Here is a 288,358-nt window from a genome sequence, read left to right as displayed (position 1 = left end):
TGATCGCTTAGTTCCAGGCACAAAGATACCAAACACCTTCGTCGGAAATGAGCTGCTAGAAAGTACTCGTATGAATACTAGTGCAAAATAACAAAAACGCCGACCAAGGTGACATACACAAAATTAAAATAAATTACTACTCGTTTGAATACTGTTGGGGTAATCGTCGCGGATAGGGTCACACAGAGCAGGAAACTACTCCACTAGTGAGAAAAAATAATGGAACGTCTCCTCGAAGAGCGTAGGATCTCAATTCAAAACTTGCCGGGGACAGCCACTCGTTGAAGTTTGAAAAGAGTGTTTATCCGAAAGGGTGTTATTTATTCACAAATACTACTGTTCCAGTTTTGGAGACATAGCAGCTTTATATACGATGGTTCAGCACCATCAAAAATACACACAAACAAAACACATGTTCAAGTAATTTTTTTAAAGTGCTCAGCACCGACTACGCGCCGATATTCTTCAAGCTCAATCTAAAAGTGTCCGTTTCACAGAAGAGCAAGCGACCAATAAATGAGAACGATTCCTAATTGATCTAACCGACACAATATTTATAAGGCGAAATCACCGGGTATGGTGTGAGGTAGATGTAACGAAGGATATGGGTGCTAGAACACTGAAACCCGTCTGAACTATCTTATTATACAGAAGTATGACACAATTGCAAGTACGCCAACGTTCGAGAGGGCTGCAGGGATAAAGTATGCGTATTCGAACAGACAGACAAAGAACTTCATTGTATTACAGAAAAAGAAAATTATTGATGCGTATTCGAAGTGTATACAAGAAACACCGTTCATAGCAACAAAACAAAAATCGTATGGCTTTTTTAACAGAATCTCGCATATCTATGTCATGTCTGTGGTGAGATAACCCAAAAACCAACCCTTATTCTAGTTTGTCAAAATCTAATGCGCTGTCAGTCCGCATTCTTTTGTCTGGTCCTAACATGTGTCGTAGATACCTAAGTTTTCGAAGATCTTGCGCGTTTGCGAAATACAGCGCCATTTTAAATATGTACGGAGAGTAGACAAATGTATTAAAACTCTGTGACACCTACTAGACTTACACGCACATTAGTACAAGTAAAATGAAGAGGCCGTTTTTTATTTGAAAAAGTCGTTACTGCAGTAATGTTGCAGTTAAGAGACAATTGTCGTGTTTCACTTCTGCTACAAAACTACGAGAAACGAAAGTGCAATCAGCCTACCTTTTTCTAGGGTAATAAAGAAGGTTTTACAGATAACGCCGTCATCTGCATACATTTCAACTTTATTTCGGTGTTACTGATAGTCTGGTTTACGTCATTTATATAAATAATAAACAATAACGGGTGATACAGAGAGTCTTGTGGCCTCTTTCTGATGTTTATGTGCTTCAGTTGACTTTGCGTGTTTAGACATAATAAATTTTGAGAGCGATCGTAAATAATTTGCTGTTCAATCAACCAGCCCGTTGTTCTAAAATAGTGAGGAAGCTATAGGTTCGGCACGGCAAACGAACTGAAAGTCTCAAAAAGGTCCATAAATATGCCATAAACTTGTATTCGGTCGTTAGGGGAGCAAGAAAGCTTTGTGTAAATTCTAGCAACTGTGTAGCTGTCAGGAAAATTGGTTGTATGACTTTACGTATTCTATGTAGTATTTGTTGATTATGTGCTCTAAATGTGTGGAGGTGGTATAGAAAAGAGAAAAATATTGGCTTAACATTTGCTATTTGTTTGTTTCTGGACCTAAGGACTAGTTTCCACAGTTGGGGAACTGTTGCAGATATTTACAATATAAATATAACTGTAAAATAATTAGTTCACCATAATGTGCACCAATTCAGAAACATATTTGGCATACCGTACGGGTCAGAGTGCATCGTAACTTGGAATTCCATATTAGGTTATACACTTCAGAAGAGCTCAATTCAAAATTAGGACGAGCAGGTAGTTTGCGGCTTGCAGAAAATCAAGAAGGTATGCCGTTACTGGTAGAAAAACAAGCAGATTTGATCTAAACAATAAATTCATTTGCTATAGGTTGCGGATTTGCGGAGGATTGGCCATCAAAAACATACAATGAGGGCATAGACGATGCAGGACTAATCAACCTCTAGAACATGAATGAATGTCTACGTCAGTTTAGCGAAGACATTGCTAAAGTAGTAATTATTAGCCTTTTGATTATAGCTTCTAATTACTTTTAATGCATTAACTCAAGCGTTATCATTATATTTGGAGTGACAACTTTTAGGCGAGTGCTTTATGCGACGAGTGAGATGAATTATATCTTTATGGTAGCATAGGTGAATGGCCCTCAATTCACCTATGCCCCATCAACTTTCAGAAAGTTCAAAACAGTTTTGATCTTAAGTGATTAAGAAGAACACGCTAAATTTATTGCAACTTTAACAGTCTTGAGGTCAAAAAACTCTTAAGCGACTTCCAATTTTACAGCGTGCGAAAGGACTTAGGCTTCAGCTTATTCCTTTTTATTTGATCTCGCGAAACGGTAAAACGCTAGAGTAGGGGAGTATGGCTGCTCCAGGTAAAAAAAAACGCAGAGCTCGTACAGTGATATCATAGCATGTAGAAAAATAAACGAGCTGTTGGCTGATGTCTGCTGAAATAGCGAACGGGCTAACGTGTGCTAGCACTCGCGCCCAAGGAACCTATATTTGAAGATCACAGTTGTATATCGAGCCACGCATCCTGAGTTCCCTTCGCATTCCTTAGTCCAGCAAAAGACACACAGGACTTCCTTTCCGGTCCAGGAGCAATCGATGGTTGGCATGGAATGCAGAGTGATGTTATCGCATACGCCCTCCGTGTAATGCAGGTTGTTTCATCTATGCATGCTTCCGCAGTTACGTTCGCTACATAGTGCTCGCTAGTTTTTATCCGCGGGATAAGCATACAGCGCGCGTACAAAAGTTATTTGGACTTCGTACGGAACATGACAGGAATAATGAATGCTCGTGAAACGTGCCCATTATTCTGGCAATAAAAGTACAACATTTGTCAGATTAGCCTGGCCTTATTTATTGTGCTGCGTTGTCTTCGCTGTAAATAATCCGTGCGTTGGGAGGAGAAAATCAGTGGGAGCCTTTTTCTTTCGCTTCGTTCTCGATTACACTGCACTACACTCTCTTTACCACAATTTTTACTGGCTCTTGGACGTTTAGGTCCTCATAAAGCAGGTGTGAAGTATAAGAGTTAATCCTATCAAGATTCACAACTTCTCGGCTCTACTCTTTTTACTATTTTAATTCTTCTTACTAGCGCAATCCAGAACTCACAAAAACAGCGAATTGAAAAGTTCATCTCACATGAAAATCCTGCGAAACGCGAGGAAAAACGGGGGTGGTGGTGGCAAAAGCATAACAAAGAAGAGTAGAAAACAGTTTCCAACTGATATTTATTGTATACGAACCATTATAGAGGATGTACTTTATTCATGTCACGTGAATCACTGTTCTGGCATCACGAAAGCAGCCAAAAAAACGAAGAACGTAAAGAATAACACGCTTGACTGTGTATCTTCAGAAGCTCTTTTGAGGCCCTTGTATAGGCAGGGCATGGAAACATGGGAACAAGAGAGCATTCAGGACACCGTATATGCCATTATTAGAAATCTGAAAGCTGCAGAAAAGAGGTGAATTAAAATCACAGCATATCCACGAAGTGAATGGTGATGAGTGGGGCAAAGCATCCGTCAGCCAATCCGTGCTCAGGTCCGTCCGTTCGTTCGTGCTTCTGTCCATCCACGTGACCATCCATGCTTCATTCCATGCGTCCGTCTGTCTGTCCATGTGTCTATTCGTAAGTCTGTCCATCCGTCTATCCATCCATTAGTGCGTCCATTTGTCCGCCCGTCCATCTGCTAGTCTGTCTGTCCGTCCGTCAGTGCGTCCATCTAGTGAACACTCCAAGTACCGCCATCTTCCATCTCGCAACTCCTGTAGCACATACGCACTGTAGTACAGGTATGTGCCACTGGTGGATACATACATACATACATACATACATACATACACACATACATACATACATACATACATACATACATACATACATACATACATACATACATACACATACATACATACATACATACATTTATACTGTAGGCATTCATTAAGCACCTCTACATTCTTCACACATGTTCATCATCATGAGTGGTCGTCATCTTCATCTGCTGTGGGTACTTGACTTGCCTGGGTTCTGTGCCTCAGGTGTGGTCGCTTTATCAAATCTTCTGGGCCAAGTAAAGGTTGCCTTCACCGTTGCATCACAAGCGGTGGAATGCGCTCTGAGATCTTCCATCCTCTCTCAGCCCACTCTACCTCCTGGAGATCCACTCTGGTCGTCGTCTGTGTCAAGTGTTAGGTAACATGACTCAGGACTAGCCAACCAACGCTTCTGCGTCTACCTCCACCGCCCCGGCTACTGCGGCCTATCCACCGTGGATTATTACCGCGCACCAGCGTGAGCCGCCCACGTTCGCCGGACTTCGAGGTGAACACGTGGAGTATTGGTTGGACCAGTTCAATCGAGCAAGTTGCACTAACAACAGGAATGATCCTACCAAGCTTCGCCGTGTTCCTTTTTATCTGACAGGCGTAACGAAACATGGTTTTTCAATCATGAAACAAAAATAACAGACTGGACACATTTCAAGCAACAGCTTCGCCAAATTCTCGGCACCCCAGCAGTTCGTTCAGGCTCTCGCGAAGAAGACACTGGATGCTCACAAGCAACAATGCGGTTAGTCTTACACCCTGTACATAGAGGATGTGCTTGCTGTCTGTCACCATTTCAGCAGGTCCATGTCTGAATCAGAGAAAGTCCGCCATCAATTGAAAGAGATTGGCACGGTCGTGTTCAATGCCTTGGTCATACAAAACCCGACCAGAGTCGCTGACGTTGTTGCCACGTGCCAACGCCTAGAGAAACTTGAGTCCCAACGGTTACCGCCGGACGGCGCTGAAAACACCACCACAACTGATGTCTCATTGCGTGCTGTGATCCGGGCGATTATACGAAAAGAGCTGCAATTTTCGGCCTCTAAATGACACCGAGTCCACTTACCCTCTCCAACACTCTTTTGCGCGACGTTATCAAAGAGGAGTTGGCGTCCATGACCAGGCAAGCGTATATAGACTATACGGTACCTCGACTCCAGTCAACGTACGCACAAGTACTTGCTGGTTCACCACCCGTGGTACAACCGATTCCCGCACACTCGACGCCTGTCCCACTGGCTTCAATAATTCCGAATGCGCCTAGCCAGCCCTTTCACCCACAATGGCGGCCGGCTCGTCCGATCTGTTTACTACGGCGGCTATTGGGGCCACATTGCCCGCTTCTGTCGGAAGCGTTAGCAGGACGAGCGTCGTGGATTCTTACACTACACTCTAAGACGTAATTGCCCGAAAAAGGATTAACGGAGCCCAATAGGCGCGCGCGATGAATAGATAGACCATTGAGGAGCAACCACAGAGGCAAGTGGGCTGCGCGAAACCAAAGGGATGAACCAGGCGGGGATTGCAGGCAGCGTGAAAAGCGTTAATTGACAAGGTGACCAGCCCTCCTTCCAACCCTCTACTAGATCAGTCTTTCCCCGTTTTTTGCCGGTGACGGTTCGCGTTGCGTCGCGCTCGGAGTGCTTGACCACGGCCGCCTTGATTCGACAATCTAAGAATTACGACGTCGTGCTTGTGTGTAGGCTCGGATGAGCGTGGGCTGCTGCTTTTGCGTTTCGCTGCACCCATGAAAGTTGGAGCAAGTCTCGACACGTCGCCACGCCGCACTGTACATCTCATGCTTCAAGATAGTCACGACCAACACATGACAGCAACAGTTAGAAAGGCCCATTTGACGGCCGAGAAGACATCAGGCCTATAAGATATATACTTCAGTGCGACTCAGGGCAGAAAACAGCGCTGGATTTTAAGGTAAGTAGGTTATCATTCTTAATTTTACTCTACTTGTCGCGTGTGCGATACGGATCGTGCTTGACGGCAACGGGCTCGGTCCTGTTGTACATTGCACGCATTAAATGCGTCGCAAAGGTCAGCTTCGGCGTCGGCAGTTTACATGTGCTTTGCGACCACCTGGAAATAGGCCGCCATTGCCGTCGGCCTCAGGTACGCTCGCTCATCCAGTGCTCGCCTGGCCTCGCCGCCGCAATAAGCTCCATGCTGATGATATTGGTCTGAGACCTCGTCGCTGTGTTGAGAGTCATCAAAAACACCTCGCGGCTTCTGGTAAAGAGCTTGGTTGTAGTATGTCACGTACTGTAAGTGCACCAGCACGGGCTGGCGCAGCTTTCGCTAGCGTGGGAACTCAATGAAAATTGGTCGCCATTACAGTTGGCTTTCCCGTCAGGCGGTCGCAAGCAGCTCTGCACCATCTGTTGGCCACGGCGGCGGACTCGCGTTCACGCCCTGCACTCGCTCGAGTTTGTGGAAAAGGGCCGCATTACCGTTGATTTTTTTCGGCGCTAGCTCCAAACCAGCTGGGCGCTGTTCGTGGCGGCGGCCAAGCGTACGTTTGCTCTCCTGTTCGAAGTTCGCTGGCGGCAGACACTCCGCATGCAGCACGGTGTTTGGTCTCGCGTTCGCTTGCTCGAGCTGAACGGCGTCGCTCGCTTAGGACTCGCCGACTTGTTAGCGGCATGGTGGTTCGCGGAGTTGTGGCTGCGGCCACCGCTCCGAAGCTGTTGCGCTACGGGCATCGAAATGAGTCTTTGACAATGTGTGACACCACGGTGAAAATATTAGCATGCCATATCTCACGTATGTTTTTACTTCACCTTGCACGTATTTCTAAAATGCATATGTATTCATACTCTGTCACGTGTGACTCACTATTTTACATACTTATTGTGCAGCCGTGGGCCCACATTGTGATGAAGACTGTGTGCACTGGCGTCTGCGATGCCTGTCATCCATCTCTTTCGTCAGAGCAGCTTCAGAAGGACTCTGCGAGATGTGAAGGTAAAGTTATTTGTGTTTCATATTTTAACGCTTGTTTTATATTAACGTGCACGTACTTGTCATATGCGTGCATCTTCATCTTCTGTCACGTGTGTAACTATTTTTCTATATTATTGCACGTGCAGCCGTGGGAACACAACAGGCAGAAGGCTGCGTGCGTTGGCGCCTGCAATGTCGCAAGCAGCGACATTGCAGGTCACCACTTCCACGTCAGGGTCATCACTTTGTAGCGTACTCGCCCCACGGAGGCGCAAAGAGAAGGCCCCCACACTTTTTGAAGTTTGGGACAAGACTACTTTATTTTCTGAGAAAAACAGGCTTCGAAAGCAACAACCAAAAAGGGGCGTGGCTGCGTATACTTCGCGGCCCTCCAGAGGTAACGTAAGGTCGCGTCCGCGCCATGCGCCTCGGCATACGAAGTGGTATGCGAACACAAATAAAGTTATCGCTACCACCAGCTTCATCGCCCGCTACAAGGGGTCTCACCGTAGACCGCGGAGCTTGGGAAAAAAAACGAGCAAATGTGCGCGTTAGTCCATGAGGTGAGCCGGTTTCTCGCGATCGAGAGAAACGACGTCTTCTCTGTCGCGAACACGAATGGTCACAGTTTTGTGCGACCGCGAAAGCACCCGGAAGGGCCTGTCCTACACCGGAGTCAATGGCGCTTTCACTGTGTCATGTCGCACGAACACATGGGTTGCCTCAATCTTGTCTGGGAAAGAAAACACTCTTTGGTTGGGGCTCACGCGTGGCGCGCTGGGTTGCAGGTGCTCCAACCAGGAGTGTAGCCTCTCAATATGTTCTGAAGGCGTCGGTGTAGCGTTTGGTTTCTCACCGAAGAATTCTCCCGGTAGTCGGATTGTAGAGCCGTACAACACTTCTGCTGCAGAGAATCCGAGCTCTTCTTTTATCGCCGTACGCAGGTCCAGAAGAACGAGAGGGAGCTTCTCCACCCAGTGTCTCTATCTAATTTGGCCGTTAAAGATGCCTTCAGTTGACGGCGTAGCCGCTCCACCATTCCAATGCTCGCTGGATAATAAGGCGTGGTGTACTAGAGCGGTGTTCCCAGAAGCCTTTCCAGTGCAAAGAATAGGTTGCTCTGGAATTGTCGTCCACGACCGGTCGTTATGCGCAGTGGGCAGCCATAGCGTGAAACCCATGTGGCCACAAACGCCTATGCGACTGTCCCGGCTGCAATGTCCAGAATCGGCGTCGCCTCAGGCGGTCGGCACAAGTGAGCAGGAATCTGTAACCCTGGGGTGGAGGAAGAGGTCCCACGAAGTCGCACGTGGTCGAAACGACACTCTGGTGGCTGAAATGCTTGGAGTGCTATGTGCGTGTGACGAGTCACCTTGATTGCTTGTGATGTTCGGCACGTGTTCGCCCAGCGTCGAACGTCGGCAATAATGCCGGGCCCCACAAAGCGGTCAGTGACGAGCCTCTGCGTCGCGCGGATTCCTGGGTGGCTGAGGTCGTGAAAGCTGTCAAACACTGTACGCGAAAACTGGACGGAAACGAAGGGTATTGGAGATTTCTGCGATGTGTCGCATGTGACTATAGTCGTTGTGTATGGTAGCGGGATCTCTTCGAGCACCAGTGACAGGGGATTCTGCCTCATTTTGGTTAGCTCTGGGTCTTCCCGCTGGGTGGCGGCTAATGTCTAAAAGTCGACGGACGCTGAAACGGTGTTGATACGGGAGAGTGCGTTGGCTGCTTGGTTTTTGCTCCCCGCTATGTGGCGGATGTCCATGGAAAATTCGAAAATGAAAGAAAGTTCGCGCAGTTCTCTTTCCGAATATCAGGAACTGCTGTTCTTGAACGCATACGTCAGCGTCTTGTGGTCCATTAAAATGTGGAAAATGCTGCCTTTTAGGAAGAAACGGAAAAGCTTTACGGAGGAATGAATGGCCAGCATCTCTCTGCTAAAGGTGCTGTAGCGCACTTCCGGCTGTTTCAGACGTTTAGAAAAGAAACCTATTGGTTTCTTGTCCATGCCATTGTATTGTTTCAACGCTGCTCCCACTGCCATCGTTGAAGTGTCAACCATAAGCCGCATTGGCACGTCGGAAAGCGGGTGCATCAGAAGTGTTGCGGAGGCAAGCTGGGTTTTCGCGTCCCTGAAGGCTTTTTCGTGCTCCTCTGACCAGTGAAACTCGGGCGTTCATGCCGTCCCGGCGCAGCAAGTCAGTTAGCGGCTGTAGAATGTGTGCACAAAATGAGATGAAGTGCCTATGGAAGTTGATTAGCCCGAGAAACTCGCGCAACTTGCGGAAAGAGGTAGGCGTGGGGAATTCTCTGACTTCTTGCACCCGTCATTCGAGCGGCAAGATGCCTTGCGGGCTGATTCGATGACCTAAGAAATTTAGTGTCCCAACACCAAAGATGCACTTTTGGGGCTTCAAAACCAGACGGTGCTCCTCAAGACGCTTTAAGAGGATGCGCAGGTGATTTTCATGCTCTTCCGACGTTTGGCTGGCGACCAAAATGTCGTCTAAGTAGACAAAACAAAGAGCAGTCCGCGAGGGACCTCATTCATGAAACGCTGGAAAGTTTGTGCAGCGTTCTTCACTCCGTACGGCATACGAACAAATTCAAAGAGGCCGAAAGGCGTTGTCAAGGCCGTCTTTTGGATGTCGCTTGGTTCTGCTGGAATCTGGTTATAGGCGGCCATCAGATTCTGCTTAGAGAAGACGGTTGTTCCCGCTAGGCGAACGCTGAAATCATGGATGTGGGGGAGAGGATATTGGTCTGCCGTTGACACAGCATTGAGTGCCCGGTAATCACCACAAGGCCGCCAGTCACCAGACTCTTGTTTTGGCACCATGTGCAGCGCAGAAGACCAGTCGCTGGAAGAAGGTCGAATAATGCCGAGTTGGAGCATGTGGTCGATCTCTGCGGGCGACTTCATGTCTTTGTCCAGCGAGTCTCCTAGGTCTAGCGGTGACGGGTGGTCCGGTGGTGACAATGTGATGCGTCACCTTGTGTTTGATTGGCAGTTCGGTGTTCCGAGGTCTGGTTATTTCAGGAAATTCAGCCAGATTCTTTTGAAAGTTTGACTCTTGGTTGAAAGTGCAAATGCCGCATGAGGACAGGTCAGACTTCAGTCCAATAATAGCGAGCGAAGTGACGTTATCCTTGAAACGACAATCACGAACGCAGACGTCAAGAGTGAAGTGGCTCAGAAAGTCCGCTCCCAGGATGGCAATTCTGACGTCGGCCACAACAAAGAGCCATCGATATGTACGCTTAAGTCCGATGTCTATCGTCACTGACTGGATTCCATATGATGCAATAGCAGTATAATTGACTGCAATTAGGCTCGAAATGGACTTGCCGCCCCGGCGATGTTGAGCTGCTGCTGGTAGGATAGATAGCTCCGCTTCGGTATTGACAAGGAGGCGTGTGCAGGCGATGCAGTCGACAACGAAGAAGAGGTGGCTTGAACGATGGCCCGTGTCGCTTTCCGCCGTCAGCGACTGGCTGGTGCGTTTCCCGTCCACGAGCATGGACGGGTGCAGCGAGTGGCTTGCTATCTGAAACGACGGTGGTACCAGCAGATGTTCTGCTCTGCCTCGCTTGAGTGTCCGCAGTGCTGCGGGCTTCTCCGCAGAGTGGAGGCGAGAACATCGTCTGCGGCGTCAGCGATGTCTGGCGGCAGTGCTGAAACGACGTGCAGGTATTTCGACTACTGCGATGTGATGCGTCGAAGCTTGAAGTGGGCCTCGATTTGGCTGAACCACATCCTCGGGTTTTATGGCCAGAAATGAGGAAGGTTTAACTCCGAGGTGTTGGTTGTGGGTGAGCTTGAAGTGCCTTCCTCTTCTGACATGGCTGCTGTTTTTCCAAACGTTCTGGTCACCACAGTTAGCGTCTAAAGAAGAATTCAGCCGCTAACTGACTGGCTGCACCGGGATGGCAAGAAAACGCCCGAGTTTCACTGGTCAGCGGAGCACGAAAAAGCCTTCCAAGACGCGAAAACTTACCTTGACTCTGCGACACTTCTGATGCACCCGCTTTCCGACGCGCCAACGCCGCTCATAGTTGACGCTTCAACGACGCCAGTGGGAGCAGTGTTGCAACAATACGACGGCAAGGACTGGAAACTGATAGGTTTCTTTTCTAAACGTCTGAAACAGGCGGAAGTGCGCTACAGCACCTTTGAAATAGAGATGCTGGCCATTTATTCCTCCATGAAGCTTTTCCATTTTTTTCCTAGAAGGCCGCATTTTCCACATTTTAACGGACCACAAGCCGCTGACGTATGAATTCAAGAGCAACAGTTCGTCATATTCGGAAAGAGAACTGCGCTAACTTGCTTTCATTTCCGAATTTTCCACGGACATCCGCCACACAGCGGGGAGCAAAAACCAAGCAGCCGACGCACTCTCCCGTATCGACACCGTTTCAGTGTCCGTCGACTTTGAGACATTAGTCGCCAACCAGAGGGAAGACCCAGAGCTAACCGAGATGAGGCAGAATCCACTGTCACTGGTGCTCGAAGAGATCCCGCTACCATACACAACGACTATGGTCACAAGCGACATATCGCAGAAATCTCCAAGACCCTTCGTCCCCGTTCAGTTTTGGCGTACAGTGTTTGACAGCTTTTACGACCTCAGCCACCCAGGATTGCGCGCGATGCAGAGGCTCGTCACTGACCGCTTTGTGTGGCCCGGAATTAATGCTGACGTTCGACTCTGGGCGAAGACGTGCCGAACATAACAAGCAGTCAAGGTGACTCGTCACACGCACACTGCACTCCAAGCATTTCAGCCACCAGAGTGTCGTTTCGACGACGTGCACTTGGACTTGGTGGGACTGTACGCCAGGGTTACAGATACCTGCTCACGTGTGTCGACCAATACTCACGGTGGCCCTAGGTGACGCCGATTCTAAAGATCGCAGCAGGGACCGTCGCACAGGCGTTTGTCGCCGCATGGGTTTCACGCTATGGCTGCCCACTGCGCACAACGACCAATCGTGGACGACAATTCCAGAGCAACCTATTCTCTGCGCTGGCAAGGCTTCTGGGAACACGGCTCCAGTACACCACGGCTTATCCTCCAGCGAGCAATGGAAAAGTGGAGCGGCTACACCGTCAACTGAAGGCATCTTTAACGGCCAAATTGGATAGAGAGCACTGGGTGGAGAAGCTCCCTCTCTTTCTTCCGGGCCTGCGTACGGCGATAAAAGAAGACCTCGGAAACGCTGTACGGCTCTACAATCCGACTACCGAAAGAATTCTTCGGTGAGAAACCAAGCGCTACGCCGACGCCTTCTGAACATATGAAAAGGCTGCATTCCTGGTTGGAGCACCTGCAACCAAGCGCGCCACGCGTCAGCTTTAACCAAAGAGTGTTTTCTTTCCCTGACATGAATGAGGCAACCGATGTGTTCGCGCGACGTGACAAAGTGAAAGCGCCGTTGGCTCCGGCATACGACGGGCCCTTTCGTGTGCTTTCGCGGTCGCACAAAACTGTGACCATTCGTGTTCGCGACAGAGAGGACGTCGTTTCTCTCGATCGCGTGAAACCGGCTCACCTCATGAACTAACTCACACATTTGCTGGGTTTTTTTTCTTTCTTTTTTTCCTAGGCTCCGCGGCCTAGGGGGGACCCCTTGTAGCGGGCGATCACGCCGGTGATCGCGATAATTTTATTTGCGTGCGCATACCAATTCGTGTGCCGAGGCGCACGGCGCAGACGCAGCCAACATGCCTCACCTTATCTCCAGATGGCCTCGGATGATACGCAGCCACGCCCGTTTTCGTGGTCGCTTTCGAAGCCTGTTTTTCTTCGAAAATAAACTAGTCTTGTCCCAAAGTTTAGGAGTGTAGTTGCCTTCTTTTCGCGCTTCCGTGGGGCGAGTACGCTACAGCCTGTCAGCTATCTCTTCCGTCGGAGGAGCTCCCCAAGGTGTGAACAAGATTTGACAACGAGACTGGACTTGCACACTTCACCATAAAATCACTTAAAAGAATGGAGAATCTTCATGTGTATGTAGAAAAATGAAAGATTTCGATGTCTCAATTTTGTCTTTCGTTGTTGCCGTGACTGCGAAAGCAGCTACACTTGGGTGGCTAACTACTTTTTCGCGTGTTTTTTTGCCGAATTTGCTGCTTACTGCACAGAAAAACAGCCGAAAAAGTATTACGTCTGGCGGAAAATCAGCAAAAAGCAATGTTTGAACTAGGGACAAAAAGTGCATTCGATTGGGGTATTTGAGTGGATCAACCGTTCGTCCGGCAAGGTGCTACTGTAAGGACTAACGGTTACCCGGTAAGATGTAAATGTGGGGATTAACAGTTGCTCAATAAGGTGCGAATGTGAAGACTAAATGTTAGTCCCTTGAACTCGTCTGTGAGGACTAAATTTTTGATTGATTGATTGATTTGTGGGGTTTAACGTCCCAAAACCACCATATGATTATGAGAGACGCCGTAGTGGAGGACTCCGGAAATTTTGACCACCTGGGGTTCTTTAACGTGCACCCAAATCTGAGCACACGGGCCTACGACATTTCCGCCTCCATCAGAAATGCAGCCGCCGCAGCCGGGATTCGAACCCGCGACCTGCGGGTCAGCAGCCGAGTACCTTAGACACTAGACCACCGCGGCGGGGCGGACTAAATGTTAGATCCAGTGCCTTTACTCCTTAAAGGTATAATGGCTGTGGCAGCCTTATTAGTCCCAAAAAGGACGAGCCACAAACCCTTTTAACACCCTTTCGCCTTAGAGTGTACGGACGGGATGATGGGACAAGCGGGTCCGCTTTCTAACGTCGTTCTTATTATCCGCTGCTACGTCACTCACCGTCTTCAACTTCGACATCAGAGGCAAGCCCTCCTTACCGCTCTACTAGACGCCGCTCACCATCACCCCTCCGCCACACCTCGTCTCCATTGCGACCTGTCTCGCAATTCACCAACCATTGCTCGGAAAAGTAACCTCTGCAGCTTTCGGAAGAAAAGCTGCATCGAAAAAAACGACAAAAATTTCCCCAGTGCGTCCATATAATAAGATATCTCTTTAATAGAAGTTGCCTACGTGGACGCTTTATTAGACACTGGTGCTTTTTTGTCTGTGATTGATCGTTCCTTGTGCTCACGTCTGCGAAAAGTCACCGCTTCTTAGGATGCTCAAGGGGACGCCATTAGACCTGTCGCTATGTGCATCGCTTGTGTTTTCATAGCTGGCCTTCTCCATTTCGTGCAATTCGCCGTGCTGAGTTCGTGTGCCAACCAGCTTTTAATAGGCTTGGATTTTCTGTCTACGGCGAACGTTTCCATTTGCTGTCAAGAAAATATTGTTCATATAATGGAAACTGACTGTGCCCTTTACGCGGATGACGAGCCCGCTTCTTGCTCGCTGGGGAAGATACCGAGCAACCACCTTGTCATCAGCAAATAGTTACCATCGCTTGTAATGTGATTTACTTTAGTGACGTGTTTGTCCCACCATCTGCACGCTGTCTTGCAAGAGGTATAGCTTTTGCCACATTGCTTCACATTGGCCCCATTGCTTCAGGTCTAGCGCGGTTCCACAATGACTCTGGACTTCTTCACGCTACAAACCAGACGTCTGAGAAAATTCTCATCCCTAAAGGCACCACAAGGGCTTGCGTTACCGAATCTCAACCTGTCTCTGTTGTCCCGCTTATGCCAACGTGGTCTGACCTTCCTTGTATTGAACGTTCATCATGCGTTTCTGTTCTTGCAGCGACTATTAGTCCAGAGCTGACCTCTTCACAGAGAGATGAGTTGCTTGCCTTGCTACAAAAGCATAGGAGATTGCTTGATGCCCATTCCTCATCTCTGGGGCAGACATTCAGTATCGCGCATCGTATCCGGACCGTTGGCACTTCCATCAAACGCCGTGGACCATATCGTGTCTCTTCGTCCGTGCGTGAGCTCATTGAAGAAAATGTAGCCGATATGCTACAACGGCACATTATTTGTCCCTCGGCGAGCCTTTGATCATCTCCTGCTGTTTTAGTAAAAAAAAAGATAGCTCCGTGCAATTTTACGTGGAGAATAGGGCACCTAATAAAATTACGCACAAGGATGTTTACCTTCAGGCCACGCATAGACTATGCTTTGGATTCATTGCAGGGTACCGAGTACTCCTCAAGCCTAGAGCTGCGCTGGGGTTACTGGCAAATACCCATGCACGAGGACGACAAAGAAAGGTAACCGTTTTCAACACCAGATTGCGCTGTACGAACTCAACGTCATGCCATTCGGCCTTTGCAATGCTCCAGCCACACTCGAGCAGATGATCGACACAGTTTTACGAGGCTTGAAATGAATGACGGGTTTGCGCTCTTTAGACGATAACGTTATTTTCTCTTCAACCTTTCCTCAGTACTTGCAACAACTGGAAGAAATTCTCACGTGCCTTGCAAACGCATGCCTCCAGCTGAACACCAATAAGTGCCGTTTTGCGCGCAAGACATTTGAATGGTTAGTCCACATCGTAAGCAAGGACGGTATTTGTCCCGATCCAGACAAGATTTCTGCTGCCCAACACTTTCAGCGTACTGAAAAAGCCGAACATTTGCGCAGTGTCTTCAGCCTCGCTTCTTATTTTCGCCAATTCATTCGAGACTTCGGCTCAATAGCTTCACCATTGCACAAGTGTCTCGAATCAGGCGTCGCCATTGTGTGGTCTCCTTAATGTGAAGCGGCATTTGCCCAACTGAAATGTGCACTTGAATTCGAACCAGTCCTCTGTCATTTCGATGAAACCACGCCTACGCTCCTGCAGACAGACGCTAGTGGTCGGTCAGGGCATTGTTGGAATTCTCCTACAGCGAGAAAAATGTTCACGTGAGAAAGTCATCGCATATGTGATCCGTGAACTGACCCCTGCCGAAATGAATTATACTATCACCGAACACGAGTGCCTACTGATCGTATGGTCAATACAAAAGTTTCAACCTTATCTCCACGGCCGCCACTTTACTGTGGTTACGGATCATCACGCCTTTTGCTGGCTCTCGACAATCAAGCCTCGACCAGAAAACGACTGCATGGATACAAGAATTTCTAAAGAACAGGTCTCAGTCAGTTAAACTTAACAACTACATATCTCATCCTACCCGAGTAACATCTGGTGTGCCACAAGGCAGTGTGCTGGGTCCTCTTCTCTTTTTAGTATACATTAATGACATTGCATCAAACATAAGTTCATCAATTCGTCTTTTCGTGGACGATTGCGTTGTTTATAGGAAAATAACTTGCACAGATGACGTTGCAGAACTACAACAGGATCTTACCAGGTTAGGGGAATGGTGCAGCAAATGGCAAATGGAAATTAATGTCGAAAAAACCAAGCACCTAATGTTTACTAATATCACTTCTGCATGCTATAGCTCTTACAAAATAAACGATTCGATAATAGAAAAAGTCACGTCATTTAAGTATCTGGGCGTAATACTCACTTCAGATCTAAGCTGGACTGCTCACATAGAGTATACTACTAATAAGGCTCTCAAGAAACTCGGCCTCCTTAAACGTCGCTTGCATTTCACTAATAAGGAAACAAGACTGCGCGCTTTCAATTCATTGATTCGGCCATCCCTAGAATACGCTTCAATCACATGGCATCCTCACCAAATTGGTCTTACTAACATGCTCGAAAGGGTACAGAATAAAGCTGCTCGGTTCATCTCATCATCCTACTCGCGTTACATAAGTGTTTCTTTACTAAAATCGGACCTTAGCCTTACCACACTTGCCATGCGCAGGCGACATACTCGACTATCGTTCTTTCACTCACTTTATCACAGCAACTCATCCTTCGCCCAGTCTCATATCTTTCCAGCCCCTCATACTTCATCCCTCCTCGATCATGCGCACAAGGTGGCCCCCATTTTCGCTAGGACCAAGAAGTTTCAAAATTCGCCATTATCATTATGCATAATCGAGTGGAATTCTCTTCCACCTAACATCGCCGAAATAACAGATCCTTCCATATTTAACTCCATGCTTCAGGGCTATTTGCATAGTGAAAAACATGGCTGACCTGTGTCTGATTGCCCTCGTTTTTTCTGCTGTTTTTGCTCCCGATACTTATTCAGTGTTCTTCGATGTAATTTTCTTAAGTGTTTTCATTATTATTGTACTAATGAATATGTACTCGATTAATGTTGGTGAACGTACTTGACTTGATGCTGTGATTTGATTTACTCGCTGTTTCCGTTTTATTGTTACTTTTTGGTATTCTGTTTTCTGTTCATGTTGCTTGAAATGTATGTATTCACTTAAATCCCCCCCTATGTAATGCCCAATTGGGCCTTTAGGGTATTGAAATGAATAAATAAAAAACTTGTCCGGCCACCTTGGTTGCTGGACTCTTCACTTACAAGAATATAACTTCACTATTACATACAAGTCGGGAAACAAACATCAAGACGCCAACGCACTTTCGCGTTGCCCGCTTTATTCGGAACCACTTAACGAACCCACCACTGCCACCCTCGAAGAGCTTTCGGCTGTCTCTTCCCTACAAGTTTCGTCCTTAGCTCCTCTGGACCCTACTTTTCCAAGCAAGTGTGATTTGTTGTGATCCCACCAACGTGCTGACACTGTCGCTGCTTCATGGACCGTCTTGACGAGACTTGCCGACACCTAACGCCCGTCTTCGCCGACAGCTGACGCAATGCAAACTGGACAACCACGTCCTGTACCGTCATGTCTACCACGCTGATGGTAAATGCTCAGTGCCTGTTCTAGCTCGCTCTCTTCGAGCTCAAGTTCTCGAGACATATCACAACTACATGTCTGCTGGATAGATGGCCTTGCGGATAACGTACGACCACATAAGATGTCACTACTACTGGCCGCCCGGGCATGTTCACCAGTGTCGCGAAGTACGTTGCCTCATGCACCCTTTGTCAGCGTCGCAAGCTACCTACATCACCTCGATAGCGACAATTACAACCACTTTCGTGTCCCCTGCAACCATTTAAGGCAGTTGGCGTTGACTTGTATGGTCCGCTTCTAATGACTGTCACGGGCAATCGATGGATAGTTAAAGCTGTTGACCACCTGACCCGCTACGTCGGAACAGCTCCCGTGCCTTCTGCATCCGCTTCGGAAGTGCCTGACTTCATCCTTCGAGCAATAATCTTTCGTCACGAAGCTTCTCGTGTAATCCTGAGCGACCGTGGAAGAGTATTTTTTTCAGAACTTGTCGAAAAAGGGCTCAAAGTATTCGGCACTACACAAAAAACAAGCTCCAGTTACATCCTCAGAAGAACGGGCTGATTGAGCGCTTTAATCGCACACTGTCAGATCTGATAGCCAAGTATATCCAACCGGATTACTGAAACTGGGACACGAATTTGCCATTTGTCACTTTTGCCTATAATACTTCTGTACAGTGCCCAACCGGTTGCTCGCTGTTCTACCTCGTCAACGGTCGCTTCCCCTCTTCTTTCCTTGATGTTTCGTTCTTCTCTGCACCTGGTACACCATGTTCATCCTCAAGTGAAGAATACGTGTCTCGTCTTTTTCATTGCCGCCAGATGGCTTGCGTCAACACTGAAGCCAAGCAACAGAATTGCAAGCTTGAATATGGTGCCTCTCATTGTGCCGTGTCCTTCAGCACTGGCAACGAAGTCCTTCTTTTTACACCCATTCGCACTCCTGCTCTGTGCGACAAGTTTCAATTACGTTTAATTGGCCCCTTCACTGTCTTGGAGCCAACGTCTTTTGTCTATTATCGCGTGGCACCCGCTCTTCTTCCAACGAACCGCCGCAGCAGAAATAGTCCACGTATTCCGCATGAAGCCTTTTACGCGGCGTTCCTCTTCACTTTAAAGTGCGGCCAAGAATTGCGGTCATGATGACCGCTTTCACATGGGGGGAAGTTAGTGTAGGCATTCGTTAAGCACATCTACATTCTTTGCACATGTTCCTTAGCATGAGTGGTCGTCATCTTCATCTGCTGTGGGTACTTGGCTTGCCTGGGTTCAGTGCCTCGGGTGTGGTCGCTTCATCGTGTCTTCTGGGCCTAGTAAAGGTTGCCTTCACCGTTGCATCACAATACATACATACATACATACATACATACATTCATACATACATACACACATACATACATACATACATACATACATACATACATACATACATACATACATACATACATACATACATACATACATACATACATACGGAGAAGCGACTGACCGAAGAAGCGACTGATATACGGAGACATACGGAGAAGCGACTGATAAGGAGCTTTGCCCCTAAAACAACAGAAACAGCGGCGCGCTAGAAATTATAGCGTGGCAGCGGTGGTGGCGCCATCTCTCTCGGAACTTTGGCAGTGCCGCGAACGGCGTGAGCAAAAATGGGCGGCGGCACACAGCTCTAATCGCACCTCGTTGGTGTCGCTGGTCTTCCATTGGGGATCTTCGATTTTCAGGCCCATGGCTGCTCTCTGGCAGCAAGAGCTAGCCAGAGGGTGAGCCAGATAATTCCAGTTGGGACAGGAAACAGCATCTTTGTCACGTGTGTGGGGAAGCCGAGAGAATTACAAGCTGCCCGAGATTGCAAAATCGAATGCTGTGACAGCCAGCGTCAACGTAAACAAACTCTAACGTCGTGGCAGCAAATGAGCCAATGTGCTGCATGCGCTTTTGTTTTTTCTGCAATGTGCGCTTGAAAATACGTGGCTAAGCTCACCGAAAAGCTGAAATAATGCGTCCGTTCAATTCACCTGCACCAATAAAAGCCAGTTCATGGCTGTGCACGCGAAGTTCAGAAATCGTGCAGCGCGGGTTTAGTGGTGCAAGCACAGGCGACACTCGAAACGAATGACGATGTGCCGACAATATAAAAGCCTTATTTTTGTTCGCTTAGTTTGCAGCGTTCAGATAACACTGATGGATGGCGAACTGCACATGGCGTACACTTTATGAGGCGCAAACATCTTGGTGAAACATGTCGCGTTAGTGGAGGCGGATACGGCGCCTACGCCAAAGTGCTGCGTTGTCTGCTCAGCTGCATGTGCGGCTGCGCCAAGCCGGCACCGCCAGGCTAGGAGGTTCAGAAAAATCACGAACCATTGCTGCACCCCTTCCGCACCTTTCGAAACGAATGGTCAGGTTCAGATGCTGTCATTGCTGCAATACTGATACCAAGGGCAAGGTGCAGCACCTTGTGAACTGGTTCATGTGATGCAGGTGAATCGGATGGACCTTATACCTTTGAGGGCACGCATTTGGTGTACGACTTTGTACGCTCGGACAGTCACTCGCCGTGTCCGTAAACAAAACAGGCAGCTGGGGCACGCCGCCTCGAGAACGATGCAAGCTGAGCTGTTGCGCCACTGACGGCTTAACAAGCTCACGTCTTTTTAGTACGTGAAACAGTCAGTACACAACACGACACAAAATCACGAAAAGTGACCGTGTCCCCCGGAAGAGCTCGAAGATATATATACCTGCTCAGCTATCACGTAGTATACGTGATAACTGAGCTTACGTTTTTGTCTAAAAGTTTTGACATGCGTACGGATCGGTACCACGTGAGCACGTCTATCTAAAACTACATTACTACATTGGTCAGCTGGGTCGCCGCGTCCCACTTGTAGTATTTGCTCACCCGTTTCTAGATTGTGAGCCAGGCATCCACGTCCTCGCCAGATTCGGCACCGAATGTGTGAGGCACTATCAGATCCTGACGCAACCAGGGACCAGCCGCACGTGAACCTGGTACTAGCGGTGCTGCTGGGACTGGTAGAAGGCCTGCAGCTGCGGGGATCCGGTTTCCTTCTTCGCCGTGAGACATCTCAGCTGCCAGTGGTAACTGGGGCAGTCCAGCAAGGCGGCGACTTCGTCGTAGATCAGGCGCTTGAAGCGTCGTGTTGCTTGGTTGATTACCCAGCACCTCCACCACAAAACTGTTACGGTTGAATTAAAGGATAGGTTGATTTATTCACAGGGTGAGGATGAAGTTCAGCAGTCGTGGTAAAGATGGAGTCCTCAGGCCACACCAGACAACGTCGTCTTCCTCTTCTATCTCCCCGGCACATACTACAGCCCAGCTCATACCGTAGCAATATCTTTAATGACACGTTTCTGACTTGTTTTGGGACTTGGCTGGGCCTATTTTCCAGTCCTACCTGGCACTTACAAAATCTCGTGTACCTCAACTTTGATTTGACCTATCGGGTCATAACCGTACATACAGCGCGTCATATTGAGAAGAGGTGAAAAACGGTAAAACCGACATTGAAATAGGCAACGAAAGGATGTGTACATTTTGAAATCCATCTTCGTTTTTTTTTCTCTCTCACGTTGACGCGTCGCAGCGTAACATTATATCATACTACTTTTGCTGGCCAGTAGATCGAAATACATTCTCGACCAGCGAGCATCACACTTTTAAAAACAACAGTAGCGATCAAGGGCCTTCTATCACCATCAAAAGTCGATCGAGTAGTCAAGTTGTAAGAGCCTCACGCACGTGAGCACACCACGGAGCGAGGTAGTTCGACCACAATCGTCTTCGTGCCTGAACAGAAAGCAGGAATGGCGCTACAAACAACTACGAAAAAAAATTACTCGAAAGTTGTCTCCATGGGGGCGTACGAACGTGTAGTAAATAACGTTTGAGGCGTGTGCACGACGCCATTTGACGGCAACAGTTTACCGCGTTGTTCACATGAGGAAGTTTCACGGGAAACATAACAAAAGCGATGAACAGTAGATTCAAACACTCGCCCGCTCTCGTAATTGCCCCAGTTCGCACGGAGGAACAGGCGTTTGAAGATAACGCCATGTGTAATATTAATTGAAGGCGCAATCTCCAATCACACACACGGGAGTCCGCCGATTGCTCACCAAGATGGCGGCGAGCGCGTATTGTATCTTTTCGGTGTCTGCTAGCCCGAGACCAGCCTAAAACCTTCCAGAGAGCTGCCACGACTAAACTGTCCTCAAAGCGTCTGGCGACTCTTGGGCTAGAGCGTACCAGAGGTGTTGATTGGCGTGAATGCGCCTTGCTGCCTGATGCCTTCCGCGTTGCCCGTAGCAGCAACGCTGCAGTCGAATACTATAAATAAATCTAGTTTTTGGTTCATTAAGTATTACGGCTTGGTGGCGCTAGCCGCAACCCGATCTAAAAGGTACAGCCATATCCATCCACCCATCCATCCATCCATCCATCCATCCATCCATCCATCCATCCATCCATCCATCCATCCATCCATCCATCCATTCATCCATCCATCCGTTCATCCGTCCATCCATCCGTCCGTCCGTCCATCCGTCCGTCCATCCATTCGTCCGTCCGTTCATCCGTCCGTCCGTCCGTCCATCCGTCCATCCATCCATCCATCCATCCATCCATCCATCCATCCATCCATCCATCCATCCATCCATCCATCCATCCATCCATCCATCCACCCATCCAACCGTCCGTCCGTCCATCCATCCATCCATCCATCCATCCATCCATCCATCCATCCATCCATCCATCCATCCATCCATCCATCCATCCATCCATCCATCCATAAATCCATCCATCCATCCATCCACTGAAAAATCCGCGCACCGCGCGCAGGAACTGATATGGCCTTGGCTTCTCCGGTGCGCTTTTTTGATGCAGATTTCTTCGTACTGGCCCATAATTCATGTCTAACACATGATATCATAACCCTTGAAGTATGAAATGCCAATCTACTAAACTTTAGCTTCATAACAGCCCCATTGAGAGATGGAAAACTATTTAGAAAGGGCGTGTAGGCAGGCAGTGGTGCAATTAGTTAGAAAGGGCTCGCGTACTGTTGATCAGCTGAAGCACGAGATATAGAATGCCTGTTGTTGTTTATAAAAACACTCATTCTTAAAAAAGTAATTATGCACCAGTGGACAGCGCTGACAATACACCGCACATGACATATACGCACACAATAGGCGCATTTAGAACACTAGTAACACCAGACAGCTAAGAAGTGCCGGAAGTCTCGGTATCAATGTTGGAAAAATAGGCAGTGAGTAGTCACTGCAGTCAAATCTGTATATTATTATTCTTTCGAATGGTTACTCATGAAGTGAGGGCTATTTGCTAATCTTTCAATATTTGCGCGTCACACTAAAGAGTTATCTGCACAGCACAATCTACTACTTCTCAGTCAAAGCATTGAAGTGGTTGTTCTGGCTCAGTAGTCGTCTGTTTGCCAAAGAACGCAAACAACAATGTTGACGGATATTGTTGCTCTCGCGTCTTGTGGGGTGCAAAATGTATTTACACTTTTGCATTCCATAGAATCACTAGCTTTTCCAATTTACCGAGAGTTGTGCCCAGTTCTTGGACCAACTGTGCGCTGTAAAACAAGTGTCCAAACATGGTGTTTAGACCTCTGAAATGGCTCTACATTTTCGTACGACATAGAGTGTAGCACCACGCCAAGATTCCAGACCAATCAAAGTGCTAACGTGGACAGGATGTTGCAATAGATTAAAGACTAACATTTAGTGGTCTGTAAAGCAAAGTTCCCTTTGTTGGTCTCACTACACGTTGCACAATTGTAGCTGATATGCCCAGATATCACAAAACTAGATTCCAAATACGCTTACCGACGAACTCAAACACTAAAAGACATGAAGTGGATGAGCATTCTTGAACTGCCGCCGACAAAACAGGGATGATTTGTTTTCGCACACTGTTGCACAAGAGACGACACTTCATAGTGTACGCAATTGCAGAAACTACATAGTGGGGGCATCACTTCATTTCGCAACAACCAAGAAAAGTCAAGCAATTAGCTTGATACAGTTAAAGAATGATGGGCACCATTTTCAAGTTAAAAAGGGAATTTTTAGTGTTTATTTAATAAAATTTGGGCCACGCTTACAGCTGACATATATTGTGAAACACTCACCTCAGTAATAGGTACGATAAACATTGATGAAGTGACGAATTCTTATTCGGAATCAGCCTTCTACACGACAACATGCATTCTTGCACCACAATCAGAACCAACGGGAAGATCAAATAGTTTGGTAGGGAACACTAATTGCTGGTCCTACAATCCTGAGCCAGTACCATGCAATTATTTCCTCGTCTTTCACATCAAACAATGTCTTGGAGTACAATTCGAAAAGCGAGCCATTCGAGACCTCCATTCGAAACACGTTCAATTACGAAGGGGCGATCTTTTATTTAGATTGGCCAAAGAAACTACTGTGATAGTAAGAGAAGTACTAAGAAGTTAGCAGTGATTCTGTACGAAAAGTGAAGTAGGTTTTAGTTTAACTAAGCCCACCAATAAAACCTCTTGCTAATGATTACATGCTTGCTTGAAACCAAATGAGCCTTACATTTTAAATGACCTTCAAAGTTTTTATCATTTGCTTTGACAGACGAATAAATGAGTTCTTTTTGTGCCAATGGCGGATCGTCACGAAAGACAAGGCTCAAAACATGGACAACGGCAGAAGCTGAATTCACATTTTTATTCTTGAATACTTCCTAACTGTCTGCCTCACACTTAACGCGCGTATCAAGCAAAACTATTCCTTTTGGATACATATGTCACAGCAATATCAAGGATATAGCTTCTAGTACATGTTCGAATCATTATGTGCAAATATTGGCCAACTTTGATTATACCTACTGAGTGGACTCATTGTTCTGTTAAAAAATAAACATACTTTTAAAAAGGCCTTGTGATGTGTCAGGTCTTTTACATAGAACAAATATTATTACAGTAAAAGGTCGTTATTTGAACCCGGTTAAGTGAAAGCACACAACCCTATGTATTTGTATGAGCGGAAATATCTCAACATATTGAACACAATTGTATCCACAACAGCGAATAAAAACTCGGAGCCCCTTGTTTTCGTTCCTGCTGCATAAGCCTGGCCAGAGTGACCACAACATTCTGCAAAATCAAACCAAACTCAATAACTAGAAGTGGACAACAACCAGACCGCAGCATTTCTCAGCAGATGAGATTTCTGTTTCTAACCTGGAGCCTTTTGACAAGCTAAGCATTATGGTCATAGAGTCACAGTAGAAAAAATGCGAGTGCAAATTACTCATTACTTCTAATTTTGATTGCTTAAACTACGTCATGTAAACAGACATGTTTCGAAGCACAAATATTGACATACGTTTCAACACTAAGGCCCACTGCTTGCATGCATGTCAGTGCTTTTTTTGGCATATCATCAGCCTGATTACACACACTGCAGGGCAAAGGCATCGCCGATGATCGGCCATTCAACTTGGTCATGTGCTTTCTGCTGCCACATTATACCTACAAACTTTCTAATCTCATCGGCCCACACAACCATCTGTCATCACTTCGTGCGCGCTTTCCTTTTCTCTGAATCCAGTCAGTTATTCTTAATGACCAGCAGTTATTCTGCCCGTGTACTATGTGCCCGGCCCATGTTCATGTCTTCTTGATTTCAACTATGACATTCTTAACGCTGATTTCTTGGGTGACTCACCCTGCTCTCTTCTTTTTTCTTACAGTGATCAATTTTCTTTCCATTGCTTGCTGCATTGTGTTTAATTTAAGCGGAACCCTCTTTGTAAGCCTCCAGGTTTCTGCTCCGTGGATAAGTACGGGAAAGATACAGCTGTTATATGCCTTCCTCATGAGGGTTAGTAAAAGATCATCATTCATAATTTGAGATTGCTTGCCGCATGTGATCTACCTATCCTTATTCTTCTAGTTACTTTACTATCAGGGTTGTGCTTCGCGATTGCTACCTCTGCAAGCATATCTCACTTAATAAAGGCACAAGTTCTTGCAGCATTTTTTGAACTTTAACAGTGTCACTCTCAAGATGCACGCGGTATCGGTAACTTTGTTTTAACACTACTATAGCTGTACCTAACACTGCCTTGCGACAATCTTTACATTCACAGCAATCTATACACACTGCGAAAAAGAAGTTCTGCTTAATACGCACTACTCCAAGCCTATTTGTTACCTTGTTATATGTGATACTTTATGTAAGTTTGACACGTAGAGTGAAGTACAGTATGCGCACCTCATTACATGCACTGTGTAAAAAACTTGAAGCCTGCACGTTTCCTGTAAATTGAGTAATTCATGAAGCAAGCAACAGATATCTTCACACACCATTTTATATAGCTTGAACATATCGTACGCTATCACTTCCTTTCAGTATGAGGCTTCCATTTGTCCATCTGGTATCTTGGTGGCACATGGCGTTGTCACTATGGCAAGTGTTGAGTTTCTTAAGACTAGATGTGCGTATCTTGGAAATCAATGGTCTCTCTTTAGTCCAATTTTTACAGAAAAAAACAGAGTCATGAGCAGGGTAAGACAGAAATAGCTGAACAGAATATGTTCAATAAATAAAGTGTCTTCAAACATACCTTGCGAGGATTTTGGCCTATGAGCTTGCTTTCAGTGATGACACATTCACCACTGACTTGAGGTAGGTTCAGAGCAATGAGGCATCCAGGCGCACACGGATATGAGCAGTTCCTTGGAGGCTGCGGTTGGGTTGTAATAAAAAGGGCCTGGTTACTCTGGTGGAAGTGTGAATGAATTTGTGATGCGGATTTGTGATAAAACGTAGTGGGGACATAACATTGCTGTTTGTGTGAATTTGTCTTCTGAATCGCATTATAATGAAATAGTTTTAGTGACGTCCTTCAGAGGACAAAGCCAGGTAATTTTTCAACTGGATACACTATATGGTTTGTGCAATTGTAATAGGTTTCATTGTAAACTTAAGTAAAATGTTCAAACACGTATATGTACTAAAGGTTCACTTGGCTCTACTATGCAATCAATTTATGATTATAGAGTACAGAAACCTCATTTTCAGCAGAAACAGGTATTACTCATGCTGTGATCTGCGTTACAAATTTGAGCAGTAAAGATATTATCAGCGACTGTGACAACGAAGTTAACAATTTCTATCATGAAAAAGGTGTTCATTTCATTAGCTGCAGAAGTCGAAAAGCCTATGAAATGAAAAAAAAACAGTACCGTTTGCAAAAAAAAAGCTCTATTTTCATGCAAAGCAGCGCATTTTAACTCACCTGCTGTCATAAGTTCCGTTAATTAGGGAGGCGATCTCCGGGTTAATTACAAGGGACGAAGTATCGCCCCCCATCTGCACCACGAAAGCGCGAAAAATTTAGAAGTGGCCCTAATTGGCGCGCCAGCGGACGCTGCCTGTGGCCCAAAGAAGAAGTCAGAGCCGACCGTTGATGAACAAAACAAAATTATATTCTCAATTATGGGAGATCAGGCGATACACATATATGCACTCTCAACAATAGTTGAATACGATATGTCACCAATCAAACAACGTGCTACACAGTACAATCAGCTACACTCGAAACAACAGACACAAACAACAATACGTGCTACAATGCAATCACATGCGTCGAACAACCAAGACGTTTAAAGACTAAAGAGTTCGAAAACTTATTCACTTCAAAGTCCCTGGAACAAAGTCTGAATGATACTCTTCCAAGAATCACTCACTCAAAGTCTAGTGCAGTTGTCGATCCGCTGCCCCCGAAGTTTCTCTTCCGGGAAACCTCGCGGCTTCAATTGGCCGCTCTCCAAGCACCAAGCTTCTTCGCCGGTAACACGCCGGCTTCCCGTGCGCCGTTGTTGCGACGCGTCTTCACTCGCTGGCGGTAGACACACTTTTTTTCTGCTGGTAGCACCAGTCTTCACCCTTCAGGCGGAAACCGTCTTCATTACCTGCATTGTCACTGACGACAAAAGCCTTTGCCGACACGGCGAAATGACTCTACGCACACTTGCGCAAAACTTCCTTCATCTCCTGCCTACGCCCTGTGGCGTAAACTGTCTTCTTCTCCTGCATTGTCACTGAGGACAAAACCTTCGCCGACACAGTAGAAAAACCCTACGCACATTGGCGCAAGCTTTCTTCTTCTCCTGACCTCCCTTTTCCACTGCTCGCTTGAACAACTTTCATGCTAGATTCCAGAAAATTCTAATAGTTTTGTCGGCACGATGCACAGCCAAGTCTGGGTAAAGGGCGAGACGTTTCGAGAGCCGTCTGCGACACGTGACGCAACTCTACATCACTACGCCCCTTTCCTTCGAGATTCTTCCAGTGCTCGGCGGCCGATGTGAGGGGGTTGGTCGGCAAAACTGCGCTTCCGAGGGGAAGAAATGGCGCGCCCGGGGAATCTTTGCATGCTAGTTTTCTTCTTTAGCGTTAACCTTGAGACGCCGCTCCAGCGCTTGGCACCGTCACCCTCTCTCTGCGCGCTCATTTGTGACACCGGCGAACAAGCCCACATTGTGCATAATTATTCTGTCTTCGTAGGCAGTCTTCAAGTGATTCTGCGGCGTTGAATTTTCACACTGGAGGCTCCGAAGCCAGACGTTGGTGAAGCACAGTCTCTTACAAAAATCCTATATATGGACTTATATAAAAATCTCCATATATGGCTACATCAGGAATTGGGCATATCTGGCTTTATATGGAATCCCCATATATGGGCCCTATATAACTTGATATGCCCAACTCCCGATATAGCCATATATGGGTCTTATATACCTATATAGGTGTGTTGCTGTATATGGCCATATATGGCTATATATATATAGAAGCATCCACATAAGGTCTTATATGAATGCTTTCATATGTGGCTTTATATGGATACCTTTATAGAAAGCTATTCAGATGATTCATCTATAATAGTTCAGCTTGTGTCGCTGGCAAAAATATAGCTGCTCAAATCATTCTTCAGCTAGAAATATAGCTATTTGTTGAAAGGTCTGCATGCAGTCACCATCCTCTCCAAAACAAAAGCAGTACATACCCCCTGAATATTCTTGTTCAATTAAGTTATCCTCACTATATCTCGTGTTATTCTCAAACACTAATTGCTAAAAAAGTAACTTGGCATCATATTTAAAGTTTGTGGTGGGCAAATCTCACTGTTAGGCCACTTTTCCTGAAGAGATACATTCTTTGTGCTTAAATTTATTGCTTACTTATTGACACTTTTTTATTTATCTATTTATTTCATTACCCACAGCATCAATCGGCAATACAGTGGGGGAGCGTTTACGAAAAGTAGAATTCAAAAAATACATAGTCAGCCAAACAAATAACCAAAGTCACCTGAATCACAATCTGCGAGAGAAATTCGTATATAAATCGGAAAATGTGACACACCCCAAAAATGCAACGCACTAATTCTAACATGGAATAAAACAAATATTTGAGAGCGGAAAAGCAATGCTAGAAGGCAGTGGGTTCCATCTTGTAATTTTTTGGTAAAAATCATTTTGAAACACATCAGTCTTGCATGCGATTTTTCTTATCTTGATCCTGTGGTCAACACGGTCTGAGACATGATAGGGTGCAAGTAAATATTCCGCTTTATCGATTCCGACTTGACAAAAACAAATAGCATAAAAGAACCCAATTTGAGTTTCGTAAAGATAGTTTTCACAGTGTGTTTGTTTAAAACTTTTCTTGCATGTCAATGGAGCGTCCATAGTCAGTCAAAACGAAATATTGACTTGCTATTGACCGTATGAACTGCGTGTGCATTGAATAACTTTAATGAGTTGATAATCAACTTTTAAGGAGTTCGGTCAAAAGTGATTGGTATGCAAGCTTGTCATGTACAGGTATTCTGACTAATGGCATATAGAACGACTGCTAAATCTGGTGTCTATAGGTCTCTGTGCGTGGGGTAACGGAGGCTTTTAGCAATATTTCTTGCCAACGGGACACTAAAAAATGTACTTTGTAAACGTAACCCACTTTCCGTTCTGTCAATACTGCATCATTAACGTAACAGCGGTAAAGAACTCGTTCCGCAGAAATTTCAGCGTAGGCATCGGTGGCTCTAAGTGAAAAATCGTCTTGTCCACGATCAAAAATTGAGAGAATGCAAATAAAACAAATATTATAAATTTTGGGTATCGCTTAAACAAAACGGCTTAATGACGTAACCACGATTAGCATGAAGTTATTTACTCAGCAAGCATGCAACGCGCTATGTTTTCAAGTTATCATAATATTTATGAACAACGTGCGAAGGTAATGAAATTGATGAATTTACCTTAGCATTTAACCAAGACTTGTCTTTCAAGGAGCCTGTTAATCCTGATAACCTATTTATACCTTAAAGCCACCACGTCCATTCGTACTGCTTTAGGAAGAAGTTTTGAAGGAACGCTGGCCCGCAAGCATGGGTGTCCATTTTTTTCCCCACGAAAAGTGGACGATCGCCTACCAGTGGCGTACACACGCACACGCATACAAAAACACTTCCACGTCCGTCCATATTTTCGCCACGTACAACGCAGTAGATTCCTGAAAGCTGCGCGATTATCTTGTGTGAATTGGAGCAGTGGTTGAACACGAAATAAGATCAAGAGGAATGAAAATGGACCAACTCGATCAGCACTGCACCCATGACTCCGGCGAGCAAAAAAGCAACAAAGACGCGGACGGATACAGTGCATGCAGGCTTGACAATGAACATTGCAATGAACATTACATTACTTATTGAGATCAATGATTTACGAACTTTTCACTGGAACGAAATTTTCCTGAGCCCATTGGCGAACGACGTTTTATTTTTTTAACAATTATTGACGCAATATTATTACCATACGACTGAATGTTTGTGCAAACTATTTTCTTCGTCGTTACTCAAAATGGGCCGCAGCACTCTCTTTCCTGCTGTGGCGACAGACTGGTGTAGGTCACGGCAGGGCTGCACGATGCCCACGCGCGCTTCTTCGAACAACTTTCTCCGAATTTTCCACTCATCCGATGGGCGTCCTTTTTTGTATTTTTTTTACTGTGCGTACCCCTCGCAACCTTGCACTCAGGCAAGTTTTTTCGGACAATGGACTTCAACTTCCTCCTGCGGGCCCAAAAAGCTGCGCGTACAAGACCTCTGAGACAGGCATTCCGTGGAGCTGAAATCGCTGCTTCGTGTACGCTGGCTGCGAAGACGCGTTTCAGCCAAATTTTCACCTTATTTCGCAAGCATTTATAATGAGAATAATAATATTCAATCAACGAATAATCAATCAATCATTTTTTAACGTATCCAAGAACAACCATGGGGTCTTTCGTGCTGGTGCGTGCGAAAAAAAAAACAAAAATGAACAATACATTACAGACTGTCCACAGAAAAGCAAATCAATAAAAAGAGCAAAAACGAGCAGTCGAAAAGAAATCAACGCACAATGGGAACAATAAATAAAAGAATAGATATTCATGGAATGGGACTGAAAAATAATGTGGAATATACATAACCGTGCCGAAGGCTTCCTGAAAGCCGGAAAAGGGAAGAATCTGTGCATGTGCAAATCTACGTTAGGACGGGACAGCCCCACTGACAAAAAAATGACTGTAGACTATGAAAAACATAACGAATCAAGAAAGTTGACGTTAGAGAGACTGGGTATTCTGTAAAGGATAGAGTGTGGAAAGAAGCTGGCAGGTACATGCAACGATCGATTCCCTCTCGATAACTTACGCGGAGTTTGAAAATTATTACAACCGATAAGGGCAGAATATCTCACCATGAACTAGCTTGTAAAGAAATAACAACTCAGCGCAATTTTGCCGGCCGTTAACTGATGGCAAATATAAAATTCTAGCAGTGTTGAAAGGATTCTAGTGAAACGATGGGGGTAAGTGCTTATGAAATTTTTCTGGACTCACTCAGTGGCGCTACTGCTGGATTCAGCAAGGCCATTCCAAATCAGATATGCACATATACTCAAATTGACCACGACATATCGCGGTGTACAATTTGTAGAAGGCTGTAGGAGAACCGGATTCTCGAGAGATGTTAAGACAACAGGGAGAGAACGAGGGCCTCGCATGACAGCACATTTAATGCAAGTAGAAAAAACTCAGCATGCTATCAAAAAGAACACCAATATAGCTGATCTCATAAAACTCAAATAACGACACGGTATTGACAGTATATGGAATTGAAACGTTAGATGCTTTACGAGATAGAACAACAACAATAATAATAACAACAACAACAGCAATAATAATAATAATAATAATAATAATAATAATAATAATAATAATAATAATAATACACTCATATTATTCTGACATGGCCAAAAATATCTGGCCACAATGAATGAAATGCTAGTGTACGGGTGCCGGTAAATCTCTATACGCGAGTGTGCAATTGCGCAGTTTGGTGGGTATGTACCGGCATACATATCTTATAGGTAAGTGCACTACCGTGTTGGTGTTGAAAGGATATGTTCGCAAACAGTTTTAATCGTTACGCGCCTGCACAGCAAGGGGCTGTTTACATAATGTAGAGTTTTGGCTTAAGCATCACGCTAGCCCGCAAAAATTTGTCATACTAATGGTCATACAAGGCAATGCTTAGGCTAATCCTCATGATGGCATGTGCGCATTAGTGACCTCGACCAAGTAATGACACACCCACACAAAATAGAAGTTTTGTGAATTCGGCAGCCTACATTAAATGTTGCTATAAAGCTTCAGCATTTCATTACATGGTCCATTAAATGTGTATCACTTGTGAGTCAGTTGCACATTTCTTAACGTACATGTCTAAGACGTGAGATTTATTTGACGCTTGCAAACATTACACAAAATAATTGTTCACTAGTGCAATCATAAAATTTTCAAAAAATTTACTATGTGCACAGGCAGGAACATTATACGTAGCCAAAGGAAATGCAAGATGTATTTTTCCAATAAATTATTACAACTTTCATTGTGAATGTAATCATAATTGTGCCTGCAAGTTGCATTCACGTAAGTTCTTTTTTGCTATTGAAAATACTCCCTTAAACATTGAATTGCGCATTCAATTATAGTAAATGGCTGCTGAAAGAAATCGCAGATGAGGGGTCAACAGGATTAATTGAAATCTTGTTATATGAAGGGAGCATACAGCCATCAAAACCTTCAAATAATCAAAAATTTTGTCCACCGATGTGGAAGCTAAAAGTGAATAGAAATTAATATTTCTTGCTGCCACTTTAAACAATGCATTAATGTGAACAATATAAGTTGCATGCATTTTGTCTTTACATAGAACTATATAGTATTGCTCTATAATAATAGCGAGGTTCGGAAGCTTCAATGGGTTTTGTGACTTGACACGATTCCTTCCTCGTAAAACATGTCTGCTCTCGTATACATTATTTACGTCATAATAATTACAACTTATTGTTTTACACCTAAATGCGATAAAAAATGTACGAGTGAAAATACACGAATGCATGCATATATGCATTCACTGAGTTGCAACTATCACGTACACAAAGCTGACATGAAATTTGGTTTTTTTTGCGTGGCAAAAACAACATATATAATTAATACTCCTATTGTTGTAAAAAAATAAGCAGGTCAGTTTTGTGTAGAAATTGTTGTATATTACAATCTGCATAAAAGTGTAATCACGGTAATAAATATTACGTGGTCCATCCCAAATAATGGAGCACTTCCACATATAATGATCCACTTGATATGTTATATATGGTGTGGCCGTGCCTTTGTTGGCCGGATTTGACTCCTTATATAGGCAAACCGCGTCATATATGGCAGTATATAGCCCCATACATGAACCGACTCTGCCAGATATACATCCATATATGGTAAATAGAAGCCACATATGCTGCCATATATGCCTATATGTGGCCACATATGCTGCCATATATGCTTATATGTGGCCACATATAACTTATATATGGGCCATGTATGGCGTTTCCGTAAGAGGTATCTTACATAGTTCACAGCCTTTAGACATGTTCGCTTTGTCGTAGCGGCCCGCAAAGCGTGACACACAAGCTTGCATTGATATATCAAAGCTGAATTAAAACGGAATTTCGTAACGCCGATCGACAAAAAATACCGCGACTAACCACGGTATAATTTGAACAAATTAACCGAGACACACGCAATAGATGCTGAATACTTGAACTGAAACAGTCACCACTCCTGTATTAACATTCAAAATAATACAAAAGTTTTTATTCAATTTTTTATGAAAGACGTCGTGCTAAGTACTTATTTAAATATCTTTGGTACATGTTGAAATAAATTTTTAGCCGCGTTAAGTGCCTCTAACAGGGAAAACGCGCAATAACTTTTCTGACCACTAAAAGATGAGTTAGTAGTTCCTCTGTTCCCACCGAGATCGAGCTATAGGGGGCAGTACTGTCACCGTGCTAGTGTGGGGAGGCGGCCGGCGGCACGCATGCCAATGCACTCAACGGCACGTTTTCTGATTGCTGTGAGCCTATTGTCACAGAATAAAATGCGTTGACTGCTGCCCAGTCGTAATAACTGTGACATTCATTGCCTAACGAATGCACGAAGCTCACCGAACGTTACGTTTGCTTGGGACAAAAACGAAGTCCGCCAATAAAAGGGGTGTTCATGGTTGGAAACTGCCTGCACTTTCGCACTGCAATGTGTCAAGTTTCTTGTATTTTTGTTTTAGGTGTTAAGCTTGTGTCCCATCTAGTATGCACTGCTGAGCATGACTGATTTCATTCTTCATTCACGCTAGTCATTAATACCAACCCCCTCATCCCCTCACAAAAAAGGAAGAAATTCCCTGTTTTTGGTCAATGAACCCAAAAACGCAGTGATTGCTCATTCCGCCTTTTCGTCTGAATCATTTCTTCGTGAAATAAACGTAGGACAGTCGATAAGTTTACTCAGGAAAGCTACGTGAATTAGAGTGCTAAAGCGCACTTGTTCTTACTTCTAAAACACTATAAAAAATGATAGTTCAGCCTGCAGCTTTCTTATAATCATTATTCGCATCAAAGTGATGGAAACGTTTGAATAATTGATGAAACGAAGTTTTTTTTTCCAGTGAATGTGTGTTCCCTCCCTCCTGGCGTCTAGCAAAACGCCACGAAAGGTCTCAAAATATTGTGAAAAAAAAGACAGAGGTGACGTTCTTCTTCAAATCATACGACATATGTCAAACACGCCGTCTGCAATAGTTTTGAAAATCTGGCCTTTTTAAGGGAACCAAAATCCAAGAACAGAGATCAGGCAATTAGGAAACACCAACAGAAAATTGTATTACAGCACTTGAGTCAGCGCTTGTTCTGGCTTCGAAACGTTGGTTTTCTGAATACAATTGTCGGTTGGAATTTTCCAATTGCCTCATTTCTATTTCCACTAGACAGACTCCTGCCTAGTGATCACCTTTGATAAAAACATGGGTGTGTACTGTGTGAATATATCGCCCCATGCTAAAATAGCGCACGGCAACTCAAGTTTAATCACCTCCGTGTCATTCAATTGAAGTACCAAGGTGTCAGAATTTGCCATACAGTAGTATCATCGAACTAGGACCACACAATACAAGGTTATCTCAAGCACAATAAGGCTCGTCGCATAAATGATAAGCAAGAACGCCACAATTTTTTAAGTAGAAACCTAACAACAATGCAATACTTTAGTTTATTCCCGAGTTGCTAAAACGCTGCGTTCAGACAATATTTATTATTCTTCTTGCTAAAACGCTGCGTTCAGACAATATTTATTATTCTTCATGCTAAAACGCTGCGTTCAGACAATATTTATTATTCTTCATGCTTATGGCAACGCCAAGTGCACTTTACGATGGGCTTCAGCTAAAAAGTGGCCCCTACACTGACATGATCTTGGCGAATAGAGGCTACGAGGGTGATACACATCACTCTCACCAAAATACCGACCTCTTTATATTGCGGTACACATACAGGCGAGGAAGGCCAAAAGCTTCTGCGGACAGTGCAAGGCAAACAGACAGGCAGTTACTCTTGCGCTAGCAGAGTGGGACAAACCACCCTTTGAGCATGAGCGTGACACATGCACATGTGCTAGCCTACGTAAGTAGCAGACGACGCCGGGAGCAATCCCCACTAGGTGCGCTTCAGCCAGTGGCCACCAGGCAGCGCCTCCGCTCGATTTTAGGGCGAATACGCGCACATGACGAAACTCGCCGCGGTCGATTTTTTCCCCCTCTACAGCCATCGTGGAAAATTTCCCCTCTACAGCCATTGCGGAGTTTCCGGGGCCTCGTGACACGCTGCGAGCGCACTGCAGGGGAGGTTAAGACTGACGTCACCAGGCACTGTGAAGGAAGGCGTTAACTACTGGCACCACCCCAACACCTGTGGTTGGGGGGGGGGGGCGTGGTACGGTGCGTTGGCACGGAGACATGCACCGACAACTTTACACAGGCTAGACAAAAAGCTGCTTCGCATCTAAATAAAAAGAACGTGGCCTCGTCGTTGACTCTGGGGTCTTAAGATGTTAACTCTGCGACGCTCTCCATCGAGTTCGTTCATTTACAGCGATAGTCGCGTACTGCGCGCACAGTTCAAGTTAAAGTAGCGTTGCCTCCGTATTGTCCGCTTTTGGCAGGAAAAGTGACTTGGACAATATTGAAAAAAAAACCGTGGTTGCCAGCCAAAAGCGTTTCGACGCCAGGAGTTCTGTTTCTTCCGCTAAAAATCCCACCGCATTCCAACTGTGATTTGTATCTCCGCTGTTTCACGAATCGCTCCCCGCTGACAACACGAAGAGGTCAGGAACGGGTGACCTCTGCTGAGGTAGCATGCAATCTCTGAGATTATATCATGATTCGGTTTGTCGTTTTAATCTCGCCGAAATGTAGAACATTGAAATGCGATTCCAAAAGCACAGCGCTGTTTATGAATGCATGTCTGCCAATGCTTCTTTTTTTCCCTTCAAAATCAATGGCACGTACTCAGTCTGGGGGATTGGCCAAGAATCAAAAGTTGAAAATTTGAAAGGGCCCCGCTGCGGTGGTCTAATGGCTAAGGTACTCGTCTGATGACCCGCAGCTCGCGGGATCAAATACCGGCTGTGGCGGCTGCGTTTCTGATGGAGGCGGAAATGTCGTAGGCCCATGTGATCAGATTTGGGTGCACGTTAAAAAACCCCAGGTGGTCAAAATTTCCGGAGCCCTCCACTACGGCGTCTCTCAGATTCACATGGTCGTATTGGGACGTTAAACTTCACGTATCAATCAATCAAAATATGAAAGGCCATTCAAAATGTTAGAAGGTATAAAAGGAAAACAAAAAATAACTAGGTAGTGATGCGCATTACAATGAATTAGGACAAGTATTATGCTTTCGAGCTCATATATCAGTCTGCTGTAAATACCTCATCAGAACAATTTGAAAGAGAATAGTTCGGTTTTACCACGTCTTAATAACAAAACTTTATAGAAGCAACACTAAAGTGGTACTCATTTGATAGTTTGAATGAAATACACATAGCATCAGAGAAATCCTTGTGGCAGTATCCCAAACTGGAGGTGCCAAGCATAGAGTTTCTCAATATACACTAGAGGGATCGCTGGCGCTAGTGTCTATGGGAGCTGCAACACACGGCGCTTCAGCGAGCATGGGAATGATGGGTAGTAGACACATTTGTCTGATTTTCGTACTTCGGGCCTGCTTCTGGCTCCGTGTGTGTCCGTGTGGCTTGAAGCTGTTTTTTCATGAAAACATAAATTAGCAAATGTTCACCGTTTGCGCTTCACAACCTTAATTTTTAGGCTTAACATTTCGAATCAAGTAACTAAGATGAAAAGGGTTTGTTTTTTCTTTCAAAGCAAAACTGAAACACAGCAATAAACGAAGCCGCAAGTACGATTCGCCGCCCGCAAGTACGAAGACTAGGCAAATCTAGACTAGGTGCGAAGACTAGGTACGAAGACTAGGTACGAAGACTAGCTGTTTCGGCACGGCGAAACGGCTGCGACCATGCCGCTAACCAAGAAGTTTGTTCTCGCTGGGCAGGTTTTCCTGTTAGCGATCGCCGGCGTACCAACTTCGTGCAACGTGTGCTTTGGACCCAGTGCGACCAACGCAAGCTCAGACACACGGCAGCAATCAAGATCAACACTCACGCCAGGCATGTTGGACACCCCTCTTCAGGATCTGCGCATGTCAGTGACGTCATGCACCATGGACAGTATAAAAGCACTACCACAGAACTGCTTCACCAGAGGGCACGGCGAAACGGCTGCGACAAGAAGTTTGTTCTCGCTGTGCAGGTTAGTTGTTCATTCTCTACATTTAGGAATGGAGATGAGTTGTTTTTTTTTTGTTTTGCCGTGCCCAGGCGCTTGTTTGAGTATTGGCTATGACTCTTACGTAGTTCTTGGAATTTTGATTTGTGGCGATGTTGAAAGCAACCCGGGTCCCTCCACAGCTGATATTTTACAGAATGTACTGAAGGGAGAGGCCGATATTCACGCCGAGGTTACTGAAATGAAAAATAGGTTTAGCGAGTGTGTACAGCTCATTCGTGATCTTGACTCACGTTTAAAATCACTAGAGCAACTTATGAAAGAATCAAAGGAAAGCTTGCCGCAAATTACAGTGCTTCAATCATCGTCATTATCCCTTCAAAATTCAGTCGCCTTGCAAAGCAGAAAACTTGTTGATCTTGAAGATCGCAGTGGAAGGTCAAACATAATCGTTTATGGCATTTTGGAAAATAGCGGGGAAAACGAGGCATAATTAAGAAAAAGTGTTGTTGGAGACATTTTTGAGAAAAAACTTGGAGTTAAATGCGACTCTATAGCCCGTATTCACCGCCTTGGCCGCCGCGCCGGCCGACGCCCAGTAATAGCCTATTTTCAAGATTTTAATGAAAAGCAGGCTGTCATTCAAAATACAAACAAACTTAAAGGGATAAACATTTTCATTCAAAATGACTACAGTCATGAAACATTGCGCGTGCGCAAGCTTCTTTGGGATGGCGCCAAAGTTGACCGGGTGAATAAGAAGCGCGTATCTCTTTTGCATGATAAGTTGAAAATTGATGACACCATCTTTGTATGGGACGATACCAGAAATGAACGTGTAGCACTTCCAAAGCAGCGGGACGCAACTCGTTGACGTACAACGCGTGCAGAGGCAAAATATATAGGGGTACTAAATTTTAATGCTCGGAGCCTTGTAAATAAAATTGGCGAACTTGAACTGTTGCTTCTTGAACATGATCCACACATAACAGTAATCACGGAAACCTGGTTAAATGACAACGTTTGTGATTCCGTTTTAATACCGCCAAACTATAGCATTTTTCGTTGTGATTGGCCAAGTAGGGGCGGTGGCGTAACCATTGTTTTACGGCATCCGTTGACAGGTGTTGTTATAAAAGAAAGCGATGGTCGTGAAAGTTTGTTCCTCAGAGTAAACTGCTGGGGCCATGTCTTTATTGTGTGTGCTGTGTATAGTCCTCCATCGGCTTTCCCTGAATAGATGTCTAAACTGTGCGATCATATGGCTCAGTTATCGAACAACAGGGTGATACTCACCGGTGATTTTAATATTCCGTGCATTTATTGGCGTGACCCCGTTTCCTTTTTCGATGTGGACATAAACCCTCTTGTGGATATTATGATTATGTGTGATCTAAAACAACCTGTTACAGAGTACGCCAGAGAAGCAGGAAGCGCCCGTTCGGTAATAGGTTTAGTTTTTATTAGTAATGATATTTCTACATACTCTGTGGATGTGGTTGATGGTGTGTCGGACCACAAGGCGGTGTACCTTTCCTTTCTGCTTGGTGATGCGTAGTTGCACAAAAAACAAGGAAAAAAGTTAATAAAAAATTTCGCTAAAGCAGATGACCATGCAATACTTGACTGTTTGTGGGAATTTTGTGATAACATGCCGGGCTGCGTCAATTCATTACCTGAATTTTTGACAAAAAGCCCTGAAAAAGTCTGGCGATATTAAGAACAAACAGATGCCACGCCCAGTCCAATAGCTGTTGATGGTTCCATTGTAAATGATGCGTCGGTTGTCGCTGATCAGTTTAACAGATACTTCTGCTCCGTATTTTCTGCTCCCCAACATGAATCACCACATAACAATGTTCTTCCAATAATGTCTTCCGAGTTCATAACTTATGAGGGCATATTTTCTTTGCTGCTTAACCTGAAAAATAAATCTTCAGCTGGACCAGATAATATTCCAAACACATTCTTGCGTAAATATGCCGAACCCGTTGCGCACTTTTTAACAAGCGTTTTTCGCCTCTCCTTTGACACTTCTTTCATTCCTGATGACTGGCGCATGGCACGTGTAGTACCTGTGTTTAAGAAAGGGGATCGTTTAAACATTGCAAACTACATGCCTATTTCCTTAACGTGTACGTCATGTAAGCTATTAGAACACATAGTCACACATTACATCACAACATTTCGTGAAGAACGCCGCCTGCTGTCGCCATTACAGCACGGATTTAGAAAAAAATTATCGACCACAACGCAGCTAGTTACAACAATTCATCAGTTTACGTCGTCGCTGGATACGGGGAATCAAATTGATGCTATTTTTTTTTTTTTAGATTTGAGTAAAACCTTTGATCTTGTCACGCATAGCAAACTCATTTCTAAATTATATATTCTAGGTCTACCTGTTAACCTCATTGACTGGATCCATTCTTACCTTCACAATCGCAAGCAGTATGTTAAAGTAAATGACTGCATGTCTGGTATTCTACCAGTATCATCAGGAGTTCCTCAAGGTAGTGTTTTGGGACCTATTCTCTTTCTAGTGTATATAAATGACATTGTTGAATCAATAGACACATCACAAGTCCACATGAGGCTTTTTGCAGGTGACTGCACACTTTATAAAACGATTACTGCTCCGAATGACCAGAAGTGCCTAAAATCCAACCTTTGTGCCATTTCTAAGTGGTGTGAAGATTGGTCAATGAAATAAATAGCGATAAATCAGTTGTCATGAATATAACAAATAAGAAACACCGTTTTAATTATACGTATTCTCTCAACAACTGTCCATTGACTGAGGTTAACGAATATAAATATTCGGGCATCACAATTACAAGCCACCTAACATGGTCAAGCCACATTAATAAAACATGATCATCTGCTCATAGAAAGCTCGGTTTTTTGAGACACAAATTAAAAACAGCGCCATGAGAAATCAAAATGTTGGCCTACAATGCTTTTATAAGACCAAAGTTAGATTATGCTAGTGTCGTTTGGGACCCACATATAAAGAAAGATGTTAAGAAGCTTGAGATGGTGTAGCGAAAGGCGGTTCGCTTTATCTTTAATGCCTACCACAGAAATGACTCGCCAACAACCATCATGGCTATTAATGATATCCCTACTTTACAATACCGAAGAGCTGTTGCCCGGCTGAAATTTCTACACTCACTTTATTTCCGTAAAATTAACATTTGTCCAGAAACTTATATAAGAAATCGAATCTCAAGACAAACTCGACACACTCACAGCTACACTCTTGAACCTTACTTCGCACGTACTAATCTTTTCATTAACTCATTCTTTCCTCGGACGATCAATGAGTGGAACGCATTACCTTTTGAAGCATTCTGTGATAATGAAAATCCTGACTTCGATAACTTTGTATCTTTCCGTATTTAACCATACAACTCAAGATCTCGGACTGTCTCACGTTGTATTTGATTTGCTATCTCCGGTTGCAATTTGCAATTTCTTGCTGCCATTTAACTTTGTTCAAATGTTATCCTGTGTTCTACTGCCCTAACATGTTCTTATTGCTTGAACTTTCTTTTATTTTGTTACATTGGGAATCACTTTTTATTATGCCCCCCTGCTTGGTCTTTCGACCGCAGTATTCTGTAAATAAAATAAAGAAATAAATAAAATAAATACGTGTACTACCCATCATTCCCATGGTCGCTGAACGATCGCAGCGCCAGAGTGCCCTCTAGTTAATTTTGGGAATCTCTATGGTGCCAAAGCATAATACAATTTCTTAAGTTAAGGATAAGCCTACTTTCGAATGGGGACCAATGAGAAGTCGTGTTCTGACATTTCAATGTCGGCGACATCAGAGAAAATAGTGTGCCTTATTCATTCATTCTCCGCAGAATAGGCAGAGCGGTAATATCGTAAGACCAGGCCTGCGTAGGTATAATCTTAATGGGAAGATGCCGCACCGAAAGTAATATTCTATAATAAATATTCTTTATAGATATTATAAAAATTATGAATCAATTATTTCACCACTTCTACCTAGTTCATCCTCTCCATCTCTCAGACCTTTCGCCTAACGCCAAATAATGCCATATCGCTTTTACTGCCGGTCATATTACTGGTGAGCCTAGTTGTTGTTTTTTCACACTGCGTGTCAACGTTTTTACTATACAAATAACGTGGCAGTTTTTCTATCCAACACCTTCTATTTCATATTTGTTGGCCGATTTTTGAGCCTTACATTGTTTTTAGTGTCCTTCACCTTAAACCTTGCTTATCTAATGTCGCCATACACAGACTCATTTGTAATTGTAGTGATAGGAATGCTTTCCTGAAAGGCATAAGAAGCTTGCCCGCAAGGCAATAGCTAGACGCAATCGTCCCAGCAAACGCAATTTGGAAGACCATCCGCAGGCAGTCGGAATTCAAACGACAGACTTGAACAAAAGTGCTCCGGCACTGGGCGTCTGGCATTTCATAGAAGAAACCAGGAGGGGCCACACCCTTGGCTGGTGAAGAATGACCGCAGGGTAGACAGTGTCAGTTGGAGTAGAGCCACGCTTAAGTTTCAATCGGGCGGGCGCTAACAGGCACGCACGCACAAAGCGGCCCGCAACTATGCGCGAGGCCAAGGGTTGATATCGCCAACTCCGTCGTTCACAGCCATCGTCAACATTACCGGGAGCTGCAAACCACAACTGGAAAGCCACCGGGCAACAAACAGTGGTCGTAATTGCATCGCATTGTATGATAGACAATAATTTGTGAGCTATTGTTTTATATGCACTGCCATATACTTTTAACTGAGAAGACTGCCGTGTTTGCTGAATGGAGTTGTCTATTGCGTTTGGCGTAACATTTGCATTTTGATGTTTGTATGAAGCTGTTATATTGATAACGTATTGCTAACTATAAGTTGAGATCAAACTATTTTCATATAGTTAATCCTGTTTATTCTCTCCACGTAGCATGCCTGTTGGCGTGACACAAAAGTACCTCACAAAAACTGACGTCCGCAACCAGACTTGCTCTATTCAATATCTTTTAGAGCATCACCTCGTGGGAGTGTGTCGGCTGAGAATGAACCTTGAGAGATAATTGGAACTTGGCAAGGAATTGGCCATAATAGGCCGAGATTAAAGGACTTGGTTAGATGAGCGGTGGCCAAAAACAACTGACCAGCGTACAGCTGATCACGCTGCCGCTAAAGAGACAGAGGAGCTTGCCAGAGCTCGCCTACAAGATGAAAATACAGTGCTTCAGCTTAAGTATAAATTAAATTGTGAACAGGCAAGGCTAGCTCCCGTGGCTGATAATGATTCATCATTTAGCGCTGTTCCTAGCTCTAGTTAGGCGCAGGTTTATCAAAGCCCACACAGGCTCATTGCCCCGTTCAACGAGGTAAAGGATGAGTTGGATGCACATGTCTAGCTATTTGAAAGAGATGCCAACAGTCAATGATGGCCAGCCGATAAATGGGCTCTCTCTCTCAGTTGGTGCTTAACGGGAGAGGCTTTGAGCGCAGTGAGTCTAATGATGGCTTACGGCGCATTGGAGTACGCTAGCTAAAGCAAAGCCTCCTACAGTGTTTTTGATACACCGAGAAAAGGTACAGGGCGAATTTCCTGAATCGCAGTGTGAAAAAATCTGAAACAGCAGACAGTTTGCTGCTCATTTCACCGGACACTTCTACCAGTGGCAGCAAATGGAGGAAGAGAGAGAATACTTATGAGGACATCCGGGATGTTACGATATCAGAATAGTTTCTTCAGCGATGTCGCGAGAAGATGGCAATATTCTGCAGAGGTCTGGACAAGCTTGCGAAGACTGTGCACCATTAGCTCGAAGCACAGTGTCTGATTAACCTTCGAAGAAGCAAAGAGAATAGGGAACCGGGAAAGTCTGCAGCGCAATCGAGAGTACCAGATGGACACAATGCAGAGGGAAAAATTCAGCGTTTTCTTCGCAATAAGCTGAGGCACCGAGCGGCCGATATCCGGTCGAAGACGAGGCCACCTAATTTAAAGCAGCCTACCTGCTCGAAGTGTCGCACGGGTGGTCGCAAAGAGGACCTCTGTGCTTATCGCGCTAATACAGGGGGCCAAGGCTAGTGCAGTATGACCGTTCCGAGCGGTCAAATGGCTTTTGATACAGGCGGCACCTTCACAGTGGCACTTCTGTTGAGACTGATACCCCTGTCACACGTGGCAACTTGAGTGAACTTTGAGCGAGTACACTTCGTCGCATGTGGCATTTGCGCGCTGTCACACGAGCTAGTTTAGTGCCACTCGCTGCAAAGTACACTTGCCGGCAAGTGCGCTCCCCAACCTCATTTCACTGCGATGGCTGCGATGAAGTGTGTAGCCTCGGTATCGGTGGCTTGTAAAGAATATTGTTATGTATAAAACAAGTCACAAATTACAACAATCATCTTGGTACTTTCACCATCGTGCTGTTTGCGGCCAATTCTGCTAGGGAGATGCAGCACCACGTGTACAGTAATGGCGTCGTCTGTTGCGTTGTTTACTTTTAGGTACACTTGCACATGTGTAGGTGAGTTGTTCTCTATTCATTTAAGATGACATGTGCCATAGGTGCTACTTCTACGAAGACTACGTGGCCGGAAAATGAGACACAGGCGCAAAAGTAACAAATATACATTGTGCTAAAAACCTGTCAATCGCCACTGCCATAATTTCTAAGGTACACTTTACTTCCTAGTGTAGCAGCGAACCGCCAAAATGGCACTTCGTCAGTGTAAGTGCACTCGCTCAAAGCGCATTTAGGATGCCACGTGTGACAGGGACATAACGGTGAAAAGAACACTAAATCGCAAGAGAACAGAATATTAATGGGCGAAGGATTGCTCGAGGCGCAAGACGTGACTGTTTTACGGGATACGGGATGCAATTTAGATATAGTCAGGCCGTCATCAGTGCCTGAAAAACAACTGCCCAAAAATAGTTATGTTATTGCTTTGCTAGAAGGGTCGATCAAGCGTCTTCCTGAGGCTGAAGCAAACCTCAGCTTCCTATTATTGTCTGGCAAGGTGACGGTAATATGCATAAAGACCCCACTTTATAATGTGGTTGTAGGAAATGTCAAGGGCGCGCGAGATGCGTCTGCTCCTGATATTGATTGAAAAAAGCCACATCATTTTTGGACGAAAAAGGACGCTCCAGAGAAACTAGGTGGTGGGGCATCACAACCAGCCGAATTTGACGTTGGACGGCCCCTGGGAGGCTACTGCTCAGATAATCAGCAATGGGACACCCGTTGCCGTCGTCACAAGAACAGCTTCGCCGACATTGAATCCGTTCCCTGTGGCACCTATCAGCCACTTGAACTTAAACTGGTCGGACCTCAAAGCGAAGCAGTAAGACAATCCCAGTCTTCAGCACTGCTTCGGGGCTGTCGGCATTTGGTCAATACAAGATCGGCCGAAATAGATTTCGTTCATGTGAATGGTGTTCTCTTCAAGAGATACATACTGTCTTCAAAAAAGAGATGGTATAGCTCGTTGTACCCACCCCACTGCACAAGTTTGTTTTGAACATGGCAAATGAAAGAATTCTGGCTGGTCATCAGGGAACTAAAAGATCTGTTGACCGAGTTTTCCAAGAATTTTACTGACATTGTGTAAAAGTCGATGTCACTCATTTTGTAAATCCCTGATAAGCTTGCCAGAGAACTGTACTGAAAAAACTTAGTTGCTCAGGTGCCACATAGAAGCATGCCAATAGTAGAGATTCCTTTCCATCGAGGTGCTATTGACATTGTTTGTTTGTTGTGACCAACTTCCGAAAATGGTAACCAATACGTGCTCACAATGGTTGATTACGCAACTCGTTACCCGGATGCTGTCACCCTACCAAGCAGTGAGACAGAGAGGATCACTGAGGCCCTTATAAAGATGTTCCATTGGGTGGGGTTCCAAGAAAAATACTAAGTGACCAGTGAACCTGTTTCATGTCACAAGTTATGAAGCACTTTAGCTAGCTGCTTTTTTTTCAGCAGCTCCCGATGACCCCTTACCGCCCTATGGCCAATGAACTTGTGGATCAATTTAACGGGACTCCAAAGCAGATAGTTTGCTGAATGCTCCGAGAATTTCTGAAGAATTGGGACCAATATATGGCTCCACGTCTGTTTGCACACCGAAAGGTACCTCAGAGCAGCTTGGGGTTCGTGCCGTTCTACTTGCTGTACAGTCGTTATGCCCGGGAACCAATGACCATTTTAAAGGAACTGTGGACAGAAGATCACACTGACAGATAAGTGAAGACCTCATACGGCTACGTGATGCAATTACGTTAGCGTCTGGCGGACATCTGTTAAGCTGTGGAGGAAGAACTAAAGAAATGATGATGACACAAACGTAGTACTACGACAGAAAGGCCAAACCACGTCAGCTGTCTGTAGGAGACGAAGTTCTCCTTCTGCTGCCTTCTGACGCAAACAAACTCATTCTGACTTGGAGAGGTGCGTTAATGGTTCTAGAAGTAAGCAACGATGTGGATTATGTCATTGATCTTGGAACGCGTGCCAACCTGTTTCATCTCAATATGCGCAAGAGATATGAAGAAAGGTGCACGGGAGCTACCGAGCATAGCCAGCCTTCAGTTGCACTGGAGGCGGAACCTTACGAACACGGTAATATTTCTTTCTTGCAGATTCAGCAGCAAGAAAGCTTTTGAGATGTGAAACTATTGGAAGAGATGAATGAGCAGCAAAAGTCACAAGTCAAAAACCTGCTAGAGGATATGAGGGTGTACTGACAGACGTTTTCGGAAAGACGCACCTCGTGCAGTGCAGGCTCCGGACTACGACAGGGGCTTCAGTCCAAGCGAAACAATATCCAATTCCCTTCGCCATTCACGAAACAGTACGGAAGGAAGTCGAAGAGATGCTTCAACAAGAAATAATTGAGCACTCAGATACACCTTATCAGCCACCAGTGGTGGTCGTAACGAGAAAGAATGGAGCCATGTGGCTTTGCAATTATTTTCAGCAACTAAACCAAGTCCTCTTTTCCGACAATCAACCCAACCCCAGATGTCACCAAGAGTAGGAGGTATGGCCTCCTGCAACCACAAGCCGAGACACTGGAAAAGACACAAGCCGCAAAGCTTCCGCAGACGAAGAAAGCGGCACGGTTCATTTGTGGCACTTACCGGCTATTATAGGGATTTTGTCTCCAATTCAAAGGTGGCTCACCCGTTGACCGAGCTGACAAAGGAGAGAGCTCCCGATAAAGTGGTCTAGGGGAAGAAAGAACAGGAGGCATTCTAAAAGTTAAAGCGGATGCTTTTTAGCGAGCCAATATTGAAGGCCCTCGAATTCACGAAGCCGTTAGTTCTGCGCATGTGTGTCTCAGCAAAAACCATGGGAGCTCTCCTCATGCAGCGCCATGATGAAGTTCTTCATCCCGTGGCATACACAAGTCGCCAGCTACTGGAACGCGAGAAAAATAATTCAACCATTGAACGAGCGGGTCTGGCGCTTGTGTAGGCAGTAAAAGTTTCACTTGTTCTTGTTGGGCAAACCGTTCATTTTGCAATGCGACCAGCAGCCTCTTACCTATATAAACACCACGAGGCATGTCAACATTCGTGTGCTGCACTGGAGTTTGACTCAAGAAATTTGAGTACGCCCTGCAATACATAAAATGCTGCGACAATGTAGGGACCGACTACAATATCCGTGGGTAATCATAATATTATATTCATGTTTGAGTGAGTGCAGCCTTCTGTCATTTTATGAATCAACTGAAATGTGCATCTCATTGCACTAAGTTGCACTTATTTTGTGTTTGTGTACAATATTTTGTTACAGTATACATGCATTCAGTTCCATGTAATCTGTGATATTGTTTTATACTCATGTTGTACACGCGTTGCGCTGCAAGTGAAATGGAAAATGAACCACTGTGTGTTCTTGTGGGAACGTGTATGCACCTCGACAATGCTACAGTGAAAAGTTGTGCCCCCGACAACTTTATTAAGCAGGGGGTGGTTGTAGTGATTAGAACGTCTCCCGGAAAGACACAAGATGCTTGCCCGCAAGACATCAGCTAGACGCAATCGTCCCACCAGACGCAATTTCTAAGACCATCCCCAGACAGTCGGAATTCAAACAACAGACTCAAACAAAAGTGCTCCGGCACTGGGTGTCTGGCATTTTATGGGAGAATCCAGGAGGGGCCACGTCCTGGGCCAGAGTTAGATGACCACAGGGCAGAGAGCGTCAGTTGGAGGAGAGCCACGCTAGATTTTAGATCAGACGGGTGCTAACAAGCCCGCACGGACAAAGTGGCCCATAACTATGCACGAGGTCAAGGGTTCATATCGCCAACTCCGTCGGTCACACCCGTCGTCAACATGAATTCGGAGCTGCAAACCACCACTGGAAAGCCACCGGGCAACGAAGAGTGGTCGTCATTGCATCGCGTTGGATGACACAATAATTTGTGAGCTATTGTTTTATATGCACTGCCGTATACTTTTAATTAAGAAGATTGCCGTGTTAGGTGAATGAAGTTGTCTATTTCGCTTGACGTGTTATTTGCATTTTCATGTTTGTTTGAAGCTGTTACCTAGGTTCATGATGTACTGCCGACTATATTTTTATTTTGAGTATTTGCATACGTTGTCTCGTGTACACTCTCTTCACGTAGCACACCTGTGTGCGTGGAACAAAAGTACCTCACAGTCTTGTTTTGGTGAGCGCCCAATGCGAGTTGTCCCACCGTTCTTTGATTCACATACATGCAAGATCGCACCTGTGATTTTGTGCTCAACATTAATTTCTCAAAAATTAGCTGAAGAACCGTTACACCTTTCCACGGGCCCCGATTCGTGTCGTACCTTTCGCATCACCACAACAAAAGTAAACTGAAAGAAGCCAGGAAAAAGTATTTTAGGAGTTTGGCCGCTGCTTTTCCTATTAAGAAGAGGTTTTGGAACTATATAAGACGACGTGGTAGTGAGAAGGTTAGCCCACAAATTCTGCGTTACTGTGACGAGATTGCAACTGAGGATAGAAAAAATCTATACTTTTCGACGACATTTTAACCGATTTTTCGGTCTTTTAAAGAAGTAACTATCGTGAATAAAAAAGAAGAAGTTTTGCCTCTGGGCGAGATAGAGCTTTCATTCAATGCCATAATTAGGTTGTTACAGCGCATTGACTGAAAGTAAAGTAATTGACTCGGATGACATATCACCAAGAGTTTTAAGACACTGCGCTGAGGTAGTTGCCCACTACCATTATGTTATATGCAAAAAATCACTCGATAAAGGCAAGCTTCTTGATGACTGAATAGTAGGTGACGTTGTGCCCGTTTTGAAAAGTGGTTCTAAATCAGATGTATCAAACTACAAACCAAGTTCTCTGAAATTGATTTATTGTATACTCTTTGAAGAAGTTCTTTTTCCTGCTTCAACTAATCACCTGACTTCAAACTTTTTTTTTATTTAAAACAACACGAGTTTATACCGCGTTTTTTAAGTACAACCCAACCATTTCAATGATATTTCGATGTAGTATTATCTGTAGATAGTATTGGACAGATTGATTGTTGTGGACTTCAGAAGGACCCTTGATATAGTATGGCACTCGATTCTTATACAAAAACTGCAAAACTCGAACATTATTAAAACCATTCGCTGATGAAATACAGATTATTTAGGTTCAAGAAAAGAGAAGGTTGTTCGAGGTAGATCATGTTTAGGGTTAGTTTCGGTGACGTCAGGGGTACTTCAGGGTGTCGTATGGAGCCCAATTCTTTTTTTTTCGCGTACATTAATGATAATTCGCATAAATCTAAGTGTCGTATTAGAATGTTTGCTGACTACTGTGTGTTGTATACTAGACTGACCAACCAAACGGAATTCCCTCAGCTTCAGGATGGCCTTAGTCACATGGAGCTATGGTATTTAAAGAACTGGGCAGGGCGTAGATGGCCTAAAGCATCATCAATCCGTGGCAGAGGATGAACTTCTTGTTTTGTGACTTTGTTAAGCCGTCGGTAGTCGACGCAGATGCGTAGTGTGTTGTCTTTTTTCTATACTAGAACAAAAGATGACACCCACGGACTTGTCGAGGATTGAATAAATATCATCACTCAGCACTTCTTCAATTTGACGCTTAATCAACTATATTTTCTTAGGGAACACACTGTATTGAAGGTCGCTGAGTTTGAAGGTCGCTGAACTCAGTTTTCCCGATCTGCAGGACTAGGTGAGTGGCGTCTCGAGACGCTACGTGCATAGACTGAACTCGGTGACCTGTAGCGAGCAGGTGACGACGAGTAGTGCTCATGTGACCAATGTTGAATATTGCGTCGATTCAAGATTAAGCTCTCTAATTTCAGTGCCGCTCGCCAGGTCGTAGACGAGGGGCATTTGGCGAGAATTCACAGAGATCCACATGGTGGTATGAACATGTTCGGTAGGTGTCCAGCTTCCCTGCAGTGAAAACTAAGAGGCCGGTGGTCGGGTGTGTGGCAGAAGTGAATCTTCCTCGGTCATGCTTCGGCGACCAACGGCACACTCGGAGGATTGAAGCCTACCTCCATTTGATGAAGCGCGACGCTCGTTGGGGTGAAACACGCTCGGTGAACTGCATTATGGAGGACGTTACACTTCCACGTAGCTAATTTCAGTGCAGTGCCGCTCTTGTGGCACCTCGTTCTGTTGGATAGAGTGGACGGCTTGTCGTAGCTAGAATGCGTACGATCTCCACAACAGAAAGCTGACCTGCAGGTGAAGCAGTGACCAGCGTATTTTGTAGCTCTTCCTTTATGACAGCTCTGATAAGCTCGCGCAACGCGCTGATGTCATTGCCGAGAGTTGCAGAAGTGACCTCGCTTGGATGTATGACATCGCAGGTGTACTTCCTGGCACGCTGTTTAAAGGCCCACTTCATGGTAGTGGCTTCTTCATGGAACTCCGCAAGTGTCGCAGGTTGGCTTCTAATCAGGACGGCAAAAATATTTTCTTTGACACTATGTATTAAGTGACGAACTTTCTTAGATTCGGTCTTAGAGGGCTCCACAAGCCTGAAAAGCCGATGCATGTCCTCATGTAGGTCACTGCCCTTTTTCGGAGGCCTTGAAACCTTGCCTCTATAGCACGCTCCACTGTCTCCTTCCTGTCCGCTCAGGCAAAGGCCTCGAGAAACGGCCGGTGAAACTGATCCCATGATGTAAGCGCAGCTTCGTGGTTCTCAAACCATGTTTCCGCGGAGCCCTTGAGAAAGAATTACACAGTGCAGCTTACACTCTTGGGTCTAATCTTAGATAACAGCGACCCGGCCGAAATGCTCGAGCCAGTCGTCGTCATCCTCGAAAGCAGCTCCGTAAAATGTCTACGGCGTCTTCAGTTGCTTGACAACTGTGCGCTGGTGCAGGCGTGGTGAAGTTATGAGGTGTTCGGTCCCTAGTATTCTGTCATTCAGGCAGTGAACCGTGCTGTGGCTTGAGTCCTGTATTCGTATGCCTCATATTTGAATGGTGGATTTCTCTGGTATTTGTGGGAGAAGACGACGTGGAGGCGGGAGCCTTGGTCGTTCGGCGCCAATGGTGCGAACTTGTGTCGATAAAGTCGCAGAAGCTCAGATTTTTCTGTTACACAGGTCCGGTCTCGTGCCTGAGTGTATTGTCCGACGCATGTGGCTGCCTGCTGCAGGTGTTTTTTTCCTCCAAGGGACCACCACGTGTACCAGACGGTGATATTGTTCGCGTACATTGCGTGATAGATACAATTGACGCGGTGGAGTTCATGTGCCAGGCCAACCATAGCTACATCATAGAGTAGCAGATCAATCACTGAGCCCTGTGGGGTGCCCTTGTATAGAACCTTGATAATATGTGAACAAATTGAGTCGATACCGGCCGTGGTGGTCTGACAGAAATGCTTGAACAGAACTGTAGACGCACTACCTTCAACGAAGAGCCTCAAGGCTCTCGAATACGGCCTGCTAGCTAACGTTTTCGAATGTGCCCTTAATGTCTAAAGCCGAGATCATCTTTGCACCTTGCTGGGTGGCATTATCATTTGACTTCTTTTAATTGAAGCTGCACATCCTGCGTTGAGAAGGTCATTATCCTCGAGATAATCTTGCAGGCAGGTGGTGATGAAGTGCTCGAAGAGTCCACTAAGCACGTCAACACTAACCTCCTGGTTGTTTTAACATGGCTGCAGTCACGTGCTCCACGGAAGTAAGTTTGCCGAAGCAAATGAATGACTTAGTTCATGAACTTTACTTTCATTTCAAGACAAAGCTATATATTTTGTGAAATGCCGCTGGGTTCTTTTGTATCAAATGAGAAGCCACGCGGTATTTCTGGCAAAGTACTATTCATAATGGAGAAACCGACAATACGGATGACTTCGTTGTATTGGCATGCAAGAAAACGAAAACAAAAAAATTCACTTCGGGTGCTTTGCGGGTTTCCATGGCCATTCTACAAGTTTGAGCTCGAGCCGTTATTTAGGCACCGGAACACACAAGCGGAAATGGAATGTGTGCAATACACATAAGAAAACCGCTCTTGTATACAGTGACTAGAGAAAGATGCGTCTGGTGAAAGCTCTCGACCACGCGATTGATGATACTGATGTGTAGTATATTCTTGTGTTCGCCCTGCGTGCCTTAATTACGGTCTGGTTCTGAAAAATGCCGAATCGGGCGAGTCAGATTGACGTTCATCGCTTGGTTTCCTTTATGTACACCTAATTGAAAGTACACTAAAGTTTTTTTTCCAGTTTGCCTTCATCAGCTACTGCTCTTGTAGGTGAAAGAAAGAAGGATAAACTTAGGTGCTCGTTTTCTCCGTTAGAAACATTAATAATGAGAACTGACAGAAAACTATTTTAAAGAAAGTATACAGAAAATATTAGAAGTATTTGTATTGTAGATGTGAAGCTAGAAAAGTGGATGAAAAGATAGGTTGCCATTTGCAGGAACCGAGCCTGCGATTTTCAAATAACGCGTTCAATGTTTCACCAATATACCTACGACGGCGACCATTCCCTTATTCATTTTAGGGGTACTAGGTAGCCCACGCCCAGAGACTTCGGAGCATGACATCTTATTATTTTCAGCTGCCACGGCGAGTAGCACTCAAAGCTTGAAAAGGGAGCGTTGACCACAAAGAAGAGACTTCCTGTTGTGCACAATTATGTGAAAGTTGCGAGTTGCGATGTTGCTGTTCTTTCGCCACCACTGTCCATTGTTTCGCGTTGTATTTGATGCAGGCTACAAGACGTAATCTAATGTAAAGTTACATTGTTTAGTCGGAATACTGTGATGCTTGGTGACCACATTACTGTCAGTACTGTACTGCAGCACTATAGGTGCTATGCTCTGTAATGCAGAGATTGCAGTGTGATAAATGAATCCTTCAATCAGTTTAGAGAAGATGAAGTATTTTGATTGTTGTAGCAATCCACGCTTACTCGTTTGTATTGGTATGAAAGAAGATACCTGAAAAACTGTTCACATTCTTATGTGATAATATTTTGCAGGATGTTGAGTACAGAAGGAAGGGAAAGAGGAACGTAACAGTAAAAAAATAAACGTGAGCACGGTCCTACTACGAGGGTAAGTAATAATGAAACGTATTAAAGCATACGTGGTGTTGCTTTCGAGAGCCACGCCATGTTTTTATATAGAGACTCCCACTCCAGTCCACTTTAAATTTGAACAGCGTGCCCAGTCCCTTGACTTTTTTGAATCCAGATTTCACCCTTGAGGTGGGAGGTGATGGGCCGCTTGTTTAGCGTCCATCGTTACAGGGTAATAGCATTATTCGTACGTGCCATCATGTTTTGTAAGTCTCTGCAATCTGTTTTCTCTTCGGAGCACATTGGGCTGGACGTTCGTATGATTTTACATGCTGTCGGTACCACTTGAAAGAAAAAAAAACTGAATATACAATAGTCAGCGGTAGCCTGATAAACACGCGCTCGCCCTTAGAAGAAGTCTTATTTTTCTTGTTCTACAATCGCCTTGATTTTAACGTTTCGTGCGTACATTACTACTATGTTTAGGGAAATACAACACAAACCACGTAAACGAATTTTTTTCATTTACGGATACTGCAGGCCCATCATGGGCCCTAGCAGGTGGAGAAAAAGTGCACTTGTAAACGCTAGAGATATACACACAGTGCTTTGAAAGTAAAAATAAATAGAAAGAGGACAGTGTTTAATTAGTACAGAATAATTCAAAAGTAATAACCCCCTGAACATCTAAAAAAGTGTAGGAAAACAACATGCGATATTCACACAACAAAGCAACATTACTAAAGTGATATATAGACAACAATAATAAAGCAATATGAACACGACACAAGGAACGTTACTAACATAACCTAACATCCATCCTGAAGACTCTCGATTGCTTTTGTACTTAGCACTGATAATATTGGCAGTGAGTTCCAGTCGTTAATTGTTCGCGCAAATAAATGAGAGCTTGAATTGGTTAGTTTTGGTGCTGTATGAAGTAAGTGATTCATTATGTTGATGCCTGGTAGTTCGTGACGTCCATGGTGTCCTAGGGCTCAGGGGGAAGTAGCATATTACGATTTTTCAGATGAAACAGACATTTTATTCTGTCAATTTTTTCGTATTTGCAAAGATTTATTGTCGTAAAGATTCATTAGTTGAGTAGAAAAATAAGTTTGCGGTATTTGGAATAAATAAATTTAACTGAATTTCGTTGAATTATCTCCGATGCTTCAAAGTTCTTTGTCTTATGTGTGTCTCAGACAGTGGATGCGTATTCAAGCTTGGATCTTATAATAAACGAATATGCGAGAAGTTAGACTTCAGGTGGTGTGTGTTAACTTATGTCGCAAAAAGCATACCTTATGGAAGGCGAATGAACACATGCTTGGAATATGGGTGTTACAACTGAGTGTACTAGGTATTATGATGTCGAGGTATTAGTAGAGGGGAACCTTTGTTAGCCGTACTAAAGGGAGACTATAAGAAACGGTTAAAGTCTTTTTATTTCTACTCATCTTCATCAAAACCGTTTTGTCTGCGTTAAGTTGCGTTTCCTACTCTTGAAACTAAATTTGTATGTTTTTTTCAAGTTTGTAGCCAGCAAAGCTTAATCGTCCGAGCATTCATATTAAAAAAAGCAAGCAATCATTTGCGAAAAGCCTTATCTGAACAGGTTCACTATTCACCTGGATGATGTCGCTAATGTGTATGAGTAGCAAGGGTGAACCTAGTTCGCTTCCTTGTGAGACTGCTAATTTAACAAGCAAGTGGCATGAAAAATGATTGTCAATACTTAGAAACTGTGTGCGGTTTTCAAGGTATGCTGAAACCCAAGCAGCAATGGACTCCAGTAGTGCTAAGGTTTTCAACTATAAAATTAGTTTCGTATGGCCAACAAGATCAAACTTTTTCCTAAATTGTTAAACAATTTCACCTACCAGGCCTGATTTACCCACATTAGAGGCAAAATTATAGATGACTGTGAATTATTGAGCTACTATAGGAAGAAAATTCCTAAAACCATGCTGGAATTGAGAGAGTGCACTGTTATCATTACAAAAAATTTGTAATATAGGTAGTGATAAGTTCAAGGAGCTTACAGCTAGATGCTGTTAAAGATATTGGTCTATAGTTTGGTGGTTAGCTGACATTAACTTTTTTAGCACTGGTAAGTTTCTTGCCGTCCTCCAGCCTTCAAGAATTATAGCTCTCGTCAAAAAGTTTCAAAAATAATTACTAGATATGTAGCGAACATATCGATAAAGCAAACGATCAGCTACATTGTCAGGGCCAGGTGATGCTTTTGCTTTAAGGTTTATTAACATTCATATAAAACCAGATAACGATACAAGATTTGTTTCGGTACAAGTGACAAGGGTTCAGTAGGATTTGAAAGGACACCATAAAAATAGGCATTAAATTTTTTAGCGATGTCTTGCTTAACAACGATGACAACGTCGTCCTATAAATTGTGCTCAATGGACTTCCTACTTCTCGAACGAAATTGCCAGACCTTTTGCGGTGAATGAGAAATAAAACTAGGCAGCGTGCGATTAAAACAGCTCTACATTTGTGCTACTTATTGCTTTGTTTAAAATTTTCTGTTTATAGTGTAACGTGCTCGTGTTGGCGCAGTGCCATTTTAATCTTTTGTTTTCTTTTTAGCTGCAACACACATTTTCTATTCCGAGTGTTTTCATGGTTTGTTTATTTAGTTTTATTTGGAACGAAGTTTTCAAGACAATATCTACACAAATCCTTAACCATCCCCAAAGGTCAGTAGTGCCCCAATAAGTACTGATGTCCAAATCAAGAAGGTCGATGACAATTTCATCGTTCGCCCGCGAAAAGTTTTTGTCAATATTGAATGGAGACGCTGAGGTTTTCATGTTCTAAGAGAACACATAGGAAGCACCGTTTTATGGTCGGAAAGAGCAGGTTGCATAGCCTCAGAGAAATCAATATTACAACGGCTGATAAAACTGATGCAAAGCGTCGAAGTACAGTTGCTTGGTTGTGGGTAGGTTGATCAACTACTTGTTGTACGTCAGCAGTGTGCATTATATAGGTCAGGTATGTGAAATGTGGGCTTGTTTTATGGTTAAAAAATGGCTGATTTTAGTCACTGCCTGTTAGATTGATACCTACTGCCAAAATCTATAGTAATCTGTAAATGAAGCTGTATGTCGACATAGCTGCCGCCGAAAATCAGGAGATGAGTCAGGTGCACGATATATGGCACAAAGCATAAAAGATGACACTTTTATGACACTTTTAAGGTGACGCTTTCATGGTTATCAATTTGGCTGGCTTGAAAGAGAGATACACTATTTTTCACCGGAACAGCCACTCCACGTCCACGTGACGGCCTATCACGATGGAATAGATTATACGATGGTGGAAAAACATCGGCACTAATAATAGCATTGTGTAACCAAGTTTCTGATGTGGCTATGTAGTGGAGTGACATAAAAGTACCGCTTAAAGTTATGCGCTTTTTTTAGGATGCTACGCCTATTTATGTTGATGATTCGTAGATTCTTATTACCAACTGGGTGGCATCATCTGTTATTAGCTCTTTTTTGATGACTCTGAGTGCTTATTCTCGAGTTGCTAATTTCATCACAGCTAAAGCGTTCGCCACCGATACTCAGCTTGTCGTGCAGTTGAAAAATTTTCTTGCCCTACTGCTTTTCACTTTTTGCGCTATTCCGGAGATTTTTTTTTCCTCGTGTGTCTTGTGAGTAGTCATTCTGAATTGAAAGTAGAAGCAAGAAAAAATATAAAGAGTAAAAGAAAAACCAGTAGAAAATACAAATATTATAAATAAAGTAAAAAAACGAACCAAGATGGCTGGCAAAGAGAACAAAGAGAAAGAGGGCAGAAGGAAGGAGGAAACAGAAGTATACAAGCAAAGTTGCCCTAGAGGTGCCGCCTGGTTTGGTCCCACTGGCGCAATGTTGCCTAATTTTTTTTGCTTTTTAAAGTTGGCCTATACATCAGCCGAGTATGCCCCTAAAACTGCAGTTGCACGAAGAAAAAACAAGATTGCGCCTTCCATCTGTGAACTCTGCGATCGAAGGCGGATACACTCCAAAAAATATAATGCAGATTTAGGTCGGCATGCAGGAAGCAACGCTGATGCTATCGCCAGCAGCCATGAGAAGTAATCTCTTACCTTTGCGTGACAAATACGTGAGCTGATGATTCCAGAGAAATTACAAAGATAAAGAATAGCTGGCCCAGCATAGGGGTGTCGTCTCTTTGTCTCAATTATTGCAGTATACAGTAAGGCACAAGTGATCTTCATTTGCCGAGGAATCGCCTGCACTCTGCATAGATAAGACGCCCGAGCATGATCATGGGTCTGATTAGCAGGCAGAAGTGGTATGATCTGCATGAATTAATCTGTCGATAGGTATTTTAGGACCAAGTGATACATCGAAGGGCGCCAATATATGCGTAAGGTATTGGAGCGTAAACCTCACTGAAATCATCAGGAACTGTGCGTCCTGTGTGCACCTATACTGCTACAACCATCTTCAAAGCGGTGAGTGTAATGAGGCGTAATCGTACCGCAGATGCTATTGAGCACAGTTTCAAGCATTTACCAATACATTTCAAGGTTACGCAGCAATAAATATGACCTTATTCAACAGCATTTTGAGTCACGCTCGTTGCAAATGACTAGTAGTTTCACAGGAATTTCAAATGATTGTATGTAGCGGTTATATTTCGTGGGCGACGCATATATATATATATATATATATATATATATAGAAAGTGGAGGATGAGCGCTTCACTTGTGCAAAAGATTGCGTTGCCGTGAAAACAAGGATAGGCCTCGCTGTCGGGCTCTTCTTTTAAGTCCTCGCTGGCTCTCGCCATCCTTTCAGCCCTCCTGACTAGCCCCTGTTTATCCCCAAGTGCAGGGATGGACAGCAGGAGAATCTTTTACTTTTCCTACTTTTTAGCAGAGTACTGGCCTTCACCAGAGAAAACATAATGAAGGCCGATGCTGAAACATACGAAAAATACAAAGTGTTTGCTCCGTCCGTCCCTCATTTCATAGGAATGACTGATGATGTTTGATATGTAGGGCTTAACGTCATAAAACCATAATATGATAATGAGAGACGCCTAGTGGAGGGCTCCAAAAATTTAGACCACATGGGAATCTGTTATATGCACCCGAATCTAAGCACAAGGGATTTCAGATTGTCGCCTCCACCGAAAATGCAGGTCGATCCCGCGACCCATTTTATAGTAATGTCCCACTGGATACACGAACACCTTCTATATATATATATATATATATATATATATATATATATATATATATATATATATATATATATATATATATATATATATATATATATATATATATATATATATATATATATATATATATATATATATATATTAGTGGACAGCTAGCGCGATAATTATTGGGCGTGACTCTTGGTCTCAGTTTGATTTCTTACAATATATACATATATATATAGATATATTGTCATAACCAAGAAAGACGCTGGCGCTTCGGCTCGTGGGCAGCTAAGGGAAAGTAGAGGAAGATGAAGACAGAATAAGAACAGAGCAAGAAAGCTCCGCTACACTTGATGACAAGGTGCACTCCCACAGTCACACTCCCACGATCCCGATCACATCGGCAGACAGGTGCTCGAAGACGGGAACAGCTGCGAGAAATTCGTTCCCAACGTCAGTTTGTAGCTGCATGTCTAATGCGCCGACAGGTAATACACTGCCGCTGAGGCCACAGAGGGGGGCCTTGGTCTAAGGCTGGAGGTCGACTGGTGCGTAACGTCGAAGCAGTGCCATGAGTTGCGTTCCAGTATCTACCAGAGTCGTCAGCTCCCCATTGCCGTCGACGCAGATGCGAACTGATGGAAGCAGCCACGTTTAGTATACTCCATTTCTTTATGCGTTGCTTGTGTGGCGCTGTCATAATTATGTGCACAATGCCTGCAAGGTTGCATTCAGACCGCAGGGACGTGCCGTTTTGCAGTATCCAGCACGACTGCCGCCTTTCGCGTGAAAGTCTCAAAGCTATTTTGTGCTGTATATATAGGCAGCATGGCCGCGTGCGTCGAGTTGCAGATCCCATCGACGATGTACTGTCTGATTGCTGGAGATGCCCAGGCAATATCACTTGCACTTAGGAGGCGTAGTTGGTCGTATAGATAGGTGGTTGCGTCTTCCTTTGGACATTGCTGGCACGCTCGCATCTCCATGAAGCGAGTGTCAAAGACGCCCGAAAGCGGTGAAAACATGGCCGTCAGGGCAGTGCTCCAAGTAGACCACGAGGCAAACGTGCTTCCCTGAAAGCAATGTCAGGCTTGGGCAGCTCCTCGAAGACGACATTCAGCGATCGCTTTCTTGGTGGGCTCCGGCAAGAATACTTGAGCGCAACAAAGTCGACTGTGCGGATCCACGTGGTGCTTTTTATGCGCAGCAGAGTCGACTGCGTCGATCTAGGTGGCGGGGTCGTTCTCACAACCATGGAACTCCAGGATATTCATCTGATGGTTTTCAGTAAGATCGGTGCACCAAATACCGGAAGTAGAACAGCTTTCTGTCTTGTTGAGCTGCAAGACAGAAAGCAACAATATCGGCATTGGAGTACTGCCATGGAGCCGCCGTGGAGGCCTTGACGCCATCCTCGAGCTGCGGGAATACTCGTCCGGTTTGAAAGGCCGTGAATGTAGGTTGGGTGATGTGTAGCGAGGCGTCATTGTAACGACTGAGACGATACCCGTATTCTGGGCAGGCTGTTCAGCTCTGTGCCGGTCAGCAGCCCACAACTCAGTTCTCTCCTTCAGCTTCGGTGATCACATAATATATACATATATATATATATATATATATATATATATATATATATATATATATATATATATATATATATATATATATATATATATATATATATATATATATATATATATATATATGTATGTATATATTGAGCGTCATTACTCGTTCCATCTTTTCATCTGTACATACTCATCATCACCACTCCAGTTTAGGTTGTGGGGCACATACTCGAGACAATAAAGAAGAGTCTTGAGGGTACTGGACGCCATCTTACAAGTGGTGGAGGTGCTGGGTATGTACAGATGAAAAGATGGAACGAGTAATGATATATATATATATATATATATATATATATATATATATATATATATATATATATATATATATATATATATATATATTATTATAAATATATATATATATATAAATATAAATATATATTTATATATATATATATATATATATATATATACACGCCTCGTCGTTTCTTCAGAGTGGGCACGGGCGCACGAGTGCCTGTGTTCACTTTGAAGAAACGACAAAACCTACAACAGCTGTTGCTTCAAACAAATGTTCCAGCTCTCACTACAGCACCTCAGTTAGCGCCGTTCACCCCATGACGCCACCCGTGCGTAAGGCTGCTGCTTCGAAGCCCAAGGTTCACTTTGAGATGGTGTGAAATTTTTACCTAGCCCGTCAGGGATACCGAAGCTAGTAGCGAATGATTTTGGTTCGGCAGCAAGAAGTTGCTATATGGTGTGCTCTTTTCGCTGCTCAGTCTTAAGGTATTGGTATCGGGAAACGGTTGGTCCAGTGATGCAATGTAGGTGTCGAAGTTGCGTCAGGTACTGCTGCTAGAAGCGGCAGACAGAAAAGACAATGTGCATCAGCCTGACTTACACGAACTTTATAGAAAAGCCATAAAGTTACATTTCTGCAGACGAAGTGCCCCACGCGCAAGTCGACCCGATGAGTCACGCAGATTGACCAACTGGCCGAGAGGATGATGACGTGTCACGATGGCGAAGGATCTCCCGTATAGGTGGGACCGGAAGTGCTGCATTGCAAATACTACTGCAAGGTATTCTTGCTTTATGGCGGTGTAGTTATGCTGAGGCTTGCTTAGAGAGCGGCTTGCAGATACTAAGACGTGTTTTTTTTATATCTGAGCGTTAACCGTCTCTAATATCTACGTCAATACCGCTAGCGTCTGTGTGAAGATCTGTGGGAACCAGAGAATTGTGTGAGAGAATAGGATGGGACGTGAAAACAAACCTCCACTTAAGCAAAGCGAACGCATATTCTTGGGTACAGTCATACCGAAAGCTTTTTCGAAGCAGGCACATGCAGGGGCGCACAATATTATCAAACCAACAAATGTATCGACGGAAGCATGAGCATAAGCCCGAAAAGCTGCTCAGTTTTTCTACTGAGTGAGGCTGTTTAACGCCTCGACTGTGGCCGTGCTCGCAGGATCTGGTCGTATGCATTCTTTGCCCACTAAGCCTCCAGGGACGAACGTTCGACAGTGCATAAAACGACATTTCTTTGAGTTGAGCACCAAGCGTGCTTTTCTTAGGCAACTGAGCCTGATGTTAAGGCATGTGTTGTGCTCACAGGTGTGTCTAAAATCACTATATCGTCCAAATAACAAATGCAATCTTTTCACTTAAAACCACGCACAATGTATGCCATGAGGCACTCAAAAGTTGTAGGTGCCTAGCACAGCTCAAAGGGCATCATATGAATTCATGAGGTCCATCTTGTGTAACAAACACCATTTTCTTTTCGTCGTCGTAATGCATTGGAATCGGTCAGTAACCTGATTTTAAATCAACAGACAAAAAGTAGGAGGCAGGAGAGAGGCAGACTAAGGATCACAATCCACTGTAGTAGGTATGCGTCCTTTAAGATAATGGCGTGCAGACGACGGTAGTCAACGTGTATTCGCCATGTCTCATCACTCTTGATTACAATTACTGGATTGACCCGTGGACGACTTCATTCTTAAATTACATTTTTCTCGAGCATCTCGCAATCCTGTTCATTGATCACTGCGAGTTCCTAAGCAGATACACGCCATGTTTTTTGTCGGAGAGGTCTGTGGGAGATCTATCTATGTGGTGTTTTTTACGAGAAGCAAGGATTGAGGGTAGAGCCTGCAGTTGTGCGAACTTGAAACTACTGGCGTGTTTGCGCAGAATATTTGCCAAGTCACTACGCTTATCGGTGCGGAGTGACTTGCCCATTATAGCCATCATAGAGGTATCGCTGGCGTGCAAACTTTCAAAACAGGTCATCTATTCTTGGGAATTGCTGCTCTCTGTTAGAATGGCTACTGAGAATACTGCATGATCATGAATCAAAATACGGCAACATTTAGACCTGTCTGCGGTACCGTCGGCTCATCGTTGCAGTTCCTTGCAGTTCCTCGCACATAATGCAGTAATTCTTTGCACAACTGACAGCAATTAGCAGGGTATGAAACAGTCTTCATGAAGGAACTGAGCTCAACTGACTCCATATTAGCTTGAAATGTTTTCTCGGTGGCAGTGGAACAGGCGACAGATACAAACTTGGCAGACAATGGTGGCAGAGTTATGTCCACGAAAACAGGAAGGGCGCTTTTCTGACAGGGTTGGTTTTCGATAAGCAAAATTGGAACATCCGCATATACTGGATGTTCCAATGATAACACGCACGGCGAAGTTATCATGTTCCAATGATAACTTCGCCATCAAATTCTCGCACACCAAACTTAAAGCCACAGAGCAGGCACCGCGAAACCTTTCACTCCGTGAAACTCCACGATATGGATGTGCATGCTCCCAACTAAACATTACGTTTTGTCAAAAAAGATACTTGCACAAGGACTCATCGCAGACATGGTTGCACCTGTGTAGACTAAGGCTATTGTAGACACACCACCAATAAAAACATACACCTTACTTTAAATTCGCAAGTTGAAGGAGATATTTCTGTGGAAATTGACGGCTATTCAACATCCTCACCTGAAACGACCGCGATGACTAGTTTTCTAGAAGAGTCGAGGGTTGGCGGCACCAAGGAGACTGTGATCGCTTGACGCAAGGGGCAGGCGATGTTGTAATGAACATAACGGTCAGAGGCTGGAGATTGGTTTCGTAGCGGTCGGGGATATGCTTCCAAGCAATTCTGGTGCTCTTGGAAAGCCCGATTAGTTGTACCTTGGTGATCCGTCGTACCTCGTCGGCTAGCTTTGGCTGCCGTACTTAGCAATCTGGCTACAATCGACGCCCCAGTTTCAACAGACTGGTAGGGCAAGGTCAACGAACCAATGCTGAGGGCACTCAGCAGCAAGGTGCTGTCGACGACCTTGAAAACCGAAAATTCCCGCCTCTGAGTGGTGGGCCAGGGACGTAGACGTTGGCCATATCCCTCGTCGGATGAGAATTATTTCAACGTGGCCACTGAAGTCTAGTTTCGCTTTTTTCGGTCACACATAACGATGGTGCCACAAGACGTAAAGATGCCGTTAAGAAGGGTGGACAGTCAGGCGGCTGATCGATGGTATTGTCGACCCATTCATTTTGTCGCTATTCTTCGCGCACCATTGCCTCAACATTAGGGGCGAATTGACGGGCTTGCGTCGACGCTAGCGTCCGTTGTCACCTTTGCTCGCCTGCCGAATTGCGCTGATATATGACGGGTCTTCAAGTTCTTAACGTGCGGCAGTGATGCTAGATGTCGAAGACAGATGTGAGGTAATCCATATCAATCAGGAAATTGTTGATGTATTCTGCTATACCCTTAAGGAGGTGACCGATTTTGTCTTTTTCAGACATCTGCGGGTTTATAATCTTACAAAGTTCAGAACTTCCTCTGTATAAGTGGTGCACGTATCTCCCGAAGGCTGGGTGCTTCTAGCCAGTGTGCGCTCAGTGCTTGCTTTCAATTGGTGCCAATGAATCAGTTTTTCAGTTCTTGATTAAGACTTTCACAGCATAACCAAGGTGAGCATGATGATGAGGGCGGAGAAGCGTTCATCTGGCCATCCGCATTTGTGTTCATCCGTTCGTTCTTGCTTCCGTCCATCCTTGCGTCTTTTCATCCCTGTGTCCGTTCGTCTGTCTGTGCATCCGCCCGTCAGTGCATCCACCTGTCCGTGTGGCCGTCCCTGTGTCCATGCGTCCCTCTATCCATGTGTCCCTCTATTCATACGCCCGTCCGTCCGTCTGTGCATCCGTCCATCCGCCTGTGCGTCCGTCCATCCGCCTGTGCGTCCGTTCATCCGTGCATTAGTCTTTCCGTTCGTCCATCAGTGCGTCTGTCTATTTGTGCGTCTTTCTAATCAACTCTCGAAGTACCGCCATCTCGCATCTTTTCATCACTTTTTATCATATAAAAGTACCGCCATCCAGCCGACGTTTAAAGAACTAAATGAGGTGGCATGGCCAGACAAGAGGAGCAGCACGCGCGCACTCTCTTATGGCTTGCTCTTCTATATCAGAAAAACTACCATGGTGAATATTGAAAAACACGATGGGAGTAGTGGAAATATTTGTGGGTACAGTGGAAATTATAATGATTATGGTGGATATGCCGGGACATACTGGGTGGCATGGTGTACAGAAGATGGGTAAAGTGGAAACGATGGTGAGAAGTAGCTGCTGGATAGTGGAAAATCATGGGAGGTTCTGCCCATCATTGCGATAATGCTGCGAAGCAGTAATCAGGTGGTGGGTGGTGCTTATTATGGCGGGCCACATGATGTGCCAAGCTGAAAAGCTCGGCCCAACATTTCAATAATGGGGAGAAGCAGTAAGCAGAAGATGGGTGAGCTTATAATGGCGGCCAATATATGTATATATATAAAGCAAGCTGGGATCTGTACACTACTTGTTCTACCACCATGATTTCCACCAAAGGATAGGCCTACCGACCGAGCCCGTAGAATTGTGTTTTCTGCGCTTCTGCGCTTCAGAAAACACGGTTTCCACGAGTAGAAATGACAACACAACACAGCCATGGCATCTATCGACCTAAATAGACATTTTTTTATAGTGTACGGTGTCCGCGCGAGAAGCAACAAGCATCAATGCGACGTGATTTCCGACTTTAAGAGAACGTACATACTTCACCCCTCAGCGACAGCCACTGGTTACACTCGCCGGCCCTTCTCTGGCTCTTATGCGAGAAAACAGAATTGGCGATTCATATGTTTGCTGAACCAATATGATCGCATAATGTTTCCGGCACACTGCATTCATTTTGGCCAAGACGTTATGTAGTTTTTGCTAACAATCAATAGAACTACAACAGTACGCAGGCACGACGTCTGCACTCTACGTTGCGCGAAAAGCATCCCAATAATAAATCAATAGGTGGGCGTATCTATAGAGATGCGTCATAAATCCTGAGCAGATGTCGCCTTTTGGAACGAATGAGAAACGGATATTAAACTTGGCAGGCCCCGCTTCAGGTCAGTGGCACTGCAATGGGCACGAAAATGGCCCCAAACATCGCAAGCACCTTTATGACTTCACTTGAAATCCCATTCATTGAGGGACGCACCTTGAAACCCTTCTACTACAGAAGATACTTAGACGATATTTTTATGATATGGAACCATGATGAGGGAAGTCTTTTCCGCTTCATAGAGGATTTTAACAAATGCCACCCGTCAGGAAAATTCACGCACAAAATTTCCAAAACTAGCATTAACTTTTTGGACGTCACTGTCACGGTCGAAAATGACCGCTTGTCAACAAACCTTTACAAAAAGCCTACAGACCGTCAAATGTACCTACATTTCAAAAGCAGCCACCCAAAGCATTGCAAAACGGGTATTCCATATTCTCAGGCCTACCGGTACCAAAGAATATGCACCGATATGCGAGAATTTGACAGACACGCGGAACACCTAAAGCGTTCCTTATTGAAACGAAATTATCCGGAAGACATTATTGACGATGCCATACTACGTGCTCGCAACGTGAACAGGAATGATATAATTAAGGAACCAAACAGAGTATCTAAAACAACTTCCCAAACGAACCTTGTACTAACTTACTCCTCATCAGCACCACGAATCAACAACATACTTTCCCACCATTTCAACATATTCAGGCAAAGCAAACGACTAACCTCTATTTTTGCGAAGCCACCTCACGTGGTGTACCGCCGGGATAGAAATCTGAAGGACATTCTTGTCAGAGCAAAAACAAACACCCCCCAAATTCAATCAGGGTGCCATCCCTGCGGAAAAGCTCGATGCAAGGTATGCCCACAGATGGTCACAACACGTGAATCCAAAGCGAACTTCTCGGATTTCAAATTCTGCATAACTGAAAGCCTTAATTGTGACTCCAGTAACGTAATATACATGCTACATTGCAACACCTGCGGACAAGAATATATCGGCCAAACAGACACGCCATTTCAGCTGTGGTTCAATAATAAACGGTACCACGCCACTTCACTGCCGAAGCTACCTTTATCTAGACATCTGCGCCTGCCAAAACACAGTTTTGAAAATATCAGCGTAACTCTTTTGCAGTCCGGTTTCTCAGACAGACGCGAGCGCGAACAGCGTGAGGCATATTTTATTTTCAAATTTTGTACAATAGTAGCCGGCATCAACATGGACCCCGGAAAACTCAACTGCCTCCGAGAAGTAAGCCAGGAAAAAATTGGTGACAAAGATTGATTGCTGGAGACCATGCTTTTTTCTGACTGACTCGTACGTGTACCCTGTCCTTTCTTGTTTTTTTTTCCACATGCATATACAAAGTGTTTACGTTCGCCTACCATTGAAGGGAACCTTTGTTCGCCTACCATTGAAGGGAAACGGACGAACATTAAAGGTAAATAGCTGACCGACCCATTAACGAGAAACCCTTCCTTTACGCAAGCCGCCCGCCGCCCGCCGACCGACCCATTACGGGGAAACCACTTTCTTTACGCACGCCGTCATGGACCCTCCCGGCACCGCGGCGACAATCTTGGGTGGCCCGACCCACGTCAAGAACTGAACAGCACGTGATACGAACCGTATGTGGATGTAGACGGACAGTTGGTTTCGTTCTCAGTGTTGACAGTGGTTCTTCCTCTGTTTTGCTTTCTTTCTTTTCTTTCTTTTTTTCGTCTTTTTTCTCCCCCCTTTTTTTTTCCTTTTTCAAGTTTCCTCTCACTCTCGCAAACATCTTTCAAGGCGAGAGGGACGCGGCAGCAACGAAGTTTGAAAGCTCATGTCAGTATAACTCATCCCCTGATGAAGGGAGGACCCCTCCCGAAACTGTTGGTAAATAAATATTGAAACGAAGATGCGCGAGCCTACGGGACGCGGAAGAAGAAGAAGAGTAGTGGAGCTGCGCCTGGACTGTGTGGTTGCGCCTGGACTGTGTGGTTGGGTGGAAGCGTTCTTGGCCTGTCCCAGAAGTACGCTGCTATTTCACAACGTCTTTTCACCTCATCTGTAAATAAACACAGTCACTCGCAACAGTTTGGTGGAAGGTGCCGGGTACATCGATCTGGACGACCCAGTTCTACCGATTTTGCGACGGAGCAGACGCTTGGCAGGCTTGCCACCACAGCTACCAGACATGGAGGACGCGGGAGCAGGCCATAACAACCTCGTTGCTGATGAGCAACACGCTCACCCGCCAGGACAAGATCGCTGCGGCATGCCGGAACGTCAGCCGAGGACCTTTTCGGGGCAGCCGGATGACGATGTTGACGACTGGCTCAAGCACTACCAAAGAGTGAGTCGCAGCAACCGCTGGAGCACTGCTAAGCAGCTCGAGAACGTGGTGTTTTTTCTCGTTGGCACCGCGTCTCTTTGGTTCGACAACCATGAGAGTGCATTGACCACATGGGACATTTTCGTGGACGAGCTGAAGAGATGTTTCGGTGACTCAACAGCTCAGGTTAAGCAGGCGGAGCAAACGCTTTCACGCAGAGCTCAGTTACCTGGCGAAACATGCACCACCTACATCGAGGCCGTCTTGAAGCTTTGCGGAATCGTGTGTGCGACCATGTGTGACGAAGATAAGGTAGGTCATCTCCTCAAGGGAATCGCGGAAGACGTGTACAATTTCCTTATCACTAAGGAAGACTTACACACACCTTCTGACCTAAGGAGACACTGCCGAGCGTTTGAAACCCTAAAGAGGAGGAGAGTCCTACCAAAATTTGGACGTCTTGACAACGTGCCCACAATTGCAAGTGTCAACCTTCCATCGCAGGACGAGATCTCTTCTCTTATAAGACGAGTGTTCAAGGAAGAACTTGCTCAACTGCAAGCTGTGGACACCGCTAGTGTCTGCCATCAGTGTGCATTCGACCAACGGCCCCGTGAACCACTGGTACCTCGGATGCGACAGAGCTACTTTGAGCCTCGCCCGAATTACACCGATCGGTTCGAACGGAGGAGTGAACGACCACTTGGAAACCAGGAACGCAGGCAAGCTGCGTCACAGCGATTCACTCCTCGACCACCATCGCCCGGCTTTTATCAACCGACGAGGTTTACTTCACCGGGGACGACCAGACGCGACACCCGTACTTGCTACAACTGCGGGCTACCTGGACACATCGCTAGGTACTGCTACCGTCGCCAGCAGCGAGCTCCACGTTTCAACGTGTACACGCCCTATGTACCTGCTGGCGAATCTCGACCATTTCAGGGCTCTTTCCAACAGCAACACGCAGCACGTGCTGACTCGCCTTGCTCCGACCGCAGCGTTACCCCACCACCAGCACGCCAAAAGCGATCCCCGTCTCCGCGTCGCCGCTCGGGGACGCCACCACCACTGGGAAACTAACTGGTGCGACCAATGGGGGCGAGGCCGCAAAATCATCTTCCGCAAGACCCCCTTGTGTTGTAATGGTTGAAAACAAAGTGAGTGTTTTTGTAGACAATGTGAGTACTGTTGCACTAGTTGATACCGGTGCTGCCGTTTCCATAATGAGCATGTCTTTTAAAAATCGCCTAGGGACGAAAGTAATGTTTGCTTGGAATCGGAGTGCTACGTTCCGCGGCGTAGGGGGAGAAACGTTGAGCCCGGTTGGAGTTTGTTCTGTTTTACTTTCTATAGGAAATCAAACGTTTCGAGCGGAACTAACGGTGCTTGCACGAGCGACCCATGACGTCATTCTTGGTATAGATTTTTTGCGGGAATGTGGTGCAACTCTACATTGTGGTAGTGGTGGGATTATTTTTCGTCCCGTGTTGCCGCCTCCATTGACAAAAGATACCATTGATGACTGCTTGGAAGTGTTTTCCGTGTCTGAAGACGTCTGCTTGGCCCCACATACCGCAATGTTTGTGCGTGTAAACTCTTCGCGTTCTTGTGCGGGTTCTTACTATGGTTTAGCCGAGCCGAACTTCAGTAACGCCCTTAAGAAAAACGTTATCGTGCCTCGTTGCCTCGTGCTCATCGTCGATGGTTGTGCCGATTTGTGGACTGTGAACGTTTCCGCGCAGCCCATATATCTGCCTGCAGGACTTAAATTGGCAAGCTTTCAAGAGCAAAGTACTCTTACCATACGGTCACTCCAACTGTCGGTGGATGTAAAGAAACCCCCCGCCAACTCGTACCGCGACTATTCTGCCAGCATTGACCGTATGATTAACAAGTCACTTCCATCAACTGAACGGTCGCTGCTGCAGGAGGTGATCACACGCTACGCCTCAGTCTTTGACTTTGCCCAAGACGAGACGTCTACCGTTACGCCACCGTCTTCACGTACGCAACACCGCATCTATACAGGCCAAGCACCACCAATACGCCAGAAGCCCTATCGTGTCTCGCCTTCCGAAAGGAAAGTCATCGCTGAGCAAGTTGAAGACATGCTAAAGAAGGGCGTCATACAAGAATCGTGTAGTCCATGGGCAGCTCCTGTCATTCTAGTGAGGAAAAAGGATAATTCATGGAGATTCTGCGTAGACTATCGTCGCCTAAATGCCATCACAAAAAAAGACGTCTACCCTTTGCCACGTATAGATGACGCCGTGGACTGCCTGCATTCTGCCTCCTATTTTTCTTCTGTGGACTTGCGTTCTGGGTATTGGCAAATTCCTATGCATCCCTCAGATAAAGAGAAGACGGCCTTCGTAACACCAGATGGTCTCTTTGAGTTCAACGTTATGCCTTTTGGTTTGTGCAATGCTCCAGCGACATTCGAGAGATTTATGGATACAGTACTCCATGGACTAAAATGGGAAATTTGCATGTGCTATTTAGATGACGTGATTATCTACGGCAAGACTTTTCAAGAGCATAACCAGCGCTTGTCGCTTGTGTTTGAATGCTTACGCGAAGCTGGCCTTGTTTTAAACTCAAAGAAGTGTCGTTTTGGAGAACGTCAAGCCCTCGTATTAGGCTTTCTCGTGGATAAAGAAGGCGTGCGACCAGACCCACAGAAGACCGCAGTGGTTCGCAACTTTGAACTACCACGAACAGTGAAGGACCTGCGAAGTTTTCTGGGTCTGTGCTCATATTTCCGCCGATTTATTAAGAACTTCGCACAACTTGCCTCCCCACTGACGTCCCTTCTTCATAAAGACACACCGTACTTGTGGGATGATAAATGTGAGGCTGCATTTCAACAGCTGAAGTTTAATTTGACTTCAGGACCCATCCTAAAGCATTTTGATCCTGATGCTTTGACTGAACTTCATACTGATGCTAGTGGGCTAGGTGTTGGTGCTGTGCTGGTCCAACTCTGCAACAGTCGCCAGCACGTCGTAGCATATGCCAGTCGGACACTGACCAGAGCAGAGACGAACTACACCGTCACCGAGCTCGAGTGCTTAGCAGTCGTCTTCGCCATTCAGAAGTTCCGACCGTATCTACATGGCCGCGAGTTCACAATAGTGACCGATCACCACTCACTATGCTGGCTTGTGGGACTTCGTGACCCGTCTGGCCGGCTGGCTCGTTGGGCGTTGCGCCTCCAAGAGTACAGCTTTTCTGTTACCTATAAGAGCGGACGATATCACACAGATGCCGACTGCTTATCCCGCCTTCCTTCAGTGCACACCAATGCTGACGACAATGACATTGATGACTATTTAGTTTCTGTCTCGTCCGACTTCCCAGATACCAGCAGCTTCAAACGTGAGCAGCAGCGCGACCCTACTCTGAAACCTTTGCTCGAAGCTACACATAACTCCGTCGACAAGCGCTTTAAAATTTCAAATGGCTTGCTGTATAAAAGAAACTATTCAGCCGATGGCCTCCCGTTGCTTCTAGTGGTGCCGGAAAGCCTGGGCCAGGTCGTCCTTCGTTCTGCGCACGATGACATAACATCTGGTCATCTCGGTTTCACACGTACGCTGCATCGACTACGTGAGAGGTTCTACTGGCCAAAAATGTGGAAGACCACAAAACAGTACGTCACCAGCTGCGCTATATGTCAGCGCCACAAGCCATCCACCACTGCCCCGGCGGGTTATTTGCAGCCCATCCCTCCACCGACATCCCCTTTTGAAAAAGTCGGCATTGACTTGCTCGGACCCCTTCCTAAGACTCCATCGGGCCACCGATACGTTATAGTGTGCGTGGATTATTTAACGCGTTATACGGAAACGGTCGCACTGACATCGGCCACAGCAGCCGCTGTTTCTTCTTTTCTGTTGCAACGGGTCATACTGCGTCATGGTGCTCCACGGGTTGTCATCAGTGACCGTGGACGACAATTTATGGCCGATGTGGTTGAAGAAATTTTGCGCCTCTGTGACTCCTCTTATCGCCACTCCACCCCTTACCATCCGCAAACTAACGGTCTCACTGAGAGAACAAATCGAACTCTCACGAATATGTTATCGATGTACGTTGATGCTGACCACAGGAACTGGGACGCCGTCTTACCGTTTGTTACTTACGCGTATAACACCGCCAAGCATGAAGTTACTGGACATTCACCCTTCTTTCTGCTTTACGCACGAAATCCACAAAGTTTTCTGGACACTCTATTACCTTTCTCGCATCAGGAAGATCTGTCCATTGTTCAGACGTTGTGTCGCGCTGAAGAAGCACGTCAACTAGCGCGCCTTCGAACATTGTCTTCGCAAGAACACAGCAAGAGTCGCTACGATGCCAAGCATATCCCCGTAGAGTTTTCTCCTGGTGACTACGTGTGGCTGTGGACTCCTGTTCGTAGAAAAGGATTGTACCGGAAGTTTCTAGCGAACTATTCCGGCCCATTCGTGATAGTCACTCGTCTCAGTGACGTGAATTACGTTGTCGCCCGAGTCACAGCCAATAACCGGCGTTCGCGCACTACGCAAGTTGTTCACGTAGCCCGCCTCAAACAGTACCATCATAGGCCTATTTAACTCGCTCGGCGAGCTTCGTCTGCCGCCGGGGGAAATGAAACGAAGATGCGCGAGCCTACGGGACGCGGAAGAAGAAAAAGAGTAGTGGAGCTGCGCCTGGACTGTGTGGTTGCGCCTGGACTGTGTGGTTGGGTGGAAGCGTTCTTGGCCTGTCCCAGAAGTACGCTGCTATTTCACAACGTCTTTTCACCTCATCTGTAAATAAACAGTCACTCGCAACAATATATTTATCCTTGTTGACAACGCTGCCGTCGTGCCATATCCTATATATATATATTAAAAGAAAAACGGCGCACAAAAAGACGGAGACAAAGAAGAGAACCACACACAGCGCTGCACTCACAACTGAAAGTTTAATCCGAGCAACAAGAATTTAAAAAGTAATAGCCGCGCATGACAAGTGAGGTACAACGAGATTAAGTGATACGCTCATCAATAAACGTGAACTCTTTCTTGTGCAATGTAACCGAGGTCTGGCTTACGCAAGCATCACGTGACTTGTTAATGGTTGTTGTTGGTGACTCGTTGTGGTTCTCTTCTTTGTCTCCGTCTTTTTGTGCGCCGCTTTTCTTTAATGTGAATATACACCAACTCGCCCAACTTTCTATTCTGTTATCCTATATATATATATATATATATGTATATATATATATATGTAGTGTCATGACCAAGTAAGACGCTGGTACTTCGCCGCGCGGGTAGCTAGAGCAAAGAAGAGAAGGACGAAGACAAAATAAGAACAGCTGGCCTAGGATCGGGTGTTGTCCCTTTTCTCTCCGTTACAATGGCGCAGTCGACGGAGAAGAAGGCTTACGTCCCGCCTTCGTCATCAAGGACAGCTGCGATAAGCGCTGCTTGAGGACGGCGTCAAGGCCTCCTTGGCAGCTGTTCACCTGCCGCCACTGCCACCACCGTTCGGCGACAGCGTCAAGGCCTCCTCAGCGGCTGCAGTACCCGTTACTGGTATCATTTCACAAGGAACGCCGTCCACGCGTCCTTGGCTATGGATTCTGCCGTCAGCGAGAGCCGACAAGTGAACCCTCTGCGAGAAGCCACCGGTACGTGTCTTCGTGATTCGTCGGCAGTGCGGGCTTCTCCATCGAGGCACGCCATTCACGCTTCCTTGGCAATGGGGTCCCACCCGCCGCTTCAGCTACCCATCAAACCACGAGTGGACGGCGTCCAGGTCTCCCCTGTGGTTCAAGGCCATGGCCTGATTGAAACCCTGCCACCGTTTCACGGCAGGGATTCGCACCGGCTCCTGTCCCTTAGGAATGCCGCTCACGTTTACCATGGCCTACATTCGCGTTGCGGTACTCTTTCAACAAACGAGACGCCACGGAACGCCGTCCAGGCTTCCCTGCTCGTCGACCTCACCTGGGTGAGTGCCGCAATTGCATCTTACTCAACGACCACGACCACTGACTCTTCAGGCTTAGCGCCCGATAGCACCGCGGACCTGCAGCGTACCATCGCGCTACTCCGCGTCGAGACTAACGAACTGACAGCGTTGATCGTCGAGCGAGCTCCTACAATGTTGCCAGCATTGTGTGACATTAACGCAGGGTTGGATGCAGCTGCCTCGTACGACCTTAAGGCAAGTACAGCGGACCAACACAGGCAGCTTCGGTCTTCTCTCATCGAGCTCTTACACCAGCTCGACTGCTTCACGTCGGTGATCTCTGCGTTGCCACCTGCCACCCCACAATGACCAGCCGTCTGTGAACTACCGGCATTCCACGTGGTCCGGAGCGACGCCGACAGCTGGGTGGCAACCGTCAACGCGCTAGCAATGCGTGCGGCCTGAACAGAGAATCAGAAATGGTATGTGGCCTAAGACCGTCTTCGGGAAGGTGCAGCGGCGTGGCACTGGTATGAAGGCTTCAAGCAGCAGTCCTGGGTGGAGTGAAGCTCCAAGCTCATAGCTGCCTTCGGCTGGGCACTCTCCAATCTCCCTTGCACCACCCAGTTCAACCTGACGACCACCGCGGATAGCAAGGAGACCATCTTGGACCAGTGTGTACCACATCAGCAGCCATTGGCCGAGCGTGTGAGCTACATCGATGCGTTCAAGGCAGAGAGAGCCAGCATCTGCCTTTCTGGCAACGTGATGTACGATCTTGCCGACGACGACAAGCACGCCATTCTGACTCCCAACGTACAACATGAACGTCGCGCAGACCCCCATGAGTTCGTCACCATGAAAATCGCCTCTCATTGTTCAGGCCATGACCAGCTCGGTCAAAACAAGAGCGATAACAGCAAGGAAGCTGCGGGCAGCGTTGCATCATGATTGTGTCCAGTGGCCGGTGAGCACTCACACTCACCCTCTGTTGCGCAAGCATTTTTCGGCTCGGCATTCAAATGCGCATAAAAACCATACCACCCCACTCAGACGACATAAATGTCTACTCGGCAAGCAACGACTGCTCCAACACACCCACTGTCGCCCACCAAATCTCTACACAATGTTACAGCGTCGTGAAGACAGACCACCGAGGTACAACTAGTTTCGTACCCCCGAGTCTTCATCGACCAATGTGCGAGCGAATGCCAATGCCCAACGTCAACAACGACACTGTGGCCAACCAAGGCAACAAATACAGTCTCAGCGTGCCAAGTCACAGCCTAGACGGGTCCGGCCCAGGCGAGGAAGTTAATGCCACCCGCCAGAACTGTTTTCACTAAGTCTTCCGAACACGTCGAACCTTGGACAAGATCAACCACAACAATGCAGCCAGTCTCGACCTCCCGATAGACTTGTGGCACACTCCGGCACCCAGTTCCGGCGTGGTCGAGGCCGACCTCCGAGATGCAGGCAGTATCTATCACCAGATCTACTTCTGGCAGATACCCGGACCAAATCGCAGCATGGCCTAGAGCGTCAGCCGCAATGGGCAGCCAGTGCCGGCCGCCTGAGTCCACAGCACTTTTTCTAGAGACGTCGTGGCGTGCAAAAGAGTGACCGGCTCGACGCAGCCAGTGCAGTCCACCAGAGACGCTTTCCCCAGACCGTCGCTCCATCTTGCATTGTGTTCCGGGCTGACCACCACGATGCAGCTAAGCCTGCCCACCAGAAACTTTGTCGCCAGCTCCGCGCGCACGCAGTCATGGCCGAGTGTCATGACCAAGAAAGACGCTGGAACTTCGGCGCGCAGGTAGCTAGAGCAAAGAAGAGAAGGACGAAGACAGAATAAGAACAGCTGGCCCAGGATCGGGTGTTGTCTCTTTTCTCTCCGTTACAATATATATATATATATATATATATATATATATATATATATATATATATATATATATATATATATGGAAGTAATAATTCAATGGGCCAGTTAGTCTTCGTGAAGGTATGGGATATGGCACAACGGGAGCGTTGTCAACAAGGATAAATATATTTATTTCCCAACAGTTTCAGGAGAGGTCCTCCCTTCATCAAAGGATGAGTTATACTATATATATATATATATATATATATATATATATATATATATATATATATATATATATATATATATATATATATATATTTAGGCAGGCATGGTGGTTGAGTGGCCGTAGCGTAGCTGCCAGTTGTGTAGTAGATCCTCCGTGAGCAGTCACAACGTGGTTTATTTTGACATTTCAGCAAGAGTCTAGCCTTCATCAGGAATGAGGGGGAAGTTGTTGGGGCTCAGCTTTATACAATCTTAAAGAAGAGAGGGTACGTCAGAAAAACGAAAGAAACAAAGAAAAGAAAAAAATTGTAAATCATCACGCTTCAGCTACCTAGCTTTCTGAATGGCGTCATCAATTACAAGTAAGGAGTATTCTTGTCTATCGAGCATAAGATCTAGCCTCTGTGAGCTCGAGTTAAAATCAGCGTCTCTTAAGCAGATTCTCCTAAACCGGTGAACCTGGCTGTACGCAACACTGTTTTTACAGTGGTGCGGGTGATCAGTGTGGTAATGGGGGTATTTTGTCGATCCATTGGTTTGCGATATATTGTTGTAAAAGTTTGTCTGCTTCTATCGTTATGGGACATCAAAAAAATTTACGGGTCCTTGTGAGTAGATGTGTGAGCGTATTTTGGACGTAGAGCGTTGTAAGTGTCGACAAAGCTGAGAAGTTCATCCTCGCTGTGGGTCTAAATAAGGATATTTGTCGTCTATGTATCTTCTGTATAGGAGTAGGTTTAAGAAACTTTGTGCACGAAATTCGGCTTCTAGCTTTCTTGTAAATATGTTGGCATAATTATGTGGCATTTTGGTGACCTTTGCAGTTCCTCTAATTTGTCAAAAAAATACTCTAAGATAAGTTCAAATGAATTTATTTTAGGACCATCCTCGTCAAAGTTGCGATGGCAGAGAAATATGGGGTGTCAGGTTGTCTATGGTCTTTGTACATATTTTGTAAGGAAGCTATGACTTCATAGTGAGAAATGGTATACAATTAGGACACATTAAGAGTAAAGTACGAGTTTTTTTTGGCACACACAGACTTGCAATGTCTCGACGAAAATATATGGTGCCTTTTATGCACGACGCGAGAATGCATGGAATGTGGCCTATTAATTTGCCCACGTAACCTGTTATGTGTTCAATCATAGTACTTATGCTGATATGATTGGTATAACTTTGTTACAAGGCTTATGATTTTTTGGAATGATGTAGAAATGCTGGTCGCATTAGTTTGCCGTCAGGGTTGGTTATCTTTTCTGCGCCCAACAGTTTCTTTAGTTCTGTTGACACGATACGTTTTTATTCATCTGTCGGATCACCTGGGAGGCATTTGTAAAATGATGAGTGGTCTACTTGGCGGTATGCTTCTTGGAAGTAGTTCGTTGTATTAAGGACTACAATTGCTCCTCCTTTGTGAGTGGGTCTTATTGTTATGTGTGTTCTAGGTGCCAGAGCTCTCATACTAAGTTTTCAGATAATAAATAAATCCATTCTATCGTTACAGTGTTGTAGGATGTGCGGCGTACAGAACAACGCGAGTGAGTTGTGCAAAAGAGTTTTGTTAATTCAGACGGCTCTGATAGTGCATCAGCCAGTCATCAACGTCCTCATTCCCTTTTCTGTGAATGTACGCGGCTCCCAAAAAGCTGTGAAGCTGTCCTGTCTTTGACGAGTAGTCTCTGACGCGACTCCTTCGCAACCACCGTCAGATCTCTCTGCGTCGTTTATGGCAACGTCTCCCAGTGGCATTACAGCCCACCTTTTACTCCGTCGAGAGGATGGTAGGTGGTAGAGTTTGGTCATCCAGTGTTACGTACCCCACACGTCCACCAAAACTGTAACGATGGAATGAATTTATATACAACGTGAAAAGTCACATGCGTAGCGCAGCGCTGAAACAGGGTGGCCAGCCCCAGAACAAATAGCTCCTCCCACGCGCTCTTACCTCCTTTTCTTTGGAATGCTTTCGCATGACGTTATGATAGTTAAAGTAGCAGAAGAGTTTGACAGAGATCTTTACAGTAGCCGGGACAACCACGACCATAAATTAAAAACTTGCAGCAACCCAGAAAACATTCATCCCACTAGAAATTACAGAAGTCAGGAAAGCCTTGGAGAGAATTCTAAGAGGCGAACCAGCCGGTGAGAATAATTTAACATCAGATTCGCTGAAAGACGGAGGATAGATTTTGTTAGAAAAACTTTCCACCATGTTTCAGAAGTGCCTTCTGACAAGGAGAGTACCAGAAGTTTGAAGAATGCTAGCATCATATCAGTCTGAAAGAAAGTGGACGACAGGGGCCTATTTATTTATTTATTTATTTATTTATTAAATTGCAATACTTCCAGTCTCATGTTGAGAGTATAGCAGGTGGGCGTATCGTTACACAAATAAAAGCTTTATTACAAAGGATATAAACAAATACCGTACAATTTTTCTTGTGAACATAAAATAAACAATTGCAATAAACTGAAATACAGTTAAACTGAAATCTAGCACACTAATATTTGAATAAAATATGCAACAGCATTCTGCAACAAATTGAAGTATGCGACTAAAAAGACATAGAAAATAAGAGTTAGGTTTGGTTCAGAAAAGTGGAAGTTGAACAAACATCAGCACAAAGTTGCTTCAGATAATGAACTTTAATGAGCTTTATTGAATTTTATACATTGAAAAGCGTTATTACACAGACTATTTACTAAATGCGTATAGCTTCTCCTAACAACGTAGCGAAAACTGACTGTGATACGGTGTTAGTTATGTATCAATCTTGGCTATTCCGCTCATCAACAACTCACGGAAAAAAAGGAAAACCCAAAGGTTTTCTTTTATGGCAAATAAACTCCGTCAGTTTGTATGAGTGATTATGGCGGGAAATGCTTGACTGATGAAAGGTAATGCGTTTTGAAGCATCCAGTTTTAGGTGTTTGTGCATTATCTGAAAGAGAAATTTCAGACGAGCTACTTTCGCTCAAATAGCTAAAGTTGAAATCCCTGACTGTGTCAGTAGAAAAACAGGCGAGTCACTGCTCCGGCATTTCTTATGAATAAATCCACTTGGCTTCCTCTGAATGCCTTGCAATTTACATGTATGAGTTTATTGTGTGGAAACCATACGATGTTAGAATATTCAAGAACAGGTGTAATAAATGTCATATAATCCAAAAGTTTCACGTTAGTTGGTGCCAGTAGGAAACACCTTTTAAGAAAAAAGACTGTCTTCCCTGCTTCAAAAGTGACATTGTTAATGTGCCATGTGCACTCAAGGTCTGACGTTATTGTTATGCCGAGGTACTAGTGCTGTTCCACTCTAGTTACGAGGTAACCGTTAAGTTCGTATGGGAAGAGTGACGAGCACTTCTTGCGTGTTACTGTCATGCAGACTGTTTTGTTTGTATCGAGGGTCATTTGCCATGCATCACACCATTCAGTGTTTTCCGATAATATGGTATCAGCAGCACTTGATCTTCTCTATTTTTTATAATATTATGTTGTCATCTGCAAAGAGTTTAATTTTGCAGTCAATGTTACTTGCCACTTGATTTATAAAAATGAAGAATAACAGTGGGCCCAATGCTCAGCCGTGTGGGACCTCCGAAGTCACAGGCACAGGAGCAGATGAGAAGTTTTCGACAATGACAAATTGTGATCAATTTGACAAGAAGCTCTTTATCAATGCGGTGATAGGTTCATCACCAATGATAGAGGTAATTTTGCCAATTACTATGGTATGACATACACTGTCAAGTGCTTTACTGAAATCTATTAAGAGTAGACCAGCATGATTCTAGTTGTCAATACCTAACGCGAGATCTTGAGCTACATGTGTTATCTGAGTGGCTATCGATAGGCCTTTTCTCAAGCCCCGCATAAAATCTACCAGAACGGTTTCTTCGAAATGTGTAGTTAAATGCTAAAGTGTCATATGTTCCAAAATTTTACATGATGTGCTGGTAAGTGAGATTGGTCTGTAATTGGCAGGTACATTAGCGTCTTCTGACTTCTGATTCAGCACTTTTTTGCGATCTTCCAGTCTTCAGGTAGGTCTCATGTCGAAAGTCATTTGCGGAGATTAAGACCAATATATTTGCTGTTGCACTCGGCGTACATCTCTAAAAACTATTTTGAGATACCATCCGGACCCTTCGCTTTCTTCACATCAAGAGCAAGTAGATAACTGAATATTCCGGAGTCGCTTATCATCAATGACTCAGTAAAAGGAAATGATGTAGGTGGAAAATATGGAAGTGTGTCATTATATTTAGTCAGCACTGTATGAAAGTGCTGGGTAAATTTACCAGCAAATGCCAAATTTTCCTCTGGTGTGCGGTGTAGTTTTGCCGCGAGGCGTTCGCTAAAAAGTTCCAAAGCCGATTAGGGTTGTTATTTTTTAAGTCAGACAATGTTCCATTGAAGTATTATTGCTTAACTAACCTAGTATTTCACTTGAGATCGTCGATAGCACGCCGTAGTTCAGATGTGCTTTCCAAGACATAGAGCGACGGTTTGTGGAATTCGCTTTCTAATGCTCAACGCTCCTGCATATTTTTTAACCTACGGGTGGCGGCTCAGATTGCGGTGTGAGTTATAATCTTTCGTTGTGAACAGTTGCGCTGTGTTAAAGAAAAAGCTAATGAAGTGCCCTTTTTTTCCGAAGCAGTGCACCGTCAGGCGTTTTTCTGTTCATATACATCTGCCCCTGGTAAATGTGGCAAGAATACTTTTCTGTGTAAATTGCCGCTCATGTCTTTCAATGCTCTGTCACCGTTCCGGCTACAATGTATCTTCATCTTGACTTTTTTTGCTGCAAGTAAAATGTGATGACAAACTTTTCGCAAATGTAGTCCGTAAGTTTCGTTAAATGGTCGTTGTCATGGCGTACTTGCCCCCGCCACGGTGGTCTAGCGGCTAAGTTACTCGGCTGCTCACCCGCAGGTCGCGGGATCCAACCCCCTGCTGCGATGGCTGCATTTCCTATGGAGGCGGAAGTGTTGTAGGCCCGTGTACTCAGATTTGGGTGCGCGTTAAAGAACCCCAGGTGGTCGAAATTTCCGGAGCCATCCACTTTGGCGTCTCTCATAATTATATAGTGGTTTTGGGACGTTAAACCCAATATATCAATCAATCGTGGCGTACATCTTTTGAAGGGACACCATTATAAGGGTTGCTAAATGTTCGAACACTTGCGCGTGGTTTCTTTCCCTTCACAAACTTTGATATCCATTCTGTCTCCTTTCGAAACCAACTGTTTGCTGGCACACTCCCTTGGTTTCTGCTAGTGATGGCATGACAATCGATATGTTATCAATACATACGAGTACTCAGAAGAGCATTAGTGGCCTTGCCTACATGCTGTATGTACCGAAAGAAGAATTATCAGATGCCACGTGCCAGATAACTCTCTGGCTGCCTCAATCTTATCTCAGCACTCGAATTATCGGCCTACCTCAGCGTGAGTATAGATGCGACCGATATGAAACACACGACAGTTTTCGTAATTGCTGCAGGGCGCGTACTTTTCACAGCAGTGATATCATTGTCAGACTTCCTTAACCAGGAAACTGCGCATAGCTAATCTTACTTCATATATCGCGTAGCTTTGAATTCCTGTCCTTGCATCTTTCTCACTTTTTAATCTGATTTACATTTTGTTTTGTGTTGACTATTGCCATGTGTGAAAACATTGAATCACTGTAATTTAACATGATTGCTGCAAAATATTGCTAAATAAACTGAAACTGAAACCGAAACTGAAATATGAAGGAACTTCGTGCAAACCGTATACCTATCAAAATCTAGCCTCCATGCCCCGGAAACCAAACCCATTTTCTGAAATTTGGCTTGTGTTACATCATCTCTATTTTAGCGGTCTTATACACGCAGTCCCCAGGCTGCACCCTACGGGAAACGTTTCGCTAACGGCCCGCACATGATTGCCTCCATTCGTTACTTTTCTTCAGTGTATCTATAGCCACGAGCTAAGGCCGGTTTGCTCCGTCAGAGGCGAATATAAGTTTCGAAGTGCGGCTCTGAATTTCTGCAGTTTTACAGTGGTAGCTTATTTATTGGTTTCTTTCGTATCAGCTTCTGCCGTTTGCGCCTCAAGTTTAGGCAAATTTGAGACCTTTTCCTATTTCATGGTCATTAAATCAGATCTCGCCAACAACGGCCGCATCTTGTACAATTCCGACAACTGATCTACGTAGCCGGATTTCGTCTAGGCTACTCAACAATAGATCACATTCACCAACCTTAAGGTTAAAGAGGAATGCTGGGCATACATCCAGCTCTATAGCCTTCACAGAGATAGCAGCAGTTATGCAGGCACTGCGGAATAAAAGTGTCAATAAAGCCTATGCAAACGTACTGGAAGAAAGTTGCAGCGAAACCACAGCTTTCGTTGGTACCCATAAAAAAGCGGAAGAATCTCAAGCATTGTTTTCGTGTATCACTGTTGTTATAGAGTTATTTTAGAATTCTAGAATTATTACAGTATTTTTCAAACTTTCATTTCTTTGCTTAATTGCTCATCTTAGTACTATATTGACCTGCAAAAAATTGACATGCTGTTATTGTTGCATTTTTCCTCCACCCTTAGGCATTATCATTAAAATAACCTTCAAGAGGGACAAAATGGCCATTAATATGATAACTGTGGAACAAAACGCATATATAATTGTATCAACGAACAAATTTTAATGATTCTGCAGAGCACCGTAGCTATAACCTGGCGTGAGATGCTCTTCATAAATCACTCCGTCTCGTATACTACAAATTTAAACGCGATGTTTCAAGTTGACGTTACCGGACATGTTGAGTTGAGGTAAAAAAACAGTAAGCTACCACGGTCAGAATTAACAAACAGGTTTATTGTGGAAACATTTAAAATAAAAATAAAACGTAGGCGTAGTGATGAAAACCAGGACAAAAATCACAGCATATTCACAGAGTGAATGATGATGCGAAGGACTAAGCACCCGTCAGTTCATCTACGCTTCCGTCCGTTCGTGCGTTCGTTTGTGCGTCCATTCGTTTGTGCGTTCATGCGTCCGTCCTAGTTTCCGCCCGGGCGTCCATCCGTCCGTATATCCGTCCGTCAATCTGTGCGTCTATCCGTCCATCTATCCGTCCGTCAGTCTGTGCGTCAGTCTGTGCGTTCATTTATTCGTCTTCGCTTCCGTCCATTCCTCCGTGCATCCGTGCGTGCTTCCATGCTTCCGTCGGTCCATTTGTCGGTGCATCTGCCTGTGCGTGCAACCGTGCGCCTGTCTGTGCGTCCATTCGTTCGACCGTGCGTCCATCCTTCCTTTCATTCGTGTGCCCTTCCATCCGTCCATTGGTGCGGCCGTCCATCTGCCCATCCGTGCTCAAAAAGAGACGATGGACGGACGCGGCCAGAGGATAATTCACAGTTTTCTGATAAAACCCTCCGGAGCTTCGCCCCACTCATCATCATTCACTCCGTGGATATGCAGTGAGTTGGTTACTACATACATGCATACATACAGGAGATAACAGACCCACACCTTAAGGTGCTTCGCCCCTAATTAGACACATTAACACATGGTAGCAAAAAGCAATCTCATGAATATATCGCACAGCTCTTTAGCACCAGAGTACAAACATTGATACAGTTTTAATTCGATAGAGTTAAAAAACTTGCTTCGCTGAAATTCCTGCGTCTGTTTCTTCGTCAGGCTCGCTGGTTGTGATTGAAAAATCATAATCTAATGCATGGCGAAAAAATCAGCATGAAGGAAATAAAATATATAATAAAAATGCTGGGTCAGATTTTGGATTGGACACGGGTCGTTTGCGTGGCAAGCGGATGCTCTACCACAAGGGCACGTATTTTGTTTATTTCTGGTAGAACTGCACACACAGGGAAATAAAATGAATCTATTACAATACGCAACAAAAATTACTACGGCCGTCAAGCATTCATAAAGGACACCACGCCTCAAACTTATTTCGTGTTCAGTAGAACTTCTACCCTGTCTAACATAAAGGAACACATTCACCTGTTCTTATTTCGTCGGAACACTTAGTTACAGTGCAAGGCAGTTATCATGTATAAATCAAAAGTTGATTCATCATCGTTCTGTATGGTCAAATACCTAATTTTATGAGGCCCTACCAGCAATTCTTTCCAATTGTTCTGTGTAAGATATCCCAAAAGTATATTCCTTCCCTACAGTGTAAGGAAACGTGCTCGATTGCTTTCGGTTTGTTACAAATGGTACAGTCACACCCCTATGGCATATAAAAACTACGCTTCTGTAGGATGATTCTAACAGGAAGTGTTGCGGTGTGTGATTTGAAAAAGAACGTTTTCGCAATTGGAGCTACCAGCAACATTTTACTCATTTAAGTACATTTTGACCCTTACATGCTATATATTGCACTCTGTACAGTGGAAGGCACAGTGTACTATGTACACTGCGCCTTTCATTTTTGTAAAGCCTTTTTTTTTCAAACAGACAACAGATAGTCAGTCGAAAAATGCACACAAATACGGAACGCTAGCCGCACCTTTCTCCTCGTAGCCTTGCACAGTCCTTGTCATAAATTGAGTGCTCAGAACAAGCTCAGGCAACAGTCTACCTAGTCCTAATTGACACACTGTAAGCAGCAAATGATCTCTTGTCTCACGGAAAAAAATCCTTTTACTATTTGCTTGTTAAAGAAATGGTCTAGCCGACGCCTCCAATCTTCACCCGTCTAAACAAATTGGTACGAGTTCACCTTTCCCAGTTAGGTTTCAAAATAAAATTGCAAACAACCCACATGTATTTTGGCACATTGACCCGGGAACAGTGAAGCACTTGCATCCCGTTCATAGCTTAGACACAAAAAACCAGTTGCATACGGTAGCTCTTGCAAACATGGTCAAATATGGCACTTTCCCCCAGTTTTCTTTATATTTTGTTTCTTGCGTTTGTTGTTTTCAATATAAATCAGTACTTTTGTATGACTCGAGTGGAACGCTCAGACATTTTACTGGCATTTTTGTCGATTTACTGGCTGCGAAATATTCCGGGTGTCAAGGCCAAGATCCATGCCAAACGCCGAAGCATTTACCACAGTATATGTGGCTTCCTGTAACTTTGGCGAAAGATTTATAAACTTTTAGTGATTCTTCATTACCTTCATAAGAAGTAATACATAACGCAATATCATCAGGGTATACGAATGGTTTGACCTCTGAGGATTGTACTCTGAACCCAAATCGATATCATTGTGCAGTATTGTAGATGATGATGAAATAACTACTTAAAATCCGGCGAATTGAATGCCCGGGCTTGGAGCTGCCTAGACGGCCGCTTGTAGGTGTTGCTCGCGCTGCCTCTAGGGTACGCGGGACGGGCCAAAATTAATCTGTGAGTTGTGAGCTTTGCAGCGTGGCCGAACACAGCGTGCAGACCTTTCGTAGAGACCGCCACATGATCTTGGTATTCTGAAAATCCCCACAACATGTGTGGAAGCGTGGCTTTACCAGACTTGCATAGCTTGCATGTGTCGCTCTAGTATATGGCATGGTGCACCACCGCAGTGGTCTAGTGGCTAAGGTACTCGGCTGCGGACCCGCAGGTCGTGGGATAGAATCCCGGCTGCGGCGGCTGTATTTTCGATGGAGGCGGAAATGCTGAAGGCTCGTGTGGTAAGATTTGGGCGCATGTTCAAGAACCGCAGCTTGTAGAAATTTCCGGAGCCCTCCACTACGGCGTCTCTCATAATCATAAGGTGGTTTTGGGACGGTAAGCTCCACGTATCTATCCATCAATCGTACATGGCATGTACGAATGTCTTTATTTGCCATATCTTTCTGTCTGGAATCGCCTCCAAGCAATGAACTCTGCTTTGTTGAGTTTAGCGTCTGATGGAGGATAAATTCGCCACTGCATATGATAGTATTGTGTGATATCAGTTAAGGAAGTTAATGAATTTTGCTCTCCATATCTCTTCCTCAACGTTTCCCTGACCGATAGAAGTCACTCCTTGGTATGCTCGGCTAGCAAGACCTCGAGCCTCGCACTATTTGCGCAAGGCTGTAGTGGGTTGACTGCGGCAATGTCTGGAGCTGTGTGTGCTTGGAACCAGGGCAGTTGTCTCTTATTCCTTTCTACAATAGAGGAAATTGCTTTGTTTACACTCGTGATGTGCCACGCTTCTGGGGCGATCCAGTCCTTAGCGCAACATCAAATGACCACCTCTGAATCACTAATAATGTATTGACCATTCGAGGATAGCAGAGCTAGTGCAACGGCTACTGCCTCTGCTGCCTCAGAAAACTTGGTATTAACTGAAACGCCGGTAACGAACTCTTAGTTGCAATCTACGGCTACCGCCACGTGGCTGTTTCTGTTTAGGTATTCAGCCGCGTCTTCGAAGGTGGCTCTGTCATCCGACCCGTAGCTCTGGATCATTTTTTCTGCTCTACTCGTGCGTCTACCCTTGTTGTATCATAAATGATTGTTCATGGGTATGCTAGGTAATAAGAGTTTCTCACGAATGTTCCTTGTGATCATCCTCATTTCTTCTTTTTGATTGTGGTAATTCATTCCTAGCTAGCGTAGTATATTTTGTCCAGTAGAAGTTTTTCTTAGTCGTTCCGCCTGAGACCTTTGCTGTAGTTTTATGACTTCCGCAATGTGTTGTGCAGTCCTAGCGTTAATAAAAGGACAGTGCTCGTACTGTTGCGAATCCCTAGGACTGGTTTGTACATTTTTATCAAGTTGTTAATTTAGGTCTTTTCAGCTGCAAACCAGTTATGCAACTCTGTTATGTATGTGGTCTGACTGATTACAAAAGATTGTATAGCAGCCGTGCGATACTCTCTGCCATCATACCCTGGTGCTTGCTAGTAATTCGTTTGATTATTCTTATGGTGTTTGTTACGTTCGCTTCTGAATTTTGAAAGGTTTCCCCATTTGTAACTTTGTTCTCGATTACAAGGCTTATAATCTTCAGCTGGTTGACTATAGGAATATTTCGGCTTTTTTCTGTGTGCGCCTAAATTTATTCATTAGTCTCCTTTCTGTCATATCACATGGGAGGCCTACCCCTAAGCGTAGGACGGTACAAATGAAGCTCGTATTTGTCTGCGGTAGTCCAAGTACACAAAAGTAGTCCCAATTTCCGGAGCCCTCCACTATGGCGTCTCTCATAATCTTATGGTGATTTCGGGGCGTTAAACCCCACATATCGATATTTTTATTGTACTTTCATCTTCCTTCAAAGCATAGGGACGATACTTGTTTCAACGGTATGTTCCTTCCACAACATTTTTTTTATCGCCCATTATACTATACATATTTTCAGCGCAAACCATGCCTGGAGTACACGAGAAGCTTCAGGACTTCAGTAGATTATTTTGTTAAGATTATCCCCTCCGCTTTCGCAAACAATATACATTATTATGGAAGCTACGCGGCTGCTAACGATAACGCTGGAATATTCGACGGCTCGGGTGTAAGTGCCAACGTGCTTCACCACTTGTCAGTTGATCGATTGCCGACGCTCTGTTCGCTGCCATCGGTGCCAGCGTGTATTGCTCTAATCTTACTTTTCGTTTGTTGGCCTCACGCTTGGCCAATATAAACAGTTCCGTCGTCGATCTACAGTATGCTGTCTTCGTCCACGCCATGGCCCCATGACAATACCATCACATGCTTGACCAGGGGTAAAAAACAAAGTAATTAACACGTTATGAGAATGAAGCCTTGTTATTTCGTTGCCTTGTTCTAGGATTACGATTGCTTTTAAGCCCAGCTGCAGTTCCAGTTATGAAAACATGCGACAAGCATATTTCATTAGGGCGTTCTGCAGTTGATTTGCAGCGAATACAGCAATGGTGGTTCTTAGGAACCTTTATTTGTTTATTGACGTAGTCCCTGTAATACTTCAATGTTTTTAATGCTTCTGGTGATTTAGTTTGCATAAACAAACCGTACTATACCTGTCTCTCCCAGATATAAGCTTAAGCAGGTGCTTATTATATATACGCGGCCAGCGAGTATTTCTTTGTTTCTATTTTGAAGCTGCTACCAGATACGTGCACATGAAGCCCTCTTAATAGGAAAACTGAAGAAGAAGAAAAATAGAATTCAAGACAAGACAAAAAGGTTAGAAATACTAATTAATAACGGACGCTACCCGTCTTGAGCCGTGCGTCACCAAGCAATGGTGTCGGTGCGCCAACATTAGTATTTCATTTTTAACCAAATGGGAAATCAATACAACAAATATTCACTCCACCGGGAAAACTCTACTCGCTGTGTCCATGCGAGTATGGACGCACTGGGGTCCATGCAAGTGACTGGCGGCACCTAAGCCTACGGCGCACCCTCTCTCTGCCTGGTTTTTCCTTTTCAACGTGATTTTGACGCCACGACCCTATCGCAAAAACCAGTGGCACTGGCCCAGCGCCATACCTGATTACTGGACCAGTGTCCAGTGTGGCTCTGACACTGGGTCAGTGCTACGCTGTACGAGGCACGTTGGCGCTGCACACTGGGACACCCATTATCGGCCAAAATCTGGCTTTTAAATTGTGTTTGGAATTTGCAGTCATGCGCACATCGTAATTAAGGCTGAAACACGCACGCAGTCAAAAAATAAAAAAAACTCGAGTGAGCCTGAGTCCAATTTATTACCTTAACACCTCACATTTTCTGAGCCAGACACGCTGCCCACTACTCCACACCTGAAACACGGAAAGTGCTTCATTTTTGTTCATCCTAAAAGTAATTCAGGTATCCAATATTTTGAATTTTTTGTTTACATACGCAGTGTTTAGTGTCTTCGTGCTCGCGCCATACTTGTGATTGTTAGTTTATTCTTTGCGGGTTGCCTTGGATCACATCCCTCTAGCATGTTTTGCCGCAAAGCTTGTTAACGTAGCTGCAGGTCTGTTACGGCAATCGTAGTGACTCGCTATGCGGTTAGTCATACCTATGTATAAAACAGCGTTCATCTGAACTGCTCACTGAACACTGTACATTTCGTCCCTCGATAGTTTGGAAGTATTATCTGCCCTCCTCGTTTAGGTTCCCCGAACGACAGCCGCAGCAGTTTACTCTAGCCGAAACGACCACTAAGCATAGGGTCGTACCTCTTGTGCCACAATTGCTGTGAATATCGCAGATATTCCGTTAGGAAGAGTCTAATAATTGTTACAATGTAGTTTTGATCTTGAATGACCCATGAATGGTCATATTTTCACCTTCGATTACACAAATCGGAAGCTAAAAACAACAAGATTGGGCATTGCAGCGGATAACTGCTGCCGGGGACGTGCGACTTTTTACGGTACAATCCGCAACGATTCACTGCTAGAGTAGGTTGGCCTGGATCATCAGACTGATACTAGTGGCATTTTTTGTTGCGAATTCTCAGTTCTACCGATGCCATTTATGTAATACATTGACAAAACTCAATCAAACTTCAAAAAAAGCGCACCCGCGCCAAGGGAGGCATCCATGGGTGGGCTGGAACCCTTTTCTCCCAAATTCTTGCATCCCCCCCACCACCAGGAGCAAGTAGAGGTAACACACGACGCATAAATTCTGTGCTCCCTGCCCCCCTTCAGGAACAAAATTGTCGTTTGTCTCCCCCACCCCCAGTAAAATCCTGGCAGTGCCCCTGACCCTCGCGATCAACATATGAATGTTTTAGCGTACTTGCATTCATTGCCTAATGAAAATGAAGCTATGTGTAGCACGTAGACGGGAATACTATCATATTTGGTAAATTTTACGCTCAAGATGTCGTGATTTAATAACAAGTCTTGCAAAAAGTGCGCCGATCGCGCCTAGTTCCTGCCAATGTGCCGCTAATATTATCAGTGTGCGGTAGAGACTGTACAGCGTGACCAGTGCCTCTCAGCGCGCTTTAAGACACTGGGCTACGCTGTACACTGTGGTGCAGTGCCTTTCAGCACACTGGGCGACACTGGCCACGATGTACAGTGTGTCCCAGTGCCTCCCAGTGCGTTTTAAGACACTGGGCTACGCTGTACAGTGTGGCCCAGTGTGTTTTAGCGCACTGTCTGACACTGGCTGTATAGTGTGTCGCAGTGTCTCCCAGCGCACTCTACTACACTAGGACACACTTTACAGCGTTTCCAGCGTCACCCAGCGCGCTGAAACGCATTGGGGGATACTGAAAACGCTGTTTTTTTTTTCAATAGGGGAAGTTCTCCGAGCTCTTGACTCAATTAGAGAACGGAATGCGCTTCAACAACAGAGCGGTAAAAGCTAAGAGAAAACTCACATAGCATGCCTCCGTTTAGGGTGCTACCTCCTCTGGCTTCTCTCAAAATCTTGGCAATGCTCCTCTTTCTTTTACTTTTTCTTAGTGCGTTCATTAAAAACAAAACAAAAATTCACGAGTGTATGCGCCTACCGGCCATAAAAATCACTTACTCCAACACCAATCCCCCTGATGCTCCATACCTTGGTCGCAGTTCTTCGCATGCTTATATTTCAATTTTTATGGCTGTGGAGTTGTTCTCAATGTGTCCGCCTAGTGCATTGGCTATTCGAGCCCACAGGTGTTCAGGTGAAGTTGGGCGACCAGCGCACCCCCATTTTCCGGTTCTCCTTGCGCAACGTTACGCTCATGTGCTGAAGCTTTCACTACTTTCGATACTAATGTGAAGGACTGAATGCGCTTCAACGCAACGAATGCAGCATCCGGACATCTGCTCCTGGGTCTGCATATGGGAGGCCGAGCATAAACTCTCAACGAGTATGCCATCGAAACGGGCTCTTGATGCGGCCACCCGTATAATCCACCTGTGGAAGCCGGTACTCGTTCCCTGCATCGTTCTCAAACATCTAGGAAACTTTTCAAATGCAAGTTAAGACTGCACTCGTGTCTGTTTTCGTAACTTTCGTCCACTTTCTTCTGATGCTGATAGTGTACTGGCGGGTTCCGCGCATCGCTGTGGTCAAAAGCAAGCATCACAGCTCACCGATTTTTTACGTAATTGAGTATAGTGTGTTGAAATAGACTGTACACATCCTATTAAGGAAGACATAACGACGATGGGTCTTCAGGGGTTGGGTCTTTCTCTTTCAAATAAATAAACAAATATAAGGTAGAGCCAATGACAAACAACTCATAGCTGATCTAGGTTGCAGGTATTGTAAATACATGATGTGAAAACAGACAGAAATGAGTGAATTCAAATGAGTTAGCAATTATCTATCACGTTAGTCATCACAAAAAACCTAATGATATAAATCGCTTCTCGTATGGAAACGCGCACCTACAATAAATGTCGAAGCACTTAAGAGGGTGGGGCTGTCGCATGCTCTCATTGTAGAAAGTCGTAAATTCGCAATACGCAGGCGAAACCGCGCATAGCATAGCCATCTATAGCATATTGAGCAAGCACTCACGCCAAAGTGAAGTCTTCTTCCTTATGTTCTTCAAGCTCCTTGGTTATATCAATTGCTGAGCTCAATGAGGGCCAAGAAGACCAAACGTTGTCGTATGCTGCTGTCGCTTAGAGTAGCAGAAGGAGAACTACGTATAAAAAGGGAAGGTAAACATAAAAAGCAATAAAGAGAAAGAAGGAGATACAAGTAGAAAGTGAAAGAAAGAAATCAGTAGAACCGAATACTAGAAAAAACCGAAAAAAAACGAAAAAGAATTGAAGTTGAAATTAAAGTTGAAGTTTATTTTTAGCAAAAAAAAGCGGTACAATAAAAGAAGGAGATGTACAAATTGTCTTTTTGCCTAAGAGACCGGCGAAAAGGCATTAAAGCCTGACAAAGCGCCTGCCTTTTGTAAATTCAAAATCCAGCAAATAACGCAACGCTCAGCGTAAAATTAACCATAAATGTGTTGCTACATGCAAGTCACATCTGTGCGAAGATAAAAAAAATATATATGAGAGAAATTCGCTAAAGTAATGACATTCTTCTTTTTTATTAGTTATTTAAAACAATTACAAAATTGTCCAAGGAGGCACGGCAAAAGGCAAACATTGCCTGACTGGGCCGAGCCACCCATACAGCAGTGGCAGCAGAAAGACATTCACAAATATAAAAGGGTACATAAAAATCAAATTCTACACTTCTGAGCAATAATACACAGTCATATAGCAAATAAGAGAAGAAAACATCAGTACCATTTTACCGAAAAAATGCGTGCAGAACTCTCGAACAGAAAAAGAAAATGGCATTGTACTCCTCTACATACACACAAAAAAAAAACTAGGAACAACTTGTAGGGCTCGCAATCCACATGTGGAAGAAAAAAAGAAAATCAACAATACATAACATTCGTACAGAATTATACTAACTTTTTAGTTGCATTAGTCCTCTGAAAATAATAATTCTTTATTGTTTTTTCATACGCTTGCTTTTTAATTCAAGATTTGAGGAGATCTATAGTAAAGGTATAGTCATTGAGGAGGTTAGGAATTTGAACAGCAAGTTCTTGTTCTCCGTAATTTGTTCTGCTATGTGGTATAAATACAGATATATATCTGAATTTGTAGCCTGTCGTTTTCACACTGTACTTGTTCTGAAAGGAATGTTTGTCAGATTTATATTGCCGCATAATATTGAGCTCTTCTAATATTTCATTTTTGGAATATTATTTTTGGGGGCTTATCATACGTCCTAACTTTTCTAATGCACGTAGCGCACGGTTTTGAAGCACTTGAAGTGACCCTAAATTCTACTGGGTTTTAGTCGATCAAACTAGAACACAGTACGTTAAACGGGAATGTATAAGTGCGTTGTAGATATAGTGCTTCACACTTGTTGGTAGTAAACATAGCAGCCTGTTTAATGCGCCTACAGCACAGGCGATGCTACTTTTGAGAACAACTAATGAGAACAATTACGGGAACAACTAATGAAAAACAGCTTATGAAATATACTCAAGCGCTAATGTGATTCACTTTAGGATACATAAAACACTAAGCATAAAATTTTATTAAAAAGTACAAAAAGACTATGAAAAAAATGATTACGACGATGATTATGTTTGCATAGACAGCAAGTAAGCCCGTATCTTCCTTTTTAAGTTGCCGTATGAGCCAGTATTGTCAATATGAGTAGCTAGAGTCGAGTGTTCGTTCACAAAAAATGGCAGATCCCACGTGCAGTGCGAATCACTGATATGCGAAGCACGAATGAGACAGGTTGATATTATCTGTAATATCAGCACAACGTTACGAGGTGGAGGTAAATGATGCCATACTTGACTTCTGTGTCGTGATTATCTTGTTTTGTGTGTCGCTTACTTTCGTCATCTATTCATGTCACATGGTACCAAATTTAGTACATGTGGAGCTAGTGAAACGGCCGTGAGCACGCTATGAGCCTGGTATGTTGTCATATTCTTACATGACGCGCGCGTCGGTATTATCATGTTTGCACCTTTCATATATTTCGTCACCCATTGACGCCACATGATTGATTGATTTGTGGGGTTTAACGTCTCAAAACCGCTATATAATTATGTAAGACGCCGTATTGGAGGGCTCCAGAAATTTGGACCACCTGGGGTTCTTTAACGTGCACCCAAGTCTGAGTACACGGGCCTACAACATTTTCGCCTCTATCGGAAATGAAGCCGCCACAGCCGGGATTTGATCCCGCGACCTGCGGGTCAGCCGCCGAGTACTTTAGCCACTAGAGCACCGTGGCGGGGCCCCCGTTCACGCTACGTAACGCCAAATTTGGTATATGTGGAGCTAGCAAATCGGATGTGAGCGCATCATGTAGGGCCCAATATACTGCTATGTAGCGTTGATGCGCGCGCATGGTTGGTAGAGCGACGCTACGTTATCAAAACGCGAGCACTCTATAGTCTGACGCCATGCATGCGCGACCGGTGCGACTAGCGCCCGTCGTCGTGGTCAGACGGCAACCGGTGCGGAATGCGACATGCTGTATTTCGTACCGATGCGTTACCCAGACAACGCTGCGTTCCCCTCTTTTCGTGACGGAGGAACGCTGGACGTGCTGAAACGCGCATACATCAAACCAACACAGCACGGCGCGCGCCTGCGAGTATAACGCAGCGTGGCCTAGCGTGGCAACGCAGACGTGACGCAACAAAATGAACGCCGGCGAGCCGCGCATCACGTCACGTCGAAATGTATTGGCACCTTCACTTGGGCATGTAGTTATGATGTCACATGACACGCATATCATGAGTATAATGTTTGCCCTAGTCACATACTTTCGTCATTCATTGTCGTCACGTAATACCATATACAGCATATCAGAAACTAGCGAAACGACCACGAGCACATCATGAGTGTGGCATGTAGTCATGTCATTACACACGCATGTCGTGATTATCATGTTTGAATGTGTCATTTACCTATGTCGTCCGTCCGCATATTACCGAGTTTGGTACATGTGAAGCTAGCGAAACGGCCGCGAGCGCACGGTGAGCGTAGCATGTAGTCATGTGGTTACGTGACACGTATCACATGTTTATCATGTTTGCAACAGTATCTTACCTTCATCATCCATTCACGACCCGTAATACCAAATTTGGTATAACTGAAGCTAGCAAAGCGGCCGCGAGTGCATCATGAGCGTGGCATGTAGTCATGTTGTTACATGACGCGCATGTCATGATTTTCATGTTATTATCTGTTGCTTGTGTTCACCATGCAATCATGTCATACCATTCCATTTTACATGTCATGTGAACGAAACCATCGCAAGAGCTGCAAGACCATGAAATATAAATCATGGCATTCATGACATACATATCATAATTTTAATGTTATGACTAGTCATATATATTCTTCGTACAGCCATGTTATGCCATATCAATTTAGTATCGATGTCGTTATCGAAATGGCCAGGAGAGCTGAAAGTCGAAGGAGGCTATGTAGATAGATAGATAGATAGATAGATAGATAGATAGATAGATAGATAGATAGATAGATAGATAGATAGATAGATACGCTGAAAGTCACCGAAGTCCGCTAAGAAATGCTTTGCATTTAAAATGCGAAATTGGGCACGAGAGTTTTAGTGTGCTGTTGTTGGTACGTGGTTTTTCATATGTATAGCCCTATGCCGTAAATTGTGCCCATGATCTCTCGGTAAATGCTTTTGATAAAACCTTGAACGATCATATCGTACCTGTTTATAAATAGGCATAGCCAATTTTTGTTTCATGATGTTGGTTATCATTAGTATGTGGTGTTCCTTGAAGAAAGACGTCGTGTGATGGCTGAATGATACCCCCCTGATATTAGTCATACAGCTTTTTTTTGTAAGATGTGAATTTAATCAGTGTTTGCCTTAGATGTATATTCCCCCATACAAGAAGACAGTATTGGAGATGTCAGTGAACAATTGAGCAATATAGTTGTTTTTTTAACCACAGAAGGAGAAATTGTCGCAATTTGCAGATGGTAGCCGTGAATATGAAAGTCTTGGTACGAAGAAAGTTGGAGTGTAATGACCAATCTAAGCGTTCTTGAAAAAAAAAAAACAAGAAATTTATGCGCTGTGACACGTTCAATTTTTCGTCCTACAAATGATATTGTAGGCTCGCTTGCGATAGTTTTGTTGAGTGGTCGGAATAAAAAAAATATTGAGCTTTCTAGGTGTTTAGTTGTAATATATTACTGCCAAGCGATTCTGATAGATGTATGTATCAGCCACATTTTCTTGTTGTTCAAGGCGATGTAGGGAGTTGCCAGCGAAGAATATATTGGTATCATCAGAGTGTAGAACTACATCGGGTGTTTGTGGTATATTAGGTACAACATTGATGTGAATTCAGGAAAGCAAAGGCCCTAAGATTAATTCTTGTGGGGCGCCACAAGTGATGTAACCTATGTTAGATTTATTGTCACCGAGACTGGTGTACTGCTGTCGGTTACTTAGATAGCTTTTAATAAGATCTGGAGCCTTTCCTCTAATTCCGTATGGAGGGAGTTTCAATTATAAAATATAGTGTTTAACCGAATCAAATGATTTCCTGAAGACGAGAAAAATTTCTAAGGTAAATAATTAATGTTCGAAATCATAAAGTATTTTTATTCAATAACTAGCAGCGCTGTTTCAGCAGATTTTTTTTCTTTTGGAAGCCTTACTGTTGTTGTACGATCACATTCTCTTGTAATATGTAATTCAAAATTCACAGGTTTTTAACCTGCTCGAAACGTTTAGAGAGTATGGATATATAATGAAATAGGTCTATAGTTATTAAGGCCATTTTCATTACCGCCTTTAAACATGACAAATACTTTCGCGATCTTGAGTTCATCAGGAAAAATACCTGAACTAAGAATTGCATCAGTGATATGCGACTGCGGCTTACTTATGATATGAGCAACTGCTTTATTAGGCTGAGGTTTTAAGTCATCCACGCCAAATGCACAGTTATTTTTTAATTTTTCAATAGTTTGTACATTTGAGATTCGGATATGGGAACCAGAAAAACAGACGATAAAATGTTGGTAGTTACGCGAAAAGTCTGATTCCTATTGTGCTTGACAGCAGTCCCAGAATCACCAACTCTAAGGAAGTGTTCATTGAACCTAATAGCAAGTGGTGCATTTGAGCATGGTTTACCGTCTATCATGAGCTACGATATAACCGATTTATCGTCCTTGCCCTTAAGGTCCTTCATTTTTTTCTAGAAGTTTTTGGAATCATGCGTTATGCCAGTAAACATATATTTGTAGAACGTGGCACGTGCTTGTTATTAAACAAGCGAGTTTATTTGTACTTTCTCATACGTAGCTAATGTGTCTAAATCTTTAGTTTTGATAAAAACACAAAACAGCTTTTCAAGTTCTTTTATTCTCTTTAAGATATCTAATTCTATACATTTTTTCCTTGACCAAAACAGACAGGAGGAAATAAATAGAAAACTGAAGAAAAACGAACTTTTTTTTTATCTTTGGAACAACTAGGGCGAAGCTGGGTGAACTTTGTTCTCCAGTGTTTATCCGCTGCTATACGCGTTTTCAGTTAGCGGCGTTCGCGTTTGTGTCTGCGTTGTGTCCGAGTTTGCACTAAGTGTCCTTTTAAGGGCCCCGAAACAGCCTCGGAAATTTAAAAATCGAGTGCGCTATTATTCCTTGGCAATTGTCGTCCTTTTTTTTTTTGACGAGTTTCTGATGAAAGAAAATTGATTCAGGTGCCAATATTAAGGCACATACCACTAATTGGTTCATGTATGAGTTGTGAGTTATGGTCTACCCTGTGTCACGATACTTTCGTTCACCAGTTCATTTTAAACTGGTATGATTATCTCGCGCAGTGAACTGATTCGCTCCATTTGGAGATCTTAAAACTGCGCAATCGGGAGTAATAAAACAAAGCCGACGAACACAAAATCCTGATAGACTCAACGCTTAGCGCGAATGTTGTACGCGCGTTTTTCGTGGTGGCGTTTTTTGATCGAGGCAATAATCTCTCCGACCTAAAACTAATAATTGATGAGGCACATCATGCTGGCCTAATATTGAGGACGAAAGCACTGTATTCGGGACGGGAAAAAGGGCTGCCACTTATGCTCTGTGCTCATTAGGCAAAGTCCCATTTTTGTGTGGCTAAAATATACAAATTCATTGTGTTTGCGTCTAATTATTCGTTTCGAACTGGCCGTTCTACAACTTCTCTTACTGAGTCGCGCCGTTATTGGCATAACTTAGTCGTATCAATGAATGGTGTAATTGCTCGTGTTAACGATGAAGAATTACCATCGCAATGCTAACTGCGGGCTGACTTCAAGAGTCAAAGTAATACTTTAGTTGGTCGCATCAGGTTTCCGTTTAGGTTTGTGTTTAGGCAGCCACCAGGTGTTCCTAATCTTTAATCTTTCCTGGGACATCACCTAATATCGCAGACTCCAACACTTAGTAATGAGCAGGTTGTTTCTTGAAATGAAGACAGCAGCTTCGCACTTACCTTTTGTGTTGTTAAATGAAGATGCAAATGCACTAATAACGTTTCAGTAGATGTATTGTACTTATCCTCTATGGTGGCGTAGTGATTAGGGTTGACGAATGCTGACTCGAAGGTTGCGGAATCGAATGCCGGGCGCCACGGCGGCTGCATTTTAGATGGAGGCTAACTACTGCGGCATCCCCCGAATCATAACGTTGTTGTGAGACGTTAGTCAAATAAACAATTATATTCAAATTTATTGTTCTTGCAGAACTCTCACCAGAGACAAACATGAACCAGCCAGTTGTGCTAAAGACCATATCGGTGCTCCTGCTACTCTCTGTCGTCGGAAGGATTACGGCGTTACCTCAAGGAGCTCCTGCAGGCACATGTGATTCCATGGCGCCTGTCCACAGAGGGTCCAAGCATCTTAATGGAAGTGAAAGCCCGTATGAGCTGGTGCAAGAGAAGAGGACCTTCGAACCTAACGAAAGCCTCTCAGGTGAGTATGCGAATATAGAAGGTCGTGACGCTTCTGTCATGCATAAAAAAAGGCAGATCCCACGTACAGTTGGAATCCATGATATGCGAAACACGAATGAGGAAGGTTCATATGTCACTTTTAAATTAGCACGGCGTTACGAGGTGGAGGTAAATTATGCCATACATGACTTTCACGTCATGATTATCATATTTGACGTGTCATTTACCTTCGTCATCTATTCACGTCCCCTGACCCCAAATTTGGTATATGCGGAGCTAGCGAAACGGCCGCGAGTGCGCTGTGAGTGAGCACGTAGTCATGTTTTACATGACATGCGTATAATGATTATCATGTTGGCGCCCGTCACATGTTTCGTCAATAATTCACGTCCCGTAATGCCAATTTGGTATAACTGAATCTAGCGAAACGGCCACGCGCGCATCATGAGCGTCACGTGTAGTCAAGTTGTTACATGACACGGATCTGATGATTATCATGTTTGCACCAGTCACATACCTTTCTTATCTATTCACGTCCCGTGGTACCGAATTTGGTAGATGCGAAGCTAGCAAAGCAGCCGCAAGCACACGATGAGTGTGGCTTGTAGTCATGCTGTTACATGACATGCATGTCATGATTTTCATGTTAGGGATTGTCGCTTGTGTTCGCCATGCAGTCATGTCATACCATACCAGTTTTGCAGCACGTCATGTGAACAAATTTTTCGCAAAAACAGCAAAAACATGAAATGGAAGTCATGACATTCATGGCATATATGTCAGGAATTTCATGTTATGACTAGCCACCAATGTTTGCCATACAGTCATGTTATGATATACCAAGTTTCATATCAAATACCATTGTCAAAACGGCCAGCAGAGGTAACTCTTGTAGGCGGCAAGATAGATAGATAGATAGATAGATAGATAGACGGATAAATAAATAAATAGATAGATAGATAGATAGATATATAGACGGATAAATAATTAGATAGATAGATAGATAGATAGATAGATAGATAGATAGATAGATAGACAGATAGATGATAGATAGATAGATAGATAGATAGATAGATAGATAGATAGATAGATAGATAGATAGATAGATAGATAGATAGATAGATAGATAGATAGATAGATAGATACGCTCAAAGCCGAAGAAAGTGGGTAAGAAATGCTTCCCATTTAGAAAAAAAAAATGCCAGCCCTAGAAAATCTGAGCCTAGCACAGTTTCAAACTGATTGCCTCGCGAAGGTCGGCGGACGAAGTTATAAGCTATAAAGCACCAGAGGTGTTCTCCATCGAAACGGTAAAAAGAGGTGAATGAAATACGCCAAAATATATACAGCATCCAATTGTTTAGGAATCCAATAAGGTGCGTGAGTTCAGCTGAAGATAACATTTGCACAAAGAAAGACTGGCGGTGTTTGATCTTCAAAAAGATTCGGAGCAACCCAATACAGCGTTCTGTCTAGATTCAATGCGTGGAGTCCACGTACAAAGCTCCTTAAAACTGCGCAAAGGCCGACAAAAAGAATTTGAAGTCTTTTTTAGTGTAGATACTAGAGGAATTATTCTTTTTAATAGTGGCTTGTGTCGCCGCACGCGCCGTTGCGTTTTTCTCCGCAGCAGATTGGGGCGAATTCAGGGATCTGGAGCGTTGTGTTCTTCTTTATTTTTAAAGTGCTCTCTTTAACGGTGCCATTTACCTGTTTATTCTCTGATGATACGTTTCTTGTTTTTTTATGTTATTGGATAGTACTATATCTGTAAGAGAGCAAGCCGCGGAATGTCTGAGATTTGAGTTCATATATATTCAAATGTGTATTAATAATAAACGTGATTTAAACTTAGCGCTCATGTCGTCTACGTCTCTTTTTTTGTCTCCGTTTTTCGGCACTTTAATATCGAAGTCCAACAAGCCAATGTTTATGCAGCACACCTTGTGTCAAAAAGAAAGTTTCTGCAATGATGTTTAATTAAAAGAAGTGAAAGAAAAAAGAAATATTCACAATGTTAAAACTTCTGTTGCATTTTGTTTTACTCTATACACTAGGCCCTAACAGAGATAGATAGATTAGGTAACAAATGGGGGTTAAGGATATGATAGTTGAAATCAAGAAGAGGAACTGGACATGGGTTGGGCATGTAGCGCGTAGACAGTAAAAACGCTGGTCATTAAGGGTAACTAACTGGATTCCCAGAGAAGGCTAGCGGGTTAGGGGGAGACAGAAGGTTAGGTGGGCAGATGAGATTAAGAAGTTTGTGGGTATAAATTGGCAGCAGCAAGCACAGTACCGAGTTAACTGGTGGAACATAGGAGAGGACTTTGTCCTGCAGTGGAACTAGTCAGGCTATTAATATGATGATGATGAAGATGAGGATGATGATGATGATGATGATACCCTATATCAGCAAGCGCCTCTCGAGAATGTCGTGAATGAGCGGCCGATGTTTCCAGCCGTATCGATGAGCTTTCGTAGCCTCCAGAATCAGCTAGGCAAATCGTGTCCTGTGCGAGATGATAACCAAAAAATTTGAAAAAAAAAGTAATGCCATCTTTGCAATAGCAGTGTCAAGCCTGAATGAATTGCTAAGCTGAGTGGCCATGTTTGTTTCGCTTCTTTCTTTTTGTTTATTAATACCCATGTCACGTGGGCTTGTGCAAGGCTATTGCTCTATTCACTCAACTTTCAAGCATAAACTCTAACCCGGGCCATTTTCAAGGCTATCAAATTAATAGTATATCGGGTCAACAAAGCAACCACCTTGAAACTTCAATGGCGATTGAGTGATGGAAGCGGAAACAGCGCGAACGTACCAACGTTAACAAGTGGTGACAACGTGGGCAGCGTTTCGCTGGTAAACAAATTAAAAACCAAACATACATTCATATTTATGAATATAGACTATGTTGACACGTTTGCACAAGAATTACCGACGCAAGTGTACTTTTAAGTGTATTTAAAATATTTTAGTTGCGATAACATAAAAACATAAATAAAGATTTGCAGCGCTACAAAATTTTTGTCAGAAACACTTAAATCACTGAACAACTGTTGAGAACTGACATGTTGCAGCGCGATAACTCTGCCGAGTCGATGTAGCTGCGGCCTTTTAACGGCCGTTCACTCGATGACCTTTAAAAAGAGCCAGTGTGGCATAGGTAGGGTAGGGTGGGGTAAAAAGAGTCCCGCGGAAAAACGCGAAATTTTGAAATTGCCAGCCTCGGTATCTAATACAAGATATACATTTTTTGTCTCCCCTTTTCAGCCATAAGGAGTGGTGCTTGTGTACCTTTTCACGTGCCAAAGTTGATGACTGCTCACACTGTTCACGTGGAAAGAATTACGTGGCTGGTGTCGGTATTTTCGTGACCCATCAAAAAAAGGGCAAAATTTCGCTAGGCCTAATTTCCGGATTTGTGCATAAGGCTTCGCCCGCGTCAGTACAGAACGTAAATATTTATTTTTTTATTACTTTTTCATTAGGAGGTACATAACAACTAAATTTTTGGTCGTTGTGCCCACGCACAAATCACAGGTTTTTTTTTTAAATTCTGGCATTCGAGAGGGGCAAAGCCGGCAAAAAGGCAACAAATTGTCTTGGAGAGTGTCCTAATGATTGGACCATAAACTTACACCTAATATATGCTATATTTTTGTTTAGGACGGTTTGAAAATAAAATAGATTATCATATATAGAGCTTCCTGGGAAGAGAACGACATGGAAAATAAATTGTTGCCAATCAGTACATAACTCGCTCCATTCCCCCTGCATCAATCGTTTTGTGCTCGCACGGATTCTCTCTAGCGACGTTCAAAAAATGGCGGAACCTTCAAATGAAATTATTTGCAAACACGTCTTGAAATTCCAACGTCATTTTCTCAGTAGCCTCACTGCAAAAAAAAAAAACAAGCTCTAGGAAATTTGAATCTGGCGCAGTGCCTCACAAACCCTTCAATGCCTCACAAAGCCTGGAAGAGGAAAGGTAAAAACCATGAAACGCCTGAGTAGTCCTGCATCAAATTGGCAAAAAGAGGTAAGGAAAATACATCAAAGCATATTTAGCCCCTGATTGTTTACCAATCCAATGAAGTTCAAGAGTTCACCAAAAGACAACATTTTCAAAAAGACTGGTGGTGTTCGATCATCAAGGTACTTTGGCGCAACACAACATCGGTTTCTATCTAGATTCAATGCGTGGAGTCCAAATCCTGGTCTCCTTAGGACTGCGTAAAAACCATCAAAATAAATTTCAAATCTTCCAAACGCATAAGCATAAGGAAATAATTGCTTAACACTGTGTTGTTTCACTCCCCGCAGCCTCTCGTTTCACCCCGCAGGTTGGGACAAAATGAGACATCTGGAGCATTTTTCATTTACTTTCAAATGAGTTTTTTGAACGTTGGCAAGCAGGCAACATTTATGTAACACATAACGTGTACTAAAGGAATGTTTTTGCATTGATGTTTATTTGTATCGAGCAAAACAAAAATAAATATTCATATATTTTTAAGTTTTCGTCGCAGTCTTCCCCACCCTAGGCTAAAACTAAGCTAGTTGGTACATAACTAAGAATAGAACAAAAACAGCGATCTTCACAGTATGGTGAAAAAGTGAGAAAAGAGGGCACTGAGCTGTGACGCTTGGTTTTATTGTTGGGATATGCTTCATATATACAGAACCTTGGCGTAGAAGACAAACAATGAAACACTATTGTTATAAGAGGTGCCAGGGTTTCTCGGGTAGTTCTACGCGAGCGACGAAGGACTGAGCTCGGAACATTTGAGCTGTGCAAAGACAAAAGCCACTCACTGAAAAAGCATTTAATTTAAAAGGGAATACTATGTAGCAGTAGCAAACAACCTTATTAAAGAACTGATGGCTTTCCAAGTGGCGAGGGCTGTCATGTAATTCCTGGTCGCCACCTCGTCAGCGCGTTTGATGGCCCGGAGCTGGGCGTCATGGCTTGTAGTCGTGAGAATTTTCTCTCAGGCCTCACTTGAAGGTAACTGTCCTAAGGGATTTGGTGGGGAAGGGTCCTTGCTGCACCCCCAGATGATGTGGTTAAAGGTAGTGGTCTGTCTTGCAGAGGGTGGACATAGATGTAAATAGGGCTAGGTATATGTGTCTGTATATGTGCGGGGAAGGGAGTGAGTCGGTCTGAAGCTGCCGCCAAGTGATTTGTTGGGCTTTGTTTAGTTGCGGGTGCGGGGGTTGTTTGGTTTGCCTTGGTATGTTGTAATACTGCGAGATGTCCTGAAAGCTGATGAGTGGTTCGGTTGCTTCAATATTGTGGTCCGAAGTCTGACCTACCGCTCAGAGTTCGAGTACTCGAGCTTGTCTGTGTGCGGCTTCGTTACGTGGGTTTCCTGCGTGCGCTGGGACCTAGATGAGTTGGATTAAACGGTAATCATAATCGTCGGTGCTGCTTGCAGCAGTGTCGCCTGAGACGTTGCGTGCCGCACGGGGCAGATGACGGAGGATGCACGCCGAAGTTAGGGAGACAGTGCCATGGGCAAATCGGACGATGGCAGATTTAGAGTCAATAATGATTGCTTCGAATCTGGCCATTGCGGCGAGCGCTATGGCCAGGCTCGGCTATGGCCAGGCTCGCTATGGCCAGGCTCGGTTGGGTCCTGTGTGAGTATGGAGCTGGCGCACATTGTGGTAGGCTCTTTATCGATGGGTGCGTTTCGATGACACATTGATTGTATAGGCCTGTCTGGGGGAGAGTATCTCGCCGCGTCGACGTGAGCCGCCTTAGTGTTCGTATTGCAGGTACTGTGAAAGTTTATGGCGCAGGCAGATTGTCTATCGTCGTGAAAGCAGGACATCATGTTCTTCGGCAACGGCTGTACAATGAGGCGCTGTCTGATGAAGGGTGGTAGCGAGATCAAGTCTGGTTCACTTGGTGCCTAGGGAATGCCGATTCGTTGAAATGCGCATCTTCCGCTCTTATTACCACGCAATCGTTCAATTTGCGCAGTTCGGTAAGCCTTGATAAATAAGTTAGTCTTTTGTATTGTGAATTTCAAGACTTAGAAGGTTCGAAGTCGATATGGTGCGGGAGAGGCTCCAGGCAATTTCGTGGACTGTGAGCGCAAGTCTGTCTACTTTTTTTTGAGCAATGAGTAGTCGTAGGTATGATAAGGCGTAAGTGACTCTTGTGGTTACGAAGGTGTTCAACAACTGTACAAGTTTCTTTCATGCCGTGTTTCTGCGCAGAGATTGTTCTTAACAGACGGGCAGTCTGAGTGACGGTTACCACAAGCCTCCCTAGTGTGATGGTATCGCTCGTGCAAGCTGGTACGTGAAGACCGAAAACGCGCAAGTGCTGCACTATTGGTATTCGGATCCGGCGATCCTGCGAGTAATGGTTGATAGTGGCGGGTGTTTAACCATACAGCATTCAGGAGGACCAAGAAGGAGGAATTCAGATTTCTCCACTGAGTACTCGAGACCCGCACACATGACGTATTCGGTCACTGTGTCCGCGGCGCGTTTCAGTGTCTCCTCGATCCGTCAATTGGAGCCAGTAGTGGTCCATACCGTCACGTTGTCCGTGTATAGGGTATGTCGGATGTTGGGTATATGGTCTAGTAACTGTGGGAGTTGGCTCATTACATGGTTAGAAAGAAAAGGTAAGAAAACGGCTTTCTGTGGCATGCCTTTGTTGGTCAGGACAAGTCGCTTCGTCACTTTGCTGTCATTCATGAAAAGTTACACAGTGCGGCCTCGTGGGAAGGAGCACACAAAGTTGTAATTACGTTCCCCGTCATTTGTTGAAGTGAACTGGTGGGCTATCGCTTCATGTGGCACGTTATCGAAAGTCCTGCACAGTTCTACGCCCTGTACGCGCGCCCGCACGTACAGAGTCTTTCAATAAATTGTGGTAGGTTGGTACCAGGGTGTCTTCTGTAGATAAGTGGGCGTGAAAACTGAGCATAGTTGAAGGAAGAGGTCTTGGTCTTCTGCAAGTGTTTTTAGCTGAGCCAAGACCATGTGCTGAAATGGTTTGCCAAGACATGAAGTCAACGAGATGGGGTGAAGAGTGATAAAGCTGTTTTTTCCGGGCTTTAATATGAACCCTATTTTCGCGTGCTCATTCTTCGGGTATACTGCCAGCATGCCAGCACTCATTAAAATATTCAGTGAGGGCAGTTACTAACCTTGCGTCTAGGTTGCGGATTGTTTTGTTGGATAGGCCGTCTGGACTTGCTACTGAAGTATTGCGAAGCTTCAGAATGGCTGCATGCACTTTGACATCTGTGACTTCGGCATCAAGAGTTCGGATTGGTTTACCTTCATAAAGTGGTGATAGTGTCAGTGGTTGGTGGGCTTGGCTGATGTATTTGACCACTTGGTCGGTTAGTAGATGTTATTCTGATCTGGGGTGTTGGTGGAAGTCGCCTAAGTCTGTACATGCGGCTGTTTTTGAGTCGTCAGGATCCGGTAAGTGGCGTAACAGGTACCACGTCTTCTTGTTGCCTAGCTGTCCATTGAGTTCGCTGCACAGCTGGCCCCATTGATGGCAGGTGAGGTAGGTACTGTGTCGCTCGATTTTTTCAAAGAGGTTGAGTATGTGGCATCGCGATTTCCTATTGTAACGTTGCTTCTGCCATCTGCGCAGCAGGCTTGCGTGTGAGTCCCACATGAGGAGAAGACGACAGTCTCTGGCAGGCGTTTCCTCTGCTGCTTTACTTTCACGCGTTGTGGGCCGCACGTGGTCGTTTAGTGAAGCTTTACATTCCGTGAGGTTTCTTATGAGTTCCGGAAATTCACTTTCGCGGATGACTCTAAATTTGGGCCACTCCGTCATTCGAGCAAGTGGTTTGTGTACTCCTTTGCCAGTGGACGTCTGTACCTGGATGGCAATGATGTAGTGGTCACTACCAGCGAATTGGAAACCGGTTTTTTTACCTGGCCTGTGCAATATTCTTGCAGTATGCGAGATTGGCTGACGTGTCCCTGTACTGCACCTTTCCTATGCGGATCGGTTACGGCTGCAGGTCATTCAGTACAGGGAGACAGAACCCTTGACTGAGTTGCCACAGCTTCTTTTTTCGTTTGTTTGCCTGTAGGTAGCCCCAGTCAGGGTGCCTGGCATGTAAATCTCCCAGTATAAGCAGTTGCGTGCCTCGGGATAGTAATGTCGTTTTTTTGGAATAGCAGGTTCCAATTGTCGGCATGTTCCCGGGGTGCGCAACATACGTTGAGGACAAAGACTGACTGATGCGAGCGTTACGTGGCAGAATTTCCACGACCCTGTGTGGAATGTCCAGGAATTTCAAGTCATCTTCTTTTGCCTTGAGGCTCTTGTCGACGAGCGGGCCTTTACTTCAGGGTTTTTGGTTGTATAGGTCGGTGAATTGTTGGATAGCTATATAACTAGGGAGTGACACAGTAGCAGTTGTTCCCTGTAGTGGGATGATAAATGAAGGCGTTTAGTGATTTGGCAGTTGTGTTTTTTGTACGAGTAGCAGCAGGTGGGCTTTGTTTTACGGAACCCCCTGCAGTTACACTGCCATATACTTAAGTGGGTGCTGGCCTTGTTGTATCAGCCGGAGCCTTACTTGAAGGAGCCATGAGTTCGCTGTGCTGGGTGGAAGAGAGACAGGACACTCGGTTGCGTATCATAGCTGGTGCTCTGGCTATGCTTCGTTCGGTTACTGCAAAACTGATATCTGTGGAAGTTCTGGGTGCTTCTAATTCGGCTACGGTGCTGTTCATGGTGGCTTCCATATTTGAGAAGCTTGTCCCTATGTTCGTTAGGCATGATTCTACGGTTACGAAGGCTTCTGCTACGGTGGCGCGAACGGCGTCAGCAACTGTGGTATGGACTATCGTGCATTGAGCGCGGTCAACGGATGCGTTGGCAGCTTGAATGATTCTCGCTGTCGTGTCCTCTTCTAATTGCAGCGTTTTCGTGGATGTTATTGCTTTACGTTTGACAGCTGCGGCTGGTTGAGGGTGTGGGGTTGAATTATGCGTGGGCTGGCTGGCCTTTGCCAGTGTACTTTTTAGGGAGCGGTTTTGCGCAAGCAGTGTTTTGATTTGATATTGTTGCTTCGACATTTGAGATGTAAACGCATTGATTGTTTGGGTAAGTTTTTTGACGAGGGGGTCATGCGTCGAGGCGTACAATTTTGATGGTTGTGGAGAATTTTTGGAGATGAAGCCGCTTCGCTTTGTGGCCTTGCCACACTAAGATTTCTTGGTGATGGTTTTGATAAATCAGCTTTCCTGATGTTACTTGATGAACGGGTTCTTGATTTATATTTTCAGTGGGAGGTAGCTTGACCCTGACGAGATCGTGACTTTGATTGGCTGGCCCTTTTCGTAGCGTTTGTGATGTCCCAAGACTGGGGTAGTTACACTCGTCCTAGTGAGGCGCGCTATCGTCATTCGAGGTTGGCTGGTCCCTGGTGACTTGGCTTCTTGCGTCTTTTTTGCTTCTGCTGCGTTAAGTGGTTCAGGTTTTTCGCGAAGTGGGGCTGGCATCTTGAGCTGTTCGTTATGTGCCCTCCCTGACAGACGATTCAGCGTTCTTGGCATATTGGTGGCGTTCCTTGCGGTGGTGGCTCGTGGTCTTCTCCACAACGCGGGCAACGTCAGCGCCTAGGTTGAGGGCACACATAAGAGGGGTGCGCGGTCCTGCAGCAGTCGAAGCATTCGTATATTTTGGAATAGAAAGGATATACTTGCACTAGACCTCCACGGTGTAGAAGCCATCTTGGTAGGTCGTTTCCGAGCAGCGTTTTGTGTATATTCTTTATTTTACCCATGCGTCTGCCACCAACTATTTTGTAGCCAGGGTTGCTGTGTTAAAGGTCTTTCAGCGTCTCATCATCGGTGGGATCGTGTAGGCGTAAAAACAGATGCCTAGTATCGCGTCCTCCAGTGGCATGGCGTACATATGAAGCTAGATCTGCCGGTCTTCCTCGCGTAAGATTGACGTGATGCGTTGGTATACGCGATTTCTCGGTTGGTGGTAGCCACACTAATGATGAAAGCGTTTTTTCTTGACTGTATGCGTTTTTGGTCCCGCTTAGTGGAATCTAGGTCACACAGAGATGCTACTTTAAGCAGTGCTCTCTTTAATTATCCGGGTGATGTGCGCGTGAGGTCAATGGGCGTCTTGGGGCGTCCCACGATGTGGTACACGTGTGACGGCAGTCTTAACAAGGGATGGCATTCCATTGCTGCAGCAGCTGGTTGGTTAGTTGCGCCTACTTGCGCAGGTCAATGGGCGTCTGCGCCCTTGCGCCTACTTGCGCAGGTCAATGAGGTCAATGGGCGTCTTGGGGCGTCCCACGATGTGGTACACGTGTGACGGCAGTCTTAACAAGGGATGGCATTCCATTGCTGCAGCAGCTGGTTGGTTAGTTGCGCCTACTTGCGCAGGTCAATGGGCGTCTGCGCCCTTGCGCCTACTTGCGCAGGTCAATGAGGTCAATGGGCGTCTTGGGGCGTCCCACGATGTGGTACACGTGTGACGGCAGTCTTAACAAGGGATGGCATTCCATTGCTGCAGCAGCTGGTTGGTTAGTTGCGCCTACTTGCGCAGGCGCCCCGCAGGGGCGCCTGCGCAAGTAGGCGTTTGGTGTGTAGCGACACCACGGACCCAAGCTAACGGGGGAGTTTCTACTCCCTCCCACGCCTAGCCGTGCGTGGCTTTGCCGTGTCCGGGGAAAAGGGGATCCTGGGGGTTGAGCCGACGCTGGGTGATTGGACCTTTAAGGCCCCCCGGCAGAGGCAACACACCCCTTTGGCCCCGGCTTCACGTAGATGGCACCCCTGTGCTGACCCACCCAGGGGAAATCGGTAGTCGCCTTTTCCTATTTCTCTCTCTCTTTACATCTTAGTCTTTTCTCGTCTTTAAATTTATCCTGTCTTCTTCTCTCTTCCATTTACTTCCGATTTTTCCTGGCGGCAAGGGTTAACCCTGTGTGGCTATCCTACCTTGGATACACCATATTCGGTTATAGTGGTGGCGTACAGCTGGCGTCTGCGGGGCCTGTACTTACAGACCCTCCAGCGTCCCCTTGTAGGACTCCATGGTGGGTGGCTGGCGCCGCTGCCGAAAGTAAGCATTTACATATGGCTTGTTCCTTCCCCCCACTCCCTGATCGCCCTCAGAAAAGAGGGCGCGCCGATGAAGTTTTCCAGTTTTTTGGTAACCAGAAAGTATCTTTTCCCTGATTTCATGTTATTCACGCTGACACACCCGGCAAATCAGTGCGAACACTCTCACCTTTTCTAGTATCAAAGTCTTTGACGGAAATCTTTGGCCCAGGATATAAAGCTTCCAGAATGGCAAGTGGTGACCTCCTGTTGGAGCTCCGCGGCCAGAAACAATATGAAAAATTGCCTAACCTTGTGAAATTTGGAGATACCAAATTAATAGTAACCCCACACAGAACCATGAACACCACCCGTGGCGTTGTCTCAGATGATGACCTTTTAGGGCTGACGGAGGCTGAACTCCTGGAGGGTTTCAGCGAACAGAATATTATAAACGTAAAACGAACCAGCATGAGGCGTGAAGGCAAAGAAGTCCACACTAAACACCTGATACTTACCTTCAATTCAAGTGTACTGCCCGACTCCGTTGAGGCTGGGTATATCAAGCTTCGAGTTAGGCCATATATACCAAACCCCCTCCGATGTTTTAAATGCCAACGATTCGGCCACAGTTCACAGAAATGCCGAGGCCGCCTAACTTGCGCGAAATGCAGTGCTGAAGAGCACACATCAGATGCCTGTGAAAACTCTCTTTACTGTACGAACTGTAATTGGGAACATGCCGCATACTCGCGGTCATGCCCGTGCTGGAAAAGGGAAAAGGAAATTGTCACAATTAAGGTAAAACAAAATATTTCATTTAGGGAGGCACGAAGGCAGGGGTCCTGCCTACCAGAAACTAGCTTTGCCGAAGTGGCGCGTCAGGGGGCAGCGCCACGACGGCCCCTGGCGCCTGTCTGGCACACGCGTAGTGAGCCAGCGGTGACGCCATTCGCCCCCTCGGCGGTTGCAGCCAGTGCTGCTCCGCCATCCAAGAAAGACCCACCAACCTCTGGGCTGGGGGCCCCGAAGGTCTCGTCTTTTGAGGCGAGGCCCTCAAAACAAATGCAGCGCTCGCAAGAGCGCCTGTCCAGCGCCTCGCAAGAGGCAATGGACACAACACCGAGCGTGAGGGCGCAGCCAGCGCCAAAGGATCGGCGCGACTCCGTCGACCGATCTAAAAAAGAAAAATCTCGTGTCATTGCCCCTGGAAAGGGTCCATGAGCTAACTTGCCATCCTTGAACACACAGCACAAAACACATCTAAAATGGATACACAGGTCTTACAGTGGAATGTGAGAGGACTTCTCCATAACCTGGATGATATTAGAGAACTTCCTAATAAACATACTCCAAAGGTGCTGTGTGTTCAGGAGACATATCTCAAGTCCACACAAACAAACTTTCTAAAGCAATATGCCATCTTCCGCAAAGACCGTGACGACGCTGCCGTTTCGTCAGCCGGTGTCGCTATAGTAGTTGATAAAGGTGTTGCCTGTAAGCAATTAAACCTCCGAACTTCTCTTGAGGCAGTTGCTGTCCGAGCAGTGCTGTTCGGGAAGCTACTAACAATTACCTCTATTTACATTCCCCCGTGCTATCAACTTTCAAAGACACAATTTCAAAGCTTCATTGATGAACTTCCTCCGCCATATATAGTCGTTGGTGGTCTAAATTCACATAATCCACTTTGGGGCGACTCCCGTTTAGATGCACGAGGACGCCTAATAGAACACTTTCTGTTTTCGTCAGGTGCATGTCTACTAAACAAAAAAGAACCAACGTATTATAGCACTGCACATAACACATACTCTTCTATTGACCTGAGTATTGTCTCGAGTGCTATAATTCCATACCTGGAGTGGTTCGTTCTCAAGAACCCTTTTGGGAGTGACCACTTCCCGATTATGTTAAAGTTAACAAAATAAGATACACGCTCGCCTGACTTTCCTCGCTGGAACACCAATTCAGCCAACTGGGAATTATTTCGAGAAATTACATTTTTAGACGGAGATGAGGTTGCTGATTTTAATATAGACGATGCTGTAGCATACCTAACAAGTTTTATTATTGACGCTGCAGTGAACTGTATCAAGCGGACCAACGGAATGACCAATAAACGTCGCATCCCATGGTGGAACGACGATTGTCGGAAAGCACGCAATAGACAAAATAAAGCTTGGAGACTACTCCGAAATTACCCGACGGCTGAAAACCTCAACAATTTCAAACAGGTTAAGTCCCAAGCCAGAAGAACGCATCGTCTTGCAAAGAAAGAAAGTTGGAATAGGTACATCTCCGGTGTAAACTCTTACAACGATGAAACGAAGGTTTGGAATAGGGTAAAGAAGTTAATGGGTCGGGAGTCACGCCCCCTACACTTGGTAAGTAGCCAAGGGGAGAGCCTGGAGGAGCAGGCAGACTGCCTAGGCGAACACTTTGAATGCGTCTCGAGTGCAACGCACTACACAGAAACGTTCTTAAGATTCAAAGAACGCGAAGAGCGGCAACCGCTTAAATCTAAACGTCCCTCCAGGGAGGCTTACAACTGCCCATTTTCATTAGCCGAACTTAAGGCATCTCTTGCGTACTGCAACAACTCGGCGCCAGGTGGCGATCGTATAACGTACGAAATGATCAAGTATCTTCACCCAGAAGCCATAAAAACGCTCCTAACCCTCTTCAATACCATGTGGGAAGCTGGATATATTCCATTGTCATGAAAAGAAGCGATAGTCATCCCGGTACTTAAACAAGGCAAATACCCATCCTTGGCCGCCAGCTACAGGCCAATAGCGTTAACAAGCTGTTTGTGCAAACTATATGAGAAAATGTTAAACCGGCGCTTAACCCACTTCCTAGAAAGTAACAGTATACTAGACCCCCTTCAGTGTGGTTTCAGAGAGGGGAGGTCGACAACAGACCACCTTGTTCGCATAGAGACATACATCAGAGATGAATTTATTCATAGGCAGTTTGTACTTTCGGTATTCTTAGACCTGGAGAAAGCGTACGATACCACATGGCGATTCGGGATTCTACGCGATCTTGCCGCCATGGGCATCCATGGGAACATGCTAAACACAATTAAAAGTTATCTGTCTAACAGAACCTTTCGCGTAAAAGTGGGAAATGCTCTCTCTAGATCATTTACCCAAGAGACTGGTGTTCCGCAAGGGGGCGTGCTTAGTTGCACACTCTTTCTTGTAAAAATGAACTCCCTGCAGTCAGTCATTTCAAGTACGATGTTTTATTCGGTGTATGTTGATGATGTGCAGATGAGTTTCAAATCATGCAATATGTCTATCTGCGAACGACAAGTGCAGCTTGGAATGAATAAATTCTCTAAATGGGCGGATGAGAATGCTTTTAAAATAAACACCGAGAAAAGTACTTGCGTACTCTTCTCCAACAAACGAGGGGTAATGCCAATTCCAAATATTACGATCAAGGGAGACCAACTCTCTGAGAGAAGCGAGCATGAATTCCTAGGAACTACTTTAGATTCTAAGCTCACGTTTATTCCCCATATTAAACATGTAAAAATGAAATGTCTGAAAGCGATGAACCTCCTAAAGCTCCTATCACGTACAACATGGGGTAGTGATCGAAAGTGCCTCTTAAAGTTATACAAAAGCCTTGTCGGGTCGCGCCTTGATTATACCTCTATAATTTATCATTCCGCAACGCCAAGTGCATTAAAAATCCTAGAACCCGTTCACCATTTGGGTATCCGACTTGCAACCGGTGCTTTTAGGACAAGACCGATCCAGAGCCTCTATGTAGAGTCGAATCAGTGGTCACTTCACCTGCAGCGATCTTATAGCAGTTTTGGAGACGCGGGCGCTTCGCGAAGTGATCGGACGCGACGCTCATCGGCTCCGTCGATTTTCGGCTGGAACCGTGCTCTCTTCAATGTGGCTGCTCTAAAACTTGTGTGACTGCATCTGCCAAGTCAGCAAGATTCTGGGGACACCGATCTCACCCAGGTACGCCCAATTTTCGGCCACTTCGAGCAACTTTGCATCACAACGTAGCGAACGAGCTAAGCCTCACGGCGGCGGCTCCGCCGCTGCTGGATGCGGAGACGCCGCTCGGTCAACTCCTCAACATGGCGCTGCCTGAACTACGTGGCTACGACCCTACGACTCTGTCGTGGTCGTATATCCCGACAAATCCATCAGACGACGGCCCATCCACCATTTCGGCGGAGCAAGCCGACATTTTTCAACTCGTCGAGGGTCGGCGTCGCCGCCGAAGAAACGCGGAAGGAGCGTCTGCACTGAAAACTCCTCTCAACAATTCAGCCACTGGAGACGCTCGTGCTCCATCTCCTAAAGCTCCACAAAAGACTTCACCAGTCTCCAAGTGGACGCCGAAACCAACGGTCAGGATGAATCCTGGCGACTACGTGATCGTGCTCAAGCCACGCATCACAGTAGCCCTCAAGGCAGCGTTTCAACAAGGTGAGCTCGGCGCTGCCATTTCCCAACTCATCGGAAGGCAGCACATGAATGACATCAGCATTTCTCCCAATTGGGAGCAAAACATCATAATCTGTGGCACGCAGAATAACGAGGTGGCTCAGAAACTGCTGTCGGACTTTCAAATCAACACCAGCAAAGGACCGCTGCCGCTTCGCGGTCACCTCAAGCTCACCGGTGATGTGTGTCGCGGCGTGATTTCTGTGCACAACCTCGAAACCAGTGCGTCTCTGAAACATAGTGTGCAGTGGCGTGGCGGTGAACTAGTCTATGCGCGCAAGCTGGGGAACTCCAACGTAGCTGTGTTGACTTTCGCGGGAAGGAAGGTTCCGCGTTTCGTCCACTATAACGCAGAACTGACTCCCGTCAGGGAGTACAAGAAGACAGTGCCAGCGTGCTACCGCTGTGGTGCACTGGGGCACCGGGCGGATATCTGTCCCAACCCGGTCACCGAAAGATGCAGCCTTTGTGGCCAAAACGTGGGCGCTGGTCCTGAGGGGATGGCCCCCCACGAATGCAACCCAACGTGCATAGTTTGCGGGGGTCCGCACCTCACCAGCTCCCGCGAATGCACTGAAAAATTCATCAGGCTTCAGCAACCAGGGTCCAGGACATCGGGGACCCCAACAAAACCAAAGCACCGGTCAACTGGCAAAGTGCCAATTCCTGGCAAAGCAGCAACGGCAACGCTACCACCTGGCGCGGCGGAATATCCAGCTCTCGGCGCTCCATCTGGCAACGCTGCACGCAACCAACCCAAGGTGGGCAGTTGGGTGGAGGTCGCCTCCTCTCCCTCCTCTCTCTCCTCTCCACCTCCTTCTGCCACAAGCACTACCGAAACACAAAAACTCAGGCATGAGCTCGCCCTTTTGCGATCTCAGAATGAAAAACTAGCCAGCGAACTTGACTCGCTCAAAACCAATCTCACTACTAAACCCTCGTTGAGCGACGAAGAGGAAAATATAACAGACAGGGAGATTCCTACTACTGTAGAGAGTCGCGTCGCGGCCCTGGAGACCCAGGTGAATGCAATAGAAACACAATTGGCCGACCTCCCCAAAATTATCCACGACACCATCGCGCGTCATATGGAGACTGTCATCGCACAGGTGACACAAACAGTAACTCACATTATCCAAAAGTGGATACAAGACAATCCACGCGTCCTCAAGCGCGTAGGGCCAATTAGGGACGTTAATCGCCCCTCAAAATTTAACAGAGTGACTCCAGATGAGTCGGACTTTTCTGAAGACTCCAGTACGTCAGCACAGGGTGCTGGTGAACTGAGTAATCTTAACAACGCAACCCCGCCCTCTATCTCCGAACATGGCCTCCAACCCTAGGTCGCGAGCCAGAGCAACTCAGCCGTTGTTACTAACACAGTGGAACTGCAGGGGTCTCAAGAACCACAAGAAGCGGGCTCATTTCCGCCTCTATCTTGAGACCTTTGAGTTCCTTGTTGCCGTGGTTGCCCTTCAGGAACCCGGCTCGGACGTCAAACTCACAAATTACACTACATTTCAACACAACCCGGAGACATGTATACTTGTTCACAAGCAATATACCGCCCAGGAAGTCACACTCCCCACAACACCGCCTTTCCCATACACAATGGTGTCGGTGCTACCTATAAGGCGATCTGACCCACCTGTTCATATTTTAAACATTTACTGTCCCCCAAAGCTTAAGAACGTCACGTTCAGCGAAACTTTCACACAAGCTATGCAGGTGGCAGGACGGGACCCCCTCCTGATCGTCGGCGACTTCAATGCCCCAAGCAGGTTATGGGGTTACCCACGAGAGGACACGCGTGGAAGGAAGCTTGCGGAACTTCTTTCTACACTTGGACTCACCCTCCACACTGATCCCGCCAGCCCAACACGTGTAGGCAACTCTGTTCAACGAGATACTTGCCCGGACCTCACAATTACACGCAACATACGCCATGCCGACTGGCTGAACACACAGGACACTCTCGGTAGTGATCATTGTGTATTAAACACAACTGTGTACATGCGTCCCTTAAAACGCCCACTTACACAAGCTCGTATCCCAGACTGGACAACTTTCCGCACCACTCTACCTATTGTAGACCCTCTCCAGTCGGGATACGACACCTGGTCTAAATCACTGACGTATACACTGAAACAACACGAACAGCTGATACAGCTCACGGAAACTCAAACGGACGTGGACAACCACCTCCTCCATCTTTGGCAGGCCCGCCGCAGCCTCACCAAACGATGGAAAAAACAGAAACATAACAGACGCCTCAACAAACGCATCCTAGAACTCACGGAGCAAGCTGCGGAATATGCTGCTCAGCTAGCCGACACTAACTGGGTGGACAGGTGCAACACGGCTGCACGCCAGATGTCTGGTCGCAACACGTGGCGCCTGTTTCGCGCTCTCATCGATCCAACACAAACACGCACGGAAACTCAACGTCACTTACATAAGGTCATGCACAACTTTACAGGAACGACAACACAGCTGGCAAACACGCTCAGGGACCGATACCTGTGCACCACCAAGGACCCCCGGACGGCCGCATACTCCTACGCAGGCAAAAAGAACACGCAGTTGGACACCCCGTTCCAGCTCCACGACCTCCAGGCGGCCTTACGCAAGATGAAGCGTGGCACTGCACCAGGGCGTGACCAGGTTACGGTCAAACTGTTGGCCAATCTTCCCGACGCAGCCTACGCCACGCTCCTCAAATACATCAATAGCATTTGGGACGGAGAAACTCCTCTCCCTCTTGAATGGAAATCAGCTCTCGTGACCTTCATCCCGAAGGCAGGTAAACCTATTGACGTGGAGAACCTTCGCCCCATCTCCCTCACGTCTTGTGTCGGCAAGCTGATGGAAACGATGGTGCGTGACAGACTCTCCGAGTTTCTAGAAACACAGCACACTTTTGTGGACACCATGTTTGGATTCCACCCTCAGAAGTCAGCCCAGGATATACTTCTACAGCTCCACCATGACATATTAGATCCTGTTGAATGCCCCCACAATGACAAGGTAGTCCTGGCCTTGGATCTTAAAGGAGCATTCGACAACGTGAAGCATGAGGTAATCCTTGACCACCTCAGTCAGACCAACTGTGGTTATAAAACATTCAATTATGTTAGACAGTTTCTTACAGACCGTCGAGCCTACATACGCATACAAGATGAGGAACATGGGCCTTACGTCATCGGCTCGAGGGGAACTCCTCAAGGCGCGGTCCTCTCTTCCCTCCTATTTATTATAGCCATGCTTCATCTTCCCCCCAAATTGGCTTCTCTACCAGGGATACATCACGCTCTTTACGCGGATGATATCACGATCTGGGCCACGCAAGGTAACCTGGGTCACATGGAGTCATGCCTGCAAGCAGCAGCGACTGTAGTCGACGACTACGCAACCTACTGCGGACTCCAGTGTGCCCCGGCTAAGTCAGAATTTGTGCACGTACGTCCCTCCCCTCAGGACACAACTCAGCTCTCATATCAGTCTTCCCTCGGGACCAATCCGTGAGGCCAAGGAAATCCGCGTCCTTGGCCTCTTCATACACCACCAACGCAAGGCCGACACCACAATAGCCAAACTTCGCACGGTGGGAGACCAGGTGGGCCGTATGGTCCGCCGGGTCTCCAACAAGCGGGGCGGATTACGTAGCAGGGATGCAATGCGGCTTGCCCATGCTTTCGTAACGAGTAGAATACTCTACTCGACTCCCTACTTGCACCTACGCAAACACGAGGATGATCAACTCGAGGTCATCCACCGTAAAGTTATCAAGCGGGCTCTCGACCTCCCTATCACCACGTCCAACCAGAGACTTCTGGCCCTAGGCGTGGTGAATACCTACCGGGAACTTCGAGAAGCCCACCTCGTTAACCAATACACGCGCCTTGCACAGACCCATTCCGGTCGCCGCCTCTTGGACCGAATACACATCAAACACGATTACTATATTGAGGAAAGGGTGAGAGTGCCAGAACCTTGGAGACGCGCCCTCCGGGTCCGACCCCTTCCCCGCAACATGTCCAAAGAAAACCACAGTGGTCGCCGCCAGGCGCGCGCGGAAGCGTTGCAGCGACACTTTGGTCAAGAGGAACACGTGTGCTACGTGGACGTTGCCGGCCCGCACCATGGGGGGTGGTATACTGCCGCAGTCATACACAACGCAAACACCGTAAACGGGCTCACTTTCAAAGCCTACAGCGCAACACACGCGGAGGAGGTTGCCATCGCTCTGGCTCTCACCTATCCCTCTTCTAAACATATCATCACCGACTCACGAGGGGCCTGTCGGAACTATCAGCTAGGGTGGGCTTCACCGCTTGCTCAGCGCATACTGGAACCTAGCTGCCGATACGTTAATCCAACTCCGCGAAATCTGGTTTGGGCACCCGGTCACCAAGGACTCAGGGGTAACGAACAGGCCGATCAGGCCGCCCGCGCACTCTCTTCCCGGGCTATCTCCCTGTCTTTGGAAGCCTACTCGCAATCAGACAATTCGGCCCTTTCATTCAAAGATATTACCAATTACTACAAGGAGGAGCACCGGCGCTATCCAGACCCTTGTAAGGGACTGCATCGCGCTGACGAGCGCCTCCTTTTAAAACTGTTTACCAATACTGTACTGTGCCCGGCGGTGCTAAAACATTTCAATTCATCCTTTGATGGCACGTGCCAGTTCTGTGGTGAGGTGGCTGACACCTTTCACATCGTCTGGGCGTGCCAGTCTAATCCATCTATCCCCCCCAACCCCAATCCCACGAGAGAGGACTGGGAGGCGGCCCTGCTCGGCTGTCAAGACCTGAAAGCCCAAGAGGCTCTGGTTCAACCTGCGCGGGCGGCGTTGCTTGCCAATGGAGCCCCGGAATAGGGGTTCCACCTAGTGCTGTGAGGGTAGGAGGCCAATAAGGCCCCAACCCAATCACCTCTCTGTAACCATTTAATGGTTATTAAATGTTTTCACCACCACCTATAGCAGTTTCACATATTTTATAAAGGTACGTGCAAACATCAAGCATCCATTTTATTCAACTATAAACGATATGACCGCTGCCACCCTCTTCCATAATCGACCCACAGTGAGAAAGCCGTTCTCCTTGCGTGTGAGAAACTTATGTGAGGAAATGGGTGTTCCGCTGCTGGAACTCTGTCCTACGCCCACAGCGATACTTTTACCGCCGTGGCAGTGGCAGCTTATACACTGTGACACCTCATTTGTTGAGGAGATCACTAAACACGCACCAGAAGCACATATTAAAATGCATTTCCGAGAACTCCAGTCCAACTACTAATGTGTAGAGTTTTATACTGACGCTTCTAAGTCGCATGCAGGGGTGGCTTATGCAGCCGTCGGACCATCCTTCTCGGAATCCGGCGTGCTGCACCCGGAAACAAGTATATTTACGGCTGAGGGTTATGCACTATTGTCCGCTGTGAAGCATATACGGAAATCAAAGATACAAAAATCAATTATATTCACAGACTCGTTAAGCGTCGTAAATGCATTAGGATCCCTTTTCAGATTCAGAAATCCGATAATAATTGAGCTATGTTCCGTTCTGTGTACAGCGTATATGTCCAACCAGCATGTCCCTATTTGCTGGGTACCTGGCCATAGAAGTATCGAGGGCAATGTGTTAGCTGACCAAATGGCCACGTCAATTATAATGCGCGCTATTAACCCCACCGCTACTGCCCCTGCAACAGATCTAAAACCCTTTCTACGAAAGAAACTGCAAAACCACTGGCAACGCTTGTGGGACACAGGAATAAATAATAAGCTTCATTTGATTAAGCCGCGGTTGGGTTACTGGTCCTCCGCTACAAGAACACGGTGAACTGATGTCCTATTCTGTCGCCTCAGAATAGGACACACTTATGGTACTCATAACTTTCTTCTGACTGGCGATGAGCCTCCTACTTGTGGTAGATGTGGTGAGAGGCTAACCGTCCTCCACGTCCTCCTGTTGTGTCCGGAAGCTGAAAGTGAGAGAAAAAAATATTTTGCTTTAGCATACCGCTATAATCTTCCTTTACATCCGATTATGTTCCTCGGCGAAGAGCCGCTTTTCGATGCATAATCTGTTTTAAGCTTTTTAAAGGATGTAGTATTGAATGTTTTAGCCCAACATTGAATGTTTTTAGCCAAACAGGTTCATAGCGCATCCTCTGTTCAGAGGATACCGCTGTGATAGCAGCCTTTAATGAGCCCAGGCCTCCATGCTCTTGTTTTAAAGGTTCTGTCGAGGCACTGGTGCTCCATCCCAAGTTTTTATTTCACATACATATCACTTTTATACCATTTTATGTCTCCATAGCACACATCATTTGTCATTGCCATAATCTTACTATATATATATTTTTATGCACCTACAGCGACTGTTTTTTAGGCCCATTTACAGCCACATCATATCTGTTTTATCTACACTGCACATCGTACAATTCATTATAATCGTTCTGGCGCTCTTTGGCCACATCTAGCCCTTGCGCCAATAAACTCCACTAATCATCATCACCTGATCATCTGGCCTACGTATTGTTTTCCACACGTGAGTGGAGTCACGCACACTAATTTTAAAATGCAATCCACAAATTTGTTTCTGTAGTTAGTTGTGCACGCACTTGTTTCATTCACAATTTTTTCCTATTCATCAAAGAGATGGCAAATTCAAGGGCACTGTAAAAACCACTTTCACGCCAACAATGCCCGCAATCTTCTTTAGACGATGGCGGACTTCATGAAAGTGCGGTATCACTGCAGTCCTTCGACACGTCCTCTGTTTTTTCGGGATTTTGTTGCTGTTGCTTCTTTTGCGACTTCTTGACTGATCTTAATAGAGAATTAGCGGCTGACCTAGTGATGCAATTTGGATACTCAGCCTGCTGCAGACGAATAAGTTGGGCTTGGAAGCTTTCTTGAACCAAATGATGGCAAGAATTCTGCAAAGCATTCTTTAAGCACGTGCTTGCTCCCCTCTTTCTCAAGTTTTGAGTGGCTGGAAGAGAAAGACGCAAATATTTACTAGCACGAGGCTTGTATTTCTAACACACATGATAACATTGAAAGCTTAGTCGCAAGTCCAGAAACCTGATGGTTCCCTCTTCTGCCAACTCAAGTGTAAGCGCCAAGGGACACAGTCCTGTCTGGCAAGATACCAGTACATAAGCTGCCTCGTTCAGAAGTCATCACTAACAAATCATCGAAATAATGGAACACTCTTTTTATTCAAGTCGTATGCGACGAGCTAGAGAGCACTCTGTGAACGACAATTGCGATGCAAGCGTTGGAGAGTTAAGCAGACAAGTGTGTCCCGGACAAAGGGGACATGTTGTTACGAAGCAAGCGCCTTTACAGGTAATTTTCAAGTGAGGTGAGTGGTTTTCTTCCTCAAAGACAGTGATTTATGTGTTCTACTCGCCGATGAACAAGGCGATTTCAACGTTATGCCTACTAGTAAGTTTTATGAAAAGGCCTTGACACTCTTGACTCGAACTCTAAAGAATGTATTGGTAATTCGATGTCTAAAGTGAAAGCGAGAGCGAAAAGTATGTGTGACAAGTATGGCTTGACCAGGGTATCGAACTCTGTCAACGGTGCGGGACCACAGGCTTACATTCGCTGTTCGCGGCAAAAACGCGCAAGGCTGAGTGTCTTCTCCGTGTCATAGTACAGGAGAAAGGAACTTAGCGCAAGTCAGTGGCTTTGTATTTGCAAGAACATCTCAACCTACTGATGGCGGATGACTCATTATTGGTCAGAAACACGGAAAGTTTACTTTCACATTTCAAAGAAAACATAGGAACCGGTTTTGATGCTTTGTCGATCGACATAAAGGACCTTTTCTATTCAGTGCCTCATGAGGCGATAACGGCTTGCGTCGAGGGACATATAGAAATGCATGTTGCTTCATCATTAACAGGGCACACACTGGTGAATGCAGGAAATTTCCTTGAGCTTCTTTCATTTTACTTACAATCTACATTCCTAATAAACACAAGGTGTACACACAAAAGGAGGGTGCGTGCATTGGTTTTTGTGTGGCATCGGTTCTGAGCTATCTGCTGGCAGCACACTATGAGAGAGCGCTCTCTAGCTCGTTTATTATGAGTGTTCCGCTATGTCGATTATTTCTTAGTGGTGACTTCGGGGAGTGGTCCGAACGGGGCGGTTTATGTACTGGAACCCTGTCAGGCAGGAATGTGTCCCTTGACGCTTACCCATGTGTTGGCGTAAGAAAGAACCATCTGGCTTCTGAGCTTTCATAGTCCTTATGGGAGCTGGAAATACGAGCCGGGTGCCAGTAAACCTTCACTCACCTTCCCAGCCACTCACTGAAAACTTGCGAAAAAGCAGTAGCAAGCACGGGCTCAAAGAACGCTTTCCAGAAGTCTTTCCATCATTTGGTACAAGAAAGCTTCCAAGCCCATTCGGTCGTCTACAGCAGGCTGAGTATCCGGATTGAATCACTAGGTCAGCCGCTAATTCTCGATTGAGATCAGTCAAGAAGTCGCAGAAGGAGCAAGACCAGCAAAATTCTCAGAATGAAAATGGGACGTTTCGCAGCACTTCAGTGATACCATACTTTCATGACGTCTCCCATCATCTAAAAGGTTTGGGGGCCATGTCTAACTGAAAGTGGTTTTTACAGCATTCGGAAGTTGTCGTCTCTTTGCAAAACAGGAAAGAAAATTGTGAATGAATTACGTGCGCGCACAACTAACCACAGAAACAAGTTCGTGGATTGCATTTTAAAAGTTGTGTACGTGATTCCACGGACATGTGAAAATAAATACGTAGAACAGACGGTCAGGTGCTGAAACGAAAGACTTTGGGAGAACTACAACAATGTGTGAAAATCGGCGCAAGACCACCTAGGCTTGCATTGTAGGGATTGTAGATGCTAGCCAGACATTCAGAAGACTAAGTTGGTAGCTAGGCACAGTAATCAGATGACGCGCGAAATAATTGCGGCATGCTAGATTGTCCGCCTGGAAGATGACTGCGCCTGTATGGCTTCTTTGGAACTGACGCAGAAAAAAAATGATGTATCTTTACCCGCAATGCAAGATACGTCATAGGTGCGTGTCAGCTCAGCACGACCGGTCATTTCAATTGTACTGTATAAAAAGTTTTTGTGATTCATTTTTTAAACATTTTTAACCCTAAAACACGATTGCATAATAGCATCATGTGTCTGTCTAATATGCTGGAAACATGACTTTGACGCTTCATTAAGAAGCTTCAACGCATGAAAGCCTCAAGTACAACAGATAAATTGAGTTTGTAGAAGTTTCGAAGTTGATTATTAAGCGTAAGGTATCCAATGCAAAAAGGTATAACCTGGAGAGAATTGAACACACTCTGAAGAACGGAAGAAGCGTTAAAGGAGTGAAGAGAAAACTCGGGATAGGCAAAAACCAGATGCACGCACTAAGAGACAATAAGGAAAAGTAACTATGACTATGGATAGGATAGTAAACTTAGCGGAGGCGTTTTGCAGAGATCTGTACAGTAGCCAGCACAACCATGACCAAGCTTAATATAAAAACTGGCACTAACGCAGACGACACCCCTCCAGTGATAATCGAAGAAGTCAGAAAAGCTTTGGAGAGCATGCAAACAGGCAAAGCTGCTGGTGAGGATTGAATCAGGTAACATCAGATCTGCTGAATGATGGAAAACAGATTGCGTTCAAAAAACTAGCGACCCTGTTTACGAGGAGTCGCCTGATGGGAAGAGTACTAGAATCTTGTAAAAATGCTAACATCGTCCTAATACATAAGAAAGGAGATGACAAGGACTTGAAGAATTACAGGCTGATCAGCTGGCTCTCCACAGTATACAAGCTATTTACAAAGGTAATTGCTAAAAGTACTAAGACAACATTAGAATTCAATTAACCAAAGGAACAAGCAGGACTTCGAACAGGCTACTGAACAATCGACCACATTCATATTATCAATCAGGTAATAAAGAAACGCTCAGAATATTGCCAACCACTATACATAGCATTCATAGATTAGGAGAAGGCATTCAATTCAGTAGAAATATCAGGAGTCATGCACCCACTGCAGAATCAGGACGTCAACGTAGCATATATAAACATCTTGGAAGAAATCCACAGGGGATCAACTGCTACCATAGTGCTTCATAAAGAAAGCAACAGAATACCAATCAAGAAGAGTGTAAGGCAGGGAGATACAAACTCCTCAATGCTATTTACCACGTGCTTAAAGGAGGTTTCAGAGGCCTAGAATGGGAACAGTTAGGCATAAGTGTTAATGGAGAGTACCTCCGTAACCTGCGCTTCGCCGATGACATTGCATGGCTGAGTAACTCTGGGGACGAATTGAAACTTATGATTATTGTGTTAGACAACGAGAGCAGGAAAGTAGGTCTCAAAATTAATCTCCAGCAAACAAAAGCGATGTACAACAACCTAGGAAGAAAACAGCGTTTCGAGACAGGTAATAATGCAGTTGAAGTTGTAAAAGACTATGTTTACTTAGAACAGGTAATAACCGCTGAGCCGAACCACAAGACTGATGCAACTAGAAAACTAAGAATGGGGTAGAGCATCTTCGGCAAGCACTTTCAAATCATGATAGGTAGATTGTCCTTATCCCTCAAGAGGAGGATATATAACATCTGCATCTTGCCGGTAGTTAGCTACGGAGCGGAAACCTGAACACTTACAAAGAGGGTTCAGCTTAAATTGAGGACGACGCAGCGAGCAATGGAAAGTAAATTGGCAGGTGTTACCTTAAGAGACAAGAAGAGGGCAGAGTGGATTAGGGAACAAACCGGGGTTAAGTATATCATAATTTAAATCAAGAAGAGGAAATGAACATGCGCCGGGCATGTAGCATGTAGACAGGATAACCGCTGGTCATTAGGGGAACTAACAGAATTCCATGAGAAGGCAAGCGGGTTAGGTTGAGAGAGAAGGTTAGGTGGGCAGATCAGATTAGGATGTTTACGTGTAGAAATTGGCAGCAGCAGGCACAGGACCAAGTTGAGTGGCGGAACATGAGATAGGCCTTTGTCCTGCAGTGGACGTAGTCAGGCTGATGATTATACTGATGATGATGTGTCTGTCTAATACCATCAGTCGAAAGTTTGCATTTGTGTCCGTCTCCGTCTAGTCCTTCCTACCAAGTGTTCGTCTTTTAAGCAGTGCCCAATAAGCTGACACTGACAGAGTGATTTCAAAACAATGAGTAATGTTGGCAGGCACGTGAAAAATAAATCACAGTCGAGTGGATCGTCAAGGACGTAGATATATAGTGTTTTCTTTTTTATTAGTTTATTAAGAACAATTACAAAACTGTCAAAAGAGACAGTTGACGAAAGGCAAACATTGCATGACTGGGTCATGCTACCCATACAGCAGCAGCAGCAGCAGCAGCGGGAAAAGACATTCACTATTATAAATTGGTACATGAAAATTCAGCATGAATAGTACCTTCGATCAAAATCGCACAGTGATATAGCAATAAAGAGGGAAGAAAACACAACTACAATTTTACCAAAAAAATGCACACACAACACTCAAGCAGAAAAAGAAAATCGCACCATACTCATCTACATGAAAAAGAAAAAAGAAAAAAGGAATTTACGGCATATATTTAAATAATAACATTTCTTGTAAACTTTGATGGTGAGCTCAAAATACAGTCAGGCACCCTGTAGAAAATGAGGGCAAATTTAAGGACTCGTTTTTTTTGTTGAACACAATATTTATGAGAAATTACAGGTAAATATGCTAAGGAAACTACAGAGAACTTTACTTGCAAGTAATTTTGTTGTGACTTTGAAGAAAAAAAAGTGCAGGGAAAGATAACTTCGCTTGAGCAGGGATTGAACCTGCGAGTTTCAAACAGGTTGATACAAGACGGGACCTAACGCATCTTCAGTACTGCTAATTCTGCTGTCATCGCATATTCATATATAATGGCTACAGTGTGAGGCTGAAGCAAAGGACGTTATTCCTTAAAAAAAATTTTTTTTTCAGTTGGTTCTAAGATGACGCCTCATATTCTCCATACTCGTGGATTCAAATGCAATTTTTTTCAATATTGCTTCTAAAAAATTACTTTTCGCATGAAGTTCGGCCGATTAAGCAATTGTTCTGGCTGACTTTAAATCTACACAAACCCATCTTAGCTGACTAAGAGCAAGCTATTGAACTTCTTTTATGTCGGCTCAGTGAAAACTTGAGGTAGGAATATAGCTACGGTGAAGCTGCAACGGCACACCGCTGCGACCGTTCGGCATGATTAAAATATCTCAGGTAGACAAGAAGACATCAAGAAGTAGAACCTCCTTCACCTCTTCGCATCCTTCCTTTTGAGTCTTATCAATTACTTCGCCTCAATTTCGCTTGGACTAATGCCGAAACGCCAAACTGGAAGTCTTGATTAAACTGTCGAAAAGGTTTTGGGGCTTCGTTTTCGAATGAGTACCAAAAAAGTCGAGGTGTCGAGTGTACGTAAGAATCTTGACGAATTTTTCGAAGCGCCAATCAGTGCTCAGATTTCCAGACTTTCGTGCACTAGAACGGGCCTGGTGGTTCCAGCCGGAGTTGGCATCCTCCCTCTTCTGAATAAGGAGAGAGCAGCTCCTTTTGCAGACACTGTAAGGTCGACAATAGCATGAAGGTTTCATCGCAGGATTTAGGTGAATTGGTGAGAAGTAGCACACTAAGCTTAAAGAAAGATACAGCATTCTATACGAAAAATGTAAACGGTTGCATTGCAATCGCACACCTAACGTGGTGCGCGAGTTTGACTGGTTGAGAAGATGGAGGGCATTGGCAAAGCGTGACCGGTTACCACTTTGGCGAGTCGTTCCAAGTGACCGTTGTGAAAACTGTGGCAAAAGAGGGACGACCCAGTCTGGTATGTTTCAGTGCTAGGTGGCAAAATGTGTCTGGAACATGGTACAACGATTCTATGCGTTTCGCACAGTACGCATGAAAACAGAACGTGGGCTGTTTGCAAGACTGATTTTTGCAGTGACCATGTACGTACCGTGGTGGCGATTCGTAAGATGTGATCACTGTCTTTATTTGCTTTTGTTGTTTCGTTTGTGTATGTGTGTCACGAGGCTAGTCAACCCACAAGCTCTCGTGTAGGTTCTTGTGCATACAAACCGATGAGAAAACCCACATCGGTAAAGAGAACACGAGAATGTTTATGCACACAAGAAAAACAACTAAATATATTTTCAATAAACTAGATAAAGAGAAAGGAATAAGAGGAAAAACAAGCAAAGCACACAAGTTTGAGGAGAAATTAACCTAATGACCGCGAAATGCTAAGGATGCGTAAGTTCCGCAATAGCAAAAGCGACTGTCACCGTTCGGTCGCGGCACTCTTGTAGACGGCGAGGGTTGATGCGATGGGGTGCAGACAAGGTAGATCAGACGTCCAAGCGTTGCTCGGGTTGAAGGTAGCTCCGGGCGCACCAAGGTCAGTGACCTCTCAGCGTTCGTCCTCCGACGCTGGGACGTAGCCCTGGAAACGGGACGAGCCTGGCCAAAGCCAGATGGTAAGAAGCCTGGCCAACGCCAAACGACGAGCAGCCTGGCCAACGCCAGACGACGAGCGGCCTGGCCAACGCCAGACGACGAGCGGCCTGGCCAACGCCAGACGATAGATGATGCTCGGGTGCCCAACCTGGTGGGAGCCCGCAGGAGCCTTGCCTCAGGAACTCGGCCGCCACCCCCGCGCCCTGGTAGCCTGCTTGCCTCCGTTGCGTCCCGGCCACGTCTGCCCCGTTCTTCGTTCGGGCTTCTTCCAAACCAGCGTGGGAGCCTCTCATTGGTCCGAACTTCACGCGCCTCGTCTGCCCATCGTCTTCCTCACCGAATACATCGCGAAAGCGCGCGTCCACACCATCGGTCGTCATCGTCTTCTTTCCTATGCCGGTGCACTCGCGCACATTTTAAACCGAGCACTGGTTGCACTCGCGCACTTCACGAAACGCGCACTTCACTTATCACAACATGCCCCTTTTTCGAAAAGTTTTTTCCCAACGGAAAAAACTGCCGCAGGCGTGTTTCACCACACAGGGTACGTTCTTGGAGTTCGCATGAACACATGCACACTGGTATCACTGCAACAAGTCTTAAGGAGCACACTTACAGGAAAAAAAATCCACATATGGTAAACAATATTCCGATGGTTGGTTGAAATGCTTTGCCTTCCACCTTTAGCAACACCTGAATTCGTATCTATGGCCGTAACCTGCTCATGAAGTCGGCACCTGCGTTTTCAGAACCTTTGATATGTTGAATATGAAAAGTGTACTCTTGTAGTACTAGACTCCACCTTAGCAACCTACTGTTCAGGTGTTTTGCCTTCGCTAAGTATTGTAGTGATTGATGATCTGTCTGTACGATAAACTGTACTCCGTACAAAAAAATATAAAATTTTTCTACCGCTCATACTAGCGCTAAGCATTCTCGTTTGATAGTCGAGTAATTCTGCTCCCGAGGCAACAGCTGGCGGCTGGCATACGACACTGGGTGCAACAGCCCCTCGTGTTCTTGCATGAGGACTGCAATGATGCATGTGTCAGATGCGTCTGTACGGAGTATGAACACAAGTTTTGAATCTAGTGCCTTCACGATCGGCCCAGAAGCAAGGGCTTGCTTCAGCGTTTGAAATGCTCCTTCTGTTTCAGGAGTCCAACAAATCTTGTTTTTCTCCATTTTTCTGGTTAGCTGAGTTAAAGGCTGTGCTTTCTCCGCATAGCGAGGTATTAAATCTCGGTAATACCCAGCTAGTCCCAGAAAAGATCGGAGTTGCTTCTTGGTGTCAGGTAGAGGTGCACTGGCTATCTTCGAAACCGTAGTTTCCACAGGTTGAATAGGCCCGCCTCCTAGACGATGTCCCAAGAAGACTATCGACTCCACAGCAATTTCGCACTTCTGAGGCTTGATGGTTAAGCCAGACTCCCGCACTTTCTGCAACAAGCGTTGCAAGGTGTCTATGTGCTCTTCCCAGGTATTCGTGGCTATGAGAACGTCATCGATGTAGTGGACGACATTTTCAAGGCCCTGTAGGAGTGTTCTCATTAGACGCGTAAACACCGGAGAAGCTGTCTTTATGCCAAACGGCATGTATATAAATTGGAAATGACCGGATTGCGTTGAGAATGCCGTTGCTGGCCTCGATGTCCGGGCAAGTGGGACTTGCCAATACTCCTTTGTGAGATCAAACTTTGAGAAGTTTCTCTTTGTGCCCACGTCTGTAAGCATTAGGTCGGTCCTAGGTATGGGTTGAGCATCGGAAACCAGTATATCGTTGATGCGACGGAAGTCGACGCATGTGCGATAGGTGTTATCCGGCTTCTTAATAAGTACCAAGAGCGAATTGTAGGGCGAATGGGATCGCTCAATCACACCCAGTCTTAACATGTCCTGAACTTCTTGTTCTACTACTTCCTTCATGGGCAACGGCAAAGGATACTGCGGTGTGTTGATCGGTTCAGAGGTCGTCAATTGAAGTCGGCATTCCAACAGATTTGTCTTTCCCGGTATCTCAGAGAATACATCTTGGTAGGTGGTTAGAATCTTCCGAAGTTTTGTACGTTTGTCTTCTTCTAAGCTACTGCCGATCGGAATCGCTTCTACACCCACAGTCAGCTTAACTGTGCAAGCTGGTTGAGGGGTATCTGTCTCCTCCTCTTTCATAACCACAAAAGATGCTGTTTGTGGAATTGTGTCTGGCTGCCGGTCTTCATATCGTTTTAACATATTAATATGGAAAAGTTTGGCGTCATGCCCCAAGTCCAGCCAATAGCCGTAGTCGCCCTTTTTCCCAATGACCGGAAACGGCCCTTTCCATTCCATCAACAACCTATTAGCTGTTGTAGGAAGCAAAATAAAAGCTCGGTCTCCAACTTTCAGCTGACGGCTCTTGCTCTTCGGATCATAGTGATATTTTTCAGTCGTTTTCGCTCGTATCAGGTTCTCATGGGCTAATTTTAGCGTTCTTTCCAGACGATCCCGGAGATCGAGGACATATACATAGGTCGTCTTCACCTCCTCTTCGATGTTTTCTCCAGTCCACAGCTCCTTTAACAAGTTGAGTGGTCCTCGGACGTATCTCCCGTAAATGAGTTCGAAAGGAGAGAACCCCATGCTGGCCTCAGGAACTCCTCGATATGCAAATAGAAGTGGTGCAAGCAATCGATCCCATGATTTTGGATCCTCTTGGCATAGCTTGCGCAGCATTTGTTTCAAAGTCCCATTAAATCGCTCTACGAAACCATTGCACATGGGATGATAGGGCGTCGAACTCAGATGTTTGATTGCCAAAAGATCGTTTACTTCTCTCATCAGGTCCGACGTGAAGCACGATGCCTGATCGTACAGGATTTGGCGGGGAAATCCAACGCGGGAAAACATTTCGACCAACCCGTCTGTCACAGTCGCGGAGTCAATCGCCGGCAAAGCAATGGCGTCAGGATAGCGCGTAGCGAAATCGACCATGGTCAGTATGTATCTCTTGCCCCTATTTGAGACCGGCTTTAAGGGTCCATAATGTCCACGGCCCCGCGCTCAAAAGGAGTGTCAGTGAGGGGCATTTTCCCAAGAGGAGCCTTTCCTACTTTGTGCTTTGAATACATTCTTTGGCACGTGTCACAGGACCGCACGTATCTTTTAATCTCTTCCTGGACCCCTGGCCAATCGAATGAACCTATCACCCGATCAATCGTTCTTGTTACTCCTTGATGCCCGGACATTAAACTCTCATGGGCCATCTTCAACACTTGACTTCGCAGCTAGAGAGGGACTACGACCTGCTGTATCAATTTGCCAGAGGATAGTCGGTAATTTCGATACAACAATGACTTCTCCATGACAAAGGAATACTGGGTCGATTCTCTGCCATAAAAAACCTGCCCTACTTTGTCCCTGCAAGCTTCCAGGGTCTTGTCTTCTGCTTGGGCTTTCTCGAGCTCCCTCCTGTTCATCTTCAAACTTCTGATGCTAACTGCAGCTGAATCCGGCCGGACGCTTGTGCTCTTCATACTACCAAGTGATGCCTTTAAACGATGGTCTTCTTTCTTCTTATACAAGGTCTCGGCTACGCCGTTCGGAGTGAAGTTCCCTTCAGCCAGTTTTTCTTTCCATTTCTTGTCAGGGTCATCAGCAGCACGAGATCCTGGCACATTGCCAACGATGATGTCATAGCGGGGAGGACATTCATTTCACGATACACGTGCCTGAAAAATATGGCGAAAAAATCTCCACCTTCGCATCTGGTACCGTGATTCGGCTCCCGTCTGCTAAGAACAAGGCCGTCGTGGTTCCTGTCAGTGCTTCATCTCGCACCAAAGAACGCAGAACCACCATTGTATTGCTTCCTGTATCCCGTAGGACGAAAGCAGCTTGGCCGAATATAATGCCCTGCAGCACTGGCATCGGATGTTTTTCTGACTTTGGCTGCGTATTTACCGAACTGGTCATATTCTCCCCCTGCTTGTCCGCAGGTATATCATTCACTACCTCTGCCTTTTCCTCTGGCGACAAGATACAAGAAGTCCTCTTCGTGACGTTCTGCTTTCTGGTACATACATTAATATCATGCCCCATTTTGCGACAGTAGTGTCAGTTTAATCTTGTCCGAGCACGACACTCTGCTGCCCTGTGACCTGTTTTATCACAGACAAAACATCGAGTGGGAGACTTCCCCGCTGTACTTCCGCAGTTTCCTGCGGCACCGTTCTCCGTTTTGTCGCGAAAAACCAACAACTTTGACTGTCGTTGGGCCTCTAAAAAATTGTCCGCAGCCTCGGCCATTTCATCTAGCTTACGACATTTTTTCTCACGTAGGAAAAGCGCCACGCGGTTATGGCATTGATTGATAAACTGTTCAGCTACTATGAGATCTCGAACAGACGAATATTCTTTTGCTGTCTTGGACATCTCCACCCATCTGTCGAAAGAACTTGCCCACCTGGTTGCATACTGCTTGCCTGTTTCTCCATCTTGAGGTCTGCTATGCCGGAACTTCTCCCGGTAGCCCTCCGCCGTGAAACGAAAACGCTGCAGTAATGCTAACTTGGCTTTCTCGTAGTCAAAAGCCTCTTCTGGAGACAAGCGACCAAATACTTTGAGAGCTTCTCCGCTCAAACACAGACTCAGTGCCGTGGCCCACTTATCCTTAGGCCATTCCTGACCGGTGGCCACATTCTCAAATCTCTTGAGATAAGCATCAAGGTCATCCCGGTTTTCATTAAGTCCGGGTATGAAATTGTGCGGGTTAACGTTACACGTTTCTCGCACCTGTCGACCATGGTCCGACGCCGCGGATCTCCTGGCCCCTTCCACCTCAGCAAGTTGAAGACGTAGTTGAATCGTCTTCTGGCATTCGGCCTCCAGTTTTCGTTCCAACTCCGCCTGTTCCATCCTCTCCTTTCTTGCCTCTCGCTCAGCTGCCCTTTCTTCGCGAGCTCGTGCCTCACGCTCATCAATCCATGCCTTCAACTCATCGCCCTCTAGCCCCATGCGTATCGCTAACGCCGTTAAATCAGACGTAGTCATTTTCTCTCCTTCTGTAAAAACCTTAATTGCATAAACAATCTCGTCCTGTCGTAGCGGACGCCAATTGTCACGAGGCTAGTCAACCCACAAGCTCTCGTGTAGGTTCTTGTGCATACAAACCGATGAGAAAACCCACATCGGTAAAGAGAACACGAGACCGTTTATGCACACAAGAAAAACAACTAAATATATTTTCAATAAACTAGATAAACAGAAAGGAATAAGAGGAAAAACAAACAAAGCACACAAGTTTTAGGAGAAATCAACCTAATGACCGCGAAATGCTAAGGATGCGTAAGTTCCGCAATAGCAAAAGCGACTGTCACCGTTCGGTCGCGACACTCTTGTAGACGGCGAAGGTTGATGCGATGGGGTGCAGACAAGGTAGATCAGAGGTCCAAGCGTTGCTCGGGTTGAAGGTAGCTCCGGGCGCACCAAGGTCAGTGACCTCTCAGCGTTCGTCCTCCGACGCTGGGACGTAGCCCTCGAAACGGGACGAGCCTGGCCAAAGCCAGATGGTGAGAAGCCTGGCCAACGCCAAACAACGAGCGGCCTGGCCAACGCCAGACGACGAGCGGCCTGGCCAACGCCAGACGAAGAGCGGCCTGGCCAACGCCAGACGATAGATGATGCTCGGGTGCCCGACCAGGTGGGAGCCCGCAGCAGCCTTGCCTCAGGAACTCGGCCGCCACCCCCGCGCCCTGGTAGCCTGCTTGCCTCCGTCGCGTCCCGGCCACGTATGCCCCGTTCTTCTTTCGGGCTTCTTCCAAACCAGCGTGAGAGCCTCTCATTGGTCCGAACTTCACGCGCCTCGTCTGCCCATCGTCTTCTTCACCGAATACATCGCGAAAGCGCGCGTACACACCATCGGTCGTCATCGTCTTCATTCCTATGCTGGTGCACTCGCGCACATTTTAAACCAAGCACTGGTTACACTCGCGCACTTCACGAAACGCGCACTTCACTTATCACAATGTGCAACTTAAGTGTAAAATAAAACTGTTTTTCTCAAAATCCAAAACCTTTGTCAGAGGTTCAGAACAGTAACTTGCACTCCGTAATGTAAAAGGTGATGTGTCGTTAATATCAAAAACGTCGTAAACACATGGTCGTTAGGTAATAGGATCGCGTGTTTAAGCTCCTTTGTACCATAAAGTTCCTGCAAACAGCCTCTAGCTCTAAGCAACCCCCCTTGGTCAATATTTGGTTGTATATAGTCATAACACTAGAACCATATGGTAAAGGCTGGCCTGCGCGACGTTTGCTCGGAAGGCAGTTTTCTGGACAAACTTGAGCCAGTATCACTCCACGTTTTTCATTTACAAGAACGTCAGCGGCTCAGACAAAGTTGGCTGGTTTTGGGAGGCGTTTCGAACAAACTGCGCAATCCGTGCACCTATTCTAAGTAGCTTGGAAAGGAAGCTGAACGTAGGTCGAGTAGTTATGTAAATTATTGCAGTGCTTGTGGCTCTGCTGTGCACGAAAACTGCTCGGTGGGTGAAGGCGAGCCGTCAGGGATGCAGCAAGAAACATGAGACGACGTACGGGAAATGTGGCAAAGCGTGGTTTATGAAATGCTTCGTTCTTGTGGCTACGCGTACATCGAGATCACCGTGCGCTGTAATAAATACCGGATTAGGCAACATAAATTCAGAGTAATGATGGCTGGCTTTGTGCATTTTGTTATGCATTGGAAAGCCTGCTGGTTTGCACCGTGTTTGAAATAGTTTACGATTCTAGGTAGGTATAAAACTGTGTCTGAGTTGATGGAAGCCTATAACAATAAAAAAAAAGAAAAAGGTGTATGAGCGACACATCGCTGACGTTGTACGTATCGCAGACGAGATTCTTCGATAGCTGGATTGCGTAAGGCTGTGTGAAAATTGCGCATGTCTGCATGTTGTTACTTTGGTCTGGGTTTGCAATCAGTCTGCTTTAGTTAGAAGTGCCACTTGTGCTTCTTGTTGTGTGTTCCTGTTATTTGTGTTTGTATTATTTGCGGCCAAAGTATGTAATTAGGCCTTCATAAAACCCCGCAGCGAGATGAGACGCATAGTCATTTGCGTGTTATCGCTACGTAGCTTCGCTCGTCGGTTCTATAAGTACAGGGAACATGTTTTTCTTTTTTTTCCTGAATGCTGCAGTACAACTTCTCGCAAAGAGTTCGCACCACAGGGGCTTCTTGGTGAAGGCTTTGGGTGATCAAGGTGAGGACGTCGGCCGCTTCTTGCCGGGACCCAACTACAAGCCGATACCGTTGTGCTCTGGTGCAACCCACGAGAATAACAACAAGAAGATGAACGTGGACTTCGTCTGGAAAGCTCCTGTTGACAAGTCCGGAAGTGTGCGCTTCAAGTAAGCTCTGCAGTTATTGAGTAAAGTGACATGGTAATTTTGCAAGCCCCCCTTTTGACATATCAGGCAACGATTTTGTGTTTGTTCTGGCACCAAAAAAAAAACAGCCTTCATTCTGAATACTAAGAACACGCACACCACTTCTAACAAACAATCAGGAAAGATAAAAAAATATACCTAATGGGTATGATAAAAGGTTTCAATTTTTTTGTTCAATAGAGCAATGAATAGATAACTGATGAAAGCTCGTTTCAGTTTGTTAATACAATATACCTTTACGATTGAGGTCGTTATTTTATTCTGCTATTTTAAGAAAATGCTAGCGCTCCTATGCTGAGGTGTGCAACCACAATCCTGACAATGTATAGCGAAATGTGTGCTCGGGCAACCTTTCACGCTGAACAACTGTTTACTTAGTCCCGCGTTGAAGCATCTCTCAGTGTACCCCACGCTTGCATGACCACACGTTATAAGAATACAATATAGCGCAGTTTTCACCCATTCTACGAACAGTTAGCTAAGCGGATGCTTGATGATACATTCCTGTTTGCTCCATCCTCGCCTAAAACATGTTTTGTGCCTTGGAACGTACACTTCCTTATTTGTTATCTGCTGCAAACACGTTTGCCCTCCGCAGTTTTCTGTCATCTCTATAAGTCAGTTTAAAATGCCGTGCACAAACAGAATGACTCCTGTATTGGAACTTGAATAATTTGTCCCTCATATACAGTAAGACGTTGATTTTTTTGTTTAATTTTGATTGCAATAGCAAATATGTGGACACTCTCGACCGATTTTTTTCGTTCGTGTCGGCGTCAATCACCGTATATTAATACGTATGTATATGTTTGAAAACGCAAGAAAGAAAAATAGTTCAAGAAAAGACTGACGCGTGGAGTAGAACGTCCGACCTTTCGTTCGTGAGTGCGGGGCGTTAGCCACTGAGGCAGGAAAGACCACCTTCTCCATCGCTGAAATGGCAAACTATTTTTATTCACCACCGAGGAAATAGTGTGTTTTCAGCATTACCAGCAAGATGGTGCGAGGAGTGCACTCGGCATAAAGGTCGGTGCCCAGCTCGCTGCGATGTGGCGATGCGCGCTCAGCTCCCACGCGTGCTTTGCTCCGCGGAGGGAAGGGGACTCATAATGAGCGCACGTATCCTGTGGTGAGGGACAATTGCGTGCCTTGGGCTTTGACCGGAACAACTGCGTTTTCTTGTCGGGCGCACAAAGATCCCTTCGCTCGATGAACAGGCCCAGTTTGCGAAAAGGGCGCGTTTTTCGAACACAGCGAAATAATGAGTAGGACACTTGTGAGTTCGCACTCTTATCAATACCCGTTATCACGTTTTGTGCGTGCTTTTAGTTTAAAGAGCGCGTTAAGTCTCGGGCTGTAAATGGGGTTAGTTGACTCTCGTGATGTGTGTGTTGTTCTTGTGCGTGATTTGTGCGTCAGCAGCGTGTTGCACGTTTCGATATGCTAGGTGTTTTCAGCGCTTTTTTCAAGTTTTTGCTGTCGCATTCGTTGCTTCACCCTTGCGGCGAAACTGTAACGTTGTTTCAATTGCCTAGCGCATGAGGCCTTCATTATGCTGAGCGGGTACCTGGCCTCATTCAACCGATCAACTTGTTTAAGAACGCAGTGTTACGGCATGAACACATGGTTGTTCAGCGCAGATGAAAAACAATACGTGCCAATGCCATTCTTCATAATCTGGTATTCTTAGGAGGCGAAGTTTTAAAGCTGTTTTCACACTCTGGTCGACCAACGCCAGCGCACGTGTTCCAGTATAAATTCTATCTTTACCTTATTAAACTGAAACCATCATTGTTCAGGAACTTCGGACGTGCAGGTGAACCCTTTTTCATGAGATTTGACGGCTTTGGCCACGCTATTCTTGAATGTCCCTTTATCTTCATAGCCATCCAAACCTACGTAATCATTGACATAATCGTAGACATTGTGTGTTTTTCCTGGTAAACCCTTCTCCAGCTCTGTGTCAAAGCTTCCAAGACAAATCTTCCGAGAATGGGAGCTACATTAAAACCAACGCGCACGCCTGTTCTTGCATATCCGAGGCATCGCAAAATTCTACATGCGTATTGCTTTTATAAAAATACAAACGTTTTAGGAATGATTCCACTGTCATCCCACATGCGTTGGGGAAGGCAACTTCATCATTCTTTTTTTTGTGATGAAATCATTAGCAGAGGAAATCCCGTGTAATTGCGGCGAGAAATAAAAGAGGCCCTCAATGTCAATATTGAAGCCGCGATTCCAGCCACTCCTACATGTATTTGCCTGTTTGTTGACTGTGATTTAAATTACCTACAACGTAATGAAGATCAGGCACAAAAAGAATTCAGGTTGTAATGTAAGAGGGATCCGGCATGTTCAAGTTGTGATGTAAGAGGGATCCGGCATGTTCACTACATTTTACACATGCCTAAAGAGGTGGCGGGAAACTACGGAGTATAACTGGTATAAGATTCTTTCCGATAGCAATAAATAAAGCATCTCGGGTGGATTTGGCAGCTGGCGTCGATGTCGTCGTCGACATCAGCGTCGACGTTGCTCAATGTATCTGTATTAATGTAAACGCAAGAAAGAAAAAAAAAATGGCAGCATATCCACGGAGTGAATGTTGAAGAGTGGGGCGAAGCATCCGTCCGTTCATTCGTTCTTGCTTCTGTCCGTCCATGCGTCCGTCTGTGTGACCGCCCGTGCGTTCATCCGCCCGTCCGTGCGTGCGTCTGTTCGTGCGTCCGCACGTTCATCTGTGCGTTAGTCCCTGATTTCGTCCATGAATCCGTTCCTGCGTCCATTCATGCGTCCATCCGTCCGTGCAGTTATCCGTGCGTACGTCCATGCATCTGTCTGTGTGTCCGTTCATCCACCTATTCAACACTCCAAGTACCATCATCTCGGATCTTTTCATCTTATATTCCTCATATAGAAGCACCACCATCGAGCGGACATTCCATGGACTGAACGAGAGGAAGCACACGCACACTTTCTTACGGCTTGAGCTTCGTGTCTACTTCCCACCTTTAGCCACCTAGAGTTCATGGTATATACTAGTTCACTGTATTTATGGCACTGTGGCCCAACTCTCGCTAAACCTTTCTAAAACCTAGGAGGTTACGCCGAGCGAGTATAATGTAGCAACCCTTTCTTGTCTTTTGTGCGTTGTTGAACAATAAAAAATTCACAGCGCGCGCGTTCACTAAAAGCCCAATTCTCCTATCTCTCATTCCCTTTTAGCAGCCATTGGCATGTACATTGAGCACTATCTGTTATTGTTCAATAACGCACATAAGAAATCTCCTACCGGTACCACCTTGGAGGTCAAATTGTTATACTTGTTACACACAATTAAAACGGCTACGAGAGACGAACGGGTGCCGCAATAAAGAGCTTTGCCCCTAATAATCCAGAAAAAGACTACAGCGCGCGGAATTGAAGTTGGGACCTCTGACTCGTGAGTGGGACGCATAACCACTGAGGCACGGGGGAGCACCTTCTTGAACGTTGGAACGGCAAGCTATCTATATTCAGCACTTATCGCTGCTGTCGGGAATCTCGGGGAGAACTATCGGGTTTTCAGCATCGCCAGCAAAAGGGCGCAATGAGCGAGCGTCGTCAGATCGTCGCGACGCGGCGGCGCACGCTCTGATATACCACGCGTACTTTGCGCCTCGGAGAGGAGGGGCTTATTTTGTGGTGGTGGGGATCGTAGGTCTTGGCTGACCTTGGGCTTTTAGGAACAATTTTCTTGTAGTTACTGAGCACACAAAGGACAATTGTTGCGTAGGCCTCGTTTGTGAAAGGAGCGTGCTTTGCAAACGAAGCAAAGTAACAGCTTCTCGTAATTCTGTATCTGTGAGCACATTTCCTGCGTCATTTAGGCTGGAGAAGCGCGGGGCACGTTTCAGCCTGCTTGCCATTCTGCACGTGGCCTTCCGATTCGTTGCTATCGCGTTCCTTGCTCTGCCTTTTCGGCGAAACTGTGACTTTTTTGCATCATGTTTCACTTTGTAGTTATGATATGCGTTGCTTTGCTCTTGCCACGAAAATGACTTTTGTAAGTGCTTGCACGTGCAATCTCCGTGTGAAATAAAGTACCACAACAATTTATTCTTCACTATGGGCGTCAGTCATTGAGATATTGATATAGCACGAACGACGGAGTTCTTTTGAGAATAAAAGTAAAAATAAGAAATAAGAGCGGCATGATTTATGGGGTTTAACGCCTCAATACCACCAAATGATTCTGAGAGATGCCGAAATAGAAGGATCCGGAAATTTTGATTCGCTGGGGTCTTTCAACGTGAACCCAAATCTGAGCACACGGGCCTGCAGCTTTTTTGCCTTCATCGAAATAAGTGCCACACCGTGACTGTCTCTCTTGGTAGTGGTGACCTCAAGAACGCCACACGAGAATGGCAAGGGGAGGAAAGGAAAACTCTGGAATGTGAAAAAAAAGAGGAGTGAGAGGAAGATATGAGGAGTAGATTCGGCTCTACTACAATCAAGCGCCCCCGAGCGTGGCATCCGAGCAGGGAAAAGCCTCCAGAGAGGCCGGCAGAGAGAGGTGAGATAGGAAAAAAAAACATCACGTAATGGGTGCACGTCAAGTGAAGAGTTCGTCTCCACAGAAAAGTAAACTCCGGTGACGGCTTCCCTAATAGAGGCCTGTAAATAGACTGGCGTCGTCAAAATTAGAGACGCTCAGAAAACGCCTGCAGGAGGGTCTTGAGGTGAGCACAGTGAAATTGTAGGTGGTCCAGACTTACGTATGGAAGGTCGGATTCACTGGAGGCACTGAAGATTTGACGGCGAAGGTAGATGTATTAAGTGCACATGAAAAGAACCTGCTCGACCATCTCGCCCGCTGGGCACTGCACACACGATCACGGGCTCCGACTGCCGGAGAACGGAAAAAGCCATTCCGCATTTCAGCTGAAACCAGTACACAGACATAGGAGCAAAGCACGAGGACGCCGGCTGAGTCCTCACGTAGGTGGACAGCGTAGCGCGTTTCCCGCAACCACACGTCAGTCGTCAACGTGGGTGTACCTATGTGAGGTTTTGTAGCTTCCAAAAACACCAATAAGCACAGTATATACCGTGTCCTACAACATTGCACAATATAAATTCAACTACCGCTGTGATTTATATATATATATATATATATATATATATATATATATATATATATATATATATATATATATATATATATATATATATATATATATATATATATATTGACACCCTTCACGGAGCGAAATTCTTCTCGTCACTGGATTTGCGGTCTGGCTACTGGCAAGTTCCAATGGCTGAAGCCGGTCGCCAAAAAACTGCATTTATTACACCTGACGGACTATACAAGTTTAACGTCATGCCCTTTGGGCTTTGTAACGCGCCCGCCACGTTTGAACGACTTATGAATAATACGCCACGCGGCCTCAACAGGAATATGTGCCTCTGCTACTTCGACGATGTCGTGGTTTTCTCGCACGACTTTCCTACGCACCTGCTTTGCCACAGGCACGTTTTGACTTGTCTGACCAACGCTGGCCTGCAGCTTAACCTGAAAAAGTGCCGCTTCGCTGCACGCGAGCTCGTCATCCTAGGCCACATCGTGTGGAAGCATGGCGTATTACCTGACCCAGCAAAACTTCGAGCAGTCGCAGAATTTCCCAAGCCGACGACCATGAAGGAACTTCGCAGTTTTGTAGGCCTATGCTCATATTTCCGGCGCTTTGTTCGCAATTTCGCATCCATCATGTCATTATTAACCCAGCTTCTTCGCGGTGACGTGAACCTCTCCTCCTGGTCCCCTGCATGTGACGTTGCCTTCACTACTCTGCGCCGTCTGCTCACCTCGCCACCTATACTTCGCCACTTCGACCCGCCGGCTTCTGCCGAAGTGCACACCGACGCCAGCGGCGTCGGGCTAGGTGCTGTCCTTGCTCAACGAAAACCCGGCTATTCAGAATACGTTGTAGCCTACGCTAGCCGCACTCTGACGAAAGCCGAAGCTAATTACAGCGTGACAGAAAAAGAGTGTTTGGCTCTAGTGTGGGTGTTTGGAAAGTTCCGGCCGTACTTATACGGCCGCCCGTTCGATCTAGTAATTGATCTGCGCGCTTTGCTGGCTCTCCACGCTGAAAGACCCTTCTGGCCGCCTTGCGCGATGGGCAATCCTCATCCAGGAGTACGACGTTCGCGTCGTATACCGCTGTGGACGCAAACCCTCTGACGCTGACGCCCTGTGCCGCTCACCTTTGCCACCAGATCCGACGTGCGGAAACACGTGCCTCCAGTACTTGTCATCGTTAAATCTTGACTCAATTGCCACCGAACAACGTCGTGACCCGTGGATCGCATCTCTTCTCGAATATCTATCCGGTACGCCCAACCTTCTGGCATCTCGATCCCTCCGACGTCAAGCTTTCCATTTTGACATCCGCGATCAACTTCTCCATCGACGCAACTACTCTCCTGATGGCCGCCGGTGGCTACTGGTCATTCCACGCACTTTACGATCGCAGGTATGCGCTTCTCTTCACGACGGTCCCCAATGTGGCCACGCCGGGGTGTTCAAAACATATGAACGCCTTCGCCATCGCTATTACTGGCGCGGCATGTACAATTTCGAACGCAAATTTGTGCAGTGCTGTCCTGACTGCCAGCGACGCAAATCAACACTGCTACGTGCGACTGGCGAACTGCAGCCACTTCCGTGCCCTGCCAAGCCATTCGATCGCGTTGGCATTGACCTCTACGGCCCCCTTCCATTGACACCAGATGGCAATCGGTGGATTATAGTGGTGGTCGACCTTCTAACACGCTACGCCAAAACAGCCGCTTTACCGAGCGCTACCGCTCAGGATGTCGCCTCTTTCATTTTACGTCAATTTATCCTTCGACATGGCGCACCTCGAGAGCCCCTTAGTGACGGAGGCCGTGCTTTACTCTCCGAGGTCATCGAAGCTCTGCTTTCGGAATGCCACGTCATTCATCGGAAAACGACAGCATACCACCCGCAGACTAATGGGCTAACGGAATGGTTTAACCGCACGCTGGGTGATATGCTCTCAATGTACGTGGCGTCTAATCATAGCAACTGGGACCATGTTCTCCCATACGTGACATTTGCATACAATACTGCAATACAAACAACCACGGGATTTTCACCTTTCTTTCTTCTTTATGGACGTGACCCTTCAAATACAATTGATACTCTACTTCCCTACCGTCCTGATGCTTCCGAATGTCCACCTATCTCCGATACTGCTCGACAAGCCGAAGAGTGCCGCCAGCTCGCCCGTGCGTTCACCTCGGACGAGCAGCAACGCCAGAAAGAAAACCGTTGCACCTTTCTTCCGGAAAAGGAAGACCGAAGACGGGGTGAAGGAGATTGACGTCGGCTGAAGTCTGGTCGACGTGAGCGGGGGTCATGTGAATTAGGTGTCACATGCGATTCTGATTGCCGAGGTATGTTGCCGGAATGCTGAACAACATTAAAATAGAATCCACGGCGACGACAGTAGCGCGTACATGTCCTGGAATACTACAGTTGTAGCAGACGGGCTGGTTATCCGGAGTACGCCAAGAGTTTACAGGTTCTCGAGGTGGTGGAAAGGGCCGATTTACCGGATAAACCGAAACTGGTGACCTGTAGTAGTTGGTGACTGGACTGTATGAAGGGAGCGGCGGTTGGGCAGGAGGTCGGTGGACGGCTTCTGCATAAGTCAGCGGTGCAGCAACTGATATTAGGGAAGCGTACGAAGAGAGAGCCTCGGCAACTTGCGTCTGAATAGCACGGCGAAGTGAGTGGTTCAGTGTTGTGGGGGTCTCGTTGATGGTGGCGACAAGAGAGAGCTGTCGAGGAACTTCCTCCCGGATGTACTGTTGAATTTTAGGCATTAACACGCTGTAGTCGGGGCCACCGCTTTTGCACATCAAAGCCGAAATATCAGCTGTTTGCGTATTAGCGCGACGTGTAGAAATTTGTTGCTTGCGCAGCTCATCGAAACTTTGGCATAGCTGAATCACGGCCGTGATGGTCTGTGGGTCTTTGGCCGCAAGCATATGAAAAGCGTCGTCATCAATGCCTTCCAATATATTCTTTATTCTGTCAGCCTCCGTCATCCTCGCATCAACTCGCCTACAGAGGCTGATCACATCATAAATGTAGCTCGTGAAGCTCTCATCATTTCGCTGAAATTGTCCCCGCAGGCCCAGTTCAGCACGAAGCTTGCGCATGGCTGGACGACCGAAAACAAGCTGACGGCCTCTTCGAAAACTGACCAGGTGGGGATGTAGGCTTGGTGTTTGGTGAACCATAGGTTAGCCAAATCCGTCAAGTAGAAGATGACGTGAGTCAGCTTCGCAGGGTCATCCCACTTGTTAATCGCGCTGGCATGCTCGTACTCTGCCAGCCAGTCCTCGACATCTTGATCTTCATTGCCGTTGTATACTGGTGGGTCACGCAGACGAAGTGCACCAGAACACATGACAGGTGGCAGCGTGGAAGAGCCTTGGGGGGGATCGACGCGCTCGGTCATCGCGAACTGAGATAGTAGCTTACGGCTGCGGAGCTCCAGGACGTTACCCAGCACCTCCACCAAATGCAACGAGCAAGGTTGCGTAAAAACACTGGCTATTATTCGAGACACGTTAGTCGCAACTAGCTGGTACAGGCAGGAACCCGGCAAGCACAAGCCACACACGGACGTCAACGTCTTCTTTCACGCTGGCACAGAGCTGGTTCCACTATGCTTCGGTACAATATATATTGACACACCTCGATGGGCGCATGAAGAGGAAGAGGTAGAAGCGGTCTGGGTCACGAGCAGCTCGGTCGCCGGTTTCTGGCTCTGAGCTGTACCGATCTCAACCATTTTCCTGTAAATAAACGCGTTCCTTCGTCACAGTTGTGGTGGAAGGTGCTGGGTAAGCCAGCTACTGTCAAGCGAGACCGGAGAGCAGCCGTCTACTAACGACGGAACCGCAAGAGCACGAGCTTCGCCGCAGCCGTCGACTAGCGGGCTTGCCACCACTACCTCAAGATATGAACTTGGACGGAGACATCCAGCAGCCGGTCGCGAGGGCGCCGTCTTTCCACTACCGAGAGCCACGCACATTTACAGGAAAACCTGGCGATGACGTTGAAGAATGGCTCAGCCACTATCAACGGGTGAGCCGAGCCAATGGCTGGAATGCGGCCAGCCAGTTGTCCCACGTGGGTCTATTTCTCGATGGCAGTGCTTTAGTGTGGTTCGAGAATCACGAAGACACCTTGACAACATGGGACCAGTTTATGGAGGAGATCAAGAAGTGCTTTGGCGACCCTGCGACGAAGAAGAAACGTGCAGAGCAAATGTTGTCGCAGAGAGCTCAAGCTTGTGGTGAGACATGCAGAACCTACATTGAGGAGGTACTGAAATTGTGCAAATGTGTGGACACCAACATGACGGAAGAGGACAAGGTGGGCCACATTCTCAAAGGAATTGCGGAAGACGTCTACCACTTCCTTATCGGCAAGGAGAGTCTTGAGTCTGTGGCCGATGTGATTGGGCACTGCCGAACGTTTGAGGCCCTGAAGACTCGCCGCATCACTACGAAGTTCGGACGCCTTGCCAATGTTACGACCGTCGCCACTGTCGATGTGTGCCAAGACTCCGTGCCTACCGACCTTTCGTCAACGATTCGCCTCATTGTACGTGAGGAACTCCGTCGTCACCTTTACGCGCCCTTGAACGCCCGAGAACCACCGTGCGATACACCGTCCACAAGTATCAATGCTACGAGTTTCGAGGAGCGCAGCTATTCCAACCGCGGCCCTCAGCTAAGGGCTCCACCACCGGCGTCTTCTTATGTAGAGCCGCCTCATGCTCCCCACAGTCGTTACGGCTACAACAGCCATCCACCTCCTTTTGCGTCTCAGTGGGAACAGAGCGCCGCGTACCCTCAACATCCAGCGACGTTCCCTATGCCCCGTGAACGGCCCGTCTGCTACCAGTGCGGTGTTCGTGGACATATCGCCCGATTTTGCCCAATGCGACGTAATCCACGTTCGACATTCCCTCAGAGATCCGCGACGTTTGCACAACGAAGCCAACGGCCTGACTACACCTACTGGCCCCCCAACCCAACTGACGAGCGGCACGCCTACCAGCCGATCAACCGGAGTGATTCGCCCGGATCTGTGCGCAGCTTAACGCCGCCCACCACCCGTCCACCTCGGTCACCGTCTCCACGGCGCCGGTCACGAATGTCGTCTCCGCCACCGGGAAACTAGCCAGCGCGGCCGACGGAGGTGAGGTCGCTGGACGTACCGATTTTCATCAAAGAATGCCTCCACCAGTTTCTATGCTTCAGAATAAGGTTCAGGTACTTGTTGACGACGTTCCCACGATGGCATTGATAGACACTGGCGCAAGTGTTTCCGTGATGAGTTTAGTTTTTAAGCAACGACTGGGCCGTAAGGTTATGTTTCACTGGGACAAACCTGCCACATTTCGGGCAGTGAGCGGCGCATTCTTGCGTCCTGTCGGCGTCTGCACTGCGTCTGTTAGTGTTGCCGGTAAAACGTTCAAGGCGGAATTCACAGTACTGGCTCAATCAACGCATGACGTTATACTTGGCATAGACTTTTTGCGAGAGTGTCGTGCGACCGTGGATTGTGGAGCAGGTGAGGTTCTGTTGTCTACTCTCGCCCAGCAGCCTGATTGTGAGAAAGGTAACCTCACTGTAGCTAAAGATGTACTTCTGCCAGCGTGGTCCACGGCCAGCGTACAAGTGACCACTTCGGAAACCAACTCGAGTTTGAATTCACGTGACATAGTGATTGAGCCATTGCCTGTAGCTTGTCTCAAGAAAAACATCTTTGTACCACGGTGCATTGTATCTCTCGCAGACGAGACGGCTCAATTATGGGTGATAAACAGCTCACCCGAGTCGGTTGTACTACCGGCTGGTATGCGCCTTGCCCTGTTCGAAAGGCAGAGCAGCACCTGCATTGGAGCTTTAAGCGATCTTGAAAGGGCGGGTCCGGAAACTTCTGGTATGGAAGCTGAATTTTCAAAAATGGTTAGCAAGTCCATTTCCTCACAGAAGCGCAAAGACCTGGTTGCACTGCTGGCGAGACATGCTAAAGTATTTGATTTTGCACGGACGGTGCCTAGGGCTCAGATACCGACCACGCGCGCTCGTCACAAGATCGATACTGGCTCTGCTCATCCTCTCCGACAAAAGCCCTATCGCGTGTCCGTGTCCGAACGCAAAGTTATTGCTGAACAAGTTGGCGAGATGCTAGCCACTGGTGTAATTCAAGAATCGTCAAGTCCGTGGGCTGCACCTGTTATTTTGGTAAAGAAAAAAGACGGGTCCTGGAGGTTCTGTGTTGATTATCGGCGTCTCAATTCTATAACCAAGAAGGACGTGTACCCCCTCCCCCGCATTGATGACGTAATTGACTGCCTTCATTCAGCTTCCTACTTTTCTTCGGTAGACTTGCGATCCGGGTATTGGCAGATTCCCATGGATCCAGTTGATAAAGAGAAGACGGCTTTTGTAACGCCAGACGGTCTATTTGAATTTAATGTTATGCCGTTCGGCTTGTGTAATGCTCCGGCAACATTTGAACGCTATATGGATACCGTCTTGAGAGGCCTTAAATGGGAAATTTGTTTATGTTACCTGGACGATGTGGTTATTTTTGGACGAACTTTTGAAGAACATAATCATCGCCTTGACGTTGTTCTAACATGTTTGGAGAAAGCCGCCTTGACACTGAACTCAAAAAAATGTCGTTTCGGTGAACGGCAAACACTGGTTTTAGGACACCTTGTGGACAAAGCTGGTGTTAGGCCGGACCCGCAGAAAGTGGACGCCGTCAGCAAGTTTAAGCAGCCACAGTCTATCCGCGAGCTACGAAGCTTTCTGGGCCTATGCTCTTATTTTCGCCGCTTTGTACCTAATTTTGCTGAAAAGGCCCAGCCACTGACTGACTTGCTGCGCAAGGACGTCCCTTTCCACTGGACACCAAATTGTGAGTCAGCGTTTAAGCAACTAAAGTTCGCTCTCACTTCCGGGCCAATACTATGCCACTTCGATCCCTCTGCTTCCACGGAAATCCACACCGATGCCAGTGGAGTTGGTCTCGGCGCGGTGCTTATTCAACGACACAACAATGCTGAACACGTCGTCGCCTATGCAAGCCGGTCCCTGAGCAAGGCAGAGCGTAATTATACGGTTACCGAATTGGAGTGCCTCGCCGTCGTTTTCGCCGTACACAAGTTTCGCCCCTACATCTACGGTCGTCGTTTCTCAGTCATCACCGATCATCACTCTCTTTGCTGGTTGGTGAGCCTACGTGATCCATCTGGTCGACTTGCGCGATGGGCCATACGGTTACAAGAATTTGACTTCACGGTCCGCTACAAGAGCGGTAATCGCCACGCAGACGCTGACTGCCTGTCACGGCTTCCTCTACCAACGACCGAGTGTGAAGCTGATAATTTTGACGATTTTATCACAGCTATTGACTCTCATTTTCCTGACATCGCGGCTTTCCGGACAGCACAGCACGAGGATCATTGCTTAGATCACCTGTTTGCCTCCGCGAATGACCCGGCCAGTTCAAGCTCTTTTGTAGTCCATGACGCCGTCCTTTACAAGAAGAATTATTCTGGCCAAGGCGCCCGTCTGCTTCTGGTAGTTCCACGCGCTCTACGTCCCCAAATTTTTCGGTTCTGCCATGACAACGCAACCAGTGGGCACATGGGCTTCGCCAGAACGTTTCATCGCATCCAGCAAAGGTTTTACTGGCCCAAGATGCGACGCGACACAGAAAAATACGTAGCGGGTTGCGAACAATGTCAACGTCACAAGCGTCCCACGACTACATCACCCGGACCTCTCCATCCCGTACCACCTCCTAGCTCTCCCTTCGAGATTGTTGGTGTCGACCTTCTAGGTCCGTTTCCGCGGTCAGCCAGTGCCAATCGATGGGTCATCGTGTGCGTCGACCACCTGACGCGCTACGCAGAAACTGCGGCTATACCTACTGCAACAGCCTTTCACGTGTCGCAGTTTATGCTTCGGCATATCATTCTCCGTCATGGCCCTCCACGAGTCGTCATTAGCGACCGGGGACGTCAGTTCGTCGCTGACGTCGTTGAAGAGATCCTACGCCTGTCTGCCAGCCAATTCCGCCACGCAACCCCGTATCACCCCCAGATGAATGGCCTCGTAGAGCGGACCAACAGGACGCTAACGAACATGTTGTCAATTTATGTTGATGCCAAGCACAAAAACTGGGACGAAGTACTGCCCTATATCACATACGCCTACAACACCGCGAAACACGAGACAACAGGGTACGCGCCCTTTTTCCTGCTCTACGCCCGCTCCCCTCGCAGTTGCCTCGACACCATTCTGCCTTTTACGTTAGATGTGGAAACATCGGTTGCCGAGTCACTATGCCGCGCTGAAGAAGCCCGTCGCGTCGCACGCCTTCGAACCATTGCATCTCAACAGCGCTCCAAGACCCGGTACGACGCCCACCATCACTCCGTTGCCTACACAAAGGGTGACCTGGTGTGGTTGTGGACACCTGTCCGCAAACGTGGTTTATGCCAAAAGTTTCTGGCCCACTACTCCGGACCATTTGTAGTCATTGACCGTCTCAGTGACGTCACATACGTCATCTCCGGCGTCACAAGCAATGGTCGGCGCTCTAGCAAGACACAGCTGACACACGTCGCGCGCCTCAAGCCATATCACCACCAACCTTCCTATTGACTCGCCCAGTGGGCATCGTCTGCGAACGGGGGAAATGACACACCTCGATGGGCGCATGAAGAGGAAGAGGTAGAAGCGGTCTGGGTCACGAGCAGCTCGGTCGCCGGTTTCTGGCTCTGAGCTGTACCGATCTCAACCATTTTCCTGTAAATAAACGCGTTCCTTCGTCACAATATATATATATAGAAAAGTGGATGTAGGAAAGTAGAAAAGTGGATGAAAAAATAACCAGCCGTGGGCAGGAATCGAATCTACGACCTTTCAATAACGCGTTCGATGCTCTAACCACTGAGCTGCCACAGCGGCCTTCCCTCAATCCACTTTTCTTTTTTTTTTTGGTTTATATGTGAATTTAGAAGTAGGAGTGACAGTCAGCGCCATCTATAGGCGAAACGGCGAGTGTGAAAACACTCTTATACGCATGTTTGGCGTCACGTAGCACGTGAACTTATTATGAGCGGGCAGCTGTATAATTGTCCCTCTTATGCAACCTCTACACACCAAGTCTGCCATTACGAGAGCCTCGTTCAATGAAATAAGGGAAAGAAGAGTATACCTAAGGGCTCGTTTTTCCATGTTTTAACACAATATTAATGAGATCTAACAGACAGTAATGCCAAGGAATGTACAGGGGAAGTTATTAGAACCAATGGAATGCAAATAAGAAGAAAGAAAAGTGGATGAAAAAATAACCAGCCATGGGCAGAAATCGAACCTGCCTAAATCTCTGAGCCTAAATCGACCATTTTTCCGCGTGTGCGGTGCCCGCACAAGCAGCGGCGACTATCGATGTGTCGTGGTTTCAGCAACGTAGGCTGTCACCGAAAGCTTCCTTCTGAGCGCAGGAGCCGGTACTTCTCTGACTCGTACGTAATAACACGCAATTTTGAGTTGGTAATTTGGTACACCTTCGTAAACTAACATACTGGCATACTTTTTCAGCGGATTGGATCAGTCGTTTTTTTGGCGGTTTCTTAGTTGCAAGTATCAATATTGCTGCAAATATGTAATCTGGCACGCCGGATGCGTACTGCTACGTCGTCGCTTGAGCGAAAAAAAAAACTCAATATTCACTAGTGTGTGTGGATATCTACCAAACAAGACTTGTAAATCATCTGTACTTCTTGACCAGAAGCAAGTGCTAGAAACGACCATCATATGAAAGAAAATGAAAGAATCGGCAGCAACAGCTGACATTGTGTGGCTGCTCCTCCAGTTAATTTGAGTTTTTTCAGAGTTAAGATGTAGATGCTTCAAAAAACTTTGCGCTCTTGCTAATATCTGCACGTCATTCGGTGCCCAGAAACCGTTCGTCACTGTTGAGTCAAGACGCAATTGTTATTTCGAAAGGAATACCGTGTCAGTCAAGACTATGCGTCTTGTACACATGAAGTTGAACGGCGCCCGTGGCTATTACACTCGATATCCCGAGGCGCGACGCCGATTTTTCGTAGTGTAAATTTTCCCGCAGGTGTGCCAAACAGTCCGGTCATCTGTGCCCCTTCCTGTAACTCTGCAGTCTCACTTAGCGTGTTGTACATGCCTAATGAGTTGGCTGCTTCTGTGCTCATGTGCATCTGGTAGAGTCATAGCTCTCTTCGCAACTTGACGCAGAAGCTTTTCTACTTTGTCTCTTTCCACTTTAGTCATATTGTGCATGGCTGTCATGCACATGAAGTGACTTATCACGAGTACCTGTGCCAGTCTAAGTGAGTTGTCTTCCCTGAACCCGTGAAGCCGGTTTGTCACTCGTCTCAGAATGGCATGTGGCATTGTCTGCCTTAGCTTAGCGGGGGTGTTTGAGCCATTCGCCCATATTGTCATATCCTACATCTCGATATGGCGAACCACAGATATCATGTTACCTTCAGAGGTGTACAGTAAAACGCTTCGGTTGGTGCCTGTGTCCCATCCCGACGGTTTGGGTCATCGTCTCTTGGGTGTGTATAACATCAGCTCAGACTTGCTCAGCAGGCACCGCAGGCCTGTCTGTTTGAGGTTATCTTTAATGGTTTGGATCGCATTTTCTAATGTGCACTCGATTTGTCCTTCACTCCCCTTTGCCACGCATATGATTAAGTCATGTGAATACATGGTATGTTGGAGGTTTTCGATTTAACTAATTTGCCTAGACAGTCCCAGCATGGCCAGTTTGAAGAGGGTAGGGAATATTACCGAGCCCTGCGGGTTACCCCTTGTCGCACAGTTCGGCTGGCTGCGACTGCAGGAAGCTGACCCATAACAGCACCTGCCTTCTGCCGAGGAAGTCTCGAATGTAGTCGTGAAGACGTTGTCCGAACCCAAGTGTTGAGATTTGTTGTAGAATTAAGAAGTTCCGTGTGTTATCAAAGGCCCTTCAGCCGTGCGTAGGATGGCCCTAACTCCTCTCTTCGTGCGGTGAAGTATCCGACTCTTGATTCACCTAATACCGCCTTGCGTTGCCAGCACCCGATGCAAGCAAATGACGTTGCGAGACTACATATCACTGTTCTCCAGGTAAGGCCTCATTTGTTTAAGCACCGCCTGCTCCATGGATTTACCCACGCTATTGGTCTAAAATTGCCTAAGCTTGGAAGAATGCCTGGTTTTGGTATTCTTACTGTTTTCGCTGGTTTCCATTCTATGGAAACTTTACCTGAACGCGACGTCTCCTTAACTATTGCAGTGATCTGTGCCGCACCACCCTCATCCAGATTGCGGAAGGCCTTATTCGTGATGTTGTCGGGGCCCTGTGTGAATCAGCAATTCAGACTTCTAAGCATTTGTACTATTTGTTCCTTAGTGCAGTCCGCATCGAGCTCCGGTTACGTTGCCCCAAGTATTGGGATGTTGCGTGCTTGGTGGTTGCTGCATTTATCACGAGGAGGTGCTTTGCCGTCAGTCTTTTTACAAGGTCGTGTGGTGCTTCGGTCGTGCATGCCTATTATAGCACCTTGCTGATGCATCTCTTCAAGAGTTCTTGGTGTTTGCGCTGTTCAAGAGGTGTTTCGGAAAGTTCCAAAAGCCATGTTTGCGCATCTGCTCATCAATCGTGTTGCAGACTTCGTCCCATTGCTGCTTTCTCAAGGTGGAGCCGTGTTGTTCGATGCTCCGGTAGAGTTCCACAATATTGTTCCGCATTCGACGGTTTCGGAGTTGCTCTGTCCATCTTTTCAGCATTGATTGCTTGGTTTCAAGCATGTGGTCAAGTCTGTTGTCCGTCTTCTAAGCTTCCAGGTCAGTGGACACGGTTCTCTTGTCTGCCTCAAGATCCGCCTTGAGTTGCGTCATTCATGTAGACTTGTGTCCACACTTTCCGCGGGCCGACTGGTCTTCAACTCTCTGTATTTCTCCCAGTCCACTAGTTGGAATATCTATTCCTCGGTCTTGTGCGAGCCTCTGGTCATTACTGTGACATAGTGGCCACTGCGAAGGTCGGCGCATGTAATATGCCATGGCGCTCGAGTAATGTCCTTGATGAAGACGCGGTCTGGCGTTGTGTCCCTGCTGGGGGAATTTCCCGTCTCGTCGGGTCGGTTATGAGCGCAAGGCCAGCGTCTATGCTCTCTGCTCATATTTCTTTGCTCTTAGGTGTATTCTGAACGTATCTACAAGTCAGATGTGAAAGTCTCTCCCAATGAGCAGGGCGTTACCGCCGGCCAGGTGTGTGGCTTTGGCTAGGAAAGCCCGAAACCTCTGCCTCTGCTGTTTAGGGCTGCTCTACAAGTTCAGAATGAACGTTCACTTGCTAAGTTTCAGCTTCGTTGCTATTTCTACCATCAAATTTTTGATGTTATTAGATTGCATGTGAATATCTTGTTGTACAAAAGTGAGCTTTTCACATACCAAAATAGCGAACCCTCTACTTTTCGAATGCTTGGCCGAGGTAGGATACCCTAGGTTGTCACTGTGCTTGATGAGTGTCTCCTGTCGCATAATCACGCTGGGTTTTCTTTTATTTGTCGTTCAGATACTGCTGCCGCGTTTTAGCCTTGCCTCCTCAACTTCTATACCATTACGACATCTCAACTTCTATACCCTGAAGTCATTATAGGCCCTGCAATCATGAGGAACAGTATGTATGCCGGCATGGCCCCCTGGCATTATTCGATCTGTTGGCTACTTGGTCGGCTTCCCAGAGAAGTTAGTAGCTCGGGGTCTACTTTAAGCGGCCACTGCATTGTGTATGAGCGCCTCGATCGTGCTGCAGCGTTTATTAAATTTTTCTTTCTTTGCCACCAGGGTATTTTGGGGACTGTTTGAGCTAGTTTGTAAGCTAGCTACATTAGTTTTCAGACGAGCGATGTTGAATTGCATGTAGGCAACCAACTCTGTTAGCTGCTGCAAAATGTCACTGAGTGCACTTAGCTTATCACGGATCTCAGAGCGAGAGTGCCTGGCCACCGCCAATTATTGTTCGCAATTGAGAGCCGTGCGTTGTGTAGACCTGTTGTTATCAGTTTCATTGATTGATTTGTGGGGTTTAACGCCCCAAAACCACCACTTGATTATGAGAGACGCCGTAGTGGAGGGCTCCGGAAATTTTGACCACCTGGGGTTCTTTAACGTGCACTCAAATCTGAGTACACGGGCCTACAACATTTCCGCCTCCATTGTAAATGCAGCCGCCGCATCCGGGAATCAAACCCGCGACCTGCGGGTCAGCAGCCGAGTGCCTTAGCCACTAGACCACCGCGGCGAGGCTGTTGTTATCAGTTTCACTACTGCCTAATACAGATCAATGGTAGTTGGGATGTAGAATCAGCCGTTAGACTAGCGACATTGCCACTTTTGAGCTCCTCGACTTCTCTCATGAGTTTCTGAATCACGATTCCCATATGCGCGTTCTCGATTTCTAGCTGAGTCAACCTCCCATCACTCGCATTTACCGTTGTCGCACTCCCGGTTACCTCGTTCGGGCTGGCTGCCCGCACGAGGTCAGCCCACGTTGTGTCGGTTGTCGTCAATCTGCACCCTTGGTGAAGGTCCTCCAGGAATGGCACCTGGTTTATCCCACTGCCTTTAGGTCCGGAATTCGTGTGGCCCCTGGATTGGCCATGCCCTGTCAATCAGGATCTGTCGCGCGATCTGTGTCGGAACTTGGAACACCCCATTGACTTAGATCACACTCTCGAGCCGGACCGCATACTAGCCGTGAAGCACCTACTGGGAAGGTAGCTGGCCCTCAGTTTCCATGTACCCGACCTGCTGGTATTCTAGCGTGGCCCAATCTCGATGGCTTGTAAGTCCAAGATTTGCATGTGGTGCGTCGGTGTCGCTCTAAGCCACCGCCTTGTACTATCTTCTGTGTTGTACCGATTGTGGCACCTGGTATCTTCAATGCAGCGGTGGTCCATGGTCACGTTGGTACCTACACAAAGTTTGCTGTTAGGCGTGCAGCGATGTTCTTCCTCCGACTGAAAAACTTCGCATTGTCGTCATGTCTTGACTTTCGGCGTTGGACATACGTTTGCGTGATGCCCAAGCTTGCCACATTGATTGCTCGTGTTCCCTTGCTTGTGATACCACGTACATCTAACAAGGGTAAGACCATACTGCATAAAATTTGGCACCCTGTGTCCGCTGATTGCCACAGTAAACGTGCAGGTGTCATTACGCGTTCAGCCTAGAGGGCTAGCGAGATCTTGCATTTGATGATGACTGTGTTGCATCTCCACATAACTGTCTCTGATTGCGATGCCACGGATAACGCCTTTGCATGTGTTGTGTGGTGTCACTACACGGGCGAGTGAAGTCTCGTATTTCTCCTAGTCGTATGTCGTATCTCCTAGTCTCGTATTTCTTGCAATTTAGCTCGATGGCCTTATTCTCGTGTACAAGGTAGCGTTCTAGCTCTTGGGCGTGCTGATGACGACGATGCGCCTGTCTTCGTCCGTCTTTTCCTGTGTGCCGTGTTTAGTTGCGCTCCCACGATGGTTTATATGTCAAAGCAACAACTTACACAATAGTCAACCCTTTCTGCAGTCTATTGAGACATAATGCTACAGTGCAAGATATGTTATCACTCTGTTGCACTGTGTGAAATCCTCAGCGCTAACTACGCCTGGAGTGTTCAGAAGCTTTTGCAGTGTAATAGATCCATTTGTTAGGAGAACGCCCACTTCGTGAGCATTGCAAATCATTCTTAATCCTACGTGGCCACAAGCGATAAAGCTAGAATATTGGAGCACACGTGCTTAAATGCTGACGCGATTCACCACTAGGCAGTTTATCGATAGCCAAAGCTCCGTTCGTCGATATCAGTGCCAGTGTCTTGCTTTTGCGCGGCCACAAGTTCAGCCCAAGTATACAAATTCACCTACGACCTGAAATATGCTCCCTTCGTGAAGGTACAGAACCTGCGATATCTGGTGGAGGTACTGCTTTTTTCATGTTCCGGTCACCCGCGTCAAGCCGCAAACCCCTGCAGCCAATTGGCTAAAAAAACACCGACGCCAACCCCGAACAGCGAACAAGCCGCAAGCAGAGGGGACGGCAACCAGCGTATGGGCCCCTTCCTGAAACATCCAGGCAGCCCCGGATCCCGACATCAACAGCAACAACGATGACCGCCCTCGTGCAGTCTGTTGCAATTGCTCTCCGCCAGCCCCAGGTACCGCAAATCTACCGTGGATCGTCAATCGAGGACCCGGATAGCTGGATAGAGATATACGACCGGGTCGCCAGCCTGAACAGCTGGAACTACAAAAAAATTACGCTGCATCTCTTTCTACCTAGCAGATGCCACCAAGACGTGGTTCAAGAACAGGCAATCCATGCTACGAACCTGGTATCTCTTTCGGACGACGTTCGTGAGCACCTACACGGGCATCGTCCGCAACGAAAGAGCCGCCGCCTTGCTGGAAACACGAGTGGAACTCCTTAACAAAAACAGAAGGAACTTCACCGAAGAGATACCCCTGCTGCTTTGTCACGCCAACCCCCACAACTGAGGAGAAGCTCCAGCTCCAGATGTATGGGGTAAAGCAAAGCCGCTTGCGGGACTTTTCCAGAATTTGCCAAAAACTGTTATTGAATTTTTCATCTACTATAGACAAGGCGATTGAGATGCGGACAATGCAGTACAACCGCCACGCACCATTCAACTGCGGAAAATCCTTCACCACCGACGACCAGCGTGAGACTGTTGAAGCAACTGCTTGCGAGAAACTGCGCAACTGCTTGGGAGAAACCTTTGCCATACCCTGAAGCTAATTCGATCGCCGACATTGTCCATAACGAAGTTTGCCAGTTCCTTAGAATCATCGAAGCACCACAGTCTCAGCCGGAAGCTGTGAACTACGCCACGGCAGTGCGCCGCAATGTTCCTCCACGCCCGCGTCAGGAGTCTGCCCCACGACAGTCCAACCGCCAGACATCGCCGCCACCACCACCAACGCCTTATAACGCCCACCTGCTGGCCAGCGCTACGCTTCTAGGAAGACTGACGTTTGGCGCGCCCCTGATCACCACCCACTGTGAGCACCGCTCAATGTCAGTGATGGTGCTTGTGCCCTGCTTCACTGAGGTGAAGCCAGGCACACACACCGCCGCTTACAGTACCGCCAGATGCGACTACGTGGTTTAGCCATCGGCTCGCCGCGTTCACTGCGGGCTGACAGATCATTACCGACTCTCTCGCCAGAGCGCAGAGAACACCCCAGGAATCTTCTCGTTCACCCTAACCCGGCCGCTACATGTAGCCACACCATCGGCAATACAATGACCTAAACCAGGCCGGGTCCCCTCGCTGGTGCTCGGAAAACTAAACACAGTAACTGATCGAGTGCAGTTGCTGTATGACAAACTGCCGGAGATCCTGAGCCACCGACGATGACGCCGCGACAAAATTACAAGAATACGCCGCAACATGAACGCCGCCATGACGTCGAAGCATCGTGGCCAGAAGACGATTGATGAGGCAACTTTGAAGAAGCGGTACTAACTATATTAGCCGATATCCGACACCGCCGCCTAACTTCAAAGCGAGGAGATGAACTAGGAACTTCAACGTCTTCATTGACGGCCACAGCGTCACAATTTTCGAAGACACCGGAGCCGACCATTCCATCATCAGTGCGAAATTCGCCGCAAAGTTGAAGAAAATAAGAACAATTCAGGAAGGCCCCGAAATGCGTTCAGCTGGAGGCCACCTAGTTTAGCTGGCAGGAAGCTGCAAGTCACTATTACCATAAGATCTATCCCTGAAGGATTCTTCATACTACAGCATTGTTAGAGAGATGCCATCTTTGATATGGTTTCTTAAGCCTCCACGTTGCTGTCATCGACCTGAGAACATGGTCGATAACAATATGCACAAAAAAAGCAGTGCATTGACTGAACAGCGCACGCGAGACGAGAACGAGCAAAAAGAATACAGACACGTGCAGCACACGCCGTCAGGAAGGCACGCTTTGAATGGGCTGGAAGACTAAGCCGCCATTCCTTCCCGCTCCAGCGTCAGCATTTACATGCAAAACGTCATTGAAGGCGAGCAGCACCTGTTGATTAACGGCACAATTTGTACCGCCAGAAGAATATTCGAGCGGCATGGAGGGAATGCAAAAATAATGCTCACGAACTTCAGCAACGAGTACAAGCGCATAAGAAAAGGCACGAAGGTTGTCTGCATTGAAGAGCCTATGGAAGCCAGCCACGATTTCACCCTCACCGATTCCGCCGTATCTACTCTGTCGACTGCAACCCTTCAATCAGCTTTCGACTTTATTCCGCGCCTTCCAAAAAAACAAGAACAGCTCAAAAAGCACTGCAGAATTACAAGCACTGCATTTTGTTGTCGTCGAGAATTTGACAGAATCCTGTCGCCAAACATCGAATGGTAACTGAACACAATTGAAGTATTGTCGGTCAAAACCTATACAGGGTTTCGGCGCGAAATCGCGACATTATAAAAAACAAGTCGATGAAATGAACCACGACGACAACATCCAGCCTTCCAAGAGTCAATGGGCGTAACCGGTGATGTTAATGAAAAAAAAGAATGGAACACTACGCTTCTGCTTTGGTTATCATCGACTCAACAAGATCACGAAGAAGGACGTATACCATTTCTTCCGAAAAGACGAACCCTTGATCGACTCCACAACGACGAATACTTTTCATAGATGAACCTCAAAATAGGCTATTGGCAGATCGAAGTAGACGAAAGAGACCGAGAAAATACTGCACTTATAACACCACACAGCCTCATTAGGTTCAAGGTCATTTGGTCTTTGCTCAGCGCCTGCGACGTTCCAGCGTGTTATGGACACCGCGCTCGCTGGATCGAAGTGGCAGACTTACCTGGAGTGCTTGGACAATGTCTTCGTGTTTTTCTCAAGCTTCGACAAACACCTCCAGTGCCTTGAAGCTGTACTTCACGAATTTGAAACCTCGGGACTCACTCTGAAGCCAGAAAAGCGACACGCTGTATATGAGAAGCTCTTACTCTTGGGACATGTGATAAGCAAGTCCGGAGTACGGCCCGACCCCCAGAACACTACAGCTCTGACTGCATTCCTGTCACCCGCCTACAAGAAGGTCACGCGTCGACTTCTCGGCCTCTGCGCCTAATACAGGTGTTTTGTAATAAGTTTTGCCCGCATCGGCGAGCGACTCACTAATCTTACCAAGACTGGCGTCAAGTTAAAGTGCGAGACCGCACAGGAGGAAGCATTTCAAGAAATAAAACGACGCCTGCAGGCACTGCCAATACTCTCATTTCGACAAAAATGTTGACAATAAAATCCACACCGACGCAAGCAGAGTAGGGCCGGGAGTCGTCCTGGCGCAGAAGATTGGTGGACTTGAAAGGGTCATGAGTTATGCGAGCCAGTTGCAATCTAAGGTGGAAGTCACATGTTCCACAACAGATACGGGGTGTCCTGCTATCATCTGCGCTACCTCCAAGTTTCGCCCCTACGTCTGCGGCAGGCTTTTCAAAATTGTGAGTGATCACCATGCCCTCTGTTGTATAGCTAACTTGAATGACCCTTCAGGTCCTCTCGCACGGTGGAGTCTGCAACTTCAGGAATTCGACATCACCATAGTTTGCAAGTCGAGGGGAAAGCACTCTGACACCGACTGCTAGTCTAGCCCTCGTTGACCCACCACCGCAGGACAACGAGGACGGCGACTGCTTCCTAAGAACATTAAACGTCAATTATTTCGCAAAACGACAGCCTGTTGACCCTGTAATCAAACGCCTCGTGGAATACCTTAAGGGCAAGGCTGCCGTTGTTCCAAAGGTCTTCAAGCGACGACTGGCGTCTTTTTTCTCGCGTAATGTCTTCCTCTTCAAGAAAAACGTTTCATCACATGGGGCCAACTACTTTCTCGTATTGCCTTTAGCATTACGTCCATATGTTTTGAATGATGCACAAGATGACCTAACGCTGGACCCATCTGTGTTTCCCGTACATTCGCAAAAGTACAGGGGAAGTATCACTGGCCACGAATTGTCATCGACGTCACTGATTACGTCAGAACATGTCGAGACTGTTAACAACGAAAGACACCACCGAATGGGCCATCCTGACTTTTCTTGGCCATTAAACCACGTCGGGTGTCGTTTCAGCAAATCGGCATGGACTTACTAGAGCCGTTCCCGTCATTGAATTCCTGAAAGAAATGGATCGCCGTAGCTGCTGATTACTTCACCCGCTATGCCAAAACAACGACTCTGCCCAGAGGCAATGCCACCGAGGTAGCAAAGTTCTTCACCGAGAACATCGTTTTGCGTCACGGATCTCCAGAGATCCTTCTTACAGACAGAGGTACGACCTTTACGGCGGATTAAACTGAAGGAATCCTCAGGTACAGCCAGACAAAAAGTCACCGCCGGACCACTGCGTACCATTCAAAAACCAATGGCCTCACCAAGCGTCTTAATAAAACCACCACCGATTTGCTTGCCATGTACATCGACGTCGAGCACACGATGTGGAAAGCAATCCTTCCGTACGTGACCTTCTCGTGCAACACTGCCACCCAGGAAATGGTAAAGATGATGCCGTACAAGTTGGTGTCTGGAAAAAGCCCAGCCACGACGCTCGATGCCGTGTTACCTAACGTGAGTGATGAAGAAATCATCGAAGTGTCAGTCTACCTTCAGCGCCACGAAGAAGCTGGAGAAGCGGCTCACCGTCGCATCAAAAACCCACAAACGACTGACAGCCATCGTTACATTCTACGACAAAGTTACGTAAAATTCCAGCCTGGATACGATGTTTCGATGTGGACCGATACGCCAACGCGGACTCTGTGAAAAACTTCTGCCACGCTACTTCAGACCATGAAGGGTAATTTGACGTCTCGGCCCCCTCTATTACGTGGTTGTCCCGGATGGCATCACGAACTCTGAACGACGCCGATCGCGACCTCAATTTGTCCATGTCGTGCGCCTGAAGCCATTTCAAGCACAAACCTGAGGACTGTTTTTGTTGTTGCTGGGCTTTACTTTTTCTACTAATTGTGTATTTTTTAGTTCAATAACGTGCTTTTGTCTTTTGTTAAAGCATCCGGAACATGCCTTTGTCAGAGAAGGACAGTGCCACATTCCGAGTTATGTTATCACCCCGTATCAGTTTCAAACTATGCCTCCAGCCTTCAAGAAGCTTCAAGACTGCAGTAGATCTTTTTCTTAAGATTACGCCCACTTCACGAGGATTAGAGATTATTTTGGATCCTGAGTGGCTACTAGCAATGGGAGGCTCATGTTAACGTTCGCAGGTGTTGTGGGCATTGCTTTCGTTGTGGGCGCCATATCAGCTTTAGAAAAGCGTTTGCTCCTCCTAGGGAAAGTCTAAAGACTTTGCCCCCCCCCTCCCTCCCCATCGCAAACCCTAATGCACGGAAGCTACACACAGTGCTTTACCGCACTCGTGGGCCACACGTGCCGCATGCTACTGCGGAATATCTGCGGGCGCATCGTTAGTGCGAATAGTGGCTCGCGTTACAACGCATGCGCAGTGACAGCGACCACACCGCAATGCTTTGCTATGTGCTATTTTAAACCTCCATAATACTGCTAGAATATTGGACGAAAACTTTTGTTAGAGTTGCCTGGTGGAACATGGGCGAGGCCTTGCCATGCAGTGGATGTAGTCAGGCTGGTAAAATGATGATGATGATTAGACAACACCTGTATCAATGATGACATGCTTCACCACTTGCCAGCTGATTGAAGGCCAACGCTCTGTCCACCGATATCAGTTCAATATCTCTCTTAAATTCGATATCCCTTTTGGGTGGTCACAATTCAGCCCCAATAAACAGTTTCATCTTCGACCTGAAATCTGCTTCCTTCGCCAACTTCACGACCCCTTACAATATAACATCCCTTCAGTTTCACTCTCAGCGATAACGAAGGGCTCCCATCCTGGCGATGTTGAGCCATCCTCATGGTCTGCGATGACTTTAGCCTTTTCTTTGTGGTAAACGGTACATTCGCCCTGCGTTGAGTAAGTTTCTCTTCAGTTGCGCAGCACGGGCTTCCTCATGCTGGGTACCTTCAAAACGAGGCTCAGTGCCTAAAAACCTCCTGCTGGCATCTTGAATTTTCGCAAACGAGGTCCATGTAGATATATCTGTTCCCCGTGCACGGTGACTTCAATTTCGAATAGCTTTGACCAGTGTCGCCTGAGCGTAAAATAGGCTCCACCTGCAGCGAGACCTAGGGTGGGTGCGCCCACCTCTTTCCAGCATAGTCGAAGCAAAAACTGGCGATGAATCAATAAAAAGTCTTCCCACAAGTAATAGAAATGTCGGCCCGATCCTCTTCAGTTTTGACGCTTTCTAAACAAAAACCAGTTGTGTCAGAGGAAATTTTCCGGCTGAACACATTGAAAAAATTAGGAGCTGACGTGAGCACGACTATACTGTTTGGCGTGTAGGTACGTTGAAAAATACTTAACAGTTTTCAATACGGCCAGCGTTACCTTTAAAGTGTTTATGTAGGTCATTTCAGCTGGACCAAATGTATAGATGTAACACCCTACTAAACAATGCTTTTGGCGATGCCAATAAGGTAGCATTTAGTGAGGCACTGCTCTAGTCACATAAAGTGAGGCATATATATATATATATATATATATATATATATATATATATATATATATATATATATATATATATATATATATATATATATATATATATATATATATATATATATATTAGGGGCGAAGCTCCTTATAGCGGCAACCGTTTGTCTCTCGTAGTCGTAGTCGTATTCTATGTGTGTAACAAGTCTTAAGTTTTGACCTGCAAGGTGGTGCCGGTGGGAGATGTCTCCTGTGCGTTGTTGAACAATAAAAAATTCGTAGCATGCACGTTAACTAAAAGCCGAATTCTCCTGTCTCTCATTCCCCATTAGCAGCCATTGGCATGTAGGTGAGCACTATCTGACAAGAAAGGGTCGCTACGTTATACTCGCTGGGTGTAACCCTCTTGGTTTTAGAAAGGTTTAGCGAGCGTTGAGCTGCAGTGCCACGAATACAGTGAAGTAGTATATGCCATGAACTTCAGGTGGTTAGAGGTGGGAAGTAGGTACGAAGCGCAAGCCGTAAGAAAGAAAAAGCCGAATTCTCCTGTCTCTCATTCCCCATTTGCAGGCATTGGCATGTACATTGAGAAACATCTGACAAGGAAAGGTTACTACGTTATACTCGCCGGGCGTAGCCCCCTTCGTTTTGTAACAAAAATTCGCAAACGTTTGTTTGGTCCCACAGCCTAACTGGCTAGTAGAAGGTTTAGCGAGCATTGGGCCGCAGTGCCATGAATACACTGAGCTAGTATATACCATGAAGTCGGGGTGGTTAAAGGTGGGAAGTAGACACGAAGCGGAAGCCGTAAGAAAGTGTGCGTGTGCCACCTCTCGTTTAGTCCTTGGAATGTCCGCAGAATGGCGGTGCTTCTATATCAAGAATATATGATGAATAGATGTGAGATCGTAGTACTTGGAGTGTTGAATAGATGGAGGAACGGACACAGACAGATGCATGGACGGACTCACGGATGGCTGCACCGACGGATGGACGCATGGACGGGCGCAGGGGCGGATGCATGGACGAACGCAGGGACGGATGCACAGATGAACGTGCGGACACACGAACAGACGTATGCACGAACGGGCGAATGGACGCACGGACGGTCACACAGATGGACGCATGGACGGACGGAAGCAAAAACGAATGGACCGACGGATGCTTCGCCCCACTCTCCATCATTCACTTCGTGGATATGCGGCCATTTTTTTTGTGCCTCCCGCCGTGGCTGCGGTCACTGTTGCCAATCGGCAGCGTCAGCTGCGCTGCCGCTGGGAGGCGGCACTCACCAGCGACGAGCTGGCCGGCCAGCTTTGAACTGTCCGGCAAGCTGAAGATGCTGTCCGGGTCCAACGACTTCGAGCGGTCACCTGAGTAACCGCCATCATAATCGATGGAGAGTGGGAAGGGAGAGGAGTTAATCCCCTCTTCCCCCACCTCGCCCGGTAAAACTGCCGTACTTTAAATAAAGTTCATTCATTCATTCATTCATTCATTCATTCATTCGCTAGAATAGAATCGCTCCTGAAGAAGCCGAGCAAAGAGGAGGGTAACAGGGAGTGGCGTCATTGGCCTATAGTTTTAGGCAACGCCTAGTGCACCATCGTGGTCCTTTCACCTGCATTACTGGTACATTGCGATTGCAATCAGGGACTCTCTCTGCGCGGCAAGCACTGATTTTCTAGCTCGTTAATTTGCTTAGCTGTTTTGTGTGACAAAGTTCATAATAACTTTTCTTAAATATACAGAGGAAGTAAAATGCGAGACTGCACGTGAGACTGCACTGCTGCATGAGACTGCACTTCTGTAATTATGGCAACCAAGCTCCCTAAAGCGATCGTTCAACAGATCGTAAACAGCTTCAATATATTTACAACCCCATAAGCATGGGTTCACCGCTCGGCACATTGGGCAATTATGTAATTGTCTGAAAATTACCATATAAAATTGTTGCAAGGTCACAACCTAAAGAATGAAGGCAAAAATGTTTTAGGCCAGTGTGCTCAGATTTGGGTGCACGTTAAAGAACCCCAGGTGGTGGAAATTTCCTGAGCCCTCCACTACGGCGTCTCTCATAATCATGTGGTGGTTTTGGGACGTTAAACCCCTCATATCAAAAACACATAAAGAAAAGTTTCGCGAGTTGTCAAAACACTTACAAACAAGATTTTCTTGCTTCTTATTCAGAAAGACACAGATCTCACAACATACAATTAAATTTAAATCTTGTACAAAAAATGAACGTTGTTCAACTTAAAACGCCGTCGTGCTGTGTGCGCTCATAAATATTTCTTCACTGCGTATGAACCACATAGCAATTGGACAAGGAAGACATGACAATTATCATGCAATTTGCGTTGTCTTGATGTGACTTTGAATAAAGAAAGCACTCACAGTAGGAGTCCTACTGCTGCGCTGGCCCAATACGATAAAACAAATAAGACAAATTCAGGAATAATTTATGGTGGACAAAGCCTGAACGTGTCTCTTTACGACATTGCATTACAGCAAAACTCAGTTGTCAGCTCCGTAATGTAGTGCAGTCTTTACAGCACAGTCCAATACTTTTGGGTCCCTCTTTTTTTTTGGTATATGGGACATAGTAAACCTGGCAAACAATGCAGTACTGCTCTTATTATACAACAAAAAACAAAAAAAAACAGATGGCAGACGAGCACTTGTTTAATTAGGCTCAATATGGAACTTATCCTGTCACGCCCCTATCGTAAAAGATGGGGCCTGCTGCAGCTGAACACATCGCTTACACCATGATTGACTGCCGTTAGGAATGAGCGCTATTATCACTACCACTCAGGACACGAACTTAGAAGCTTCACGAGCGCTTCTCAGCGCCTGAAGCTATTCTTTTCTCCCGTGTATCAATATTGTCGAGAATAGGCACGTTCAGGTGGTTGTTCTATTCTAAATCATTCTTGAATTCATTTCCTTTTAGTTTGTTGTGGTAAACTCACTCCACTGCTCAGCAGTCCCCACTTGGTGCTTTGTTTTATTAAAAGTCACATAGAGACCATCCAAGGCGCATGCTCATTGTGGCGTCTTCCTCGTCCAAGCTTACTGCGGCACGTAAAATGAAGAAACATTGATTGATATAAGTTTAAGTTTATGTGGGGTTTAACGTTCTAAAACCACCATATGATTATGAGAGACGCCCTAGTAGAGGGCTTCGGAAATTTCGACCACCTGGGGTTCTTTAACGTGCACCCAAATCTGAACACACGGGCCTACATTTCCGCCTCCATCGGAAATGCAGCCGCCGCAGCGGGGATTTGAACCCGCGACCTTCGGATCAGCAGCCGAGTACCTTAGCCACTAGACCACCGCGGCGGGGCATGAAGAAACATTCGTGACCGCACAGAGCACCACGATGTTTCCATAGATCGAGCAAGGTAAACTGTCAAATACTACTTCTAGTATCCCGTTATCACGACTAAAGGAGAAGAGGTTGACATTCTGCAATGTTTAGCACAGAGAAGCGTCGAAATTTGAGCAAGTGCGTACGGGAACATCTAAAAGAAACTGCGCAGCATGAGCAACAGGGAGAAAAAGAGCACGCGCGAGTTTGTTGTTTCTTATTTCTTCGTATATCATCTTGCGACGCAGACTTTTCTGAAAATAATTAGTGTGGAGTACCGGCCCAGTTCACACATTAACAATGATACCCGTGCACTGGCCGACAACGCAGCAGAAGCAGCAGGCTATGCGTTTCAACTCTACACGCTTGACGCGCCTGCACACGCGTGAGCTGCTACGGTCGTGCGATTGCAGCACTAGTTGCATCGCAACACCAGGCGCTCCGAGATTTCCCCTAAGTATGAAACAGCTTGTACATTGATACGAACAGACATCCGTGTACCCATAAAACAGAGCACCTACTGACCTCGTCTGTAGGCTAGTATTATGAATCAATGGCGTTTAAAGCCACTACGTAGTGCACGATTCAGTGCATTTCGTCTCACAATTTAGGCAATCATAACACCTTCACTGTGAGCCTCCCTTAAGCCTCAGTATAGAGTATCAAAGAAGTTCTTTCTGGGTAGACCGTCAGCTTTTCGCCATTATGTTTTCTTCCGTCCTTTCCTCAATATTACAAAAAATCGGCACTTTATGACTGTGCCACAATATCTCCTTTTTATCCTCGTTTCTTTGAGGCGACGGTGGCTCGATGCCTAACGGGCGCCTTTAAGTGATGTGGAACCTTCGATTGCACTGTCTATACTATCGATGGCTAAGTCACTATTGAACTATCGATAGTACAAAGAAGTATAGGCTGCATCACCGGTGGCTAAAGTGATACTATGCTTTAGTCATTGAGTTTAGTCATTGACTGTAAATTCAATTGCAAACCAACGGCGTGAAAGCATGGTCACATAGGCTTTGCTCTCTGAGGGCGTAGTCTATGGTTGTGGGAATAACCATGGCAGGATCGGCAAGGCAGTGCTACAGATCGGGATTATTCACTACAACATGAAGCGGGCCGCGCAAGCAGTGTTTCTTTCTCAGGGCACCTCTCAAGACCTCATGAAGAACACAACATAACAAGTACGCAGATCTTGGAAAACCAACGCCTTACAAGACGGAAGTATGCCCCTTCGCACCCCAACTTAAGCAGCCAGCAAGCCAGAGACTAGTCTCGCCTTCAAATAAACACATACCCATACATATTAAGACTACAGCCGATTTTTCCTTAGCTACCAATTAACAGCAGAGATATGCTTCTGGTGCAGCGACCACACAGCCACACTTTCAAAAATCCATGACGGATGTACAGAGCCAGCAGCCCATGCTATAAGCGCGTTCACGTCAAAGACTCACAACGTGGTCTTTCAAAACACGACTTCCCAAGCTAGCACTGGGCAGCCAACTGGTGATTCTAAACTAGGCTCAGCAAGCCGTCGCAGCTAGTTGGGTGCCACGAGAAGGCTCCACCCGAGATTAAACCACGGACTATCCTGTGTTCGAGCATTAGTTTTAAGTGTATATATTTCAGCATTTTCACTAAGGTGATTTCATTCAGAAAAAATTTCTCATAAATGAAAGGAGCAGTGTACTGGGAATAGTGTACTGTTTTTTATTTATCGATACTGCAGGCTAATATGCTGGCCCATGCAGGAGGGGCAAATACAATAATACAGTAACAAGGCATTCACAAAAAGCTTACATTGCAAGAAGAAAAACATACAGTGCAAGACGCTTGATTAGCGAAACCATTTACACGTGATAGCAACAAAAAAAATCTTAAGACAATAGCAGAGCACTACACAGAGCATGGAATTCACGACACAATTGTAAGAAATGTTTAACACTGATCATACTTATACTAAATATAAAGAAAAGTGGTTTTCCAATTCTTTTGTAAAGTTTTCCGATTCTATGACGTGAACAGGTAAAGAGTTCTATTCTTCTATGGTGCGCGGAAAATAACTGTTCATGTGAGATTTGGTTTTATTGATATAAGCTTGAGAGAAAAACTCTGTCTGTGTCTAGTCAACTTTGTGTTTTGGGGGTACTAAAAAGAGAGGCCTCTGAAGGCCAATTTTCCCTTTTATTATGTTGTGCATGAACTGTAGGCGACTAAGTTTACGGCGTTGTTCTAGTGAACTTACTTTATTGCTAAGCATTAGAAGTGAAGGGGAATGTTCTCTTTTGTGTTTTTTGAAAATGAATCTAACAGCCTTCCTCTGCACACGCTCCGAATTCATGATGTCTTTTTTGGTGTGAGGATCCCATAGAACCGCTGCATATTCAAGTTTTGAGCGCACAATTGCGTTGTATGCCAAAAGCTTTGTATTCGCCGGAGCTTTGCTAAGCTTTCTTTTCAAAAACCACAATTTCCGCAAGGCCGAAGAGCATGTTAGAGATATATGATGTGACCAAGTAAGTTTGTTATTAAACGTGACGCCTAAGTATTTATACTGGTCAACCTTGGTTATTACGGTGTCTTTAAGAACGTAAGAAAATGTGCTAGGTTCTTTTTGTTTCTTGTTACTCGCATCAAAACTGTTTTTTGTACATTTATTTCCATTCCCCAAAGTCTACACCACTCATAAATAGCTGTGACTGATTGCTGCAACCTTTGGTGATCATTCTGCGAGGTAACTTCTTTAAATATGACACAGTCATCCGCAAATAAATTTACATGCACGTCACTAGGAAGTTTTTCCGAGATATCATTTATATAGATCAAGAGTAGGAGTGCTTCCAGTACGCTGCCTTGCGGCACGCCCGAGGTTACATGGCGCGCAACGGACGAGCATTGTTTAATTTCTACGAACTGTTGTTGCCTGTGCCGTAGGTATGCTTGGATCCATGATATAATGTTTGAAAGGAGACCAATGCACTCAAGCTTGTAGATTAATTTTCTGTTCATTAATGAACTGTTGTAACTGTTTTCAATGAAACATCCGGTAAATGAACCATCGATAGTATCAATAGTTATTTTTAAACTATCGATACGATTGATAGTTCATTTATTGATGTTTCTGCATCACTAGCTGCTTTCTTGTCAAAGCCACGCGGATTGGACAGCAGCTCGTTTCAACAAAGGGCATAACGATCTCGCTGCTACAACATGTTCGTTCGAAGTCTTATACATAGTAGCAAGTATGACGCTGAGGCAAGGTGCATGCGCTCGGAGGCAGTGCTCTCACTATGTACCAGTTGAATGACGCACTGCAGAGTGTGCTTCTTGCTGCTACGTAGCTCCTGTGAATATAGTAAGTGTGCAAGGCTTCAGCCAAGTTCCTAGGCAGCCCGACGTTTCACTACCAATTCCATTTTTACCTGGCGGTTGACTAGTTCACGAAAGCGTTTTCCTGTGTTTAAGCACGGCTCCAGTCGTCCTTTTTTCTCGCGTTTAGGTGGCGATAAACGTGTAAAAAAAGACATTGTTACGAATGTTCTGAATGCGCTTGGACATGAGCCAGAGCCTACTTCCCAGATTGCTTTTTGTTTTTAGAATAAAAGCGCCGTTGAAGTTGATTTCATGGTTGGGCTTCGAACTGTATTTTGAAAAGCACTTCGTTGCACTACAAACTTTGACATCATATTTATGCTGACGTATTTTTTGAACACTCTTTCTCTCGGCTATCTAGTTGATAGGAAGCTCAGCACACGACGCCTTATAGACTGCGCCTTGTTGTTCTACTTAGAAGGTCGATGCTTCAGCCGTGGAAGCAAGCGGCTGAGCGTCATCGCAGGCTTTTGAATCACCGTAACACTTCCTTTCCGGAAATCCTCGAGAGCTCTTTGCTGGTTCGCGATTAATATCGAAGGATTATAGGCTGAGCTGGCTTCTTAAAATTTTCTTTGGTTGGTGGAGTAATCAGAGAAGAAACGAGGAGGGTCACGTACTGTATTTAGCATTCTGTCTCTTCTTCTTTGTATTTTCTTTCTCTCTCCTTTTGGCGTGAAAATTGTTTTCTTCATGACAGGACCTCCGAAACCTCGGAAACCTTGGAAGCAGCCGGATGACAGGATGTCAAATGAATATACCTGTCTGTGTGTACTGGCATTTTTTACACCAAGAAGGCCGTGCACTCGTCCGGCTGTGCCACTACAACGCTGCGAAACGAAAACGTCCAACCTCGCTGTCACTCCACCGAGAACTTCCAAAATAGAAACAGTTTCATCTTTCAAATATCTGGGAGTTACATTCACCTCCGATTTAAGCTGGACCCCCCATATAAAAAAAATCAAATCGAAGGCGTGTAAAAAGCTCGGCCTGCTCAAGCGTCACCTTTATTTAGCTAATTCAGAGACACGACTTCACGCGTATAATGCTCTTATCCGCTCTTCACTAGAATACGCGCAAATCACCTGGAATCCACATCAGATGTGTCTGACTAACATGCTTGAATCCGTACAAAACAAGGCCGCGCGCTTCATTCTGTCATCGTACTCAAGATACCAGAGTGTATCTGCCTTGAAGGACGAACTTAATCTGCCCCCTCTCACCCAACGCAGGCAGTTGTCAAGATTAACTTTTTTTCACACCCTGTACCATCATCCAACACCATTCGCTCGCAAATTTATACTCCCGGCACCCTATACGTCCGCACGCGCTGACCACGCTCACAAAGTTGGCCCAATTTTTGCCCGAACAAACAAATATCAGAACTCACCCCTTGTTCTGGCAATCAATGAATGGAATTCTTTACCTAGCAGCCTAGTGGACCAAACAGACACCTCTTCTTTTCAAACCGCACTCCTCGCTTTTCTAGCTATTTAAATACCCTGTAACTTGTCTTCATCATGTTCATCTTTTGTAGGCTGTAAATTTGTGTTCCTGCCTTCCAAATAGCAGATTTTTTGTCACTTTACGCTTTTTTATATGTTTCACGCTGTACTTTGCAATTTTGTACTTTTCCTACCTTTATGATATTGTAATGTCACTTTTGTTGTGTTGATTCTTTCTTTTTACAATATTGTATGTTGTGTCGGCTTTCAACCCATTCCCCCCCTATGTAATGCCCATTTGGGCCCTTAGGGTACCTAAATAAATAAAATAAAATAAATAAAACTATATTGCCTAGTTGACGGACCTTAGATGTTGGAGAACGCTGCGTATTGGTCACTTATTTATGACGCAGAAGCAGTCATCCACGTGCGATATGAACACGCTCACCTTCTCGATAAAGAAGCCTACTGCCGTCAATGCTATGCCCTCCATTGTGAGGTTCGTAGCTGCAACGGGGACCACCACCACTGTCGTGATTCCGCTGGCTTCTCTGTATAAGTTCCCGCTGACGTTTAGGTATATTCGTTTGCGCCCATACTCCTGTTGGTGATGCAGTCAATCGATGCTTAGCCACGTTTTTTCCCCCCAAGAGTTTATCTTTATTCAGAGCTGTAGAGACAAAGGACGCTGCTACCACTATAGGTATAATAATGAGCAGGGAAACGACGTCAAACGGGACGATGCACTAGTCAGTGCTCAGTCAATCTTTCAGTCAATCTTTATTGTACTCCACAAACTCGCTGGGGTTGCGTATGTGGGATGGTGTTTAGCCTACAGATGGCGCTGGTATCTAATAGAAATACTTGTACCGTAGGGTTAATATACAGACTCTAGAGGAAACGTGGGGGCGGAATACCCATCAATAACAAAGTAAGGCGCAGACATCTTGGACCGTTGTCAATGTTGCCATCACAATACCTTAAAAAATCAGTAAATTTTGACGTTTAAAACACTTATGATTTCGAGGTAAAAATCGTAAATAGGCGTGTTCACGTATTACAAACGAACGAAAGCTGCTTCACGTTTATATCAGCTACTTTTGTGAAAGATACAATGGTAATTTATTTAGGTTACTGGTCGCAAAATGGGTGGTTTGCAGGTTTATTTTGTAAATGGCTTCCTCATCCGTGTATTCTTGAGAGTGCACCGTGTTGCAGCATGCGCATGACGGTCGATTGCCCCGGCTTGCTTGCGTGCCGGGTGAGTCGTATATACAGTGCTTCGTTTTCCATGTTTTTCTTACCATGGGCCAAGAACTCAACTCCTTGTGACAATCTCTTCCTGTGATGTAACAGATATCTGCAAAACAGAAAGAATTGCTACAAGGTGTGGCGAGTGCGAGTAAACGTAACTCGAAAGCTGACTATCGTTTCACCGTAGCGGCGCCCAAGTGGTTATATGTTTTAATGCATGGGCCCAATGGGGAGATTTTCCTCTAGAGCATGTATATAAACTAAATGACTTGAACAGGCCATGGAGTAGAGATGATGTAAAATTGACAATAGGACAGGGCGTGACGATGGGCTTTTGGATTGTTGTAAATCCGTAAACTCTTGGTGCAAGTACTACGTTTCGACAGATTTACACAATTCAGCTCTCGCATCAGATAGTGGCAATTTCAGCATGTTGTTCTTATTGCTCGCGAGATGAAGCGAAGGGTCCTAAACTAATGCTGTATATGTAGTCACCCCGTGCGCTGTGAAGCGTGCGAGCCTGAGCAGGGCATGGTCACTCATGGCCCCACGCTTATTTCGTGATCGGGGTGGTTTGTCCGTCTTGCGCTTTCACCGCAAGTGCACGTTGAAGTTAGCGAGAGCCCGAAGGTCTCTTTGTTCACACTTTTTTATTAACGGTGCACGCTGATCACGCAGAAGTAACAATTGTGAGAGTTGTCAGTTGACAGTCGTCTTGTGTATGCTTGTGCCTTCCTTCTGCACATGGTTATTGGTGTTTGCGCACAATGAGTAAGGTGTCGAAATGCGACTATAGTAAGTTAGCGCTTGTCCTACGTATTTTTTTCGGTGAGTCCTTTCTGCTTGAAAGTTACGCTGCGTCTTCAAGCGCTTTCGCTTATCGCGTGACATCACCATTTGCTTCTATAGCATTCATTCCTTTCACCTTATAGCGAAACAATGTGCAATGAACGGTAAACTACGTCTATGAAGACGTGTTTCACTTTCGTGTTACACTGATTCCTATGACAGAAATTTTGTGTATGCATGGCACTTTAGTCACATAAATTCACTACCTTCATTTTCGCTCTTTTATTTTTTCACAGGGCAACTGTCGTGCAGGACTACAGCCTTTTCTACACAGATTTGTGGAGCACGGTGAAAACAAGGATGCATTGATCAGATCAATCTTCTGGTTCATTCAATAAGTAATAATAAACTGGTTGTATTCAACGCTGTCTTCAGAGATTTCTTTTGCAGAAATGCCGAAGTCAGCCTCGGCGTCCCTGGTAGTGAGAAAAAAATCATCACCCCAGGCTGACAGAAAAATTGATAAAGATGCTAATAAAGTGACTGAGTGATTAAAAACTGCGAAGCAAAGTGGCGACCGAACCAGGGCTGTTTGGCTCTGAGTGAGGTTCAAACCCAGGTCGTTTGCGTGGCAATTAGATTTTCTACTGAATCAGATTGGCACGTTCACTCTGCTTGGAAAGGCAGTAAAAGTAGCTTTTATGCTTCTCCGAAACAAGCCTCCTCTATTCATGCTTCATAATGCAACATTAAACATGACAGTAATAATGCGTGTTACAAGCATTCATTGCCAAAGGGCGTAAGAATATGTGATTATCATAATGACCCCACGGTTGAAAGCCGGTACCTTACTACAAAAGGCACACATGCTACCGAACATATTCCCTCATGACGACGTATAGTGGGTGCATAGCAAATTTGAAAAGGTTTCATGCGCTAAATCTTTGAAATACGCACTAGGATTATGATGTCGCTTTTGCGTTGAACTTCTAAAGGGGAAGCTTTAGGACTCCCTAATTTTGAGACTACTCGTTGGAAGAGCAAAAAAACAAACAAACAGAAAAACTCTTAAATCATTTTCTTGCGAACACCCAAGTTTTAAGTAATTTCATAAACTTGCTTTTTCAAGAAGTTCTTAAGAGACGCACATAATGCTAGAAGCAATATATACATCAGAATAAAGCATGATGTAATAACTCTACTGTAAACGTGCTAAAACGATTCCATACGTATTAATGTCGTCTTCACAGGAGTAGTTCTTTGAGAATGCAAAGTTTAAGAAATAGTGTAGCGTCATGATCATCATCAATCTTCTTCTTCCTAGCCGCCGCGCCTTTAATGCATAGCCGTTCTGTTATCATTTGGGGCCTCTGCGCTGAGGCACTCGAACAGGAATATGCAACTCGAATAGATTTGGTTGGTGTATCAACTACTAACAACATTTTATTTTGCTTTCCTAGTCAAAAAATTTTTAGTATCTGGGAGATTACACAAAATATTGCAAAACAATTACAATCATTCCTAATTACTTTACATTAAAAATCATCGAAAAACTATTTTAGCGTTCACTAAATATTATACAAACGTCTAGCATGTAAGATCCGCCTGACTCATGGCCGATCCCCCAGACTGCGTAGGTGTCAATGATCCAAGAAGCACGATCATCATCAGCTCGAGCTGCGCGAGAAGTTAACAAGCACACGCCCCTGTTGAGTTCTTCCCAAATTGGCTTTAGATCTGGATATTCCATATGGCATGCACATGTAGATCTGGAAAGTCGTATTCATATTGCCGGTCACAAAAAGCACTTTGCGGCTTTAGTAACGTTAGACATATGTAAAGCATATGATAGTGTAGAGTATTCTATCTTGACTAATCAGTTATGGAGTCATGGACTTCCACCTTATATAGTAGCATGGGTGACGGAATTTTTAAGTAGAAGAGAATTCTATGGTTATCAAGGCGGTTTCTCTTCCTGTAAGCACAAGCAAACCCGAGGTGTACCTCAGGGGTCAGTACTTTCCCCGGTTTTATTCAACATATTGCTTAGTACCATCCTCGTTCATCCAGAAGTGAAAACCTATGTTTATGCCGATGACATTGCTTTCTTTGCTATGGTACATGACTTCCACTGTCTCTACACTATCTTGCAAACATATCTTAATAAAATAGAACATTGGTTGGATGGATTGATGTTGAACCTCAATACCGGTAAATGTGCTATTCTCGATTTTCCAATCAAAGATCCCGTGCACATATCTATTAATTACAAGCTTCAAGATATCCCACAAGTACAATCATTGAAATATCTTGGAGTTATGTATAATGAGCATCTAAATTCGCGCCCTCACATTGAATACATCGCGACAAAAGCAGTACGCGCGAAGGGGGTATTGCGGAGGTTGAGCAATTGCAGATCAGGTATGAGAAGAAAGGCACTTTTGATTATATATAAAATGTATGTCCGACCTGTGTTGGAGTTTGGCTGCATTCTTTTTTCTGGTGCGCCAGCCTACAAACTTCGGCCGCTCGTTCTGTTGGAAAAAGAGGGTTTACGGCTCTGCTTAGGACTTCCAAAGTATACTGCAAATGCAGTGTTATACCTTGAAGCACGAATACCAACCATATTATGTCGCTTTAACATTCTTACTGTGCAGACCTTTTTACGACTATATGAAGCACCGTTTAACCCTGAACAAATTATTTTTATTTCCAATCCTGACCTATTCTTCTCCGTGCATTGGCCCAGATTTACCAAACCACAAATAGTATTTGTTCAATCGTTACTTGAGCCCCTAAATGTACACGTTCGTGATCTGATTCCTTTAACTGAGCAACAAAATTCTCCAGAAATTGTTTACCATGATATCTTCCCAACTCACGCAAAGCTATTACCTACAGGCATTTTACATGGTTTATTGCAGGACCATTTAAGTACTCTGCCAACAAATGTCATTATAGCAACGGACGCATCTCAATCACATGAAAAATCAGGCGTTGAATTATATTGCCCAGTACTTGATTGGTCATTTTCACTTCGCTTACCGGACTTTCTTCCTGTCTTTCTGGCTGAATTCATGGCAATAATGTTAGCTTTGCGAAAGGTAAATATTTCCATTCCAGTTGTTGCAGTCATAACTGATTCATTATCAGTGTGCTCTTCTCTGTCCGCATCTGGTCACTCACCTATAGTGAAACTTTTTAAATCGTTGATCCCCTGTCATCTCCGAAGTATTCATTTCATCTGGACACCAGGGCACAAAGGTTTGTTGTTAAACGAAATAGCTGATTCTCTTGCGAAGGCATCCCTTTCGACACCAATTATTCCTATTTTCCCTCATACAGTATACATTACGGTGGCGCGATTTCGCACACTTAAAATCAGGCAAAATTTATCTGACCCTGCACTGACGGCTTCTCCAGAGTACAAACACTTGTTATTTCCCTGGCGCAGTGAACTGACTAAATCAAGGATGATGGAAGTTGTCATCACGAAATTTCGTTGCCGGGTTACCTCCCTCAATTTTTACTTGCATAGATCAGGCATATTGAATTCCCCTATGTGCATTTACTGTAATCAAGAGGAAACGATCAGTCATTTTTTATTACATTGTCGCCGTTTCGATTTATTCAGGCAAAGCATACTAGCACCACCTCTTCAAAGACTGGGCTTGCAACTATCACAGCCTCATCTTCTTTCATTTGGAGCCTCTACACTGGGTTTCAGCCACAGGGATGTTTTATTCGCCGTTCAAGAATACATCACTGCGACTAAACAATTTTCTTGGTAAATTGCTGTCTCAAAATTTTTCTTATTTTTTTTTCTGCAAACTTGATATCGGTATTTCAAATCAAAATTAAGTTACAAAAAAAATTGTAGGAATGACACAATGCTGAAAGTTTTAGGGCAAATTCACCTTAAAATCGGCCAATCCCCTTCTTTGGGTACGAGCCATTTCTACAGGGAAACAACAAACAACAACAACAACGCCCCTCGCATGTCGGTCTGTCAGCTGCCGCGGCTCTGCTTCAGACCAGAAATAAAGTGCCGAGAATAGCACGGCCACGTTGGCCGCGTTCTTCGAAGTCTTTTCACGTCTTTACCCTCGTTCGCTACAGTGGTGATCCGAAGGACCCACCCTTCGACGAGCTACCGACTGTCATGCTTCGGCCACTCTGCCCGTCAGTCCCGCCGTTCCAACCGACCTTACTCCAGGCATGGCAGATAAGGCTCGATGCCGTTATCGCTGTAAATGGCGTCGCGGACCAGCCGCTTATGCACAGCATCTTGCTGTACACGCTGCCGGTCAAGTTCCGCCATCTTGCTGCTCCATAAACTACGAGCCCGCAGCCATATGACGCCCTCTGCTTTGCACTGATCGCCTGCTACGGCCTCACGTACCGCCTGCTTCCGGGGTACCGCGACTTTAGGGTGGCCACTGCATCGCAATGCGTGCTAGCAACCGGCACACAACGTTGCATTGACCATGACCTCACCACGTCAGCTTAGACTCCTTCTACCTGAGATCCGGTCACAGGAATTTTGAATCATGCATCCGACTATGACGACAAAGTAGAAGACGCACACACTTCCCCGACCTCGCCACCGATAGCTGCGTTCCGTTGGCACCGACGTACAAAGGTTCATCGCTGGTGCCTGCCACATGCACGAATTCCAAAACATTAATAGCAGCGACACCAAACTACACGACGGCTACCTTGCCACACGCCTCGGTGTCCGGGCCCGACATACTTTCGCCCATTATTCGACAACCGGTCACGGAGTTTCTTCCGTCGACACTCTCCAATGAACGGAACCTTGCATCGGCCTTGACATTCTGAGCGTCTTGCAAGCAGGCATTACCATCTACCTCGACGTCTCCCATAGCTGACGTTCACACCCGTGACATGCTAGGGCTGAACTTCCTGGATGGTGCTACAAAGACCAAGGACCAGTTGGCAGTTTCGTTTATGGCAGAACAGCCCGCACCTCCAATACCAACCACTCTAGTGGAAAACAACATGAGTGTCCCTACAAGAACGGGTACTCCATTAAACGCTTTAGCAGAGTCCACGCTTTCGGGCCTCAAAGCCTTTCCCCGGAGCCTTTCACGCCAGACGGAAACCACCAGACACATCTACGCAACGCAGGCTCGCTGGCGATAACAGCGACGGCACCCGTTCATCCTTAATCGGTATCACCCAAGGCACGGCGTTGACAAATTCAACGCGCTAGGCGTCAGCCCCTTTTGAGCCGTTTTGCTACGTAGCCACGTGTTGCAGACACGGCCTCTGTGACAACCGAAGCATCTACTAAGCCTGCCCAATGCAATGTTCAACCAGTTGCCCTGCACAAGACTTTTCGAAGTGCATGGGGCGCCATTATTCTGGCACAGTATTTCCGCGCCCGTCGACTCGACCATCTGTGTCGGCATGTAAGCCGCCGTGGTACTCTGAGGTCGGCGTTGAATCGACGGTGACATCCACACTAGTGCGACCGGCCCGCTGCTGCTTGTCGACAGCATGCTCGGAGCCCTGTGCGCTGCCCGAGAATCCGCCGTGGTTGTGACACTTCAGTGTTCGGTCATGATGGGTGCGCTTCGATCCTTCACACTGTTTCGCCCACATCACCGGCGCGAACTCTAAGGCGCCTGTCCACGCTTCCACCTGCAGACACCTTTGTCAGCAGCTTTGCTCGAACCGGCGGTAGCGCGCTCGAACGATCTCGCTGCGTAGTTGTGAGACGCACGTCTCCATCACCGCAGCGACCCGGTGCTTTCATCTCGGTCCGCTGCATTTCTCCCAGTGTCATCCACCAGAGACCCACTGGGTGCCGATAGTCCCTTCCTGTTGATAATTTGAACTGCTCTCCGACTTTTTCGTTTCGCGAACCTAATTCACTTGTATGAACCTTTTTTCACGGAGATGAGGATTTCCTACTTTCTGGGTTGTTGCACGAGAGTGCGAAAGCCAATGTCACAGCCTCGGCAGTGCATTTCTTGGGGAGTCACGAGCGTTAACAGGCCAGCAAAGACTATGGCAGCACCAAAAACGCCCTCAGTGAAAAGGCCTATTCCCCTATCACTTTCGATTCCGGGTTCACTTCTGCGGGGGAGGGGGAATAATCTGTAGTGTCATTATTGTTGTCATTCACTATCTCCTTCTTCTGAGCCGCCGCCCATGCCTTTCATGCCAAGCTCGAGCTGCGCGAGCAATTGCGAACGAGTTCACACGCCTGGCGTGTCGGACGCTGGCAGCTGACGAATAAAGTCACGAGATCGGCATAGCCTCGTCAGCCACTTTAACGACGTCGTCTCGCGTCTTTTCTCCCGTCTCATCGCTACAGTCAGTATTTCGTAAGTGCATTTAGGCACCATACAAATAGTCCAATGTAGTCTACACACCATTCAAGTCAACATGAGAAGAAACTTGCTGAAAAACAGTGTATTCATGTGACCCAGCTTGCGTGCCCCCTTACCTTGAATTTAATGTCAAACCGTGTTATGGGTGATAATGAAGTTATGAAAGAAAATTTCAAAACGAGCGCGCGCCATTTAGAGCATGGGTTTTGTTATTTTCATTCTGCCTATAAAAACGATCAATTAAATTGGTTGGATACTTTTGCAAGAATTAAAGGTTAGAAACGGGTCTTGTCTAATCCGTGTCTTTTCGCGCTCTTTTCAAGAATAAAAGTTTGCGGACTCATTTATGCCCCTTTGATATGAACAACTGTACCTCACTATCATCAGCCGACTACGACCACTGCCGGGCAAAGGTTCTCCCACGATCCGCCAATCAAGCCTGCTTTGTGCTTCAGGCTGCCGCGTTAAACCTGCGAGCAATTTATTCTCATCGGTACAGCTCCTCTTCGTGCATTTCTCTTCTCTGAAAATCCAGTGAGTTACGCTTAAGGAACAGCGGTTTTCCTGCCTTTTTGTTACTAGCCCGGCCTATGTCCATTTCTTCTTTCTCATTTCAACCATGTTATGCTTAAGCCCAGTTTGTTTCCTGACCCTCTCCACTCTCTTCTTGTCTCTTAAGGTTACATTTATCACTATTTTTACATCGTTCACTGTGCCATCTTAAATTTAAGCTGCACCCGCTTTTTCAGCCTCCAGGTTTCTGCTCCCTAGGTAAGTACCGACAAGATGCAGCTGTTATATGCCTTCGGTTTGAGAGTTAGTGGCAGACTACCATTCGTGATTTGCGAGTGCTTGCCAAATGTGATGCACCTCATCCTCCTTCTTCAAAATATTTCACTCCAATGGTTCGGCTTCGCGGTTACTACCTGTCCTAAGTAAATATGTTCCTTTAGAACGTCCAGCGTCTCTGCACCTATAGCAAAGTGCTGATTTCTGCCGAGTCTGCTGCACGTTGCTTTAATTTACTCTGTGTTACTCATCAGGCGATGTCATTAGCGAATCGCAGGTTACTAAGGTACTCCCCATTAGCTACCATTCCTAACTCTCCCCGTCTAGGGTCCTAAAAAGCTCCTGTAAACACGCGGTAAATTTCACCTTTCTTTATTGGGATTCTGTCGCTTTCTTATGAAGAATTATAGTGTCTGTGGATGCACCGTAGATTTCTTCTAGTATGTTTATGCAGGGTTAGTCGATGTCTTGGTTTCGTAGTGCCAGTATCACTGCTCATGTCTTGACTGAGTCAAACGCCTTCTCGTAATCTATAAAAGCTACGTATAGGTGTTGGTTGTGTTCCATGCATTTTTCTGTTACCTGATTGATAAAATTGCCGCGACATATTAGCCGCAAATAGAACGCCTTTCACCGTGCCTAGCTGAGACAGTGGTGGCGCGAGCACCTGGCTAGACTCAGCTCGCATGCGCAACGCGCTCATGTTTCTGGTGAAGAGAAAGATGAAGTGTTCGGGGAATTTCTTGGGTGTTTGACGGACTCACAGTTCTCTACATGTCCCTTACAATGTGGGCACAAGCTCACCCTAATAAGCAAGTTTGTTTTAGAAGCCCGTGTACTACGGCATCGCTACAGTATGAATATGATCTGTTATAGAGTACGCTGCATGAAATCCTGCTTGGTTCTTTTGTTGATTAAACTCTAATGCCGCCCTAAATCGATTAGCTAATATTTTTGCTAATAGTTTGTAGAGAACGGACAGTCAACGTATCGCCTGTGATTTTTCATGTACTTGACATCTAGTTTCTTATGCATTAAAATGATGTTGGCCTCTTTTCAAGATTGTGAAACCTTTCCCGTAAAGAAGCACTTTGTATATGCGGAGGCAAGTTTTTGTGAGGTTCGTTTTTACCTTACTCTCAGCAGCTGTTTTGCCTCTTTGCAAAACTTCTAGAGCTTTCCTTACCTCCTCAGTGGTTACTGGTAAGATGTCCAATTCCTCTTGGCTAATATTGCATCTTATGATATCACCCTAGTCGTTTTAGCTTTGCGAGAGCTCTCTGTAAAACACCTCCACCTTTAGCAATACTATTCATATAGCTTATGACAGTGACTTTCATGTCCCTTAGTGCATACTTTCATTTTTGTCTATGAACAAGCGCACCGTCGCAGGTTTTAAGCTTCTGATGCTTGTTACAGTTTGCTCGATTCTCTCCACGTTACACCGGCTGATGTCGGCTACTTTTCGCTTATTAATTAACCCTGAAAGTTTTACTAGCTTATTATTTTCGGCTGCATTTAAGGCTCTACTCATTTGTCGTCTCCTAATCACATCTTTCGTCCCCTGAGATAGTTTGTCGGCGTCCTGTCTAGTGACTGTATCCTCGACTTCAATTTGGCACTCTTTGATGGTAGTAGTAAACATATCGTTCATTGTGCCAACGCTAACCTTGGTTAACTCGTTTAGAGCCTCGAATGTATTGTAAGCGAAACTGTGAATTGCTGTACTTGTGCTTTCACCGCTAGCTCATTATTTGGCTTCTTGCGTCTCAGTTTATGCGTTTGATTTTTTAAATCAAGGTGAATACGATTTCTTACGAGCTTATGGTCACTGCATTAGATCTTTATTTATTTATTTTCAAATACTGCAGCCCCGTTATGGGGCTATCGCAGGAGTGGGTACACAGCAAGAAATAATAAAAAGGTACAAAACAAAACAGCTGAATATACAAGTACATTGGCAGATCATAGAAATACAAAAATTTTACTAACAGAGTTATACAAACAATGAAAGGTTTACAGCACACCGTCTTGGAGTCATCTTGGCAACTACTTCATTCTGTACAATGCTGGGGGTGCACACAGAATGAAGTCTACTTCATTTTGATCTCGCCATTACAACTTCACCACATCCACTTGCGGCTAGCCTGTTTTCTGAAGAAGGTATTCAAGATCCGTAATATAGTACGTTCTGCGAACTCTACTAATAACTCCTTTCTGGAGTTTCTGGAGCCTATGCCAATTTCCCCACTGCATGGTTTCCGACCTGTTTCTTACCTACTTTGTCAAGAAATTCGCCCATCAAATAGTATATTTGTCTTTCACTTCATTCTAGAAACTTTCAGCTGATCGTCTTTTGCCTCCCACTTCCAGCCAGTCGGTGGTTGCGCCTCTGCACATGCTCTAGCCGGTCAGGCGCTGAGCGTGTGAGTGAACCGTCGTAGTGAGCGACGGATGACGTGACGCGAGGAGGAACGACCAAAATGGCAGCCTCTTCTTCCGCGAGTCCACCCTACTCGGGAAATGCAGAGGTTGTCAACAAACACGCAAGCTTCAGGACACACAAGAATCTGTACCTCCTCTAAGAATTCGTCCCAGCCAATCCTTTCGAGAATCCACCCTTGTGGAATGAAGTTTTCTAAAACGATCTAGGGCTCACACTTAGGACCACCACGGAGCGTCTCGAGATGCTTCTTTGGTACTTCCGTCAAAAGGACATCACCAATCTTTGATAGTAAACTATTCTGTGCAGTTGTAGCAAGTAATTGTTTTTAACACCAGCCACTCAACCTATTCAGAAACGCTGTTTAGTTTGAATTGCCACAAGGCAAGGTGGTGAACGCGTTGCCTCAGGGCAGGGTGTTTAAAACGTGTTTGGGCTGCATTTGTCACGCCCCTATGATAGTGGCTTTTTTCTCTTGTCCTAGCATTTGTATCAAATAAATTCTGAAATAAAGAATCTGAATCTGAAAAGCTTCAATTGAAGTCCTGCTCGAAATGCAGGTGACAAAATAAAAAAAAATGCTCATGCGTCAAACAGTAAATGACAGTGCTCTTCGTTGAAACAGAACTTTCTATCTTGCTGAAAGAAAAAAAAAACAATCTTTATTTTCCTTTACAATGAGCATTGTGCACCGGTAGCGTTTTCATTGCGTTAATAGGATGACGCCTGGCTAAAGCCAGAAACGCGCGTTGCGCTGCAGTAACAGTGAACGTTTGAGTGGAACAGGGAACAAATCACGACATCGATCAGCTAAGACTGCCTAATGGCTAACTCTACGTCTTCGTAGAAGTGTTCAACCAAGTGATTATCATGGTTGATGTAGGTGTGTAGGCCTGTACAACCTTTATCTTGTACCGTTCGTTAAACTTAATTATGAATATCTGAACCCTCCTATTGATTTTATAGTATTGAGTTATGTTGCCAGCAATATTCTTCCTGTACGAGAAACCACACTCCTAGTTATTTTCTGTTAACTATCCCCCGGTAGCATAGCTGACGGCCAAGGGTTAGTTGCTGTGGTCAGTGGAGTTAGTGGCTTAGTGCTGCACCTGGGTGGCCAGCTTTGCTGGGGTGAAGTAGCGCATGACCGGCAGTTGGCCGTCAGTGAAGCCGCACTCCAGACTTTTTTTTTCTTTTTAACGATTGTTTTCCACGCGTTTCCACTAAATATACAACTGGGGATGGTTCGGCAACTGCAAAGGAACCGCAATTAACATTGTATGCTAGGTTGCTGCATTAACTCTACATAGAGGGCTCTATTGCACTTTCTTAGCACTGCTGAATACCACCTGACAGCCTAGCGTCTCCCAACTTCACATGACTCTTAGCTCACCTGGCCTTTTCTTAACTTTGAGAAAGTCCGTATTTTCATTTAACAATGCAGCGCGGTTTCAAAATTTGACATTGTTGGCTTCAAAATGTCCACAATGTTACAAACGATTGACCCCGATGACTCTCACACATAAACAACCAATGTTCCCGCGACACGTTGGGATATAAAAGCTTCTGGTAGCCCTCATTGTCCTACTTTTACGGAACGCAACTGGTGTAGCGATTTGAGCAGAGTGGCTTGTTGGGCGAGTTGGTTAATTCTTAACGTATCTCAACGTAGCGTTACGAAGCTACGTTAAAAATGAAACAAATCGCCCAACAAGTCAGTCTGCCGAAATACATTACTAGTTGATTGGGCTCTTTTCCGTGTTTGAACCTCCAGTTATTGCGCTTGCCCTTCTCTTGTTCTTTTTTCGCACCATAAGCTACGTTATAAATGAAAGCAGGCGGCTATGCTTTTTGGGCAAATATTTTAAATATGCCCCTGTGTATAAACAGTGTAAGATGTTGTTAGGTGCTAGAGGCAACGTAGTGTAGGGCTTTAAGTGAATAATAATACAAGGAATATATGCATAATACCTCATCAACATGGCCTATATAATAGAGTAAGTTAACGTAGAGAGCCTAAATAAACTGAAGGGGTCCCCATGCTAGTAATAACTTGTCAGACGCTCCTAATAATAATAATTAGGATAGCTTCGACAAATTAGGTAAATTCGTGCATAGCAGAAAGTTAGTAACAGTGTGCAAAGAACAGTTGCAACTTTTAAATGCTTGCAAGCTTACGTAGTGAAAACGTCACAAAAGTTATTAGGTGCCCAAGAAAATTTCACTGATGATTGATTTGTGGAGTTTAACGCGCCACAACCACCATGTGATTATGAGAAACGCCATAGTGGACGGCTCCGAAAATTTCGACCACCTAAGGTTGTTTAACGTGCACCCAAATCTGAGCACACGGGCCTACAACATTTCCACCTCTATGGAAAATGCAGCCGCCGCAGGCGGGATTTGATCCCACGACCGGCGGGTCAGCAGCCGAGTACCTTAGCCACTAATCCACCGTGGCGGGCATGCCAAAGAAACTTAGTAACAGATTCTATTACTAACTTTTTGCTTATAGTTGGAAGCTTTTTTCTTGTGCACAAATTAGGCATAGTGATGCGGCTGTCAATAGACAGGAAGGGTTTATTAGAGTGCAGTTCTAGTTTAACGAACGGCTCAGAACGCAAGGGTGCGGGCCGCATCAGGCAACCTACGTTGCGGATGAATTCAACGCAAGCTCGAATTTCACGCAACAGTCTGTATGAACACCTAAGGGTAATTGCAAGTTTTTCTGGCTCTCCGTAAGAGAAAGCCGCATACTGCAACACCCGACACTATAAACAAGAAGGGATAAAGGCGTTTTAAACAGGTTATGCGCACTTTTTCCACCCATCCCGAAATTTAAACTTTCTTGAAAGGGGATAAAATGGGCTGAAAGGATTGTTTTACCATGATCATCATAAATAGGAAAAGATGGGAGTTAAACCAGTCTGAAATGGGAGTGACTGAACAATAAAACAAAAAAAAATGGCGTGAATCAGGAGGGTGTATCAAAATACGCCCATTTGGACAAGAAAAACAAGCGAGAAGGATCGTTCGAAGACTCAGCGTCAACGTCGAAAAATTTATTTCAGGAGGCAAGTTTCGCTCTTCAAAAAGTTCATAAACCACGCCTTACGATCCGGCGTATCAAAAACGACACGCATGCCCGCCGGAAAAAGTGGTGCGGACTATGCCATCTTGTGTACTTCGGAGTGCGGGAAAGTACGTCGCTTCTTAGCTACCTTCTGTTCGTCAAGGCAGCCAGCGGCGGCCGGGACGAAGCCGTCGGTGTTGTCTGATTTTCAAGCCGAGGACACATGGTGAGTAAATCCGAATGAACTTTGTGCGTTATTTGTTGGTATGTGGGTGCGCTACGGCAACTTAATCAGTTGTTAAAAGGCTCGCGCTCCATGGGTTCAAATTCGACATTTGTTCTCTCCAGAGCGAAAGCAAGAAAACTCACCGGCAATTCACTCGATTCACCGTCTAAGCCGCCGGAAACCAACGCGCGAAGCTGGAACGAAGAAATCGGTACGATTTTCCCGTCACGCGAAAGCGGACCTCTTTCCAATACACGGCCAACTAGCTAAAAACCATGCGATCTGAATAGCCGGCCGCAGATGCAACATGGCGGGGAAAGCATCGGCGGTAGCTTGCAACGGCTATAATTGCAAACTACTCGTGCAGCTCGACGAACCTTGACAGCCTCAACAATGATGCGTTTATCGAGATCCTGATTTGCATTACGAACGCCGAGAATACTTGAAGTAGATGGTGCACCCATGGTGCAGCTAGCTGCAGCGAGTCGGCATGCCCGAACGTGTCTTGTTTTTGTGCACAGCCGGCTGAATCCGGTGCCGCCGCTGCCGGTGCATTCGCTGGTGCCGCTTTTCCTGGCGTATATCTGCCCAAACGAAATTTCAAAAAGTGCGAGCTGTGTCTTTACAGTACTTTGCGTGAAAACTGGAACTCAGTACGGAACATAGCGCTTAGAAAGCAGGAAAACTCGAATTATTTAGCGAAAACAGTGGTGGCCAAATCATTCCCCGGGTTCATTACAATTGTAGAAATTTCCGACGCGTGCGGATGTGGTTTTCCGGCCGCTCTGGTGTTCTCGTTTCACTTCTCAACAGGAGCGTAGCCAAGGAGTGGCACACACCGTGTCTATCCCCCCCCCCCCTCTCAAATTTTTCTTTGGCATATAGAGCAGAAAATAGCAATTTTAGAAGGGGTGCCCATCCCCCCCGAAAGAAAAATTCTGGCTAGACATCTATTTCTTATGTATGAATGCGGCATGTGTGTTGCAAGCCCGTGCTCTTATTAGCGTCACTCAAGGGAAGGAAAATTAGGAATGGCCATACATGCAAAAAGTGTGTGACGCAAAGGTGCAGTTCTGTTGCCAAGTCCACCGTGGGGTAGTCGTGACGCCACTTGAGATCATCAAAAACCTCGCATTGCTTTGGTGTGCTTTTATTTGGTGCTTTTAACGCTCGCTGTTTCGAGCCACGACGTGTAGCATTCAACCAGAACGTTCTTCCATGCAGAGCAAACTTACTTGAGAAACTGCAGCGTGCGATCACTCGGGATGAGTGCATTTATAATATTCTTCTGATTGAAATGAACCATAAGTAATATGTCTTTCGCAAGTTCAAGTATAGCTTTTTTTCTAAAAGGGATGTAGTAAGAGAGACTGATTCTTAGCAACGATTTGAAACATGCGTTGTAGGAGCATAGCAGTCGAAAAGTTGAGACGTCGCTTCATCTGTTTTTCCTCAACACAATTGAGCCATTTGTGTCAACAGTTAACACATGTTAGACGCAAATAACCTTATTTAGTATCCAGTCAGTAAAGAGTAGCCAGCCTCTCCCGGGGGTCTTCTTCTCTGGCTCATGGGGAACTGGACTTAGGTTATTCAACCGCAATTGAGTTTGCCTTATCGGGGCTAATTATGCTCTGTAAATGAAGTAATACGAATATCAATTATGCCTAAAAAAATTTGGATATCCCTGACTTGACTCACCTCGACTCACATAAGCGTTACATGGATTAACATGAAAACAGCAAGCGACATTGCCTAAGTAAAATTAGCTTATTTATTCTGCTTATACTTTTTACAAGTTATGTTATGCTACAATATGTTTGAGTAGTTTTTACTACAGTTTGGCGCAACAAGGCAAGTTTAACTTGGCTTAAAGTGACAAGGGCAAGATGGGCTGAAGAAATTTGAATTTTTGTACTTGGCTTCATTTGGTTAAATGGTGCTAGCTATGCTTAGTTAGGCTAAGTGGTGACAAGAAAAGCTACGTGCCCAGCACTTCCACTGGCGCTACCTAAGCTGCTGCGTGAAAGAGCGGCATATATTTGATGGAGCGAAGAAAAGCAACACTCAGTCGTCGTTTTAGCCATTAGCGCCGTAACTCCGTCATACAAAATGCTGTGCAAGGCCACCTTATTACGACTGGACAGGCATGCACACTGCAGCAGGCAGTGCGCTTAGATGGCACGTCGATGCGTCCTGCCATGCAACCCCGTGGTGTGCACACTTTTGCTTACCCCTGTACGTTTGAGACACGTTGTAAGTTGTACTAGGCTGGTGCTGCATTCTATAAGGTCGTTACAAATTCGTGAGCTCATCATAGCAGCCTAAGCAGTGCAATGAGTACTTGCAGCTGAATACTGCATGTTCTGTGTTTGTTACAGTCATAATTCACAATTTTTGTCGTGTTTTTCAACGTCACACGCATTTATTACTAGCTGGCTTGCAAATAAATTCGTGCAACAAAGTATTGCCGCATTGAATATGCAGCACCAAGAGAACAACGAAGAGCATGCGCAGCGGGAGAGAAAGACGAGGTTCTCATCCGATCAATTTGCGAGTGTTCTGATACGAATAAAGTGAGTTGTCCTGTATTCAGCTGCTGCTGTTTCAGCATTGTGACAATGGAGGAGGTGCTGGGTACATATTCTGGACGCCTGACAACAGCCGCGCATCTAGTCCAGAAAGACTTCCGCGCATCGACACCCCCGTTCACCGCAGCAGCCGCCACCTGTTAGGCCTCAGCTCGGAGATCGGTCCATTGCCGGAAAGCGTGACCGTGCCAGAAAACATGACGGCACCTGGAAGCACTGGCCCCAACATGTCCAGGCGAAGCACGACACAGGTGACTGTTTGGAGCCCTCGACTTCCGGTTGACTTCCACGGAAACACATATGAGGACGCACATGACTGGCTTCACGCTCACCCTCTCCTAGGCGTTATTGTACATCCTCTAGACGGAGCACCACTGACATGCCAAGTGGGAGATCTTCTCCACGCCAGGGAAACTAAAAGCAGGGGCCTTCGGGGGGGGGGGGTGCGAATCATCCAAGTGCTGAAAATTCCCCAGTACTGCTGAGCGAAGAGACACAAATTTTCAATGATTCGACGAAAGATGGGGTTGTTACTGCCGAAGTTGCGATTATGATTGACGGACATGACGTCATGACGTTGGTCGACACTGGCGCGGACTTCTCGATAATGAGTGAGAGTCTGGCTGACAAGCTCAGGAAGATTAGAATGGAATGGACAAGACCGCAGAATAGAGGAGCTGGAGGGCAGCTACTCACACCTACCGTAAAGTGCACCGCAAGAATGAAAATAGGGGATGCATCCTTCGTCGCAACTTCCATTATTCTCTCCGAGTGTTGCAAACAGGCAATCTTAGGGATGGATTTCTTGCGTGAATATGGTGTCATCATCAATATACCGGACGGTGTACTGACCTTTTCAGCGGATCAAAGCACAGCGCTACATCAAAAATCCCTGCGTGTCATTGACGATGTGACCGCACCTCCATTGTCGTGCCGCCTTGTTTCGGTCACGTGCAGTGCGCAGCATACTGCAGAAGGAATAGCTGAACAAGTATTGACGCTTCCACTCTCTCGTGGTAATGCAATTGTCAGAAGTATCGTCAATGTGTGTGCGGTGTAGCGTAGGTTCTGTTCACGAGTTTTACCAAAGAGCGACGACACATTACACAAGGCACTACAGTTACCTACCCCGACAAGATCACTGAAATCCGCGAGTGCTGTATAATACAACAGGACGAGCCGCAAGCCACGTCAGCCCGACCACTTATTGACGTAAGCACGGATTTATCACCAGCGCAGAGACAGCGTCCTATAAATATTCTTTACCAGTTCAAAGACTGTTTTTCATTGACCTCGAGGGTCAGTAAAACACCACTGACGAAGCACCAGATAACAACGGAGGAGACGGCAAGGCCCATACGACAGAACCCATACCACGTAGCACACAAAGAGCGTGAAGCAATCCAGGAACAAGTGAAGAAAATGCTCCATCAGGACGTCATTCAGCCGACAAGAAGCCCTTGGGCATCGCTTGTGGTGCTGGTTATAAAGAAAGACGGAAGCTTGCAATTTCGTGTCGACTACCGCAAGCTGAACCATGTGACAAAAAAAGACGTATGCCCATTACCGCTCATCGATGATTCACTCGACAGAATGAGGTATGCACGCTACTTGTCGTCAATGGACCTCAAAAGTGGGTATTGGCAAATTGAGGTCGACGAGCGAGATAGAGAAAAAAAAACGCCTTTTGTAACAATGGTGGGCTTTATGGATTTAAATTCTTGCCCTTCGGCTTGTGCTCCGCCCCCGCTACACTTCAGAAACTAATGGATACCGTTCTGTCAGGCTTTAAGTGGCAGACATGTCTGGTATATCTGGATGACGTATTCGTTTTTTTTTTTCAAAAAGCATTTGAGGAACACCTGAGCAGGCTGCTATTGGTATTCAGGGCAATAAGGTCTGCCGGCCTGACACTGAAATGCGAGAAGTGTCATTTCGGTTTCGAGGAGCTCCAATTTTTAGGCTATGTTTTGAGCATTGAAGGTGTTCGACCTGATCCCGATAAGAGTGTGGCCGTCAGAAAATTTCCGGTGCCAACAGATAAGAAAACAGTCAGGCGTTCCCTGGGCCTATGCGCATACCACCGAAGGTACATTGCCAATTTTGCACACATAGCCTCGCCGTTAACACGACTCACAAGAGAAGGTGTTTCGATCACATGGGGCGACGATCGACAAGCGTATTTTGACGATCTCCGGGACCACCTGGAGACACCGCCTGTGCTTGCTCACTTTGATGAGGATGCTCATACCTTGGTCCACAAAGATGCCAGCAACGAGGGTTTAGGCGCTCTACTCGTCCAGTGGCAAGACTCAGCCGAGCGTGTGATCGCATATGCTGGTAGGACACTTTCCCGCACCGAGTCAAACTACTCCACAACAAAAAAAAGAGTGTCTTGCTGTCGTATGGGCGGTTATGATGTTTTGTTCGTAGCTATACTGTCGTTCCTTCCACGTAGTCAGAGACCATCATTCCCTCTGCTGGCTGACCAACTTGAAAGACCCGTCTGGTCGGCTCGCCCGGTAGAGCCTACGCCTTCAAGAGTTTGATATGACGGTCGTGTATAACACCGGACGGCAGCACACCGACGCCGATTGCTTATCAAGATCACCAATAAAGTCTGACGATGTCACAAAAGATGGCAACATGACGTTTCTAGAAGTCGTCGACACCACTACGATTTCGTGCAAGCAGAAGGAAGACAGTGAGTTGCTTCGCCTTATTAAATTTTTGAATGAGCGGAAGAAGATTCGCAAGGAGCCTGCAGTCATTCTGCTTACGTAGTGGTGTTCTCTATAACAACTTTTCTCCCAAGAGAAGCACCCACCTACTTGTCTTTCCGAGTCAATCCGTGAGGAGATACTTAGTGCTTGCCACGATGAGTCAACGCCCAGTCATCTCGGATACACACGCACTTTGGCTGGAATTCAACAGAAATACTACTGGCCGAGACTTCCAGCTATTGTGAAACATTACGTGCGCACGTGCCTCGATTACCAACGACAGAAATTGCCACCGTTAAAGCCAGCTGGACTATTACAATCAGTTCAAGTGTCCACGGTACCTTTTGCCCAAATCGGAATGGTTCTCCTCGGACCATATCCGACTTCCCATGCTGGCAACAAGTGGGTAATAGTCGCCAATGATTATCTTACGCGCTACGCAGAAACAAATGCTTTGTCAAGAGGCAACGCCGTTGAAACCACACGATTCTTCATAGAAAAGATCGTCCTGAGGCACGGTGCTCCATCAATCATAATAACGTATCGTGTTACCGCTTTCACGGCCTCGCTCCTGAAGACAATGCTTGAGCTCAGTGGAACAGCCCATCGGAAAACCACGTCCTATCATCCACAAACGAATGGCTTAACAGAACGCCTCAACAAGACTATTGCCGACATGTAGAGTATGTACATTGACGTGTATCACAAGAACTGGAACGACATTCTACCGTACATCACGTTCGCCTTTAATACACAGCAGCAAGAAACTACGTGAATAACGCCGTTCAGTCGCCTTTATGGCCGTGAAGTGACAAAGATACTTGACGCTATGTTACTGCACGAGTGCAATGACATCGATTTGAACGCTGCATCATTTACCCAATGAGCAGAAGAAGCGACAAAGCTTGCACGTGTCCGAATCACCAAGCAGCAAAATTACGACGCCCAATGTTATTTGCGACACCGACATCTCGTCTATCGGCCCGGCAAGAAAGTCTGCGTATGGAGTTCTATCCACCGCCCTGGACTGTCTGAAAAATTGCTCAAGAGGTATTTTGGTGCCTACACTGCTTTACGACGCCTGAGTGACGTTAATTGCGGGGTCATTTCTGACAGCCTCTCGACAACTCACCAGCGAAAAGCAGAAATTGTGCCCTTGTTGCGAATGAAGCCCTATTATTCGGAGTCATCTACTGCTTTTGCAGAAGAGCATCGGTACGCTGCTCTCTGGAGGGAGGCAAATGCCGCATTGAATATGCAGCACCAAGAGAACAACGAAGAGCACGCGCAGCGGAAGAGAAAGACGAGGTTCTCATCCGATCAGTTTGCCAGTGTCCTAGTGCAAATAAAGTGAGTAGTCCTGTATTCAACTGCTGCTGTTTCTGCATTGTGACAATGTAATTGATGCTGAACTCTGGCACCTCTCAGAAAGAGGATGCAGACTCAAAGCCAGATATTACTTGATCTATGGCTCTTCCCTTTTGTGGTAAGGTAAGCGTTCTTGTCATGTGCCTACTGATACTTCTTTTCACTTCTATCAAGCTGTAACCATCATGTGTCCTTGGGACTGTTTTTTCATGCGTGCGGCAGGTACAAGAAAACTGTGGGAACTCAGCAGGATTTGTGTGTAAGTCTATCTTACTGTGTGACGATAAAGTAGGCAAATAAAATTTTGAGCACAGCTCATACATATAGGGCTGAACACTAGCATTCAGAAGTTCGGTGAAAATTTCGCCAAGCCATACTGCGCAATGTTTCCTCCGTCACTGTAATATTGTGGATGTGCGCTAGGCTCAAGATAGTAATGCATGATTAAAATGCATTCAACTGCGAAGTCAACAATGCAAACGCTTTGATTGGCTTTCTTATGGCTCCTGCTTCTCAAGTAGGTATTGTAGACACAGTATAGAACTCACAGGAAATTTGAATTTGCTGTACCAGGTGGAGAAATAGCAGGAGAGTTGGTAAACTAATCTCTGCCGTAGTACCTGCTGCTGCTACCTCTGGCTTGATGTTCTCAACTTTTTTCCACTTCGACTATGGTATGAGTTCATCAATGCAGATCTTTTCTGTGTTGTTTCAATACCTGTGAACCTTCATAGAATTCAATTTATTGCCTCAACTGCTATTCGACATTCTTCTTTCAAGGACTTCGGCACTTAGCAACAAGTGCTCAGCTGAGAGGTTGACTTAGTATGGGTCCATTTTAAACAGGGCTCAATGGGATCAAGACATGCATGACATAAGGAGATTTTTAAAAATTTTATTGCAAAAACATGGGTATATGGTATAAAAAGCATTGGTATAAAAATCATGGTATGTCTTTTGCACTTAATTTGTGTATAAAGTGTAGGTTTTTGCCACTATGCAATGCATAGGAAATATAGTAGTCAAACTATATTGATATTTCGAAAAACTCAAATTCCCCCATTTTTATTGATGACATTCTGAAATTGTCTGCTCCCTCAAGACTTAGCTTGAATAAAACTCTTACAGAAGATCCGTATGGTGAAAAAATATTTTAATAAGATTTTGCTACAAGTGAAATAAAAATAGTTGGTGGGATCTAATGAGCCAGCTGTATGGATACAGTATGCCCGCCTCCCAAAAGCCATTGCAGACTTCAAGCAGCCTTGCAACTAATAATCAGATTTTCTGTAACCGAGTCTCACATACATTTGTGTCAACGTTTGTATAAAAAACCTAATAAAAATTCACTGAATCAGCTAGCCTATTCGCCTAATAATGCATAACTTAAACAAATTAAGCAAGAATAAACAAAAGAGAAATAGAAAATATTTAAAAGCAAAGTGAAAGTGATGTTAGCGTCGTGGTTCAAGCTGTTGTATGACGCTTTATTGCCAAGCAGTATAGGGATGTTGATAGCTGCACATTTTACTAAGTGTGTCACAATATTGCCTATAATAGAAGAAATATTTGTGGTCAGTAAATCATTTGCCTTTTCACTGCAGAGCTGTTGCTGCTAGTGTGCAACAATTAATCTGGCAAGCAGGGTGGGACCTGTGTCACAGGACCTGCTGGACAATACCCACAAAGATGTGGTGGCTTCATACGGACATCGCATGTGCCATAACCACAAGGCGGGGTAAAAATCCGAAAGTTCGGCAAGTAGCGATTTTGTTTCTCCGGCCAAGTCATGCTCCTGTCTTCAGATCAGATGAATTGAACTCTGAATTTGCGAGCTTTCAATCCTATGTCGAGCGTTTGGAGCTTCAGGGCAAATGACATAATTGAATAAAAGAAGTTGTGCCTAATTTCGCTGATTATTGGCACTGAACTATATGAAATTAACAAGAATTTGGGTCTGTCATAGCCAGGAGAAAAGTTCTACGCGAAGTAAGAGAAATAGTTAAAATTCACTGCTGCTATAAAATGTCTGTGATTGCGGGAAGGTGTAAATTAGGTCATAGGGTCCAGCTTTACAATGCAAGTGACGAAGATTTGTAGTAGTTTTGAAGGACCTAACCCGGAAATGTAACTGTTCTTGTGGTTTATCTGCGCGACAGATAGGTAGCTTGAATTCAACTTACGTTTGAAATCGTCTTCTTGTGACAAGAGATAGACCACACTACAAACTGCTGAAATAAAAGTTGAAAACCTGTAGAAGCACCTAAATACAGTGAAAAACACACATTGCTAAAAGTGCTTTGCCCCCCCCCCCCCCCCCCCCCGAAGGCACTGAAACAAGCAAGAAGTTCAAAGTGAATAGGCGAAGAAACGGAGCTGGTATAGCTGTCTCAAGGCCCAAGTGCCAGAAAACTGCTGTGACAGAAGGTACTCATGCTAACTACGCTGATCAACAAAACATGTGCCGAACAGGGATAAATGAAGACTAAATGCAAGCAGTCGTTTTATTAAAACCAGCAAAAAAACATAAATGCACTCCAAACAAACTGTGCATTCACATCAGCAAAAAACAAAAAAAAAACAAAATATGGGATGACTCTTACTGTGAAGTGCCGCGATCCTTAAACTAAGGTGGACCTGTGACCACAGCAGCCATTATTTGTGAAAGTCTGCTTCAAAATAGTGAATTATGTCGCTAGTTAGTTTACATTTGGCATAGAGGAGTGGATGCTTCGAACCAAAGGAAGACGACTTAGAAGACGCTCAGGTTGCAACCGAGTGTATAATCAAAAGTATTTCTGCGCAAAAACAAATGCGCAGACACAGTCACGCCTGATTTTCACAAAACCAACAACAAAGATTTGTGTAAAAATGTGTTATCAATGTACTATACCATCAATGAGGCATGCTTAATCAGTTTTTTATTTACCTACATTCAAGAAAGTTTATTTCCTTCAATGTCAGATGCACCGATGGTGCACTAATGCGCCCATCTGCGGCAGTTTTGCTCTTTCCCGCCTGTAATATTTTGCGCTCACACTTGCCCTTAGCCCTGCCCTTGACATTCGCTTTCTCCTAAAGCGCATTGCAGCCAAATGTGCTGCAATGCGCAGGAAGGTGCGCCCCATTGATCCGAGCATTCATTGTAGTTGCTTGCTCTCAGAGTATCGTTAAGACAATGGCCTGTTTCGGTGTTGTATGCTTTACCAAGGCTGAAGTGTATCATATATACCACTTCCGTAGCACAGCGGACAAATGGCTTTTTATGCTTTTTTGACATACTTCTTTATTTGTTCTTTCACCTGAAAGATGTCCACAAACGTAAAAGCTTTCAGGATGCCATGAAGGTGAAGTCTATGCGCTGCTTTGAGCTATTTGAGCTATCCTCTTAAGTTTGCGTGAAATCGCGTAATTGTAGCGAATTGCACCAAACTTGTTCAATTTGTTGGACCTCTATCGGGCTGGCGTGCTGGGTGAAGCCGCAATCTGCTTCAGAAGGGAGGATGCTTTGGTTACCAGCAAAGTGAAAAGAAAACCCAAGGTTCGAAGGCACAAAATCGGGTGGTCAAAGCTGAAGTTGACCTTAAGAGAGCATGACTTAATCAAAGTTGAGTTGAAGCACGAAGAAGAAATCCCCCTCTTTACCAGTATAGTAAGGAAAGAGTCAAATGGGAGGATAGCCTTTTTTGACTGTGGCCTACACTCCCAAAAATTGTGGCCGTCACATGTTTCCTGGATTGCATCTTTGTCGGAAAGATCTTCTGTAAAGGATAATTGTGACGACCACATTTGATGGGAGTATTACCCACAGTCAAAACATCTAATCTCCCATATGAATTTTCTCATAATATACTGGTGAGAAGAAGGATCGATTCTTCGTGCCTCAACACGACTGACCAAGTCATGCTGTCTTAAGGGCAGTCTTAGTTTTTACTGCCAGATTTGCACCTTGTAACTTCGGGTTTTTCTTCCACATTGCTCGTTGCCATAGAATTCTCTCTTGTCAAGCAGACTGTGACTTCACTGAGTGCGCCAATATGACAGAGGTACAACAAGTTTGTTGTAATTTTTTAGATTCACATAATTTCAGACAACCTTAAGAGAATGTTGAAAGCATAACGTAGACCTCGTCTTCTTAACATCCTTAAAACTTTTCCGTGTATGCACTCTTGCACCTGACAGATGAGAGGAAGAAGTGTTGAAAGAAACACAAGAACCCATTTGTCCCCTGTGCTACGAAACTGATATGTAAGATACTAGTCAGTTGTGGCAATGCTTACATCGACAAAACAAGCCGATGTCATAGCAATGTACTCGGAGGGCACGCAACTACGGTGAATGCTCGGAACATTGAGGTGCACCTTCTTGCGCATTGCAGTGCACGTGGCTGCAATGCACTTTTCGAGAAAGCCAATGCCAAAGGCAGGACTAAGGGCAAGTGTAAGCGCAAAATCTTACAGGCGGGAAAGATTAGAATTGCCGCAGATGCATTCATTAGTGCATCATCGGTGTATCTGACAGTGGAGAAAATACATCACCTTGAACGCAGTTTAGACTTAAAACTTGTTAAGCATGCCCCATTTAAGGTGTCGTAGACTGTTAACGTGTTTTTTTACCCAGATATTTGCTGCTGGTTCAGCGAAAATCAGGTGTGACTGTGCCTGCACATTTGTTTTCGCACTGAGATACTTTTCAAAATAAACTCGGTTGCAAGTTGAACATCTTCTAAGTTGTCCTTTTTTCTTCCAAATCATCGCTCATCTAGGCCAAATATACCTAGAAGTGTGGGCAAAATAAAGTGGAACTTGGGTTGTTGTGAGGAACTATGCAGGAGACAGAGTGCATGTGTTAGGGTGATGCAGTGTAAATGAGGGATACAAAGGGCAACTTACTGTTTTGGTAACGGCTGTCAAAGAAAGTGAACAGGAGTTACCCGTGTTGCTGTAAAACTGCTGCCTTGAAAAGGTTTCTTGAAGTGAAGAATTTATTTGCAGTGCATTAGGACAGAGTATATATTCTGCACGTGCAGCTTTCAACTGCCTTTTTAATTTCTTTGTACTGTAAAACACACAAGGTTGTGCCCCGACAGCATTGTGATCGGTGTAGTTATAGTGGATCTATAGTGTCAAATGGCCCAGCAGGAACTCGAGTTGAATAGCTGCTTAGGAGTTCATGTTTACGTTTTTATTTTCTGTACTGCTGTACTACCAAAAAATGTCCTCAATTTATCTTCAGATCCAAAACTTTTCTCCTCCTGAAGTGCCGTTGCTGCATGTTTTTGAAGCAGAAATAAGAAGTGAAATCCACGACGCAAAAAAAAAAAACTGCAGTGCACAACTGCAGCAGTTTGTAGGGTGAGCAAGGAAGTGTGCCTTTTTTTTGAAAAATAATATTTATTTTTGAGCATCGGTCCCTACGTCTTTTATTGATGCTGTGCCCACTTTCAGTCTTGCCACAGGACAGCAGTATGGCATTTACTACACATTTGCTGCATGGAACATAGGAGACACCTTGCTTGATTTGCCATCCATGCCTGTTACCACCGCTTGTGTGACACTATACCTGAGCAAGCCTGTTCATTGTAAAAAAGTGTCAAGGGGTATATTGTGCTTTCTAGCTACTCGCGACAGCTAATATGCCATCTGATAAAGTCAAGGCACTACACATGACCTGAATGGTTCTCGTTCACATGTCTCCTTCTTACTGTTTTCTTTTCCTTTTTGAATCAAGACTTCAGTAACATTTGTATGTAGCATCATATTGTTGTCTGCAGCCGAATGTGGTGTACTACCTAAATGCCAAAACTCAGAATTCATGCTCACACAAACTTTGAAAGCAGATTTCATACATAAAATGATTTCTCTTTTCACAAATTTCCAATGGGCTGACCTAAATAACACCGACATGGGCTTTCAGTTTTACTGATGTTTAGTGCAGACTTATTACTGCAGGGCAAGACGAAGGAGGACACACAGGTACTTACTTGTGTGTGTGCCGAGTTCAAGGTGTCCTTCTTCCTCTTCTTCCGTTTTATTTTAATAAGTCTGCACTGAACATCAACAAGGCCAGAAGTCAACCTGTGTCAACAGATTGTGCAATTTAAGCCAGCACATTGGAAAGTTATAAAAGGAGAAATTGTGTCGTTATAAATGAAACCTGCCTTCAAAAGCTTGTGTCAGAGTAAAATGCAGTAGATCTTCAACAGTCGGGTAATACATCATGTTTTGCTTCAAGCTATATTGCTACTCCTAAGGGCCGTTAGCGAAACCATGATTTTAAAAAATCAAGAGGGTCGGGCCAGTTGTGGCGCCTTACTTTCATGCTGTCGCACGTAAATTCAAGAGAGGGGTTAATACCGACGATATCTGTATGGCATTTCTGTATGAAACAAGCTTGCTAAGCAGTGCTCCTGTATATGTAGGGGGGAGGGTAGCAGACACTAGTCAAACATGAAGTCTGCTATATCAGGCACAGCGCCTTTGATACTCACCGCACCTCATTCTAGAAGCAAGGCCTGCATCAGGCAAACTGGGCATCGAATAATAGAGCAACTTAAGAAATATGCGCAATGCGTAAATGATATTGCAATAGGGAGGCACCTTGTAGCTTATATGAACTATACTGCTGAAGCTGTGCCTCATGATTTTGTGAGACACTTTTTGGCAGAAGCAAGAGTAAATATGATACCATGTTGCTTGCACCTAAGCTCCCCAAATCGAGAAAATGGGAAAGCTTTTTATCACTGATACCTCTGTATTTTTTTGTGAACCTTTAATTCTAAATTCGTACACTCACTTCATTGTGAACTATCGGTGTATTATTATGAAATATGTTTTGCCGCATATGTCTTGTTAGGTAGCAATGTCATTTATAAGTTACCAACTGTCTATTCACATTAGGCAAGAACTGTTGAAAAATCCGAATAATCAAGAGTCTGAAAGGACTCGCCAGAAAAAGAGCATTTTTATGGGCCCAGTGGCCAAAAAAGTAGTGCACGTCAGCACACAAGCACAATTACAGGCGACTAAGTCTGCCTGGCCTTTAGCTAATGTTTGGTCATAACTGTAGGTCATAGCACTGTTAAGGCATGTGCTAAAACTGCATAACATTGGCTTGGCCCGTACATCAGGGGAGTCATCATAAGCCACTGTTCACCCATCGTGGCCCAACTCAAACTCCTAAGGAGCATCAGATTGAAGTCTCCCTACTGTGGTCTTGCAAATTATTACAGCTTCTTTCACCACCACATGGGTCTTGAAAATTCTGAATTCTTATGTCAGTGCTAACGACACAAATGGAATTGGTAGCGTTGGAGCCTTTTTAGCAAGCCTTGCAAAAAACAAGAGAGCAAGACATAAAGTATGCTTGACCACAGAAATCATTGACAAGCAAACTCTCAAATGCCGAAGGAACTAAGTTGCATAAAGCCAGTTCATGCTGCACCACACGTGTTTCTTTGTTTGCGGCATACGTGTGGCCAATTGGAGTGATAACCAAGGCGATTCTGAGTATAGCTTGGCTTGCATTGCAGTGTGGTTTTGGTACTCATTCAATGCATACCCGGCTAAAAACGGCCATTATGTGCAGCCCAAAAATACATGGCTTTTGAAAAATTGTAATTTCTGCATTTGCTTTTACCCTGACACAATCTCCAGCCATAGGCACTGCAACGTTTTATTGCTGGCGACCTAGTTATTGTATAAACAATGCGGGCAGTTGGTAATGGCATTCGATGCTGCATTCGATCAGCCAGCGGGAGTGTGTAAAATTTGAACGCTGCACCGTGAGGTATCCAAGTTCTCGGTCTTAAGAATGAGACGCTTCAAGCGGATAAGTGGCGGTGCCACATTGATGTCTGAATGAATGGGCATGTTCAAATTTTCAGCGTCCGAAGAAATGGTGGGCGACTGTACATGTTGCAAAATGAACAAAGTTGATAGGGCCAGTTTTGGTCTTTTTTATTCTTTGGGGGGGGTCCGCCTGGCTTGCACTCAAGTCTTCTCAAAAAAAGATGTGCTTTGTGACAAGCAATCAATAATATATATAGATGGAGTGTGTATGTGTGTATAAAAGTATAAGGAACATCTTTTTTCTGGCATGGTTGCATCGCAGGCAAACTTGCAACGCGCACGCAGTGTGGTGGCCGATGTAACCTCCCTGACGTGTGAAATGTCAGTCATCTCAGTACTTTGTCAGGTTAGATGAAGTTATAGTGGCTTGCGTTGAAGAAATGTGCTAGTGTATAATGCAGCAACCGATTGAGCAGCAACATGACTGAGCATGAACATTTGAGTTAGCCTACCAATACATAACCACCTGACCTAAATGAAGTCTAAACGATTTCCCGATCCCCTTACTGCGCTTACTTAGCACCAGCAGACTGTTTTCTGTTCCCCAAAGTGAAATTTACCTGCACCACCATGCTTCTTCAGAGAAACTTCTGCGCATGCCCTTTAAGGCATCCTGACAGCGAAAGATTTGTTTGCAACTTTTTCTACAAAGTTTTGTTGCTTTGGTTGTGATAATACCAACATTGAAACGTAACTGCTCTAAAGGATTGTATATACAATACTAGTGCAATAATTACGATATTGTGTCGGTTAAAAACGCCCGCTAAAGTATCCTAAGAGACAAGCACCACACAGTGTGAAATTGCCTAAGACTGCATGCGCTCAAGCATCGGTCAAGAGACTGATGCTTCAGCGCATGCAGTCTCAAAAATAGGGAGTCTTGCGGGTGAAGAACAAATAAACAATGTGAAGCCTTTGATCAAATATCCCTGAGATGAAAAGAGGACAGCTACTGCCGTAAGCAGCCTAAACCACTGTGAGAGCAGCCCGGCATAAGAGTGAGAGGCGAAAGGGGTGAGGTGCCACTCCCCAACGTGTGCCAGTTGGTGTATGCTGTGCACCCCACAAATGTTCTCTGTTGTTGACAATACTCCCCTGACTCATAGAACGTCACGCGTGATTTCTGTCTGCATAAAATCAGAGATGTTGATTGGTGCTAATAACTCGGATGAGCACTCACCTTTACTTTAATACCAAAGTAAAATATTTTATACCCAGCGCTCTTCAATAATAATTGGTCATAAGTGCCTCAGCATGCTGCACTGTTAGACAACACAAGCATTTCGAGTTTCCAAATTTGGTATCAAGGGTCATTTAAAAGCCTTTCGGAATTAATCTACAAGGATGCATTTTCGTACTGGAGAAGCCATTGGGAGAACTGTGTCGGTGCTCAAATTTTCTAAGGCTTTCGAATGAATAAACAGCGTCTTGAATAGACTTGTTTATTCAGAACCTTTTCATATACAAAAGGCTTATCAAGGTAAGCACGAATTTTCAGGGAAAGCATACACAGACACACAGAAGTACAGGTTGGAAAAAATATATGGCTGCACGACCCATTTATGTGCTGGAAGTGTGAACACTGCTAGTAGCCATGACAGTGAGTATGGAACACTTTTCCTGTCTGCTGGAATGGTTAAGCACGTAATCATTTATAAGTTTGAAGCTGACTAATAATCTTTACATACTACCTGAGGGCATCCAGTCTGGCAGATTGAAACCCTTACTTTGAATGAACAGAATAGGAGGAACTTTAAGGGCTTGTGCACCTGCGTTAGGTACATTGAAACAAATAAACAAGTTGGTGGAACATCGGACGTATTCCAAGTTGACAGATTCAGTCTCTGCCAAAAAAAAAACATCTTTTTGTGCAGCTTCCCTATTGAAAGTCCTGGGTTGGTGGATGCTGGAACCATTGGTGGATATGGTGGAAATAATAGTGGTTATGGTGGAAATATTAGTGGATGTGGTGGAAACTGTAGTGGGCATAATGGCTGATGACGGCGAGAGCGGAAGAAGTGATGGCGGGTGGTGGTGGTGGTGGCGAGCTAATGGTGTTGATGATAGAAAATGCCGGATGATGATGGCGAGGCAAAACGTGTTTGGTGGAAGGCTTGGTGAGCAAAGTGGATGACGGTGGCGTGATGGAAGCTTGGTGGATAATGGTGGCATGATGAAAAAGCACATGAATGTATGCGAAATCACTTATTTGAAGTGTTTATTTCTTGTATGCGCAGAGATATGTGTTTATGGTAAAAAAAACAACGCTGCCCATTATGTTCTCTAACACGTTTAGTTTTTCATCCCAGTGGTGTCAACAATGCTTCAGTTTTTCTGGAGCGTTGACATCCGCGATGTGTTTCTTTGTTGTGATGTTTAGGAGACTAGAGGTGTCACTGTGAACAGTGACAATTACTGTTTGACATCGGCGCGCAGTTGCCGAGAAATAAATGAGCTCCAGTTCGCAATTGCTCCTTTCAATGTTAGAGCAGAACACAGCGGTCACTCGATGCCACCAAGCTAGAAACGCAACCCTGGCAATTTTCGCACACTCTATGGCATCAGCCGTACTTTTAAGTTAACAAAGTGCGTGCGATTATATATAAACTTTCACTTTCTACATGCGTCGAGACGAGCTTCAATGAATTCGACGTTCACCGTTCCATTCTACCACCATGACTTCTACCAAAGGGTAATTCTACCGACCGAGCCCATACAAGTGTTATAGGCACTTCTGAGTTTCAGATGCACAATTTTGACGAGTAAAAGTGACAACACAGCACAGCTGAGGCATCATTTAACCTAAATGAAACCTTTTTTTATTGTGTGCGGTGTCCGCGCAAGAAGAGACAAATATCGATGCGACGCGCTTGCAGCACTTCCACCAAACGTACGCCTCCCCTCATTGACAGCCGCCGGTTGCACTCGACGGCACTTCACTGGCTCTTATGCGAGAACACAGACTCGTCAATTCGTATGCTTACTGAACCAACATGATAGCATGAAGTTTCTGGCGCACTGCATTCGTTTTGGCCAAGCGGTCATGTAGTTGTTCCAAACGACAGAGCAACAGCGGTGCGCTGGCACGACTGCGCTGCGTTTTGCACGAAAAACATCACAATCAGTTGTGTGGGCGTGTCTATCGAATGAGCATAGAAGCGTCACAAAGCCTGAACAAATACCGCCCTTTAGAAGGAAAGAGAAACAGATGTTAAACTTGGCAATAGCCGCCGATAAACTCTACCTGCTCCTCAGTCCACTGAGTTGTTTATTTCTTGCGGTTGTAAATTGTAACAAAAACATAGCGCTGTTGCGCTTATCGCCGCGACATATGTTACAGGCAGGATTTGTTCGTGTTTATAAAATGTGCAAATGTTAGTAGGAGGTGCAGAACCCGTCAATATAGAGTAGGCGACAAACAAAACTGAAGTTAAACAGTGTGTTTGTGAGTTGACTACTTCTTTAACACCATGGACGCCATCTATCGGCGTGGCGGACTGGTTAGTGTGGTCAGTTAGTAATCCTAAAGTAGCAGGTGTGATTCCGTGCTTGCGCACTTTTCTTTGTGGGTGTTTCCTACATCGATTCTTATACAATTATTTTTATTATTTCTTTAGTGGCAGCTCGTCACGGTGGTCCCGACGTTGCTTCGCGCTCCAGCACTGCTGACTGGAGCGCACCATACGCCACCATACACCATGTGCCACCAACGTTTCCACCACCATAATCCACCAAAATGATGGATGTTGGAATCCACCATTCCTTTGGTGGACTTTTTTACAATAGGGTTTTTCACAATTACACTACAATAACTTTAAATAACACCACCTATATTTTCATTGGTTTTCTTCTTATTACTAACATTTTTAGGGTTGGAAAACGAGCTCTTAACATTCCCCATTTTTATTTCGTTCTATACTATGAAGGGATTTAATGATGGTGAGCACTTTGCACGAAACAAAGCTTTAGCATAAATCTTTTCACAGGCACTCAGGTTTCACCTCCCAAATTAAGGCAAAATAATAGGGAGAGTTTGACAAAACAGTGAGTTCATTCACCTCTGTCTACCCTATTTTAAAATTCTGTTACGTTACGGTAAGGCAACACTGTCAATTCTTTTGTTGGGCGCTTTGATTGTTTTTTTTTGAGAAACTTCTTTTTGTCTTCGAAACTAGCCTTTTACCTTACCTTACATCACCACAGTCATTTGAATAATTGCCCAGAGTCAGTAATGAACCACTTAAAAATTCTTTCAGTACAATCCCTCTTTCGAATGCCGGTTCTTTTAAAATTCTTCTGTGCCCCATTCTATGCAATTTTGGCTCACCAAGAACTTGACATGTTCATGCAAAACAGATACAATTGTCCGTGACACCAGCAAAATAAGACATAGTTGTGAAACATGCCTTGTCAACCTTAATTCGACAGACTATGCGTAGTTAAGGAATATTTTTCTATTGGTTCAGCAGCAATGACCTTGCATGTCAGAATTTTGCTCAGTTTTGTTTAGTGTTGCAATAGTGTTGCACATGTGCTAGTCCGTTCCTAGCCGATATCAGTCCTGTCTACTTGCGCTACTCGCAATGGCTTTTATGTCCGAACACAAAGTAGCCTAATCATCAACTCTTTTTTAAAGTGTTGCTTTCTTTCTTCTATCGCAGGAACGAGCGCTCTTTCGGCCTTATCTGGTGAAGAAAAACGTATTTTCCTAGCGCTTCACAATGATGGGCAGCTTGTTTTTCAACTGTAATCAGAATTTTCTGGAAGAGCCTACCTTCTTGCACCTCATGTGTTATTCACATAAAAAGCACACGAAAAATTGTTCACAGAGCATACATTAATCAACTTTTATTCAAACAGCTGCATTTTGAAGGTCTTGACGTGAGTTAGAAAAAAATAAGTGGTGTATATTTTGCCCTGCTGCTCTTTTTTATGCTTCTCTGCTGTACTATACGCCATGCTGTACTATAGTACAGCAGAGAAGGGCTTCTCTGCTGGTACTATAATATTAAGTTTGATTGCAGGTAAACGTAGCTTTCATTGACACTACCATTGCCATAAGAGTGGTGGCAGGGTATTTTAACCACCCCATTTGTTGTGTAAATGCTGAATTAATATGATTTTTATGGAGTCACTGTTCCTGAATACTCTACTAGTTTTGTGACTGGGCACAGCTTGGTCGTTGACCCATGCATGTATGTTTACTATATTGTACCCTGCAAACCAGCGCAAGCAAGCTCGATGCAAAAATTTGGTAAATATAACAAGTTGGTTGATGTTACATTGAGCGCAGCTATGAATTAAATCTGCCATTACCTCTGTAGTTTACACATAATTAAAAAACTATCGTTATTCTCCACAATTTTTTTCCTTGCTTAATTGTCAATTGAATTATTGTTGCTTGGTCTAACAAAAGAAGTCCATCAAAAACGCTCCCTTTTAGTTATTTGCATTCCGTTAGCGTGTTTTATAAGGGTCATGACATGCCAAGTCAACCAGCGCTCTTCAGACCATCGCAAATACAGCCAAAAAAAATATACGTTTCACAAAAAACTGGTCCTGGTTGTTTATTTTGGTTTCCAAAAGTTCTCGTGCCTATTGTAAATCTGTAGTTCTGTGCGGACTGGGCTAGAGGGCGTCAAAAAGCATTTTTTATAAAAACTTTTGCAGCTCGCTCGAATAAATGTTATTTATAGCAAGGTAATAAAGCAATGTAACTGTAAAAACAATGACTCTTTTATGTGTATCAATTTTTCCAGGGCTTCTCACATTAGCAAAACTGAATAGTTGACAAATTCGTTTTTTTTAGAAAACATTGCACGCTCAAAAAGCACAAATAGATTATGTGCAGCCGGGCTGTTTGACATGCTGAAAATCAAAAATATTTTGGGCGCTGTAGGTATAGCAGATTGTCTCAGAAAAAATGGCGATTTGCCTTTTGGGGGGGGGGGGAAGCTCTGTATTGAGCGTCAAAAGTCACCATAGTGCTTGGGCAAAAATATGCATGATATCTCACTTGAAAGCATTATATATTAGCTGAACATAGATGCAGTTACTATAGTATTACTTTTTAAATTAAAAATATTTTTTTAAAAAATTTAATGTTTCTTTTACAGCTATTGACCAACATAACTAAGCAACATGATGCACTTGCAAAAGCAATCTTCAGCCCAAGCCCACTGACCAAAATGTGAACGGCAATCTTAGTGCCATCTGTAAAGCAACCGTAAAGGAAATGGAACAGAGATTCACTACAAAGAATGTGGCTAGAATCTGGTGACAGGTAGCATAGCAAAAGAAATGTTTTTGTGTGGGCTTGTGCGAAGGCAAAGTGATGTCAGCCACACTTTATATACATTCGTCTGTGCATTTGTATCTGTACAGGTATATATGCTTATGAATAACTGAAGCTGAAAAATATCTAAACAACAAGGGGGGAGTGGAGCAGCTCTTTCTCTTCTTTCCTAGCGATGACTCAGAGATGAGGCATCAAGCTGCTAAAAAAGTATACAACACGCAATAACCCTACATTACCCACCACATAAGCGAGAGAAGACAGTAGGCTAGCCTTTGAGTTATTACTCTAAAGCTCTTCATTTGTGTGTAGTCATATGACAAGGTTTTCTTCTCAAGGAGCAAGAGAGTCTCCTGAAAGTTTGAGAATTGAAGAATTTTTTATTAAGATTGCGTTAATCACTGTATTTCGTGATTGGTACTTGCATACTCCATATGAATAAACTTTTTTTTATTAAGTGTGTAATAACTTGCAGAAGTTCTTAGGAAAGTAGCATTTATTACTGTAAATCTCTAATGCTTGATGGTTCATCTCATGCCACCACATTCACCTGTATGCAGTTTTGTTAGCAATAGAATGCAGATGACAAATGAATTTCCTTGTAGATAGAAGGATGTTTGCCATCTGCATCCTAGGCCAGTCGGATTGAGTGTAGGATGGCGCTTGCGAATGCATGATGCTGCGTGAGTTGCATAGGAAAAAGCTGTAAGGAAAGCTTAATTCAAAAAAAGTATTTTTGAAGTCAAAAATTAATACTGTCCAGTTACTGCATTTATATTGAGGTCATATATAACACTTTAAAATGAGCTATTGTGCATACTTATACCTATCCCAACGTAAGTTTTTTGGTGCTGTATATAGAGTTTTACGAAAAAAAGTGAAATATGAACATTTTTTAGATGAGCTGCTTTACCTTGAGCACCTAAATTATTTTAATTTGTAGCATTACAAACAGGCTGATAGCACATACTCTATATGTGTTCTTTGAGCTAGCCAAGATCCTGAAAAAAACATGCTTGAAGCCCTGAAAGAATTGATTTACATAAATAAGTCATAATTTGCAGTTAAATCAATTCCATTACCTTGCCATAAATACCATTTTATTCAGTGGATTATAAAAACATCTTTTGAAGAAAAAAGTTGTTTTTAACGCCCTCTAGCTCAGTCAGCGAAAAACTACATACTCTTATAAATATGCAGGAAAGTTTTCGGCAATGGAAATAAACTAGCAGGACAAGTGGCTAACATCGAGAAACACGCGAAAACTATGTCAGCTCTATCTGTGGTGGTGGGAAACACGCTGGATGATTTGAAATGGCATGACCCAACTGCGCGCAAGTATGCTAGCTGATGTCAGTGATGATTTATTCATGTGTAGTGTAAATAATGAAGTTGCAATCCTGCATATTTTTATTTTTTTTGTGCGTGCCGGTTTGCCGCATTATCATTTTCAATGCAATATGCTATAAAAGTTGAAGCTTTGGATAACTTTAATGTAATATTAGAAAGTATAGGCAAAGCATACATCAAATAATGAGGCATAAAAAGCCATCTGCTTGTTCCGTCCAGTTTTCCATTGTTGTACGCGTTATTAGTGCTTTTAATGCATTACCCAGTTCTGTGGCATGTGCATTTCTTCATATGTTCATGGATGCTTTCTTTGAGCTTGATCGATATAGTCGCTAATAGTACTGAAGCAACAAATTTATTGTAGTACACTCTTCCACATCTCTTGTACTATAGTGATTTGAAGCTGATTTGGGATAGTCTGGTGAAACTTGACTTTGCTGAAACTTTAAAGCTAATCCGATAGTGCCTTCAGGTTTTTTTTATTTTCTTACATAAGAATATAGGTGCATATATTTAATGCATTTGAGGATTGGCCATGTATTCTATAAATTTGATGTGTGCTATGGGAGAAGTGTTCAGAAATCTATAAGAGAACTTTAGTCACTGTTATACTATTCATTTCAAACGAGTGCCACAAGTTCATTTCTTGACAAATCATAATTTAGTTCGACATATATGTTATTAGGCATAGTCATGTACAGCACCAGAGCTGTAGAAATGCACTTTTTACTAAATTTAGGTGGTCTTCTAATAGAAGTTTTGCAGATTTATTTATTTATTCATTTATTTATAGAATACTGCGGACAAAAAGTCCAAGCAGGGTGAGCATACATGAAATACAGTAAATAACAGAATGAAGCAAGGTTTCAAAGCGTTTTTTACACAATTTCTTTGCTATAAGACAGAGGGGTTACGACTTAAAAAAAGTAACAATGGAACAACAAGGTGATAATACAATTCAAGGAAGTCATGAAAGAAGAGTATATACACAAATGGTCAAGGGCGTTGAGGAAATGCTTCGGTTGGTTTATTCCAATCATCTATTGTTTGTGAGAAGAAGGAGTACCGAAAAGTATCAGTCCTTGCGAAGATTGGCGTTAGGGAATAAGGATAGTGGTGTCGAGTGGGTCTGCTTAACAAGCGGAATACGTATGCTGCGGTGTCTAAGGGTAGCCTGTGGTTCACTATGTCTGAAAGACACTGTAGCCGACTTTTTTTTCTTCGAATTTGTAATAGTTCTATACCATTTGCCGTTAGTAATGCAGTGGGGGAGTCGGTTGACATAAGTTTACTATATATTAATTGTACTGCTTTTCTTTGAATTCTTTCTAGGTTATGAACGTTAATTTTTGTGTGAGGATCCCAAACTATGGAGGCGTACTCAAGTTTAGCCCTAATTAAGGAAAAGTAGGAGAGGAGTTTAACACTAGGCGGAGCAGTCTTGAGCTTGTGGCGGAGAAGGCATAATTTACGTAAAGTGGCAGAGCAGATGTTATTTATGTGCAAATTCCAGGATAAGGTAATTGTTAACGTTAAGCCCAAGTATTTATACGAGGCTACTTTAAGTAAAGGTGCTTCATCTAAATTGTATGTGTAGTCTAATGGGACTTTTTTGCGCGTTATGGGGAGATACACACATTTGTTTGCATCAAGAAGCATTTCCCATTGTTCACATCATTTTGATACATTGCCTAAGTTAGTATTAAGATCACATTGGTCACTAATGCAGGTTACATCTCTAAACAAAACACACTCGTCAGCAAATAAACGAATTTGTACCGGGGTGCTAATTACATTGACAATGTCATTGTTGTAGACCAGAAAAAGAAGGGGGCCTAGTACGCTCCCCTGCGGAACGTCAGAAGTCACAGGAAGGCAGCCCGATTGTTTTTCTCCTACATGAACATATTGGTAGCGATTGAGTAAATAAGCTGAGATCCAGGAGATGAATAAGTCTGGTATACCAACTAACCGACGCTTTACAATTAGTTTATCGTGTGGAACTATGTCGAATGCTTTACTGTAGTCTAAGAATATTACATCAATTTGGCCGTTAGCATTAGGACAAGCTGCAAAGGTATGAACCAATTGTGTTGTAGTAGAAAATCCTTTTCGAAACCCATTTTGATAATTTGTTAAAACTGTGCGTTCTTCTAAGAATTCATTTAATTTATGAGCTATTATGTGTTCGATAAGCTTAAAGCATGATGATGTTAAGGAAATCGGTCGATAAATTTGTAGTACTAGGCGGTCACCTTTCTTGAATATAGGAACTATTCGTGCCGACTTGCAGTCATCTGGCGATTCCGCTGACAACAGAGAGACTCGAAAAATGACGAGTAAGTATTTTGCAACAGACTCTGCAAAGCGACGCAGAAATATGTGGGGATATTGTCGGGACCACAGGAAGTCTTAGTCTTTGAGTTCAACAACATACCAATGACACCAGAATAAGAAATAAATTTTACATTTGCAGCATTGTCCGCATTTATGACAGGTGGGGAAGCACTAGGAGTAGAAAATACACTATGAAAATACTCATTGAGGTGTTGAGCATTCGCAGCCTGATCAGACACCATTGAACCATTGACAAAAACCTGTGATATGGGTTTCTTTTTTTTTGCTAATATGGTTCCAGAACTTCTTTGGGTCATTCTTTATGAAGTTTGTGAGTGACGTATTGAAGTAGTATTCCTTCGAGGTGTGTACGGCATGTGCAAGCTTATCTAGAGCGTCAGCTATAACTTTGGGGTCAGCATGTTTTTTCTTTATTCTTTTAACTTTACGCTTGAGATGAATTATGCTTCTCGTCATGCAGGGCGTATGTTTATGCACCTTTTTACGTTTACACAGTATAAGTTTTTCGAAATCGTAGAAGCATATGCGTTTAAATTGGTCCCACAATCTACAAACATTAGTAGCTACAAAATTTATCAGACAGGTTTCTAGGTGCTCGATAATGCAAGCATCATTGGCATGTGTATAGTGTTTCACACAATGAAAGGACAAGTTGGCAGTTTCCGAAAGTGGTACCAGAGGGATAGAAACTGACACAAGGTGGTGATAAGACAGCCCTTGCTCAATTACTACGGTATGTGTAGTGAAATCACGGGGAATAAATACCAGATCTAAAATAGACCTAGCAGTACCCTGATGATGCGTTGGTTCATGAACCAGTTGAACCAAATTATGCGCGAGCATGATGTCAAACACTGCATTTGCATTGCTGATATTGGCTGTAATGGTTTCAAAAGGCTCCCAATCTACTCCGGGGAGATTGAAGTCGCCAATCAAAAGAACTTTGTTGCCATGGTATTTAGACATGCGTTCCTTTAGTTTTAATAGGTATTCAAGAGTTGAGTCCGGCGGTTTATATAATGCACATACGATGAATGAGTGGCCCCACAAGGTTACTTTAATACAGATACATTCAAGCTCCGGTACATCATCCAACAAGACAGCTTCAAATTTTTGTTGGATCAAGACGGCCACACCACCTCCCCTTTATTGCCTGTCCTTACGAAAAGCCGTATAGGAAGGTGGAAAAATGTCGCAATCATTCACTTGTTCATGTAACCACGTCTCAGTTATAACAGTAATGTGAGGATCGTACTGCAGTAATAAGATTTCGTGGGGCTCGGTTTATTCGTAATACTGCGGGCATTCAAATTCAGTAGACGAAGTTGCTTGTGCGCATGCACATTACGTCAGGTTTTAGATTGTTGGGGTGTGGTGTTCTTGTAGCCGGTCATTTTTACCCGCTTATTTTGCACCTCATCCCAAAAATACATATCCTTATCGATCTTTAGTTTATAGTGTATCAGATTGATTCTTTTCCCTTTTTATATCTCGGCCTTCGCGCTGTTCGCTGTGCCAGAGCAGACTGCGTTTTTTTAGCGTTGATTTTGAGTAATCATTCTTAACAAAGATATCCGAACCCTTCAGTTTGCTCGCGTTTTTATTATCTCTTTCTTTTCTGTAAAGTCTTGCAGATACACTATTACAGGTCGCTTTCCTACGTGCTTACCCAGTCGATGAATACGTCCTGCATATTCAGATTTAACCTGAAGTTTTTCTTGAAAGAGACCCTTCACGACCTTGTCCTTTAGTTCCTTTTCTAATTCTGCTTGGGTCTCAGGTATTCCATGAATAATTACATTCGAACGTCTGCTGTGGTCTTCAAGGTCTGTTCGCTTTTTAGTTTGAAAAGACATTGCGTGTTCAAATGATTTCAATGTGACATGCAATTGATGGGTGTTTTAATGCTGTGCTTAGCGCTCAGTTGCTATATTTTCGACAGTACGCCTAAAGTTAAGCATCTGTTCTCTCAGGTCAGAAAATAGTGTTTTAATTTCAAGTAGTTCCTTTCGCATTTCAATCTGACCGTCAAGTAGTTGCTCGTACAGTTCCTTCTGGGTGGGTCCAGGGTTTTCCTCGACATCACCGCAAATTAGTAGTTTGCAAACGACAAAACAGTCATACGCCATTACAAAACAACGCCGTGGGCACGGCAGAACCACAAAGCCTCGACAATTACAACGTATTGAACTAGAACGGGGACTAACCTGCACCAAGCAGAGAACCGTTCCGTGTAGCCACATGGCAGCTTTGGGTCCACCGTGCCCACAGAAGACGAAATCATGCCGGTGCTCTTTTATAGCGGCGCCAAATGATGACGTCACACTGTGATGCTTGAAAGGAAAGGCCAGTAGAACTGCGTCGTCGAGTGACGACAGCGTTGAAAACTGGGGGCCTTTGCTGATGAGCTGGCTCGTGTCGTTGCAAGACGCATAAAGTGGCTGCGCGCATTCAAAAGCACCGAAGCCAAGAAAAACCTGCACCAAGCAGAGAACCGTTCCGTTTAGCGACATGGCAGCTTTGTGTCCACCGTGCCCACGATTTCTAGTCAGGTAGTCTAATGTGATTGGCAAAGTGTGTTTGAATGTCTGTACCTCATTAGAGTTTTTTTTTTACTTTTCTACTGTATGCTACAAGTATGTGAAAATTTTGTGTTTTTAGTGTTCGTACTTTAAGCGCTTTATTTATTTATTTATTTATTTGTAGATACTGCAATCCCACATGAGGGATTATAGCAGGGTGGGAAGTACAATCATAAAATGTTCCTAGTTGAACAAGAACAAAATACGGAAGCAAAGTACCGTTCTCGGAATTACAAAAAAAAGGAAAAACTGATATACAAAATTCACGAATACATGATCAACCATGGCGACAAAATACAATTCAAAATGTACAGGATAATAAATATTCCAGAAACAGAGTCACATACGCAAGGATTGAAAAAAAAACACGGGTGATAATTCTACACAATTTCAAATATATACACATATATACATACATATACATACACACATATGCACACATATATATTATGCAGTTAAACACAAGGCAAACTTTTCAAGTGATGGCTGTAAAACAACGTCATTAGTTAAGTTGTTCCATTCCCCGACTGTTCTCGGAAAAAATGAATACGTGAAGCAGTTATTGCGTGTTTGAAAGGGCGTAATGGAGAGGTTATGGCGATGCCTTGCCGGATACCCAGAGGAGAAAGACAATAATTTGCTAGTGTCTATCTTATAGTGCTTCTTAATTAGTTGATATAAAAATTTGAGACGAGAAATTCGGTTTCTTTCAGTTATTGGTGGAAGATTAGCTCTCGCTAGCAGTGCACTAACAGATGTGCGACCATAACTGTTGTATATAAAACGGGCTGCCTTTCTTTGTATTTTTTCAATCTTCTTTTTATTAGTCAACGTAAAAGGATCCCATATAACGACTGCATAATCTAGAATGGGTAGAACTTTGATTTGTACGCCAGCAAGCGCACAGTGGGAGTGGAGTGCTTGAGAACTCTCCTAAGAAATGAAAGTCTTGTGTTAGCACAAGCTGCAACATAATCGATATGCTTATTCCACTTCAAGTTGTTTGTAATGTAAACCCCTAGATACTTGTAATACTGCACCTCAGCAAGGTATATATTGTTACAGCAATATTGGAACAAGAGGGGCTCTTTTTTGTGTGATATGCGCATAAATACGGTTTTTTCAAAGTTTATGGGCATCTGCCAACTGTCGCACCAAGATTTAACTTTTTGAAATGCGGCATTTAACTTTATTTGGTCATTAGAATTTTTTACCTCGGAGTAAATAACGCAGTCGTCTGCATAGAGTTTTATGTTAACGGGTATGTCATTCACAATGTCATTGATATATAAAAGAAAAAGAAGCGGACCAAGTACCGAACCCTGGGGGACGCCAGATTCCACAGAAACCCTCTCAGAGCATTTATCTTTAAATACAACATATTGCTGCCGGCTATGAAGGTAAGATAAAATCCATTTAGTTAACTGCTTGTTTTTGAGTATGTTGTCTAGTTTGAAAATTAATTTTTTGTGAGAAACCTTATCAAACGCCTTTGAAAAATCCATAAAAATTGCGTCAGTCTGCTCACCATTATTAATTGTCAATGCAAAATCGTAAACGGTCTGAACTAATTGGGTACAAGTAGAGTAGCCTCTTCTGAATCCATGTTGAGACTCGGATAGGGCATTATGAGCAGTTAGAAATTCCGAAATATGGTTATGAACTATATGCTCGAGCAACTTACAAACTGTTGACAATAGTGATATTGGCCTATAATTACTAATTTCATCTTTCTTACCCTTTTTATGAAGTGGTTTCACTTTGGCTGTCTTCCAATCGATTGGCAGCTGTCCTTCTTTCAACGATTTTGTAAAAAGAATGCAAAGATATTTGGCGACCCATTCAGCGTACCTTTTGAGAAAAGCATTGGGTATTTCGTCAGCACCACTAGATTTTTTTACATCAAGTTTCAAAAGCATGTTGAAAATTCCCTTTTCACTTACGGTAATGTCAGGCATCGGCGGTAATGGTGACACAAAATTAGGCAGTTTGCCATCATCATTAGTAAAGCAGGACTGAAACTGCCTATTGAATGCATTTGCAATTTTTGTGGCATCAGTAATTTGGACACCATTAATGGTAAAAGCATCCACATCAGTATAAGATGGGGAAATTGCTTGCCAAAACTTCTGCGGCGAACTAGTAATGAAACTAGGTAAAGAAACTGAAAAATATTTGTCTTTGTCAGCTGCAACTTGTGTTTTAACTTTGTAAGACAAATCTGAAATTTTGGATTCCAGGTTTACGCAGTCGCCTACAGATCGACGTTTTTTCTTTAACCTCTTTAATTTTCTCTGCAAATGTATAGTAGAACGACTTATCCAGGCATTCACACGTTTGTTTTTCTTGCGTATCAATGGCACAAATTGTTCAATACATTCATGTATAAGTTTTGTAAAAGAAGCCCAAAGATTGTGAACATTTGCATCAGTGCGAGAGAAATTATCTAGATGAAACGAAAGCACGTCTATTATAGCTTCGTCATCGGCTCTGGAAAAGTTTCGAAAATATGAAACTTCGTTAGCTTTGTCGACTTTAACATTGCTGAGGCTAAGGAAGACGGCCTGATGATCGGAAATTCCTGGCATGATTTGAGATGTGGCGTTCTCGAAAATGCTACCGCTTACGAAGAAAAGATCTAGTAGAGTCTTACTGCTATCCTGAATTCTTGTGAAGCCTTCAACAACTTGAGTAAGGTCAAAGGCAAAAGCAATATCAAGCATTGCCTCTCCTACCTTGTCATTACGACTTTTGGGGGACATTGTTAGCCAGTCAACATCAGGCAAATTGAAATCACCAGATAGGATTATCCGATCATCAGGTTTGACATGGTCACATAAATACTCCTTCAACACATCCATGGTAGAAGCATCAGAGTTAGGGGGTCTGTACATGGCACCAACAATATACCTAAGGCCGCCACTATAGGCTTTGCAGAATAAACACTCAATGTAGGCAACTTCAGGCATCAAGAATACATTAAGCGCACTTTTGTAGATTATACAAACTCCACCACCCCTACTACCACGGTCTTTCCTGTAAACTCGGTATCCTGATGGAACGAATTCACTATCGTATATTTCATCACTGAGCCATGTCTCAGTCAGTATAACAATATCAGGATCGTTAGCGATAATTAGCCCCTCAAGCTCTGTGCTTTTATTGACTACGCTCCTACAATTGATGTTAAGAAGTTTCAAGAATCGATCATCATTTTGCCTTTGTCAAACCCGCCTATCACTTTTCAGCCGAAAGCGGCATTTCTTGTCACTGTCCCAACCGTACATAACGCCGTTTACACTTAGCTTATCATAGATAAGCTTTACCTTAGCCCCTTTTTCCTTTTCGTCTTGAGCAGTTTTCCAAAGCATCCTTCGCTGCTCACGGACATGATGCGAAAAATCTTCCGCAATAGACAATGAAGTGCCTTATGTGGTGGTAATTATTGTATTAATGCTGTACAAAGTCTGCGGTCAATATTCTTGCTCACTTCTGGAAAATGAACACAAGAGTTGCACTTTGTGTGTAATTTGACCTCCATAATAAATATTCTGCAAGTCTTCAGTCTGTGTGCTTTCGTATTGCATTAACAGGAACTCTGAAAGGATTCGTAATTTGCTTTGGTGTTTCGGCTGTATATAAGCTTTTGTTCGCGTCTAATTTTTTAGAATGCAGCCTTGCAAAATATGCTTGCTAAGAGGAAATTCTGGCTGCAGTGGTTACACCCATTCAATACCAAAAGTACTCCCAAGAGAGGTGAACTAAAACGTCCTCGATTTCACCTATTTACTCCAAAATTTAATAAAAAGAAGACAAACCAGCGTGGTCACTAGACTAAAATACTCCCGCTCTGTCCCTTGATAATGCCAAGAAGGGGGTAAAATAATGCCCAAATTACGCCGAAAATTCTCCCATGGGAGAACCATTAAACTCCGGGTTCGTTTTCAGTGGGCCACAAAGAGTGTAAAGTTTTTGCCTAATGTGCGCCTTTTGTATTCGCTATCACATGAGTGTTCTTCTTCACTCCCACTGCGAGGGCGTAAAAACATGTACAGATAGGAGTGATCTAGAGGACAAGCTAAAAACTCCCGCTTGGCTTTTTTTTGTTTAGAGTGAACAACTTGAGTATCATGGTAGTTTAAAGATGCGTATCTGCGGGATGCATACAGCGGAATACGTTAGGCTACCCGCAAGAAAAATACATTCGACAAAAGTTATAATATATAATGATCCCGTAGCTGTTGAAGTTAATACCTTCTGCAAATAACACTGCCTTAGACACATTTACTTCTCAGCGCGAAGTCAACAGGTGCACTAAAACAATGAACATAAGTTAATAAAAGGTCGCAGCTTACGCTCCTCATGCGCGATGAACGCTAAGCTATGCGGAACTGTACGGACATGCTTGAATGCAAGGCGGGGCTTCCTCATTAATTGTACATGGACTTAGACGCTGGCGACACCAACGCCGTAAAAGCTTTTGTTCTGTACCTCACATGTTCTGGTGATGTCTCGCGTTGCCTAATAACCTTCTCTCCAGCAAAGCTGAGTAAAAGGGTGCATTCAGAACATGGCACGCTCGCTGAAAGCTAGCCCAAGCTATACCGGGTGCAGCGTGATGACGTTCAGTCACGTAGGTAGGAGTTGCCAGTGGTTACGATGCCCCACCTCCCACTAGAGGGTCCTGTCAGTCACTCCCCAGGATTCCATTCGGGCGCCGTGCACCTTACAAAGTACACCCTCCTTCTTCTCATTAAACACCTTCTCCTTCTTTTTTTTTTCTTTTTTTGGGAATAGAAAATATACAAGAAAACATTCTCATCTTCCTCATCGAAATTTATGAGTTCAAAAGCTACAGCAGGATAATTCTAACTTGACATACTGACTCTGTTCAATTTCCGCTGTTCTATGAGTCGTTAGACTTCAAGATAATGAGACCTCGTCATACGCACATTGTCAGTAATGGAATTTGACCGAAACGGACTGCTTCTGCTTCAGAGAGAAGAAAATATTCTCTGCCAAGCTCGAGAAGCATAAAAAATGAATAGTTTTGCACTGATGTGTTACTAAGTGTGGGTGTAATTTGTGTGGAAAAACGGGATATCGTGGGAGCATACCTGTGCCGATTGCTATGCGTTTCCTCAAAGATGGAAGTAGCTTTTTAAAGACGATAGTCTTTCTTGTGGGCTTTAGACACAAAAATTTCGGTCTGTCTGCCTGTCTGTCTGTACGTTTGTGTGTTTGCCCACCCTTAACGGTACCCTAAAAGGCACAAAAGTGACCAAACAATTCTTCGAACGGCCGACCCCATCTGCAGCGCCCACCAATAATGCTCAAGGTTCAGCGTTCATACTTGTGCGATTGTCATTAAAAATCAATTATTGCTCATCACTGAGGCACCATAATAACACGTCAATATTGTGTATGTGTATTTTTAACTAGAAAAGGCATACATAAGTAACTTTAGGATCGAGCCTTTATAACGCTGCGCTGGCCATGCAAACTTTGCATGAAACGGTAAGTGTTTCCAAAGCTCTGTCCCGCCGCGGTGGTCTAGTGGCTAAGGTACTCGGCTGCTGACCCACAGGTTGCGGGATGGAATCCCGGCTGCCGCGGCTCCATTTCTGATGGAGGCGGAAATGTTGTAGGCCCGTGTGCTCATATTTGGGTACACGTTAACGAACTCCATGTGGTTCAAATTTCCGGAGCCCTCCACTGCGGCATCTCTCATAATCATAAGGTGGTTTTGGGACGTAAACAGCACGTATAAATCAATCCAATGCTTTGCTAAGACGACACGCTGAAGCCACCTACCCGTCACCTTGCTTTCTACACCTTATCACCTCACAGATAAGTGCGCACGGCGTGCGCTTCATTTTTCAGGATAACTGTCAGATGGCGCTCATGCCTCACGTGTGACGTAACTTGATGCACTCGTTCGCCTCCGCTGCACGCTCGAAACACTTTAGCGCAGCGCCTCCAGAATACCGTTCACCAATTTTCTTGCGCAGAATATCATATAAACGTTTTGTTCTCTTTATCCAGACGCAAGACTACCGTAATTCGACGACATTTGCAGATTAACATGCAGATTTGAGGCCGGTTTTTCAATATGCGAATGCATTTATGAGTCGGGATATGTCAGGCGTATGTCCGTGTTCGAGCGCCGTCAGGCATCATCTCTGTGCTCTAACTCCCTCTTCATAGCAAGGGCTGTGGGTGCGTGCGGTATGCTCGTCCCTAGAAACTGGAGCAGTTTGTGTGGGTGGGGTAGCGGAGAGTGAGTGGGCACGTCAAGTTGGCGCGCTTCGAACTCCGAAGAAGCGCCCCCAAATGCACTCGAGGAATACGTCTCCGGAATGCTTCGGATGCCTTCGGAGCTTAATCGCGATTTCCGCCTACTGCTTTGGGGCATTCAAGAGCAAGAAACACCTGAATGACAGACGTTATATCGCTTTCGCATCCGCATCTTATTGCGCGCAGGTTTTGAAGATGGCACAGCCAATACATCTGCTTTTTATAGACGACGACAAATTCGGGGAACACGACGCAAGGCAACAGAGGCATCAGCAGCAGCTTGTGTGTGGCACGCAGGCTGCGCGTGCTATTCTCAGATGTAAGTGATCACAGGCAATTTTAAATACGAAGCATTTCCTGGCGAACTTCAACGGCTTTGCGCGTATCTATCTATCTATCTATCTATCTATCTATCTATCTATCTATCTATCTATCTATCTATCTATCTATCTATCTATCTATCTATCTATCTATCTATCTATCTATCTATCTATCTATCTATCTATCTATCTATCTATCTATCTATCTATCTATCTATCTATCTATCTATCTATCCACCCACGATTTCTAGCTCTCCTGGCCGTTTTGATAATTGTACCAATACGAAACTTGGTATTGCATGACATGATTGTATGAAAATCATATTTGAGTAGTCATAACTTGAAAATCATGACACAGATGGCATGAATGTCATGATTTTCATTTCATGGTTCTGTACCTCTTGCGGTGGTTTTGTCCAGATGGCATGTTGCAAAACTAGTATGATATGACATAATTACATGGCGAACACAAGCGACAGACCTCAACGTGAAAATCATGACATGCGTGTGATGTAACAACATGACCGCATGCCAAGCTCATGATGTGCTCCCGAGCGTTTCACTAGCGTCACAGATACCAAATTTGGTATTACAGTACGTGAATGAATGACGAAGGTATGTGACTGGTGCTAACATTATAATCATGAGATGCGTGTCATGTAACAACATGACTACATGCCACGGTCAAGATGCGCTGGCGGCCGTTTCACTAACTATACCTATACCAAATTTTTAATTACGGCACATGAATGGATGACAAAGGTATGGTACTGGTGTAAACATCATGAACATGAGATGCGTGTCATGTAACAACATGACTACATGCTACGCTCAAGATGCGCTCGCGGCTGTGTCGCTAATTTCACATGTTTCAAACTCGTTAGTATGTGACACGAACGGGTGACATAGGTAATGACCCATGGAAACATGATAATCACGACATGCGTGTCATAAAACAATCTAGACACATGCCACACTGATATTGCATTCGCGGCCGTTTTGTTAGCTTCACATATGCCAAATGTGGTATTCTATGACGCCAATGGATGACGAAGGTATGTGACTGATGCAAAAATGACAATCATGCGACGCGTGTCATGTGAGAACATGACTATATGCCACAGTCAACACATTAATACGTTTCGACGTAACGCAGTGCGCGTGCTTACCGGCGTTCATTTCGTCGGGTCACGCCGCGGCGTTGCCACGCCAGGCACCAGTCCTGTATACTCGCATGCGTGCGCCTCGCTGCGTTTCTTTGACGCATGCGCGTTTTAGCGCGTCCGACGTCCCTCCGTCACGAAAAAAGGGAGACGCAGTGTTTTCTGAGTAAAGCATCGGCACGAAATGCAGCATGTGGCAATTCACGCCGGATGCCGTCGGGCTGCGCCGACGGACGCTGGTCGCGTCTGGCATCAGTAAGGGAAGGCCCACATATCATGAATCAGGAGCGGCTGGAATATCAGTACAATTATGGATCACAGTTGATGTTTTCCTTCAGTATACCACTACATACAATGAAGAACATGCAACTGATAGATGCCACCTAAGGTTAAAAAATACCAAAACATTTCGGTATGCAATAATGACAAAAGCCGAGTAGCGATGTCTTTCAGCTTTGCCCTCATCAGGCATGTACAGCATCAGCTTTAGTTCCCCACTTGGTATCGACCTGCTTCGAGTAATGCTAATGCCGCCAAGCGTTGTACACGGTTTATTTACTGCAGAAAATAATAGATAAAGCGAGGGTTGATTTCTCCAGCGAACTTCTAGTTCAGTCCTGCCATACTGGCGGGTCGAAAACACAGTGGGCAGGTCCGTTTTTTCACATTTTCCTTGTGAATATTTTAACGCAAGCCATGTAATTGGCTTGCGTCAAAATTGGCTTGCCTCAATGCTTATCTCAGCAATGAAACATTGCGTGCGACAACTCACGCACCTTTCTAGTTTGAAATTGCAGCAGCTGCTAAAATATTAATGTATTGAAAAAACTGAGGAAACGCATATGTATAGCACCTGAAGTATTCCACAATAAACAAATCTCAAATGTGGTGAGCAAGCAGTTGGCCTTCTATACGAATATATGACTTCGTTCAAGCAGCAACTGCAATTTTGAAAACAAAATGTGTGTTAGCTGTCACACACAATGGTTCATTGCAGAGACCAGCATACGACAACGAATTCGATGGCGCTGCGTGGAAAATAGCTATGCACAAAACATGTCGAAAATGAACTTGCCAAGTGAGTGCATTATACCCACCGGTCAGGCAAATGTGAAAAAAAATTTATTATTCAAGTCAACCACCACTTCATCTATGCTATAAGGTGCAGCAAAAATGCAGTGCCAACACTTGGAAGCGATGGCTTCAGTCAAAGCAACTGAAGACGCTGCATCAAAGTATTATAGTCAACTGTACAGATGGCTGGAAATTCAGTGGCTGGAAACATAGCGTATAGCTCTGCTCGTAAACAGGGCACTTTAGTTGCCGAACTGGAAACAGGTTGTAAAACGACATGCATGTCAAAACATGCACACCGCTGAAATGAGCAACTTTCTTCGCTAACCTCTGAATGCTTTATCTTCTTGTAGAGATAATTGCTTCTGTGCATGCTTCTGGCCGTCGTATGCCCCAAGCCAATTCTAACAGTTTCCGTGAAGCTCCCATGCATGCCTTACCGGCCTCTGTCTACCTCGTTGTGATGGTAGACCACTTGACCAAAGGAAAGTCCTTAGATCTCAAATCAGCCGGCTATAGACGGCACTTGAGGGCATCACACCATTAGCTAGGTAAACCAGCACACACACAAATCAAAACTTATTTCATAATAAAACAACAAAACAGCACTGATTACTTCAGATGACTGAAACGATGTGCTGAGTTTCATAAGCTCTAAATTACACTTCCAAACAAAAAAACATGCAGTAAAACCACACTGATTTAACCTTGAGAGGTCAGCAAGAAATGAACTTAAGAGCTGTAAAACAGCCGAAACCAAAAAACTGCAGTGGTGAAGCACACAAAATTTAGTTACAATGCATACACTTAAAAAAATGTGCGACGAATTGAAATATTTGAGATAAGCAGCAAAAGCTTCTAGAGCACCTGTAGCACCACATAAACTTCATCAATGTAGTGCTGTCAAGGCCAAGACTTTGTAAAGAAGGCCTCACTTATAACGAAATCTGTCCCCAGGTGAGCCAGTGTCAATGAGCGATAACACAGCCCTGTAGGCAACCAAAACTAGATTCGTACTTCAAAAAAAAAATGTGGGAATTTTTTCCGCCATATTTGTGATGGTCGAAGAAACGCTTGTAGAAGAAACGCTTGTAGATGGAATGCCACTTAAAAGTGACTGTGACCTAATTTCATTATTCCTCTGCTTGAGTATCGAGAGGTACAGTTATTCTTATTCTTATTGGTGAAACTTAGTTAACATCCGCCACGGCTTTGCAAATACAGCGTGCCATAGGAAATGACTGGCAGGCTGCATCTTCAGAGCTGCTGCGCATGCCCCTAAATCTGTCTATTGTTTTCAGATTGGTTCTCTGTACGGTTACAATTTTCGAGGTATGTGGCTCCTTTTCTCTCCATGTACTTAGGTGGCTGCCTTTTTTTGGTTTCTTTCCGACGTCTAAGGTTACATTAAACTAATGGCTCCAACTCACTTTTTTATATTTGCTGACAAATGCTACCGAGCTGCCGCTTCTATATTTACGATGCAATGCCAGCCTATCCTCTGTTAAGTGTAAACGGCAATATAGAGTTGAACACGCACATACAATGATGACTTTCAATTGTGAAAGTAGTAGCTATGCGCTTCGCTTCTCCTCTGTCCCATGCCAGATGATGCTGTGAGTGGTGCAACCACCAAATGCAGCAAAATGGCGATAATGTAGACGATGTAGCTCCCACTACAACACTCTGAATTATTATGCATAGTCAAAAAAAGTACATTATGCTCTCACTGAGCATGGCAATATTTATAGCCTTAAAGCAATGCGACTCATAACTTTCTATTCACGTCAAACACCATCACATACGATTTTTTGGCCAGCTTGACGTATTACCCATCTCACAAATGTACGCTCATAATGTGTGTGTTTTGTTTTTCAAAATTTTTCACCGAACCCTCACTGTCGACATATTTCCTATTGCCTTGTTGAATAATGCAAATAAAACTAGATCTGCGGTCGCCCATAACCTTTTATTTACTAAAGCTCACACTAATTATGAAAAAATGAGCATTGTTTTTTTAAAAATGTCATTATAGAATTCTTATCACATGATGTGAAAGACTTAATGCACATTCATGTTTTTAACAGAAAAATTGAAAAGTCTCTACTAAACGTATAACTGCTGCATTTTGTTAATTTTCGATATCTTGCTTTGTAAAAAAAAAACGTTCGAAATGTTTTTGTGACTTGCTCTTTCGTTATTCGTATTTTAGCTTTTTCATTGTATTAACATAGGAGGTCCCGCCTGCGGTGTACTACATTGGGACCTCCTCCTGCAGACTTACAATGTACATTTTCGATGCTAATAAAGAAAAATTGATTGATTGATTGATTGAAAGTGAAATGGCAGTGGCGGTGAGAGTCCTGATATCTTTTTTCTTGACTGGCACGTGATGATGATATTGCTTGAGAAGATTATGCAATACTGATAACATCTAGAGATTAGGCGTTCATGATAAGCGACACAAAGAACACATAAACAGGGGTGGTGTCGACACACAGGGCAGCTTGCACACTTGATCTGATCACTCCACTAGCAGACAATAGCTGCTAATGAAGAACACTTGTGGAAGTATTTGTATTCACATGGAGCAAAATAATGCATTGGTGGTGCTGAAGGAACCTAAAAGCTGGTAAGCTTCGGGCTTCAAAGCTCACGTTTGTTTTGAGCTTTTCCTGAAGCATGATCACTATGGTGCAACCCATTTAGGAACATAGATCGGCTGTCTGAAGATAATTACATCGTGTATGCTCATGCTCTTCCAACTAGACGTAGGCAATATCTTAAGCTCATTTTTGCATGTGCTAATATGTTCAAATACAGTTTTTGGTGTTGGCAATATTGCTTACTAGAATGAACTATATGGTTTGTTTCTTTCGTTTTGTACCCAGTTATGCATAGGATGTGACAACATTTGTTCTGTTGAAGAACTTGTGATAATATTGTTATTCTTTCCTGTTGCAATTGTGTACCCAACTCCTGAAATAGCGCTGCATTGGGCTGATGTACTTGAAAACAATAAATATTATTTCGTCACTCGCACCAGTCACGTTCACCCAATTTGGGACAATACACGCATCCAATAACTGCGGTATTCGACAAGTCACCTGAATATAAAATCTCTTCGCAAATCATGGTTCTATGAATTTGCACACTGCGCAAAGCATAGCCTCCACTGACATACCTCTCTCGCGTCGACGGCAGCTTCGCATAAGCACACACTGTGGAATATGATGTTTCAGATCAGCGAACGCAAAGCTTCGTGGTTGCATTGTGCGTGCGTTCTGCGCCAACCTCTCGCAAGCTCCCTTTACATGACGCTCGCAAAGCTACACCTGCAAGCTTTGCGTACGTTATTCCGTACGCAGGTTACATGTAGCTAGCGGTCAGCAAGCGCTCTGGGACATGGCCTAGTTGGTTAAACACGGCATGGTTGAGCACATTCCAAGCACTGTGAGAGGGGGGAGGATCTTTTTTTTGAACGAGGCTAGCGAGAAAAAATAATAAATATACCCACACAATACGCACACCTTATAATGAAGAATTTCACTTCACCTATCTTATGCAGAAGTACGGTGTCGTAGCGGCAGCCTTTGGTCTTCTCATCGGTGCTCTCGGCAAGGTTGTGTTTGGCGTTGCATAATGTTGCCAGACTTGGGGGATCAGTGTTGGCAGACTGTCACCGCATTTGGCAGAAAACTTTGCCAGTGTGGTTGTGACTTCTCCGTGAGGCCTTCGTGTTGTCCACGATGCATTTCGCGAGTGCGTGAGTGACGTTGTCCGTTTTAATTAACGAAACACTTTGCAGAAGTCGGGACGCATTCTCTTTCTCTGTGCGCAACTGTGCAAATAAAATATCGTGTCTTATAGTTAATGAAGTGACGCATCGCCCGCCGTACATTTGCCGAGTGCGTGTGCGATGAACCTGCTCGGAATGCATGTGCGACGTTGGCCGTTTTAATTCACGGAATTAACCGCACGTTGCAGAATTTGGGGCGCATTATCTTGATGTGTGCGCAGCTGTGCAATTAGGAGATAATGTCTAAATCAGTACTTATGAATGCGGGAAAGTGAATTTGTGGGCTGTGTCACCGAAGCACGAAGTATCTCCGTAGCTGTGCGTACGTAGTCGACTGCGCACAACGACGCGTTTTCTGGGGAAACTGAATTGAGTCCAAACGAAATGTCTTAAGCTGACACAGCTAAAGGAATCGTAGCGTGCCCGTCGTCACGCGTGGTTGACGCGGCACGATTAGCTGTGCAGGGAGCCTCTTCCTGAGATATGATCGTCGGACACGATCAGAAAAGAGAATGTGAACCACCTGATGCGACTCTGTTCAGTTTCCCCAGAAGATGCGTCGTTATGCGCATTTGACTAGGTGCGCACAACTACGGAGATATTCCGTGCTTCGGCGACACGAGTATTCGCTTCCCCTTAAGATCATACACGTCGTCCCTAATACTACGACACAATCTCCTATTTACACAGCTGCACACACAGCAAGAGAATGTGCCCCGAATTGTGCAATACGCGGTTCATTCCGTTAAATAATATGGCCAATGTCGCATACACGAACAAGTTCATCGCACACGCACTCGCGAAATTGTCGGCAGGTGACATGCACCGTGAACGGCATAACGCCCTAACGGAGAAGTCACAACTACAGGGGCAAATTTTATTGCCAAATCTGGGGACACTTTGGCAACAACCACCCAAAAGTCTGGCAACTGAGATATGCAACGCCAAACAGAACCTCGCCGGGCTCTCTGTAAGCACTGTTGGCGTCCCCAGGGGTAAGGTTGTCAACGTCCTTGCGGCTCAACCATCGCAATAAGGTGGCCACTACCATCACACGCTCTTCGCACTTATAACCATATTGATCTTGTCAAACTGGTTTATTATATATAAGAACTGCTGGCAACAGTTGGCATGTGAGCGATCATTCATGCTCACAAGAGTTTTTGTGAAAGCCATTAAGAAGAAAAGACGACAGTGTTGCTAACAGAGCCGTAAAAGTGAATGTTTCACCACTAAGAAAAGGTATGAGAACATTTATTCTTCTTAGCCTACCAACTTTGCTGTATGAATTCAAAGAACCGGAACTCTAAACCATAGATATTGCAGTAACAAGCGTGAAAAAATTATCAATATTTTATTATGTTGTCACATTTTTTTGCTTAATCAGTTCGGTTTCTAACGACACCAAAACTAGTTAGATTTTCATTATTAGACTGCTAAGAATAGCCACAATTTTTTTTCTGGGCTCAGGGCTATTTCTCCTAGCAATAAATTAGGCCGATAAGATCACGCTGGTGCCTCATTCAAACGAGGCACCAGCTAAAAAAGCAATAGTGACGTACGTATCGGGCCATATATGTACAGCTTCAGCCTTCCGCCTAATTTTCTTCCGAACAGAAAAACAATAAATTATTCGAAGCAGCCAGGTTGATTCTCACACAGTGCGACACACAAAAAACACGCCTTGAGAGTAATTACAACAGGGATTCAAACCTGTGATACACGAAATCACAAATTTGTCAGTAGTGCGCTAACTGAAGACTTCAGCAGGGTTGAGTGTTTGTGAAATGACAGCACATGTATCATTTTTGAACAAAATATTGATATATGACTGATATAGCATGGTGTGTGTGTGTAAATGCCATTGTGCGTGCGTGAGGGGTGTTATTTGTTGTTGCGTCAGTCCCGCGCACCTGTTGAAGTGACGGGCCCGGGCCCATGGAGGTGTTGGCCAGTCACGCGATGAGTCGCCATGTACCAACTGCAGACTGCGTAGAGCCAGAAAAAGGATCGTGTGCTACCTTAGATGCTGCGTAGGTAAGTTTTATTTTGAAGTAACTATTGTCATCAGCCAATGTCCATTCGCACATGAAGCTGTTACGTTCGCGCTCATGTGAGGCAACTCCTTTTTTTTCCATAAATAACAGCATTTCTCTGTGGGGTGATCCAGTCCGCTGTTTCACATCTATCTCTTAGCTGGGCGCCCAGCGCGAGGAGAAAGGGGGTGTCGTAGTATTTTAATAGTGGGAATAAGCCATAATTCTGCAGCCTGTATATGGAGATTTTAACCAAATTTAATTTAATGAAATGAATGAAGTAAACAATTCTCAGTAGTGCAAGCTAAAATGGGAAAACGTTTAGGCCTGGAATGTTTCTATTTAAAATACTGTGTACTTTTCATAGAAGAAAGTCTCCTAATAAGAATCTTTTTCAAGAATATTAAACGAGCTGTGCTGTGATGCCCTTTCATTCAGTGTTCCTAGTTATTCGAAATGCTTAGAAGCCCTCAAAAAGACAGAGTAAACTGGGTAGATAAGACTTTTGGATAAATATTTGCACTTACAGTTTTCAACTCACGGCCACTGAGCAGCCTATTCTGCATCAGGAGCGAGTTCGGCTTTCCTAGCTCACCTGCATACTTGAAAACTAATACCCCTAACTTAGCAATATGCAATCGTCATTGAGTGAAATCAAAATGGCCATTGTATGCCAAACTTCTCAGGCATTTTAGCAACCATGTCATACGTATTTGAAAAATATTGTGCTACCTCATATATTGAAAACAGTGAACTGACAGAATATTTCTCAGAGAAAAAAATGCTTGGTTACGTGAGTGCCTTCTGAATTTTCCAGAATGTTGTCTGTGTGTTGTTTGTTGGAAATAAAGTTTTATAAGTACCACTCCTTCTTTCTATACGAAGTTTGGTGTACATATTAAGGGGCTTGTTCAAGGTGTTTGTAGCTCAGTAAAATCAATTCAATTTTTTTGGTCACAAAGGCCTCCAAGAATTTAGCGAAATTCATTTTCTTATTGGCATGCCGCACTTTGTAGGAATGTCAGAGCTGTGATTACTTACTTCACAGGAGGTATATTTTGAAGTAAAATTATCTTTACATCTCAAGCTGTTAAACTTCGCAAGAAAAGATCACGGATTTCGCAGAATTTTTCTTTTTGTTTATATTGAGACAAAATTTGCATCATGTTACAGTACAATTAGAAGCCACCTTTCACCTAAATTGAAAGCAAAAAAACTGCTCTTTGTAAACGACATGTTTTACAATTATTATTTTCGTTTCAGTAAGAAAATAATTTTTGAACTTTCCCATTGACGGCCACAGGGAATTTCAAGGAGCAGCTGTCGTATGACGACATGGCAAGATAGCTACCACTAGGGAACTTCAAAAACCATTTAGGGGCGAAGCTTTTTAGGCCGTTGGTCGTTCTCTCCTCTATAGTCGCAGTAGTAGTATCACAGTCCCTTAATACCGTTCTGGTCACGAAACTTCTCCGTCACTCTATGGGAGAGCTTGATATGGTGTCAAGAGCGGCCGCTACGCGGCACAAGCCGTCTTAGGGGGGCCATCGCCCCGCTGCGCCCGGCGGAACGCACTGGCCGCGGCGGCATCCCGACGGCGTTGTGTGGTGGCAGCTCGCGGTTTTATCATCAGCGAAACGCGAACTTCATGTTCCAGTGCACCGTGCTCAAGGTGGACGGCATGAAAATTCCAATGAACAATGCCTAAGACGTGCTGTCTGACGGGTTGCAGCTCCGGATACCGAAGCAACAAAGACTGTTTCCCAAGTGGCGCCGAACTCCGAGAGAAGTGGAAGCGAGCTATACCGTGGTTGGAAGCTGGCGGTTTCAGCTTCGAAAGTAAGAACGTTCGGGTGTGCGAAAAGCATTTTGATGCTAGCGACGTTGTGAGAACCGACGAGCACATCGTGAACGGGGTGGTCGTGTCGCTTCAGCGAGAGAGACCGAGGCTTCGCACGAACGCCGTTCCAAGAATTTTTGACGGGCTCCCGGCGTACCTGACAATGCCGAAACCGCGTTCACGGCCTGCAAGTGGTGGGCGGAAGCCACAGTGTTAAGCATAATGGCTATGTATGTGAGCACGCCTTCCCATTTGTATATAGTGTTGTATATCTTGTATACATTACACTGTAATATTTTCGTACTATTCATATTTATATGCATATAGTGTAAATAGTGTATATTCAAATACAGTTTATTTTAGGCAGTGAGCTAAGGCAGAGTGCAGCTGTTAATGAAACGAAGTACACATTGTTCAGTAGAGTCACAGATTGTGTAACATTGCTCAGAACAGCTGCAATAGTTTCTGGTCCTTTTCTTCTCCAAAGTCTTGTTCTCAGTGTATTTTGTGTAAATAAATGTTTTCGAACTTTCTCTTCATTACATGCACCATATGTGAATCTCCCATTCATAAGTACACACCTGACTTCTAGGCGGCGTATCATTAGCACCAAATTTAAGATTTATTGCATGCCTTAAATCATAACCGCCCTTCCCCTCCTCCCACCCAAAAAATAAAAACAAATGTGTGATGAGGTACCTCGGTAGTGGCAGAGGCGGCCAAGCGGCTAGCACTGGCATCAAAAGGAACATCCAGATTAGGCTGCTGTACTTCCGTTCCCGGAGAAATCATGGGTTGTCGGCCGGTAAATAATAATGCCCTAAACAGTAAACACAAGGAAACGTCAAGCGGCGGATGTCCCGTGTAAACTGCGTGGAAAGAAGTGATCAATCAAATCTTGGGCACGTTTAGAGCGGTCGCGAAAGCCCTCGGCATCGAAAGTCCCCGCGTCAAAGAAGCGATTGGCGCTCACAAACGTGTGTCCAAAACAACTGCGCATTTTGGGTATAAACTCAATTGAAAGGTCTGGAATAAAACTTCTAGCTCAACCATTCAGTTCATTTGAATACTTGCGTAGTAGCGCGCGAGAGGCGAGCCGGATATAAACCAATGTGATTGCTCCTGTACTACCCAGTCGTGTTTCATTTCGTTCACCTTCCTCCCCCTATTAGCGGCCCTACCAGATTATAAAGCTCACCTACCACATAAACATAATCGCCCTTTGGCCGGGCGCAAATACAAACATGTTGTCGAGCAGATCAAGCAGTAGCTGCTCGCATCAAGAGCATGGAGCATAAGCATCGTCTTTCAACACTTGCGAGCTATAGCTCGCAAGTACCGCTTCGAGGCATCGTAAGTATGCATATAATTGGGCTATGAGACAATTATTGACACAATGCGTTATCGCGCGGTGTGAGAACACTTTTAATGCGCTGCTGTTTATAAGGTGGGCCCGCACTTCCAAGTAAACTACGCGTGCGTTCCAAAGTAAACAGCTCTCATTCGTCGTCGACACTGGATCCCGTTTCAACTTATTTATCTGGTGGCATTGATGCGTTCAGAGACGTTTAAAAAAAGGTAACAGGAAGAACAGCACGCACATAATCGCGTCGAAACGTCGGCCGCAGTGCGCATACAAGCCCAGCAGTGGCGGCGGCTTGTGGCCCCCATATGACGGGTGGCGCCTCTAGCGACAGATTTTGTCCCTATATCAACCTTCGGGCGGAGTTTCGTGACCAGAAAAGCATTGAAGGACTCTGGTAGTATGTAGTAATATCTAGGTTATGATTTGCTCAATAGATGGCGTTAGTGGTTTTCACAACATATTCACGGACAGAATGATGATAAGTGAGGCGAAGCGTCCATCTGTCTGTCTTTCCGTGCGTCCACCCGTCCGTCCGTGTTTCTGTCCGTTTTTGCACCCGTGTGAGCGTCCGGACGCACGGACTGATGGACTCTTTGCCCCACTCGTCATCATTCACTCGGTGGATATGCCGTGATTTTTTTTCTTAATCGAAAATTGTAGCGATGTTTTTTCCCACTTAGAAAGAATCAAATGAAGCAAATTGTGTCTCCATATAGACAAAATAATCATTTTGTGAAATTTGTGATTTTTTTCTCGTAAATTTTACAGCATGAGAGGTCTAAAATATTTTTTCCTAAGTATATACCTTCTGTGTAGTAAGTAATGACTCCTCATATATTCATTCAAAGTGCAGTATTGCAATGGAAAAAATGCACATATAACACAATTTGACTAAATTCTTGGATGCGGATGTGGCCGAGAAATTGTGATCATTTCATCTCATTTATTGATACTGTCAGCCCTTTTTGTAGGGCTAGTTATTAGAGGAGTGAAAAGGAAATATTTTAACAGAAATGGGCATAAGAGAAATACGAAAAATAATCTTTGTTACAAAAAGGCATATGCCTTCACGGCTTGAATTGGAATTTAGATATTAAAAGTAATATAGTAATATTATTACTGAGCTTGAAACACCTTACACAAGCTCCTTGACTCAACAAGTAGACCAAGTTTGGCATATGAAGAAGGAGCGGCACTTTTAAAATAACTTTTTCACAAGCACCCAGACAAGATTCTTGGAAGTTGAGGAGGCAGCCACGTGACCAAATGTTTTTCTGTCAAAAAAATTTGAACAGTTCACTGTTTTATTGAAGTAAATCAGCGTGGCTTTTTTTGAATACATTCGATATGGTTGCCAAAATGGCTGAGAAATTTGACGTGGAATGACCGAATAGCCAATTCTTACATCATAAATTCGTGTCTATGTGAGCCACCACAAGAAGACTAGGTTTATATGCAACTATACGTGCAACTACACGCTACCTAATTCTACATGTTACTTGTACTGAATATCTTATCAATGGAGCATAGGGGGGGGGGGGGGGCGTCATGTATGCTCAGTGATATTGTTAGAATATACTAGTAATGTTGAGTGGCGTGGCCGCGCCTCGCCGCCTTATCCTTTCCGTGTTGCCCGCAGCGGTGGCGCTGCAGTCAAATAGTACTGAAAGAGCCGCGCGCCGCGTGCATGAACTGCTATGCTCTTCGGCTCCTCCGTCGCAATTTCTTGATGCAGATTTCTTCGCACCTGCCTATCATTCATGTCTAGCACGTAATGCCATAGCCCTTGAAGTATGACACGCCCATCTACTGAATTAGAGCTTCATAAAAGCCCTTGTGAGAGATAAAAAATAATTCAGAAAAAGGGTGTCTTATACTGATTTATTCTCTCTTAACTCTTTCTTCGATGGTTAGGCATCTACAGTATTCAATATAACTGAACTGATTTATTGGAAGTTAGCTGTGTTCAAAAAGCTGTGAGACTGAAAAACAAATACTGTATTACACGCACACAGAACCAGAAAGCCACAAGAAAAGAGGGGAGAGGAAGGGAATATGAACCCCCTACACCATAAAATGTTTTGGTAATTTACCTTTTCGGGGTATACTAAAATACTTACAGGCAATCACAGCAACCACCGATTGCCAAAGTTAGGCGTTCTGCTGAACACCACACCCCCTAAGAAAAAAAAAAGACAGAAATTCTGGGTGGCCCTGCGCCAATGGTTTACAGTTTGCCGAAACATAGCGTTTCTCTACAAAGTCGCAGTGTATATTTCAGCTTTTCGAGTATGAGGTATCAAAACTAGTTCAAGTGTAACGTAGTCGGACGAGAAATGCACCGCCTAAAAATAGTAGCTGGGGTAACGGGCATTGAATATATATATATATATATATATATATATATATATATATATATATATATATATATATATATATATATATATAAGGGAAAGAAGTGTATACCTAAGGGCTCGTTTGTCCGTGTTTTGACACAATATTAATGAGATCTAACAGACAGTAATGCCAAGGAATGTACAGGGGAAGTTATTAGAACCAATGGAATGTAAATAAGAAGAAAGAAAAGTGGATGAAAAAATAACCAGCCGTGAGCAGGAATCGAACCTACGACCTTCGAATAACGCGTTCGAACATCGAACGCGTTATTAAAAGCTATGCCACCAGCGTTATTATTATACGCTGGTGGCATGTGTTCTGCGCAATATCCCTATAATGTCGAAGGACTCCTTTGATTGTGAAAACACAGAGGAGTATGATGATGCCGATGATGCAGCTTTCAATGAGGACTCCACATTATATTCGGAAAGTGCTGTACTTAAGCGCCGAGCAATAAAGCTGTCATTGCGGAAAATTGCTGTCGAAACAAAAACCAGCATCGGCAATGACGCATTTGTATTAACCACTGTTTATTGCACTTTGGTAAACTGCTAAAGGAATAGCAAGCACGTTTTACGTTTGGTCTTTAGTTGTGTTAATTTGACCGTTTATATGTTGGTATAAATAAAAGATTTAATAAATAGACCAAGTATTTGCCCCTAAAATGGAAAGCAAAGTATGAACACAAATGGCAATACTTAGTGTATGGAACAAGTGTTTGTATTCGAGTAGCATTGCTCTTTCGCACCTCATTCAGATGAACAGTAACATACATGTAGAAGCCACGTCAACCAGTGATTTGCCTGTTAGTGATTATTCAAAAACATTATCAGCATAAGAAGTGACATAGAAAGTTTTGAATTTAAACAATGAACAAAAAGATACACTACACTCTTCCTTATTCGCGTTTAAATTATAGCATGCTAGTATGGGGCGCTACAAGTGAGAAGAATTTAAATAAACTAAAAATCTTACAGAAAAAAGTTATCCGCCTATTGGATGATTATTATGGCAACCCAAGGGAGATGCCTAGTGGTCCACTAATCATAAAACATGGTATACTCAAAGCAAGATAGCTGTATGAATATGAGCTCTTACTTTACATTTATAAAAATAAACTCCTTACGATTACGGCACCGGAAGGTGCACTCAAATACTCGCTCCGTAGGCAACAATCTCGCGTTCCTGCTACTAGGACTGGATATGGTAGAGCCCTCATTGCATACCGCGCCGCACAGCTTATAAATCATTTAGGTGAACAAATAAATTTTAACCTCTCAATAACGCAATTCCAATATCCCATAAAACATCTCCTCATTAATTGAGTATAGTAAACATCATGTTTCCAATAAACTTCTGGCTAGGTTCCACATGTACTCTCACCTTTAGGTACAAAGCACGTGTATATGCAGTAGCATGTACGCACATATGGGCAGATGTATGTATGAATATATGAGTGTATTATATGAATATATCAATATGTATGTGTTTAATGAATATGTATTGAAAAGAGCCTTTATGTCTGAATCTGTGTGTCTATGAAGCCTATTTTGTGTACTTATATGTCACCTATTTTTGCTTTTATGCTATTTATGTGTTTCAATTATTATGCTGTTCCTTGTATTGTGATAACTATTATTCAATGTAGCACTGTTTGCTAAACTTTTTTCGCGTAGCGATGCCACGTCAGGCCAAATGGCCTTTAGCTTCGCTTCGTTTTTCTGTATCTCTCCAGAAATAAAATCTGTTCATTAAAGAAAAAGATGCATTACGGGAAAACACGAACCCATAAAATCTAAGAACTACACGACAACTATACTATAAAAAAGACGAGTATGCATTTCGAGTAAAAAAGTATTCGAAGTAAGCAATAAGCTAATGTTGAAACTGCGAAAAATAAAATAAAAACAGACAACTTTAAAGTGAACGTAAAATACAGCACTACGTCATCGCCATATGCGCGTGCGTGAGAAAAAGTATAACCATCATGGAAAGTATGGACAAATTGTCGCATTTGCAGTTTAGTGGCAAGCCACCTGCTGTTGAGAACACTACTTCGAAGGATTTGTCAATGCTCTCAATAAGAGACACTCGCCGCAGATGACGTACACGCCATAGGTATACGAAAAGTAATGGTTCCTATTCAAACGGGTATATTGAACGAGCCGAACAAGCGGGTGGTAGCTCGAAAAAAAAAAGACAGGCGGACTAAGATGAGGTTGCTCGAGCGCTGATCTCGTGCCTTCTTCTCCTGGTGATGATAGTTTTGCCCCCGGTATCAATATCTTTCTTCTCAACTATATTTACCCTAGGCGAAAAAGACTAAGCCATCCTGGCAATCTAGCAGGTGGGGACAAGCTGGTTGAAGTAGGGCTTCAAACGGTCTATGTGAACCATATCACGTCCATGCCGACGACGGTCTCTAGGTGGCGTGAGAGGTTCAATGGCGTAGTTCATGGGCGATGAACGCTCGACCACGTGGTAGGGATCATGATAATTGGAGAGTAGCTTGGACGATAAAGCAGGGGCGCAGGGTGGTACATGCAGCCATGCAAGTGGTCCAGGAACGAACGTGAGTGCAGAACGATGGTAATCGTCGTGGGTCTCCTTCTGGCACTGTTTGTCGGCTGTAGTAAGCCGCTTGGCCAGCTTGCGACACTCTTCTGCATAACGAGCGGCTTCCAAGACAGGCGCACATTCAGAGGGATCTGGCACGTACGGCAACAAAGTATCGATGGTGCGTCATAGGTGGGGACCATACAGGGAAAAAAATGGGGAAAACCCGGTAGAGACTTGCGTAGTGGTGTTATATGCGCATGTCACAAATGGAAGAGTGAGGTCTCAGTTTGATTGATTAGAAGCGACATGCGGCGCGAGCATGTGACCCAGAGTACGATCAAACCACTCAGTCAAACCGTTCGTCTGTGGAACGTAGGCTGTAGTCTCCCGATGTACAATATGGCACTGTTGAAGAAGTGCTTGGATTACTTCGGAGAAGAATACACGCCCACAGTCACTGAGAAGTTTACGAGCAAGGCATGACGAAGCATGAAACCATTGAAGGTAAAAGGTGCGACGTCTTATGCTGTCTCTGTGAGAAGAGCAGCAGTATCAGCGTACCATGCCGTGTAAGAAGGTCCGCAGCCACGATAGCCCATCGGTTGCTTGGCGTTGTCAATGTTCAACGGACTGTACAGGTCAATTCCAACGCGGTAGAATGGATGGTCTGGGCTTCACAAGTCAATGAGATACATCAGCGTTATCTGTTCCGTACACAAAAGCAAGATCCAGATGAGCCTTTTGAAAATTTATTTGATTGATATGTAGGGTTTCACGTCCCAAAACGACCATATGATTATGAGAGGCGCATTGAACATTTCTTACGAGACCTGAAGAGGAAGGCAGGAACATGCAATTTTGGACAGCAAGCAGAATCAATCATAAGAGACCAAATTGTTTTTGGTACAAATGACACCAAAACTCGAGAGAACCTTATGGCTGACAACAAGTTAACGTTGCAAACGGCAGAAGAAGTATGCAAGGCAGCTAAGATAACTGCAGCAAACCAAGAAATCTGGACACGATAAGAAAATCTAGTCAACGCCGCGCAAACAACACGTAGAGGGTTCGGGAGCTAAGCTACAGAAAAGTAGAAAATGCTGAAAGTGTAGCGGGGCGCGCGCACCGCGCTAACACTCAGCGTACAGACAAACATGCTGAGCGTGCCATAAAAGAAACCACATTGCCGTGTGCTGCAGAACAAAACCGCAAGTAAGTGAGCTTCAGGGCAATGAAGACAATTTTGAAGTTGTCACGATTTGCAGTTGGAGAAATCGGTCAGACTGGATCATCATGGCAAAAGTTGAAGGAAGGCTTATTACTTTGACTGTGCATACGGTATCTCAGGCTAATTTGCTACCGGCCGCGTTGTACGCAAAAATAAACCCTACTTCTGACACCATGTATGGTACCAGGAATCAGCAGCGTCACAGCAAGTTCGACCATCAGGCAGCCACTGCTTCTCAATTTATTCAGTCAGTCACATTTATAACACTCTCTGGGCAACGCCCCTTAGATGAACGAGCAATAACACCTAGAGCACTCGTGCGACGCCCCTTAAGCTTATCATGCGTGGCGCACGAGTACGGCGTGATGTGTTACAACAGGCGCTCGTAGGTTTCGAAAACACCGGTGTGAGTACATTGCGGGTCGGAATGAAACGACACGCAGATTGTAGAGCGCAGCGTTCGAGGAATGACTAGTAGCCATTTCCTACCATCTGCTGAATAGTTGCGCCTGTTCGAAAGCCCATCGCAAGTACTGAAGGGGGGAGACTGGCAGCGCAAGCTTCGAGTTGTCGGAAGTGTCGGTGCCTGGAATAACACGTCAAAAAGCGAAGCGGTTTATGGATCATTTTGTTGTGCAGAGTAGATCATGTCTACGTTAAGAGCTAACAACGTGTGGTCTGAGAGAATCATTGCAGTGTCAGGGGATAGCGGGGACCACGGCAGTGCATCAGCATTGGTATGCTTGCGGCCGGAAAGGTATACAACGCCGATGTCGTACACTTGAAGAGCGCAACAGGCGAAGCGGCCCGATGAATCTTTGAGTGAAGACAACCAGTATAATGCGTGGTGGTCAGTTACTACATCAAAAGTATGGCCATAAAGTAATGTACAGAACTTGACAAGCGCCCAAACGATTGCCAAGCGTTTCTTATCCGTGACACTGTATTTAGATTCAGCAATGGTGAGAGTTCTGCTGGCATATGCGACGACACGGACGTCCGACTCTGGAGTGGATGGATGGATGGATGGATGTGGCTGTACCCTTTAGATCGGGCGGCGGCTAACGCCCCCTAGCCGTAATACTTAGTGAACTAACCATTATATTTATCTTTTTTTCTCTTTAACTAGTGAGGTTGAGGATTCGTATTTTGCAGTGAAGGGTTTAATTTTCACTCGTGCCTTGACTTTAGCCACCAATCAGATAACCTCATTCTAGTTGAGTCTACCCGCTTAAAGTCTATTTTGCCCTCCCTGTCCCTAAACCCCAGTGCTTTGATAAACTCTGCGCCATCATCCTGAACTATAGGGTGAAGCCCTTTACAGAACATTATCAAGTGTTCGGTAGTTTCTTCTTCCTCTCCACACGCACTGCATACTGTGTCTACACCTTCGTATTTGGCCCGATATGTCTTGGTTGGCAACACTCTCGTCCTGGCCTCAAACAGTAGAGAACTACCCCGAGTATTATCATAGATCTCTTCCTTGGCAATTTTCGCTTAAAAGTTCGATAGATGTCTAGTGCGGACTTCTTAATCAAGCCAATTGTCCACATGTCAGTCTCCGTTTCCTTCAATTTCTTCTTAACCGATAGGTCCTTTTGGTTTGGCCACCTGCTGTTTTCGAAGTATTTACCAGTCGATTTCCTGGTTCGCCTCCTTTATTTTGTATCGAGATTCTTCATGTACAAGTAGCTGAATACCTTCCTAGCCCAACGCTCCTCCCCCATTTCTCTCAATCGCTTCAAAATTTTATCTTGCTGCTAGCTTCCCTGCCTTCAAATGATGTCCATCACATATCACCTTGTACTCCCTGATTTGGTGTATTCCCGTGAGCTCCTAAAGCAAGCCTACCTATTTCACGTTGCTTAATTTATACTCTTGCTTGAACTTCTGATCTCATGCACAAGACCACATTGCCGAACGTCAGCCCAGGAACCAGGACCCCTTTCCATATTCCTCTCACAACATCATACCTAATGTAACTCCACAGTGCCCTATTTTTCATCCCTGCTGCATTCCTGTTACCTTTAGTCGTCACGTATATTTCGTGTTCCCTTAGGTACTTGATCCCATTGTTTAACTATACGCCCAGATATTTGTATTATTCTGTTATCTCTAGCGTGACCTCCTGTATTCTTAGCTCACTACCTTCGTTATCATTGAAAATCATGACTGCTGATTTTTCCTAACTGAATCTAAAATCTAACCTATCTCCCTCATTACCGCAGATGTCCGTGAATCTCTGCAAATCTTCCTTGTTGTCAGCCATTAGCACTATATCATTTGCGTACATTAATGCTGGTAGTGCCTTATCAATGAGTTTTTCTTGTTTGACTAAAGAGAGGTTGAAGCCCAGTCCACTTCCCTCTAATTTGGCCTCTAATCCTTGTAGGTACATCATGAATAATAAGGGTGACAGGGTACACCCCTGCCCAAGCCCCCGTTTTACCTCTGCAGGCTTGGATACCTCTTTTTCTCACTTTATAACTACCTTGTTACCTTTATAAATATCCTTTAAAAGATTAGTGACTACATGTTCCACGCATAGTGTGTCCAGTATTTCCCGCAATTCCTCTTGAACCACGCTACGTACGCTCCCTTGATATCCGAAAATGCTAGCCACAGGGGTCTGTGTTCCTTTTCTGCTATTTTGATGCACTGCGTCAGTGAGAACAGATTGTCTTCTAACCTCCTGTGTTTCCGAAACCAATTCTGCAGTTCCCCCAGCACCCCCTTATCCTCTATCCATGCCTGCAGTCTTACCTTTATAATCTGCATCGCCAGCCTGTAGACCACTGATGTCACTGTTATAGGACGGTAGTTGTTTATGTCAGCTTTGTCCCCCTTTCCTTTATAGATCATGCTCATCCTGCTAAGTTTCCATCCATCGGGAACTTCACCATTGATTATAAGTTTGCTCACTGCCTTTCTCAAAGCCTGCTTAGACTTCAGACCAAATGTCTTTATCAGCATAATTGGAATGCCATCTGCGCCTGTTGATGTACTACTAGGAACACTTTTCTCAGCCCTTTCCCACTCTCGTTGTGAAAATAGAGCCATTGCACCACTTGATTTATCCTTGTCTATTGTGGCACATAAAGCACTTTGTTGAAATTTCTCTGTCATCCTTGTTCTTATATATTCAATAGCTTCGTCCCCTTCTCGCCTAGCACCTTGGGCTGTAGTTATAAACCTCTCCTCTAGGCTCCCCTCATTCCTTAGGGAGTTTAGATGGTTCCAAAATTTTGCAGCTGCCTTTCTATCGTTTTATGTACTTCTGCCAGCCACTGAGCTCCCTTTCTTCTAATCTTTTCATTGATCAGAAAGGATGCATCTCTTCTACAGCTTAGAAAGGTTTCTCATTTTCTTTCAACATCATCTGTCGGTTCACCCCGCTGCTTAGCATGTCTGTGTTCCCTAGAGGCTTCCTGACGTTTTGCTATGGCTCTCTTAACTTCCTCATCCCACCAACTTTTGGGTTTGTGTGTCTTTTCCGGGATGACTTGTCACGCGTCTTAGCAAGCTCTAGCTCAAACAGTCTAATTAGATTCGTGTATGTGCACACTGTTTTATTATCCTCCGTGATTACTTTCTCAATTTGTTTAGTGGCAATTTCAATTTTCTTTCTGGATAAAAATTTTCCTGTATTAGCTCATCTTGTCTCCTTCCCACTTTCACTGCTCTTCCAAAACTTAGCTTGATACGTTTGTGATCACTACCCAGACTTCTGGAGCCACCGTCATCTATGTGCATTCCCCTGAGCTTATCATACATCCTTTGTGATATCAGTGCATAATCTATCGTCGACTGCGGCCTTCCTACCTCCCATGTTATTTGCCCTTCACACTCCTCGGTACTGTTGCAAATGATCAAATCAGGCCTTTCACACATATCCATGATGATTTCGCCTGTCGGGTCGGTATACCCATTTATATCTTCTATGTGCGCATTCATGTCTCCTAGTATAATTATCTCGCACTCTCTTCCTAACTCTTGAATGTCCTTTGATATACACTCTACCAATACCTGGTTTTCCTCTCTGACATTTGCTCCCGTCCACAAGTACACAAAACCAAGGAGTGTCATTTGGTCTGCCACTTTCCCTTTTAGCCATAAATGTTCCTCGCACTCCTGCTTGACCCTTTGCCAGTCTGTACTTTTATAAATGAATGCCCCAATACCACCTCCCTTTCTGCTGCCTTCTGTTCTATTACAATATTCCCACGCGTAGTCCGGATTGTTCGGAGGTTGTTCCATGTCCCTGAGATGTGTTTCTACAAAACAGTATACTATCGGCCTCTCTTCCTTAGCTGTTCTTCTATGTCTTCCCACTTCAGCCTGTTCCTACCACCCTGCATGTTAATATACCCTATGTCTGAATTGGCTCGGCACTCGTGGCTACGTCTATTTATGCCCCGGACTCTACCTATCTTAGATACTGGTGCCACTTTGGAATCGTATCTGTCCATACCACCTGTCAAAGAGTCTCCCTGGTTGTTTTCCTTGTTACTAGCTATCCTGCACCCCGAAGGGCCCGCTTGCCCCCCCCCCAAAAAGCTACTGTGCGTCCTGAAAGTCGCCAACCCACCTCATTAGTGGGCACGTCGGCTGGCCTGTGAGCAACATGCCAAATCCGTTTCTCTTTTTTGTACAGTTCCTGCTGCTCGGCATATCATCGGAGGCCGGCGCACAGCAAGATGCACTACGTTTAGTCATCGCGGCAGCGAAGACTGAAGACGCATGCGCACATGGACCGACTTTCGCCGACAACCGCTGGTGGACACCGCCTCCTGGGCGATCGACATCAACGAAGCAGCATATAAGAAGACCGTCCCCATCCTACCGCTTCAGGGGGCACGTCGGCTGGCCTGTGAGCAACATGCCAAATCCGTTTCTCTTTTTTGTACAGGTCAATAACAAGTATTATTCTGTCAAAACCAGTAATCGTTGTTTCATTCAGCTGACGTGCCCACAAAGTGTCTTTTTGGCTTGTTTGGTCATTCGGAATTTTGTAGTGTCCTTACTGATGCTATGTGGGGACATCGAGTCGAACCCAGGCCCTACGGTTGAGGAACTTCTTGATGAGCTCCTCAACGGCCTGAAGAACATTCAAGCAAGACTTGAGGCGATAGAAGCAAAATTAAAGCAGGTAGAAGCTGTGGCCTCGGACATTAAAGAAGTAAATGTGAAATTGTCAAGCCTGGAAAAAACTGTCCAATATTTGGAACACAAAGTGATTAACTTAGAAGACCGCAGTAGGCGCAATAATATTATTGTGTTCGGTATACCCAAGGATGAAAAGGAAACCGCGGATGCCCTTGCTAATGCTGTTGTTAAAGGTGTGTTTAAGGGTGTGCTTGGCGTACAGCTGAGATCAATAGAACGAATGCACAGACTTGGGCGCAAGCAAACAAACAAAAACCGACCGGTCATATTAAAATTGTTTGATTACCGCGAAAAAGAGGAAGTGCTGGCTAACTGCTTTAAGCTTAAAGGTACTGATATATCAGTTTTCGAAGATTTTTCCCAAGTCACAAGAGAAAAACGAAAAAAACTGTGGGAAAGCACTTCTGAAAGTAGAAAGGCAGGCGGAAAGGTTACAATGAAATACGACAAAATTAAATATGATGACGAGCTGTTCGAATGGAATAACACTGAAAACAAAAGAATTCCCGTAAAGAAGGGCCGGGGTAGTCAAGAAAACAAAAGAATTCCCCTAAAGAAGGGCGGGGGTAGCCAAGTACGCAAAAAATGAAATAAAATTGAAGATGGCAAACCCCTCACATGCCTGAACCAAAATGCTCGTAGCGTCATGAATAAACTTGAACACTTGGAGAGTATTGTATTGACACATCGCCCTCACATCCTGATAATCACCGAAACGTGGTTAAATTATGATATAAGCGATGAAGAAGTTACACCACCCGGCTACAAGATTTATCGAAAAGATAGAGACACGCGTGGTGGTGGCGTTGCTATTATGGTAAAACAATCATTGCAAGTGATAAGGCAAACCGATATACCGGGCGTTGAATGTGTTATTATCAAACTCTATTTGCACGACCTAAATTTGTCTGTAGGCGCATTCTATCGCCCCCCAAATAGTGATCACACATTCTTCGAAAAACTGAATGAGTTCCTGTGTTCTAGCAGATGTGACACAAGCAATGTGTTGTTAGCTGGAGACTTTAATGTTCCGTCCATCGACTGGTCCGGTGATTTTCCGCAGCCACTCGTCTGTGCGGCGGAACCCATTGTGGACCTTATGCTCTTTCATAATTTAACGCAATTAGTCAAACAACCCACGCGCATTCAGAAAGACAAGAGCTCACTCTTGGATCTCTTTATTGTTAGCCAGAGTATTGCAAGTCGAAACGTTGATGTACAAGTAATGGAAGGAATTTCAGATCATAAAATGGTTTTCTTGTCGATTCCTGGAAATCGTATCACCAAAACAGAGAAATACCGACGGTCGGTTCCAGTTTTTTCACGTGCTGAAGATGTGGACATTATTGACGCTCTAGGCATGTCATTTCCAACATTCTGTTCTCTTTCCGAGTCAAATGATTGCTCTGTCGAAGACTTGTGGCACTTTTTTAAATCACTTGTTTTGTCGTGCATTGAACGATTTGTGCCCTTCAGAGAAATTTTCAGCCATAGGGTTAATCCATGGATTACAAGGGAAATAGTGCGCAAGGGACGAAAGACAAAAAAATTAAGAAAACATCATCGCAAGTCTACATCACCGGCTAACAGTGAAAAACTTGTGTCAATGCGCAAACGCCTTCAAGAAAGCATTAAAAAGGCTAAAGAATTCTACCACAAAGTAACTATGAAAAATTTTCTTCTCTCGTCTCCTGAAAAATTTTGGCGCTATTTTTCCTCAAATAAGAAGTCAATTTCTAACATTATAGTTAACGGGGAAACCGTCACTGACCGACTCACCATTGCAACGTCTTTTAACGACTTCTTCTGTTCAGTATTCACGAAAGATGACACTATTACACCTTCAGTCAATCAGTTCGAGAACATTCCCCCAATAAGCAACATTTCGATATCCCAGGAAGGTGTCCTTTCTCTTTTGCTTCAAATTGATCGTATGAAAACACCCGGAATAGACTGTATTGATAACCACTTCTTGGTGAGGTACGCTGAATGGAGCTCACATTATCTGCATCTTATATTTAACAAATCCTTATCCCAATCTAAGATCCCAGAGGACTGGAAATACGGTAAAATTACGCCTATACCTAAATCGAACACTCCACATTTGGTTACTTCATATAGACCTATCACCCTCTTGTGTACATGCGCAAAAATATTGGAACATATTATGTTTAAGCACTTATCAACATTTCTAGATGAAAACAAACCTATTGACCCCAGGGAACATGGCTTCCGAAAAGGACTATCTACCGTAACACAACTATTAGAAACAGTACATGAACTCGCCAAAACCCTTGACAGGCAAGGTCAAACTGATATTATTTTTCTAGATTTTGAGAAAGCGTGCGATCGCGTGTCGCACCAAAAGCTGCTCTTAAAACTTCAACCCATACTGAAGAACGATGCACTTTTGTCATGTATAAAATATTACTTAAATTTAAGACGACAATGTGTAACAATTGATGGTACGTGCTCTCCAGCGGAGACAGTTATATCCGGTATACCTCAAGGTTCGGTGCTTGGGCCACTTTTCTTTCTTGTGTTCAATAATGACATAGTACAGGATATACCAGTTAAAATTAGACTATTCGCAGATGACTGCATCCTCTATCATGAAGTTCAAAGCCGCTGCGACCAAGTTCTTTTGAATTCTTCTTTAGCGAAAATACAAACTTGGTGTTCAACGTGGCAAATGAGTGTTAACAAGACTAAAACGGTAGCCATGTCAATAACGCGTAAACAGCATCCCCTAAGCTTTCCATATTCCATAGATAATCACACTCTTTCCGTTGTAGAAAGGTACAAATATTTAGGCGTAATTATTACCTCGGACCTTAGATGGAATGAACATATTTCGTATATTACAAATAAAGCCATGCGTAAACTTGGATACCTTCGAAGGTCATTGCGAAAATCAACCAAAGAAATAAAGTTACTGGCTTACAAAACTTTCATTAGGCCTTCCCTCGAATATGCATCAGTTATATGGGATCCGTACACAAAAAACAACATTGATAAAGTAGAACTCGTTCAAAGGAAGGGCATCAGGTTTGTTCATAATTGCTATCGCTGGCAAGTATCTGTAACTTCAATCTTGGCAAAATCAGAGCTGGATACATTGCAAAAGAGACGTCAGCGTGAACGGCTCAAGGTTTTGTACTCCCTTTACCATGATGAGCTGGCAATAGACAAGAGTAATTTTATCGACCGGGTTGGTAAGCGCTCGACGCGATCACACCACACGAAAAAGATAAAGGATTTTAGCTGTAAAACAGACACATTCAAAAACTCTTTTTTTCCGAGAACAACGCGTGAATGGAATCGACTTCCATCCAATGTAATTGATTGTAATACACTAAATTCTTTTGCTATAGCATTGTCAGATTATCTGTAATTTTTTCGGTGTCTTTGTCGCTTTCCTAGTATCGCGACATCTGCAACTGATATGTGATTGTGAAACAATAATGTCGTTCTGATGTTTTTTTTGTTGATGTTGAGTGTGTCACATTGTAACTCTGCTTTGTTTTAGCGGTGCACCTCGGTGGTGTAACTAATTACAGTGTCCTATTTTACAATCCAGATTTCTCCTGCTCTTTCCAGTCATGTCTTGTATATTATTAATTGTTTCTATCAGCGTAGGTCTGGCTTGGTACCAAACAAGTTGTTAATAGTACCTGCTGTCACTTTGTTGATTGCGTAATTGTATATTTGTATTTTCATTTTGTTCCCGCTCATTGTTGCGGTTGCTTTGTGGACGTATTTGCGTATGTTCTCGCATTCTTTTATTTGTTCTGCCCGCTCCTGCCAAAGGCCTTTTTCAAAGGCTGGCAGTAAATCTGAAAATAAATAAATAAATAAATAAAATGACCTAGCCGCCCATCGAAGTGAATTCTGTCTCGTTGAAAATCACCCCACCTATGCACCTCTCTGTTTATTTACACCACCTCAAAGCCTTTCTCTCGACTCATCTGCCATATCTCTTGGTTTCGGTTGACAACTGCTCTTTGCAGGTTGCTATCACGCACCGGTACCTCCGGTATTGTGCATATCACTACATGTAGCTGAGGAGAAGTGGCGCGCATGTCATCGACGCCTTTCGCCAGTGTGGTTGCTAGTCCTTCTGTATCTTCATTTAACACATCATTTAAACCGCCTGAAATTATCACGAGGTTTAGTCTATCAGCTGTAGTTTTGAGTTTTGCGCTCGCTTGCCTCATGACTGCTTCCAGCATGCGTCCTGGGAACGGCCCTACTGCAACCCTCTTGTCACCTCTTACCCTCTCTTTGATGGCTTATGTGCATCGATTTAAATTCGAGTCCCCGGCGATTATCACATGCTGTGACTTTTCAGCTGGAGCGTCCTGCACCTGAGGGCTACTTGAAGCTGTGACGCCGGCTGCTTTGTCCCCTCCCAGCCCCACCACTACCTCGCTGAATCTGGGCCTTGCGACAATTGAACCGGCTGAACCTGTTTTTTCCAAACTTGCTTGCTCTTTCTTCGCCGTTCTGGTTGCCGGTTCCCTACTGTTCTCTCCGTAGGCCGCTCATTTGTTCAGCTTCGCTAGTGCTTCCTCAGCGGACTTCAGTCTTTCTCCCATTGCCCTCGTTTTCTCTTGCTCAGTCGCCAACGCAGTCTCGAGCTCGGCGATTCTCATCAGCAGTTCACTCTGGGCAACCATCATTTTCTCCATTTTTTCCTCAACCTCACATTGCCTACACTTCGCGTCAGCCTCTTCTCCATGCGCTTCTACACTTGGGTCCACTTTCAAACCCACTCCACATCCTGAACACTTTAGAGTGTTTTTAACCATGTCTTTCTGACACCAATTGTCCCTATACTCGATAATTACTAAACTCGAGCCCTGCACTACGAAAAAAAAAGAAAGTCCAAGCTCTACTACAAAAATTTGCGTGTTCAATATACGCACACTTCCCCCACGGGGTGGCAAAAAAAGAACATCAAAAAATTCAAACACACGCACGTGCACTAACTAATATATACCTGGTGACTGGCCCCTGAAAAAGCCATACCATAAAACAAGTGCTACGAAGATTTCAACTGCTGCCTTATAATTATAAAGACAAGCTCAAAACATGCAAAAACGCTTATCTGCGCAGTCGATCGGGAGCACTAAAAAAACTCGTCCATTCACCGTGACAGTCCGAACCGATGGCGTCTAGAGTTTTGTGGACACTCAGTGCCACCTGTCGACACAGTTTTCAGTAGTGTAAAGCTCGACTCCCTTGCACAGTTTGCTGCGCAACCAGGTGCAACTACAGCATACGAAACAATGATTGAGCTAAATATTAGATGTGTTTGTGATTTACCACTCAGAAAAAGAGCTACGAGTTCCTCTCCACTAGTCGGACGCGACACCGAACCTCCGTGAAGTTCTTGCTGGTTCACTTGCCTGAACGACAGCGAAAACAAGAGCAGACGCGATAGCTCCGCACTCCACGAAAAAAACACCCCAGTCTGTGCTACTGTAGCGTTGGGAATCGCCACGGACGTAGATTACTTCAGTCTTACCGATTTCCACAGCTTTCGCAAAGCACAATGGTGACAGTGCTAAATACAGGCCGTTGCGAACGTGTTGGGTATGCGAATACTCGCGTTCTCCACAGCCATTCGCTTGAGTAAGTGTGATGATGTCAGTCTCTGTTATTGCTTTGAGTAGCCTTGCATGACGGAGAACCATGGTAACTTTTTTATCAAGCTTAACAGACCATCTGTCCGTTGTCGCAACGTGACTGCCGGCCGCGATAAACGTCGCACACACTGCGACCAACGATAATCTGAAGTTATCGCCACCACACAGCATTACGCACACTAGGGCTTTGAAGGCTCTAAGTGCAAGTTTTAACTAGAAATTGCGAACACGTGTGCCATACAGGTAAATCGCAAAATGGTTGCGAGCATCAATAGTTTTTTTTTTGTCATTGGTCTCTGGAATTACCGGAGCTATGGCATCGATTTTGCCTTTCTTTGTACACTGAGAAAGGGCACACACATTTATCCCCACTCGCAGCATATGCACATGGAAGGCGATCGTCAACAGACCATTCGATCATGCGTAATAAAACACTTTAATTCACAGCAAGCAACTGCAAGCAAGAATGCAACTGCAAAGCGAAAATCACCAAGACAATTCGTTCCGGTTAAAGCGAGCTTTGTACCACTGATCGCATAGATTGTTCGTGTATGCACTTTGTTTATTGCTTGCCTCGAACTCGATGTTATGCTATGCTCGCTTGCACTTAAATTGCCAGGTGTAGCACGCCGAAACAAATTAAACATAAGTTGCATTATGCCAAAATTTTGTTTTGATGCTCTTCCTATTTTTACGAAGCGAGCTTGGATTGAAGGAAGAAGCTTGCCATGTCCTTGATTTTCAGGAAACCGCGCCTCAAGACTAACTAAGAGCAGGGCCTATGCACGTTCGCTTGCGGACGGCTCTCTGTGCACTAGCCAATTATGGTCGGCGCGGTGATGGGGGCGAATGTGGTGGCGTTTTTCGCAGCGCCGCCTGGGCAGAGTCTGACGTCTATACTCGGCGAATCCAGAATTGCGTTGCGCGAGAACTGCACCGAGGCCGACACCGCTGGCATCGGTGTGGACCTCAGTTGCCGCCGTAGGATCGAAGTGACGCAACATTAGTGGTGAAGTGAGGAGACGACGAAGGGTGGAGAAGGCGTGGCCACAGTCCGAAGACCATGACGAAATATCGATAACGCTGTCTAGATGTCCTGTCAAAGGCGCAATAATAGAGGCGAAGTTGCGCACGAACCGGCGAAAGTATGAGCATAACCCTACGAGGTTCCGTAACTGCTTCACTATCGTTGGTTTGGGGAAGTCGGTGATAGCATGTAATTAGGCCGGATCTGGAAGAATACCGTTTTTGATAAGACGTGACTGATAATCGTAAGTTCCCGCGCAGTGAAGTGGCACTTCTTCAGGTTGAGCTGAAGGTGAGCCTTCTTCAGCGAGTGAGGACGTGTTTCAGGCGCTCGAGATGTGTAGGAAAGTCTGGCTCAAAGACAATATTGTTGAGATAGCAGAGACATATTTGCCACTTGCAACCCTAAAGAACCGTGCCCATCATGCGCTTGAAGGTGCCAGGTGCATTGCAGAGGCCGTAGAATACGGCATTAACCTCATATAGGCAGCCGCGTGTCACGAAGGCTGTTTTTGCTCGATCAGCACCTGCAAGAAGCACCTGCCAGTACCCTGAACTCAAATCTAACGATGAAAAAACTTTGCGCACTGTAAAGTATCAAGGGCATCGCCAATCTATGGTAGAGGGTACTCGTCCTTTTGAGTGATTTTATTTAGGCGCCGGTAATCCACGCAGAGCGAATGGAAGCGTTCTTTTTTGAACGAGCACTACAGTTGGTGCCTTTTGGACCTTGAAGCCTTTCTGCTGCGGCGCGGCTCACATCAAGCAAAACACGTCTTGCCTGATGAAAGGCTTTAGTGGTACTAAAGAACTTGGCCACGAGGCCAAGCGTCAGCTCGTGAGGAGGCTCAATAATGATGATGACTGCTATTGTGCTGCAAGGGATGAATAAAGGAAGTCACAACAGTCTCCCGCGCCGACAGATGACGCTAGGTGGCTTCTAATGGGTAGAGTAGCTGTCGTAGAAACGTCACGTGGATGACTGCGTTTTGGTCCTCCCTTATCTGGGACTCGACAAGTTTTTGTTACGTCTTGTTCAGCGACAGCTTCCCGACAAGTGAGTTGAAGTTTGAAGAATTCCAGAAGCATTCGAAGATCTTTATCTTCTGGAACCGTTACAAGGTTTAATTTGCCTTGCGTATTCGAAGAGGATTCAGCCGACGAGGATGCCTTGTGCATCTCGTGAAAACGCAGCACCATGTCCGTCGGTAGAACTCTTACCAGGATTTCCCGAAGCATGGAGCAATAGGTTGTCGAGTTTGTGACAAGCGCCTTGAGGCTTCGAATATGAACCTGTACCTTGTCATAAAGTTGCCTCAGCTTACGAACGTCTGCTGACGACGACACCGGCTTTAGATCCAGCAAACCTTGCAAATGGTCGTGCACTATGATCTGTTCATCTCCAAAACGCTTCTCTAAAATTTCAATAGCGTCTTTATAGTACTCTTCGGTAGCCTGTAATTCCGATATGGCCGACGCGGCCGCTCCGGTAACCAAACTGTTCAAGTAGTTGAACTTGTCAGCTGTGCTTAACTCGCTGTTGTTGTGGACTGCTGATGTAAACTGCGTCCAAAATCTTGGCCGTAATCTGCGGTTACCATCAAATTTTACGAGTTCTAGTTGAGGAAGCTTGCTTTTGCCAGATGATAACGGGTGAAAGTTCGTAAGTAGTGGGGCTGGAGGAACCAGACATTCATTCAGCTTGACTCGCAGATTCGCTGTGAGAGTAACAACCTTGTCGCGGTATTCTCCAGCGTCTAACGTCTCGCTGTCCAACAGGTCGTCTGGCGTCTCCTCGAAAATTGCCTCATCCACTTTCTCTATCTGACCATTAATCGAGCTTATTCGGTCGAGGAATACAATTACTGCTGCTTCCGTGACGGCTTGATTTCCTCGCAAGTGGTCTTCCACCTCAGACAACAGGACATCCAGCTGGGACTGCAGGCTGTGGCGTCGTCTAAGATGACGTTCCATTCTGCTACCCGCAGTCGATGTATCTTGCCAAGATCGCAGGCGCCGTCTTCCGAGGTGTTGCGGCTCCTAACGTCAATGATGTTGGCGTCGTCAAACGTCCTGGGTTTTCGGCACCATGTGTTGGACCTCTGAAGCCTTTCTGCTGCGGCGCGGCTCACATCAAGCAAAAACACGTTTTGCCAGATGAAAGGCTTTAATGGAACTAAAGAAAGAAAAGACAATGGTGAGCGGGCGCTGCCACGAGACCAAGCGTCAGCTCGTGAGGAGGCTCAATAATGATGATGACTGCTATTCTGCTGCAAGGGATAAATAAAGGAAGTCACAACAATGCCCATGGACTTTGTGAAGGTTGAATGACGCCGCGTTGCAGCATATCGTCCACCTATTCGGTAATGACCTGGCGTTCGGCCGCGGGAACATGGTGTGGTCGTTGCCGAAGTGGCGCACGGGAAGTGGTATTGACGTAATGAAGCGTGTTAGAATTGTGGCCAAGTACATGTTGAACAACATCGAAAGATTAATGGAACTGGTACAGTAGTCACGGGAGATCACGTCGTTCGGACGGCGACGGTCCATCTGCAAGAGACGAATTGAATACTTTCGAAGCCTCTACATCAGAGTAGTAGGGGCACTGACGGCGTCGAGGTCACTTCAGCGTGATTCTTGCTGAACGGTAAAAATTTGTACTTTATCAATCGACTGCACGCATTCGAGAGATTCGCCTTTAAACAGTTTTATGGTATACAGAAAAGGATTGATGAGGCAGAGAGCACTAGCTCCATTTGAAATTACGAGAGCTGAATAAGGGAGAAGAAGTGGTTCCTACTTAGAAAGAAGCTCTACGGCTCAAAGAGAGCGATATCACACATGCCATCAAAGAAGACATGGAGAAAAACAGCTGCTGTCTGTGGGATGTCAGTGGTTTCTCTGATCGCTAGCTTGTGTGCGCCTTAATGCGTGTGGTCATAGAGCTGGTCGACCAACGGGAGCAGTTCAAGTTCGGAACAGGCACAATCTATAATGGCGTGATTATGCAATAAGAAATCCCAGCCAAGTATAATATCATGAGAGCAGGAGGAAAGGACGATAAACTGAACAGTGTCGAGATCCTCCGCGATGATGAGTCGGGCACTGCAGGTGGAGATAGGCCGAGCAGGTTCTCCATTCGCTGCAGGCAAGCACATCTTATCAAGCGGCGTGGTGACTTTTCATAGCTTGTGGCAGTTTAGGGTCTATCACGGACACGGTGGCACCGGTATCTACAACAGCGTATGCATGGGTTCCGTCTAAAAAAACCGACGATATTTGACGACAAACTTCGACGACTTGAGCATTTAGATAGCGCAGTTCTTGCCTCCTGAACTCCGTCGGCTAGTTTCCCTCATTTTGAGCGGCTGGTCGTCGGCGCATGGGTGACAAGGAGAACGATTGGCTCAATGTGAGTGACGAGAACAAGTTGCGGGACAGTCACGTGCAGACGTTCTGGACTGAGGATTCGAACTTTCGTAACTAGAAGAGACTCTGTCCGTGTAGTTGCTCTGTGACCGGGCTTCTGTGTAGCCGGGCGCGCGACGGCGGCAGTATCGGAAGATATGGCCAGGGCCGCCACATTCAAAGCAGATCGGCCAGTTATCGCGCGTTTGCCAGGTGTTTGCAGCAAGGGAAACCGCCTACGCTGTGTACGGCTGAGACGAGGCTGTCGTAGCGAGGGGACGAGCCTATGCGACGGACGACTGAGTAGGCGCGGGGACATGCGGCATTTTTTTTAACGGTTAGGGCTGGTGCAGCTGCTGCTTCTTTACTGCGTCAGCGTAGTAAGAGGCGCGGCGACAGCGTGCTGCTGAAAGGGCACCGGCATAGCCTCGGCAATCTGGTCCCGAAGCGCATCTCGAATCAAGAGAGCGAACGGTGTTGGTCGTCGTACTTGTTGCTACTGTGGGAGCTCTTGGCGCGGAGCAAACGGCAGGAGGGAAAGCTTACGTGCAACCCCCTCACGCACGAAGTCTTTCACTTGTGCTAGGGGGTGAGAGTCGTCAGGTACAACGTCCAGTGCAGCGAGTAATTGGTTACGCTGCGACAGACGACGCGTAAGAGCTCGTTGGACTCTCAATTCGTCGTAGCTGAGGCACCAAGTTACCGCTTTGGACACCGTGCCAGGAGACTTCGCAAGAAGTATTTGAAAGACATCGTCTTCGACACCCTTCAATATGTGGTGTACCTTGCCACTTTTACTCATTGCAGCATCGATGTGCCTGCCGAGATCGAGTATGTCCTCGATATCGGCTATGAACCTTTGGCCTGGTTCTTGTGCCCGTGTACGCAGGCGTTGTGTGGCGTGCAACTTCCACACTGCAGGGAGACCGAAAGCAGTGGATATTGCCTGCTTGAAAGAAACCCGGTTTTTGAACTCGGATTTGTGGTTTACATACCACAGCTTCACCACATTATCCAAGTAATGTCGATGGTGCCTAACTTAGCCGCGTCATCCCATCTGCTTGGTCTCCACTGATGTTTTCGTAAAACGACAGCCATGCTTTGGCGTTCTGACCTTCGGTGCCCGAAAAGAGTGGCGGGTCTCAATGGTGAACCGGGGCCGGGGCGAGTAGCGGCCGCGTGTCTGTTGGGCAGCGTCATGGTCGACGGCAGGGTGCGGGATCGGAGTTCCAGGGCGTAAGCGTTGTGGTTACCCAGCACCTCCACCTAATGGAAAGGGGTTTATTGAACGAGCCGAACAACTGAGTACTAGCTTGAAAAATAACACAGGTGGACCCAGGTGAGGGTGCTGAGCGCTGATCTCGTGCTTTCTTCTCGTAGTGATGATAGTTTGGCCCACAGTATCAATGTCTTTAATTTTCATTAGACTCATAGTTTTGCTCATGGCTGAGCATTCTAAATGTTTACCTTTCAGCCAGCAAGGCTCCTAGGTTGCTGGCAGCGACAAGCAGCAAAAGCTTCGAAAAAAGGTTCTCTTCTTTTTTTCTAACCCAACAAAATAACTAATGACGTAATTGAGTGCCACGGTCGGCACTGCGTATTAGCAGTTTTAGAATAAGTCGTTGCATTTGAAGTTGTTTCCTGTATTGCTGGCACTCCTTGGCCGTGTTGTTCAAAGTATATTTCAAAAAAGTTGCCGATATTTTGCGTCGTCTAGCATTTGTTTCCACTTGTACTGCAATAATTCGGGAGGAAGGCTGATCAGATACACCGTCTCTGCTCTCACCAATGGATGTTTGAGTTTCCTGGGTCTGTCCAGACAGCTGTTCAAGCCTGAATTCTGATTCGGGTGGCTACACTAGATGACGACACTACACTAGATGACGACAAGTTGTCTATTTCTTTGTGGAAGGGCTGCTCTTTCTCATCCCTGCCACTCTTTCACTTGTGTATACGAGATGCTTGTCGTAAGATGTTTTTTAAACTTATAAATTTTGTTTCACAATCAAAGCCTGTTCTGCAATGGCCACGTTCCCATATTTCTGCACTGATGGTCGTCTAAATAATCTGTCCTGTCTAAATCGAACATGTGTCACCTGTAGCATGAAAGCAAGAGAAAAACTTCAGCCTGGGACCAGTCATAGGCTTCCCTTTGGGGGGGGGGGAGGCGGTTTTAGCACGGTTAAGGCTTGACCCTTCGTTAGGGACCCCTGAAGGAATGAAAGTTTAGCATCGGTATCTGCGATGCAAACTAAAGAGAAATGTGACCTTGGTGTGCCTGTACAGAAAAACTATACTTAAAGGGCACTGACAAATATTTTGCACCCAGTTGTTTTTGTTTTTACAATAGCTCGCGCATGACTCGCTTACCATAGGTGAAAATTCCTTTCACGCGAGTGGGCAATGGTTACTTTTTCAAAGAAGTTTTTAGAGTGCCCACTTGAAGTGTCTGTTTCAAAGAGCACCGAGTTAGCTTGGAGCAGTTCCTGTGGCAAGCTAAACACAGCTGGCCAGACGCAAACTGTGACATAATTGTGAAGCGCAAGAGCAGGCGCAGCGATGACAGCCAGCACACGCAAAGATGCGGGCATCTGCCAACGCCTACACTCACTCGTGACGCAGGTTTAATTACATTGCCAGCGCATTGATATCGCAAGGGGTTCCACATCCCTCTCGGCCCCTCAACACGCACTTTTAAATAGATTTTGAAATTCTTCTAAATGATACGGTTGTTGAACAATCAGGAGTTGACTCGGCAAACGAGAGTTTTATTTAGCGCAAGGGTTAACTGAACGCAAGCCTGCGATCACAGCAAATCTTCTTCTTTTTCTATACTCGAGCTCCATGCCCACTGCCCTCGTTACAATCACCCCCGGGTGATAAGGGAGCCATCCTGGCGACCTAAGGACAGGTGTACACAGAAGGGTCATGGTATGGCTTGAGCCGAGAGATGTGTACGATTTCTTGTCCCCGATGGCGCGTGTCCGGAGATGCATCCTGTGGCTCGACAAGGTAGTTGACAGGGGATGCTTGGCGTACAACTCGATAAGGGCCATGGTACCTGGACGAAAGCTTGTGGAAGAGTCCTGGAGGAGTAGAAGGAATTCATAGCCACACCGGTGAGTTTGTAGCAAAGCTCATAGGCGTGGTTGACGCGTCGTGGCGATGTTTTTGACGCGTCTGGTCATGTGACGTGAACGCACGAGCAATCTTCCGACATTCTTCAGCGTGTGCTACTGCTCGAAAAACGGTAGTCATCTCTGAAGGGTCCGGTCGATAAGGAAGAATGGTATTCATTGTTGATGATGGCTCGCGTCTATAAAGAAGGAAGAAAGGCAAAAACCCAGTAGTGCTTTGCGTTGCAGTGTTGTAAGTATATGTCACGAAAGGCAGTATGCTATCCCAATTTGACTGGCCAGATGAAGCATACATGGCCAGCATATCCCCAAGTGTACGATTAAAATGCTCTGTCATCCCATTAGTTTGCGGGTGATAGGCTGTGGTAGTGTGGTGTACGATGCGACACTCGCTCATTAGCGCTTTGATGGCATCAGAGAGAAGAACACGGCCGCGGTCGCTTAGTAACTCCCGAGGTGCTCCATGCCTTAAAACCAGGTTTTGCAGTATAAAACATGCAATGTCTTTTGCGGTAGCAGAAGGTAACGCAGCTGCTTCAGCGTACCGCGTTAGGTGGTCGATAGCGACAAAGACCCAGCGGTTGCTATTCGAAGTGTAGGGAAGCGGACCGTAAAGGTCAATTCCGACACGATCGAAAGCTCGTGCTGGACATGGCAACGGCTGCAAAGACCTGTGGCATGTTGAGCGGGCATTTTGCGTCGCTGGCATGTAACGCAAGACCTTACGTAAAGGCGAACAGAACGGTACATACCACGCCAGTAGTACCACAGCTGCAAGCGAGTGTATGTTTTTAACACACCAGCGCAGACACGTTGCGGATCATCGTGGAACGTGGCGCAGATGTCATAGCGCAGATGTCGGGCAATGACAAACAACCACTTACGGCCGATCGAGCTGTAGTTTCGGCCGTAAAGCAGGTTATCCCGAATAGCGAAGTGTCCTGCTTGATGGCGAAGCGTCCTGGAAACTGGAGTGGGCATCTGGTTTGAGAGAAAGTCCAAAATAGATGAAATCCAAGCTTCTTTGCGTTGCTCGGAAGGCATGTCCGAAATGCTGATGGCCAAGGCAGCACTGGTAGAGATAGGCGAGCCGACAGGCTCTGAAGCCAATGAAGAACGTGACAGGGCATCGGCGTCAGAATGTTTCCGGCCAGAACGATAGATAACACGGATATCAAACTCCTGTAACCGCAATGCGCAACGAGCAAGCCGACCATTAGGATCTTTTAGTGAAGATAAACAGCAAAGCGCATGGTGGTCTGTTACAATATCAAACGGACGTCCATATAAATAAGGCCTAAATTTTCCGATTGCCCAAATAATGGCGAGGCACTCCTTTTCAGTTACACTGTAATTCTTCTCGGCTTCACGAAGGGTGCGGCTGGCTTAGGCTGGCTTTGACGTACTCGTCAAAGCCATCCTTGCGTCGGGCCAGTATGGCCCCTATCCCGACACCACTAGCGTCCGTATGAAGCCCCTTTGGAGCAGGCGGATCGAAATGTCAGGGTATGGGAGGCGTGGTGAGGAGCCGTCGGAGTTCCTGAAATGCATCATCACACGCCTGCGACCACGCTGACAAATCAGAACTTCCGGCAAGAAGATTGCTCAAGGGGGCGATGACGGAGGCGAAATTGCGAACGTAGCGCCGGAAGTACGAACATAGGCCGATGAGGCTTCGACGCTCTTTGATGGTGGTTGGTTTTGGGAACGCCGCAACTGCATTAAGTTTTGTAGGGTCCGGGTGAATGCTGTCCTTAGAAACCACATGGCCGAGGATTACAAGCTTGCGAGCGCCGAAGTGGCATTTCTTCAAGTTAAGTTCAAGTCCCGCCGTGGAAAGGCACGTAAGAACTTGCTCGAGGCGTCTGAGGTGGGTCGCAAAGTCGCATGAAAATACCACAATGTCGTCCAAATAACAGAGGCACGTTTTCCATTTCAGACCTCCCAAGATAGTATCCATCATCCTTTCGAAAGTGGCAGGCGCATTGCAGAGGCCAAAGGGCATAACGGTGAACTCATATAGTCCATCCGTTGTTACAGAGGCGGTCTTCGGGCGGTCGCCCTCTGCCACGGGCACCTGCCAGTAGCCGGAGCGTAAATCTAACAAAAAAAAGAACTTTGCTCCTTGTAGGCAGTCCGAAGCATCATCAATGCGTGGCAGAGGGTATACGTCTTTGCGCGTTATCTTGAGTCGGCGGTAGTCAACGCAGAACCGGATGGATCCGTCTTTTTTCTTGACGAGAACAGCCGGTGAAGCCCAGGGATTGTTTGAGGGCTCGATAATGCCACGTTTCAACATGTCGTCCACTTGTTCGTCGATGACACGGCGTTCAGCAGATGACACACGGTATGGACGCTGTCTTGGCGGGGCTTGTTGACCGGTGTCAATACGGTGAACTACCGCAGATGTTCGGCCTAAGCCTGACTGATAACGATCGAATGAAGAGCGAAAGCGGAGTAGAAGATTTATAATCTCTTGGCGCTGAGTTGGTGCGAGCTCAGAGTCGATGGCATCCGAGAATGCGTCCAGAACATCATTAGGCGCGTTGGTAGGAGTGACAGCACAAATTGGGAGCGAAATCGTAGAATCGGGTATAGTAGCCAGAAGAATTCACTCGTAAGGTTCGTAGCTTCCCAGGCATTCTCCACGTAGTAGGGATGACGGGCTGTCCGAGGCATTGCACACACAAATGACAGCGTGACCGTTGCAAAAAATGACCACGGCAAACGGAAGCATGAAATTTCGACGGCACGCAGATGTGACCGATGGCATAAACAACACAGGCAATTTCTGAGGGGAGGCATACGACACGAAGACAACAGCTAAGAAAGGCGCAATGTCAACGTCAGAAGCGGCAAACACTCTACACGAAGCGCCATCGTCGGAGTCATAGTACGGCACAGATAACGCGAGTTCGGAACGAGCACAGTCGACCAAAGCAGAATTTGACGATAGAAAGTCCCACCAAAGGATAACGTCGTGCGAAGAACGGAAAAAAACTACAAATACGACGACGTACATCGCACCTTGAATCACGACTCGTGCAATGCACAAAGCTGAAGGCTGAATATGATGGGACGTAGCGGTCTGCAAAGATAGGTCGGTAAGTTGAGTGGTCACTTTCTTCAAGTTTCGGCACAGTTTCTCGCTAACTACAGATACGGCAGCTCCAGTGTCAACAAGTCCATGCACCTTAATGCCATCAATATAGAATGCGATTTCGTTCGGGGTACCACAGTAAGGTCTTGAAATTTTCGCTGCCAACGCAGTTTTTGCCTTCGAAACTGCGCCCGTCAGTTTTCCCCTCGCGGTGGGCTGTTGCGACGTAACATTGGAGAAATAGATCGACGTCGAGGAGAAGGTGAACGGCTTGAGCCGGATGGTCGGTGACCGGGACGTACGTCTAGAGGTGGATTAGCAGGAACGGGATATAGCGGCTGAGTGGGCATGGTGGGCATGTAATGTGAGGCTCCTGCAATGTCATGAGAAGGGAAGCTGTGACGACGGCAGTGACGAGCTACGTGGCCTGGGTTGCCACCTGAAAAACATATCGGCCGATTATCCGGAGTGCGCCATTGGCTGACGATAGGGGCACTGTTCGCTGAATAAGGTACCGCAAATTGGCGTGCAGGCGGCGGCGTCATTTAAACGTTCTGAGCTGTTTCGTATACAGCCGGAGACGGGGCGGTCAGCGAGCGGCAGGTGGCGTAGGCGAATAAACGTGGCGAGTAGCTTCGTAGATGGCTGGAGATGCTGGCGCACGTGACCGAGCTACTGCGGCTGCATACGTTAGTGGTGCGGTAACAGTTGGTGAAGCCTGAGCTGGCGGCAATGCTTCGGCAACTTGCGACTGAATGACCTGGCGAAGTGAAGGCGACAAGAGTGCCATCGGCTTGGTAGTTCATGTGCACAGGTTCGCCCAAATAAACTGTTAAATCCCAACACAAAGTATCCTGTCTTTGGGCACGTCACGACCCCGTGACATTATAGATTGCTGCCGGGCGACCTCCTCGCGTATGAATTGCATTATGAGTGGCATCAACACAGAGTGGTTGGTGGTGTCATGGTGATAGTCGAGGGATGAGATGTCCGCGGTTTCTTGAGCAGCGCAACGTGTAGAAGCACGCTGCCTACGCAGCTCATCATAGCTTTGGCAGAGATGAATCACCTCGGTGACCGTCTGGGAACTCTTCGCAGCAAGCATTTGGAATGCACCGTGGTCGATTCCTTTCATGATGTTTTAGATGCGGAAGCATCTTATACTCGCGCCTTGTAGTGCGCCGTCCGCGCCGTCCGCACCGCTTCTCGAACATTCGACAGCTGACACGCGCGCATGCGCCGTCGCGCCGTCGCCCACTCTTCCACCATCTGTGCATTCCTTCCTCCTCTACACACCGCGCGCGCTTCACTCCTCCACCATCTGTGCACCCTTCCTCCTCTACACACCGCGTTCGACATCTACAATTCTCCTGATACTCCAGTGGACGCGCATGTGGCGTCGCGCTTCGAGAACATTCAACAGCTGACAGTGCATGCGCCGTCGTGCTGTATATATACTCAAGGTCGGCGCTCGCTCGCTCAGTTGCCGCTCGTCGGTTGGTTTGTACGGCGCGTCGACGTCCAAGGTCGCGGCGAAATGAATTCCAACGAATCCACAAACACAATGATCGACGTCCCTTCGACCAGCGCCGCCCTTTCGCATACGTGTGCACGTGTTCACTCATTTAACACCCCCTCCTACAACCACGTTAACCAATTTAGCCATCGACCCAAGTAAGTCGCAATTTAACACCCCATTTCACAACCACGTTAACCAATTTAGCCATCGACCCAAGTAAGTCGCACTTTAACACCCCGTTAACCAATTATATGCTCCGCATCCTCCTCAGTGTTCCCCCGAGGGAAGCTGCGGGCCATTTTTTTTTATCTTGCCTGCCTCATCCGTAGTCGCGTTGACGAGCTTGCAGAGAAAGAGCACATCTTCTATGTAGCTCGTGAAAGTTTCATCTGCTCTCTGTACTCTGCCCCGAAAGCGCTGTTCAGCACGAAGGCGGCGGTCAGCAGGACGGCCAAAGACTTCCGAGAGGGTTTTAGCCAATTCCGACCAGGTACTGAAATCACTTTGATGATTCCTGTACCATAGTTTTGCCACGTCGCTCAGGTAAAAACTCACATTTGTGAGCTTATCGGCTGCGTTCCATTTATTGTATGCGCTCACCAGTTCATACTCGGCAATCCAGTTGTCTACATCCTGGTCCTCTGTGCCACCAAATATGCGGGGGTCGCGCTGCCAGAGAGTGCCAGCGCAGAAGACAGGCACAGGTGCGAGATCTGGAGTAGAAATCGCTGAGGCACATCATATAAAGATTAGGGGTAGCAAGTGCGTTAGTGAACCATCCGTCACACTGCATGAAAAAGAATTAAGTTATTTAGGCCAAGCTTGTTTATTGCCATGAGTGTGATAACGCTACCTCGGTGCACCTCGTATTCTGCGCATGTTGTGGTGTAGGCTGCCGGGACCTATATATATATTTTTCACCCCGTTTTTTCCAATAAACAACAGTTGTGAGTCAGCGCCGTCTTTTCTTTCTGTTCTACTCCTTCCCTGTCCTGTATTTTTTCTGGTGTTGCGCTGTAAGAAAGTTCACGATGGAGTAGCGGCCTGAGACAGCCCCTGATCAGTCATTGTAGAAGGTCGTTGGAGTGTGCGGCTGCGAATTTCAAGGGTGAGGACCAGATGTATCCCACCACTTCCACCACTTGAAACGGATTGTTGAACAATCAGGAGTTGACTCGGCGAACGAGAGCTTTATGTAGCACAAGGGCTAACTTAACGCAAGCCTGCGATCACATCAAGTCTTCTTCTTTTTCTATACTCGAACTCCATGCCCACTGCCCTTGTTTCATAAGCTATAATACTACTATATGTTTCGTAGACGTTGTGCATGTCTCCACGTAAATCTATCTCGCCCTCAAAATTTTGCCAGTGATCCTTCAAACAAAGACACAACTTCACAATGGTCATCATCAGTGAAAATGTGACGGGTACTGCGAAAGCATTTTGTGGACTTACTGATGTGATTACGGTCACCCACCACGTTCCAGTGTGCATTGCCATCGGTTACTCAGAAGTCATACTAGTCCATTTGGTCACCTGAGAAATAAAAATTAAGCTATTTATACAGCATGACCATGTTACCGTTCCAAAGCTAGCACAATGAGGCAAATACCATAAAAACAGGTACAGTTTGGCATTGCTAGGTGGATTTTACGCACGCACGGACACACGCACGCACACACGAAAACGTTCTACCTAGAATCGTTCAGACAGGCCAGTAGCAAGCCAGTGGCATGTTGTTAGATTCGCGGCCACACCGTAAAGCATCGCCACCATCAAAACGCCGACAGTGCCCCCTTTGCGTAGGTAAACGCTTTTTGTAAAACAAATGTACTTGAAACATATAAATAAACAACTTTCTTGTTAGTTTTTATGCAAACATAATACAAGCCAGTTGAAAGGTTTAAATAATTGTTTGCGAAAAGAGAGTTGCTAGGGCGGGAGCACACGACAGTAGCAAACAACTCGTATGCGGGAGCATCAGCCGGTGCAGTCGCAGCAAGCTGCATCAGTTGATGATGGCATCAAATTATCACGCATATTGCTGCCCAAAACAGTGCAGCAGCTCCGCAAAGAAGGGTGTGAACCACTTATTCTGGATTCCTACGGAGAACAGGTACGTTTATCTACGTTATTTCAGATGAATGCCGCTAAGTAGTTGGGGGCGAGCAAAAACGCACGCCATTCAGCAACGAAGCCGTAACGTCAATACGTTAAAAATAGGTTTTTTTTCTTATCAGCGACATCAATATATAAGTTTTCTTTGATCTTTGTGCGCGCAGTTCATGAGAAATAAAATTATAACAAGCATTTGATTGTTCGCGAAAAGGATCTACTGCGCACTACTTTGGTCGGTAATTCTATTCGCTACCACGCTCTTTACAGTGAGCCTCGTGATAGAAAAGGCGAACTTGACGCCAGGCGTGAGAAGCACAGAAAACCTGAGCGTAGTTAGATTACTAGCTTCAGCGTATCCATAGCTATGTATATAACGAGGTCGCGATTCTCTCCAAATCTCCTTACTGGACGCTGCAGCAAGTTCGCGGCCGTCTGAGGATTTATGCGACGCGAAATAAGTATGTACGAACTAGGAATATTCCATTTTAGAAACGGTGATGTTGTGTTATCACAAATTAACAGAAACAGACTAAACACGATACCCGGGGGGGGGGGGGGGAGTCCATTTGCACATGCACTCCAAATGGTTGTATCGTGCACGACCTCCCGGTGCTTGCGTAGAGCTCTCGCCGATCGGCCCGCCGTCCTAAAACTCCTCTGACCTTCTTCCAGTCTTTTTATTTCATATCAAACTTCGCCTCTCCCTCTATCACTTTTAGTCCCTCCTTATACTTTCCCTCGTGAGGTGAGTTACGGTAACCACTTTACATTTTTTCTATTTATACATCACAACCCCCCCCCCTGTTGCAACCGAAATGTTTACCCGAAATCAAATCCTTCGTGTACATCTCCCTGGCGAAAGAACAAAAACTCTTCCATGTTTTTCACCTCTAGATGTGTCATACACGATGTCTCTCTCACAAACACCAGGAGCGTAGCCAGAAATATTTTTCGGGGTGGGGGTGGAAGTTCAACCATACTTTTATGTTCGTGCATGTATTGGTATGGGTGCATGTGTACGTATGCAACCGAAACTGAAAATTTTCATCAAAACTGAAAATTTTCACACACACACACACACACACACACATTTCATTTTCAGGGGGAAACACACACACACACACACACACATTTTATACATATATATACATATATACTGTCGCAGTACAACGCGAACAAAGCACAAGTACGCCTTGAGGCAGCGAAAGCAGCGTGTTTTTACAACAGCTGAGCCACAAGATTGTCTTTGTTTTCGAGTCAAGCCAGAGGCCCACTACCTGGTGTCCGCTGAATCCCCACATCATCGTTGTCGTTCATACGTAGACACGGGTCATTTGCCTCCCTCTCAAAGAGCATCGACACGATGCGGAGTCAATAATGCACTTTTTTTAAGTCTCACGCAATCACTCGCTGACGTAAGGCTTCATGCGCACTAAGAGAACGAGTTCAAGATGGTGCTGGCGACGCTTGGTACTACATGAACTGTCGAGAACAACTTCGTAAGTAACCTTACTCAGTTGTCGCAGCACTCGGTATGTCCCAAAGTATATTCTTAAAAGCTTTTCGGAAATTCCTCGTTTCCGTACGGGTGTCCAAGCCCATACTTTGTCGCCGATTTGATAGACGACTGTTCTGCGGTGAGCATTGTAGCGGCCTGCATCGTACTCTTGCTGCTGGTGGATCCGTAAACGTGCAAGTTGCCTAGCTTCTTCCGCGCGTTCCCTAAACGTGTTGGCGTATGGGTCGATGTCGTCACCTTCGTGCGGTAGCATCGCATCTAACATAGTTCGTACTTATCGTCCATGAACGAGGGTGAACAGGGTCAGGCGGGTCGTTTCTTGCGTGGCCGTGTTGTACGCAAACGTTATGTATGGCAAGATTTCATCCCATTTTTTGTGTTCCACGCCTACGTACATCGAAAGCATGCCTTCAATGGTTTTGTTTAGACGCTCTGTCAGTCCGTTCGTTTGTGGGTGGTAGGCGGTGGCCTTACGATACGCTGTTCTACTCAGCATAAGGACGTGATCCAAAAGAGCTGCCATAAATGCGGCTCCTCTGTCTCTGATCACGACAGTTGGTGCACCATGCCTCAGTACAACGTTCTCGATGAAAAATCTTGCAACCTCCGCTGCTGTACCTATCTGGATAGCCTTTTTCTCGGCATAATGGGTCAGATAATCCGTCGCGACGGTAACCCAGCGGTTCCCTGCAGTAGAAGTAGGTAGTGCGCCCGAAATATCCATGCCGATCTGGTTGAACGGAGCTGTTGGGACCTGTACGGGTTGCAGGAGGCCAGCTGGTTTAGTCGGTGGTGAATTGCGTCGCTGGCAGTCGAGACAGGTACGGACGTGGTGCTTCACGGCTGTGGTTAGTCTCGGCCAGTAATACCTTTGCAGTATTCTGGCCAACGTTCTCGTGTAACCCAAATGGCCAGAGCTTACCTCGTTGTGGCATGCTTTGGTACTTCGGTACGAAGGGCTGCTGGAATGACGATCAGCTAGGTGGAACCCATCGGCGAAAAGTTTCTTTTGTAGAGTACTCCGTCCTGTAAACAAAACCATGACAACACTCTTGCGAAAACTCTTGGCGCCTTCTGAGATCTGCCATTCAAGTAGTTAATTAGGCCAAGCAACTCAGCGTCGTCACGTTGTTGGTGCGCAATGGCGGTCGCGTCGAGGACACCAAGAAATGCTGTTTCCTCCTCGTCAGGTAGGGTTGCCGACTCAATGGGTGAACGGGACAGACAGTCGGCGTCCATATGTCGCTTGTCTGACTTATGTGCGACTACCATATTGAATTATTGCAGCCTGATGCTCCAACGCGCTTATCACCCGGTAGGGTCTTTTAGGCTTGTTAACCAGCACAGTGAGTGGTGGTCGCTAATTACTTTGAAGGTGCGGCCATATAAATACGGGGCGGAATTTTAAAACCGCCCATACCACGGCGAGACATTCCTTCTCAGTTGTGGAGTAATTATCCTCAGTGCCTGTTAACGTTCTCCTTGCGTAAGCGATTACTCTTTCCGTGCCCTCTTGCTGCTGCACAAGCACAGTTCCCAGACCAACATGGCTAGCGTCTGTGTTAAGAATCGTCGGGGCTTCTTCGTCGAAGTGGGCAAGCACCGAGAGCGTTTGAAGACGTTGACGCAGGTCATCAAAGGCAGCCTCCTGTTCTTCGTTCCACTCAAAGGCAACGTCGTCTCTTGTGAGACGAGTTAGTGGCGACGCGATGAGGGCAAAGTCTGCGATAAACCAGCGATAATAGGCACAAAGGCCCAGTAAGCGTCTGACGGCCTTCTTATTGGAGGGTACTGGGAACCGTGCGACAGCGGCAATTTTTCCAGGATCGGTCCGGATGCCTGCGTTACTGACGGCGTGACCAAGAAACTGAAGTTCGTGGAAACAGAAATGACACTTTTCTGGTTTCAATGTTAGGCCCGCAGTCCATATGGCAAGTAAAACAACTTCCAGTCTCTTTATATGCTCGTCAAAAGTGGTCGAAAACACTACAACGTCATCCAGATAGTCTAGACACGTCTTCCACTTCAATCCCGAAAGTACCGTGTCCATAAGCCTTTGAAAAGTCGCGGATGCGGCGCACGAACCGAAAGACAAGACTTTAAATTCGTATAAATCATCTGGCGTCACAAAAGTGGTTTTCTCTCGGTCTCTTGGGTCTACCTCGATCTGCCAGTATCCACTCCTCAAGTCCATGGAAGAAAAGTAGCGAGCGTGCCAGGGTCTGTCAAGGGAGTCATCAATACATGGGAGCGGGTACACATCTTTTTTGGTAACTCGATTCAGCTTCCTGTAGTCCACGCAAAAATGCAGCGTGCCGTCCTTTTTCTTTACTAGTGCTGCAGGCGATGCCCAGGGGCTCTGTGACGGTTGAATTACATCATCTTCAAGCATTTTCGTGACTTGTTGTTGTATGGCTTCGCATTCCTTTAAAGCTACACCATAAGGGTTCTGGTGAATAGGTCTCGCCGTGTCCTCGGTGATTATTCGATGCTTTGTCAAAGGTGTTCGACCAACTCGTGAGGTCGATGAAAAGCAGTCGCGGAATTCGGCTAGCAGCTGAAGAAGTCTCTGTCGGTCATTCTTTGACAGAGTGGGGCCAACGTCGAGAACGGGTTCTGGTTCTTGATTAGGCGCTTCGTCTAATACCGATAAACATAAACTGCCTCGCATTTCTACGATATTTTCGTACGAAGCGATAGCTGTGCCTTTCGGAAGGTGCCGGCGCTCAGTACTGAAGTTGGTCAAAAGTAAATTCGTGCGCCCACCAGTGAGACGGACGAAACCTCGTGTGACCGAAATGTCATGGCTAAATAGCAGCGAGCCAATTTGGTCGGCAATGCCTTCGCCATCAAACGCTTCGTGCCCTTCCACCGAAACAAGAGTGCATGACCGTGGCGGGACGACCAAATCATCATCAATTATGCGTAAAGTGTTACGTATTGCGTCTGAACAGTCAACTAAATCAGGTCTCTTGCGGAACGTGATTGAATAGTCCGGGATGTTGATGACGGCACGTTATTCTCTTTAGAAGTCTGTCCCTATGATCAGGTCCTTCCAACACGAGGTGAGGATGACAAACGTCGCCACGAAACAAGAGCCGCCAATAACGAGTCTTGCTGTACACCTTCCGACAGGCATCAACAGCTGACCGCCTGCTGTCCTCAGGTGAGGTCCCATCAACGTAGTCTTCACTTTTTTGAGGCGCACGGCAAGGTTTTCACTTATGATAGAAAAGTCGGCACCGGTGTCAACTAACTCTGGTACTTGCTGTCCATCTACAAAACGGTAAGATCTGTGGTCACAGTTTAGTCAACGTTAGTATCATTACGGAGTGTGCAGTGGAAGTTGGAGGCAGGGTAGTTAGACAGGACACTGGCAAGCTTTCCCAGGAAACGAAGAACCTAATTAAGAAGCGTCAAACCATGAAAGTGTCAAGTACAACAGGCGAAATAGAACTGGCAGAGCTTTCGAAGTTGATTAATAGACGTAAAGTATGCGATGTAAGAAGGTATAACATGGAGAGAATTGAACACGCTCTGAAAAACGGAGGACGCTTCAAAGCAGTGAAGAGGAAACTTGGGATAGGCAAAAGTAGGATGTATGCACTAAGGGAAAAAGAAGGCAAAATAACTACCAATATGGATAGGATAGTTAAAATAGCGGAGGAGTTTTACAGAGATCTGTACAAAAGCCGAGACAACCACGACCTTAATACTATAAGAACTAGCAGTAACCCAGACGACACCCCACCACTAATGACAAAAGAAGTCAGAAAAGCTTTGGAGAGCATGCAAAGAGGCAAAGCTGCAGGTGAAGATCAGGTAACATCAGATCTGCTGAAAGATGGAGGACAGATTGTGTTAGAAAAACTAGCCGCCCTGTTTACGAGGTGTCTCCTGACGGGAAGGGTACCAGAGTCTTGTAAGAACGCTAACATCATCTTAATACATAAGAAAGGAGATGACAAGGACTTGAAGAATTACAGGCCGATCAGCTTGCTCTCTGTAGTGTACAAGCTATTTACAAAGGTAATTGCTAACTGAGTAAAGAAAACATTAGAATTCAATCAACCAAAGAAACAAGCAGGATTTCGAACAGGCTACTCAACAATTGACCACATTCATACTATCAATCAGGTAATAAAGAAATGCTCAGTGTATAACCAACCACTATACATAGCCTTCATAGATTACGAGAAGGCGTTTGAATCAGTAGAAATATCAGCCGTCATGCAAACACTGCGAAATCAGGGCGTAGATGAAGTATATATAAACATTCTGGAAGAAATCTACAGGGGATCAACTACTACCATAGCGCTTCATAAAGAAAGCAACAGAATACCAATCAAGAACGATGTAAGGCAGGTGGACACAATCTCCCCAATGCTATTTACCGCGTGCTTACAGGAGGTTTTCAGAAGCCTAGAATGGAAACAGTTAGGGATAAGAGTTAATGGAGAATACCTTAGTAACCTGCGCTTCGCCGATGACATTGCATTGCTGAGTAACTCAGGGGACGAATTGCAACTCATGATTACGGAGTTACACAGGGAGAGCAGAAAGGTGGGTCTTAAAATTAATCTGCAGAAAACGAAAGTAATGTACAACAACCTCGGAAAGGAACAGCGCTTCGAGATAGGTAATAGTGCACTTGAAGTTGTAAAAGATTTTGTCTATTTAGGGCAGGTAATAACCGCAGAGCCTAACCACGAGATTCTAGTAACTAGAAGAATAAGAATGGGGTGGAGCACATTCGGCAAGCACTCTCAAATTATGACAGGTAGATTGCCATTATCCCTTAAGAGGAAGGTATACAACAGCTGTATCTTGCCGGTACTTAGCTACGGAGCAGAAACCTGGAGACTCACAAAGAGGGTTCAGCCTAAATTGTAGACGACGCAGCGAGCAATGGAAAGAAAACTGGTAGGTGTAACCTTGAGAGACAAGAAGAGACCGGAGTAGATTAGGGGACAAACGGGGGTTAAGGATATCATAGTTGAAATCAAGAAGAGGAAATGGACATGGGCCGGGCATGTAGCGCGTAGACAGGATAACCGCTGGTCATTAAGAGTTATTAACTGGATTCCCAGAGAAGGAAAGCGGGTTAGGGGGAGACAGAAGGTTAGGTGGGCAGATGAGATTAAGAGGTTTGCGGGTATAAATTGGCAGCAGCAAGCAGAGGACCGGGTTAACTGGCGGAACATGGGAGAGGCCTTTGTCCTGCAGTGGACGTAGCCAGGCTGATGATGATGATGATGATGATGACAACTAGTTGGCTTTACGGCGTCCGGTGGTAAGAGTAACGGGGGCCTTTTTTCGTCGCCTTGGCAGCCTGCTACCTCACCCCCGGAGGTCGCCGCCTTCAGTTTCCCCGGCGTAAACTTGGTGACCGTCTTCCGCTGGCGTGGGCTGTAGTGCGGTGACGCGACGAAGGCGGATATGCCGGAGACGGAGAGCGTGGTCGACGTCCCAAACCTGCTTGGTAATCAGGCTCACTGTCGTCATTGTTGGCACGGCGGTTTTCAAAATGGAACCGAGACAAGAAAGGTCGCTGAGAATCAGCGTCCCGGCGTGGTGGGTAGTCGTTTGGTGCGTCGATCGTAAGACCATTGCAGAAGAGGTCGAAACGTATCGACGCGGTGCCAGCAATGACGGGAAATGTGGCCCACACCTCCGAAGGTAAAATAAAGCGGACGTCTATCTATGGTGCGCCAGAAGTCTGTTTTACGAAGCTGTGGACGCCGCAACGGCTCGTAATGTTGCAAATGCCGTGTCGTGTAGGGAGACGGCTCTTCATACGGCAGCATTTCGTACGGCGGCATGACGGCAGGGCACCGCGGTGTCTGTTCTTGCGGTGGCGACCAAGGAACGGCTGCCGATGGCTGGCGGTAAGACGGCGGAACGGGCGGCTGGCGGTGCGCGGCTGCGTAGCTCATAGGTCGCTGATCGTGAGTAGGATCAGCTGCTGAAAACGCTTCGAGTATTTCTTCGCGGATGACTTCAGCGACAGGTGTCGTGGGTCGTTCCGTGACCAGAATCCGCAGCTTCAGCAGCTCTTCGCGAACAATCTCTCGTAATAAATCGTGTAACGAGCTTTGATCATCAGGTGTCTTAGCGGCGAGTTCAATGTGGGTGCTGCTGGGCAAATGATCGTATTGTCGGCATCGTAGTTGAAGCGCCCGCTGGATAGCCGTAGCTTTTTTGATGAAGTCTGTCCCGGTGTTTGGCAGCTTCCGCAAACGTCCGGCGAACAATTGCTTTTTAACGCCACGCATTAGGTAGCGTAAATTTTTGTCGTTGGTCATGTGCGTGTCAGCTTTACGGAAGAGACGGGCCTTGTCCTCAGCGAACATTGCGACCGTTTCATTGGGTTTCTGAACCCACAGCTCGAGTAAAAGTGGCGCACGTTCGCGCTGGTCGACATTGGCAAATTTGTCAATCATCCCTCTTTTAAAGCCACTCCATGTTGACAAACTGCCTTCTCTGTTCTCGTGCCAAGTACAAGCAATGTCTTCGAGATAGAAATAGGCGCGGGAAAGCCTTTGTTCAAGAGACCACTGGTTGGTGTTGGCGACACGTTCATAGTGATCAAGCCAGTCTTCGACGTCTTCATGTGCTCCACCAGCAAAGCGATCAGGCACCAGCGGTTAAAAAAAGGTTACCTGAGACAACTGTCTCGTAGTAACTGTTGTGGACTGGCGGTGGCCATTGGTAGAGGTGAGTGGTGCCTTGTAGAGTGTTCCTGCGAGGGGGTGAACTCTGGAGGGAGGCCTCGCAAGCGACGTTTGAAGCAGTGCACGGGAGTGTCGACAAGTGCTTCTGGGGGGTATGAACAGCTCCCCGTGGGAGTTTGGAGCATCAGGTGAGGTCGCGGGCCAGCACCTCCACCAGTGTCGCAGTACAACGCAAACAAAGCACAAGTACGCCTTGAGGCAGCGAAAGCAGCGTGTTTTCAACAGATGAGCCGCAAGATTGTCTTCTTTGTTCTCGAGTCAAGCCAGAGGCCCACTACCTGGCGTCCGCTAAATCCCCACATCATCGTTGTCGTTCACACGCAGACACGGGTCAATACGAGAAGTTCAACTTGAGTACCATCCCCTACATTTCATATTTGAAGCGTGGCTTCATCGCGTCAACCGGCCGGATATGAAGAAAAAACCAAAAAGGAAAGTTCATTCCACATACATGCTGTGCTCAAAGCACTTCACAAGCGACTGCATCACCAACAATGCTTGCAAAAGACTAGCCCGTTGAGCAGTCCCCTTTGTGAAAGTGCATGAGCCTAGGCGGAGGCCCTTTGGTGCAACTAGGTGAATAGAATTTGGCACTGATTAAGCATTACGGTTGCTCTTTACTCACATTCACATAAATGTCTCCAATTTGTTTAGTTTTGCAATTGCACCTAACCTATTACGTTTTATATTACAGATTTTTTCAAGAGATGAACAAGCATGGTAAGCCACACAACAAAGGATATATATTCTGTTAATGAGGCATTGCTTGGGAAGTACATATGATTAAGAGCAAAATCTGCAATGTAATGTGAATTATTTGCTTTAGCATTGTTTTAAGGCTAAAATTGGTCTGTGGTATGTGCATATGCACTCTATGGTACGATTTTCTTGTTACAGATATGCTCCCTAAATACCCTCTGTTTGAACACGGTACGCACTTAAAATATAGGCAATGTAAATGTACTCTCTCATAGTCTTCTAAGCCGATTTCTGAAATATTGACAGTGTTTTTTCATTGCAGACTACTGCAGAGCATCAGCTGTGGCTGAAGCAGAAGACAGCTATCCATTAGATAAAAAAGCTTCATTTTTAATGTGCGTGGACAGAAGCTGCGGCTTCTTGCATTGCTCAAAAGAACGGCTGATTTCAAACAAGGGTTATTTTAACCTGTGCAGGGGATATGGTATAAACATTATTTTGTGAGAACAATCTCTATATATGTGATCATTTCGAGGTGAAAAAGAATGTCAGCCATGCGAAGTATTCACAATTGTGCTGACAAAGCCAAAAGAAATGAAATGCACATAAAACCTTAGCTAACAGAACGGAAACCATTAGAAATGAATGTAAATGCTGCTAATACAACGAACAAGCTTTCCTTGTATAGTGCCGTGCAGGAACCATAAGGCCCAGATAAGTACATGTGCGCGGCGCCTAACTGGAGCAAGGTTTGTGAAATTCAAGGTAGCCATGTTAATGCTTCATCACGCCAGCTTTACTGAAAAACGTTCCATCATACGAAGTCTGAGTGAGTCGGCAAACTCACTAATGAGCCGACTCACTCAGACTTGGATGAAGCCGCAAATATGAGTGAGTCCCGGTGAGCACTATTTTGGTGAGTCTGAGTTCGGTTAAAAAAAATTCATGAGCGCGAGTCCAAGCGAGTGCAGCTCGGGTAATTTTTGGGGAGTACGAGTCTGAGTGAGTCCTAAGTCCAAAATATCCTTCATTAGTGAGCGTAAGTGAGCTGCACTGTTTTTGCCGACCTATGAATCATGCTACTGTACCACTACATAGGACACAGAAGTGCAACTCCACATGTTTTTTCACAATATTATCAATTAGGCAAGCCACTTGTCAATCATCTGTGCATTTGAGAGTGTAGTTTGTTTTTTCTCATAGTGATGGCGCAGTTTCACCTTTACTGTGAATATGTACTGTAAAACTTAGTTTTCCCAAGTGGGTTGCCAGCAGCCATCCAGCTGTGCTCAAACACGACCTGTGCTCATCTGGAAGGATTTCATTTGCTCTAATATATGGCTACAGGCTCCTCCTTTATACAAGACATCTCAGTTGCACCGGTTCACTTCATATCAATGTTTTGCTTGTGACTTCATTACCATGCTGGAGCGCAAAACAGTATGATGACATGTTGTCATGTACTAGTGAACACAAGCAGAGAGAAAGAGAGAGAGAGAAGATTATGGGAATGCTGACGGGTCAGCGTGAGCTAGTGTGCGCTAGCCTACTACTCTGCACAAAGTAAAGAGCAAAATTGGGGAATAGGAAAGAAAAGAGTTACGCATGTATGCAATGGCTGTGTACCAGAGTTGTTTCACTAGAGTAGCCCCCGCAGGGGCGTCTGCTTACGCAGGCGTTTGGTGTGTAGTGACACCACGTACCCGAGCGAACGTAGGGTTTCGACTCCCTCCCACGCCTAGCCGTGCGTGGATTTGCCATGTCCTGAAAAAAGGAGATCTTGGGTGTTGAGCCGATGCTGGGTAATTGGACATTTAAGGCCCCCCGGCAGAGGCAGCACAGCCCTTTCGCCCCGGCTTCACGTAGACAGCACCCCTGGGCTGACCCACCCAGGGGAAATCGGTCGTCGCCTATTCCTGTCTCTCTCTCCCTCCTGATCTTCGTCTTTTCTCTCTTCCAATCTTTCCTGTCATCTCCGCACTTCTGTTTTATTTCCATCTTCCAGGCGGCAAGGGTTAACCTTGTGTATGTGACCTATCTTGGTCACATAATATTGGGTTATAGTGGCTTTGTATAGCTGGCGCTGGCATGCCTTTATAATAGCGCTGCCGCATCCACATGTGGGGCTCAATCATGGGCGGCTGGCACAGCTTCCAAATTTATATATACTTTATGGCCTCTTTTTCATTTTCTAAACTGTCTGATCGCCCTTCTCCTAAGAGGGGGCGCACCGAAGCAACAATGTATGTATTCATAAGATAAAAAAATTTCCCGTTTTTTCATGTGATTCACTGTAAGACACAAGAAAAGAATGCAAGAACTATCTCTCCGTTTGCCGTTTACAAATGCCTCACCAGTACCCTTGGTCCAGGGTATCGGGCTACACGTATTCGAAGTCCAAACCAAGATCCAGTATGAAAACCTGACAAAACTCACCTCTTTGGGAACCACATCTGTATCTATCACACATCATTCCCTGAACAGTTACCGAGGTGTAGTGTCTCATCAAGACCTAATTAACCTGACAGAGAGTGAGCTCCTTAGGGGCTGGAATCAACAGAGTGTAACACATGTACAGAGAATTAAGATCAGGCGTGACAACAAAGAAACCTCGACGAAGCACCTCATTCCTACATTTAGCACAAGCACACTTTCAGAATATATCGAAACAGTCTACTCGAAGTTAAAGATCTGACCCTACATCTCCCCCCCCCCCCGTTGTTCTAAGTGCCAGCGATTCGGCCACGGTTCCCAGAGCTGTCGCGACCGTCAAATCTGTGCAGTGTAGTTCGCACGAACATGCTACGGACAAATGTGAAGAAGCCACTACCCACTGCGTGAACTGCAATGGTGGACACCCCGCTTACTCTCGCCATGCCCTACATGGAAAGATGAAAAAGGAGTACTTACATGGAAAGTAAATGAAAACATCTCATTTGGGGAGGCGCGCAAGCGTCTACTAATGCAGGGTCCTTCGTTCGAGGCGGTGGCACGAAAGGGGGCAGTACCACCAAAATCCGCGGCACCCACACGTACCACACAAAGCGGACGAGCGGCGCCGCCATTCACCCCATCTGCGGAAGTAGCACAGGCTCTTCTGCCACCAAAAGGTTTGCAGGCCCCCGGACCTGAAGCCCCAGGGCCTTCTGTCTCGACAGATAGCCCTAAAACTTCCATGCCCGCACACGTTAACCGCAAGCGGGCACCCAGCACCTCGTCTGAGGTGATGGACACAACAGCAAGTCCAACGGTGTCTATGGTGCCGAAAGAGAGGCATTGCTTTTCGGAGCACGCCAGAAAGTCAAAAACCATCATCACGGGGCCTGGCAAGGGCTCCTGACTCAACGCAATACTTCTTTAGTTTACACTGCACTCGTTCTAACTCATAATGAATACTCAAATATTACAATGGAACGTCAGAAGACTGCTTAGAAATGTCGACGATATCTAGGAACTCTTACACAAACATTCCCCAAAAGTGCTGTGTGTACGAGAGACACACTTAAATTCCAGAAACACCATTTTTCTATGTCGTTATGTAATATTCAGAAAGGACCTTCTTGTAGCGTCATCTGGTGGTGTGGTTAGTATAGTTGATCAGAGCGTAGCGTGTACACATCTAGCGCTACAAACATCCCTTGAGACAGTGGCTGTTCGAGCAGTCCTTTTGAACAAACTTGTCACTATCTGCTCTTTTTACATACCTCCACAGTACCGTCTCGAAAATACACGAATTCCAGTCACTGATACATGTATTACCGGAACCTTTTGTGGTCCATGAGGACTTGAATGCACATAATGGTCTAAGGGGTGGCTCTCGCTGCGATGCACGAGGTCGCCTAATCCAACACTTCCTCCTTTCTTCGGGTGCATGTCTGTTGAATAGGAAAGAGCCAACATACTTTAGCCTCACCAACAAAACCTACTCATGCATAAATCTCAGCATTGTCTCCCCATCGCTTGTACCCCTGCTTCAATGGAAAGTGATCAAGAATCCTTTCGGAAGTGACCACTTTTCGATCATTCTAAGTACACCGCTACAAAAAAGTCCCCCACATGCTCTCAGATGGCCGACAGACAAAGCGGACTGGGAGCAGCTTCACAACACTACTCGTTTAAGTTGGACTGACATATGTATGTTAAACATAGATGAAGCTGTGCAGTACTTCACAGCTTTTCTTACTGACGCAGCAGTCAAGTGCATACCACACACATCTGGTATGCCCGGCAAGCAACGCGTCCCATTTTGGAACACTGAGTGTCAGAATGCGCGAAAGCAGCAGAACAGGGCATCGAGGTTGCTTCGGAATCCACCGACAGCCGAAAATCTTGACAGCATTAATAAAATAAAATCTCAAAGCAGGAGAACGCATCGGCAGGCCAGAAGAGAAACCTAGCATAAGTTTTTATCAAGGATAAATTGATATACACAAGAGGCTAGTCTGGAACACGGTTGGTAGGGTAGCAGGAGGACAAGTGCACTCACTTCCACTCGTAAATACACAAATTGACAACCTGGAAGATCAGGCGAACTTCCTCGGGGCACACTGTGAGCAGGTGTCTAGCTCCTCACACTATACTGAAGCTTTCCAAAGGTGTAAAGCAAGGACAGAAAAGCAGAAACTTGAATACAAGTGCACAAAATACAAGGCATACAACCAACTTTTCAACTTAGCAAAGCTATAACATCACTAAACTACTGCAGTGATTCTGCTCCAGGCTACGACCGTGTCACGTATGAAATGTCGAAAAACCTGCCACTGAAAACGCGCAAAAGTTTACTCTCCCTATACAATGCTACCTGGCTTTTCGGCACCATCTTTACTTCCAGAAAGAGGCTACTGTTAACCCTATTTTTAAAAAAGACAAGTACCCTTTTTTAGTTTCAAGTTATAGGCTCATTGAACTTACAATCTGCCTATGTAAACTTTTAAAAAGATGATAAACCGCCGACGTTTACATTTCCTTGAAACACACAATTAGCTCGACCGATTCCAGTGTGAATTCAGAGAATGTAGATTCACCACCGACCATCTGGTGCACATTGAGTCAGAGATCCGAGACGCTTTCGTCCACAAACAATACCTCCTCTCGGTTTTTCTTGATATCGAAAAGGCTTACGACACAACATGACGTTTTGGGATATTAAGAGACTTGTCTCACCTGGGCGTGCGTGGTAGAATGCATTCCGTAATCGAGAGTTACTTGTCCAATCGGACATTCCGTGTCTGTGTGGGCAGTGTTCTCTCACAAACATTCTCTCCCAAACAAGAAATGGGAGTACCGCAAGGTGGTGTACTCAGTTGGGCACTTTTTATTGTCAAAATGAATTCCTTGCACCTATCCATCCCCCATAATATGTTCTATTGTGCATATGTCGATGACGTCCAGCTTCGCTTTAAGTCATGCAACCCGGCAATGTGTGAGCGGCAGGTTCAGTTAGGTTTAAACAAGGTCTCCAAATGGGCAGAGGAAAACGGATTCCGACTGAACCCACAAAAAAGCACGTGTGTTTTATTCTCCCGAAAGGGAGGCATGCACTCATAACCCGACATTCAACTGAACGGTCAACATCTGTCTGGTAATGCGGAGCATAAATTCTTAGGCTTAATCTTGGACAACAAGTTGACCTTCGCACCGCACATCAGGTATTTAAAAACAAAATGTTTCAAAGCCATGAATGTTTTAAAAGTGTTGTCACGTACTCCGTCGGGTAGTGACAGGCAATGTCTCATGAACCTCTATAGAAGCCTCATTCGCACCCGCTTAAATTATGGGGCCGTTAATTATCAGTCTGCGACTCAAAGTGTTTTGAAGATGCTGGACCCCGTACACCATTTGGGCATCCGCCTCTCTACGGGTGCTGTTCACACAAGCCCCTCAGAAAGCCTTTAGGTTGAGTCAAATGAGTGGTCGCTTCATCTGCAGAGAACTTACATGTTCTTTGTATATTTTCTTAAGGTGAAAGCAGACAAGAAGCTCCCCTCATAATCCACTATTATTGATTTGTCGAGCTACATACTGTTTCAAAACAGGCCTTCGATGAGGCCGCCCTACTTAGTTCGCCTCACGGGTCTAGCTGAGGAAACTGGTGTTTCACTGGAACACAGTTTAATGGCTCCTGTAGAATACCCACCACCGTGGCAGTAGCAGACTATAGACTGCGGCGTGCCTTCTCTAGAAGTTATAAAGCACGCGCCCACTGCCCATATCCGAACATATTCCTGGAACTTCAACACAAATACACACGTCCTGAGTTCTTTACAGATGCCTCCAAGTCTAACTCCTCTGTGTCCTACGCTGCTGTCGGCCCATCCTTCTCAGAAGCTGGCCTTCTACATACAGATACAGGTTTTTTTCACAGTGGAAGCTTACCCAATACTTATGGCAACTAAACGCATCAAACAATTACAACTACAAAATGCAGTCTATTATACGGACTCTCTCAGTGTGGTAAGAGCTCTGCAAACTCTTAAAAACAAAAAAAAACTGTCCTCATCTCACTATAATCTATATTATGCACACTCTACACACTCAAGCAACATGTTGTATTGTACTGGGTGCCAGGGCACCGCGAGATCCAAGGCAACGTGATGGTGAATCAGCTTGCTGCATCCGTCCACGAAAGCACTGCCACTACACCCATATCAATCCCGGCCCTTGATCTTAAACCGTCTTTCAAACGAAAGCTCAGGGACTACTGGCAGAGCAAGTGGGATAGACACACACAAAACAAACTACACGTTATTAGGCCACACCTAGGTTATTGGCTGCCAGTATCAAAATCACGCCGTACGGAGGTAACACTAACAAGGCTCAGGATAGGACACACATACACGACACACTGATATTTTTTGTCCGGTGGCGATCCACCATTGTGTGACAGATGTGGTGAAACGCTAATGGTTCTTCACATTTCAATCCAGTGGTAATAATTAGACACTCTAAGAAGACAACACTTTCCATTATTCTACCGACAACATATACCATTACACCCTGGAATGTTCGTTGGTAGGGAACCACTTTTCACTCATAAATACTTGCTAGCTTTTTAAGAGATGTCCGTTTCAATCACGTAAAATACCAAGGCATTGCGTAGCATGACCTCTGAAGAGAGGTTGCTGCTGCAGTGGCTACATTGAAAAATACTTGCCTCACGGCCCTTGGACACGAGGGCACTGATGAGGTATTTGTGTTAGTGCGAAATACACTAGCTTTAATTATCCAAACCTTTAGTCTTCCAATTTTGCTATCTATATCACGCCACTTTCATCATTTTAATAGTTACGTTTTTACCCACGTTAGCACGAGGAATTTTAAGGCCCCTATACAGCCACACACCATACCATTGTACACATCTCTATTCACTGAAATGGCACTCTTTGGGCATCAATTGGCCCTTGTGCCATTAATCCCTACACATCATCATCATCACACACTAAAGTAGCAACTATTCAGAGCACCATCATATCAAGCTGGTTTGGAAACTTGATTTCAGATGCACACATTGTTTTGATGTATACCTCCCGCCTTTGTATGTCTCATTCAATATTTCTTTTTTTTTTGAAATTTCCTGCCGATGACTTCTATTCAGAGGCCACACCACCCTCCTCAACAGCCACTGCAGCTTTGTTATCACCCAAACCAACCACGGCCACACAATTTGGCACACCACCCTCATCAAAGGCAGACAGTGTTCCAGAAGAGTGTACGTCTGTTCACTGAATTACATGCTGTTTCACAAAAGTGTTGCACATTTAGCAGCTGTATTTTCCCGATGCAGTTAGGCAGGCATAACATGTAAGATGTAAAGATATGAAGAATCGTGTTTTACGCCTGTTGATAGAATGCTTTGGAATTCAAATGTAACATTCTCATGAGGTAATATGTCAGCCGCACGATACATTTTCAAGCACCTATAGTTCTATGATAAATATAGGCTATATATTATATAAATAATATATCGCAGTCAAGATAAATATTTAAACAGTCCCGCAGAGTGGTGTGCAACAGTTAGAGCATAGTGCAACTGAGGCATTTCCCAAAAAGAGCTTTAGTGACGGTTCCTTGGTTTCAAAAGGTGCAAAGCAGCACATGTAAGAGTAGTAATAGCAGTGAAGAAGAATTTTTTTCATAAATACCTAAAAGATACTTCTGTATAAAACACGGGTGTTTAATTATCACAAGGTGTCAGTGGAGCTGATGATTCAACTGGCAGCCTTGAAAAAAAAATTTAAATTGTGGAAACATTGGCTACAGCCAAACCCCACGTTCATTATTTTTTCATTTTCTTCTGGTTTCCACCTTCCTTTGAACTTCAGCGTGCCTTGCACAAGAAGAAGTGTTGTTAAAAAGCATACCAAATTCGATTGTTGACCTACAGGTAATAAGGTATGTGATTTATTTTATTTTCATACTGCAAGATGAATTATGTCACAGTAATAACATGAATAAATTCGTTTTCCAGGTACTGCTGGTTCCAGTGGGCTCCCTGGGCTTTCACGAACTCCACTGACTGCAGCGACTTCCACATGTTTTAAAAGCACACCAAAACCAGCACGTAGGAAAAAAATGCTTCTGTGTACACCCCTAAAAAACGTATGGATGACCTTGTGAACCGAAAAAACAAGTACCGCAAGCCATTGGCAAGAATCAGAGGGAAACACCAAGTTAAAAATATAAGTTGACTTGAGGCCCTGAACAGGGTTGAGCCACATTTACCAAGAGACCTTTTTGAATTGGTGAAAGCTCAAATTCGGCTCTGTTCTTATCTAAAATCTAAAAAGCATTGGTCAAAGGATGAAAAAATTTGGACTAAACCTATTCTTCCATTCACCGAAAGCCTATCACTTCTTGAAGGAGGTGCTTCACTTGGCGCACATGAGAACATTAAGACGCTGGCTGGCAGACATCCCTATGACACCTGGCATCATACCTGGTGCCATGGACATAACTCAATATATAACTAAGGATTGTACAATTCAAGATAAAGCATGCTGTCTGCTATTTGATGAAATAGCTTTAAAACAAAGTTTATTGCATGACCAGTCAAACAATATTGTAATTGGCTTTTCAGATGACTGACATTGCAGGATTTCTCGTGTGGCAAACACAGCCCTTGTTGTGGTTGTGTCTGGCATATCAAGAAATTGGATGCAGCAAGTCAGTTTTGTGGTCTCTCACAAAGCAACTCCAGCCCTTGTGATCCGATGGCTTTTGCTAGACTTAATTCAACAGCTTGAAACGAAAGGTCTCTTGGTAAAAGCAGTAATATGTGACCAGGGCTCCAACAATGTGAGTTTGTGAAAAATACTTGTACACTCTTTAAATGAGCCCTTTTTTGAGGTTAACAACACAAGTGTATATTTCATCTTCGACACTCCACAACTGATCAAATGCACACGGAACAATTCGATAAGACTAAAACTTACAATTGGTTCACAGGTTGTGGACTTGGAACACATTCAAACCCTGTACGAAAAAACGCGTCACACAGATCCGGCATCCAACACACCTGAGGAACATTTGAAGAGTAGTTTGGCAGAAAAACTCAGGGATCAACACATCCACAGAATGCCCTTCGCTGACTAAAGAGTCAAGTTTGCAACTCCGGTTTTCAGCGAATCTGTTTCTGCTGCATTACTAACTTTTATTGTCAATATAGAGCTTCCCACAGATGCTAAAAGCTACAGCAGAACTCACAGAGAGAATGGACAAGCTTTTTGACAGCCTCAACAGTTCAGCAGTGAAAAAAAACCGGACGACAAAGTGAGGTATGCCATTCCACATAGCTCTGAACACCACACCTTCCTTGAGCAGTGCATAACTTGGATTGCTGGCTGGAACTTTGGCGGTCCTCAAGACAAGCAGCCACACACCGTCAAAGGATGGGAAATCACAATCGAAGACCTGCTTTTGCTTTGGCAAGATCTACAAACAGAGTTTGGCTTCTCAATCCTCCTATTACGTCGTTTAAAACAAGACCCACTGAAGTTCTTTGCCTTCATTCGCCAAAAGCCTGGTCGCAATGAGGCACCCGATGTGTACCAATTCACAGCTGCCATAAAACATATTTGGATCGGACAGCTTTTCCGGCTATCTGCACAAGGAAACTGTGAAGTGACAACAAATGTATTCCTCAGCAACATCGAGGATGCTTCTGGAATTGTGTCACTAAGCAGCGCACCTGCTGTTAGCCAGAGCACGACTTTGATTGTGATGATCTGCCGACACTTTTACAATAACGCAGTGATATGATATATGAAAAGGTCATATATCATGTCACTGGAACTCCTGTAAAGGACTTCTTTGGCCTGAGGGCCACTGACTGTACACGCAACAGCACGTTATTGGACAAAGATGGTGAATTTTTTTCTGGAAAAAATCAGTTTTTTGCATTGCTCGAGAAGATGGTGTTCCTAAGCAGCTGATCAGTGCCATATCAGCGGCCACTGAAGAGTGCACAAATTATACAAGCAATAGGACAGCCACTTCACGCGCGAAATTCCCTACACTGTACATTTCACAAACGTACGCAAGCAGCTAATCCAGGGCAAGCCAAAGAGGCCCAATCTTTTTTGTTCCCATGTCTGCAACACCAAATTCCTACACATGTTTTAGAGCAAGAGGCTTATTGGTACAATACGTTTGTTAACAAAAACACAGAAACTAAGTCCAGGAAAACTACTGCTGCAAAAAAACCCGCAAACTTACAAATTAAGTAACTAACATTAGATTCAAAATCACAAATATTTCAATACGTGACTGAGTACTCAGGGGTTTCAGGTAATTTTGACCATCTGTTGTACTTTAATGCGCATTGACCTCACCCGTACATGCACTGCCAGCATTTATTTAACCTCCATTGAAATGCAACCATTACAGCTCGAAAACATGCGTCTTTCGGGTCAGCAGCTCACCACTGTAACCACTGTGTCACTGTGGTGCCTTTATTTTCTTTTTTCTTTCTAACTACCAGTTCTTTAAACGTGTACGCACATATAGAAATGTCTGTGAAACTGGCTTTTCAGTGGTTGCATACATCTGTGCCAGACAAAAATGAAAGGGGTGTAGACAGAAGCTGTGCTCTTGGTCTACGCTTTAGATGACATGACTTGATGAACACTGCATTGTTTTCCCTTTATTATTTATGTACTTTACTGACGTGTTTTTTGTAACTTACACACTCTAACTCTAAACTATGCAGTGTATCTTATCTGTCTAAATACTTGCAAAGCTTATTGCATACATTGCGTTACATCGCGTGCAAAGTGTGCCAGCATGTACTCTGCTCCACATTTACACTTTTGAAAAGCATTTTGAATTTGCTTATTCATCTGTGCCAATGTTTGTTGCTGATTGTCTGTACAATGTACATTTAAACGTAAAGTATATGTAAAACAAGTATACGATAATGAAACGGCCACTTTTTGTATTTTGCAATGTGACAACGACCCGCCCTTTAATGCTGTTATGTTATACATGCACTATCAATCGACGCAGGTCTCGTCTCATTGCGTGAAACTTTTCCAAGCTCTTTTGCTAATCCAGATGTGCCTGAATGATGCAAATATGGCTAGCTATATTGTACAATGTATATATAGTCGACGCATTCAATCTGTTAGAATGTTTTTGTTGATATACCCTTGTCAGAACATACAAGCATATCATGACCGTTCACGCATGCAGACAGGTGTCACATGACCCATTCTTCAGCGCCGAATTCGGTTTCTCGATCGCGAATGCCTTAGTAGCACAAACTGCAAAAGAGGTCCAAGAGCAGTCATGAAATTTGATACTGAGAGAGCCTCCATTCCGATTACAGCCAGTGCAGTGTTCGTATGACACACGTGCATATTGCACGACGTGCAACTAAAATGGACATGGTGCAGGCATACACAAGTGATTTCAGCTACAGTCCGCAAGCACTGTCTGTGTGATTTGCTAAGTGCGCAAACTCTGCGAGCATTAACGGAACCTGACGGAACCATACATATGCTGCCGCAATAAAGTTTATAGTGTACCTGCAATGTACACTGTTCTCATTCTGTGAGCGCGCAACTATGAAAATCTACAAACGTCATATTACATGGAGCGAGCACATTTCAGGAAAATCGAGGTACTGAAAACAATTACAACCCATTCAAACCGCTCTACAAGCACGGTCAACCCACCATAAGCCACCAGTGAGCTGTCGATAGCAAGAAGCCTTCTTGGATAATTTGTGGATTGGTACGATGCGACTGGCGAACAGATGTTAATCGCTGGAGCCAACAAAATCTTCTGTCCTATAATTTCTTCACTCACAGAACTTATTCAAATCAATAAAAGTATAACACGCAATTTAAAAACAAAAAGTATTAGTTTAATAAATTTGTTGTAATATTTGTTACTGTTACAAATTGTATACATTTTTTCTAAGTGCGTTGCCCTACAGAACCTAGACGGCGCTACCATGTCTTCCTAATTACTGTCCCCATTGGCTCTATGGACATGTCACGGGCCTGCCAGTAGTGCGCAATAAGCTGAGTCTGCATGGTGGCGTAGTGTTCTTTTCTCTGACAGAGGCTGGACATCTAATTTTCTGAGTGCTTCAGAAAGCGCAGAACCCCGCAGGGGCGCCTGCGCAAGTAGGCGTTTGGTGTGTAGCGACACCACGGACCCGAGCTAATCAGGAAATTTTGGCTCCCTACCACGCCTAGCCGTGCGTGGCTGAGCCGTGTCCGCGGAATAGGGAATCCTGGGGGTTGAACCGACGCTGGGTGATTGGACCTTTAAGGCCCCCCGGCAGAGGCAACACACCCCTTTGGCCCCGTCTTCACGTAGACAGCACCCTTGGGCTGACCCACCCAGGGGAAATTGGCAGTCACCTTTTCCTATCTCTCTCCCCTACAACTTCGTCTTTATCTCTCACTTTTAGTCTGTCCTGTCTACTTCTCTCTTCTTTTTACTTCCAATTTTCCTGGTGGAAAGGGTTAACCTTGTGTAGTTATTCAACCTTGAGTAGTTATATTTGGTTATAGTGGCAATGTACGGCTGGCGTCTGCAGCCTTATGCTATTAAGTGCTTCAGCGTCCCCTGGTTGGACTCCATGGTGGGTGGTCGCCATTGCTACAGAAAAAAAAGGTACACTACTATGGGAACACCTGCATTTCCCCGTCTCCTAGATCGCCTTCTGCTTAAGAGGGGACGCACCGATGAAATATCAGTTTTCAGCCAACCCAGACAATGCTTTCCGAAATTCCACGTTGTGCAAAGTGAAAATCCTACAAAACAAGCCAGAGACACATCTCCATTTCTTGTTGCCAAATCTCTGGCCTCGGATACAAGGTTACAAAGATGGCTAGCGGAGACCTTCTCCTTGAGCTGCCTGAAAAAACATCCCTATGAAAAACTTGGCAGTCTCGTAGCATTTGGTAATATCCCAGTATCTGTTTCACCTAATAGATTAATGAAGACCTCACGCGGAGTTGTTTCAAAAGCAGACCTTCTTGAAATGTCTGAACAGGAACTGCTTGAAGGGTGGAAAGAGTAAAATGTCACGGATGTGAAACGAGTCGTCATCAGACGCGACAACAAAGAAATACCTACCAAACATTTAATATTCACTTTCGCATCTAGCACATTGCCTTCATCTATAGACACAGGCTACATCAAACTCTCTGTCCGTCCCTACATTCCCAATCCGATACGGTCTTATAAATATCAACGATTTGGTGATGGCTTGCAGAACTGCCGGGGTCAGGAAACTTGTGCAAGATATGGTAGGCATGGCCACCCATATGATAAATGTTTTACTACGCATCACTGCGTGAATTGTGACAGGGAACACGCTGCGTATTCGCGTTCATGTCCTAACTGGAAGAAAGAAAAAGAAATAATCACTCTTAAAGTCGAGGAAAATATATCATTCAAGGAAGCCCGGAAGACGGTCTCTCCTTTCTACAACACATCTTATGCTGATGCGGCGCGTCGAGGGGCCGCGTCGCACCAGTCCTCGCCACTCCTTCGGCACGCGCATACCGAGCCGGCACCTGTGGCCCCTGCCCCCAAGGCGGCTGTAGTCCAGGCTACACCGCCTACTCCCAAACAGAGACCGGAGACTCCAGAGTACTCAGGTCTCAAGGCCTCACCTCACCAGGCGAGGCCCGAAATTCGAACTAACAGCCCGCACGTGTGAGCATCCAGTGCCTCCGAGGAGGCAATGAATACGTCGGTACCCTTGGTGCCGAAAGAGCGGCGTGGGTCCTTGGAGCGCGCCAAGAAAATAAAAAAGCAGATAACAGGGCCAGGAGACGGCCCTGTTACGTGAACTCAAACTCCCTGTCTAAACAGCCACTCGCTTTTCGTACACACAGCACTATTTTACATTCACCATGAACACTCATATACAATGAAACGTCAGGGGCCTTCTCAGAAACCTTGACGACATCCAAGAGCTTTTGCACGAACACTCACCGAAAGTGCTGTGTGTACAAGAAACACACCTTAATTCAAAACACACAAATTTTCTTCGTAAATACGTTATTTTCCGAAAGGACCGTGATGATGCCAGGACATCATCTGGAGCTGTTGCCATCATAGTGAATCAAGGAATTGCATGCACACACTTACAACACCACACATTCCTTGAGGCAGTGGCTGTTTGAGCGGTTCTTTTTGATAAACTGATCACAATCTGCAGTATTTACATTCCTCCTAGCTATCAGCTACAAAAACGTGATTTACCCTCTTTAATTAATGAACTTCCGCAGCCTTATGTTCTCCTTACTTTAACGCGCATAGCAGGCTATGGGGTGATTCTCGGTGTGACGCGCGAGGTCGACTGATTGAACAGTTGCTTCTCTCGTTGAGCACGTGTCTCCTAAATCGTAAAGAACCAACCTATTATAATCTCGCTCGTAACACCTAATGCTCTATAGACCTAAGCATAGTATCTCCATCTCTTGTGCCTGTACTCCAGTGGAAAGTCGACAGTAATCTGTACGGAATTGAACACTTCCTCGTGACTTTGAGCACAACTAAAGCAACTGAGTGTCCACCACGTGTTCCCAAGTGGCTCATAAACAGAGCCGACTGGGAACAGTTTTAAACCATCGCTCGTCTAGGTTGGAGTGACATATGTACTTTGAACATTGATGTTGCTGTCAACTACTTCACAGCGTTTTTGATTGATGCTGCAACAAAATGCATCCCACAAACAAATGGACACTCTGGAGAACGGCGTGTGCCATGGTGGAACTCTGAATGCCGAAACACGCGCAAACAGCAAAACAGAGCATGGAGGTTGCTTAGGAACTCAGCGACAGCCAAAAATCTTGACACCTTCAAGAAAATAAAGTCTCAAGGCAGGAGAACGCATCGTCAGGCCAGAAGAGAAAGCTGGCAGAAGTTTTTGTCAGGGATCAATTCTTGCACACAGGAGGCTAAAGTCTGGAACATGGTCAGTAGGATAGCAGGAAAACAATAAAACACACTTCCACTCGTAAACATTCAGGGTGATACCTTAGAAGATCAGGCAAACTTCCTCGGAGCACACTTCGAACGGGTGTCCAGCTCGTCCCACTATACTGAAACTTTCCAAAAATACAGAAAAAGATTAGAAAGGCAGAAACTCAAACGCAAATGCACTAGATACGAGGCATATAACCACGCTTTCAGTCTAGCTGAGCTCCGAACACCTCTAAACTCCTGCAGTACTGCTGCCCCAGGTTCTGATCGTGTGGTGTATGAAATGTTAAAAAACCTACCAATCGAAACGCGAAAAACCTTACTTTGTTTCTACAATGCTATCTGGTTTTCTGGCACTATCTCTACCTCCTGGAAAGAGGCTATTATTATTCCCATTTTGAAAGAGGGCAAGGACCCTTGTTTAGCTTCGAGTTATAGGCCTATTGCACTTACAAGCTGTTTGTGCAAAGTCTGCGAAAAAATGATAAACTACCGACTTGTACATTTCCTTGAAACAAACAATTTGCTCGACCCATTTCTGTGCGGATTTCGAGAGAGTAGATCTACCACAGACCACCTTGCTCGTATCGAGGCACAGATCAGAGACGCTTTCGTCCAAATACAATATTTCTCTCTGCGTTCCTCGATATCGAAAAGGCTTATGATACAACATGGCGCTTTGGAATTCTAAGAGACCTGTCCCACCTTGGCGAGCGCGAAAGAATGTTTCACATAATACAAAGTTACCTGTCAAACCGGACATTCCGTGTCCAAGTGGGCAGCGTTGTTCCCAAACATTTGTGCAAGAAATGGGAGTACTGCAAGGTGGTTTACTTAGTTGTACAATTTTTGTTATCAAAATGAATACCTTGCACCTGTTCATCCCCTTCAACATGTTCTATTCCACATATGTCGATGTCGTCCAGCTTCGCTTTAAGTCATGCAACCTAGCAATGTGTGAGTGGCAGGTCCAGTTAGGTTTAGCGTTGTCTGCAAACGGGCAGAGGAAAACGGATTCCGGCTGAGCCCAGAAAAAAGCACGTACGTTAGTTCTCCCGAAAGAGAGGCATGCACTCAGAACCTAGCATTGAACTGAACGGTCAACGTCTGTCTGGCAATGCGGAGCATAAATTCTTAGGCTTAATCTTGGCCAACAAGTTAACCTTCGTACCACACATCAAGTATTTAAAAACAAATTGTTTGAAAGCCATGAATGTTAAAAAGTGTTGTCACGTACTACGCGGGGTAGTGACAGGCAATTTCTAATGAACCTCTATAGAAGCCTCATTCGCACCCGCTTAGATTATGAGGCCGTTGTTTATCAGTCTGCGACTCAAAGTGCTTTGAAGATGCTGGATCCCGTGCACCATTTGGACATCCGGCTTTCTACAGGTGCTTTTCGCACCAGCCTTGTAGAAAGCCTTTACGTTGAGTCAAATGAATGGTCGCTTATCTAAAAAGAACTTACATGTCTTTTTTATATTTTCTGAAGGTGAAAGCAGACAAGAAGCACCACTCATACTCTACTATTAATGATTTGCCGAGCTCTATTCTGTTTCAAAACAGGCCTTCGATGAGGCAGCCCTTCTCAGTTCGCTTGAAGGGTCTAGCTGAGGAAACTGGAGTGTCACTTGAACACAGTTTAATGGCTCCTGTAGTATACCCGCCACCATGGCAGTGGCAGATTATAGACTGCAATATGTTTTTCCTAGAAGTTACAGAACATGGCCTATTGCCCATATCTGAAACTACTTCCTGGAACTTCAACACAAATACAGACGTCCTGAGTTCTTTACAGATGCCTCCAAGTCTAACTCCTCTGTGTCCTATGCTGCTGTCGGCCCATCTTTTTCGGATGCTGGCCCTCTACATCCAGGCACATTATCTTCACAGCGGAAGCTTACGCGATATTTGTGGCAGCTAAACACATCAAACAATCACAAATACAAAAAGCAGTATTTTATACGGACTCTCTCAGTGTGGTAACGGCTCTGCACAATCTTAAAAAAACAAAAAAACCCTGTTCTCGTCTCACTTTATGCACACTCCACACACTCAAACAACATGCTGTAGTGTGCTTGGTGCCAGGGCAATGTGAGATCCAAGGCAACGTGATCGTGGATCAGCTTGCTGCATCCGTCCACGAAAGCACTGCCACTACACCCATATCAATCCCGGCCCTTGATCTGAAGCCGTCTCTCAAACGAATGCTCAGGGACTACTGGCAGAGCAAGCGGGGTATACACACACAAAACAAACTACAAATTATTGAGACACAGCTTAGCCATTGGCAGCCAGTATCGAAATCGCGTCATAGAGAGGTAATACTAACGAGGCTCAGGATAGGACACACATACAAAACACACACATATCTTTTATCCGGTGGTGATCCACCATTGTGTGACAGATGTAGTGAAGCATTAACAGTACTTCACATGTTAATCCAGTGCAATTAGTTAGAAACTTTAAGAAAACAACTTTCCATTACACTACTGACAACATATACCTTCACACCCTGCAATGTTCATCGGTAGAGAACCGCTTTTTAGTCATAAATCATTGTTAGCGTTTTTAAAAGAAATTCATAGTTTTCATATCATATACCCGGGCATTTTGTAGCACTACCTCTTCAGAGAGGTTTTTGCTGCGG

General features: G+C 45.3%; 1 protein-coding gene across 1 annotated transcript; it reads left to right on the top strand.

The window, feature by feature from the left end:
- The first annotated feature begins 57,946 nt into the window (after positions 1 to 57,946).
- On the top strand, positions 57,947 to 172,515 carry LOC119172550 (putative defense protein 1). Its single transcript, XM_037423707.2, has 4 exons — positions 57,947 to 58,089; positions 98,311 to 98,541; positions 134,794 to 135,004; positions 172,389 to 172,515. Exons 2-4 carry the CDS (start codon positions 98,331 to 98,333, stop codon positions 172,459 to 172,461), a joined length of 495 nt encoding a protein of 164 aa, XP_037279604.1. The 5' UTR covers positions 57,947 to 58,089; positions 98,311 to 98,330; the 3' UTR covers positions 172,462 to 172,515.
- The last annotated feature ends 115,843 nt before the right edge of the window (positions 172,516 to 288,358 follow it).

This window comes from Rhipicephalus microplus, chromosome 4 (genome assembly GCF_043290135.1).
Source record: "Rhipicephalus microplus isolate Deutch F79 chromosome 4, USDA_Rmic, whole genome shotgun sequence".
Classification (NCBI taxonomy): domain Eukaryota; kingdom Metazoa; phylum Arthropoda; class Arachnida; order Ixodida; family Ixodidae; genus Rhipicephalus; species Rhipicephalus microplus.
This window is presented reverse-complemented; position numbering and strand designations above follow the sequence as displayed.

Bases quoted from the DNA above. Each gene is read 5' to 3' on its own strand.
- LOC119172550 (XM_037423707.2), top strand. From the start codon at position 98,331: ATGAACCAGCCAGTTGTGCTAAAGACCATATCGGTGCTCCTGCTACTC. The intron at 98,542-134,793 runs GTGAGTATGCGA...TGAATGCTGCAG, and splicing joins ACCTAACGAAAGCCTCTCAG to TACAACTTCTCGCAAAGAGT. The intron at 135,005-172,388 runs GTAAGCTCTGCA...ATTTTTTCACAG, and splicing joins TCCGGAAGTGTGCGCTTCAA to GGCAACTGTCGTGCAGGACT.